General features: G+C 44.5%; 1 protein-coding gene across 1 annotated transcript; it reads right to left on the bottom strand.

The window, feature by feature from the left end:
• Positions 1 to 47,942: 47,942 nt before the first annotated feature.
• LOC122945409 (carboxypeptidase O-like) lies at positions 47,943 to 284,609 on the bottom strand. The gene is made up of 11 exons (XM_044304480.1): positions 284,530 to 284,609; positions 224,834 to 224,909; positions 223,675 to 223,799; positions 166,818 to 166,932; positions 115,150 to 115,251; positions 109,826 to 109,930; positions 103,993 to 104,103; positions 101,954 to 102,044; positions 78,798 to 79,000; positions 57,598 to 57,682; positions 47,943 to 48,365 (listed from the first exon to the last, which is right to left on the bottom strand). The coding sequence occupies exons 1-11, from the start codon at positions 284,607 to 284,609 to the stop codon at positions 48,076 to 48,078; spliced, it is 1,383 nt and encodes a 460-aa protein (XP_044160415.1). The 3' UTR covers positions 47,943 to 48,075.
• Between the last annotated feature and the right edge of the window lie 3,749 nt (positions 284,610 to 288,358).

Below are 288,358 nucleotides of genomic sequence, written 5' to 3'. Positions count from 1 at the left end.
AAAATAAATAAAAAATAATTTTTTTTGGGGGGGAATGTTTGCTAGAAGAACATGAGAATATATTAATATAGATGTATTTTTATAAACAGTATTGTGGAACCATTCTGAAAAGTAAGTCGCCAGATTATGAAGAAGCTGGAACAAAATGTAAATCAATGGTCACCATAATAATTTTCTATTTGTCCCAAAAACATGCAAAAAGAAATATATATGCACATATTTGCAACTCTGCCAGGAAGACAGAAAAAAAAAAAATCAAAAATATATTTACAAAACCATGCAGTATACATTCCAAGCAATATGCAACAAAAACATTAATTAATATTCAAAAAACACAAAATAATTTGATATTCTATTTTAAGTATATAATAGCCAAGTAACTTTATTAGAAGTTTGAAATACTCTCAACTAATTAGAAATACATACGAGACAAAGGGGATATATAATTTTTATTCTTTATACTTATGATATTTAGTATTTAATATAACTAAAATAATACAGTTAAGGCTAGTTTCACACTAGTGTTCGGCTGTCCGCTCGTGAGCTCCGTTTGAAGGGGCTCACGAGCGGACCCGAACGCTTCCGTCCAGCCCTGATGCAGTCTGAATGGATGCGGATCCGCTCAGACTGCATCAGTCTGGCGGCGTTCAGCCTCCGCTCCGCTCAGCAGGCGGACACCTGAACGCTGCTTGCAGCGTTCGGGTGTCCGCCTGGCCGTGCAGAGGCGTGCGGATCCGTCCAGACTTACAATGTAAGTCAATGGGGACGGATCCATTTGAAGATGCCACAATATGGCTCAATCTTCAAACGGATCCGTCCCCCATTGACTTTCAATGTAAAAGTCTGGACGGATCCGCTCAGGCTAATTTCACACTTAGCTTTTTTTTGCCAATATAATGCAGACGGATCCGTTCTGAACGGAGCCACCGTCTGCATTAATATGATCGGATCCGTTCAGAACGGATCCGATCGAACGCTAGTGTGAAAGTAGCCTAAGGCTACTTTCACACTTGTGTTTCACGAATCCATTTGAAAGGCATTTCAAACGGATACGTCAATAAACTGACTAAATGGAGCCAAACGGAAGCCATTCAGACGGATCAGTTTGAACCGATCCGTCTGTATTGCGGATCCGTTTGTCACGTTGGTTTCCGTTTTGTCATCCGTTTAGCGGATCCGTTTTGGAATGAGAAGCATCTCTAGGTTCCATCTTCATGTATTTAGATCCATAGGGTTGTAATGCTCCTATATTCCTCCAGGGCTATCTTGTTTAAATTTAAAGTTGGTCCGGCTTTGATAATGGACCACACCTTTCGGACTCTTGTACACGACTACATGCACTTAAAGATGTATAGTGTTTGTTAGCGGGCCATATGTCCCTGATCGTCATTGATCTTGCATACGGGAGTACAGAGCATCATGATGCTGACCATGTTGTGCCGCAAACTAGGCTATTGTCCCGCACTCAGATGATCTATTAGTGCAAGACTATATCCCCGCGGGCAGCTCAACTTGCACAGAATCATTGTACACTATGAACCTGTGTACTCTCGTGCGCACAATCAATGCCACTACGGGACATATGGCCCGCTCACGGACCGTATGTCTCTAGGGGCATACAGTCGTGTGCAAGAGGCCTTAAAGGGGTTTTCTCATCTCATACAATGGGGGCATACCACTAAGATATGCCTACATTGTCTTATAGGTGCGGGTCCCACGGCTGGTACCCTCACATATATTGAGAACGAAGCCAAGAAAGTAGATGAGGTCGCACTGCACTTGCCGCCCTCCATTCATTTCTATGGGAGAGGCGGGGATTAGTGCTTGGTGGTGGACGTACCATGGGAAATTTCTTGGCCTCCAGAAACAGTGCTCCCCGCTCCGTTCTCGATATAGGTGTGAGTCCTACCAATATTACCCACACCTATCAGACAATGGGGGCATATTCAAGTGAATACCCCCCATTGTCTATGTTAATACCCCTTTAAAAACTGTATGTGCCTTGCGTGTCACTTGTGGTAATCAGACTAGTTATAATAGAGCGTCATCGGGAAATCATTAAACGTTAAAATCACAATTTATTAATGAATTCCTGATGATGCTGATGGACCGTGACTCCCACAAGGGCTCATATGAAAGGGCACAAGAATGAACAATGAACAAGCATTTGCTTGTTCATGTGCCAATCATAGGGTCTATGATCAATAAAGAGCCAAAAGATAGCTCATTATTGATGGTCATGTTTTAATAGATCTTACGACATTGGCACTAATGCTGTTTTGATATAAAAACTACCAAGGGTGTTATAATAAATGCACATAACGGACATATTTTGCTACGTTTTGAAACGGTTACCATCTAACGGATACATTAATAAACGGATAAAAAATGTCAGTTAAATGTCGGTTCAATCCTTTCAATTACTCAGGTAACGGATCCGTTTTCTCTTTTTTTTTTTCTTCAGTTGTCCCTCCCCTATCTGCATGCTATATAAAAATGGTGCTATATTGTGACATCCAATTGCTGGAAGAGGAACAATGCTGCCCGCTCATGTCCTTTTTTCTGTGGACTATATGGTATGGAAACTTCGAAACATGCGAATGTCATCCATGAAAAGGAAACAGCGATATTGGGTGCATCCCATTACATCATGCCGAATGACACGAGGTGTTTATTCAACCCTTTATCAAGAACTCAGAAAAACACCCTGTCAAATTTTCAGAATATCTCCGTGTCAGTGTCGCATGCTTTGATGACCTTTCACAACGTTTACGTCGCCGATTGAGATGGAAGGATGCGAAATTTCATTGAAGTGTAACTCCAGAAGAACGACTCATGGTCACTCTGCGGTATGTATGGTACAACTTTCCATTATTGCTTCTACTGGGTTTCAGAGCCTTTTTGATTTGATTATTATTGAGAGTATATGATTAATCTCAAGAGACAACTTTTTATATATAGTAGTTACCTAAAATATGTAAATGCATCCAAATTTTATACCATTTTCCGTTCAACCACTAGGTAATGTTGATCTGTTTGCTGTGAAGGATCTTTAATTAATGCTTGTGGGACAATCCGAAAAGTTGTTTTGCTGCAGTGTATTTCTTGTCAATAGTATTTGTGTAAAAATTATGTAAAATTTTATTTTATTTTTTTGTAGGTTTCTGGCTACCGGTAAGAGTTTTTCCAGTCTTCATTTTCAATTTCGACTAGGAAAATCTACAATATCTTACATTGTTAAAGATACCTGCCGGGCAATTTGGAATCTTCTGCGTGAAGAATTTCTTCCCCATCCTACTTGCCAACAGTGGATCAGCATAGCCGACAAGTTTTATGAGGTGACACAGTTTCCCCATTGTATTGGTGCAGTGGATGGGAAGCATGTGAGGGTCTTTAAGCCCCCACGTAGTGGATCCTCCTTTTTTAACTATAAAAAGTATTTTTCTGTGATCCTAATGGCAATTGTTGATGCACATTGCAAATTTGTGTCTGTTGATATTGGAGCTTTTGGACGAACAAATGACTCACGTGTTTTAAAAAATTCTAATATGGGAAGGAGGCTGTACTCGAGGAAACTATGGTATACCAGAGCCCAGGCCTTTACCAGGTACTACAAACCCTGCTCTTCCATTTGTTCTAGTCGGAGATGAAGCTTTCCAAATGTGTGGAAATTTACTGAAGCCATATGCCAGCCGTGGTCTAGACTATCGCAAAAGAGTGTTCAATTACAGACTGACTCGCGCAAGAAGAATGGTCGAGTGTGCTTTTGGCATATTGACTGCAAAATGGCGAATATTCACTTGTGCAATACAATTGAAAACAGATACTGTGGATGATGTCATAAAAGCATGTGTTGTGTTGCACAATTATGTACTGACCAAAGAGCCTTTGCCTACGGAGCCACTGGCATTAAATCCACCAGGAGATCACATAGAAACTGGCCCAAGATCAACAGTTGCTGTGAGTTGCATGTGCGATCGATTTGCAGAATATGTCATTTCTTCATCTGGATATGTGCCTTGGCAGGATGAACATATTTGAATATTCCAGCGTTGTTCTAAAAGAAAAAAAAAAAATTCTCTATTGTTTGTTGCTGTTTGTTTATTAAATATGTACAGTTGAAAGTTGTAATTAGTTATGTACATCATAGTTTATTTTATTGTTTGTTCTTAATATATTGTTGAGTCAACCATGATGCATCGGTCTACCTACATTTAAATCAGCAGAAGGTAAGCTATGCCTCTCCAACCATCTGCATATCCCTTGTTTGTCGTTTTGAGTCTTGACTGTATTAAAACCACTGACAAAGTATATTTGAAATAATAAAAGTATTTATTTAGATAAAGACTTTTTTAAATATATATTTTTATATTTTAAGAATCATTTGCATAAGTTTACAAATAAACTTCCATAAAAGCACATAGCTCAACACAATGGAAGTAGAGTTCACATTAGAAAAGGATAAGATAATCTCTACCGTAAATGTAGAAATGCCAAAATGTCCATTGTGAAAAGGCTGTTCTATCTGTGACTGTGATCCTCCTTAGTACATGATGCAAGTGTACACCATTCTCGTGATTGCACATGCTATGTGATAGCATCATCATACCAAGCTCTAAATCATCACACTACAGTATGCACCGCGAGACATGTCTTCCTTGAGCGGGACTGAAGTTATATGGTGACATGGAACATGCAAATGGAAGTGCACATTATCAGTTATTTCAATGGTATGCATGTCTTGCCAAACACAGGGCTACTGTGCATCATCAATATGATGTAAAAAGTGCTAGACTACAGCCATGTGGGTGGCACAACATGCAGAGAATCAGTGTAATCACTGATGGTGTGTCCTCCAGTACCCCTTTAAATTACATCAGCAGGTACAATTGTTCGTTGACAAACCCCATGTCTCTGAGTGTGTTCAGTCTTGTGCATGAGACATTATATCAAAGAAAATAGTAATGACATATGCCATTTATAGTATTGTATTTGCATAGTTTTCAAGCTAGTGTACAAAGGAGGATCACGATAGCGAGACAATAGCAATGGAACAACAGGTGGAAGACTGAAAAAGTCATCAGCTTCGTGCAGACCACGCAAGGTGCTGAATAAGTGACAGTACATAGATTTGTGTACTGTGTCACTCACTCACAAGTGTTAAACAAGAACTATCATCATAATCATTGCAGTCCATTACCGTAAAAGAGTTGAACCAACCTGAGTCTAGTCATGGTAGCTAATCTCTGTGTCTCTGACCCATGTGCTGATGAATGGCATTTTTATCCTTAATATAAGGGGGGAAAAAACTAGCTGGAAAACTGTCAGTCATTAGCATCTTGGCTTGGAGAGAAAGTTATCATGAATAATAAGGCCAATTACTATTTTCAGGGTCCAATCTGCTATGATTATCATGTTAGTTCTTGAAAATCTAAATGTACGAACAAGGAAATCAAACCACCTGCCTATATTTAGCAGCTTGTACGAGCTTCTGAAAGCTGATAAGTGCACAATAATTACACACATATCTGAAACATCCTTAAAAGTAATCCAAATCTATAAAAGTATAAAACATAGAACATTTTTCAAGTTCAACATCATTAAAGTGCAAACATTGACACAGTGGTCAATATAAACCTTGTGAGGTACTCATTTATAAACTTCAAGAAAACATATTATATATTGTGTTAACTAGGTTGGTGGTTGAGTGAATGGAGCCTTTCCTGGGGTTGCAATTGGGGACCCATCATCTTCTGCACTTTGGTCTAGGAGTGATTGCATGAACGACTGTTGCGATCTGACATATTCACCCTGTTGTTGATGTTGTGGAGTATGAAGGGAATATGAATCAGTACCAGATTGGTATGGAACAGATTTGTTTGAGAAAGGTGGGAGTGGGAAAACCGGAGGTAGAAACACCTTCGTTTTTGGAGATTCTATTTGGAGCTGACATAGAAATCACATTAGGACTTGGTGTCTGTAGACGTGTTGGAGAACTAACAGTGCTTTGGGATTGCAAAGGTGTTTGTGCAGAGACATAGGAAGGTAGCTGTGATTTAGATTGCCTTAAAGTCTCTTGAAAGGTTGATGCAGGTTGATAGCTGAGGGATGTGCTATGGCTTTGAGAAGGTTGAAATGTGTGAGACGTTGGGTATTGGTGGGACGTAGGTTGTCTTTGGGATGGTGGATGGCTTTGGGATGGAATAAAGTTGTGGGATGTTGATGGAAAGTTGTGGAAAGCTGGAAAGTTTGGTGCAGTGCCTACGTTTTGGGCCTGTTGGAAGTTGTTGTACAGAGGTAAAGTGTTGGATGGTGGAAGTTTTTGGGACTGGCTAAAGTTTTGTGAATGGGGAATTTTTTGTGGTTGTAAAAAGTTTTGGGATAGGGGTAAGTTTTGTGACTGTTGAAAATTTTGTGACTGTTGAAAGTTTTGTGACTGGGGAGCGATATGTGGCTCAGTGTATGAGTGAGCCGGGGGAGAAGTCATGGATGTTGGGTAGGAGGTGGCTGGGGGATACGACTGAGCCAGAGGACCAAAATGAGAGGGCGGAGGGTGTTTAATATTCCAAACAGTTTTGTCACTCGACAATCACAATTCTGCTCTGGAGTCATGTTGTCCATCCAATGACTTAACGTTAAGAGAAACTGCTGATTATGGTTAAGGGGTTCTGGACGACAAACTACCTTGACATGCTTGATCATGGTAGTTAACTTTTGCTTATACCGAGTTTGCTCCTCCTCTATTTTTAATAAACAATCTCGGAAGATCAGTGCAAGATCCTCAAAGACTCTATGTGGTCTTTAAAGTGGTCTCGGCCTACTTAAAACTCTGTCAAAGGCGGAAATAATGAACTGTTGAGTATCTTCAATCTGAGCACATGTCTCAGTTTGGCGGCGCGACTCCAGAGCAGAATCCTGTGACTGAGATGGTAACGAAGTTTGATCGGTAGATTGTCCAGACAATTGTTCGGTTGATTCCTCATGTTCAAGAGGTTCTGCTTCAGGAGGGAGTGTGCTTGAATGAGTCCTAAAATAGATAGGGAAAATAAAGGTATAATTTTTATATTCATTATTGTTTTTTGCTTCCCTTTAGGATATTTAACTCACGTGCGCTGCTGAAAACAACGTTGAAGAAATTGAAGATGTGGTGCATATTGGTAAGGTTTCCTCTGAGAAGTACCTGAACCACTTGGCGCCGTTCGATCATGATTGAGGTCACACATATACCTATCGCTTATTGACCGCCAGCGTGTTGATATGATTTCAGCTAGAAAATAAAGATCAATTATAATAACCGTATATACTGCTATATATATTCTTATCTGTCGACATCGGATTGAATAAAAAACTGTTTCCCCAGGCAGTCCAACATTCTGCATTGTATATAACTGTTTTTTTGCCCGGTACCTGAATTGGCTGTATCAGTTGTTGAAACCAACTTTTCTGAACAGAAAACTTATGCTCACTTCGCTATTCTTCAAACTAGAAACATCACTATCAAATCTTCTAAAACCAAATTAATTAACAAAAGGAATGAAATTAATGTACCACAATTATTTTGAGCCTGACGGCTCAAATCGTTCCATGTGGGAACCACATTGGCATAGACCTCTTGCCATTGTCGACAAGTTGTGTTGTGGTCCAAGTGTTTGGGGTCTGTTTGGTCCCATAGAGCTGGCCTTGCTTCTACTAGCAGTATTAGCAGCTCACAGTTTATGATTGGGAGAAATTGCCTATCTTCCTCGTCCAATTCTTGCTGTCTACCCTATTTGGTTTAAAACAAATGTTATTATTACCTTAAAAAGCTACCTGCAATTCCAACTGCACTTAAGTTTATTTGTTAAAACTTGTATAGCGAATATGTTGCATGTGCCACCATTGCCCACTGCATCTTTGGTTTTAATTAAAAAATTGTAAAAGAAATTTGGTATCCTTGTATTTGGTCTTTCAGTGTGAAGGGGTATAAAGATATAGACTTGGCGAGCGGGTCGTTGCTTTTAATTTAATATGAGAGTAGCCCCTGTTCATGGTATGTCCATTATGGGATAAGCAAAACTTAAATTTTTGTTTGGGTAAAACCAATGTCTCCAATCCTCACGGTCATTTGTTATAATAATAATTTTTTATTTTTGGGGTATGATGGCCACGTTATCTTATAGGTGATATAAGATACTGTACACTGGGGCAGTGTGGACAGCTCACATCACAGCACGTGTGCCTACTCACACGGCTTACACATCCACGATGACTGCCACGACCACGTTGTCCGCGACCACCACGCCAGGAAGTTCTTTTTTGAACAGGTGATGGATTTTCACTTTGCCTGTTTGTGTCCTAATAAATAATATAGCTATAGTTATCACAAAAGACAATTGATTACTTTAGAGAACCTAAGTATAGATACTCACATCGTCGTCGTTATGACGTCTACTTCGCGGATTTTCAATGGAATGTGTACCCTCCTGTGTCTGAAAAACAAACACAGTTTTGGATTCATTGAAAATTGCCGTCTGCCTGCCCTGCAGCAACCAAAATGCATCACCCATATACACTCTTTCATATCTTGTTGCCAATACATTGGCCTATCTATCCTTTTGCGGTGTTGGCAAATCATGTACCTTTCGAGTTTATAGCCATTGTACCAATTATGGATGTGTAGAAACCAAAAAATCTAAATATAACTTTCCACACTTACTGACTCCATTGGTTCAGGAGAAAAACGCAATTCCTCTCCAGCAGAGGATTCAGTGTCGGAGTGTCCCTGAAATATATAAATATGTATTGTAGTTCAGACATATTTATTATTTGGAACATTAAGAATTTATTTTTATTTAAAGATTTTTACCTGCATGTGAAAGGATGGAGCACTTTGACTGCCAACCGAAGGAGAAGGCGAAGACATCTGAAAACATTACAGAACCATTATAGACAAGAGCTTATAGACATATTTTAACATACACATTGGCACAAGATGCAACAAGAGTTAAAACAGGGATTTGTCAAAACACAAAATTGCTCCTCTGGTCCTTAAAATTATATCAACCCCCTATTGCAATTCGACTTTTGCCAACATCAACAGACCAGACCACAACTTAGATCACTCTACAATGTGAATGACCCACACAAAATCAGATGGCAGATTAGATCCTCATGACTCTCATCCGGCCCACGGTAGCCTTATAGCATTCCCCAGTAGCCTTATAGCATCCCCCAATAGCCTTATAGCATCCCCCAGTAGCCTAGTAGCACCCCCGGCAGTAGCCGAATAGCATCCCCCAGTAGTGTAATAGCATCCTCCAATAGCCTTCCACAGTAGCATAATAGCATTCCCCAGTAGCCTTATAGCATCCCCCAGTAGCCAGAGCATTCCCCAGTAGCCTTATAACATCCACAGTTTCAAAATATTTGCCCCCAGTAGCCAAATAACATGTCCCAGTAGCGTAATAGCATCTCACAAAAGGCTAATAACATCCCCCATGTGCCTAATAGCATCCACAGTTTAAAGATATTAGCCCCAGTAGCCAAATAGCATTCCCCAGTACATGATTAAAGTAAATAATTTTCAATTGCATCAATTCATACCCTTTTCTTGAGACTTTCTCCAACTTGAACATCAGCTTTCAGAAATGGTGAGGAGTAGCGCTCATGTGACTGTCACATGACACTACCTTATTTTCCTGTCTTCGTTTGGAAGTTCCTGTTTGTTCTGTTCTTGAAATTATATACCCCTGAGAAAAAAATTATCCGTTGACGAGTCCCTTTTTAGTTTTAAAGGCCGCCTTTCCTTCCGTCAATATATTCCTTCCGAGCGTGCCAGATATGAGGTAAAGTTGTATAAGGTGTGCGAGAGCACAACCAGCTACACCTGTGGTCTGTCTATTTAACCCCCCAGGCTGCCCCGAAAATATTGGAACATCGGGAAAAATTGTGTGGGATTTATTGGCGCCATTCCTGCACAAAGGGTACCACATGTACACAGATAATTTTTACACTAGTATACCCCTTTATAAATCCCTCCATGCTGCAAACACAGGGGCTTGTGGGACAGTCCGCAAAAAACGAGTTGGATACCCACAACCGCTGGTCTCCAAACGTTTGGAGAAAGGAACATCCTTCGCCCTCGCAAGTGACCAGCTGCTTGCTGTGAAGTGGAAGGACAGAAAGGATGTCTACATGCTGACCACCTTGCATGCAGACACCACAGTGGCAGTTAGGGAGAGGGGGGCTACGGCGGACAAGCACAAACCAGTCTGTGTGACAAACTACAATAAATTTATGGGAGGTGTAGACCTCTCGGACCAGGTGCTTCACCCCTACCTGGTGAAGCGAAAAAACAGGGCCTGGTATAAAAAGGTAGCAATCTACCTCATCCAGATTGCTACCTACAATAGTTTTATTTTATTCAAAAAGTCCCAGGGAAGCCTCAACTTCCTTGAGTACCAGGAGAAGCTGATTGAGAGTCTCCTGTTTGAGTCCCCCGCACATGGGCAACAAAAAAGATGCCGGGTGTGTAGCAAACATGGAAGGAGGAGGGACACCCGGATTTACTGCTCCAGTTGCCCATCACAACCAGGCCTCTATAATTACCCCTGCTTTGAAACGTACTATACAGTTGCGAATTATTAATTTTATTTAATACCAAAAAGAACGGGGGGGGGGGGGAGGTTCAGGAATTCAATTTATTCTCATTTTCTGTTTAGTTTGTGGGCTTTACAGGGATGGAGGGATCCCTTTGGGATGGTTCGTGGAGCTAATTTTTTTTCACCGTCTTAGTATTAATTTCTGCAAAAAACTACGGGTCTAAATGCTCACTACACCCCTAGATGAATACCTTAGGGTGTCTAGTTTTCAAAATGGGGTCCATTATGTTACCATTTTTACGAAACCATTTTTTTTATTGTTTTCGCAGCTCAACACCATTACAAGTGTGCAATGGGGCCTGAACCATTTTCAAGCATAATTTGTGTTCTGAAAACAACTGGGTCTTTCTTTATGTTTAGGCCCTTCCGTTTGTCAAGACATAAGATTTGGGCCACAATGGGGGTATTTATGAAGACAGGAGAAATGGGGTGATACATTTTGGAATGTACATCTTCATTTTCATGTGCTCTGTAGAAAAAAATCTGTCTTTAAATTGACACTTTTGTGTAAATTTTTTTTTTTTTAAATTCCACCTTCTTAGCATTAATTTCTAGAAAAGACTAGGGGGGTCTAAATGCTCACTACACCCCTAGATGAATACCTTAGGGGGTCTAGTTTTCAAAATGGGGTCCATTATGGGGGGTTTCTATTGTTTTGGCAGCTCAACGCCATTGCAAGTGTTCAATGGGGCCTGAACCATTTTCAAGCAAATTTTGTGTTCTGAAAACAACTGGTTGTTCCTTTATGTTTGGGCCCTGCCGTTTGTCAAGACATAAGATTAGGGCCACAATGGGGGTATTTCTGAAGACAGGAGAAACGGGGTGATATATTTTGGAAGGTACATCTTCATTTTCATGTGCTCTGTAGAAAATAATCTGTCTTTAAATTGACACTTTTGTGTAAACAATGAAAATTTAATTTTTTTTCACCTTCTTAGCATTAATTTCTACAAAAAACTAGGGGGTAAAAAAACTCATTACACCCATAGATAAATACGTTAAGGGGCCTAATTTTTAAAATGGGTTCACTTTTGGGGGGGTTCTATTATTCTGACACTTATAAACCTCTGCAAACTTGGATTGTTGCATGAAAAAATATTTACTTAAAAAATTGAAAAAATTATGTTAAAATGTAAAGTCTCCTAAATAAAAAAAATTGAAAAATTTTGTGAGTGCAGCCAAAATAAAGTAAAGATGTGGAAATATATTTCTGATAAAAAAAAAAAATTGAATAGTATTTATGTATGTATATGAAATATTGCAGTTGAAAATAGGAAAATGTGCAAAATTTTGAAAATTTTCATAAAATTTCACTTTTTTAATAAAGATACACATAGTTTATCAGTAGAATTTTACCACCTAAGTAAAGTACAATATGTGACGAGAAAACTATGTCTGAATTATTTTGATGTGCAAAACCGTTACAAAGTTATTCTAAGCTAAAATGACACATGTCAGATTTCCAAAATGTGGCTTGGTCATTAAGGCCCAAACAGGCTTACACTGCCTGATCTGCTGCCCTGATAACCCCTGCCATACCAGGTGTTAACCCTTTCCTGAGTTACCCCTTGCCCAGCCTTGCCCAGAACTGTGTTCCTTGGCCTGCATGCATTTACCCCTGCAGTGCCACAATTGTGTTTAACTCCTTGTACCCTGTAGGGACAGAGTAGCCAGGCGGGTGGGTTGCTGATATTTGTGTGTATGTAAGTGTATTATTGTAGTTAGATCCTGGGGAGGACTTGGGACTGTGTTAGCGTAGTTAGGACCGTATTAGTGTGTTTGTTTACTTATATTGCTGTGTGGTGCTATAAATATATATATATATATATATATATATCTATTCCATTGATATGGATATATATAATTATAAGCAAATATTAGACTGTGACGTATAGTGTGTTAATAAATACCTTTTATTTAAGCACAGTGTGCAGTCTTTTGTAGTAGTAAGGCGCCGCAGCAATAGTCGCACGTAGTGTAGTTCAGTGGAGTGTAAAGGTAACAGAGGTTAGTTAACATAGCTAACTAGGTATTTATATATGATTAAGGCATAAATAGGCGGAGTCATCACTAGACGACTCACGCCTATTTATGAATATTAATTATTGAGATTTGCATAAATATCAATAATTCATATTCCCTTTAACAAGTAACAAACACTGCCCAAATCCTACACCCACTCAGCATCCATAATAACACTCAAACTCAGAGGGCACAATGCCTAGCTGTGTAATAGAGACAAGTGCCTGCTCCCCCAGGCGGGAATGCTAACAACAAGTCCCCAACACACTATTACTCTTGAGCAGATTAATAGCATACACGTACATGGACACAACTATGGGGATACCAACCATCAATCTGGAGGCACATCACCCTGACGTTCGTTTCACCGTCACTTCCTCTTAATGTGGTGGCAGTCCAAACACATGCTTTTTAATCCCTTCTGTGAGCTGTAGATTTACTGTGCATCAGTATTACAAGTCACTATTACTGTCAGGTCTAATTTATCTTGGTGGACTTCACCATACAATGCTTCAAGATTCAAGTAGTGGCCCCATAAAGAGTGGAGTTGGTTGGCAGCAACAGCAGCAGTGGTAGTAACAATAGTGGCTGCATGACAAAGTGGGGAGAGTGGCAGCAGTGGAAGTACAAGTGACAGTAGTGGCCCCATGACAGTGTGGAGAAAAAAACTAAGCTGGTATTTTGAGCATCCATAAAGCCCCTTTCAAACGGTCAGTATTTGATCAGTGTTTGTAAGCCAAAAACAAGAGTGGGTCCAAAACAGAGATAAAATGTCAACACAGACAGACAGGGACAATAATCGCCCCATAACAGAGTGGGGATGGGGGCCAACTGCAGGGGCAGTAACAGGGACAGTAGTGGCCCATAACAGTGTGGGGATGGGGGCCAACAGCAGTGGCAGTAAGAGGGAAAATAGTGTCCCATAACAGAGTGGACATGGGGGCCAATAGCAGTAACAGGGACAATAGTGGTCCCATGACAAAGTGGGGATGGGGGCAGGAGCAGTGGCACAATATGGTGGAAGATCACAGGAGCATAACCCAACAAGGAGTGTGATAGCAAGGTCCAGTGGTATGAATGTCCTTTTAAAAATTGAACATCTAAATATCAGTAGGCCAAGAAGTCACATTGTGGGAATGGCAGTAGAGGCAGCAGACAGGTGGCAGCATCAGAATGGTGGCGGCAGCATGAAGACAAAAGTAACGGCACATTTTGCTGAATATTCCAGTGTGGCATCACACTACAGTTTGATCATTTGTGGAAGAATGATTTATTCAGTCGAATCAGGCACTGGTATCTGGAGATCCTGTTGATCCATGCCTGATTCATCTTTATGCCACGTTGATCACCAGCTCTGATGCCACAATAGTGGCTGGGCAGGAAAGCATGCCCACGGCAAACTTGGCTAGTTGCAACCACACTACAAGTTTGCATGCCCAGTAGTCCAGGAGATTTTAGATCATGGGTGACAGGGTGCAGTCTAAGTATGCCACTACCTGCTGGTTGAGGTTCTGATTCATGCCCTGTTGCTGTTGGGTAATTTCTTTAGTAGACAGCTGAAGAAAACTGCTAATCATAGACTCCAGACTGAAATAGCTGCATATGAAGCCGGTGCTGCTACTGTTCTCAGCCCCCACTAGTCATAGTAGTGGAGCATGAGTTACAGAGGGTCCCCCAGTCAGACCTTCCTGAGGACGGGCGATAGTGCTCTCTATAGTAGTCCACTTTTGCACCCCACTCAGAAGGTCTAAAAAAGGCCCCCATTTTTGACCGGTAGCAAAGGTCTAACAATGTGGATAGCCAGTAGTCATCCCTCTGCCGTTCCATGAAAATGTGTCTGTCACTAGTACTACACAAACATGACAGCATGCATCTGGCCATTTGCACAAGGGAGTCGGAGGGCCTCCCTGCCTCCATCTCTACTGCATACGGCCACGGTCTGTCAGGGTCATCTGCGTCTTCGCCCTCCTGCTTCTATCCTGTCACTTGGGCAGATAAAATACCTAGTTGTATATAAACTTCCTGGGCATTTATCTCCTCCTCCACTGCCAGTTCATCCTCTTCGGGGCTCAGGTGGACATAAAATATAGGTCCCATGTCTTCTGTCTCTTCACAAATCAGATTTGTCAGCATCCCCTACGAAGGAGGTGAAGGAGTGGAATGATATTATTCATCCTGTCTGCCTGCAGCAATAAAAAATCATTGACCACCTTCCTCTGTCCTGGAAGAGATCGCTCTTGTTCAGGAATTGGCAATGACAGACTTCTCATCAAACAGGTGGTTTTCAAACTCAAACAGTGCTTTATCTGTTACACAGCACATTGCATTTCCAAGTTTGGCAACACTTGGCAAAATGAAGTCACAGCTTTACCTCACAATGTGTTACATCAACACAAAACAACAAACGCTTGCCCGGCTAGGCACTCACTATACAGAGGTCTCCCTAACTCACCTCTAGGTCAGTGTTCACACTGCGTTTTTCTGCTTCGGTCACACAGCCTCCTAGCTGTGACCAGTGCAACCCACCAGTCCTCCTGGTGGAAGCAGCAAAATACCTTGGGGAGATATTGTCCAGTAGTCCTCCTGACTCTGACAGTGTGACATATCTCTTCTTCAGGTGTCGCCCCTCCTGGCTGGAACCACACAGACCCTCTTCAGCGTCCTTCTCAATTCCCTTTCTCAAGCTTCCTCAGCCTTGTCGGCCCCCTTCAGCCCTCCTGACTGGGACCACACAGGCCCTCTGCAGGTTTGTTCCTTGGGGCCTAACTCCTCCTCTCGCAAACTGAGGATTGCTTTATCCCCAAGAGATTATGCCACCTGGCCTCATCTCAGGCCAGGTGATCATGGGTAAACCACAGCAAATATAACACACATCTCCTCTAATAGGTTTCCTGCACCATTATTGAAGACACATGTATTCCCTCATATATGAAGCCTGTCTCTGCCTCACAGCCCATACAGGTGGTGTAACATATGGAGTGTGGAATTCTAACAGATGGAAACGTCGCATATCAGGTGATGTTGGGGAAGAGCATTTTGCCTTTGCATCTCAAGGAAGTGCGTGCATGCACAGTTTCCTGGAAATTTTTAACAGCTCTTTCAGTTCAGTGGAAGACTTAAGGAACCGGTTAACAATGGGATTGAAGACATGTACTGTGCAAGACATGTGGGTCTTCTCTCCCTGAAGCAGAGGAGAGAAAATGTTTTTCCGTTATCAGTAAACATAGTTGGTGAGGAGACAGCCAGTTTCCTAAATTTTTTTAATTAAAGCAGTTCCTCCCCAGTGTGGCTCTGTTCACCAGTGCTGACCAGGTGCAGAACCGTGTAACAATGCCTAGCTTTGCATAGGTGATATGCTGGAGGACCACTTTGAACTGTGCCTAGAGGAGAGGATGATTACAAAGTTGAGAATGAGGAGGCAGAGGAGGATATTGGTGCAGAAATCTCAGCATTACAATGCAGAGGCGGCATTGCCATCACCTGACCGAGTTGCTGGAATGCCTGTCTCAGAACGACATTTACTCAGTGCGCTGTGAACAAAATATATTGTCCTTGGCCATAGTTGCAACTCCATATGTCAGCGCTGGCGTGAACTTTACTAGACACCAAGAGGCCTAAGGACTGGCCGACCTTCTGCTCAACATACATTTGCAGGATCGGTACAGCTTTTTTGGAAAAGTAATGTCTGCTTGGGATTTTCCACCATGGCTGTGCACAAGCCATCAGTTCTCTGAAATGTGCACAGTCACCTTCATGGAAATGGAGGGACTGTAGTACCAGTAACGTTCAGCTTCTGCACCATTAGATGATTGTACGCATACTGTTGTCTTTTTTCAATTGCCTCGGTGATCATTTGCTGTCAAAACAAATGACAAGGAGGAGGAGGAGAAGCATCAGGAGCAATAGACGACATTGAAGTCGATGGGAAGGAAGCTTCCTTTTGCTGATGTTGCTGAGCCCTGACTGCTGGAGAGGGGGTGTGGGCAAGTGGGAGATACAGCTAAATAAGTGGCACAGTTTTCCCACATCACTTTATGGTGACACTTCATGTGTTGACACCGGACCATTGAGCCTTCATTAGCACCATGGCTGCGCCTCACCTTCTGCCCACATATCCTGTATACTGCCATGCTAACATCCCCCAGCGACTTGATCAAAAATTTCCACACTGCCAAGTACGGCATTTTCCCTCCACCACTGCGTGAGGCCTGCCTGCTGCTTTTATGAACCTATGCACTGCTAGCGTGTTCCTCACAAGTAGTCTCCCTAGTAGCAGATGGTGAATCCCTCCCTTGTTTGGCTGCAGATCTCCTACTGCTTCCACTCTGCTGTCTCATGGGCAAGCTGCCACCCTCGCCCCCTGATGATTATAATGCTCCCTCTTCACCCAGTTACCATGTGCAATCGGCTAGATCATCATCTACATCTCTTTGGTTGTCACTGGTGTCAACCTCACCTTTCTCTTGCACAAGTCCCTGATCATTCGCAACATGTGCTCCCATCGGTATTGTACGCTTAGAGGAGTCTGCAGCAGACCTCTACTTCAAGTATGTGCTGGACTGTAACTGCTGACTGTCCTCACAAAGCTCACCCTCACTGAAAAGTGGAGCAGAGCCAGCGATATACATTACTTGGCTAGCAGAAGGAGCAGCAAAAGCAAGAGGCAGGTTCAGGACAGATGAGGGCACAGAGGCAGTTCCTAAGCATGATGTCAGAGGAACCCACTGATTCCAGGATGTATGTATTTTGTATATTGTTGCTTTAGATGATGTTAAAGAGCGAGTCAACCATTTCAGTACTGCTGGATTGTTGGTCAAAACACAACTACTTGGTAACAGTAGCAGCACTGGCCTATTGCTGCTGCTATCTCAATCCCTTCTTCTGATGCTACTTGTGCCAACTAAAACAAATTTTTTGCCACTGCCCTTTCCTTTGGAGGGCCCAGGCAACTGTCTGTTGACCATAGTGTACAGTAACTGTATCAGTAATGTAACAGATTAACTATGAGTGTCGCAGGATTTAAACTAGATAAATGTGGCAATATATTAGACTGCCCTTTAATACTGAGCCACAGTAAGTCTATATATACGTAAACTAATAGAATATCTATGAATGTGCCAGCAGTTCAAAAAGATGCATAGGGCGATATATTAGACCGTCCTTTTACACTGAGGTACAGTAATTCTATATATAAACTAATGGGGTCATTTATCAAACTGGTCTAAAGTAGAACTGGCTTAGTTGCCCATAGCAACCAGTGAGATTCCATCTATTTTTTGGGACAGCTCCTATGGAAAATTAAAGGTGGAATCTGATTGGATGACACGGGCAACTAAACCAGTTCTATTTTATACCAATTTGATAAATGACCCCATTAGTTTATGTTGACCTCATAAGAGATTAACTGAGAATGCGCCAGCAGTTCAACAAGATGCAGACGGCTATATATTGGACTGCTCTTTAATGCTGAGGCACAGTAATTTTATATACAGTATAAACTAAGAGATTAACTGCGAATTTGGCAGCAGTTCAACAAGATGCAAGGTCAATATATTAGATATATTATACATATTAAATACTGAGGTATGGTAATTCTATATATAAACTAACAGATTAAATAGAATTGTGGCAGCAGAACAACAAGATGCACACGGCGATTACACTCAACCTGTACTTTCCCTACAGTGTCTAAAAACTCACTCTAAGATTTCCCTACACTGTCCCTGCAATCTCCCTATCCAATATTCTGCAACACTGTCCCTAGCTCATAAGCGCATCTTTCCCTTAACTCAGCTCACAGTGAAATGGGGGACACCGTGCGGGATGAAGCTTTTTATAAGGCTGTGACATCACATGTGATGGCTATCTGCTGATTTGCTAGATGCACAGCATTATGGGTGATATCACATTCCTGGGCTTCTTACTCTCACTTTGTAAAATGCGCAACAGCCATTTTGGAAAAAAATCAGATTCATTACCATTTTTTCCTAAACTTCAGATCTAATTCCCTTTCGGATGCTTTGATTCGCTCACCACTAATCATAATGTTAGTTAGAAGCAACTATTACTGTTATTATATATATATATATATATATATATATATATATATATATATATATATATACAAACCGGATTCCCAAAAAGTTGGGACACTATACAAATTATGAATAAAAACTGAATGCAATGATGTGGAGATGGCAAATGTCAATATTTTATTTGTAATAGAACGTAGATGACAGATCAAACGTTTAATCCAAGTAAATGTATAATTTTAAAGGAAAAATACGTTGATTCAAATTTTCATGGTGTCAACAAATCCCGAAAAAGTTGGGACAAGTAGCAATAAGAGGCTGGAAAAAGTAAATTTGAGCGTAACGAAGAGCTGGAAGACCAATTAACACTAATTAGGTCAATTGGCAACATGATTGGGTGTAAAAAGAGCTTCTCAGAGTGGCAGTGTCTCTCAGAAGCCAAGATGGGTCATGGCCATAAAAGCATACTGGATGCACGTGATCTCCGGGCCCTTAAACGACACTGCACCACAAACAGGAATGGGCTCAGGAATACTTCCAGAAACCATTGCCAGTGAACACAATCCACCGTGCCATCCGCCGTTGCCAGCTGAAACTCTACAGTGCAAAGAAGAAGTCATTTCTAAGCAAGATCCACAAGCTCAGGCGTTTTCACTAGGCCAGGGATCATTTAAAATGGAGTGTGGCAAAATGGAAGACTGTTCTGTGGTCAGACGAGTCACGATTCAAAGTTATTTTTGGAAATCTGGGACACCATTTCATCCGGACCAAAGAGGACAAGGACAACCGAAGTTGTTATCCATGCTCAGTTCAGAAGCCTGCATCTCTGATGGTATGGGGTTGCATGAGTGCGTGTGGCATGGGCAGCTTGCATGTCTGGAAAGGCACCATCAATGCAGAAAAATATATTCAGGTTCTAGAACAACATATGCTCCCATCCAGATGTCATCTCTTTAAGGGAAGACCCTGCATTTTTCAACAAGATAATGCCAGACCACATTCTGCATCAATCACAACATCATGGCTGCGTAGGAGAAGGATCCGGGTACTGAAATGGCCAGTCTGCAGTCCAGATCTTTCACCTATAGAGAACATTTGGCGCATCATAAAGAGGAAGGTGCAACAAAGAAGGCCCAAGATGATTGAACAGTTAGAGGCCTGTATTAGACAAGAATGGGAGAGCATTCCTATTTCTAAACTTGAGAAACTGGTCTCCTCGGTCCCCAGACGTCTGTTGAGTGTTGTAAGAAGAAGGGGAGATGCCACACACTGGTGAAAATGACCTTGTCCCAACTTTTTGGGGATTTGTTGACACCATGAAATTCTGATTCAACATATTTTCCCCTTAAAATGGTACATGTTCTTAGTTTAAACTTTTGTTCCGTGATTTATGTTCTATTCTTATTAAAATATTAGAAGTTGGCACCTCCACATCATTGCATTCAGTTTTTATTCACGATTTGTATAGTGTCCCAACTTTTTTGTAATCCGGTTTGCATATATATATATATATATATATATATATATAGAAGCACAGTAATCTTAATTAGAAGTAGAGCAGCTTGTTCCTGTTTTTTGGCACTGAATGGGGTGGAGAATAACATGTGCATGTGCAGTGGCCGGATTCAGGTTGGTTCCCCCAGACACTGTCGAAGTGTCACTACGTATTGCTGCTCTCCGGAGGGGATGGTAAGGCATGTTGCACCCCAATGGGAAATAAGTCCAGAGGGTCAGGGTCTGCAGTAAACCAGTGTGCGTCTTTACTGGAAGAATTCACGTGCAAAACAATATAGGCAAGGCATATGGATGGCTTCTCCAGTCTCTTCGCTGGCAGAAGAAGGGCTTGATGCTGTCCTTCTTTCTCAGAAGGCTGGTACCCTGGTCAAAGTCTGAAGGCCCACGGTCTAAAGCTCAGTAGTCTGGGTGGCTCCTTGGTATCAAGTACGTAAAAAAGAAAAAAAGGAAAACGAGGTTATCCCAACTCTACCAAGGGATCAACTAAATGCCCCTGAAGAGAAGGAAAGAAGGGCGCCAACAGGACAGTGGTAGTATAAAAATAGGGGAGAAAAGTCACTGAAAGAAGAAGTAGGCAGCTCAAATCAGTGTGAACAGAGTTCTCACACTCAATCAATGGACATAGAGCAAAAAACAAAAAAATAAAAAAATACGTAACCTGTGAAGTAATAGAAACAACACCAGGAAGGAAAAGGCGCTCACCCTTTTCCTTCCAGGTGTTGTTTCTATTACTTCACGGGTTACGGATTATTTTTCTTTTGTTCTATGGCTCCTTGGTCACAGGGCTGGTGACCCATCATCTGTGGCTCAGGATCCCCATCTCAGCATCTTTTTCTGGTCACTCATGCAGACTGGCATGAGTCTCCCTCTCAAAGAACTGATCCCTAACTGTGGGTTTTGTCTGACTGCACTCCTTATATACAATTTGTAGCTAGACTGGAACCTTCTAGTGGGAGTGGTGGAGTGGAGAAACTCAGCACAAACAATTGCAAAGTTACCACTCCTGTCTGTCATAGACTTACATTAGTGCTTCAATGATGCTCAATGACAATAACACAGCAGTTTTTTGAGACAAAAACAAGTTTTCAGACATAACAAGATGGATTACACCCAAGAGTGCTTAAAGAGTTCTGTTCAGTCATTGCTGTGCCCCTGTTTATAATTTTTAAGGATTCTCTATGGACTGGTACAGTGCCAAGTGATTGGCACAAGGCATATGCGGTGCCCATATTAAAAAAGGATCAAGGTCATCCACAGGCAATTATAGACCAGTTAGTTTAACTTCTGTTGTGGTAAAAATGTTTGAAGGACTCTTAAGGGACTATATACAGTAGTATGCGACTATAAATAATATTTTAAGTGATAACCAGCATCGGATTTCCAAGGACAGAAGTTGTCAAACTAACCTGATTTGTTTTTATGAGGAGGTTAAGTAGTAGCCTGGACAGAGGGGTGGCTGTGGATGTAGTGTTTCTGGATTTTGCAAAGGCTTTTGATACTGTCCCTCATAGATGCTTAACCCCTTAGTGACCACCCATACTTGTTTTTACGGTGGTCACTAAGGGGCCTTAGGCTGGGCCGCCGCGTTTTTACGGCGGCCCGGTCTAAGCGCTGCACGGCTCCCCCGTGCAGCGGGGAGCACGGACCCGGCTCTCACATGAGAGCCAGGGCCCTGCTCTAACAGCCCAGACCGGCAGGAGTGCCGATCCGGGCTGTTTAACCCTTTACATGCCGGGCGCAATGGCGCCCGCTGCATGTAAAGTGGTGACAGAGGGAGCGGACTCCCTCTGTCTCTCATCAGCACGCCGAAAATGCGATTGCGGGGTGCTGATGTGTTCAGAAGCTTACCTTGCTTCCGTTCAGGGCCCCGAGCCTGTGTTCAGTTCTCTCCAGCAGGCTGTGCTTCTCTGGCGCAGCCTGCTGGTCAATGTTTGAAATGCATTGCTATTCAAATGTAATGCTTTATAAAGATAATGCATTACATTTTAAAAGCAATCAAAATACTGTATATTATAGTCCCCTTGTGGGACTTTTAAGTAGTAAAAAAAAATAGAAAACAAATACACATTTATTTAAAAAAAAAATCCATGAAATAAAACAATATGCTTTTTTTTTTCCATTGAAAATACTCTTTTCAATGAAAAAAATTGTAAAAAGAAAATATCCCCCATATGTTTGGTATTGCCGTGTCCGTAACGTCCCGGACTACATAAATATTACATAAATTATCCCCTATGGTGAACGCCGTAAAAAAAAAAAAAAAAAAAAACAGACTAATTTCTAATTTATTCTTAGTTTCCAAAGAAAAAAACGTAATAACAAGCAATCAAAAAGCGCCATTTACTCCAAAATGATACCAATGAAAAATACAAGTTGTCCCTCAAAAATCAAGCCCTCACACAACTCCATAGAAAAAGAAAAAAAAAAGTTATGGGTCTTGTGAAGTGGCAATGCAAAATCATTTTTTGGGTTAATAAAAGGGGTTTTATTGGAAAAAAAGTAGTAAACGTAAAATAAATTATAAGTATTTCGTATCACTGTAATCAAACTGACCCAGAGAATAAAGATATTATGTTATTTGCACCGAAAAATGAACGCCTTAAAATTTATAATGTAAAAACGCAGTGGCAGTATTGCTATTTTTCCCCATCTCCCTCCCAGAAAGAGTTAATAAAAGTTAATCAGAAAGTTATGTGTACCCCAAAATGATGCCATTAAAAACTACAACTTGTCCCGTAAAAAACAAGCCCTCATAAAGCTATATAGACAAAAAAATAAAAAAGTTATAGCTCTTGGAACGAGACCATGAAAAAAGGAAGAAAAAAACGCTTGGTCATAAAGGTCCAAACAGGCTTGGTCGCTAAGGGGTTAATAACTAAAGTAAGGTCTATTGGCTTGGAAAGTCCAGTTTGTAATTAGATTGAAAATTGGCTAAAGGACCATGTCTAGAGAGTTGTGGTCAATGATTCCTATTCATAATGGTCCCAGGTTATAAGTGGTGTACCCCAACGTTCAGTGCTGGGCCCTTTTTTTGTTTAACCACTTAAGGACCACAGGTTTATACCCCCCTAAAGACCAGGCCCTTTTTTACAAATCGGCACTCCAAAGCTTTAGCGGTTTATTGCTCGGTCATGCAACTTACCACCCAAATGAATTTTACCTCCTTTTCTTCTCACTAATAGAGCTTTCATTTGGTGGTATTTCATTGCTGCTGACATTTTTACTTTTTTTGTTATTAATCGAAATTTACAGATTTTTTTTGCAAAAAAATGAAATTTTTCACTTTCAGTTGTAAAATTTTGCAAAAAACCCGACATCCATATATACATTTTTCTCTAAATTTATTGTTCTACATGTCTTTGATAAAAAAAATGGTTTGGGTAAAAGTTATAGCGTTTACAAACTATGGTACAAAAATGTGAATTTCCGCTTTTTGAAGCAGCTCTGACTTTCTGAGCACCTGTCATGTTTCCTGAGGTTCTACAATGGCCAGACAGTAGAAAAACCCCACAAATAACCACACGTCGGAAAGTAGACACCCTAAGGTATTCGCTGATGGGCATAGTGAGTTCCTAGAATTTTCTATTTTTTGTCACAAGTTAGCGGGAAATGATGATTTTTTTTTTCTTACAAAGTCTCATATTCCACTAACTTGTCACAAAAAATAAAAACTTCCATGAACTCACTATGCCCATCACAAAATACCTGGGGGTGTCTTCTTTCCAAAATAGGGTCACTTGTGGGGTAGTTATACTGCCCTGGCCTTTTAGGGGCCCAAATGCGTGCGAAGTAGTTTCAAATCAAAATCTGTAAAAAATGGCCTGTGAAATCCAAAAGGTGCTCTTTGGAATGTGGGCCCATTTGCCCACCTTGGCTGCAAAAAAGTGTCACACATGTGGTATCACCGTACTCAGGAGAAGTTGGGAAATGTGTTTTGGGGTGTCATTTTACATATACCCATGCTGGGTGAGAGAAATATCTCGGCAAAAGACAACTTTTCCCATTTTTCTATACAAAGTTGGCATTTGACCAAGATATTTATCTCACCCAGCATGGGTATATGTAAAATGACACACATTCCCCAACTTCTCCTGAGTACGGCGATACCACATGTGTGACACTTTTTTGCAGCCTAGATGCGCAAAGGGGCCCACATTCCTTTAAGGAGGGCATTTTTAGACATTTGGATCCCAGACTTCTTCGCACGCTTTAGGGCCCCTAAAATGCCAGGGCAGTATAAATACCACACATGTGACCCCATTTTGGAAAGAAGACACCCCAAGGTATTCAATGAGGGGCATGGCAAGTTCAAAGATTTTTATTTTTTTTGGCACAAGTTAGCGGAAATTGATTTTTATGTGTTTTTTCTCACAAAGTCTCCCTTTCCGCTAACTTGGGACAAAAATTCACATAATCCACAAGCTCAGGCGTTTTCACTAGGCCAGGGATCATTTAAAATGGAGTGTGGCAAAATGGAAGACTGTTCTGTGGTCAGACGAGTCACGATTCAAAGTTATTTTTGGAAATCTGGGACACCATTTCATCCGGACCAAAGAGGACAAGGACAACCCAAGTTGTTATCCACGCTCAGTTCAGAAGCCTGCATCTCTGATGGTATGGGGTTGCATGAGTGCGTGTGGCATGGGCAGCTTGCATGTCTGGAAAGGCACCATCAATGCAGAAAAATATATTCAGGTTCTAGAACAACATATGCTCCCATCCAGATGTCATCTCTTTAAGGGAAGACCCTGCATTTTTCAACAAGATAATGCCAGACCACATTCTGCATCAATCACAACATCATGGCTGCGTAGGAGAAGGATCCGGGTACTGAAATGGCCAGTCTGCAGTCCAGATCTTTCACCTATAGAGAACATTTGGCGCATCATAAAGAGGAAGGTGCAACAAAGAAGGCCCAAGATGATTGAACAGTTAGAGGCCTGTATTAGACAAGAATGGGAGAGCATTCCTATTTCTAAACTTGAGAAACTGGTCTCCTCGGTCCCCAGACGTCTGTTGAGTGTTGTAAGAAGAAGGGGAGATGCCACACACTGGTGAAAATGACCTTGTCCCAACTTTTTGGGGATTTGTTGACACCATGAAATTCTGATTCAACATATTTTCCCCTTAAAATGGTACATGTTCTTAGTTTAAACTTTTGTTCCGTGATTTATGTTCTATTCTTATTAAAATATTAGAAGTTGGCACCTCCACATCATTGCATTCAGTTTTTATTCACGATTTGTATAGTGTCCCAACTTTTTTGTAATCCGGTTTGCATATATATATATATATATATATATATAGAAGCACAGTAATCTTAATTAGAAGTAGAGCAGCTTGTTCCTGTTTTTTGGCACTGAATGGGGTGGAGAATAACATGTGCATGTGCAGTGGCCGGATTCAGGTTGGTTCCCCCAGACACTGTCGAAGTGTCACTACGTATTGCTGCTCTCCGGAGGGGATGGTAAGGCATGTTGCACCCCAATGGGAAATAAGTCCAGAGGGTCAGGGTCTGCAGTAAACCAGTGTGCGTCTTTACTGGAAGAATTCACGTGCAAAACAATATAGGCAAGGCATATGGATGGCTTCTCCAGTCTCTTCGCTGGCAGAAGAAGGGCTTGATGCTGTCCTTCTTTCTCAGAAGGCTGGTACCCTGGTCAAAGTCTGAAGGCCCACGGTCTAAAGCTCAGTAGTCTGGGTGGCTCCTTGGTATCAAGTACGTAAAAAAGAAAAAAAGGAAAACGAGGTTATCCCAACTCTACCAAGGGATCAACTAAATGCCCCTGAAGAGAAGGAAAGAAGGGCGCCAACAGGACAGTGGTAGTATAAAAATAGGGGAGAAAAGTCACTGAAAGAAGAAGTAGGCAGCTCAAATCAGTGTGAACAGAGTTCTCACACTCAATCAATGGACATAGAGCAAAAAACAAAAAAATAAAAAAATACGTAACCTGTGAAGTAATAGAAACAACACCAGGAAGGAAAAGGCGCTCACCCTTTTCCTTCCAGGTGTTGTTTCTATTACTTCACGGGTTACGGATTATTTTTCTTTTGTTCTATGGCTCCTTGGTCACAGGGCTGGTGACCCATCATCTGTGGCTCAGGATCCCCATCTCAGCATCTTTTTCTGGTCACTCATGCAGACTGGCATGAGTCTCCCTCTCAAAGAACTGATCCCTAACTGTGGGTTTTGTCTGACTGCACTCCTTATATACAATTTGTAGCTAGACTGGAACCTTCTAGTGGGAGTGGTGGAGTGGAGAAACTCAGCACAAACAATTGCAAAGTTACCACTCCTGTCTGTCATAGACTTACATTAGTGCTTCAATGATGCTCAATGACAATAACACAGCAGTTTTTTGAGACAAAAACAAGTTTTCAGACATAACAAGATGGATTACACCCAAGAGTGCTTAAAGAGTTCTGTTCAGTCATTGCTGTGCCCCTGTTTATAATTTTTAAGGATTCTCTATGGACTGGTACAGTGCCAAGTGATTGGCACAAGGCATATGCGGTGCCCATATTAAAAAAGGATCAAGGTCATCCACAGGCAATTATAGACCAGTTGTGGTAAAAATGTTTGAAGGACTCTTAAGGGACTATATACAGTAGTATGCGACTATAAATAATATTTTAAGTGATAACCAGCATCGGATTTCCAAGGACAGAAGTTGTCAAACTAACCTGATTTGTTTTTATGAGGAGGTTAAGTAGTAGCCTGGACAGAGGGGTGGCTGTGGATGTAGTGTTTCTGGATTTTGCAAAGGCTTTTGATACTGTCCCTCATAGATGCTTAACCCCTTAGTGACCACCCATACTTGTTTTTACGGTGGTCACTAAGGGGCCTTAGGCTGGGCCGCCGCGTTTTTACGGCGGCCCGGTCTAAGCGCTGCACGGCTCCCCCGTGCAGCGGGGAGCACGGACCCGGCTCTCACATGAGAGCCGGGGCCCTGCTCTAACAGCCCAGACCGGCAGGAGTGCCGATCCGGGCTGTTTAACCCTTTACATGCCGGGCGCAATGGCGCCCGCTGCATGTAAAGTGGTGACAGAGGGAGCGGACTCCCTCTGTCTCTCATCAGCACGCCGAAAATGCGATTGCGGGGTGCTGATGTGTTCAGAAGCTTACCTTGCTTCCGTTCAGGGCCCCGAGCCTGTGTTCAGTTCTCTCCAGCAGGCTGTGCTTCTCTGGCGCAGCCTGCTGGTCAATGTTTGAAATGCATTGCTATTCAAATGTAATGCTTTATAAAGATAATGCATTACATTTTAAAAGCAATCAAAATACTGTATATTATAGTCCCCTTGTGGGACTTTTAAGTAGTAAAAAAAAATAGAAAACAAATACACATTTATTTAAAAAAAAAATCCATGAAATAAAACAATATGCTTTTTTTTTTCCATTGAAAATACTCTTTTCAATGAAAAAAATTGTAAAAAGAAAATATCCCCCATATGTTTGGTATTGCCGTGTCCGTAACGTCCCGGACTACATAAATATTACATAAATTATCCCCTATGGTGAACGCCGTAAAAAAAAAAAAAAAAAAAAAACAGACTAATTTCTAATTTATTCTTAGTTTCCAAAGAAAAAAACGTAATAACAAGCAATCAAAAAGCGCCATTTACTCCAAAATGATACCAATGAAAAATACAAGTTGTCCCTCAAAAATCAAGCCCTCACACAACTCCATAGAAAAAGAAAAAAAAAAGTTATGGGTCTTGTGAAGTGGCAATGCAAAATCATTTTTTGGGTTAATAAAAGGGGTTTTATTGGAAAAAAAGTAGTAAACGTAAAATAAATTATAAGTATTTCGTATCACTGTAATCAAACTGACCCAGAGAATAAAGATATTATGTTATTTGCACCGAAAAATGAACGCCTTAAAATTTATAATGTAAAAACGCAGTGGCAGTATTGCTATTTTTCCCCATCTCCCTCCCAGAAAGAGTTAATAAAAGTTAATCAGAAAGTTATGTGTACCCCAAAATGATGCCATTAAAAACTACAACTTGTCCCGTAAAAAACAAGCCCTCATAAAGCTATATAGACAAAAAAATAAAAAAGTTATAGCTCTTGGAACGAGACCATGAAAAAAGGAAGAAAAAAACGCTTGGTCATAAAGGTCCAAACAGGCTTGGTCGCTAAGGGGTTAATAACTAAAGTAAGGTCTATTGGCTTGGAAAGTCCAGTTTGTAATTAGATTGAAAATTGGCTAAAGGACCATGTCTAGAGAGTTGTGGTCAATGATTCCTATTCATAATGGTCCCAGGTTATAAGTGGTGTACCCCAACGTTCAGTGCTGGGCCCTTTTTTTGTTTAACCACTTAAGGACCACAGGTTTATACCCCCCTAAAGACCAGGCCCTTTTTTACAAATCGGCACTCCAAAGCTTTAGCGGTTTATTGCTCGGTCATGCAACTTACCACCCAAATGAATTTTACCTCCTTTTCTTCTCACTAATAGAGCTTTCATTTGGTGGTATTTCATTGCTGCTGACATTTTTACTTTTTTTGTTATTAATCGAAATTTACAGATTTTTTTTGCAAAAAAATGAAATTTTTCACTTTCAGTTGTAAAATTTTGCAAAAAACCCGACATCCATATATACATTTTTCTCTAAATTTATTGTTCTACATGTCTTTGATAAAAAAAATGGTTTGGGTAAAAGTTATAGCGTTTACAAACTATGGTACAAAAATGTGAATTTCCGCTTTTTGAAGCAGCTCTGACTTTCTGAGCACCTGTCATGTTTCCTGAGGTTCTACAATGGCCAGACAGTAGAAAAACCCCACAAATAACCACACGTCGGAAAGTAGACACCCTAAGGTATTCGCTGATGGGCATAGTGAGTTCCTAGAATTTTCTATTTTTTGTCACAAGTTAGCGGGAAATGATGATTTTTTTTTTCTTACAAAGTCTCATATTCCACTAACTTGTCACAAAAAATAAAAACTTCCATGAACTCACTATGCCCATCACAAAATACCTGGGGGTGTCTTCTTTCCAAAATAGGGTCACTTGTGGGGTAGTTATACTGCCCTGGCCTTTTAGGGGCCCAAATGCGTGCGAAGTAGTTTCAAATCAAAATCTGTAAAAAATGGCCTGTGAAATCCAAAAGGTGCTCTTTGGAATGTGGGCCCATTTGCCCACCTTGGCTGCAAAAAAGTGTCACACATGTGGTATCACCGTACTCAGGAGAAGTTGGGAAATGTGTTTTGGGGTGTCATTTTACATATACCCATGCTGGGTGAGAGAAATATCTCGGCAAAAGACAACTTTTCCCATTTTTCTATACAAAGTTGGCATTTGACCAAGATATTTATCTCACCCAGCATGGGTATATGTAAAATGACACACATTCCCCAACTTCTCCTGAGTACGGCGATACCACATGTGTGACACTTTTTTGCAGCCTAGATGCGCAAAGGGGCCCACATTCCTTTAAGGAGGGCATTTTTAGACATTTGGATCCCAGACTTCTTCGCACGCTTTAGGGCCCCTAAAATGCCAGGGCAGTATAAATACCACACATGTGACCCCATTTTGGAAAGAAGACACCCCAAGGTATTCAATGAGGGGCATGGCAAGTTCAAAGATTTTTATTTTTTTTGGCACAAGTTAGCGGAAATTGATTTTTATGTGTTTTTTCTCACAAAGTCTCCCTTTCCGCTAACTTGGGACAAAAATTCACATAATCCACAAGCTCAGGCGTTTTCACTAGGCCAGGGATCATTTAAAATGGAGTGTGGCAAAATGGAAGACTGTTCTGTGGTCAGACGAGTCACGATTCAAAGTTATTTTTGGAAATCTGGGACACCATTTCATCCGGACCAAAGAGGACAAGGACAACCCAAGTTGTTATCCACGCTCAGTTCAGAAGCCTGCATCTCTGATGGTATGGGGTTGCATGAGTGCGTGTGGCATGGGCAGCTTGCATGTCTGGAAAGGCACCATCAATGCAGAAAAATATATTCAGGTTCTAGAACAACATATGCTCCCATCCAGATGTCATCTCTTTAAGGGAAGACCCTGCATTTTTCAACAAGATAATGCCAGACCACATTCTGCATCAATCACAACATCATGGCTGCGTAGGAGAAGGATCCGGGTACTGAAATGGCCAGTCTGCAGTCCAGATCTTTCACCTATAGAGAACATTTGGCGCATCATAAAGAGGAAGGTGCAACAAAGAAGGCCCAAGATGATTGAACAGTTAGAGGCCTGTATTAGACAAGAATGGGAGAGCATTCCTATTTCTAAACTTGAGAAACTGGTCTCCTCGGTCCCCAGACGTCTGTTGAGTGTTGTAAGAAGAAGGGGAGATGCCACACACTGGTGAAAATGACCTTGTCCCAACTTTTTGGGGATTTGTTGACACCATGAAATTCTGATTCAACATATTTTCCCCTTAAAATGGTACATGTTCTTAGTTTAAACTTTTGTTCCGTGATTTATGTTCTATTCTTATTAAAATATTAGAAGTTGGCACCTCCACATCATTGCATTCAGTTTTTATTCACGATTTGTATAGTGTCCCAACTTTTTTGTAATCCGGTTTGCATATATATATATATATATATATATATATAGAAGCACAGTAATCTTAATTAGAAGTAGAGCAGCTTGTTCCTGTTTTTTGGCACTGAATGGGGTGGAGAATAACATGTGCATGTGCAGTGGCCGGATTCAGGTTGGTTCCCCCAGACACTGTCGAAGTGTCACTACGTATTGCTGCTCTCCGGAGGGGATGGTAAGGCATGTTGCACCCCAATGGGAAATAAGTCCAGAGGGTCAGGGTCTGCAGTAAACCAGTGTGCGTCTTTACTGGAAGAATTCACGTGCAAAACAATATAGGCAAGGCATATGGATGGCTTCTCCAGTCTCTTCGCTGGCAGAAGAAGGGCTTGATGCTGTCCTTCTTTCTCAGAAGGCTGGTACCCTGGTCAAAGTCTGAAGGCCCACGGTCTAAAGCTCAGTAGTCTGGGTGGCTCCTTGGTATCAAGTACGTAAAAAAGAAAAAAAGGAAAACGAGGTTATCCCAACTCTACCAAGGGATCAACTAAATGCCCCTGAAGAGAAGGAAAGAAGGGCGCCAACAGGACAGTGGTAGTATAAAAATAGGGGAGAAAAGTCACTGAAAGAAGAAGTAGGCAGCTCAAATCAGTGTGAACAGAGTTCTCACACTCAATCAATGGACATAGAGCAAAAAACAAAAAAATAAAAAAATACGTAACCTGTGAAGTAATAGAAACAACACCAGGAAGGAAAAGGCGCTCACCCTTTTCCTTCCAGGTGTTGTTTCTATTACTTCACGGGTTACGGATTATTTTTCTTTTGTTCTATGGCTCCTTGGTCACAGGGCTGGTGACCCATCATCTGTGGCTCAGGATCCCCATCTCAGCATCTTTTTCTGGTCACTCATGCAGACTGGCATGAGTCTCCCTCTCAAAGAACTGATCCCTAACTGTGGGTTTTGTCTGACTGCACTCCTTATATACAATTTGTAGCTAGACTGGAACCTTCTAGTGGGAGTGGTGGAGTGGAGAAACTCAGCACAAACAATTGCAAAGTTACCACTCCTGTCTGTCATAGACTTACATTAGTGCTTCAATGATGCTCAATGACAATAACACAGCAGTTTTTTGAGACAAAAACAAGTTTTCAGACATAACAAGATGGATTACACCCAAGAGTGCTTAAAGAGTTCTGTTCAGTCATTGCTGTGCCCCTGTTTATAATTTTTAAGGATTCTCTATGGACTGGTACAGTGCCAAGTGATTGGCACAAGGCATATGCGGTGCCCATATTAAAAAAGGATCAAGGTCATCCACAGGCAATTATAGACCAGTTGTGGTAAAAATGTTTGAAGGACTCTTAAGGGACTATACAGTAGTATGCGACTATAAATAATATTTTAAGTGATAACCAGCATCGGATTTCCAAGGACAGAAGTTGTCAAACTAACCTGATTTGTTTTTATGAGGAGGTTAAGTAGTAGCCTGGACAGAGGGGTGGCTGTGGATGTAGTGTTTCTGGATTTTGCAAAGGCTTTTGATACTGTCCCTCATAGATGCTTAACCCCTTAGTGACCACCCATACTTGTTTTTACGGTGGTCACTAAGGGGCCTTAGGCTGGGCCGCCGCGTTTTTACGGCGGCCCGGTCTAAGCGCTGCACGGCTCCCCCGTGCAGCGGGGAGCACGGACCCGGCTCTCACATGAGAGCCGGGGCCCTGCTCTAACAGCCCAGACCGGCAGGAGTGCCGATCCGGGCTGTTTAACCCTTTACATGCCGGGCGCAATGGCGCCCGCTGCATGTAAAGTGGTGACAGAGGGAGCGGACTCCCTCTGTCTCTCATCAGCACGCCGAAAATGCGATTGCGGGGTGCTGATGTGTTCAGAAGCTTACCTTGCTTCCGTTCAGGGCCCCGAGCCTGTGTTCAGTTCTCTCCAGCAGGCTGTGCTTCTCTGGCGCAGCCTGCTGGTCAATGTTTGAAATGCATTGCTATTGAAATGTAATGCTTTATAAAGATAATGCATTACATTTTAAAAGCAATCAAAATACTGTATATTATAGTCCCCTTGTGGGACTTTTAAGTAGTAAAAAAAAATAGAAAACAAATACACATTTATTTAAAAAAAAAATCCATGAAATAAAACAATATGCTTTTTTTTTCCATTGAAAATACTCTTTTCAATGAAAAAAATTGTAAAAAGAAAATATCCCCCATATGTTTGGTATTGCCGTGTCCGTAACGTCCCGGACTACATAAATATTACATAAATTATCCCCTATGGTGAACGCCGTAAAAAAAAAAAAAAAAAAAAACAGACTAATTTCTAATTTATTCTTAGTTTCCAAAGAAAAAAACTTAATAACAAGCAATCAAAAAGCGCCATTTACTCCAAAATGATACCAATGAAAAATACAAGTTGTCCCTCAAAAATCAAGCCCTCACACAACTCCATAGAAAAAGAAAAAAAAAAGTTATGGGTCTTGTGAAGTGGCAATGCAAAATCATTTTTTGGGTTAATAAAAGGGGTTTTATTGGAAAAAAGTAGTAAACGTAAAATAAATTATAAGTATTTCGTATCACTGTAATCAAACTGACCCAGAGAATAAAGATATTATGTTATTTGCACCGAAAAATGAACGCCTTAAAATTTATAATGTAAAAACGCAGTGGCAGTATTGCTATTTTTCCCCATCTCCCTCCCAGAAAGAGTTAATAAAAGTTAATCAGAAAGTTATGTGTACCCCAAAATGGTGCCATTAAAAACTACAACTTGTCCCGTAAAAAACAAGCCCTCATAAAGCTATATAGACAAAAAAATAAAAAAGTTATAGCTCTTGGAACGAGACCATGAAAAAAGGAAGAAAAAAACGCTTGGTCATAAAGGTCCAAACAGGCTTGGTCGCTAAGGGGTTAATAACTAAAGTAAGGTCTATTGGCTTGGAAAGTCCAGTTTGTAATTAGATTGAAAATTGGCTAAAGGACCATGTCTAGAGAGTTGTGGTCAATGATTCCTATTCATAATGGTCCCAGGTTATAAGTGGTGTACCCCAACGTTCAGTGCTGGGCCCTTTTTTTGTTTAACCACTTAAGGACCACAGGTTTATACCCCCCTAAAGACCAGGCCCTTTTTTACAAATCGGCACTCCAAAGCTTTAGCGGTTTATTGCTCGGTCATGCAACTTACCACCCAAATGAATTTTACCTCCTTTTCTTCTCACTAATAGAGCTTTCATTTGGTGGTATTTCATTGCTGCTGACATTTTTACTTTTTTTGTTATTAATCGAAATTTACAGATTTTTTTTGCAAAAAAATGAAATTTTTCACTTTCAGTTGTAAAATTTTGCAAAAAACCCGACATCCATATATACATTTTTCTCTAAATTTATTGTTCTACATGTCTTTGATAAAAAAAATGGTTTGGGTAAAAGTTATAGCGTTTACAAACTATGGTACAAAAATGTGAATTTCCGCTTTTTGAAGCAGCTCTGACTTTCTGAGCACCTGTCATGTTTCCTGAGGTTCTACAATGGCCAGACAGTAGAAAAACCCCACAAATAACCACACGTCGGAAAGTAGACACCCTAAGGTATTCGCTGATGGGCATAGTGAGTTCCTAGAATTTTCTATTTTTTGTCACAAGTTAGCGGGAAATGATGATTTTTTTTTTTCTTACAAAGTCTCATATTCCACTAACTTGTCACAAAAAATAAAAACTTCCATGAACTCACTATGCCCATCACAAAATACCTGGGGGTGTCTTCTTTCCAAAATAGGGTCACTTGTGGGGTAGTTATACTGCCCTGGCCTTTTAGGGGCCCAAATGCGTGCGAAGTAGTTTCAAATCAAAATCTGTAAAAAATGGCCTGTGAAATCCAAAAGGTGCTCTTTGGAATGTGGGCCCATTTGCCCACCTTGGCTGCAAAAAAGTGTCACACATGTGGTATCACCGTACTCAGGAGAAGTTGGGAAATGTGTTTTGGGGTGTCATTTTACATATACCCATGCTGGGTGAGAGAAATATCTCGGCAAAAGACAACTTTTCCCATTTTTCTATACAAAGTTGGCATTTGACCAAGATATTTATCTCACCCAGCATGGGTATATGTAAAATGACACACATTCCCCAACTTCTCCTGAGTACGGCGATACCACATGTGTGACACTTTTTTGCAGCCTAGATGCGCAAAGGGGCCCACATTCCTTTTAGGAGGGCATTTTTAGACATTTGGATCCCAGACTTCTTCGCACGCTTTAGGGCCCCTAAAATGCCAGGGCAGTATAAATACCACACATGTGACCCCATTTTGGAAAGAAGACACCCCAAGGTATTCAATGAGGGGCATGGCAAGTTCAAAGATTTTTATTTTTTTTGGCACAAGTTAGCGGAAATTGATTTTTATGTGTTTTTTCTCACAAAGTCTCCCTTTCCGCTAACTTGGGACAAAAATTTCAATCTTTCCTGGACTCAATATGCCCCTCAGCGAATACCTTGGGGTGTCTTCTATCCAAAATGGGGTCATTTGTGGGGTGTTTGTACTGCCCTGGCATTTGAGGGTCTCCGCAGTCATTACATGTATGGCCAGCATTAGGAGTTTCTGCTATTCTCCTTATATTGAGCATACGGGTAATGAGATTTTTTTTTTCCGTTCAGCCTCTGGGCTGAAAGAAAAAATGAATGGCACAGATTTCTTCATTCGCATCGATCAATGTGGATGAAAAAATCTCTGCCAAAAAGAAAAAGGAGGGGAAAGGCGTCTGCCAGGACATAGGAGCTCCACCCAACATCCATACCCACTTAGCTCGTATGCCCTGGCAAACCAGATTTCTCCATTCACATCAATCGATGTGGATGAATAAATCATTGCCGGGATTTTTTGATTTTTTTTATATATACAAAGTGTTTGCCAAAGCATATGAACACCGCCGCCGCCTCCTCAGCTCATATGCCTCGGCAAACGTATCTTTTACTGCAGAGGAGAAATCTCGTTTTGCAGTGCCGCATACACCGACTTTTTTGTAATCTGACAGCAGCGCAATGCTTCTGTCAGAATGCACATCAGTGCTGCAGCTGCTTGATCGCTTGGTCCACCTAGAAGGTAAAAAGAAAAAAAAAAAACAGGCCGCAACGCAATAAATTTATATATATGTAATTATATATACATTATAAATAAATAACTTTTTTGCTTACCGGTGATTTTTTTTTTTACCTTTATAGGACAAACTTCTCCTTCTCCATGGGACAATGTGCAAAGCGCAAATCGCCCAGAGATGTGGCGAAGTACATTATGCACTTTGTCCCAGGTGAAAGGAGAGGTTTGTGGCAGCTCTGTGTGAAAGGGCCCTAAGACCCCTGTGTGCCTGTCCTGTGTGACGCAATCCCTACACTAATAGTGTACCTGAGTGTGGAACTTGCGGAAACACTCCTCTATGCAGAGGGCAGGCTGGTCAGGACAGTCAGGACAAAAAAGGTGGTGTCACGCCTTATTCCACCCCTGCTACAGACACGACATCTTTTCCTTGGGGAACGTTGAGTTGGGGTACCAGGACAGACAGACGGGAAGTGTCTGCCATGTAGCCGGCTCACTACATCAGGGACTTGGGGCACGGACTCTTCCTGGAATTTTAGGAAGGATCCTGTTCTCCCAGCCTTACTGTAGAGAACAAACCTATTATACATCGCCAATTGAATTAAATAAACAGACACCTTCTTATACCAGCATCTGGTGCGTCGGGAAACTAAATAGGGAGCCAACATCTGGTCATTGAAGTCCACCCCTCCAATGTGAAGGTTATAGTCGTGGACAGAGAGGGGTTTCTCAATGACTCCAGTTGCCCGTTCAATTTGGACAGTCGTATCTGCGTGAATGGTGGACAGAAGGTAAACGTCCCTCTTGTCCCTCCACTTCACCGCGAGCAGTTCTTGGTCACACAAGGCAGCCCTCTCCCCCCGTGCAAGTCGGGTACTAACGAGCCGTTGGGGGAAGCCCCAGCGACTAGGTTGCGCAGTGCCACAGCATTGAATTCCGACTAGATGTAAGTGCCGAAAGAGGGCCACGCTTGAGTAAAAATTGTCCACGTATAAGTGGTACCCCTTGTGGAGTAAGGGTGACACCAAGTCCCAGACAATCTTGCCACTGCTGCCCAGGTAGTCAGGACATCCGACCGGCTCCAGTTTTGAGTCTTTTCCCTCATAGACCCTAAAACGATATGTATAGCCTGTGGCCCTTTCACAGAGCTTATACAGTTTGACCGCATACCGGGCGCGCTTGCTGGGGATGTACTGTTTTATGCCAAGGCGCCCGGTAAAATGTACTAGGGACTCGTCTATGCAGATGTTTTGATTAGGGGTATACGCATCTGCAAATCTGGATGACAAATGGTCTATGAGGGGCCGAATTTTATGGAGCCGGTCATAAGCCAGGGTGGCCTCTTGCATGACAGGTGCTATTGTCCGTAAAATGCATAAACCACATGATGGCCTCAAAACGTGCCCTAGACATTGCAGCAGAGAACATGGGCATGTAATGTATTGGGTCTTTAGACCAATATGACCGCAATACATTTTTTTTAGTTAGACCCATGCTGAGGAGAAGGCCCAAAAAAATTTTAAACTCGGAAACGGTGACTGGTTTCCACCGGAAAGGCTGGGCATAGTAGCTTTCCGGATTGGCGGTAATAAACTGTGTGGCGTAGCGGTTGGTTTCTGCCACAACTAGGTCATAGAGATCCGCGGTGAAGAACAGCTAAAAAAACTGAAGGGCCGATCCTAAATGAGCCGTCTCCACGCGAACTCCAGACTGGGCAGTGAAAGGGGTAAATATGGGTGCGGCGGAATCAGGGGATTGCCAATTAGGATTTGCCAGCACCTCCGGGAGACTAAGGGTTCTACGGGCCTGTGAACGCGGTGGCGACAGGGGAGTTATTGCATGTGCCACCGTACCAGCTGGAACTGCCCTTCTGGTGCTCGCCACTTCACCAGGAAATACGGCAGTGCTGGTAGAAGGTCCAGGGTGTGCTGCGCTGCTGGTGTATGCCGCACCATAAACAAGATCAGCGCTAGCACCACTCTGCTGCAAATGAGGATCATCATGCAGGGTAGGCAGAACTCTTACATGGGATCGGGTACGTCTGGCCGTAGAAGGGACCTCTACCTCGTCATCTTTGCTAGCGGTTAGAGTGCCACTGCTGTCTACAGGTTCATATTCTGAACCACTGGATTCAGCGGATGAGGCGTCCCCATCGCTTTCATCCATCACGGCCAGAATCCTGTAGGCCTCTTCAGCGGACTACCCCTTGTTTGACATTTTGGGTTCACTAAATTTAGGGGGTATTCCTCTGAGACTACCCGGGAAAAAGAGCAAACCTATCTAGTAAAAAGGAGTGCTTGCGAAGTAAAGCTGCGATCGCTAATAAAGATCCAAAAAGCTCAAAAGTGATCTTTATAGCGGTGCAGCGATTTTACGGTGTTTTTGCAGTGATCAGAAAAAAAAAATTCTGTCACTGCGGCGGGGTGGACTGAACGCAAGTGTGCGCACAAGATCAGGCGAACACTGCGTTTTTTGTAGAACCTAAGGTGACCCTAATGTACTTATAGATCTGATTGCGATCAGTATTGATCACTTACAGATACTATATAGTACTAGTGCTGATTAGCGACAGCGATGATGCTAATCAGCGACTAATCAGTGACTGCGGTGCGGTGGGCTGGGCGCTAAACTACCCAGAAAGTAGCTAACTGACTGGCAGGGATGAGGGACCCTTACAGGGGGGGTGATCAGTGACAGGGGGGTGGACAAGGGGGTGATCAGGGTGATCAGGGAGTCTAATATGGGTGATCAGGTGCTAAATAAGGGGTTAATAAATGACAGGGGGGGTGTAATGTGTAGTGTGGTGATTTGGTGCTACTTACTGAGCTGCCTGTGTACTCTGGTGGTCGATCCAAGCGAAAGGGACCACCAGAGGACCAGGCAGCAGTTATATCAGACGCTATTTTCAACATGGCTCACCCATTTCCACAACTGTATGTGGAGTGAGCCACCATACTATAAATATGCTATTTTCAAAATAGCATCTGATATAACCATTTCATTAGTCGATTCAAAAATCTACAGCCTGCCAGCCAATGATCGCGGCCGGCAGGCTGCAGATGAACTTGTGAACTACGCAATCCTGTGAACGCGCGCTCCTGTGTGCGCGCGTTCACAGGAAATCTCGGCTCACGCGAGATGACACCAATCGGCGTTAGTGTAGCCTGGGAGCGCCGCAGAGATGACGCCTTTCGGCGTTAGCGTACCGGTAAGTGGTTAATTTATTTATTAATGACATTGAGGACGGGATTAATAGCACCATAACTATTTTTGCAGATGACTCTAAGCTGTGTAGAACTGTATGGTCTCTGGAAGAAGTCCACAAACTACAAGCTGACTTGAACACTCTGAGTGATTGGGCACCAACACTGGCAAATGAGGTTCAATGCGGACAAATGTAAAGTTATGCATCTTGGTAGTAGTCACTTATAGAGAAGGATTTGGGTGTCCTTGTTGATGGTAGATTAAATTACAGTATACAATGTCAATCAGCTACTTCTAAGGCCACCAGGATATTGTCATGCATTAAACGAGGCATGGACTTGCAGGGCACTGATGTAAGTTAACATTACCACTTTACAAAGAACTGGTGCGGCCTCATCGGGAATATGCAGTCCAGTTCTGGGCACCAGTACCTAGAAAAAATGCTCTGCAGCTGGGAAAAGTACAGAAGAGAGTAACTAAAATTATAAGGGGCATGGAGGATCTTAGTTATGAAGAAATATTAAAATAATTGAATTTATTGAATGTGCTCAAAAGACAAGGGGGCACTGCCTCCGACTGGAGAAGTTCAATCTCCAGAAGCGTCAAAGCTTCTTTACTGTATGAACTGTGAATCTGTGGAATAGACTTCCTCAGGACATGGTCACAGCAGGAACAGTGGACAGTTTCAAAAAGGGTTTAGACAAATTCTTAAAAGTAAAAAAAATTAATGCTTATGAAAACGTGTAGAAATCTGAGACTCGCTTCCTTCTGAGATTCGTGTCTCCACCTATCCGTTGGTTGAACTTGATGGACGTTTGTCTTTTTTCAGCCGTATTAACTATGTAACTTAGCTAAACCAGACATTCAAAAGGTCAGTCTGTCTGGTTTAGGTGGTAAAAAAGTCAGGCCTTTTCCCTCCAAAACATGCCCTTCTTTAAACTCTATTGTAGCTGTGGAAAATTACCAGCTTCTCATTCAAAGTCCCAAAAGTCTCGCAGTATTCATTAACCCTTTCGACACAGCCTTGCAAAGTGCAAGTGGACAGGATACAAATCACAATATATAAAATGCAGTTACACAGTATTACACTATATAAGTCAATTCAAGTTAACCCTTTCAAGTGAAATAAAGTCACAAGTTTATAACTTTGCATAGGGGAAATGGACAAATGTCCACAAATGTCCAGCCTTCAAAGTACCCCTGCTCCAGGGCACTACACATGACACTAGCAAATGCCCAAGGATCCTCCAATTGTGCATAGAAGCTTTCTGTCAAGTGACATAATCACACACCCAGAGCATGATGTTCAATGATTGGCAAATGATGACATTAGAGGAAGCCTATGAATATTCCCTCTTACCACATGTGTCTTAGTCATGATCCTCCTGAGGAAGCTGTGGCTGTGGTGAAACATGTGGGGGGACTAAGCCCTATATTTGTGTGTGTTTTAAATAGCTGACATTTGGATAGTGGATTTCTATTGAATATTATACGGTCCATCAAAATAAAACACTAAATATAGAGAAAGAATTGTTCCCAATCAGCATCATACTATGGAGATAATATTGGGGCTGTTGTATTAAAGTTACATAGCATGATAACTAATAATTAACCCTCTATAGACTTTTACAACAGTGAATCTTGACCTCCAAGAACCCATATATCATACTATTGTAATATATCTATTTAACATTGTTTATTAACGGTAAGCTGGTTATGCACACTGCAGAAAAATATACTATATACACTCATGTCAGCGTTCAACTAGACAACCGAGTAGTTACGCTGTAACACTCCACAATTAAACTTAATAAATACTAAGCATATTATTCTATAACAAAATCTTAGGCACATCACTATTTCATGCTCCTGTGGTATTAGGTCCCCTGATAAGTCACAACTACTACAAAAACATTGCATGTCGGGAGTAGCTAGGGGTATAATAGGATATAAGACTATAAACTAGTTAGGGAAAAGTTCTGCACGGGGTGGCCCTTATCAAGGCGATCTGTAGATCTGTAGTCTCCGCCAGATGTGGCAGATATGTGCCTGACAGACGAGTCCCCTGGCCATGCTGCCACTGGGCTCCATCACATGCTGGTGTTCCATAGGGGTTGCTTCCTGACCTTGTATCTGCTTCTGTTCTTCTCAAAGGTCATTTGCCCTATGGTTGTTGACAAAGCACTCCCTTTCATCAGACTGCAGGTAAAATAGTCAGGATGTGCTGCACCTCAATAGAGCAGTGCACGCAGCATGTCCTGGTCTGGTCTCACTATAAAACAATGCCAGGTATGGTTTTAGTGCTGGATCCGATTTCTTAATTTTCAATATAATACAACCGGATCAATTCAGAATGCATGCAGCCGGTTGAATTATAACGGAAGTGTTTTATTGTGGTTTTGAGATCCCATGACGGATCTCAAAACTGGAAAGCAAAAGTGCAGATGTGAAAACATGAAAAAGATTTAAGGTAATTTCAACACTTGTGAGGTTGGATTTTGGGAGGCATGCTATGTTATGTTCTCCAGCCAAATATCATAAGAAGGACTGAACTAAAGACATCCTGATGCATACTGAATGGAATGCTTTCAATTCAGAATGCATTAGGATCAGTGGCGTCTCTAGCTTTCAAATTTTGGGGGGGCACACTGGGGGCCAGGACAAAACTAGGGGGGGGGGGTAGCTATAACAATGATACATTTACACAAGTATGTTTAGAAATGCTGCGATACTTTACCCAATACCTAAAACCGCAACATGGAAGAAAAGTCCTGCTGTCTGTGGTTTAAAAAATAAATAAACACAATCACTCAGATTTGAACATGTCCTAGTTACCTGTGGATGACACTTTTATAGGGAGAGGGATCTGTGGATGACACTGTTATGGATGGGATCTGTGGATGACACTGTTATGGAGGGGTATCTGTGGATGACACATCCTGTATATATAGCATCCTATGCTATATGTGTCATCCACAGATCCACCCCATGACAGTGTAATCTCCATTTGCCCCTCCATAACAGTGTTATCCACAGATCCCTGTAATGCCCCCAGTTGAGCTAATGTCCCCATAGTGCCCCCATAATGTGCCAGTATAAAATACCCCTATATAGTGCCCCCAGTAAATGTCCCCATAGTGCTTCTCTCCCCCCTTCCTCCTAGTGCCCCATAATGTACCAGTATAAAATGCCCCATTTATCGTGCCCCAGTAGATGCCCTCAGTGTCCCCCATAATTTGCAAGTATAAAATACCCCTTCTTAGTGCCCCCTGTAGATGATGCCATAGTATTCCTCTCCCCCCTTCCCCATAGTACCCACCATAATGTGTCCCAGTATAAAATGCTACTGTACAGAGCCCCCCATATAAAATATCCCTTCTTTGTGGCCTCAGTAGATGCCCCTATAGTGCCCACCAATAATGTGCCAGTAATAAGAGCCCCGAATAATGTGCCAGTAATAAGTGCCCCTAATAATGTGCCAGTAATAGGAGCCCCCAATCATGTGCCAGTAATAAGTGCCCCCCATCACGTGCCAGTAACAAGAGCCCCTCCATCACGTGCCAGTAACAAAAGCCCCCCATCACGTGCCAGTAATAAGAGCCCCCATCACATGCCAGTAATAAGAGCCCCATCACATGCCAGTAATAAGAGCCCCCCATCACGTGCCAGTAATAAGAGCCCCCATCACGTGCCAGTAATAAGAGCCCCCCATCATGTGCCAGTAATAAGAGCCCCATCACGTGCCAGTAACAAGAGCCCCCCCATGTGCCAGTAACAACAGCCCCATCATGTGCCAGTAATAAGAGCTTCATCATGTGCCAGTAATAAGAGCCCCCATCATGTGCCAGTAACAAGAGCCCCCACATCACGTGCCAGTAACAAGAGCCCCCCATCATGTGCCAGTAATAAGGGCCCCATTACGTGCCAGTAATAAGAGCCCCCCAATGTTCGAGTAATAAGAGAGCAGCCCCCATCACATGCCAGTAATAAGAGCCCCCCCATGTGCCAGTAACGAGAGCCCCCCATCATGTGCCAGTAATAAGCCCCCCATCATGTGCCAGTAACAACAGCCCCCTATGTGCCAGTAACAACAGCCCCCCTCATGTGCCAGTAATAAGCCCCCATCATGTGCCAGTAATAAGCCCCCATCATGTGCCAGTAATAAGAGCCCCCCATCATGTGCCAGTAACAAGACCCCCCTCATCATGTGCCAGTAACACGAGCCCCCACCATGCGCCAGTAACAAAAGCCCCCCATGTGCCAGTAATAAGAGACCCCCATCATGTGCCAGTAACAAGAGCCCCATCATGTGCCAGTAAGAGCCCCCATCATGTGCCAGCCCAGTAACAAGAGCTTAGAGCCCCCCGAATGTGCCAGTAACAAGAGCCCCACATGTGCCAGTAAGAGCACCCCGAATGTACCTGTAAAACTATTGTACATATAAAAATAAAATAAAAAAAAACACTTATACTTACCTCCATGTCAACGATGTGATGCAGGCCTCTTCCGGCCTGTGTCTCGCGCTGTATGGCTCAGGCGGCGTGAGAGGCTGCCGGCCTAGTGCCTGCAGCCTATCAGAGGAAGGGGAAGGGACACGCCTCTCCCTCCCCTGCCCTGCTACACTAGCACAGGCATCTGTATCGCTGTTCTGAGGACGGCGATACAGATGACTATGGAGATGAGCGCAATGGAAGCGCTCATCTCCCTGTGCCCTGCGGCTGCTCAGTTGGGGGGGCATTTCATTTGGGGGGGCACAGAGTGATGTAGGGGGGGCCGCCACTGATTAGGATAAAACTGAAGTGTTTTTTTTCCCAGCATTGAACCCCTGTGATGGAACTCAATACCGGAAAACTTTAACGCTAGTGTGAAAGTACCCTAAAATAGACAAATCACCAGATAACATACAACACCGTATTTTAAGAGAATTTAGTAATGCCATAGACAGATCCTTATTTCTGATATTTAAGGACTCTATATTGACAGCGAGCATTCAATAGGATTGACGCTTAGCAAATGTGGTGACAATATTCAAAAAGGGGCCAAAAACAGAGCCCAGAAACTATAGGCCGGCAAGTTTAACATCTGTCATGGTTAAATTGTTTTGAAGGTTTTATAAAAGATGCTATCTTGAAGTACCCCAATGAAAATAAGCAAATAATGCCATATCAGCATGGCTTAATGAGGGATCAGTCATGTCAAACTAATTTAATCAGTTTCTATGTGGAGGTAAGTTCCAAGACTTGACCAGGGTGAGTCAATGGATGCCATATATCTTGATTTATCCGAAGCATTTGATACTGAGCCACATAAAATATTAGTATATACAATGAGAATGGTTGGACTGGGAGAAAATGAGTGTGTGTGGGTAAGTAACAGGCTCAGTGATAGAAAACAGATTGGGTAACTGTCACTAGTGGGTTCAGTATTGGGCCCTATTATCTTCAATATATTTATATTTATCAATTAATTTTTGCAGATTACACTAAACTGTGTAAAGTAATTAACACAGAAGAGGCATGGATCTGGATAGATTGGAGGCTTGGGCAGAGAAGTGGCAGATGAGGTTTAACACTGGAAAATGTAAGGTTATGTACATAGGCAGGAATAATGCAAGTCACCAGTACATACTAAATGGTAAAACACCAGGTAACACTGACATGGAAAAAAACTGGGATTTTAGTGGATAGCAAACTAAGCTGCAGAAAACAGCTAATGGGTTGCATCAAAAGGGGCATAGATGCCCATGATTAGAACATAGTCCTGCCAGTTTGCAAATCACGAGTCAGACCACACATGGAGTACTGTGTACAAGGCAGACATAGCAAAGCTGGAGAGGGTTCAGAGGAGGGCAACTAAAGTAATAATTGGAATGGGTGGACTACTGTACCAGAATGATTATTAAAATTAGGGGTTTAGAAAAAAGATAACTGAGGAGAGATCTAATAACCATGTATACATATATCAGGGGTCAGTACAGAGATCTATCCCATCCCCTATCTACCGTATAACCAGGACTGTGATGAGGGGACATCCTCTGTGTTTTCTACGCAAACATAGAAGAGAATTCTTTACGGTAGTAACAGTGAGACTATGGAATTGAATTCACTAAAAGAGTCCAAGATGGGCCTGAATGTATTTCTGTAGTGTAATAATATTACAGATTATAGTTACTATGGGTCATTGATCCAGGGAGTATTCTGACTGCCTGATTGGAGTCTGGAAGGATTTTTTTCCCCCTAAAATGAGGAAAATTTACTTGAAGCTCACATTTTTTTTTTTTGCCCTCATCTGGATCAACTTGCAGGATAGAAACATAGAAACATAGAATGTGTCGGCATATAAGAACCATTTGGCCCATCTAGTCTGCCCAATATACTAAATACTATGGATAGCCCCTGGCCCTATCTTATATGAAGGATGGCCTTATGCCTATCCCATGCATGCTTAAACTCCCCCACTGTATTTGCAGCTACCACTTCTGCAGGAAGGCTATTCCATGCATCCACTACTCTCTCAGTAAAGTAATACTTCCTGATATTACTCTTAAACCTTTGCCCCTCTAATTTAAAACGATGTCCTCTTGTAGCATTTTTTCTTCTTTTAAATATTCTTTATTCTTTTACCTTGTTGATTCCCTTTATGTATTTAAAAGTTTCTATCATATCCCCTCTGTCTCGTCTTTCTTCCAAGCTATACATGTTAAGGTCCTTTAATCTTTCCTGGTAAGTTTTATCCTGCAATACATGTACCAGTTTAGTAGCTCTTCTCTGAACTCTCTCCAAAGTATCAATATCCTTCTGGAGATATGGTCTCCAGTACTGCGCACAATACTCCAAATTAGGTCTCACTAGTGCTCTGTAGAGCGGCATGAGCACCTCCCTCTTTCTACTAGTAATGCCTATCCCTATAAACCCAAGCATTCTGCTAGCATTTCCTGCTGCTCTATGACATTGTCTGCCTACCTTTAAGTCTTCTGAAATAATGATCCCTAAATCCCTTTCCTCAGATACTGAGGTTTGGACTGTATCACTGATTTTATATTCTGCTCTTATTCTTGCACTTATCAACATTAAATTTTAGTTGCCAGATTTTTGACCATTCCTCTAGTTTTCCTAAGTCCTTTTCCATTTGGTGTATTCCTCCAGGAACATCAACCCTGTTACAAATCTTTTTGTCATCACAAAGAACAGGCTTATCCTCAAATGTGACGCACCTCCGCTCCTGGGCCTGAAATTTATTTTCTGGGCTCTGGCCCAAGTCATATGGTGGGTCTCTTGTTCTGGCAAGCATGTATGTCACTCCATTCAGAAAAATTTGACTTTTGTTTGTCCGCATATGTGCAGCACTTCCAGATTCACCCATATTTTAGTCACCTGTTTCTAGCTGTTTCTGCTACAAGTAGCAGAACCTCCAGCAGCCAGTTTAGTTTGCTAGCTGTTACAAGATGGAACATTTTTTTTCCGCTGCTATGCCCCCTTCCTAAACATCTCTCATAAATGTGGAAATGTGGCGCAATTTAAATGTAATTCTGATGTATGATATTGATACTTCTCGCCAGCTGTCCATTTTATTTATCTTTTTTTTTTTTTATTGTCTCATTCTCTAAATGACTGTGGCTGCTTACCAATACATTAAATTTTCTATGACTGCTGCTGCAATCATTCCACTGCCGCTGTCTGCCTACCTACAATCATGTTTCATACCATTTAGCTACTGCTACCACCATCATGCCACTGCTGCTGTCTGCCTGTTAACATGGTCCATACCATATGCCATAATTACCTACCCTTTCCACATCCACACTGTACTGCTGCTGCTCCCAATTAAAAGGGAGACATTTTGTAGGCTTGTTCAGAACAAGCTTTTGTTTCTTCTGACAGTGCATCACTTGTGCGTTAAAAAAAATATAGGCAGGCATTATTTTTGGCTACTTGGTCCCCCAAAAACTCACTTTTTTTCTCATATCACTGTATGTGTTTGAACACCACCATGCCCCGATAAGGGACAATGATGTGTTTTTAAAAACGGTGTTTGTTAACACCGCCAGCCATACCATTACCCATAGTTATGTATGTTAGTGTCATTCTGACCTTAATTGATATTTTTTGTCATTGTATTCAAGAGTTTTGGGAGTGGGGAGAGAAAATGCTAAAATTTTAAGAAAATTAACCAATAGATACCATATTTTCCTAAAAATCTAGGAAACTAGACAGTGTTATATACCAATTTTCAGGGCAACTTGTGCATCTTTGGTTTGGGTCAGAAACAACGATTTTGAAAAATTTCGTGAATCTGAAACCAACTTAATTTGAAAAGTTTTGATCATCTCTAGTTTATATCATTTTTTTTCATATGCTATCTGGATATTTTTTCACTTATTGTTACATTATCTCTTGTCTATTTTTCTCATTTATTGCATCCTTTATAGACTATTTAGTTGGACTGGTTATATTTAAACCTTGATGCCTGTTCAAGTTGTTAATGAGGCTTGAGATGCTGTGGTTATTTGGTCTGGTAGTTGGCACATAAAGTAGACAAAGCCTCTAGATTCGCAATGCTATTTAATATATGAAGAATGTAGTAGTTTGAAAGAAACAATTGCAGAAATCTGTGCATTATTTTTACAGTAAAAATGTGAGTTCATTATATACAGACTCTACATGTAATGTCAATGAAACATAATTGATTGTCGAGAAACATGAACATTAGGTCTCATGCACACGGCCGTTGTTTTGGTCCGCATCTGATGCGGACTTATTCACGTCAATCGGGCCGCAAAAGATGCGGACAGCACTCCGTGTGCTGTCCGCATCCGTTGCTCCGTTCCGTGGCCCCGCAAAAAAATATAACATGTCCTATTCTTGTCCACGCTTTGCGGACAAGAATAGGCTTTTATATTAAATGCCTATTCCGCAAAACACACCACGGTCATGTCCATGAGGCCTTACATTGTTACTGTCAGAATTATTATAAAGCAACATTGTATATGTGCTATTTTGTATTTAACATAGCCAGTCAAATAACATAAAAAGGATAATAAGCAAGAGAAAACATGTATAAATTACCAAGTGAGAGCATAGAATACACAGACAGAAATTGAAACAAGTGTATTCAACCACAGTGAACCAATAGCAACTGCACTGCCGTCAAGATCGTCAAGTGGCTCTAGATAATTTTCATCTAAGTATTCAAACAAGGCTAACATAGAAGTGAATGTTTCTTCACAAGTAGGTTGAATCTGATCAGGTGGTAATTCAAATCCAAATTCACCATCATCTCTTAGTTCATAAGTATATGAAAATGTAACATTGTTGTCAGCTGCCCAGTCTCCTGAAGTTCCTGAAGTAGAATCTGAATGAAAGAAATAAAGATGGGACATTTAGAAGACAAAATGCATCAAAAGTTATACCATTGACTTATTGATCATATGCTATTTTATCCATCAGACACTTGGCCTGTAATATCTCTATTCATGTGTGTTGCTGTCCATCCTGTATGTGCAGCACTGAAAATAACCTTGATAACTGAAATTATTTGATCAGTTAATAACTCTTTTACATCCAGATGGTATTTTTGTAAAGCGACTTTGCCTAGAATTGTAGGAATGGTTACTATTAGAATATATGGTGGACAATATGCAGTGTTATTTATTATTTTAGCTGCAGTTCCCGAAGGAGTATACGGTATACAGTGACTTGAAAAAGTATTCATACCCCTTGAACTTTTACACATTTCTTCACATTATGGCAGCAAACCTAAATGTATTTTATTGTATTTTATGTGATAGACCAACACAAAGTAGCAAGTATGTGTGAAGTGAAAAGAAAATGAAACATGGTTTTCAAAAATTGGAATAAAACCCTGGAAATTGTGGCGTGCATTTGTTTTCAGCACCCTTGAGTCAATACTTTGTAGTACCACTATTTACTGCAATTTCAGCTCCAAGTCTTTTGGGGTATGTCTCTACCAGCATATCTAGAGGGTGCCATTTTTGCCTGTGCGCTATCTATGTACCTACCTATCTATCTGACAGAGTGAAAAGTCGCAGGATACTCTTTTATTTCGGAAACGAAAGGGAAAATTTTATAACTGAATACTCTAGCAAGTAATAGGAGAGGGGACCTATTTTTTAGGCTATGTCGGGGAAATGGCGGCCATCTTGAAAGCCGGCATATTGGATCAAGGGCAAATATTTCCAATGGGAAGTGAGTTATGTAGCATATCAAAGAACACATTGAACATATCAAAAAGCTGTGCATCACAGGAACATTCCTGATTGTAGTTTCAACTTTTTGTGTAGATACCTTTTTCCTTTTGTCTCTGAAATAAAAGAGTGCCCTAAGACTTTTAATCATCTTGTATACATTTATAAGAGTGTTTGGGGTGTATGCATGATAAGGATAGTTTCATATTAGAGGAATGAGGGTTCATTACTGTGCCTATATTATGGCTGAATGGCTTGGCCCAATCCATGGGTCCTATAACCCAAACTAACAGTATTATAGGGATCTATGATGCTTTCTTTTTAGGACCTGTAGTCGGACTGGGACACTCAGCTGCAGTATGGGCCTAGAAATGTACCAGGTTACACCCATATGAAAATAGTCTACGTGTTTGCAGGGACTTTCACAATATTCACTTTTGTTTAACTGAAGGTGTTGTGTGTAAGCTGCAATATTTGATAGCTAAGACGCTGGGATATGTAGAGGGGACACAGTTTTAATCGATTGGTGTCAAAAAATCTTGTCCTGTCCATGTAGGTGACCTTACAGTAATCTCTCTTCCTCTCATGCAGTGCAGGATCTGCACCTTAACTTAAACCAATCATGATACAACAAAATATGCCCACTGAATGCACATAAAATGTAGATATACGTTATATATTTCTCTATATGTTTCTCTTCCACAAGGGACTTACAATGCCCTAATCTGTTTTGGCTTAAAGAGGTTGTTCCACAAAGAATATTGCTTATAGATAAATACACCCCATAATGATAAACAATTTTTGTATATACATATATTTCAAAACTGCTTTATCCAGAGACATTGCTGAAATAACATTAGAATAGTGCTAGTGTCACACCGGTGACAGGTTTGAGAAGGTCTGAAAGATTATCTGCTCATTAGTGATCTGACAGCCTCTTTTGTTTTCACTTTGTCTGTGTTGCTTGTATGTCCACACCTCCTGTTCAGGTGTGGATCATGTGACCTTTACCTCCCCCTATTTAGTTTGACTTCACCCATCACTCCTTGCTCTGGACAGCTTCATTTGGTGTTGGAAGAGCTGGAGTGTGGTTCTAGTTGAAGTCCTGATCATCCATCATCCATCATCCTTAGAAGTTAAGTGTTCCACTTGTTGTGTTTTGTAGTCCTCCTCCCCCCACTGTTTTTTACTAGGCCTCAGTGAGACGCTGGTTCCTTCACCAGGCAAGGAGCGGGTTGTCTCTGCCCTGTTATTAGGTCTAGGGAATCCGAGGGCCACCAGGGTTTTCTAGGTTCCTGTGTATGGGCATCTCTACCATCAAGAGGTGCCCATACGGATAGGAGTTAGGGCCAGGAGCAGGATTTTATAGGTGGTGACCCTTCCCTAGCGGTGAGGCCTAGTGTCTTTTTTCCCTTCCGTCTTGTTGTCTTTTGGTGTTCTCCCCTACAACATCCGTGACATTATCCAGAGCCAATACCGCCATTTTTTTTGTTCTGATCTGTGCAGCTATGGATGCTATGACCGCACTGGTTGAACAGCTGCAGAATCTGACTTTGGAGGTAGCAGACCTCCGTGCGATGGTTTTGCAGATTCAGAGCCCACAGGTTGCTGGTTCCGGTGGTGGGTTACAGGCCTCCCCTGAATCAAAGGTAGCTCTCCCGGACAGGTTTTCCGGGGGTAGTGACAATGTCATCCGGGTCAGGGAGTCATGTAAATTGTACTTTAGGCTTCGTCCATACTCTTCTGGTGAGTGTCAACACGTGGGTATGATTATTTCATTGCTTAAAGAGGACTACAATCTTGGGCTTTTTCTCTCCCTCCGGTCGGTAGATGAATTCTTTAGAGCCTTGGGTTTTGTCTATGATGACCCGGATCAGATCTCTCAGGCCGAGGCCAAGTTACAGGGTTTGCGGCAGGGAGAACATTCTGCAGAGACCTTTTGCTCTGAATTTAGGAGATGGGCTATGGATACAGAGTGGAGCGATTTTGTTCTCCGTAGCCAATTCTGGCAGGGTCTCTCTGAGAGACTGCAGGACGCATTGGATTTTCATGAAAATCCCGAGACATTGGAATGTCCCTTGCTGTACGTCTTGATAGATGCCTGAGGGAGAGATCTAGGGGTTCTCACTTTCAGAACGTACTATCCAATAAGGGTACTGCTTCCTTTGACACTTATGGTGGAGAGACACGGGTGGTCGTGCCTTGTGATGAGCCTATGCAGTTAGGAGGAGCTACTCCTGGAACTACTGGCAAAAGCTTGGGTCATGTGAAAGGAGTCTACTTTTGTTGTGGCAAGAAGGGACATTTTGTGAATATTTGTCCGTACTTGCAGCATCAAGGTGTAAACAAAAGGAAAAAAAAAGTTGAATCCAGAAATTACTATTGGTAGTGTGGGTGGGCAGCAAGAAAACCTACTTTTGTCTTTTACTGGTAGTACCCGTTTTCTCCTGTCAGCCGAGGTGGCGCTAGAGTACAAAACTGTGAAAATCAAAGCATTTATCGACAGTGGGTCAGGAGTTAACTTGATTGACGGACAGTTTGTACGCATTCACAGGTTGACTACTAATGCATTAGAGAATAGGATTTCTGTCTTTGCAATTGACTCAGCACCTCTCGCCCAAAAATGCCTGTCGCAGGTAGTGAATGACATTCATTTAAGAGTGGGTGATTTGCATCAGGAATCTATCTCCTGTTATGTGTTGGAGGGTCTGCCTGCTCCATTGGTGTTGGGCTTACCATGGTTAAGCAAACATAACCCTAACATCGATTGGCAAGTGAGACAGATTCTCGATTCGAGTGATTTTTGCATAGACAACTGTCTTAATGCATCGTTCTCTATGGTTACCACTAAAGCTGTACCCTCGTTCATTTCTGAATTTTCTTATGTGTTTTCTGAGAGTGGTAATCAGGAGTTGCCTCCGCACCGGGAGTATGACTGTCCCGTCAATTTTATTCCCGGAGCTAAATTGCCTAAGTTTCGGTTGTATAATCTTTCGAAACCCGAAAGAAAGGCCATGCGAGAATATATTACAGAGAGTTTGGCAAAAGGAGAGGATGTGGTTACCAGCGACCGATGTTAATGCTAGTCGTCTGGTGAGAACATTCCACAGAGCTCATCCTGATAAGGTCGGTCCTGGGTGCCCGGAGGTCACCCGTAGAAGGGGGGGTACTGTCACACCGGTGACAGGTTTGAGAAGGTCTGAAAGTTTATCTGCTCATTAGTGATCTGACAGCCTCTTTTGGTTTCACTTTGTCTGTGTTGCTTGTATGTTCACACCTCCTGTTCAGGTGTGAATCATGTGACCTTTACCTCCCCCTATTTAGTTTGACTTCACCCATCACTCCTTGCTCTGGATAGCTTCATTTGGTGTTGGAAGAGCTGGAGTGTGGTTCTAGTTGAAGTCCTGATCATCCATCATCCTTAGAAGTTAAGTGTTCCACTTGTTGTGTTTTGTATTCCTCCCCCCCTCTGTTGTTTACTAGGCCTCAGTGAGACGCTGGTTTCACCAGGGAAGGGTTGGGTTGTCTCTACACTGTCATTAAGTCTAGGGTATCCGAGGGCCACCAGGGTTTTCTAGGTTCCTGTGTATGGGCATCTCTACCATCGAGAGGTGCCCATACGGATAGGAGTTAGGGTCAGTAGCAGGGTTTTATAGGTGGTGACCCATTTCCTTCCCTAGCGGTGAGGCCTAGTGTCTTTTCCCTTCCTCCTTGTTGTCTTTTGATGTTCTCCCCTACAACATCCGTGACAGCTAGCTACTGTTTCTATTGAACAACTTTTCTGTGTCCACCTTAGTAACTTGCCCCTGCTCCTTCGGGTGTGTAAGGGATTCTATTGTGATGAGACAGCTGCTTGTCTAGTTTTCACTGGAGATACTGAGCATGAGGAATTATGGTAAAGCTGTCTCACTTTAATATACTAACCAGTCCATCTTCCACAACGGGGCTGGTCACTGGGTGGTGACATCTTCGTCTGCAGTCTATTACGAGGGGCCTGGTGTCATGGTGGGGTCACTCAGTTCATGGGCCATTTGTATCCACCACCGGTGACCCAGGCTTTCTGATATCAACTCTAGGTCGCATGGGTTGCAGGACCAGCTGGATTCTGCGCCGGCATTCTACATGCAGGTAGGCGGTATATTTAAAGAGGATCCTGCCTTCAGTAGTTGCCTGTGATTAGTTTGTTCTGGACCTCATTAGCTACTCTGACATTTGGTGATCCCTGATCCCTGACTCTGACCTTGCTTGTTTACTGAGCACGCCTGTGGATTCTGATTTAGCCTTTGATTCATTCTCCTGGTATTAATCTTGGCTTGTTATTTACTCTGCATTGTTCTGATTTTGGTATTCCTAACCCATGCCTGGACTTGACCTTGCTTTTCCTTGTGATTTGTACCCTGACACAACCTCTAGTGTTTTACCTGGTTTATCATTGTTTCTGCTTTTGGAATTCTGTGTTGAGATTGTTTGATCCTCCTGGTTTTGAACTGGTCTGTTTGCTTATTGTCCTCTGCTTTGCTGTCTATATTTTGGTTTATCTAGTGCCTGTCTGTCACTATGTTTATTATTTTCTACTCGGTTGTTTTTCCTTATAGGCTACAGCACAGACGGAATTGCCATCCAGTTGTGGGTCACAGTCTAGGGAGAATGATGCAAGTAGGTATGGACAGTGGTGCAGGTGGTGTTCAGGGCTTCACTGCTCCCTACCATAACACTCACTCTGTTATTGCTTCCTTAGTGTTGCAGCTCCAGAAGCACACCAAGATTCTATTATACACCCAAAGGAGGAGAGAGAGAGAGAGAGAGAGAGAGAGGTAAGATTGAGCATGTGTGTTTCTATCTCAGCACATTTCCTAACATAGAAAGGTGCACAGGCAGGGCCGGCCTTAGGTGTTCAGGCGCCCTGTGCGAGCTAACCTTGTGGCGCCCCCCCCCCCCCAAAAAATAAAAATAAAATGCTTGTTGCTGGCATCATGGCATAGGCTGGCTGACTATCCAACCAAGTAGTTACCAGCCCTCACACCCCAAAGGCCGGTGTAATGTTATACTTCCCTAGTTCGTGAGATTTCCCTACCCTCGTCACTTCCGGTCGCACCGGACATGACGTGAGGAGGTGTGCAGCATCGCGCAGGCGCACAACGACAGGTTAGGGAAATTTCACAGCAGACAATAAGATGATCTGGACTCTGGCTGCAGTCTGGCTCTGGGGACTCCATTGTCACTCTCATTATCCCCCCCCCCCCAATCACTCTCATTATTTCCCCCCCCCCCCGCCATCACTCATTATTCTCCCCCCCCATCACTCTCATTATTCTCCCCCCATCACTCATTATTTTCCCCCCCATCACTCTCATTATTCTCCCCCCCATCACTCTCATTATTCTCCCCCCCATCACTCTCATTATCCCCCCCCATCACTCTCATTATTCTCCCCCCCATCACTCTCATTATTCTCCCCCCCCCATCACTCTCATTATTCTCCCCCCCATCACTCTCATTATTCTCCCCCCCCTCACTCTCATTATTCTCCCCCCCCCTCACTCTCATTATTCCCCCCCCATCACTCTCATTATTCCCCCCCATCACTCTCATTATTTCTCCCCCCCATCACTCTCATTATTTCTCCCCCCCATCACTCTCATTATTTCTCCCCCCCCCATCACTCTCATTATTTCTCCCCCCCCATCACTCTCATTATTTCTCCCCCCCATCACTCTCATTATTTCTCCCCCCCCATCACTCTCATTATTTCTCCCCCCCCATCACTCTCATTATTTCTCCCCCCCCATCACTCTCATTATTTCTCCCCCCCATCACTCTCATTATTTCTCCCCCCCATCACTCTCATTATTTCTCCCCCCCCATCACTCTCATTATTTCTCCCCCCCCCCATCACTCTCATTTCCTCCCCCCCCATCACTCTCATTATTCTCCCCCCCATCACTCTCATTATTCTCCCCCCCCCATCACTCTCATTATTTCCTCCCCCGCCATCACTCTCATTATTTCCCCCCCCGCCATCACTCTCATTATTTCCCCCCCCATCACTCTCATTATTCTCCCCCCCATCACTCTCATTATTCTCCCCCCCATCACTCTCATTATTCTCCCCCCCATCACTCTCATTATTCTCCCCCCCATCACTCTCATTATTCTCCCCCCCATCACTCTCATTATTCTCCCCCCCCATCACTCTCATTATTCTCCCCCCCATCACTCTCATTATTCTCCCCCCCATCACTCTCATTATCCCCCCCCCATCACTCTCATTATTCCCCCCCCATCACTCTCATTATTCTCCCCCCTCACTCTCATTATTCCCCCCCCCCATCACTCTCATTATCCCCCCCCCATCACTCTCATTATTCTCCCCCCCATCACTCTCATTATTCTCCCCCCCCATCACTCTCATTATTCTCCCCCCCCATCACTCTCATTATTCTCCCCCCCTCACTCTCATTATTCTCCCCCCCCCCCTCACTCTCATTATTCCCCCCCCCATCACTCTCATTATTCCCCCCCATCACTCTCATTATTTCTCCCCCCCCATCACTCTCATTATTTCTCCCCCCCCATCACTCTCATTATTTCTCCCCCCCCATCACTCTCATTATTTCTCCCCCCCATCACTCTCATTATTTCTCCCCCCCATCACTCTCATTATTTCTCCCCCCCCATCACTCTCATTATTTCTCCCCCCCATCACTCTCATTATTTCTCCCCCCCCATCACTCTCATTATTTCTCCCCCCCATCACTCTCATTATTTCTCCCCCCCATCACTCTCATTATTTCTCCCCCCCCATCACTCTCATTATTTCTCCCCCCCATCACTCTCATTATTTCTCCCCCCCCCCATCACTCTCATTATTTCTCCCCCCCATCACTCTCATTATTTCTCCCCCCCATCACTCTCATTATTTCTCCCCCCCCCATCACTCTCATTATTTCCTCCCCCCCCCATCACTCTCATTATTTCCTCCCACTCTCTTTTCCACCTCTAGTGTAGCGTGGCCAAGCTCTGTTCGATCCGCGGTACAGGAGCATTTGTTTCCTGTACCCGGCCGGACTGACAGGAAGTGCACACTAAGTGAGCACTTCCTGTCAGTCCGTCCGGGTACAGGAAACAAAAGCTCCTGTACCGCGGATCGAACAGAGCTCGGCCACGCTACACTAACAGCACACAGCAGGCGCAGGCAGGCGCTCAGCCTCAGCCACTCAGGCGGCGCAGAATGAGGGGCGCCGCCCGCCGCCCGAAGTTTTTTTTTTTTAAACCGCAACGTGCGCCCCCTGCTGAATACAGGGGAGGGGGAGATGGAGGGGGCGGGGGCCCGCCCGCCCCGTGGGAAAACATAAGTGCCGCCTCGCCTGCCCATATTACATTGCGGGCTGTCGGCCGCCCGGCGCCCCTGTTGCTATGGCGCCCTGTGCGGCCGCACAGCCCGCACACCCCAAAGGCCGGCCCTGTGCACAGGAACACAAAAACAGCAAGTGGCGCTATACTAACATTATTCCTGATAAAGATATAAGCATTTTGGAAATTAGTGTAAATACAATACATATATATAAATATGGACTAGATATAACTATAAGAAATATACTTCATGGAATAATCTCTTTAATATTCACAATGTGCATCTGGTTTTAAACAGGGTTAGTCACTAATAGGCAAAATATAATTATTGGACACAGCAGGAAAGCTACAAAGGAAGCAATCATGAATGGGGCATGTTACTTACTAACACAATAGCTGTCCCTTTTAGGCTTCCTTCACACAATATTTTATAGCCGTTTTTTAATTCTTGAAATAAATGGAAAGTGTGTTGATGTGATTTAATAACATTTTAATAGACTTTTAGCACAATAGAGAGTCTTAATCAACTCCCTCGATGAGACCATCAGTGTGACCAAAGAGAGTGGGACCGATGTGTGACTGAATTAGAGCATCACACATTACACTAATCAATGTAATGCTCTTCTGTGGGCATCTTTATATAGGTATTTCAGGATAGTAATAGAACTGTCATAGTTGTCTTAATAATACACCTACTATCCTACTATTATAATGAGGATTACCTTGCAGATAAAATCTTCCCTTCACAGCAGCAGAAATCTGACAATCAATTACCTTTCTGCTTAGGAGGTTTCATAATTCACATTGCCTGCTACCAAAGGACAGTTTTTGTATTTAATTTTTAATGGCATATTATGTATATTGAGTTTAAAATACTACCCCTTCCTGATGGTAGTGTCTACAGTGGCCACATGAAACATGCTAATGATAAAGGTCATCAAAATGCAACAATAATGCTCCAAAATATGCCTAAAAAGTTTAAAAATGCTAGTTGTAAGTGTTATTTCAGAATTGTACAGTACTTACATAATATCAAAGATGCAGAGCCTACTGTGTATTCATTATTATGTTCTTTTTTCATTTTTTCAATAGCTTTATTGGCAGCAGTTTCCTGGTTAACAAGAAATTAAAATATGCTAATTTAAATGTAGACTTCTATGGCCCAAAAGATCCCATGTTGATCAATATACATGACTGATAAAATTTCCCACTTGCCATTTAATTATTGCCACTAAAGACCACCAGTGGACACAATTTACAATTTCTATAAAAATTAAAATTCACAGAAAAGTTATATTTTCTTTCTTTGTCCTCTTATATTTGGCAAATAAACATTCATGTAAATGATTATTCCTGATGATTGCAACTTGGAGACATGACCACCACAAACAAGCAAACAATAATTTGACAGCTGTTTGCTTCTTTTATTTGTAAACCAACCAACATTAACCCATAAACAAGGTGAATATGTATAGGTTTAGATTCTCTCCCACTATTTAATACAACAAAGCCTCAAAGAGACATGGACATAATCTCATAAAACATAACTTTTACTAAGTGCGAATAAAAAAATTAAGAAAATAACAAAATGTGCTCAAATAATGTAGTGAGAAAAACATAAAAAATATATATACTGTATAGGTTTCACCTGAACCTCCAAAAAGGTAATTGGAAAGGTCTTACCCGACCCAAGGTGGCAGTTTTTCTTTGGCGACGGTCAGTAAGAATTAGCAGGAGCCTGTAATATTGCTGGCAATGTGGAGATTATACACTAGCTATCCCTAAACTTGTGTCCCTATCTGGAAGAGGGTTGGGGGCTAGTTGTCCCTGCCTAGCGCACACAGAGGACCCGCCACGATAGGAGCGACCCCGTCAGGAACCTGTCCCTGATTGGGGCCTATTCCTTAGAGATGTCCCTTGCTTAATTCCTACTTGGCTCCCTACATGCCATGTTTCATCCCATAAAAGAGAATCCTCAGGGGACTTATTAAGTGGAGAAAAAAACTCAAATAGGGGCAAAGTGTATATCCCCGGATAGACTAGGACAGTGCCTGATAAACCATAAAAAAAACTCCACGGTTTGTCCTATAACACAACAAACACTGGTTAATAATGGAGGCAGGGAGGGTGGGGGACCTGAGGTATAAAGCCCTAAAAAAAAAAAAACTCCCTGCAAAAAATTAATAAGGCACCAGAAGAACAGTGGTCCGTGCCTGGGTAAGGGGAAGTGTCCCCACCTAACCCATATCTCACCGCCAAGGTTAGTATCAAGGGAGGGGAGCTCCATACATCGCCCCCATCACCCCTTTTAAATCCTCTCGGTATATGCACCCTAACTTCTCTCCACCTGTTCTAAATGCGTGGTGATACCAAATGGAACACATGGTGAGGACGCGCGCTCCAAACAGAACAGGAAGCAGACGTTAAGTATGTAATAGGTCGCTAAGCGACCAGATGATGCTGGGCATCGGCGCTCACTTCCTATCACTGATTAAGGATAGCTACAGTTGCAAGAAAAAGTATGTGAACCCTTTGGAATGATAAAGATTTCTGCACAAATTGGTCATAAAATGTCATCTGATCGTCATCTAAGTCACAACAATAGACAATCACAGTCTGCTTAAAATAATAACACGCAAAAAATTAAATGTTACCATGTTTTTATTGAACACACCATGTAAACATTCACAGTGTAGGTGGAAAAAGTATGTGAACCCCTAGACTAATGAAATCTCCAAGAGCTAATTGGAATGAGGTGTCAGCCAACTGGAGTCCAATCAATGAGATGAGATTGGAGGTGTTGGTTACAGCTGCCCTGCCCTATAAAAAAAACACATACCAGTTCTGGGTTTGCTTTTCACAAGAAGCATTGCCTGATTTGAATGATGCCTCACACAAAAGAGCTCTCAGAAGACCTACGATTAAGAATTGTTGACTTGCATAAAGCTGGAAACGGTTATAAAAGTATCTCCAAAAGCCTTGCTGTTCATCAGTCCACGGTACGAAAAATAGTCTATAAATGGAGAAAGTTCTGCTGCTCTCCCTAGGAGTGGCCGTCCTGTAAAGATGACTGCAAGAGCACAGCGCAGACTGCTCAATGAGGTGAAGAACAATCCTAGAGTGTCAGCTAAAGTCTTACAAAAGTCTCTGGCATATGCTAACATCCCTGTTAGCAAATCTACGATACGTAAAACACTAAACACGAATGGATTTCAAGGCAGGATACCACAGAGGAAGCCACTGCTGTCCAAAAAACAACAACATTGCTGCACGTTTACAGTTTGCACAAGAGCACCTGAATGTTCCACAGCAGTACTTGCAAAATATTCTGTGGGCAGATGAATCCAAAGTTGAGTTGTTTGGAAGAAACCCACAACACTTTGGGCCAGATTTATCATTAGCTCAGGTCAGAATAATGGAGTGAAAAAGTCTCAAAAAAGTCCCAAAGGCTAAAACTGCGCACAAATTTGCGACTTTTTTCTGCTCTGCACTATGCTCGCCAGTTTTCTGAAAGTGGGCGTGTTTTCTTATGTAAATGAATCTCTAGACAGATTTACTATTGGGACTTTTTTAAAAAGTCGCAAAAAAGTCGCAACTTCACTCCAGTGAGGACCATGCTTATCTTATGAGACTTTTTCATAAAACGTGCGACTTTTTCATAAAGATGTGCGACTTTTGTAAAGCTGCTTACTGACGGATAAACTGCTACCGTCAAACCACATTTATTACAGTCTTAAAGGGGCGATCATAAATCTGACTTGGCTAAAACTGACTTTAGCCACATGTGAAAGTGGAGTGAGCTGTCAGAGTCGTGATAAATCTGGCCCTATGTGTGGAGAAAAAGAGGCACAGCACACCAACATCAAAACCGCATCCCAACTGTGAAGTATGGTGGTGGGGGCATCATGGTTTTGGGGATGCTTTGCTGCGTCAGGGCCTGGACAGATTGCTATCATCGAAGGAAAAATAAATTCCCAAGTTTATCAAGACATTTTGCAGGAGAACTTAAGGCCATCTGTCCACCAGCTGAAGCTCAACAGAAGATGGGTGTTGCAACAGGACAACGACTCAAAGCATAGAAGTAAATAGAACAACAGAATGGCTTAAACAGAAAAAAAATATGCCTTCTGGAGTAGCCCAGTCAGAGTCCTGACCTACACCCGATTGAGATGCTGTGGCATGACCTCAAGAAAGCGATTCACACCAGACATCCTAAGAATATTGCTGAACTGAAACAGTTCTGTAAAGAGGAATGGTCAACGATTACTCCTGATCGTTGTGCTCGTCTGATCTGCAACTACAGGAAACGTTTGGTTGAAGTTATTGCTGCCAAAAGAAGGTTCAACCAGTTATTAAATCCACGGGTTCAGATAATTTTTCCACTTGCACTGTGAATGTTTACATGGTGTGTTCAATAAAAACATGGTAACATGTAATTATTTGTGTGTTATTAGTTTAAGCAGACTGGTTGTCTATTGTTGTGACTTAGATGAAGATCAGATCACATTTTATGACCAATTTGTGCAGAAATCCATATCATTCCAAAGGGTTCACATACTTTTTCTTGCAACTGTATTTAACAGGAAGCGCTAATAGCTCTTATACAGATTTAAGCCAGGATCCAGCACCAAATATTCATATTCAAAGTATACAAAATACCAGGTATGTGCATCAGTGTAACATATGGTGAAGTCAAAGATGAGAGGGGGGAGGCAATAAACATGCTAAGTCCCCAATAATAATACAGTAGATGGTTTAAACTTGGGCTACATGATATCAAGCAAACTCCAATTATTCCTAAGATGACCCCTTCATTAAATCTAGATGAACAGAGTGGCTATATAAAGCAACTACAGTTTTGTTGTTCATTTAGACCACTTGGATATACAGTTTTCAGATAGAAGATCCATTTCGCTTCATATTGTTTCCCCTTCTCCCTGTCTGTTTGATGAGTTCAATCGCCATAAAGCTAAGACAATTCATCCTACCCTCTTGATAAATTACATCTCCAATATGTTCCCCAAACCTCTGTCTCAAATCTCTTGTTTTGCCAATGTATTCCTTTCCATAAATGCATGTCACCTTATGAATGACCGCCTTAGATTTGCAATTGATCATATCTCTGATCCCATACTATCTGTTAGTGATATTTAGGGTGGTCAGACATCCGGTTCCATGCTGGACAGTCCGATTTTTAGGTTCCCTGTCCGCCATCTGGCGCAGAGCCTGGACGCACACAGGGATGTCCCCCCTCTCATTAGCTAACGCTCAGACAGCAGCATTGCGCTGTGTGAGCGTCAGCTGCAGCAACTGACTGAGGCTTCTCTCATCATCAGCTCCCTGTGGCTGACTGAGGGGGACAGAAGCACCCCGGCTGCCCCCAGCTCACCTCCCTTCTTCCCTCTCCTCTCCTCGTATTTTTTTTTTGTGGGCGGCAATGGGGGGCATAGCTTCATCGCTATGGGGCATGGCTTCATCTATGTACGTGTGGCTTGGGATGTGGCCGGTGAGGTCCAGCTTTCTTGGGTGAAGCCAGTGGCCACCCTAGTGACATTGCTTTTAAACTTTTTGCCACACCTCATATATTTACAGGCGCTAAAGCCTCCACATTTAAAATAGCCTAAGATCAGTTTATTAAGCCATGTCCTAAGTACTGGTGACTAGAGTTGAGCGAACACCTGGATGTTCGGGTTCGAGAAGTTCGGCCGAACTTCCCGGAAATGTTCGGGTTCCTAACCGAGCCCAACTTTGTCCCGAACCCGAACCCCATTGAAGTCAATGGGGACCCGAACGTTTCGGCACTAAAACGGCTGTAAAACAGCCCGGGAAAGGGCTAGAGGGCTGCAAAAGGCAGCAAAATGTAGTTAAATCCCCTGCAAACAAATGCGGATAGGGAAATAAAGGTAAATATAGGAATAAAAATAAAAAAAATTAAAATTAACCAATATCAATTGGAGAGAGGTCCCATAGCAGAAAATCTGGCTTCATGTCTCCCACCACTGGAACAGGCCACTGTCATATATTTAGGCCCCGGCACCCAGACAGAGGAGAGAGGTTCCATAACAGAGATTCAGGCTTCATGTCATAGCAGAGAATCATGCTTCATGTCACCCAAAACTGGAACAGTCCATTGTAAGATATTTAGGCCCAGGCACCCAGACAGAGGAGAGAGGTCCCATAACAGAGATTCAGGCTTCATGTCAGCAGAGAATCAGTCTTCATGTCATAGCAGAGAATCAGGCTTCACGTCACCCAACACTGGAACAGTCCATTGTCATATATTTAGGCCCCGGCACCCAGACAGAGGAGAGAGGTCCCATAGCAGAGATTCAGGCTTCATGTCAGCCAAAACTGGAACAGTCCATTGTCATATATTTAGGCCCCGGCACCCAGACAGAGGATATCCAATGACATAGCAGAGAATCAGGCTTCACGTCAGCCAAAACTGGAACAGTCCATTGTCATATATTTAGGCCCCGGCACCCAGACAGAGGAGAGAGGTCCCATAGCAGAGATTCAGGCTTCATGTCATAGCAGAGAATCATGCTTCACGTCACCCAACACTGGAACAGGTCACTGTCAGATATTTTTAGGCCCCGACACCCAGACAGAGGAGAGGTTCATTCAACTTTGGGTTGCCCCGCAATATAATGGTAAAATGAAAATAAAAATAGGATTGAATGAGGAAGTGCCCTGGAGTACAATAATATATGGTTAAGGGGAAGTAGTTAATGTCTAATCTGCACAAGGGATGGACAGGTCCTGTGGGATCCATGCTTGGTTCATTTTTATGAACGTCAGCTTGTCCACATTGGCTGTAGACAGGCGGCTGTGCTTGTCTGTAATGACGCCCCCTGCCGTGCTGAATACACGTTCAGACAAAACGCTGGCCGCAGGGCAGGCCAGCACCTCCAAGGCATAAAAGGCTAGCTCTGGCCACGTGAACAATTTGGAGACCCAGAAGTTGAATGGGGCCGAACCATCAGTCATTACGTGGAGGGTGTGCACACGTACTGTTCCACCATGTTAGTGAAATGTTGCCTCCTGCTAACACGTTCCGTATCAGGTGGTGGTGCAGTTAGCTGTGGCGTGTTGACAAAACTTTTCCACATCTCTGCCATGCTAACCCTGCCCTCAGAGGAGCTGGCCGTGACACAGCTGCATTTGCGACCTCTTGCTCCTCCTCTGCCTTCGCCTTGGGCTTCCACTTGTTCCCCTGTGACATTTTGGAATGCTCTCAGTAGAACGTCTACCAATGTGCGCTTGTACTCGCGCATCTTCCTATCTCGCTCCAGTGCAGGAAGTAAGGTGGGCACATTGTCTTTGTACCGTGGATCCAGCAGGGTGGCCACCAAGTAGTCCGCACACATTAAAATGTGGGCAACTCTGCTGTCGTTGCGCAGGCACTGCAGCATGTAGTCGCTCATGTGTGCCAGGCTGCCCAGAGGTAAGGACAAGCTGTCCTCTGTGGGAGGCGTATCATCATCGTCCTGCGTTTCCCCCCAGCCACGCACCAGTGATGGGCCCGAGCTGCGTTGGGTGCCACCCCGCTGTGAACATGCTTCATCCTCATCCTCCTCCTCATCCTCATCCTCCTCGTCCTCCAGTAGTGGGCCCTGGCTGGCCACATTTGTACCTGGCCTCTGCTGTTGCAAAAAACCTCCCTCTGAGTCACTTCAAAGAGAATGGCCTGAAAGTCTCTTCGAAGGTCCTCCTCCTGGGCCACCTCCTCTTCCATCATCGCCCTAAGTGTTTTCTCAAGGAGACATAGAAGTGGTATTGTAACGCTGATAACGGCGTCATCGCCACTGGCCATGTTGGTGGAGTACTCGAAACAGCGCAACAGGGCACACAGGTCTCGCATAGAGGCCCAGTCATTGGTGGTGAAGTGGTGCTATTCCGCAGTGCGACTGACCCGTGTGTGCTGCAGCTGAAACTCCACTATGGCCTGCTGCTGCTCGTACAGTCTGTCCAGCATGTGCAAGGTGGAGTTCCACCTGGTGGGTTCGTTGCATATGAGGCGGTGAGCGGGAAGGCCGAAGTTACACTGTAGCGCAGACAGGTGAGCAGCGGCAGGATGTGAACACTGGAAGTGCGAACAGACGGCCCGCGCTTTATGCAGCAGATCTGACATGTCGGGGTAGTTGTGAATGAACTTCTGCACCACCAAATTCAGAACATGCGCCAGGCAAGGGATGTGCGTCAAACCAGCTAGACCCAGAGCTGCAACGAGATTTCGCCCATTATCGCACACCACCAGGCCGGGCTTGAGGCTCACCGGCAGCAACCACTCATCGGTCTGTTGTTCTATACCCCGCCACAACTCCTGTGCGGTGTGGGGCCTGTCCCCCAAACATATGAGTTTCAGATTGGCCTGCTGACGTTTACCCCGGGCTGTGCTGAAGTTGGTGGTGAAGGTGTGTGGCTGACTGGATGAGAGGTGGAAGAAGAGGAGGAGGAAGCCGAGTAGGAGGAGGAGGCAACAGGAGGCAAAGAATGTTGCCCTGCGATCCTTGACGGTGGAAGGACGTGCGCCAAACAGCTCTCCGCCTGGGGCCCAGCTGCCACTACATTTACCCAGTGTGCAGTTAGAAAGATATAGCGTCCCTGGCCGTGCTTACTAGTCCATGTATCTGTGGTTAGGTGGACCTTGCCACAGATGGCGTTGCACAGTACACACTTGATTTTATCGGATACTTGGTTGTGCAGGGAAGAGGGAAGGCACGGCTCTCATGGAGAAGTAGTGGTGGCTGGGAACAACATACTGTGGGACAGCAAGCGACATGAGCTGTTTGAAGCTGTCTGTGTCCACCAGCCTGAATGACAGCATTTCATAGGCCAGTAGTTTAGAAATGCTGGCATTCAGGGCCAGGGATCAAGGGTGGCTAGGTGGGAATTTACGCTTTCTCTCAAATGTTTGTGAGATGGAGGGCTGAACGCTGCCGTGTGACATGGTTGAGATGCTTGGTGACGGAGGTAATGGTGTTGGTGGTACATCCCCTGTTTGCTGGGCGGCAGGTTCCAACGTTCCTCCAGAGGCGGAGGAAGAGGCCGAGGCGGCAGCAGCAGAAGAGGCCGAGGCGGCAGCAGCAGAAGAGGTAGCAGGGGGAGCCTGAGTGAGTTCCTTGTTTTTAAGGTGTTTACTCCACTGCAGTTCATGCTTTGCATGCAGGTGCCTGGTCATGCAGGTTGTGCTAAGGTCCAGAACGTTAATGCCTCGCTTCAGGCTCTGATGGCACAGCGTGCAAACCACTCGGGTCTTGTCGTCAACACATTGTTTGAAGAAGTGCCATGCCAGGAAACTCCTTGAAGCTGCCTTTGGGGTGCTCGGTCCCAGATGGCGGCGGTCAGTAGCAGGCGTAGTCTCTTGGCGGCGGGTGTTCTGCTTTTGCCCACTGCTCCCTCTTTTGCTACGCTGTTGGCTCGGTCTCACCACTGCCTCTTCCTCCGAACTGTGAAAGTCAGTGGCACAACCTTCATTCCATGTGGGGTCTAGGACCTCATCGTCCCCTGCATCGTATTCATCCCTGACCTCCTGTTCAGTCTGCACACTGCAGAAAGACGCAGCAGTTGGCACCTGTGTTTTGTCATCATCAGAGACGTGCTGAGGTGGTATTCCCATGTCCTCATCATCAGGAAACATAAGTGGTTGTGCGTCAGTGCATTCTATGTCTTCCACCACTGGGGAAGGGCTAGGTGGATGCCCTTGGGAAACCCTGCCAGCAGAGTCTTCAAACAGCATAAGAGACTGCTGCATAACTTGAGGCTCAGACAGTTTCCCTGATATGCATGGGGGTGATGTGACAGAGTAATGGGCTTGGTTTTCAGGCGCCATCTGTGCGCTTTCTGCAGAAGACTGGGTGGGAGATAATGTGAACGTGCTGGATCCACTGTCGGCCACCCAATTGACTAATGCCTGTACCTGCTCAGGCCTTACCATCCTTAGAACGACATTGGGCTCCACTAAATGTCGCTGTAAATTCTGGTGGCTACTGGGACCTGAGGTAGTTGGTTCACTACGACATGTGGCTGTGGCAGAACGGCCACGTCCTCTCCCAGTACCAGAGGGTCCACTAACACCACCACGACCATGTCCGCGTACCTTACTAGATGTTTTCCTCATTGTTACTGTTCACCACAATAAGAAAAAAATTATTTGGCCCAATGTATTGAATTCAAATTCAGGCCATTTTTTACAGACACCTAACATTATCTGGCTATTTAGGTACCGTATTACACTAATACAGGCACAGCAGTAACGACAGATTTAGCTGAATATAAATTGTAGACCTAGTATTTAGGCCCTGGATGACAGGTTTACGTTTACGGACAGAATTAGACTTGGAAATGCACGGTAGCGTGTGAAGTTATTGAGAATGACCCTATCCGCACCTTCAATCTAATATACCCTTTTATGATAGATTTAAAGTAGGCCTGATACAGCAGAAACCACTGATTTAGGGAATTGCTAAGTTGGGAATTGTATTTCAACCCAGAACAAAAACTGTGCTTTGGCGGACACTAAATGACTTGACCAGCCTCAGCAATAAACACAGATTTAGCTGAATATAAATTTTAGGACTATTATTTAGGCGCTGGATGACAGGTATACGTTTACGGACAGAATTAGACTTGGAAATGCACGGTAGCATATGAAGTTCTTGAGGATGACACTATCCGCACCTTCAATCTAATATACCCCTTTATGGATAGATTTAAACTTGGCCTGATACAGCAGAAACCACTGATTTAGGGAATTGCTAAGTTGGGAATTGTATTTCAACCCAGAACAAAAATATATCCTTTGCCAGACAGCAGACAGTATTACAATTGGCTGGCCACAGCTGAAACACCAGATTTAGGGTACTGCTATTTTGGCAATTGTATTTCACCCCTCAATAAAATAGCAAGCACAGCCAAGCCCCTGATGTAGGATATAGCCAAAAAATAACCACACTATTGATGGTTAAATGGACTTGGTGGCAGCTTGTGCTGGCGCACCACAAGACACAGAATGGCCGCCGATCACCCCAGAAAAAAGTGACTGAAAAACGCTCTGGGCAGCCTAAAAACAGTGAGCAATTAAATAGCAGCAGTTCAATGATCCACAGCTGTAGATCGATCACTGAATTAAGTGTTTTTGATGAGTTAATTACTGCCTAATCTTGCCCTAACAGTCGCAGCTGCAACCTCTCCCTCCACTGATCAGAGAAGAGTGACGTGCGGTGCTATGTGACTCCAGCTTAAATAGAGGCTGGGTCACATGCTGCACTGGCCAATCACAGCCATGCCAATAGTAGGCATGGCTGTGACGGCCTCTTGGGGCAAGTAGTATGACGCTGGTTGATTGGCTGCTTTGCAGCCTTTCAAAAAGCGCCAAGAAAGCGACGAACACCGAACCCGGACTTTTACGAAAATGTTCGGGTTCGGGTCCGTGTCACGGACACCCCAAAATTCGGTACGAACCCGAACTATACAGTTCGGGTTCACTCATCCCTACTGGTGACCCTACGTAATGGTTCTTGACTAATCTGTGACGTATACTCCTCCCTCTTCTGTATGTGATACTAGGGTACTCCTTTTGAGATTATATCTCACACACTAGATGCGGCCTCATCAAATGTACTGACAAGACGGATCTCTCTTCTATTTGCTTTGGTCGTACCACTGGTTTATCAGGCACTGCCCTAGTCCATCTGGGGCATATACATTTCGCCCCTATTTGACTTTTTTTCTCTACTTAATAAGTCCCTTGAGGATTCCCTTTTATGGAATGAAACATGGCATGTAGGGAGCCAAGGGACATCTCTAGGAAATAGGCCCCAATCAGGGACAGGTACCTGACGGGGTCGCCCCTATTGGGGCGGGTGATCTGTGTGCGCTAGGCAGGGACAAGTATCCCCCCACCCTGTTCCAGGTAGGGACACAAGTTTAGGGATAGCTAGTGTGCCCTGTCAGGTTTAATAAGTGGGATTTCTTGCCTTATAAATGGGGTGGGGCCCATCAGTTGCATTGTGGAGAAGTCAGGTGGATACACAGCTGATAGTCCTACTGAATAGACTGTTAGAATTAGTATTTTAGCAAGAAAAAAGCAGCTTAGTCAAGAAAAACGAGTAGCCATCATTACTTTAAGAAATGAAGGTCAGTCAAATTGGAAAAACTTTGAAAGTGTCCCCAAGTGCAGTCACAAAAACCATCAAGCGCTACAAAGAAACTGGCTCACATGCGGACCGCCCCAGGAAAGGAAGACCAAGAGTCACCTCTGCTGCGGAGGATAAGTTCATCCGAGTCACCAGCCTCAGAAATTGCAGGTTAACAGCAGCTCAGATTAGATACCAGGTCAATGCCACACAGAGTTCTAGCAGCAGACACATCTCTAGAACACTTGTTAAGAGGAGACTGTGTGAATCAGGCCTTCATGGTAGAATATCTGCTAGGAAACCACTGCTAAGGACAGGCAACAAGCAGAAGAGACTTGTTTGGGCTAAAGAACACAAGGAATGGACATTAGACCAGTGGAAATCTGTGCTTTTGTCTGATGAGTCCAAATTTGAGATCTTTGGTTCCAACCACCATGTCTTTGTGCGACGCAGAAAAGGTGAACGGATGGACTCTACATGCCTGGTTCCCATCGTGAAGCATGGAGGAGGAGGTGTGATGGTGTGGGGGTGCTTTGCTTGAGACACTGCTGGGGATTTATTTAAAATTGAAGGCATACTGAACCAGCATGGCTACCACAGCATCTTGCAGCGGCATGCTATTCCATCCGGTTTGCGTTTAGTTGGACCATCATTTATTTTTCAACAGGACAATGACCCCAAACACACCTCCAGGCTGTGTAAGGGCTATTTGACCATGAAGGAGAGTGATTGGGTGCTGCGCCAGATGACCTGGCCTCCACAGTCACCGGACCTGAACCCAATCGAGATGCTTTGGGGTGAGCTGGACCGCACAGTGAAGGCAAAAGGGCCAACAAGTGCTAAGCATCTCTGGGAACTCCTTCAAGCCTGTTGGAAGACCATTTCAGGTGACTACCTCTTGAAGCTCATAAAGAGAATGCCAAGAGTGTGCAAAGCAGTAATCAAAGCAAAAAGGTGGCTACATTGAAGAACCTAGAATATGACATATTTTCAGTTGTTTCACACTTTTTTGTTATGTATGTGCCTAAAAATTATTATTTGTCGGAAGCACAAGGGATGTGCTGCCGATAAAGGCAAGGTGACTAGGAATGAATGATCATTCTAATGATTATTCATTCCAGTACATGTTGCATGCTACTATGATTGCTACTTTTAAATAGAGCATAAAGGTTACCTGTCACCATGAATATACTGTCTAATCTGCAGACAGCATCTTATACAGCAAGAGGAGCTGAAAAGGATTTATTATAACTTAAGATTGACAACTGACTGTGCATACTCAGATAGCTGTTAACGACTAAGAGGACCGCCCACTGGACTCCTAAGCTCAGAATAAACATAGGATTTAAATTAATAATTTAGAAATGTCTTCCTCTAATCACGGTCATGGGTGTAAATGCTGCAATTCACATTCACTGAGCTGCAACTAGGTTATGTGACCGGTGTACTGTACAGTGATGTCACTGGTCTGGAAAGAGGCAACTGCACTGAAGGCCTTGTGACGGACTGAACCGTCACTGGGGCTGCTGGAGAAGCCTGAGGGCCAGCCTCCTTCCTACAGACTATGGACCGAGAACTATGGAGACCCCCTAGACCTTTTGGGGTTACAAGGAACTATGAACCCTGATTTATCTGTGTAATTTATATGCCACAGATTTCCTATTGCCCATTCAAAAGGCATGGTGTGGATTCAGCAACACAAAAAGGGTCACTATGCACCGAGACTCCCACTGATTGTGTTAGTGATGGGATTAAGATAGTTGATTATAATAGTAACCGACTCCTATGATACACTCAGGAGATAATCCCATCACATGTGTCTCCTCTTCCCATTCATTCATTATGGAGGGGGTGAAGATATCTGTTTGCATGTTCATTGTTGATTGCATCAAAGACAATGCCAGTGTGTTTGTTAATTGTGTCACAGACAATGCCATTGTGTTTGTTGACTAGGGTTAGTTTTGTGTTTAAACTGTACAGGATTGGCTTCTATGTCATGTCCTCAGTATGTCCTGTGTATATAAGTCAATGCTGTGTGTTCAATAAAGAGTTCCTGTTTTACCCTTCATCATGTTGAGGCTGGTGTTTGATCAACACTGGGGATTGCTATACACTGAAGATTTGCTATACTCCCCTGGCTATACTATTAGCTCTTGTAAGAGCTGTTCCTGCTCTCTGGATTTAGGAGAGGTTCACCCACTGGAGCCTGGAGCCTTGTCGTAGGTCCAGGGTGGGTAGGAGACGGCGAGACCTCAACCAAGCTTTGGCGATTCGTGGGGTCTGTGGCGGTTATGGTGTCAAGTGGAGTGCTTGTAGTCCTCGGGAAGCACTAGGAGCATCCATTGACGGAGGTACCTGGTCGGGGTGCCAGGAGATCCATTACAGGCCTCTTCTAACAGCTGATCATCAGGAGACCATAGTGTCGCAACCCAGCAGATCTGATACTAATCACTACAGATAAGCAAATTTGTAAAAAATTTGATTCGCCGGTTCGCACATTTTTTTAATGAAAATTTGGTTCGATCCCAATTTATATGTGGCGAATTGCGCAAAAAAACTGCTATTTCCTGGCTGCAGAGAGCCTTTATAATGGTGTAGAGCACTGTGACTTGCAGTAACACGCATAGGGAGTCTGCTTTGGTAGTGAAATAATACTGTGAGTCCATATGACATGCAGATGACAGGGGTCGCTCTTAGAATCACTGCACACTTCACTTGATTGGGCAGTAATGGGGCCATAACTGACCAAATAACTCAAGTATGAACTCAGCCTTACAGGTCAATGCTAGCACGAAGAAGAAGCGCACTCCTTTTACACCGTCGTCAGCTGATTCCACATAGATGTCTACAGAACCTGTTCTATTAAACCCTTATACAAGTAGAGCCCCCTGACAGAGTGGAGAGGGTGTCAGCAGTAAGTTTGTGTTGACGTCACTTAATACTTTGCCCTCCCTCTGATCCGTGATGTGAATGGAATAATTGCATGTCTTCTGTGTTTTGTACCCACTCCTGCTTTTGGCTACCAAATCATAAGCCAATTGTGATGTGACCATACAGGCCTTACAGCTGCTACACAGACCGGATCCGTTGTACATCTCATTTTTTCTTCCTTCTGACAGATCAGAAGACATGTCAAATAAATGATGACGTCAGCCAGGCCGAAAGCCAAAATAGTGGAACAGTCATGAAGGGGGGAGGGTGGGAACAGCATGAGAAGTAGTGTTGAATGAACATCGGCCGGAACAATTCGCGTTTGCGATCAAAAGTTTGCGAACCGCGCGTTCGCGTCAGGCACCATTCACTTTAATGGCAGGCGAACCTGAAAAACCTTCAGGTCATATTTGCAACCAGCTAACACTTACTAGAAGTACACAAATAGTCCAACAACAAGGACAGTGATATACCAGAGGGGGATCATTGGCAAAAATTCCCACAAAAAATAGGTATTTTAATCAGGGGCCATGAGGAGTCAGCCGTGGAGAAGATGGAGGATGGAGTAGGAGGAAGAGAAGAAGAGGCAGGCCCGCATGCAATCTATGGCGGTAACACCAAATCTACATGGGAACCACAGGTTACATGCTTGACGGCCGTCAGAAGGTTCACCCAATGGGTAGTAAAAGTTATGTACCTTCCCTGCCCGTGTTTGCTAGACCACATGTCTGTGCTCAGATGTATCTTGGCACCGACACTGTGTGCCAGAAATATATTCACTTTCCGCTGAACGTGGCCATATAGTTCAGGGATGCCCTTCTGGGAGAAATATTTCCTTTCGGGGACCTTCCATTGTGGTGTGCCAATGGCCACAAATTTTTTAAAGGACTCAGAGTCTATCAATTTATATGGCAGTAGCTGGCGGGCTAGCAGTTCCGACAAGCCAGCGGTCAGTCGTTGGGGAAGAGCGTTATTCAGCGTCATCATCTTTTTATGCTTGAACATTTGGGCCACGGAGGCCTGCCTTATGCCAGATGAATGCAATGATGGCATGGTGGAAGGTGGAGTGGAGGAAAAATGGGAGGAGAAGGAGAAGAGGCAGGATGTGAAGCTCCGGGAGTGTGGCTTTGTGTGAACTGACGGCTTTGCTCCCACTGGCCTCAGTGATGGGAGGCAAGGTGCCTTCTTAAGGTGTTCGTCCCTAGGTGAGTGTTGGGCTTACCGCCACTTATGGGTTGACGGCACAGGCTGCAGATAGCAACACTGTTGTCAGCAGCTGACACGTTAAAAAAAGCCCACACTGTGAAACCATGTGCCAGTGTCCTGGAAGTGACAGAAGTGACCATGCATGGTGGATGGCTTGCTCCAGATACATTTACAGTCAGCTTCTTGCCTCCTGTGCACTGTAAGTTCTGCCTGCTTCTCCTCTCTCTCTGCTGCTCCGTCTGACCCTCTGAACTCCACTCCTCTTCCTCTCTTGTGGGCACTCACATGACGTCCATCAACATGTCATCATATTCACATTCACTACCACTGACATTTGAGAGCTCAAAGTAGGCCGCAACAGCGGGGACCTCCTTCCTTGGGCTGAACTGGGTACTGTCGTTAGACCGCTGGGTGGCGGCCATTGCTACCTCCTCTTCCTCCTCTGATGTCAAGAATGGCTGCGCATTGGTAAGGTCTGGGAATGGATGGGAAAATAATTCCTCTGACTCATGTGGAGGGGCTATGGTGGTGGTGGTGGTAGATTTGGGGTTGCACACAGCAGAGAGTGAGGAGGGTGCAGATACAGCGGATGAGGAGGGTGCAGAAGTGAAAGGCTGAGTGAACCACTCAACCAACTCTGGTGCATCCTTTGAATTAATCTCACGTGCCTTCTCCAACTTCCCACTTAGTCTCCGGCCTGGTGCACCTGCCCAACCTCTACCACCCATGCTGAACGGCCTGCCGCTTCCTCTGCCTGTCATTTTCAAAATGACCCTGTGCCTAAGTCCCTAGAGAAGAGCAGTATTTGTGGAAAGAGGTATATTGCAGGCCTCAATCAATATTTGGTGGAAGCAGATATATCTAACCCCATAATCAGTTTTGTGGAAGCAGGCATAACACACCCCTCAATCAGTTTTTTTTGGGGGGGCAACTGGTATATCACACCTGTTGTAATTAGTTTTTCCAATAGCGTTTGTCCCTCTATATAGCTGCGGTATCGCAGCAGAACTGGACATAACTGCTGCACAGTTCAAATGCACTATATAGAAAGTATCGATAGCACATCTATACAGTCCTTAAAAGGACTTTCATTTCCCAATAAACTAGCTTTTGGTGTCCCTAATAGCCTGTCCCTGCTCCAAAAGCAACCTCTCCCTACACTGACAAAATGCTGAATGTATAATGGCAGCCAGATCAGGTTCTGTTATAGGGTGGGGGTGTGTCCATGTGCTGAAACATCTTAATTGGCTGTCCTGTCCCATCTGATGGGTCAAAGTTTGGCGCTATGCAAAACAATATGGCGTGCTTAAACATTGCGATATGTTTGCATGTTCGGCGGATCGCGAACGCTCAAAGTTTGCAGTGAACCGACTGCCAGGCGAACCGCAAGACCATCACTAATGATAAGTCCAAAGAGTGTCGCTATGATATAGTCTGGAGTTGGCAGGAGCATGGGGAGGCAACAGAGTGGCATAACAGCGAGAGATTATGGAGGCGGCAGCAGCATGAGGTGGCCACAGAGTGGCACGACTGCAAGAGATTTTGGAGGTGGCAGCAGCATGAGAAGGCCATAGAGTGGCAAGACGACAAAGTATGGAGGTGGCAGCAGCATGAGGAGGCCACTTTGGCTCTGCACAATTAAATACGTTTTGGTTCCATTTAATATTAAATATTTAATCAATTTTATTTAAAAAAAAGAAGTGTTGCCTAAGACAGGAGAGAATCGGTCTCTCAACGACCAGAAATTGTGGCGATGGCAGCAGCATGAGGATGCCACAGAGTGGCACGACGAGAAAGTGTGGAGGTGTCAGCAGCATGAGGAGGCCAGATTAGCACGACAACGAGAGATTGTTGAGGTGTCAGCAGCATGAGGAGGCCACAGAGTAGCACAACGACAAGAGATTGTGGAGGTGGCAGCAGCATGAGGTGGCCACAGAGTGGCATAACAACGAGAGATTATGGAGGCGGCAGCAGCATGAGGTGGCCACAGAGTGGCACGACTGCAAGAGATTTTGGAGGTGGCAGCAGCATGAGAAGGCCATAGAGTGGCAAGACGACAAAGTATGGAGGTGGCAGCAGCATGAGGAGGCCACTTTGGCTCTGCACGATTAAATAATACACGTTCTCCCTCACAAAAAGCTTGGAAAATTGATTGTCTGGGAATTTCCATCGAAGATTGCGAAAATATATTTGTGAATTTATATTTTGTTTCTTATAATTTTAATCAAGTTTTGGTTCCATTTAATATCAAATATTTAATCAATTTTATTTAAAAAAAAGAAGTGTTGCCTAAGACAGGAGAGAATCGGTCTCTCAACGACCAGAAATTGTGGTGACGGCAGCAGCATGAGGAGGCCACAGAGTGGCACGACGATGAGAGATTGAGGAGGTGGCAGCAGCATGAGGATGCCACAGAGTGGCACAACGAGAAAGTGTGGAGGTGTCAGCAGCATGAGGAGGCCACAGAGTAGCAGAACGACGAGAGATTGTGGAGGTGTCAGTAGCATGAGGAGGCCAGATTAGCACGACAACGAGAGATTGTGGAGGTGTCAGCAGCATGAGGAGGCCAGATTAGCATGACAACGAGAGATTGTGGAGGTGTCAGCAGCATGAGGAGGCCAGATTAGCACGACAACGAGAGATTGTGGAGGTGTCAGCAGCATGAGGAGGCCACAGAGTAGCACAACGACGAGAGATTGTGGAGGTGTCAGCAGCATGAGGAGGCCACAGAGTAGCACAATGACGAGAGATTGTGGAGGTGGCAGCAGCATGAGGAGGCCACAGAGTGGCACTACGGCAAAGTGTGGTGGCCACTTTGGTCCTGCACGATTTAATAATACACATTCTCCGGCACAAAAGGCGAGGCAAATATAGTTGAGCGGACAACTGGATGTTCGGGTTTGACGGGTTCGGCCGAACTTCACAAAAGGACTCGAACTTGACACCGAACCCAAACCCCATTGAAGTCAATGGGGACCCAAACTTTTGAGCAGTAAAATGGCTGTAAAAATGTCATGGAAAGTGCTAGAGGGCTGCAAATGGCATCAACATGTGATTAAGAGTATGGCAAGTGCTCTGCAAACAAATGTACATAGGGAAATAACTTTAAATAACATAAAATATGTAAAAATAATAATCTTGATCTAGAAGGACGAGGTCCATATGGAGTAGGAGGTTGAGGAGGCGAGGGATGTGGCGGTGTAGGTGGAAGTAGCGGTGGAGGAGGAGGTAGTCTACACAGTTTTTGGGTTTTAATTTTATTTATTTATTTTTTAATTAGTGTACATCCCAAAACATTGGAAAATATAACCTGTGATAACCCCCTCCAGTCGTGCTAAACACACGTTCAGACAATACACTGGCTGCAGGGCAGGCCAGCACCTTCAAGGCGTAAAGGGCAAGCCCAGGCCATGTGACCAATTTGGAGACCCAGAAGTTGCAGGGGACAGACCCATCAGTCAGTTCGTGTAGGCGTGTGCAAACATACTGCCCCACCATGTCGCATGTCCCAGTGATGTTCACGATCCAATTGGATATCTGCCCTATCAACTTTCGATGTTTTTTCCTGCACCTACCATGTCGATCGCGGTTAGCGGGGAATCAGGGTTATACCCCGGAGAGGGAGAATGAGAAAGAGAGACCACATCCAAGGGAGATCAATGGATGAAATTTAATTGTGATCGAGCGGAAATGTGGGAGAAGCTATAAAACAGAAGAAGTGAAGGAAAGGAGGGGGCGAGCGGCAATTACCCACTCCCGACTCGGGGAGGTAGTGACGATAAATAATAATACAGAAATCTTAAGATGCCCTGTTATTTGAATGATTAATTAAAAATGATAGGGAATGTCACTGCGGTATTTTGTATTAGGAAACGTTAGACAGGAGAGGCCCTGCTGCCGCTTTGTTGACTCTAGATAACTGCTGCCTTATTGCATGTCCCTGTGACGTCCAACATTCATTTGGATATCTTCTCTATCAACTTTCATTCTTTTCTGAGCCTACCATATTGATCACAGTTATCGGCGAATCAGGGTTCCACGCCTGAGAGGGAGCGTGAGAAAGAAAGACCATATCCAAGGAAAGTTAATTATTTCAAATTAAATATGATAGAGCAGAAATGTGGGACAAACAATTGAAGCGCAAATGTGGGACAACTTGATAAAGTTTAAGCATTGAATGAAAGTAGGTGGCGCGCATCATATAAAGAAGAATTTCTGAAATTTAATTCCCCGTCACCTATGCAGAACAGGGGTTTATATCCGGCAAAATTGGTAAAATGTCACCTGACAATGTAACAGACGATTTTGTTAAATTTATGTTTCTGTCACCTATGCAGAGTTGCCCCCCGTGACGTCCACCATCCATTTGGATATCTTCCCTATCAACTTTCGATGTTCTTTTCTGAGCCTACTATATTGATCACGGTTTTCGGCGAATCAGGATTCCACGTCAGAGAGGGAGCGTGAGAAAGGGAGACCTCATCCAACGGAGGTCAATGGATGCAATGGGATGAAGCGGAAATGTGGGACAAATTATTAAAGCAGAAGGATCAAAAGAAAGGGCCACTTAAAGACAAATTTTAGAAATTTAAGTTCCTGTCACCTATGCAGAGCAGGGGGTTTCTATCCGGCAAATTTGGTAAAATGTCACCTGACAATGTAACAGAAGATTTTTTTTAAATGTATGTTCTTTTCACCTATGCAAAGGTGCCCCCATCACGGTAAAGGAGGTGGCACGCATCAGAGAGTGAGAAAGATAGACCACATCCAAGGGAGAAAAAATTGATTGATTGAGCGGAAATATGGGAAAAGTTATTAAAGCAGAGGGATCGAAGGAAAAGGCCAATTAAAGACTAATTTTAGAAATTTAAGTCCCTGTAACCTATGCAGAGTAGTGCCAGAAATGGGTTAATGTCACCCACCAATGAAACAGATAGATTTTACTAATTTTGCTCCCTGTCAACTATGCAAAGCATTTTTAAAACCCTGAAAATTATAGCTGTATTTCTAGCTTAAATTGCACACTGACTAATGCTGCAAAGGCACCAGATGTAGGATATTGCCAAAAAAAGAGTGTTTTTTTAAACCAGATTGCAGTATTTCGAGCTTGGATTTGAATTATTTTTGTACTAAAATAGGCCACTAAATGCTTCTACCGCAAATAACTGCAACAGTGAACTGCGTATATATTTTTCTTTTTGTACTCAAATACAGCACTAAATGATTTTACCACATATAACTGCAGAAGTAAACTGCTTATATATTTTTCTTTTTACACAGATATAAGCCACTAAAGGCTTTTCAACATGGCACTTGCACCCCAAGAACAAATTGCTGGAATGACAGAACTGTATAATGGCTATTTGGAACCCCAAATAATCTTTCCCTGCACTTGTAAATTGCTTTCATAGCACTGTCCCTAGCACCTTCTGACATCTCCCCATGCACTAAGATGCCGTTAAATGATTTATCCTTTTTCTGCACTTATAAATCATTTTTTGATTTTTTTTCGTCACAATGAGGTTTTTTTATTGCTGTCCCTAGCGCCTTCTCACGACTGTCCTTGCACTCTGAATGCTGGAAAATGTCTGAATCCAAGATGGCCACAGTATTTATAGAGCTGTGACATCACAGGGCTGGCTGCTGATTAGCTGCATGCCTGGCATTATTGGTCATCCCGCCTTACCAGAGTTCCTTGCCCCATGTCCTCACATGTGGAGCCACCATTTTAGGAAAAACTGCGATTCATTATCACGAAGCGTGAGGAAATTCGCATTTGTTGCAAATCAAATTTTTTCTGAAATTCCATCTTGTCAGCTTCGATTCGCTCATCAATACTGATCACCTATCCTGAGGATAAGTCGTGCATATCTCCTCCTGGAAAACTCTGATAAGTCAATCAACATACAGTATATAATTTTTTTTTATGTAGAATGATTTAATACTTACCATTTCATTATGATATGCAGATTGGTTTGTTGTATATCCATAAGGAAGAAGAATATATTTTCCATAGTTGTGAACTGAAAGGTACATAAGCATATTGGACTTCACCTGCTCAAAAAGTTTGACCACGCTTTTGGTTTCAAGTTCTGATGCAGCACTTGGACCACAGAATACATAACTTTCACAGTCAGCATCTGCTCCAACAGCTAAGGATTTAATTATAGAAAAAAACAATCAGGCATAAATATATCATAAAGTTTTAAAAGCAAAATCTGTCTTGTCTTTGTTATAAAAGCTTACTGTAATTAACAAATTACACAGTATTGCAAGAAAGGGTGGATGGATGTTAGGATGAAGCAGAGTGCTCTAAAAAGATGGAGATCAGGATTTCCATGTCACCATTCCTTACAACTGGACTCTGCCACCTATGGGTGGCAACCTGCTTACAATGGACAAGGTTGCATTGTGGGTAGGAGGAGCAATGGGGGCTACATAAATTGTGAGGAGAAGCAGGAGAAGGTATGATAATTCTAGTTATGAAAAGTAAGATAGTAGGCTTTACCAGGAGGCCAATGATGAGGTTAAATGACTTTAAGAGGGGAGGAGGGGGGGGGGGTACCAGTTAAGCTGTAGTGTAAGGAATAATTAGATAATATCAGTTTGGATTTCTAATCTGATATGGTTACATATTAAAAATCCTAAATCCCCCCCCCCCCCCCCCCCCAAGGGAACCAAATTGGAAGAGGTTATGTGTTTTATTTTCCCTTGCTAGTTCTTCTAACCTGAAAATGAGATCAACCCTATGGACCCATTTTGGTGGTGTATTGGATTTTCAGAATGTAGGGATGAGAATTTGGGCAGCTGACAGCCTCTCACTAATATTAGTTTGAGTTTTGGGATACTGTCTCAAGAGATAATGGAAGCGCAATACCCGCCATTTGTAAGACTTATATGATCTCTGACCAATATGGCACTAAGGCACTAAGGCACTATGTGGTGACACAACCACTGTAAGTGGAAATACATTCCTAAGTCTGTACCACATCTCCAGCAGTTAGGATTGCAATGCAGGTTAAATTTATGTTGTGTAAGTGGGGTTAAATGCTATGTCTTATAGCCCCAATCTTGGATTCTAATACATTTAGGTGAATTTCCAAGCTGTTAATAAACACAGTTTAGTGGTGGGGTGAGATAACTGTAGCTGTCTGCATGTTTTGGAAACACATTTCTGGGCAAGTTTAAGCCAGAATCATCTCCAGTGATCTTTGGCAGTCAGGAGAACACAAAATAGTACCATATTTCTGTGTAAATTTGTTATATAATATATTAGAATGACTGCACTGAACAGAAGTATTTAGTTCTTCCTAAATGGCAATTACACCTACTTTTCTGAAAACATCAAGAGCAGTTGAAAATATTTGTATATCTGCAGGAACTAGAAGATTTGAGCTACTTTCACACTCGAGTTACTTTTTTTTTGTACTGAAATAGGCCACTAAACGCCTTCACCACAAATAACTGCACTAGTGGAATGTGTATATATTTTAATTTTTGTATTCAAAATAGGCCACTAATTGCTTTCACCACATATGACTGCTGAATTAAACGGAGAATATATTTTTCTTTTTATACAGAAATAGGCCACTAAAAGCTTTCACCACAAATAGCTGCAACAGTGAAGTGTGTATATTTTTATTTTTGCAATAAACTAGGTCGCTAAACGATTTCACCACAAATAACTGCAACAGTGAAGTGCGTATATATTTTAATTTTTGTACTGAAATAGGCCACTAAACGCTTTTACCACAAATAACTGCAACAGTGAAATGCATATAGATTTTTCTTTTTGTACTGAAATACAGCACTAAATGCTTTCACCACATATAACTGCAGAAGTGAACTGAGCATATATTTTTCTTTTTCCACAGATATAAGCCTCTAAAGGCTTTTCAACATAGCACTAGCACCACAAGAACAAATTGCTGGAATGACAGAGCTGTATAATGGCTATTTGGAACCCCAAATAATCTTTTCCTGCACTTGTAAATTGATTTTCTAGCACTGTCTCTAATGCATTCTGACATCTCCCCCTGCACTAAGATGCTGTGAAATGATTTTTCTTTTCCCTGCACTTCAGGAAAAATATTTTTTTTTTATTTTTTTTGTCACAATGAGGTTTTTCCTATTGCTGTCCCTAGCGCCTTCTCACATCTGTCCCTGCACTCTGAAAGCAGGAAACTGTTTGCATCCAATATGGCCGCCGTATTTATAGGGCTGTGACATCACAGGGCTTGCTGTCTGCTGATTGGCTGCATGCCTGCCATTATGGGTCATCCAGCCTTACCAGAGTTCCTTGCCCCATGTCCTCACATGTGCAGCCGCCACTCACCACTCCATTATCTTCTTCCAGGCCCCTGGCTGCACTGTCCTGACTGCATACAACATTAGGCTGTAGTAAAGTTTGGTGTGCACTATGACCTGATGTACATCATCAGGTCAAAGTGCAGTGCAGGCCTAGAAGAAGATTAGGGAATGGTGAGTGCAGGAAGAGTGCAAGCAGAAAAGTTAATTGATTTATTTTATGCCGGATCTAAGGTGTTTGGAAGTTTGGGGTTTGCAGGGTCTGATATAGATTGGGGGTCTGATCTGAGGTCTGATAAAGTTTGGGTAGTCTGACCTGAGGTCTAATAAAGATTGCGGATCTGATTGGGGGGTCTGATATGAAGTCTGAAAGCTTGTGGGTCTGATTTGGGGTACTTATGTTTATATAACTGAGACAGGTCAGATCCTTTCCAAGATGACAGTGAAGGCTAGGCAAGAAAGAAAACTGGACCAGTTCATACCACTGTTGTAGTCTGCCAGAAGTCCATTGGGTCAGGGAAGAGGGCATGTGCCAGAGATAGGACAGAGTCTAGGTAGGACTAAACCTGGGCATTGAGCTGGTAGTTCTCGGTTTGCTGATTACCATCCGCCTGGCGTGACATGTGTAAAAACTGCTCCATTTCTTTGAGTAGACTAAGGTTGAGACCGAGGTTGCTGTGGATTCTTCTGCCTGTGGCAGCAGAGCGAGCACGAGGTGCGACAAGTTGCATATACAGTGTCTCCTAGTAATAAAATAATTTGGCCTCCATTTCAACAGGAGGAAAACATTCCTCATTTTACTTTGATAGCAAGGGTCTAAAAGCAAGGCTATCCATCACTGCTTCATGTGAATGATACATTTGTCAGTACGTAAGCAAGCAAGCATACAGCTCGTCATTCTGCTCAGTGCGCCCGAGGAGCCAGTTCTTTCCGGCTCTGCCCCTCACTGAGACATTTGGGTTTGCAAGTGGGTTTTCTGCAACTTAAAGACAGAGAGGCACAATTAAATGTCCTTCATTTTTTACAAACACAGCTATTGACACTTTACTTTGGGAATAATTCAGTATCAATGCCAGTAATGGATTTTGGCCTTATGTGCATTCAAATACACAGATTCAGAAAAAAGCAGTCAAACTGCTATGAGATTATTCCCCACCCACATCAACACTTGCATCAACACGAATGAGTATGACCCCCCCCCCTCCCCCCCCCACACACACACGCACACACCAACATGGTCAGGAGATGCTTTGGTTGTAACAGATTTGGACCTACTTTTTGATTTGCATTTACACAGAGATTAAAAACCATATTCTCTGGATTGTAAAACATGCATTGCAAACTTGTATTGAGATTATCAGCCGGCCCCCTCCATCACACACCATAACAGCAACAACTGTGCAGGGAAGGAGGTTTGTTTTCTTTGTATAGTGTAATTAGCATTTACATTTTGCTGGTAGAAAAAATATTGTATTGCTTTTGATACAATGCAGCATGTTTAAATACAATGCAAATATGATACACTGAAACAATGCAAATTAATTGCTCCGCAGCAAAATGCCAGCTTATTGCTGTACTAGCAATAAGCTGGCAATGAACCTATGTAGAATCTTAAGGTTTGGAAAAACATACATATCTTTCTTTCTGTTCAAGTATAAGAAAAAGAAATCTTGCAGGTGGCCACTTTTAATGTTCTGCAGCAGCTGCATTATATGGCAGTAACTGCAGCTAGAAGGCACTGCCTGTTTCTGTGCCAGCCACAGTCACACCCTGAAAGCTTCCCCTGCTTAATGTACTAGTCTACACAATTCTTCTTCTTTCTAGTCTTTTCCTTCGCTTTCCTGACACTAGAATAGAAGCTTGATTGTGACTGTACACTGTCCTAAGTTTGTTTTCTGCCAGAGACTGCTACACCAGTGCACAGTCATTCACAGAATGACATTCTGCTTGTTCTACTAGGGCACTACCCTGCTTGCCGCCCACTGATTGGCAAACAACCTGGATGAGCCAATCAGCACAAGCCCTCCTCCCCACTTTCTCTCAAGGTCATGTGAGTGTCCTTCTTCCTCCTTCATACTTTTTCCTACCCAACATATGCAATAAAATGGTGAACCCCTTTTTACTGGGTTTGTCCTAAGCGAAACTGAAAAGCTTTGGGTTCGCTTTTCGGACAAGTTTTTGTGAAATTCATAACAAACCTGGTTCTGTACAAACTGGTTTCCTCATCCTTACAGTAGACATTTGTTGCTGTTCCAGAGACATCTTAAGCAGTCTGTGCACAAGTAAACTTCTGCACGTGTACACCATTTAGTTTTCTGTGCAGAGGTGGGGGATTGGGTGGTGGTGAAGGAGTGACCAGAGAAATATCTGCTGGTAAATGATGGCGCAGAGTTTTGATTTACTTTTCTTGAATTAGCTTAGGCCAAGACACCACTGTGATGTGCCCTGGCTCAAAGTCCCTTAGTGCACACCCTAAAAGGTTTGAATATTTTTTTTTTCTTTCTCACCCAGAAAAGGCTAAAACAAAAACGGAATAAGTTATATAAACTACAAAATTAGTCCATCAAAAAATAATACTCATCCTGCAGAAAAATAATTCCCAGCTGTGCCGCACAAGCATGACCACATTCTCCATTCATTGCTAGGTGACTGCTAAAAATATCTGAGGCAGTGTTTGGCTATTTCTGGAACCGAGGGTGGCCGTGTATGCTCCGGCTTTACATTGGTGCCCTGTTCTGGAAAAAAGAGCAGATCCCGGAGACGGTACCTGCACCCATCTGACATCGGTGTCATATGCTAGCTATATGCCATTAATGTCCCATATTGGAATACCCCTTTAAGGATCAACCCTATTAAACCATATAGCCTGGTAGGGTTGATTTAGCTGACTAAAACGATACCTGTCTTTTCTTTCTAGGTGCCGTTGTTTTGGAGAAATGTAGACTTTTATTATTATGCAAATCAGCCATTGGAGCACCAAGAGGCGGGATTATATGGTTTGAGCACCATTTCAGCGAAGCACCTGGTGCTGACTACAGATGCCTCCAGCGCTCCAAACCATCCCCCCTCCTCTTACATTAACAGTGCTAGACCTGAATGGATGGAATTTTCATTTGCAGAGATTCTCTGCAACAAAGTTTACCACATGTGAAGTTATTACGCTACTTGCACACGTTGCGGATTAGATGTTATTTTCTACACGGATTATGTTCAGAAAAAAAACTGCGTAATACAGTACCGGCAAAGTGTATGAGATTAAATAAATCTCATGCACACTTTGCTTTTTCATCCGCAGCATATCAATTATGTTTAAGATTTTTGGTGCAGATTTAACTCTTTTCAATGGAAGAGTGACACAGTATCTGCAGCAAAACCACTTCATATCTGCACCCAAAACTGCAATTAACGCATGTGGCTTTTGGGGTGGTTTTGGTGCAGAAACATAAATATGCAAGGAATTTTGTGCTGATCAACTTCATGTTTACCTGAACCCATGGTTAGGCAGCCTTAGGCCCCTTTCACATGAGCGAGAGTTCCGCGCGGGTGCAATGCGTGATGCAAACACATTTAGCTCGCACGGAATACGGACCCATTCTTTTAAATGGGGCTGTGTACATGTGCATTGGTTTTCAAGTATCACTTGTGCGTTACGTGAAAATTGCAGCATGTTCTATATTCAGCGATTTTCACCCAAGACTGGCCCCTTAGAAGTGAATGGGGCTACGTGAAAATCGTATCGCATCCGCAAGCAAGTGCGGATGCGATGCGTTTTTCACTGACGGTTGCTAAGAGATGTTGTTTGTAAACATTCAGTTTTTTATCACGCGCGTGCAAAACGCATTAAATCGCATTGCACCCTGCTATAAAAACGGAACAATCGATCGCAGAAAAAACTGAATGACTGTTTGCGAAATCGCGCATTTTTCAATGAATGCATCCGCAACGCATCCAGAAATAATCTGCACACGCTCGTCTGCAAGGGGCCTTAGATACTTCTGAGAGAAAGGACTCACTTGTGTTGCTATGCAGACACAGGGCAAAGACAGGACTTTCTGATTTATCATCACTATGTGAGCAAAACTTATATTTTCATATTACCTTGTAATTTTGAACCCTGAAGTAAGGACTTTGGGGCACAATTATCCAGACCAGCAATTTTGACATTGGTCTTAATAAGCCTTATACCGGGCGGTTTATGAAGAGGTTTATGTAGAGGCGCCGGCCCGGTTTATAGGTTATGTGTTGTAATTCTTTTTTTTTTTTATATTATCACTAGAGATGAGCGAATTGAATCAGACGGAATGGAGAAAAAATTGAATCACAACGAATGCGAATTTCCTCTCGCTTTGTGGTTACAAATTGCAATGTTTCCTAAAATGGCGGCTACAATGGCAGCTACACATGTGAGTACATGGGGCAAGGAACTCTGGGAAGGCGGGCTGACCCATAATGCCATTCATGCAGCCAATCAGCAGCCAGCCTGCCCTGTGTCACAGCCCTATAAATACGGCAGCCATCTTAGAGTCAGACTTTTTCCAGCGTTCTGAGTGCAGGGACAGATGTGAGAAGGCGCTAGGAACAGCAATAGGAATAACCTCATTGTGACAAAAAAAAAAAAAAAACATTTAAAAGTACAGGGAAAGGATAGGGAGGAATCATTTCACAGCATCTTAGTGCAGGGAGAGACGTCTGAAGGCGCTGAGGACAGTGCCAGAAATGTGATTTACAAGTGCAGGGAAAGGATAGGGAACAATCATTTTACAGCATTTTAGTGCAGGGAGAGATGTCTGAAGTCGCTAGGAGCTGTGCTAGAAAGACCTCATTGTGAAACAAAAAGCGATTTACAAGTGCAGGGAAACATTATTTAGGGATCCAAATAACCATTATACAGCTCTGGCATTCCAGCAATTCGTTATTGTTATCGGGGTGCAAGTGCAATGTTGAAAAGCCTTTAGTGGCTTAAATCTGTGGACAAAGAAAAATATATGCGCATTTCACTTCTGCAGTTATTTGTGTTAAAAGAGTTCAGTGTCCAATTTCAGTACAAAAAGGAAAAAAAAATATACGCACTTCACTGTTGAATTTATTTCTGCTAAAAGAGTTTAGTGGCCTATTTCAGTACAAAAAGAAAAATATATTTTCAGTTCACTTCTGCAGTTACAGGTCCTTCTAAAAAAATTAGCATATTGTGATAAAGTTCATTATTTTCTGTAATGTACTGATAAACATTAGACTTTCATATATTTTAGATTCATTACACACCAACTGAAGTAGTTCAAGCCTTTTATTGTTTTAATATTGATGATTTTGGCATACAGCTCATGAAAACCCCAAATTCCTATCTCAAAAAATTAGCATATCATGAAAAGGTTCTCTAAACGAGCTATTAACCTAATCATCTGAATCAACTAATTAACTCTAAACACCTGCAAAAGATTCCTGAGGCTTTTAAAAACTCCCAGCCTGGTTCATTACTCAAAACCGCAATCATGGGTAAGACTGCCGACCTGACTGCTGTCCAGAAGGCCATCATTTACACCCTCAAGCAAGAGGGTAAGACACAGAAAGAAATTTCTGAACGAATAAGCTGTTCCCAGAGTGCTGTATCAAGGCACCTCAGTGGGAAGTCTGTGGGAAGGAAAAAGTGTGGCAGAAAACGCTGCACAACGAGAAGAGGTGACCAGACCCTGAGGAAGATTGTGGAGAAGGACCGATTCCAGACCTTGGGGGACCTGTGGAAGCAGTGGACTGAGTCTGGAGTAGAAACATCCAGAGCCACTGTGTACAGGCGTGTGCAGGAAATGGGCTACAGGTGCCGCATTCCCCAGGTCAAGCCACTTTTGAACCAGAAACAGCGGCAGAAGCGCCTGACCTGGGTGTCATGATCTTACCTTCTTGCTGTTCTCCTTCGTTTGACATGTGCTGGCGGCCATCATGGTTTCTGGGTTTCTTGTAGCCTCCCACCCTGCGGCTTCTCCTTCCCACTGGGAGGAGCTGGATGCCTAGCTCATATATATAGTAGGTCTGTGGCTTCAGTTCCTTGCTTGGTCCTCCTGTGTTCACATGCTTCTAAGACTGCTGCTGCTTCTGGTTCCTGATCCTGGCTTCGTCTGACTACCCTGCTGGTTCCTGATCCAGGCTTCGTCTGACTACCCTGCTGGTTCCTGATCCAGGCTTCGTCTGACTACCCTTCTGGTTCCTGACCTCTGGCTTCGCAAGACCCTGCTTCGGTTTAGCCATCCGTTTGGACTTTTGCCTTACAGCTGATTTTCAATAAAAGCCTTCTTATTTCCACTTATCTCTTGTTGTACGTCTGGTTCATGGTTCCATGACATTAGGACCAAGCCATGAATTCTGACGGTACAGGGCCATCCTCGCTACCTACGCTGGTTGCCAGACTTGATCAGCAGGATCACCTGTTGGGTCGGTTCGCTGTGGCGTTGCAAACCCTGCTTGAACGCACAGCTCATTTAGCTTCCGTTGCCGATGGGTCGGTTGTCGCTCCTGGGCCCGCTCCTACTGCCGCTCTGGTTGTTGTGCCAGAGTCTACCCCGACACCTGTTGCTGCGCCTGCGGTGTTTCGGGGTATGACCGGTTCTGCCCCCCTTCCACAGCGCTTTGGGGGAGAGCCAACTCAGTGCCGAGGTTTCCTTAACCAGGTGGGCATTTATTTCGAGTTGCTGCCACATGCCTTTCCTACTGAGAGATCAAAGGTGGGCTTCTTGATCTCGCTGCTCTCGGACAAGGCCTTGGCCTGGGCCAGCCCTTTATGGGAGAACAACAATCCGGTGGTTGCCGAGTTTTCCGGTTTTGTTGCTTCTCTTCGGAAGGTATTCGATGTGCCGGCTCGTGCTGCCTCTGCTGCGAAGCTCCTTATGTCCATCAGACAGGTTTCACGATCCGTAGCTGAATACGCCATTGAGTTTTGTACCCTGGCAGCAGAGGTGGGCTGGAATAATGAGGCTCTGGTCGCTGCTTTCTCTCATGGTCTCTCGGATGCCTTGAAGGATGAGGTTGCAGCTAAGGACCTACCAGTGGAGCTCGAGTCTCTTATTTCTTTCCTGATCTTGATTGACACCAGACTCAGGGAGAGACCTTCCTTTAAGGAGAGCCTGCGGAGGCCTTCTAACAGATTGGCGCCTACGTTTGCTGTCCCACCCGTGCCTCCCTCTCCTCCCACGCCTCCTGGGGATGACTTGTCTGGGGGTGAACCCATGCAGCTGGGGTTTGCTCGCCTGTCCGAGGGGGAGAGGGCACTCCGGAGACGAGAGGGCCGATGCATGTACTGTGGTCTCGGTGGGCATTTTCGGTTGGCATGTCCGAACCGTCCGGGAAACGCTCGCACCTGAGATCCTGTCGGGGGCAGATCTTGGGTGGAGTCTCCTCGTCCCCGGTTTCCCGTGTTGACAAACCACTGATTACTGTTGTCCTCTCCTGGGTCGGGGGCTCGGTGACGACCCAGGCGTTGGTGGACTCTGGTGCTGGTGGTTTGTTCATTGATAGTGTGTTCGCTGCCGCCAATTCCATTCCTCTGCAGCCTCGAGGTTCCCCACTGGCTCTTGAGGCGATAGACGGCAGACCCCTTCTGCCGCCACACGTGACTCATGAGACCCTTCCAGTGGGGATGGCCATTGGTGCCGTTCACAGAGAGTCGGTCTGTCTCCAGGTTATTTCGTCTCCACACTACTCGGTGGTCTTGGGGTACCCCTGGCTCCAGAAGCATAATCCGACTTTCGATTGGAGATCGGCCGAGATCCTCTCGTGGTCACCGCAGTGTGGGGCTAGTTGCATCCATGGGTCTGTCAAGTTGCTGTGTACTTCCTCGGACTCTCTGTTGCCTCCTGAATACGAGGAGTACCGGGATGTATTCGATAAGATGCGTGCGGTTGCCCTACCTCCGCACCGCCCATACGATTGTGCCATAGAGTTACAATCTGGTGCCGTTCCTCCTCGTGGCAAAGTCTATCCACTGTCGGTAGCGGAGAATGAGGCCATGGAGGAGTACGTGAGGGAGGCGCTTTCACGCGGACACATTCGCAAATCCTCGTCCCCGGCAGGGGCTGGATTTTTCTTTGTGAAAAAGAAGGGCGGTGAGTTGAGGCCTTGCATCGATTACAGGGGTCTCAATCGCATCACGATCAAGAACGCTTACCCGATACCCTTGATTTCCGAGCTGTTCGATCGCCTCAAAGGGGCCACGGTCTTTACCAAACTCGACCTGAGGGCGGCATATAACCTGGTAAGGATCAAAGCGGGCGATGAGTGGAAGACCGCGTTTAACACCAGGACCGGTCATTATGAATCCTTGGTTATGCCCTTTGGGTTGTGCAATGCGCCCGCAGTCTTCCAGGAATTCATCAACGATGTTTTCCGTGACCTGTTGCAGCAGTGTGTGGTGGTCTATTTGGATGACATCTTGGTATATTCTGAATCCATGGAGGCCCACATTTTGGATGTCAGACGAGTGTTGCAACGGTTACGAGAGAACAAGCTGTTCGGTAAGCTTGAGAAATGCGAATTTCACCGATCCCAGGTAACCTTCTTAGGTTACATCATTTCCGCTGAGGGGTTCTCCATGGATCCTGAGAAGGTTTCGGCTGTCTTATAGTGGCCCCAGACCAGTGGTCTTCGTGCCCTGCAGCGCTTTTTGGGCTTCGCCAATTATTATCGGAAGTTCATCAGGGACTTTTCCATGCTAGCCAAGCCTCTCACGGATCTGACCAGGAAGGGCAGTAATCCCCAGGTCTGGCCGCTCGAGGCCATCCGAGCTTTTGAGGCTCTAAAGTCCGCCTTTGTGTCGGCTCCGATTCTGTCGCATCCCAACCCTGGGTTGCCTTTTGTCCTCGAGGTGGACGCGTCTGAGACGGGAGTAGGCACCCTTCTGTCTCAGCGTAGAACACCAGAGGGTCCTCTGCTTCCTTGTGGGTTTTACTCCTGGAAACTGTCTTCCGCGGAGTGCAACTATAAGATTGGTGACAGGGAGTTATTGGCCATCGTGCAGGCCCTTAAAGAATGGAGGCACTTGCTCGAGGGCTCGGTGGTTCCGGTTCTCATCCTGACGGACCACAAGAATCTGACCTACCTCTCTGAGGCCAAGAGATTGACACCACGTCAGGCCAGATGGGCTCTGTTCTTGTCACGTTTTAATTACGTGGTCTCCTACCTACCCGGTTCCAAGAACATCAGAGCGGATGCCTTATCACGGCAGTACTCCGAGCTGTCCGGGGAGGAGTCGATTCCGACTTCGGTCATACCTCCGAATCAGATCCTGGCCGCCATTCGCACCAGCCTGACCTCTCCCCTGGGTGAGCAGATTTTGGCGGCTCAATCTGGTGCTCCCTCTGGGAGACCCAACGGCAGATGTTTTGTGCCTGAGGAGTTGCGCACTCGGTTGTTGCGAACCTACCATAACTCCAAGGCCGCGGGGCATCCTGGAAAGAATCAGCTGTCCTGGGCTGTTTCACGTCTGTTCTGGTGGCCTTCTCTACGTTCCGACATCGCCGCATATGTAGCGGCATGCTCCGTTTGTGCCCAGAGTAAGTCCCCTCGGCACCGTCCGTCGGGCCTTTTGCAACCCATAGCCACCGGGGAGCGTCCATGGTCACACCTGGGGATGGATTTCATTGTGGACCTCCCTGCATCCCGAGGCCATACGGTCATTCTCATGATTGTGGATCGGTTTTCCAAAATGTGCCACTGTGTTCCTCTCAAGAAGTTACCCTCTGCACAAGAGTTGGCCACGATTTTTGCCAGGGAGGTCTTCCGGTTGCACGGTTTGCCCAAGGAGATTGTGTCGGATCGGGGGAGTCAGTTTGTGTCCAGGTTCTGGCGCTCCTTTTGCTCCCAGTTGGGGATTCATCTCTCTTTCTCCTCGGCCTACCACCCTCAGTCCAATGGGGCCGCAGAACGATCCAATCAGGCCTTGGAGCAATTCCTTCGTTGCTATGTCTCCGATCACCAAGACAATTGGGTTGACCTCCTGCCTTGGGCTGAGTTTGCCAGGAACACGGCGGTGAACTCTTCCTCTGGGACGTCTCCCTTCATGGCCAATTATGGGTTCCAACCTGCCGTGTTACCGGAGGTATTCTCTCCCCAGGATATTCCGGCTGTGGAGGATCACCTTTCCGTCCTACGTGCTTCTTGGGTACAGATCCAGAGGTCCCTTGAGGTCTCTGCGCAGCGCCAGAGACTCCAGGCTGATCGCAGACGAGCGCCCGCTCCTTCCTACCAGGTCGGAGACCGCGTATGGTTGTCCACCCGCAACCTCAACCTTCGAGTGCCCACTCCCAAGCTGGCGCCTCGCTTTGTTGGTCCCTTCCGAGTGCTTCGCAGGGTAAACCCGGTAGCCTATGCCCTTGCGCTTCCTCCTGGCATGCGGATCTCCAACGTGTTTCATGTCTCCCTGTTGAAGCCACTGGTGTGTAATCGTTTCACTTCCTCGGTTCCTCGGCCTCGTCCGGTCCAAGTGGGCAATCGTGAGGAGTATGAGGTGAGCAATATCCTGGACTCACGCCTGGTCCGCGGTCGGGTGCAGTTTTTGGTTCATTGGCGTGGTTATGGTCCAGAGGAGCGTTCCTGGGTTCCCTCCGCAGATGTCCATGCTCCTGCCTTGCTCCGAGCCTTCCACGCACGCTTCCCTCAGAAACCGTTCTTTACTCCGCGGAGGAGGGGCCCTTGAGGGGGAGGTACTGTCATGGTCTTACCTTCTTGCTGTTCTCCTTCGTTTGACATGTGCTGGCGGCCATCTTGGTTTCTGGGTTTCTTGTAGCCTCCCACCCTGCGGCTTCTCCTTCCCACTGGGAGGAGCTGGATGCCTAGCTCATATATATAGGAGGTCTGTGGCTTCAGTTCCTTGCTTGGTCCTCCTGTGTTCACATGCTTCTAAGACTGCTGCTGCTTCTGGTTCCTGATCCTGGCTTCGTCTGACTACCCTGCTGGTTCCTGATCCAGGCTTCGTCTGACTACCCTGCTGGTTCCTGATCCAGGCTTCGTCTGACTACCCTTCTGGTTCCTGACCTCTGGCTTCGCAAGACCCTGCTTCGGTTTAGCCATCCGTTTGGACTTTTGCCTTACAGCTGATTTTCAATAAAAGCCTTCTTATTTCCACTTATCTCTTGTTGTACGTCTGGTTCATGGTTCCATGACACTGGGCTACAGAGAAGCAGCACTGGACTGTTGCTCAGTGGTCCAAAGTACTTTTTTCGGATGAAAGAAAATTTTGCATGTCATTCGGAAATCAAGGTGCCAGAGTCTGGAGGAAGACTGGGGAGAGGGAAATGCCAAAATACCTGAAGTCCAGTGTCAAGTACCCACAGTCAGTAATGGTCTGGGGTGCCATGTCAGCTGCTGGTGCAGCTAGCTATCAGGAGATTTTGGAGTACTTCATGCTTCCATCTGCTGAAAAGCTTTATGGAGATGAAGATTTCATTTTTCAGCACGACCTGGCACCTGCTCACAGTGCCAAAACCACTGGTAAATGGTTTACTGACCATGGTATTACTGTGCTCAATTGGCCTGCCAACTCTCCTGACCTGAACCCCATAGAGAATCTGTGGGATATTGGGAAAAGAAAGTTGAGAGACGCAAGACCTAACACTCTAGATGAGCTTAAGGCCGCTATCGAAGCATCCTGTGCCTCCATAACACCTCAGCAGTTCCACAGGCTGATTGCCTCCATGCCACGCCGCATTGAAGCAGTCATTTCTGCAAAAGGATTTCCGACCAAGTATTGAGTGCATAACTGAACATAATTATTTGAAGGTTGACTTTTTTTGTATTAAAAACACTTTTCTTTTATTGGTTGGATGAAATATGCAAATTTTTTTTAGATATTAAAACAATAAAAGGCTTGAACTACTTCAGTTGGTGTGTAATGAATCTAAAATATATGAAAGTCTAATGTTTATCAGTACATTACAGAAAATAATGAACTTTATCACAATATGCAATTTTTTTTAGAAGGACCTGTATATGTGTTGAAAGCGTTTATTGGCCTATTTCTGTCACTACCAGAGCTTTGAGACGTTCTCACAGCTCTGCTTCTCCACCCCTGTGATGATGTCACGTAGAGCTTGGAGGAGTTCTCACTGCTCTGTTTCTCCACCCCTGTGATGATGTCACGTAGAGCTTGGAGGAGTTCTCACTGCGATGTTTCTCCACCCCTGTGATGAGGTCTTTACTCCCAGCTGTTCCTCCTGCGTTTGATTTCCCTGCCTTTAAATCACCCCTCCTCCTATTGTAGGGCGTGGATTATATTTCTCATTTCAGTTGTAGCTCTTGCCTGAGTATCTTCACTTGTAAGCTATCAGTTCACTGGACCTGTGTTCTGCTGCAGCAAGCACTCCGGATATTGCCAGCTGTCCTTGGATCCGTCTTCTCTGCGGCTGCAACTCCTTCAGCTAAGTGTGCAGACATTGTTGTGTACCTGACTATTTTCTGACTGGATCTGAGGTGGCCACGGTTCCTTCCATATACTAAGCACAGCACCGGTGGCCGTGCCCCTTCCACTATTGTAGGGGTTACAGTGGTCATCAGTCTTAGGTACGCGGGCATGCCTCGTTCCACCATTTGGATCCGGGCATGTGCTTTAGCAGCATAGGGAGAGCTTTGAGGGTCTGACAGGGGTCACCCTTTATCTTCACTAGTTTGTGGTCCGGTCAGTAGCTCTTTGTTCTGTGTATACTCTTGTTGCTCACAAACAGCCGTGACAATTTCAGTACAGAAAGAAAAATATATATACGCACTTCACAGGTGCATTTATTTCAGCTAAAAGCGTTTAGTGGCCTATTTCAGTGGAAAAAAAGAAATATATTCTCAGTTCAATTCTGCATTTATATGTATTGAAATCATTTATTGGCCTGTTTCAGTACAAAAATAAAAATATATAAGGCACTTCACTGGTGCATTTATTTGTGGTGAAAGCATTTACTGGCCTATTTCAGTACAGAAATAAAAATATATTCTCAGTTCACTTCTGCAGTTATGTGTTGAAAGCGTTTAGTGACCTATTTCAGTACAGAAAGAAAAATATATAAGCACTTCACTGGTGCATTTATTTGCGGTGAAAGCGTTTAGTGGTCTATTTCAGAACAAAAAAATATATATTTTTGTTGCTTTTAAAGGGCTTCTGTCACCCCACTAAAGTGATTATTTTTTTTTTGGGCTAGTGAAATTTGTTATATTGCGATATATGACAATATAATTGTGTTACTTACTTTGATCCAGCAGTTTCTGCAAAAAACAAAGTTTTAATATATGTAAATTTGGTCTCTACCAGCAAGTAGGGCGGCTACTTGCTGGTAGCTGCTGCAGAAATCCGCCCCCTCGTCGTGTTGATTGACAGGGCCAGCCGGGATCTCCTCCTCCGGCCAGCCCTGTCGGCATTTCAAAAATCGCGCGCCTGTGTTGATTCGGCGCAGGCGCTCTGAGATGAGGAGGCTCGTCTCCTCAGAACTCCCTCAGTGCGCCTGCGCCGATGACATCACCGAAATAGAAGACTTCATCGGCGCAGGCGCACTGAGGGAGTGCTGAGGAGACGAGCCTCCTCATCTCAGAGCGCCTGCGCCGAATCAACACAGGCGCGCGATTTTTGAAATGCCGTCAGGGCTGGCCGGAGGAGGAGATCCCAGCCTGCCCTGTCAATCAACACGATGAGGGGGCGGATTTCTGCAGCAGCTACCAGCAAGTAGCCGCCCTACTTGCTGGTAGAGACCGAATTTACATATTATAAAACTTCGTTTATTGCAGAAACTGCTGGATCAAAGTAAGTAACACAATTATATTGTTGTCACGGAACCATGAACCAGACGTACAACAAGAGATAAGTGGAGATAAGAAGGCTTTATTGAAAATCAAGCTGTAAGGCAAAAGTCCAAACGGATGGCTAAACCGAAGCAGGGTCTTGCGAAGCCAGAGGTCAGGAACCAGAAGGGTAGTCAGACGAAGCCTGGATCGGGAACCAGCAGGGTAGTCAGATGAAGCCTGGATCAGGAACCAGCAGGGTAGTCAGACGAAGCCAGGATCAGGAACCAGAAGCAGCAGCAGTCTTAGAAGCATGTGAACACAGGAGGACCAAGCAAGGAACTGAAGCCACAGACCTCCTATATATATGAGCTAGGCATCCAGCTCCTCCCAGTGGGAAGGAGAAGCCGCAGGGTGGGAGGCTACAAGAAACCCAGAAACCAAGATGGCCGCCAGCACATGTCAAACGAAGGAGAACAGCAAGAAGGTAAGACCATGACAATTGTCATATATCGCAATATAACTAATTTCACTAGCCCAAAAAAAAAAAACACTTTAGTGGGGTGACAGAAGCCCTTTAATTTGTTTAGTTCATGTAAAAGTATGTCAGACAGAGAAGTGCCATGCCATGCACAGAGGAGTGGCAGAAACATAAACGTTTCTGGAGCAGGCAGAGGTCACAGCAGATAAAGGGGCGTGCAGCAGGAGTCGCAGCGAGAGGCCTGAACTCCTGGTGTCATCTCGCAGTCGTGTCTTGACCAGTAACCCAGCGGTTCTTGATTGGTTAACTCGGTCATCCACTTCATCCCAACTGACATCAAACACCCCCAGCCAACAGTCAGTGGGTTCATCAGACACAACCCTTAGTTGGCATAGCCTGGGAGCAGGTCCTGTGCCCTCACCTGTCCTCAACCTGCTTCTGTCCTTTTATGTTCCCTCACCCAGAGAAATATTATATATGCTGTGGCCTCGGCTCCACTTTTCAGCAAAGACGAACTACTAGAGGGCAGTCAGCAGCTACAGGCCAGCCAAGATGTGAAGGAGACTTCGGCCACTTCATCCGCTAGGCTGTCACTACCAGACATCTGAGAAGCTCTGACAGATGCCTTTCAGAACCTCCTCCTTGAGCTTCCTTTGTTTTGCTTTCAGTTCCTCATCTCGTTAGCCTCTCTCAGCTGTCATGTAGTTGTACTGATTGCATCCCTTTAAATTCCTCCCCATAGTGCATCAGTGTGCGGTTTATATATACTTCCTGGAGTGTGTGTGCATGCTGATCCTACTTCCCAGTCTTCTACAAGATAAGTGTTGTGCATTCATTTGTGTTTTTCTGTTTGCTGGATCCCAGGTGACCCTGACTCCCTCCGTATCTAGTGTAGGGAGCCGGTGGTCGTGTCCCCTCACTATTATAGGGTGTTCAGGTGTTATACAGTCGAGGTACGAGGATATGCGATCATCTACCATTGGGATTTTCGCATAGGCTGAGCAGTCAGGGAGAGTGCCAGGTCTAATGCAGGGGTCTCCCTTTTTGTTCCTTAGTTTTGGATCCAGTGAGTCGTATATTCATTTTGTGTTGTCTTGTTTCCTGTACACCTTCCGTGACATTGGCGTGGAAGTAGTGATGAAGAGAATGGCGTGAAAGGTGGTATAGTTAGGCTCCTGATCTAGAGACAGTTGAGGAAGACATCAGTGACATGCAGACAGTACTCGATGATGATGATGTAGCTGATCTCACTTGGTAGCCGGGTGACGAAGGGTCTTCATCATCAGGAGAAGAGGGTGGCAGCTTGCCCGTGAGGCAACGGCTGAGCCAGCAAGGTGGTAGCATGGCTGGGAGTCAGCAGGGTGTCAGCATTTGGAGGTCGGGAGCCAAACGTGCCCAGGGTAGACCACCTGATTCTCAGCAGCCTACCTGCCTGGGAAGTAGTGGTGCAGTGTTTCACGGAGGCAGCGGCTGTAGCAGTCAGTTAGTGCGGACTGTTAGGGGGAAAATCCCCTACTCTGCGGTGTGGCAGTTTTTTGTTAAGCCGTCGGAGGAGGTGAACGTGGCCATATGTAGAATATGTGTGCAGAAGGTGAAGCGTGGCCAGGGTGCCAATGTTGGCACTATGGCCCTTCATCAACATATGCTGCATCACAATACAGTGGCCTGGGAGAACAGTAGCTCCGATGTGGTGGTCCAGTCTGCAGCAGCAACCTGCATCACCCTATTTCAGCCAGTCAAGGCTCCACCACCTCAGCCGAAAGGAGCTGTCTGTGATTCCTATCTTCTGCTGGTCCAGATGCTCCTGCTCAGTCATTCCATCAGCAATTGATCACTGAAGCGATTGCCAAGAGACAGTAGTATGCGTGTACTTATGCAACGGTGCAGAAGCTGAACATGCTCCTGTCCAAGTTGCTGGTGCTGCAGTCCCTCTCTTTCCAAGTGGTGGAGTCTGCACCTTTCAGGTCTGACTGGGGGGCCCACTTCGCTTATGCTCCACTGGCATGGCTGCTGGGGAGGGGTGGGGAGGCCGGAGCAGTATCAGCTCCATCAGCAGCAGCCTGAGTTTACAGTCGCTGATGATCGCATTTCTTCAAACCACTAATTCCTGATGCATCCGACTAGATCATCCATGATGCCACACCAACACTTTGACATAAGAGACTGGTTTCTTCTGACTACCTGCCTCAGCTACTATTCTGATGCTGCCACCCACCTGATGCCAAGTGTTCCTTCTTTCACCCACCTTCGTCAGCGGGTACTGGAATTGCCACTCACTGCCCCACTCTGTCACCGGGTCACTTTGTGGTCTCCAGATGCTGCTGCTGCCATCTCCACACTATGTCACCTTGCGACTCTGTGGTATCCTGCTGCTGCTTCTGCAATATGTCACCTTGCCATTCTGTGGTATCCTGCTGCTGCTGCTGCCAGCTCCACATTATGTGACCTTTCCACTCTGTGGTATCCTGCTGCTGCTGCTGCCGCCATCTACACACTGTCACCTTGCCACTTGCCACGCTGTTGTATCCTGATGCTGCTGCAGCCATATCCACACTATGTCACCTTGCTACTGTGTGGTCTCCTGATGCTGCTGCCATATCCACACTATGTCACCTTGCTACTGTGTGGTATCCTGATGCTGCTGCTGCTACTGACATCTTCACACTTTCTTACCTTGGGGGGGGGGGGGGGGGGCGCACTGCGCCACCAATGAATGTAATTAAAGAAGACCTTTCATGGGTCCAAATAATATGAACTAAGTAGCAGGATCTAAGTGCACTTACTATTGTTCCTGGGTGCCGCTCCGTTCACCCGCTGTGGCCCGCAGAATTTTCAACATTCAGAGCAAGGAGGAGGAGACGCCAGTGTCTCTTCTTCTCCTTCTCCCTGACAGCAGCGCTGTCCAATCGCAGCTCAGAGCCAGGGAGGTATTTTTTCTCCCGGGCTCTGAGCTGCGATTGGACAGGGCTGCTGTCAGGGAGAAGGAGAGACACTGGCGTCTCCTCCTCCTTGCTTTGAATGTTGAAAATACCAGGGCGAACGGAGCGGGGATCAGGAATAATAGTAAGTGCACTTTGATCCCTGGGTGCCGCTCTATGTAGCCTGCTACTTGGTTCATATTTTTTGGACCCATGAAAGGTCCTCTTTAACTCATTTATACAAGTGTCAGCAGCGGTATCACAGACCCGGCACCTGGCCTCAATAACAGAGCATGTGATCCACGGCAATTAACACCTCAGATGTGGCACCTGAGGGGTTAATTGCCATGTATCGCATGCCCTGTTATTAAGGCCAGGTCTGTGATATACTTGTATTAATATGTTTTGCATTCATTCGTGGCGCTGTGGCCACAGCTCCTCCCCTCCTCCTCCCTGCTATCTCCCCATTAGTGGCAGTGGCGGCAGCGTCACAGTGGGGAGGGAGGGACTCCCTCCTTCTCCACTGTGCTAGTAAAGAGAACATGGAAACCATGTTCTTTAACTGATACTAGGCTGCGCCGCAGTCCAGTTGCAAGTGGCGACAAGACTAAAAAGTGTTGTCGCCATGTGCAAATTTTAAGGCACATTGGCGACCGTTTTGGTCACCATCTGGAGCCCTGTGAGAGCAAGATATCACAACATTGTACCCAGGGCCGATTTTAGACAATGGGTGACCCTGGGCAAAGTTGATAGTGGGGCCCCAAATCCTGAAAACTGGACTAGCAGTTGGACAGAACTTTGTAGGCACGGACAGCGGTTGCAACCACAGCAGCTGAGTGTAGAATGCCACATCATCTCGCTTTAGCCTTTCCACTGTAAACTGGACCCTGCAGCCTCTTTGGGTATATTCAGACAGAGTATTTGCTGTGATTAAAATAATCGAATGCAGAATCTGCATAGTTTTTTTTCTGAGTTTGTTTTCTGACTGATTTTAGGAAACACTTTTTGATGCAGTTTTGGCATAGATTTTTATTACTTCCCATTTTCAATGGGAATTCTGGACATGGACCCCGAGTTATGAATAACCAGGGCACTTCTGTTTTTCCAGTTGAAAAAAGGGGGCTGTCCCATCCGGGTCCCTCAAGTGAAGAGAGAGCACAGTGTGCATGCATGGTCATCCTCCATTATGCTATGAGTGTTCTTATAATAGCTGATCACTGGCTCTCTTATTTATCTAAATTCCATAGCAGTGAATGGAGATCATGCTGTGGAGGACACACTGTTATGGGGGATCTGTGGAGGACACACTGTTATGGGGGACCTGTGGAGGACACACTGTTATGGGGGACCTGTGGAGGACACACTGTTATGGGGGACCTGTGGAGGACACACTGTTATGGGGGACCTGTGGAGGACACACTGTTATGGGGGACCTGTGGAGGACACACTGTTATGGGGGACCTGTGGAGGACACACTGTTATGGGGGACCTGTGGAGGACACACTGTTATGGGGGACCTGTGGAGGACACACTTATGGGGGACCTGTGGAGGACACACTTATGGGGGACCTGTGGAGGACACACTTATGGGGGACCTGTGGAGGACACACTTATGGGGGACCTGTGGAGGACACACTGTTATGGGGGACCTGTGGATGACACACTGTTATGGGGGACCTGTGGATGACACACTGTTATGGGGGACCTGTGGATGACACACTGTTATGGGGGACCTGTGGATGACACACTGTTATGGGGGACCTGTGGATGACACACTGTTATGGGGGACCTGTGGATGACACACTGTTATGGGGGACCTGTGGATGACACACTGTTATGGGGGACCTGTGGATGACACACTGTTATGGGGGACCTGTGGATGACACACTGTTATGGGGGACCTGTGGATGACACACTGTTATGGGGGACCTGTGGATGACACACTGTTATGGGGGACCTGTGGATGACACACTGTTATGGGGGCTGTAGTTGGCCACTGACCCTTCGGGATCAGAGACAACGATGTGAAGCACCAGGGACTCAGGCAAAAAATATAGACTGAACACAGTCCAAAGTCATGGCAGGCTGAATAATTGTGTAAACCAAATTAAATGTTTGGGGCAGGCAGAGTACATGCGTAATCCAGGTCACAGTTCCAAGGTCAGGGCAGGTATAAAGGAGCAGAATTGATAGACAGACAAGGTACAATACACAGGTACACAAACAAGGGATAACCTTTGCTAGTTTCTAGCAACTAGAAAACCTCATAACTTAGGCAAGGAGGTGGATCCACAGCCCAGCTAAATAGGAAGACTGATCAGCAACTTAACCAGCCCCTGCACAGGGGCATAATGAAGGGATTAACTCTTGTAGTGCATGGAGAGTGGAGCGATGTCCACGGCTTCCCAGAACAACAAGACAGCAGTAAGCACGGAACGGCCTTATGAGGTTATGTGAACATAGAAATGTATGGCTCTGGCAAAGCAGGGAGTAAAAAATGAAAACAAAAGAAATATGGAAAATTCATGGAACTTGAAGGGGCGAAACTAATGTATAGACTCAGGGTATAGTGTTGAGCGAACTTGTGTTTTATGTTCTGCGTCTGAAGTTCGGGTTCTGGTTATCAAAGAATCACGTTATGGATTCTAAATTCCGTTATGGTCTGTGGTAGCGGAATCCATAATGCGATTTTTTTGATAACCTGAACTTTAGACTCCGAACTTAAAACACAAGTTTGCTCAACACTATTAGGGTACTATAACACTAACGTTATTCTTTTCTGGCATTGAGTTCCATCCTAGGGGCTCAATACAGGAAAAAAAACTGATCAGTTTTATCCTAATGCATTCCGAATGGAGAGCAATCTTACCGCAGCATGCTGCGGTTTTATCTCTTGTTGGAATGCCAGATCCGGTATTTTTTCCCATTGAAATGCATTAATGCCAGATCCAGCCGCAATTGTTCCGGCAAAACGGATCCGGCATTGCGGTCTACGCATGCTCAGACCGCAAAAAAAAAAAAATGGGAAAAAAACTTAATGCTGGATCTGTTTTTCCGGATGACACCGGAGAGACGGATCCGTCTGACAAATGCCATCAGTTTGCAGACCTTTTGACTGCCGGAATCCTCTTCCGCAAATGTGAAAGTACCCTTAGAGGTATTCCAGTTACATTAAGTTATAACTATTAGATCAGTGGGGGTCTTATAGCTGGGACCTCCACTGATTACAAGAAAGGTTGCACTGTACCCCCTGCTGCCCCCTGAAATGAATGGAGCAGCCAGTCGGGCAAGCGTGCAACTGTTCCATTCATTTCTATGGGAGTTCCGGAGATAGCTGAGTACAACACTCGCCAATCTCTGGAATTCCCATAGAAATGAACGGAGTGGCTGTGCGCATGCCCGACATTGGGCTGCAGGGGATACAGGACACCCGTTCTTGTGATCCAATAGCTATCCCGTATCCTATGGATAGAGGATCATTTAATGTAACCAGGATACACTTTAAGACAATTAACAATGGTCTTGGAAGGGCCGACTTTTGGTGGGGCCAGTGCAAAGCTTTCAATGTGTCAAAATAGCACTGTTTAAAATGTACAATGACTTGGCTTTTTAGCGATGTATATACACATAATTTAATGGATAACGTCTTAACAACTTACTACACCAATGCGCATCAAAATTGCGGTTAAGGTCCACTCCAAAACAGGTTCCGTTGTTTTGAGGCGAACGATTCTTTCTCCACAGGCGTTCCTAGTTGGGAATTAAAATTTTATTTTGGTTGCATATATAGCACCAACATATTCAGCAGCACTTTACAGACATTATCACAAACTGCCCTTAGAGCAGCTGACAATCCTCTACAAGAGGTTACTCTTTGGCCTCTTTCACACAGTCAGTATTTATAAGCCAAAACGAGGAGTGGGTCCAAAACACAGAAGGGCACAGATATTTCTATTATACCTTTTCTCTGTGGGCTCCACTCCTGATTTTGTATTACAAATACCGACTAAATACTGACCATGTGAAAGGGGCCTTAGGCTAGTTTCAGACGAGCATGTTCTGTGTGGAAATCACACTTTGTGTGTGAGCGTGATTACCCATTATGGACACTGCTGGTTTGTCAGGAGCGCACGGCATTATAATGATTCATAATGCTATGCGTCTCTGCTTGACCTTACTTCTACAGAACTACACTGACATAATGCTGTCAGTATAATTCAGTAGATGTAAAGTCATGCAGAGACAACACAGCATTATAACTCAGTATAATGCCATGCGCTCCTGACAAACAAGCACAGGGTAAAGCCATTTGGTCAGGTTTCCTGATGCAGTGTTGGAAGCCAAAATCAGGAATGGATCATAAAAGAAAGGAAAGTATAAAGGACAGATGCAACTTCTCCTCTTTTTGGATTCCAAAACTGCATCAGGAACCTGACCATGTGGCCTTTCCCTAAGGGCTCATGCACACGACCGTTGTTTTGGTCCGCATCCGAGTCGCAGTTTTTGCCGCTCGGATGCGGACCCATTCACTTCACTGGGGCCGCAAAAAATGCGGACAGCACTCCGTGTGCTCCATTCCGTGGCCCCGCAAAAAAAATATAACATGTCCTATTCTTGTCCGTTTAGCGGACAAGAATAGGCATTTCTACAATGGGCCGCCCCTTCCATTCCGTAAATTGCGGAAGGCACACAGACGGCTTCCGTTTTTTGCGGATAGTGATATGCGTATCGCAAAAAAACTGAACGGTCGTGTGCATGAGCCCTAACACAATATTTACCTCCAGGTAAAGAACAGCATGTAGGCTGTTCCCCTACAATTTTTTCCTTGGATTGTTTTGGTCCCGTAATGTTTTAATGCTCTGTGTGAGGCATTTCAGACCATTTTTCACAGGCTTCTCTATTGGCAAAAAATAAATAAAAAATTACAAAAATTAAGTTAAAAAAAGTCAAACATTTTAAAAAATATAGTGAGGCAACACATTAAGGGCTCATGCACACAACCGTTTTTCACGGATCAGTTGTTCTGTATCTGAGTTTTTTTTTCTCTGATTTAAGTCCTCTTCCGTTCCGTTATCCCACAAAAAATATCCGTATGGTTTCCGTATGCGATCTGTTTTTTGCGGACTGGGAAGAGTAACTTATTAATCACCAAACACATGAGCAATATGGGCTGGGCATAGAATTTCTACAGTACACAGGATCCACAAAATACGGATGAAATACATATGTACCGTATGCGTTCCGTATTTTTTGCGGACCCATTGACTTGAATTGGGCCTCGGACCGTGATTTGCGGACAATAATAGGACATGCACTACTTTTTTGCCGAACAGAAATACAAAAAAAACATGAATGCACACGGAGTACTATCCGTTGTTTTTGCAGACCCATTGAAGTGAATGGTTCCGCATACAGTCCGCAAAAAAAAAAATGGAATGGAAGCGGACCAAAACAACAGTCGTGTCTATGAGGCCTAAGTCATAGTCAGGTCTTTCCAGACAAAAGAGAAAGATATATATTTTTAAAAGTAAACTAAAATCGGTTTGCTATTAAGCAAATCGTGACAGAAATAAGAGATGCATAAAACATAGGACACTGACTTTTATCATCTATATTTAAAACTACAAAATGTAGTCATTATGTGATCTTTACTGTATAACTAGGAGAAATCATTATTCATCAAATTTCAGATTCTTACCGTTGTCCATGTGTAAACATATCCATCAATATTTAAGACAGGTATAACATAAAAATCAACTTGTCTGAGGAGCTTTCTGATTAAACGATCACTCGGTTGTCTTGCTAGAATCTATAAAAGAAATAAATGGATGATAATAAAATGAAAAAAGTCCACCAGTGGTATTACAGTTAAGGGAGGTGTCACACACCACCATCTACTTCTTGTGTCCGTTTTTAATGCAGTTTAATGCGTTTGCGGGCCGTTTTATGTGTTCCATATACGGAACCATTCATTTCAATGGTTCCACAAAACAAAACAAAAAACAGAATGTACTTCATATGCATTCCGTTTCCGCATTTCTGTTTTTCCATTCAATTGTAAGACAGAACATGTCCTATTATTGCCCGCAAATCACGTTACGTGGCTCCATTCAAGTCAATGGTTCCGCAAAAAAAAACTGAACACATACGGAATGCACTCCGTATGTCTTCCATATCCATTCTGGTTTTGCAGAACCATCCATTGAAAGTTTTATGCCCAGCCCAATTTTTTCTATGTAATTACTGTATACTGTATATGCCATATGGAAAAACGGAACGCAAATGGAAACACAACGGAAACAAAAAACGGAACAACGGATCAGTGAAAAACTGACAGCAAAATACTGAAAAAGCCATACGGTCATGTGCAAGAGGCCTTAGGGTCCACAAAACTCTTCCACAAAATGGGACTGCATCCGTTCTGCAATTTTGCGGAACAGGTGCGGACCCATTCATTTTCAATGGGGCCAGAATGTGCTGTCCGCATCAGCACTTGTGGATCCCCGCTTCCGGATCCGCACTTCCGTTCCGCAAAAAAATAGAACATGTCCTACTCCTGTCCGCAATTGCGGACAAGAAAAGGCATTTTCTATGAGAGTGCCGACAATGTGTGGTGCGCAAAATGCGGAACGCACATTGCTGGTGTCCGTAATTTTCAGACCCTTAGGCAAAATGCACACGATCAGTATTGTGTGTGGATTTTCCGCACGGATTTGCCTGCGGAAAATCTGGACCGTAGGTCATGTACATTGTATTCCGCACAGTTTTAAAATCCGCAGCATGTCAATTTAATTTTTCCTGACCGGATTTTCTTCATTCACTTAGTAAAATCAGCATACAGAAAATCCATACTGAATCCGCACCAAATCTGCACGAAAATCCGCACCAATTGATGCGTATTGGGCACACAGATGTGCCTGCGAACACTTGTGGATTTCAGTGCTGATTTTCTGCACATGAATCCTGAACATGTGTATGTACCCTTAGGCCCCTTTCACACGGGCGAGTTTTCCACGCGGGTGCAATGCGAGTTGAACGCATTGCACCCGCACAGAATCAGGACCCAATTATTTATATGGGGCTGTTCACATGAGCAGTGATTTTCACGCATCACTTGTGCGTTGCATGAAAATCGCAGCAAGCTCTATTTTGTGCGCTTTCCACGCAACGCAGGCCCCATAGAAGTGAATGGGGCTGTGTGAAAATCGCAAGCATCCGCAAGCAAGTGCGGATGCGGTGCGATTGTCACATGCGGTTGCTAGGAGACGATCGGGATGGGGACCAGATCTTTATTATTTTCCCTTATAACATGGTTATAAGGGAAAATAATGGCATTCTGAACACAGAATGCTTACTACAATAGCGCTGGAGGGGTTAAAAAAAATTACAAATAATTTAACTCTCCTTAATCCACTTGCTCGCACAGCCCGGCTTCTCTTCCGTGCTGTGTACAGGAAAAGGACCTGTGGTGATGTCACTTCAGTCATCACATGATCCATCACCATGGTAAAAGATCCCTCCAGCGCTATTGTACTATGTATTGTGTATTCAGAATGCTATTATTTTCCCTTATAACCATGTTATAAGGGAAAATAATACAGTCTACAGAACACCGATCCCAAGCCCGAACTTCTGTGAAGAAGTTCGGGTTTGGATGCCAAACATGCCGAGTTTTCTCACGCGCGTGCAAAATGCATTACAATGTTTTGCACTTGCGCGGAAAAATCGTGCATGTTCCCGTAACGCACCCGCACCTTTTCCCGCAACGCCCGTGTGAAAGAGGCCTTATGCTTGCATATTATGGCATTCTGTGAGGCCTTAGGCACAATAAACAACAGGTGTATTGGCCAATGTATCCATTGCTATTAAAAAGTAGAGTAACTAATATGCAAGGAGTGATTTACAACGCTGTCCTGGTATCTTATCTGAAGATCACGTTTATCTGAAGATTACATTTTTATACACCTGAAGCAATCTATTTTATGTCTTTATTAATATTATAAAATAAAAATAAAGTAACTGAAAGGCTTGCCAAATAAATGTGATGCTTGACAATATTTTAAGAAATTGACAATAACATTTTAAAGGGAACCTGTCATGAACTTTATGCTGGCCTTGAGAAGAGTCAAATCGACCTGAGAAGAGTCCTGGTTATTCCTAATCTCCTGCTCTCCCGCCCATCTGCTTGTGGTTGGCAGCTCTCTCCTAGAGAGAAAGGGAGAACACATCTGTCAGTCATCTTAAGGCTACTTTCACACTTGCGATCGGGGCTCCGCTTGTGAGTTCCGTTTGAAGGCTCTCACAAGCGGCCCCGAACGGATTCGTCCAGCCCTAATGCATTCTGAGTGGACGCGGATCCGCTCAGAATGCATCAGTCTGGCTCCGTTTGTCCTCCGCTCCGCTCAGCAGGCGGACACCTGAACGCTGCTTGCAGTGTTCGGATGTCCGCCTGGCCGTGCGGAGGCAAACGGATCCGTCCAGACATACAATGTAAGTCAGTGGGGACGGATCCGTTTGAAGTTGACATAGTATGGCTCAATTTTTTTTTTCGTTCATGGTAATGCAAACGGATCCGTTCTGAACGGATCTAAGCGTTTGCATTATAGGTGCGGATCCGTCTGTGCAGATACCAGACGGATCCGCACCTAAACGCAGGTGTGAAAGTAGCCTAAGATGGGCAGGGAGAGCAGGAATTCATGAATAACCATGGCTCTTCTCAGGTGGATTTGACTCTTTTAAAGGCCTGGGCTGCAATGATTATGATGCTGGTTCTCGGCAACCACTTACCTTTAGCTGATGTGTGACACACCTCTGAAATCAGCATTGCTGTCACTACTTTATACTGCCCTCACCAACCAACAAGAATAAACTGAGATTAAACGGGTATATCATCAAAAATAAATCCTTTATTGAATTAATGACACATAAAAACAAGACATGAGACAACAGATAAAAAATGGCTACATCTGAGGAGGTATGTTAACACAAATGAGACATGGGGAGGGAGAGGTTTTGGAGTATGCAATGTACAAAAGGCGGTAGAAAAAGGAGTACAATACCTCACTGATTTCTGTACGTATAACTGCAACCACAGATATAAAAATGCAAAAGTGCAAATACTGAGTGGCAAAACAACCATATCAAAAAAGTGGTTGCAGATAACACCGCAACATATGAATGTCTGATGGTTCCAAGTTATGGGACCATATAACAGCCAACAGAAGGTTAAAGTGCTAGTGCATAAGAAGTCACTATATCAATGGTCAAATACCACAATTATAGCTATGGTGACAGCTTAAACCTCCAAATACATACAAAGTTAAAGTGCAAGCGCATAAGAAGTCACCATATCAAATGGTCAGATACCACAATTGCAGCTGTGATGACAGCTTAAACCTCCAAATACATGCAAAACTGGCTCAGGAGCACAGTGAACATCCACCTGTGGATAACCCAAATGGGTATAGCTGAGCACCTAGAGCCAATGAGCACATCCCTCAAAGTCCACAACAATATAGCATGTCTACATAGCAATAGATGTGGGGATGCTTCTTATAAAGAGCCCTACACACCTGTATCACATATCAAATTGATCTAGGAACGCCCCATTGTAATCAGGACATTGGGAGGAGGGAAAGTTAAGGGCGGGCAACCCAAGGGCCTCAATGACGTCCTGGCCTTCGCTCCTTTTCTCTGAGTGCCACACACTCTTGTTCATAATATATACGGTAATTTTTAAGCGTTGGCATCCTTGTTGTTTGTGTGTCAATTATTTTGTGATTACTTATATATGTGTTTTTATATTCTTTAGTATACCTGGTGCTCTACTCACCTGTACCCCTTACCATATGGAGCCTGTAGGATATATTGGGATGAGAAAATTCCTTCTGGTCATCCATTGACATGGAAGTCTCGGTCCCTCAACTCTGTATTGCATATAAGATATACTGAGACTATGTATTATAATTTACAGTAGTCACACATTCACTTATTTGTTTGTTTTCTGTATTCACTGTGCCCGATCGCGGCTAGCTCCCATCCCATTCGTTTTCTCTTGGGGGGGGAGGGATGCTGTCCGTCTTTGGACGCAATTTACTGGCAATTTGACCCCAAAATGAATGCATATTATTTTTTAACACATTTTGTTCATGTTTGGCTTATGTATCCCTTGTTCACCCACTTGATCATGTATAATAGAACACATTATATATTGGTTGTTCACTTATATCTAATCATGTATGACCGAATTTGTTATACATTATATATTATGTATTATGTCACATTCTTATATATTTTCCACTTTGTTAGGATTTCTCTCTCTATATATATATATATATATATATATATATATATATATATATATATATATATATATAGTAATTATTTGCCATTCTAGTGCTATAATAGTATACATTGAATATGCTAAATACTTTGATTGTGAGGGTTTCCCATGTTATGGACGCATTTGCTTTACCAGCTAAGTGCTACAATTTATGATCTACTTTGTCTGAAGGACCTTCCTGGAGGAGTGGTTTACCATCTGTGACAAGTTGGAGCATGTGACTGGCCGTCACGTGACCGACGCATCACATGGGCGGAGAGAGGTGTGCGGCCTCGTGACTGGTCATCAGGGGGCCGCGCCCACCTCCCTGCCTTCTTGTGGGCATTTACGGGGGTGTGATTGGCCATCGCGGCTCTGATGTGTCATACGGGTGGGGCAGGGGGTGCGGCCGGCTAACTGGCCATTGGCCGGCTGCACTACTTTGCCCGCCCTTAACTTTCCCTCCTCCTAATGTCCTGATTACAATGGGGCGTTCCTAGATCAATTTGATATGTGATACAGGTGTGTAGGGCTCTTTATAAGAAGCACATTCACAAGGAGAGCCTGTTGTGGACTTTGAGGGATGTGCTCATTGGCTCTAGGTGCTCAGCTATACCCACTTGGGTTATCCACAGGTGGATGTTCACTGTGCTCCTGAGCCAGTTTTGCATGTATTTGGAGGTTTAAGCTGTCATCACAGCTGCAATTGTGGTATCTGACCATTTGATATGGTGACTTCTTATGCACTTTTGCCACTCAGTATTAGCATTTTTGCATTTTTATATCTGTGGTTGCAGTTATACGTACAGAAATCAGTGAGGTATTGTACTCCTTTTTCTACCGCCTTTTGTACATTGCATACTCCAAAACCCCTCCCGCCCCATGTCTCATTTGTGTTAACATACCTCCTCAGACGTAGCCATTTTTAATCTGTTGTCTCATGTCTCGTCTCGTTTTTATGTGTCATTAAATCAATAAAGGATTTATTTTTGATGATATACCCGTTTAATATCAGTTTATTCTTGTTGGTTGGTGTATTCATGTACACTGAGTGGGTTTTTACTTACTCTTTCCGGGTTTATTTAACATAGTATATTTAATTACCGTTTATGTGTATGTCTATGTTTTGTGTAACCTACTTGTAATATTTACACTGCCCTCAGTGCGGTCAGCATAAAGTTGAATTAAATGATCTTTCCCAAGAATGTACCTCTTTCATAAACCACTGGCAGTAAGCTACAGCAATCCATTCTCGAGCATGAATTCCACAATCCAGAAACACAACTTTCTTAGATTCTTTTGAAGGCAATCCCATCTGTAAAATATAACTCTTTAAAGAGTGCAAATATGTATGACCTTGGTTATATCCATGCAGTAACCCCAAAAATAGTGGTATTTCTAACCTCGTTACCACGCTAGAGCACAGTAATGTTATTATCTCTTACTAACAACATGTTCACCATCACTGTCCAGGAACCTGCAGCAGAAGCCCATCCAAGCGCTGCTGTGCAAGGACAACTTAGAAGGGGCCACATAAGTCCAACATGGTGTCTGTCATTTTACTTCTCACAGTAGTGAGCACAGCAGGAAGTGAAGATGAAAATGGAGGATCACATGACATAATCACATATAGATATTACATTTGTAAAAATAAATCGGGCATGGATCTGTGAGGATTTTCACACACCTGCAGCTGATGCCAATGAATAGATCTGTCAGTGGCTGGCAAAAAAGATGGTATGGGCAGTTTTAATCCTGTGCAATGTATGGACAGGAGAGCGGTGTAAGGGCTCTTTCACACTTGCGTTCTTTTCTTCCGGCATAGAGTTCCGTCGTCGGGGCTCTATGCCGGAAGAATCCTGATCAGGATTATCCTAATGCATTCTGAATGGAGTGAAATCCGTTCAGGATGCATCAGGATGTCTTCAGTTCCGGAACGGAACATTTTTTGGCCGGAGAAAATACCGCAGCATGCTGCGCTTTTTGCTCCGGCCCAAAAAACTGAAGACTTGCCGCAAGGCCGGATCCGGAATGAATGCCCATTGAAAGGCATTGATCCAGATCCGGCCTTAAGCTAAACGTCGTTTCGGCGCATTGCCGGATACGACGTTTAGCTTTTTTAGAGTGGTTACCATGGCTGCCGGGACGCTAAAGTCAGTAAAGTGTAGCGGGGAGCGGAGGAGCGGCATACTTACCGTCCGTGCGGCTCCCGGGGCGCTCCAGAGTGACGTCAGGGCGCCCCAGGCGCATGGATGACATGATCGCATGGCACGTCATCCATGCGCATAGGGCGCTCTGACGTCACTCTGGAGCGCCCCAGGAGCCGCACGGACTGTAAGTATGCCGCTCCCCCGGTCCCCGCTCCTACTATGGCAACCAGGACTTTAATAGCGTCCTGGCTGCCATAGTAACACTGAAAGCATTTTGAAGACGGATCTGTCTTCAAATGCTTTCAGTAAACTTGCGTTTTTCCGGATCCGGCGTGTAATTCCGGCAAGTGGATTACACGCCGGATCCGGACAATGCAAGTGTGAAAGAGGCCTAAGTCATGTGACCCTCACATATGTCATGTGACCTCTGGTATTCAGTTAAGGGCAAGCGTGTATAATTTATGTTTTTATTCATCATAAAGTAACATTTTATTTGTATAATGCCATGATATGATTTTCAGTCATACCATCTGTTATGCTAAGCTCCATCATACTCGTCTCATTTTATTCTGTCACTTGCTGTTCACATTATCGCAGTCTCACTTATTTGTCATGTCAGTCTTTCTCCATTCCTCATAATGTTTCTTGCATTCCCTGCCCTATAATCCTTGTTTGACTCTGTTAGGCCCCTTGCAGACGAGCGTGTCCGGATATGGCCTGGATGCGTTGCGGATGAGTTTACTGAAAACTGCGCGATTTCACAAGCAAGTCCATTCAATTTTGTTTGCGATCACATTCAGTTGTTCAGTTTTTATCGCGCGGGTGCAATGCGATTTAAACCTCATTCACACGTCAGTGTTTGGTCAGTGATTTCCATCAGTGATTGTGAGCCCAAACCAGGATTGGAGCCTCCACAGACATAAGGTATAAGGGAAAGATCTGCACCTGTTCTGTCCTTAGAGCCGCACCTGGTTATGGCTCAAAATCACAAATGGAAATTATTGACCAAAACACTGACATGTGACTAAAACTTTAATGCGTTCTGCACGCGCGCAATAAAAAAACAGAATGTTTACAAACAACATCTCTTAGCAACCATCCGTGAAAAACTTGCTTGCAGGTGCAATGCGATTTTCATGCGATTTTCCACTTCTATGGGGCCGGCGTTGCATGAAAATGGCAGAATATAGAACATGCTGCTGCCATTTTCACCCAACGCACAAGTGATTTGTGAAAAACAAAGCTAATGTACACAGCCCCATTTAAATGAATGGGTCCAGATTCCGTGCGGGCGCAATTCCTTCGCATCACGCATTGCACCCGCGCGGAATACTCGCTCATGTGAAAGGGGCCTTAGCTATCATACCTCACCGAGTTCTTCACAGCATGCGCCTTCAATTAACCTTCTATCATGACACATACTAGGTCCCCCTGTTGTGTTTCATCATTCAGGTTTTTTATGCAAATCTTTAAGCCAAAGCTAGATTGGCTTCTACATGGAGACTGAGTCTTCTCTTTTTCAATCCACTCCTGGCTTTAGCTGCAAAAAGTGTGTATAAAAGTCTGAATGTGGAACTCCAACTATACTCAGGGCTTAAAAACAAATCCACTGATGGCTATAGTTAGATTTGCCCTGGGTTCACACCTGAGCGTTCTTAAATGAGCGCTCTGTATGCGCGATTGTACCGGCATTTACAATCGCGCATACAGAGACAGGCGAACACACATTGTCGCGCGTTCCCGAATATCTATGCACGGGAACGCGCGACAAAACGCCCCAAAAAAGCTCAAGAACTTGTTTGAGCGTCGGGCGTTTTACAGCGCAATCGTACGCGCTGTAAAACGCCCAGGTGAGAACCATTCCCATAGGAAAGCATTGGTTTCTCCTTGTTGAGCGTTTTACAGCATGTAGGAACGCGCTGTAAAACGCTCAGGTGTAAACTTAGGGTAAGAGTACAACTACAAAGGATGTAAACTGAGTGTAAGAAATTGGTGACAAATCTGGGTCAAAATTTGTTAATATCACTATATCATGCTTGCCATCATATCCGTTGACATGTAGGCTTCGCCCCTGACACAACCCCACCACATCACAATGATCACCCAGAAACACCCATGAAACTACCATAAACAACCTACAGTCCTGATCAAAAGTTTAAGACCACTTGAAAAATGGCAAAAAAAAAATCTTAGCATGGCTGGATCTTAACAAGGATCCAAGTAGAGCTTCAACATGCAACAAGAAGAAATGGGAGTTGGACAAAACATTTTTTGAGCATTCAATTTAATGAAAACAACAAATAAACTGAAACAGGCTGTTTTTCAGCTGATCAAAAGTTTAGGCACACACCTCCCAAAAAATAAAAAATAAACCCCCCCCCAAAACAGAAATCCAACTTCCAAACATGAACTCAGTAATGAGTAGCTACGCCGTTATTGTTTATCACTTAAAAAATTTGTTTTGGCATGCTTGATGCAAGTGTTTCCATGAGGTGAGTGGGAACATTTCTCCAAGAGGTGAAGACAGCCGCACGAAGGCCATCTACTGTCTGGAACTGTTGTCCATTTTTGTAAACTTCCCTTGCCATCCATCCCCAAAGGTTCTCAATTGGATTTTGATCAGGGGAACATGCAGGATGGGCCAAAAGAGTGATGTTATTCTCCTGGAAGAAGTCCCTTATCCTGCAGGCATTGTGTACTGTAGCGTTGTCCTGTTGAAAAACCCAGTCGCTACCACACACACAAGGGCCCTCAGTCATGAGGAATGCTCTCTGCAACATCTGGACATAGCCAACGGCCGTTTGACGCCCCTGCACTTTCTGAAGCTCCATTGTTCCACTGAAGGAAAAAGCACCCCAGGCCATTATGGCGCCCCCTCCACTGTGGCGCGTAGAAAACATCTCAAGTGGGATCTGCTTGTCATGCCAGTAACATTGGAAACCATCAGGACCATCAGGGTTACATTTTTTTCTCATCAGAGAATAAAACTTTCTTCCACCTTTGAATGTCCCATGTTTGGTACTCTCTTGCAAGGTCCAAACAAGCAGTTCTGTGGCGTTCAAGGAGACGAGGTCTTTGAAGACGTTTTTTGTTTTTGAAGCCCTTCAGTCTCAGATGCCGCCTGATGGTTATGGGGCTGCAGTCAGCACCAGTAAGGCTACGCTCACATCACCGTTAAGCCTTTCCGTTCTCCTGCTCCGTTTAGGAGCAGGAGAAAGGAATGGACGGATAGGGCACATAACTGACGCCAAACGGAGCCCTTAGGACCCCATATACTATAATGGGGTCCGTTATGTTTCCGCTCAGAAGATGATTTTTAAGCGGAGACAAAAGTCCTGCATGCACAACTTTTGTCTCCACTTAAAAATCATCTTCTGAGTGGGAGACAAAAGTTGTGCATGCAGGACTTTTGTCTCCGCTTAAAAATCATCTTCTGAGCGGAAACATAACGGACCCCATTATAGTATATGGGGTCCTAAGGGCTCCGTTTGACTCTGTTTGGCGTCAGTTATGTGCCCTATCCGTCCATTCCGTTCTCCTGCTCCTAAACGGAGCAGGAGAATTGAAAGGCTTAACAGTGATGTGAACGTAGCCTAAGGGCCTTAATTTGGGTCGAGGATCGTCCAGTGTCTTGACGGACAGCCAATGGGATCCTCCGGCTCAGTGCTGCTGAAATATTTTTGAGTCTTCCACTTGACTTTTTTGTTCCATAACCCTCAGGATCATTTAAAAATTTAAGAAATTTCAAATGACTGTCTTACTGCGTCCCACCTCAGCAGCGATGGCGTGCTGTGAGAGACAATGAATCCACATCTTTGCACAGATTTGGCTTTTAAAGGCATGTGGTCCTAAACTTTTGATCAGCTTAAAAACAGCCTGTTTCAGTTTATTCGTTGTTTTCATTAAATTGAATGTTCAAAAAATGTTTTGTCTCACTCTCATTTCTTCTTGTTGCATGTTGAAGCTATACTTGGAACCTTGTTAAGATCCAGCCATGCTAAATATGATTCTTAAACTTTTGATCAGGAATGTACAAAGGAATCAATTTTCAGACTCCGCTCCCCCTTCTGGACTGTTGACAACTATGCTATATGCATTGCAAAGTGTGAAATCAGATTAATGGAACTGATTAGAATTTTCTGCAACAAAATCTGCTGCGTGTGAAAGTACTGTTAGAATGTATCCTCTGGAGAGGAAAAAAGAGGCAGCTATAGTTATTGGTCATTATTGGTGATCAAACAAACAGAAGTACAGTCACACCATCATATTTATACAGTATATAGTTCATGTTTTATATTAGCACCTTTATTGTGTTTACATAAATATGATATACAAAATATACCATGCAACCATATTCTTGGCATTTGAAGGTTTCTGCACTTACTTTGAAGTAGTAGATTGGTTTCTCTTCATATGTGTGTCCCAGAAGGTGTTTTGTTACCACATTGTTATATTTATCTTTAATCCGGTCCATCCACTCATAAATCTAATAAATATATTGACAGACATTTTATATTTCTCTGTATTACTTACATGTTAGATTTACAATAGTATCTGACTAAAGAAGGTCTTTATAGGAGAACTACTATACTCCTGGTCCAAACAAGTTGCCCTTGTATCAGATACTGCTTGTGAAAGGGGATTTTTATTATGGATTATGATTTTAATCCACAACAAAGTCTTTTTGTCTTGCATGGCATTCCAAGGTGTGTAATTTTTAAAAGTGTTTTCTAGCACAACAGAATTTGGTGGTAATGGGCTTAGAGTAGTGTAAACATAAAATAACCAATAATCACATTCACAAATTCCCCATTGCCCAGATCCCTATGTTTAAAATATATCAGTTTCCACCAAATACTGATTGAGGGGTGCTATATGCCTTATTCCGCTAAATATTGATTGAAATATGCTATTGCTATATACAGTACAGAACAAAAGTTTGGACACACCTTTTCATTCAAAGAGTTTTCTTTATTTTCAGGACTATGAAAATTGTAGATTCACACTGAAGGCATCAAAACTATAATTTAACACATGTGGAATTATGTTCATAACAAAAAAGTGTGAAAGAACTGAAAATATGTCATATTCTAGGTTCTTCTTTTGCTTTGATTACTGCTTTGCACACTCTTGGCATTCTCTTGATGAGCTTTAAGAGGTAGTCACCTGAAATGGTTTTCACTTCATAGGTGTGCCCTGTCAGGTTTAATAAGTGGGATTTCTTGCCTTATAAATCGGGTTGGGACCATCAGTTGCGTTGTGGAGAAGTCAGGTGGATACACAGCTGATAGTCCTACTGAATAGACTGTTAGCTGCTTTTTTCTTGCCATAATACAAATTCTAAGTAAAGAAAAACAAGTGGCCATCGTTACTTTAAGAAATAAAGGTCAGTCGGTCTGAAAAATTGGGAAAACTTTGAAAGTGTCCCCAAGTGCAGTCACAAAAACCATCAAGCGCTATAAAGAGACTGGCTCACATGCGGACCGCCCCAGGAAAGGAAGACCAAGAGTCACCTCTGCTGCGGAGGATAAGTTCATCCGAGTCACCAGCCTCAGAAATCGCAGGTTAACAGCAGCTCAGATTAGAGACCAGGTCAATGCCACACAGAGTTCTAGCAGCAGACACATCTCTAGAACAACTGTTAAGAGGAGACTGTGTGAATCAGGCCTTCATGGTAGAATATCTGCTAGGAAACCACTGCTAAGGACAGGCAACAAGCAGAAGAGACTTGTTTGGGCTAAAGAACACATGGAATGGACAATAGACCAGTGGAAATCTGTGCTTTGGTCTGATGAATCCAAATTTGAGATCTTTGGTTTCAACCACTGTGTCTTTGTGCGACGCAGAAAAGGTGAACGGATGGACTCTACATGCCTGGTTCCCACCGTGAAGCATGGAGGAGGAGGTGTGATGTTGTGGGGGTGCTCTGCTGGTGACACTGTTGGTGATTTATTCAAAATTGAAGGCGTACTGAACCAGCATGGCTACCACAGCATCTTGCAGCGGCATGCTATTCCATGCGGTTTGCGTTTAGTTGGACCATCATTTATTTTTCAACAGGACAATGACCCCTAACACACCTCCAGGCTATGTAAGGGCTATTTGACCATGAAGGAGAGTGATAGGGTGCTGCTTCAGATGACCTGGCCTCCACAGTCACTGGACCTGAACCCAATCGAGATGGTTTGGGGTGAGCTGGACCGCAGAGTGAAGGCAAAAGGGCCAACAATTGCTAAGCATCTCTGGGAACTCCTTCAAGACTGGAAGACCATTTCAGGTGACTACCTCTTGAAGCTCATCAAGAGAATGTCAAGAGTGTGCAAAGCAGTAATCAAAGCAAAAGGTGGCTACTTTGAAGAACCTAGAATATGCCATATTTTCAGTTCTTTCACACTTTTGTTATATAATTCCACATGTGTTAATTCATAGTTTTGATGCCTTCAGTGTGAATCTGCAATTTTCATAGTCATGAAAATAAAGAAAACTCTTTGAATGAGAAGATGTGTCCAAACTTTTGGTCTGTACTGTACCTTCTAACAAATACTGATTGAGGGCTGCAATACACCTGCTTCCACCAAATACTGATTGAGTGGTGTCATATACCTGTTTCTTCCAAATATTTATTGAGAGGTGCTATATATCTGTTTCCGCCAAATACTGAGTGAGGGGTGCCATATATGTTTCCACCAAATACTGATTGAGGGGTGCTTTATAGCTGTTTCCGCCAAATACTGATTGAGGGGTGCTATATAGCAGTTTCCGCCAAATACTGATTTGAGGGGTGCTTTATACCTTCTTCCACCAAATATTGATTGAGGGCTGCGATACACCTGCTTCCACAAAATACTGATTGAGGGATGTCAAGGCCATTTATTCCATCATGCTGTACATTTGAGAAGAGGTATACACACATACATGTAATACAGATAATTGCACTAATCATAAACAAGACAAGTTACAAACTGGTACAGAAGGAGAGAGGGCCCTGCCCGTGAGGGCTTACAATCTACATGGTAGCAGGGTCACTGGTTGTAGGCTTATCTGAAGAGGTGGGTTTTCAGGTTTCTTGTAAAGGATTCCACTGTAGGTGAGAGTCTGATATGTTGGGGTAGCGAGTTCCAGAGTATGGGGGATGCCCGGGAGAAATCTTGGAGGCGATTGTGGGAAGAGGTAATAAGAGTAAAGGAGAGAAGGAGGTCTTGTGAGGATCGGAGAGTGCTGTGGGGATGTATCGGGAAAGTAGCTCAGAGATGTAGGAAGGGGACAGGTTATGAATGGCCTTGTATGTATTTGTTAGTACTTTGAAGTGAATTTGCTGGGCAATGGGGAGCCAGTGAAGGGATTGGCAGAGGGGAGAGGCACAGGAGTAATAGGCTGAGAGGTGAATTAGTTGGGCAGCAGAGTTGAGGATAGATTGGAGGGGTGCTAGATGTAAGGCCACAGTGGAGAGTGTTGCAGTAGTCTAGGCAGGAGATGAGGGCATGTACAAGCATTTTCGCAGATTCAAAGTTAATGAAAGCGTGGATGCTGGGGATGTTTTTGAGTTGGAGGTGGCAGGTGGTGGAAAGGGCTTGGATGTGCGGTCCGAAGGAAAGGGCAGAATCCAAGGTCACTCCAAGGCAGCGGACTTGGTTGACCGGGGATAGTGTGCAGTCATTGATTGTGATAGATAGGTCTGTTGGGGGGGGTTGAGCAAAATGGGAGAAAGATAATGAATTCTGTTTTATCCATAAGCAAAAGGTGAAGAAGGATGATATAGAAGATAGACATTGTGGGATTCTTGATAGTAAGGTGGTGATGTCTGGACCCAGGGGCGTACATACAGGGGTCGCAGGGGTCGCAGTTGCGACCGGGCCCGGCACTCCAGGGGGCCCGGCCGCCTGTGGACCCCTGGCCCCGCCCTGCAGAAGTTCTGTGGGTGCTGCGCCTGACTGTATAACCCGGGGCCCGCCGCCCAGTGTTGCGAACTTTCTGCGCTGCGCTTCAGTGACAGGCCAGCCCTACCCTCCGTTATGTCTCCTCCCCCTGAGTCTCCTCCCCGGGCGGCCGCACCGAACATGAGGTTTCCCTAGGCTGCGCAGGCGCACAACGACGCCGAGACGCAGCAGGGAGAAGGCGCCAGAAAAGATTTGGAGGAGCGCTGCGCGAAGAAGCCGATGCCGGGAGATAAGATTTGTAAAAAAAAAAAAAGGTCTTCATAGTTGCTCACTATAATTGGTGAGTAGGTTCAGAACTTCAGAGTAGACAGAGTAGGGTCTGATGGCGGCTGGCTCTATCTCTGCTATATTTCTGTAGCCTGGTGCCTGGAACCTCTGACTGCCCAGTTGGGCTGAAACTACTACACCCAACATGTTCTGGCAGTAATAGTAAATGGATATTGGTGCAATTCTGAGCTACTAGTCTATATAATACATAGACTAGTAGCTCAGAATTGCACCAATATCCATTTACTATTACTGCCAGAACATGTTGGGTGTAGTTTCAGCCCAACTGTGCAGTCAGAGGTTGCAGGCTACAGAAATATAGCAGAGTTAATAGGCTACTTTCATACCTGCGTTAGGTGCGGATCCGTCTGCATTACTATGTAAAAAAAAAGTCTAAGTGTAAGTCAGACGGATCCGTTTGCATTATTCTTTTTTAAAAAAAATTGAAGTCAAAACGGATCCGTCCTGACTTACATTGAAAATCAATGGGGTACGGATCAGTTTTCACTTGCACCATATTGTGTCAGTGAAAACTGACCCGTCCCCATTGACTTACATTGTAAGTCAGGACGGATCCGTTTGGTGTCTGCATCCAGAGCAGAATGGAGGTTGAACGGAGGCAAACTGATGCATTCTGAACGGATCCTTATCCATTCAGAATGCATTGGGGCTGAACTGATCCGTTTTGAACCGTTTATGAGATCCCTGAAACGGATCTCATAAACGGAATTCAAAACGCCAATGTGAAAGTAGCCTTAGTTATAAAGCCGTTGATAGGCCAATGAAGTATTTTACCATATGAAGGCAAAATAAATGCATGACAAAACCAGCTCTAGTACATAATGTAGCAGAGCTGGTTTTACGTGGGAAATGCATTGCTGGTACCTGATGCTGACACCTGCAGTTCTGGGTAAAAGTACATAGTTATGGTTGAGGCAATTTGTTAACTCTGCTCTGCTACATCTGCTTATAAAGGGATGAACAGACTGCGCACATTGGGGTATACCTTCTTGTTCTTGCATTAGTCTTCAGCCTGTGGCTCTCTAGACCTGGTGGAAATACAAATTTAGGCATGCTGCTGTCTGGTGATGCTGGGAGTTGTAGTTGGGGCGTACATACAGGGGTCGCAGTTGCACGCACTTACGTAACATCACAATGTTATCAGCGCTGCAGGTCCGCAGGAAGTTGGGAACAGAGGAGCGTGGGAGCCACTGCCCACTTGCCCAGTAGTCTGACTCTATACTACAGTCACTCACCCCACCTTGTTCTCTCTCTCTCTGCCAGCCTGAGCCAGGCCCCAGAGCAGCGCTCATTCAGCCAGCCAGAGCCCACACTGAGCCCAGCCAGCATTCAGCCTTGCCAGTTGCCGCAGACTTTCAGCAGGTCCATTCAGCAGCTTTCAGCCTGAGCCAGGTCAGGTAAGAGTTACTATCTGGCCTTGGTATGTTCTGTATATTATTATATGTGAGCTGGCCTGGTATAAGGTATACATCTTCTGGTATATTAAGATGTATAACTTATACCAGCTGTACATATATACCCATATAAGGAGATACCTAGGTTATATCATCAGCGTGGTCCACTATATCGCTATATACAAGAAGATGTTATACCAAATATCATCCTCTTGTATATAGTATTATACAGTATATAATATATATATATATATATATATTATACACACACACACATAGATTTGCATGCGGCGGGGGCGGCGGCAGGTTGGGGGGGCATCAACGGGGAGGGGGCCCCATGGATCAGTTTCGCACCGGGGCCCCATGGATTGTGTGTACGCCACTGTCTGGACCAGAGAGGTAGATTTGTGTGTCGTCAGCATATGAGTGATACTGAAAGCCATGGGACCCAATGAGCTGTCCCAGGCCAAAAGTGTAGATAGAGAAGAGCAGGGTTCCGAGGACAGAGCCTTGCAGGACACCAACAGAGAGGAAATGAGACGAAGATGTGGTGCGGGAGTGGGAGACACAAAATGTCCGTTCTGTGAGGTATGATGTGATACAGGAGAGAGCCAGGTCAGTGATGCCAAGAGATGAGAGTTTGCAACAGAAGGGAGTGGTCAACAGTGTAGCAGGCAGAGGACAGGTCAAGGAGAAGGAGGACAGAGTATTTTTTCTTGGTTTTGGCTGTTAGTAGGTCATTGGTGACTTTGGTAAGGGCAGTCTCAGTCGAGTGGTGGGGTCGGAAGCCAGATTGTAGGCGGTCAAAGATGGAGCAGGAGGAGAGGTAAGAGGACAGTTCTGAATGGACATGTTGTTCAAGTAGCTTTAAGGCATACGGAAGAATTGATATGAGGTGATAACTGGACAAAGCAGATGTGTCAAGTGAAGGCTTTTTTAGGATGGGTGTAATGGTAGCATGTTTAAAAGCAGGGGGAAGACACCGGAGGTTAGTGATAGGTTGAAGAGATGAGTAAGGGCTGGGATAAACACTGTGGTGAGGTTAGGGATGAGGTGGGATGGGATTGGGTCAAGTGCAGAGGTGGTCAGATGAGATCTAGAAAGTAGAGTGGAAAGTTTTCTTCTGTAATGGTGGAGAAGCGTGTTTTGGGAGAAGAGGACAGAGCAGTTGTGTAGCGGGTCTGTGGGGACTGTGTACTGAAGCTTTCTCTGATGCTGAGTATCTTTTGTTTAAAGTATTTGGCAAAGTCCTCAGCTGAGATGAGAGGAGAGGTTGGGGGCACTGGGGGACAGAGAAGGGAGTTAAAAGTGTTTAAAGAGTTGTTTAGGGCTGTGAGCCAGAGAAGATATGAGAGATGAGAAAGAAGTAGGCCTGTTTTACATCAGAGAGTGAGGATTTTAATATGAGGAGGGATTGCTTGTATGCGGTGAAATGATCTCAACAGCCCTGGAAGCTTGTCTGAGTTTTTTAGTCAAGTTGGTGTGCCAGGGTTGTCAATTGTTAATTTTTCTGGGTTTTTTGCATTTGAAGGAGCTGTATGCCAAATACTGATTGAGGGCTGCGATTCACCTGCTTCCACAAAATACTGATTGAGGGGTGCTATATACCTGTTTCCACCAAATACTGATTGGGGGGAGCCATATCCCTTCTTCCACAAAATACTGATTGAGGGTTGCAATATGCCTTCTTCCACAAATACTGCTCTTCTCTACGAAATTAGGCAGAGGGTCTTTTAGAAAAAAACAGGCAGAGGAAAAGGCAGACCATTCTGCAGGGATGGTAGGGGTTCGGGTAGGTGCACCAGGCCCGAGCCAAAGTGCGAAGTTGGAGAAGGCACATGCAATAACTTCAAAGGGTGCACCAGAGTTGGTTGAGTTGCTCACTCAGCCTTCGCTTCTCCACCCTCCTCATCCTCTGTATCTGCACCCTCCTCACTCTCTGCTGTGTGCACACCCATAGACACCACCACCATAGCCCCTCCACTCGAGTCAGAGGAATTATTTTCCCATCCATTCCCAGACCTAACGGGTGTGCAGCCATTCTTGGCATCGGAAGAGTAGGTAGTAACCGCAGCTACCCAGCGGTCTGACGACTGTACCCAGATCAGACCAAGGAGGGTGATCCCCACTGTTGCTGCCTACTCCAAGATTTCTAATGTCAGTGGTGGTGAAGGTTACGAAGAAAACGTGTCAATGGACGTCATGTGGGAGCCCACAAGAGAGAAAGAGGAGGGGAGTTCAGAGGGAGAGATGGAGCAGAAGATATGTAGAAGGAGGAGAATCAGGCAGAACTCGCAGTGCACAGGAAGCAAAAAGAAGACTGCAAAAGTATCTTGAACGAGCCATACACCATGCACTGTCACATTTCCAGGACGCCAGTACATGGCTCTGCAGTGTGGGCTTTTTTTAACGTGTCCGGTGATAACAGTGTTGCCATCTGCAGCCTTTGCTGTCAACGCATAAGTCGCGGTAAGCCCAACACTCACCTAGGGACGACCACCTTAAGAAGGCACCTGGCCTCCCATCACCGAGCCCAGTGGGAGCAACGCCTTTAGAACTCACAATGCCACACTCCAGACACTCCACGTCCTGCCTCTTCTTCTCCTCTCTCCTCCCATTTGTCCTCCACTCCACCTTCCACTGTGCTGTCGTCGCGTTCATCTGGCACAAGGCAGGCTTCCGTGGTCCAAATGTTCGAGCGTAAAAAAAATGATGACGCTAGATAATCCTCTTCCCAATGGCTGACCGCTGGCTTGTTGGAACTGCTAGCCTGCCAACTACTGGCATATAAATTGGTGGACTCGTACGCCTTTAGAATTTGTGACCATTGGCACACTGCAATGGAAGGTCCCAGGAAGGAAATATTTCTCCCAGAAGGGCATCCCTGAACTATATGACCATGTTCAGCGGCAAGTTAATATATCTCTGGCACACAGTGTCGGTGCCAAGATACATCTGACCACAGACACGTGGTCTAGCAAACACGGGCAGGGAGGTTACATAACTTTTACTGCCCACTGGGTGAACCTTCTGACGGCTGTCAAGCATGTAACCCGTAGCACCCGTGTGGATTTGGTGTTACCGCCATGGATTGCATGCAGGCCTGCCTCTCCTTCTCCTCCTACTCCATCCTCCGTCTCCCCCATCGGCTGACTTCTCCTTTTCCACTGCTACTGCCTCTTCCAGTGCACCCCCCAAGCTCCCCAAAACCTAATCGACAGGCCAGGTGAGATGTTGACATGCTGTGCTGCAGCTGTTGTGCCTGGAAGCCAAGAGCCACACCGATCCTGCACTCCTTTCAGCTCTGCGGTCGCAGGCCGATCAGTGGCTAACCCCGCTCAATTTGACAGTTGGTAAAGTGGTGTGCAACAACGATGCCAATCTGCTTAGCTCACTGAAACGGGGCAAAATGACACACATGGCACATGTCCTGAACTTAGTCGTTTAGCGATTCGGTGCCAAATACACCGGGGTCCAGGACGTCTTGCTTCAGGCCAGGAAAATCTCTGGCCATTTTAGAAGATCTTACACGGCCATGGCTCGCCTTGCTGACGTTTAGTGGCGACACCACCTGCCCATCAGACATCTAATTTGCGACTGCACGACACGCTGGAACTTAACCTTGTATATGCTTGATAGGCTACTCCAGCAGAAACGTGCCATTAACGACTACCTGTACGAACTCTGCGGCAGAACAGGTTCTGGGGAACTTGGTTTTTTTCACCACGCCAGTGGCTGCTCATGCATGCAAACTTCTACGGCCATTTGATGAGATCACCAAACTGGTCAGTCGCAGCCAGGGCGCCATCAGTGACATTGTACCTTACGCCTTCTTTCTGGAGCATGCATTACGCCATATCATTGATCAAGCCGTCGAGGAGCAGGAGCTGGAAGATGAGGAAGTCGCAATGCTGAATGAATTCCCAGGAGGGATACTCCATCTGAGACAAGTCATCAGGAGTCTGAAGAGGAGTCAGAGGAGGATGGTGCCTGGGGAGGGGGAGGAGGAGCAAGAAGAGCAGGCTATAAACTTTTCTGGGATCCCTGGTGTTGTCCGTGGATGGGGGGAGGATACCGAGGACAACATTCTCCTGGGCGATGAGCAGGAGCCAGGGTGCTCCAACGCTTCCATGTTCGTACAAATAGGGGCCCTCATGCTCCAGTGTTTTAAGAGGGACCCCTGTATAAAAAGCATAAAGGGCAAGGACCATTACTTGGTGGCAACGTACTTAGACCCCCGTTACAAACACAAAATGGTAGACATGTTACCAGCATTACAGAGGGCTGTCAGAATGCAGCATTTCCAGGACTTGCTTTGAGAGATGCTGCATTCTGCTGTTGCGGGCACTGGCAGAGGAATTTCCACTCACAGAAAAATAGTTGTGAGTACGAATCCTACAACGCATGCAAGAAGAGGGCAATTTAAAGATGTGTTGGTCACTTCAGATATGAGATCATTCTTTCAGCCAACCCATCGACAGCCGCCCTCCGGATCCAGCCTCAGGGATCCCCTAGACCGACAGGTGTCCGTCTACATTGGGTTAACGACCGATGTGGACGCTCTGAGAAGCAAGGAACCCCTTGACTACTAGGTGTGCAGGCTTGACCTGTGGTCAGAGCTGGCATAATTTGCCATGGAACTCTTGGCTTGCCCCTCCTCGAGTCTCCAGTCTGAAAGGACGTTTAGCTCAGCAGAGGGGATCATGACTGATAAGCGCATTTGCCTAGCTCACTACAGTGTGGACTACCTCACATTTCTAAAAATGACCGAGGCATGGAACTCAGAGGAATTTAACAGCTATGACGACCACGTTTAATTGACTTTCCTCATGCCAGCCCACACATTTCTGCCACCACCCAGAACAAAGAATGGCCCTTACTTTATCTATATACAGCGGCATAAAAATCTTTTTATGTTAGATGAATGCCTATTTTTTGGGGCCTGTACTGACCCACAGTTACATATTTATCCTGTGATCGCCTAATGCACCTCCAGCCACAGAATCCAAAGTTCTTTACTGTTAGGTGAATGCCTATTGCCTTATTTTTGGGGCCTGTACTGGCCTACAGTTACATATTTATCCTGTGACTGCCTAATGTACCTCCAGCCACAGAATCCAAAGTTCTTTGCTGTCAGGTGAATTTTTGGGGCCTGTACAGTTATTATTATTTTTTTATCTCTAGCCACATAATCACACCCCTGTCTAACAAATCTGCCTCTCATAATGGTGGCGTATGAACCGTATTCACCATAAGGATCTTCTAATGTCTCAGGGTCATTTGAATGTGCCCCCTATACGGTACTGTTCCCCTCACATACTGTGCCCCCTTATACTCTGCATTGTGCCCTGTTAACACACCCTGTGCAGTGCCCCTAGTCATTCCATCTACTGTGCCCTTTTATACCCACGGTATGGCGGTGTTATCTGGTCACTGTACAAAGGTGTTATCCGGTCAATGTCTTGCGGTGGTATCCAATAACTGGATGGCCATAACTGTATCCCTTACCCTTCCCACGCCATTCTTTTTTAGACCTGGCATAAGCAGGAAAATATGCAGATTGCGGTGCTAAGGATCTTTGTGCCACAATCTGTGTCAGAAATACGCCTAACATAGACTTATATCTATATAATAAATGACCACCTAATTGTATTATTATTTGGGGGTAGGGCTAATATATTTATATTATATAGATTCTAGTGTATTATACTGAGCCCTGTATTTCCCAGTAAAAAATAATCCTTGGGAAATACAGTCTTCATCTCTGACCACCAGGACCGCGTAGCGCTCTGTCAGTACATGGCTGCCTCCCCTCTCTGCCACGCTGCTCTGCTGTGTACTGGTGCTTATTCTAACACTAGGGCTGGTTTCACATCCTATTTTTGCCATCCATTTAATGCATACCAAAAATGCCTCAGACTGATGCCATACAGTGGCGTCCGTTCACCATACAGTTCCATGGTAGAAAAAAAATTACGTTAATGTATGCATTTTTTTTAAATGGACTCTGCAGGATACAAAAACGTGGAGTGCTGCAAATTTGTATACATCAAACCAATAGGAAATAAAAAATTTCTAGGCTCCGGCAGAGCACAATTTTGAGAGTTTCCCTTTAACCGCCTTCGGACCGCCTAACGCAGGATTGCGGTCCAGAGGCGGCAGTGTGAGGCAGAGTCACGCATATGCGCGTAATCTCGCGAGACGTGAGATGACGCTCACAGCCGGCCCGCGCATGCGCATCGCGGGCCGGCAAAAGTTAGAGGGGGGTTACATCATCAGCCTGCCAGCCAATGATCATTGCTGGCAGGCTGATGATTTAAAAAAAAAATGAATCACAGGCCATTTAACACCTTATATTTATAAATATATGGTGTTAAATGGCTTCTCTACTCCTCTGCTGGTCCTTTTGGTCGGTTGGTCTCAGCAGAGGAGCAGACATCACAGTGAGCACACCAAACACCACACTTAGCCCCCAGATCACCCCCCATCACCCCAATTAACCCCTTGATCGTCCCTGTCAATCACCTAGTGAAAGGGAAAAAAGTGATCACTTTTTTTTTTCACTGGTATTGACTGGTAGGTTTTAGGATAGTTTAGGCCTCTTGGTTAGGTAGTTAGCAATCGTTTAGCGCCCAGCCTACCGCACCGCAGTCACTGATTCGCTGATTAGCGTATCGCTAATCAGCATTTGTACTTTTATAGTATATGTAAGGGATCAAAACTGATCACAGTCAGATCTATAATAGTATTAGTGTCACCTTAGTTCGCCCTCCACCCAAAACGCAGTGTTTGCCCGATCAGGCCTGATCGGTCGCCCACACGTGCGTTCACCCACGCCCGCCCCACCGCAGTGACAAAAAATATATATTTTTTTTGATCACTGCACAATCACTTTACAAGCGCTGCGGCGATAAAAAAAAAATCAGTTTTGATATTTTTTATCAATCGCAGCGGCCTCTGGTACTTCGCTAGCCTCCCATTTGTAAGACAGGCTTGCTTTTTTTCTTGGATAGTCTCAGGGAATACCCCCTAAATTTAGTAGTCCAAATGTCAAACAAGGGGTATTCTTCTGAAGAGGCCTACAGGCTTCTGACCCAGTCGGATGAGGAATGGGAACCCTCATCTGACGAATCCAGGGGGTCAGAATATGAACCTGTAGAAAGCTGTGGCAGTCTGACCCAAAGTTCGGACGAGGAGGTTGAGGTCTCTGATACCAACAGGCGTACCCGGCCCCGTGTTGCTACACCACAGATTGCGCAGGATCCGCTTCTAGGGCAGCAGAGTGGGGCTGGCACTGTCGGATTAAATGGTGAGGCATACACCAGCAGCGCAGCCCACCCTGGACCTAGTACCAGCACTGCCGTACAACATGGTGAAGTGGCGAGCACCAGAAGGGCAGTTGAAGCTTGTACGGTGACACGTGCAATAGTTACCCCATCGCAGCCACCGCACAGACAGGCCCGTAGACCCCCTAGAGTTCCTGAGGTGCTGGCAAACCCTGATTGGCAGTCCCCAACTTCAGCCACACCATTAGTTCCTCCTTTCACCGCCCAGTCTGGAGTTCGGGTTGAGACAGCTCCGATCGGTTCGGCACTGGGATTTTTTTAGCTGTTCTTGACTGCGGAGCTCTTGGACATAGTCGTGGCAGAAACAAATCGGTATGCCACTCAATTTATAGCCGCCAACCCGGGAAGCTATTATGCCCAGCCTTTCCGGTGGAAACCCGTCCAAGTTTCCGAATGTAAAAATTTTCTGGGCCTTCTCCTCAACATGGGTCTAACCAAAAAGCATGAATTGCGGTCATATTGGTCCACGAACCAAATTCATCACATGCCCATGTTCTCTGCGGCCATGTCCAGGGCACGATTTGAGACCATCCTGCGTTTCCTGCACTTTAGCGATAACACCACCTCCCGTCCCAGAGGCCACCCAGATTTTGACCGGCTCCACAAAATTCGGCCCCTCATAGACCACTTCAACCAGAAATTTGCAGATTTGTATACCCCTGAGCAAATCATCTGCGTAGACGAGTCCCTTATACATTTTACCGGGCGCCTTGGCTTCAAACAATACATCCCAAGCAAGCGCGCCCGGTATGGGGTCAAATTGTATAAGCTCTGTGAAAGGGCCACAGGCTACACCCAAATAATTTGGATCTATGAGGGTAAAGATCAGACCCTGGAGACGGTCGGTTGCCCTGACTACCTGGGGAGCAGTGGGAAGACAGTCTGGGACTTGGTGTCACCCTTATTTGGCAAGGGGTACCATCTTTATGTGGACAATTTCTACACAAATGTGCCCCTCTTCAGGCATTTGCTCCTAGAACAGATTGGCTGCTGTGGCACTGCGCGACCTAGTCGCCGGGGCTTCCCCCAACGGCTCGTTTCCACCCGTCTTGCAAGGGGGGAGAGGGCTGCCTTGTGTAATGAAGAACTGCTTGCGGCGAAATGGAGAGACAAGCGTGACGTTTACATGCTCTCCTCCATTCACGCAGACACGACAATACAAATTGAACGCGCAACCAGCGTAATTGAAAAGCCCCTCTGTGTCCACGACTATAATTCGCTCATGGGAGGGGTGGACTTCAATGACCAGATGTTGGCTTCTTATTTAGTTTCCAGACGCACCAGACGCTGGTATAAGAAGGTGTCTGTATATTTAATTCAATTGGCTGTATATAATAGTTTTGTTCTCTACAGTAAGGCTGGGAGAACAGGATCCTTCCTCAAATTTCAGGAAGAGATCATCGAGAACCTCCTGTATCCAGGAGGTTCCATGGCACCATCCACCAGTGTAGTGAGCCGACTACACGAGCGACATTTCCCCGTTGCTAAATTTAAAAAAATCCCGGCAATGATTTATTCATCCACATCGATTGATGTGAATGGAGAAATCTGGTTTGCCAGGGCATACGAGCTAAGTGGGTATGGATGTTGGGCGGAGCTCCTATGTCCTGGCAGACGCCTTTCCCCTCCTTTTTTTTTTTGGGCAGAGATTTTTTCATCCACATTAATCAATGCGAATGAGGAAATCTGTGCCGTTCATTTTTTCTTTCAGCCCAGAGGCTGAACGGAAAAAAAAATCTCATTACCTGTATGCTAAATATTAGGAGAATAGCAGAAACTCCTAATGCTGGCCATACATGTAATGATTGCGGAGACCCTCAAATGCCAGGGCAGTACAAACACCCCACAAATGACCCGATTTTGGAAAGAAGACACCCCAAGGTATTCGCTGAGGGGCATATTGATTCCATGAAAGATTGACATTTTTGTCCCAAGGAGACTTTGTGAGAAAAAAACTTAAAAAATTAAATTTCCACTAACTTGTTCCAAAAAATAAATAAAAAATTCTATGAACTCGCCATGCCCCTGATTGAGTGTCTTCTTTCCAAAATGGGGTCACATGTGGGGTATTTATACTGCCCTGGCATTTTAGGGGCCCTAAAACGAAGAAGTCTGGGATCCAAATGGATAAAAAAATGGATAAATATCTCCACAAAAGACCACTTTTTTCCATTTCTTTATACAAAGTTGGCATTTGACCAAGATATTTATCTCACCTAGCATGGGTATATGTAAAAAGACACCCCAAAACACATTGCCCTACTTCTTCTGAGTACGGCGATACCAGATGTGTGACACTTTTTTGCAGCCTAGGTGGGCAAATGGGCCCACATACCAAAGAGCACCTTTCAGATTTCACAGGGCATTTTTTACAGATTTTGATTTCAAACTATTTCTTACGCATTAGGGCCCCTTAAATGCCAGGGCAGTATAACTACCCCACAAGTGACCCCATTTTGGAAAGAAGACACCCCAAAGTATTTCATGATCGGCATAGTGAGTTCATGGAAGTTTTTATTTTTTGTCACAAGTTAGTGGAATATGAGACTTTGTAAAAAAAAAAAAAAAATTCATCATTTTCCGCTAACTTGTGACAAAAAATAAAAAGTTCTATGAACTCGCTATGCCCATCAGCGAATACCTTAGGGTGTCTCCTTTCCGAAATGGGGTTATTTGTGGGGTTTTTCTACTGTCTGGGCATTGTAGAACCTCAGGAAACATGACAGGTGCTCAGAAAGTCAGAGCTGCTTCAAAAAGCGGAAATTCACATTTTTGTACCATAGTTTGTAAACGCTATAACTTTTACCCAAACATTTTTTTTTTATCAAAGACATGTAGAACAATAAATTTAGAGAAAAATATATATTTTGATGTCATTTAAAAAAAAATTACAACTCAAAGTGAAAAATTTCATTTTTTTGCAAAAATTTCGTTAAATTTCGATTTAATAACAAAAAAAGTAAAAAATGTCAGCAGCAATGAAATACCACCAAATAAAAGCTCTATTAGTCAGAAGAACAGTGGCACAATGACAGAGTCTGGAGTTGGCAGCACCAGGAGAAGGCCACCGATTGGCACAATATCAGAGTCTGGAGTTGTCTACAGAATGAGGAGGTCACCGAGTGGAACAATAACAGAGTCTGGAGTTGGCAGCAGTATGAGGAGGCCACAGAATGGCAAGGTGACATAGTGTGGAGATGGCAGTAGCAGCAGAAGCATCATGATATTAGTAGCAAAGTGACAAAATGTAGAGAATGCAGAAGAAGCATCATCAGGATACCACAGAGGGGCAAGGTGATATAGTGTGGAGATGGCAGTAGCAGCAGCATCAGCAGTATCAGGATACCACACAGTGGCAAAGTGACATAGTGTGGAGAATGCAGCAGCATCAGGATACCACAGAGTGGCAAGTTGACATAGTGTGGATATGGCAGCAGCAGCAGCATCAGGATATCACAGAGTAGCAAGGTGACATAGCGTGGACATGGCAGCAGCATCAGGATACTACAGAGTGGCAAGGTGACATAGTATGGAGATAGCAGCAGCATCAGGATTAGTGATGAGAAGGGTTGACCGAACCCGAACTGTAAAGTTCGGGTTCGTACCAAACTTTAGGATTTTTGGACCCCGGACCCGAACCCGAACATTTCAGTAAAAGTTTGGGTTCGGTGTCCGGCGATTTCTTAGTGCTTTTTGAAAGGCTGCAGAGCAGCCTGTCATGGTCTTACCTCCTTGCTGTTCCCTTCGTTTGACATGTGCTGGCGGCCATCTTGGTTTCTGGGTTTTCTTGTAGCCTCCCACCCTGCGGCTCCTCCTTCCCACTGGGAGGAGCTGGATGCCCAGCTCATATATATAGGAGGTCTGTGGCTTCAGTTCCTTGCTTGGTCCTCCTGTGTTCACATGCTTCCAAGACTGCTGCTGCTTCTGGTTCCTGATCCTGGCCTCGTCTGACTACCCCGTTGGTTCCTGATTCCGGCTTCGTCTGACTACCCCGTTGGTTCCTGATTCCGGCTTCGTCTGACTACCCCGTTGGTTCCTGTTCCTGGCTTCGTCTGACTACCCTTCTGGTTCCTGACCTCTGTCTCCGCAAGACCCTGCTTCGGTTTAGCCATCCGTTTGGACTTTGCTTACGGCTTGCTCTTCAATAAAACCTTCTTATTTTCCACTTATCTCTTGTTGTACGTCTGGTTCATGGTTCCATGACACAGCCAATGAACAAGAGTTTAACTGTCTGACCTTAGAAGCCATCACAGCCATGCCTACTAATGGCATGACTGTAATTGTCCAGTGCAGCATGTGACCCAGCCTCTATATAAGCTTGAGTCACGTAGCGCTGTACGTCACTCTGCTGTTACTAGTGTAGGGAGAGGATGCTGCTGGTGATTCAGGGAGAGAATAGGACAGAATCTGTGATCAGAACTCAAATGTAACTCAGCGATCTACATACATTTAGTTGTGTGGGTGCAGTGCACATTCTTTTTACCCTGCCCTGAGCCCAGTGACAGAAAAAAAAATAACTTTTATCCATCTGTTAGTTAGGTGGGCGGCGGCCATTTTATGCATCTGAGCTTTTGTGACATTCAAACCCAAGCTTAAAATAATGCACTAATAATCTGGTTTTAAAAAAAATCACCCTTTTTTGACAATATGCAACATCTGGTGCATTTGCAGGATTTGTCAGTGTGCAATTTAAGCTAGAAATACAGCCATAATTTTCTATATTTTTAAAAACACCCTTTTTTTGGGCAAAATACACAATTTTACAGCCCTTCCAGCATCAGCATGTGTGAAATTCAAGGGATACATACAGCTTTCATATTCAGTTAGTAAAAAAAAACACAATGTTGGCAATATCCAACATCTGAATTAGAAATACAGCCATAATATTCTGGGTTTTTTTAAAACACACTTTTTTGCCAAAATAAACAATTTTACAGCCCTTGCAGCATCAGCACGTTTGAAATTCTAGGGTTATATACTGCTATTATATTCAGTTATTAAACAAACACCCACTTTGGGCAAAAAACAAAAATTGCAGCCTAGTCTGGATCAGGACGTGTGAGATACACCCTTTACATACTGTGGTTATATTCAGTTATTTATAAATAAAACACCCTTTTTGGGCAGAAATACCAAATTTTTCTGCCCTTGCAGCATCAGCATGTGTGAAATTCAAGGGTTATATACTGCTGTAATATTCTGTTATTAAACAAACACCCACTTTGGGCTAAAAACTTAAATTGCGGCCTAGTCTGGATCAGTAGATACGGCCTAGTCTGGATCTTTAGATACTGTGGTTCTATTCAGTTATTTGAAATGCAGCCATTTTGGGCAAACAAATTTAATTGCGGCCTAGTCTGGATCAGTCGGTGTGAGATACACTATTTAGATGCTGTGGTTATATTCTTCTATTAATAAAACACCCTTTTTTGGGCAAAATACACAATTTTTCTGAACAAAAAACTGTGAAAGTGTTAGCATACAAGGTTTGTATTGTATAAGCAACAACCACTGTATGTCATTGCTATATGCCTAGTATATTGTATGGTCACTAGATGGCAGTTTGTGTAACTTCCTGTTTGTCAGTTGTTCATTAAAGTTCAGTTAAGTGCTCGTGCAGTTACCGAGCAGAGGTCAGTTAGACCTGAAAGACTGCCTGCCTGTCCTTTGTTTAGCCTCAGAAAGTATTTCTAACAGGTTATGGGCCCAGGACATGCTACAGAAGCCCTGTATATAACACAGATTACCTCTGGATAGAACCAGATACAGTGAGCTAAAGCAATTGAGTGCAGGAGACATTAACAGAAAGGCAAACAGCAGAAATGGCTGCCACCATCCCCTCAGCAAAGTTCTCCATCGCAAATCTGACAAATCAGAACTACCAATCCTGGAAATTTAAGATGAAAATGCTGCTTATAAGAGAAGGTACGTGGAAATGTATAGATGAACCCAGCCCTGCACAGCCCACAGAGGAGTGGTTAGACAGAGATCAGAAAGCCCAGAGCACAATCTCTCTGTGCATAGACGATGATCAAATCATACATATATGTAACTGTCAAACTGCTAAAGACATGTGGGAAGGATTACAAAAAGTGCATGAAAGAGTTAATCTCAGCAATAAACTGTATTTAATCAGAAAGCTGTATCAGACTAAGCTGCAGAAAGACCAGGACATGCAGGACTATATAAGACAGACCTTAGAAATGGTGGAGAGACTGAGAGGGATTGGAGAAGATATAAAAGACTTCCATGTTGCAGCGTTATTGTTAAGTGGACTTCCTGAAAGTTATGAGACACTTGTCACAGCGCTGGATGCACGTCCAGATGATGAACTGACACTGGAATATGTTAAAGGCAAGCTTCTGGATGAATACAAGCGCAAAACAGAAAACATGAGTAATGCAAGTATGTGTTCAGAGACTGCTTTAAAGATGAAATACAAAAATAAAAGCAGTAATGTGCAGCTAGAAAAGCGGGAATGCTTTGTGTGCAAAAAACCAGGACACCTAAAGGCAGATTGTAGAATCTGGAAAGCTAGAATGCAAAAACAAAGTGGATTGCAACAAGCTAAGAATGTCATAGAAACAAAGGAGTATGCATTCGGATCCAAGAATGGTGTCACCTCTGTGCAAGCGTGGTGTGTGGACTCAGGTGCTACAAGCCACATGACAAATGACAGACATTTCTTCACTCAGCTTGATGAAGGCAGAACAGAAAGGATAACTACAGCAAATGGACAACTCATGAAATCAGTGGGAATAGGAGATGGCTTTCTATACTGTCCTATCTCTCCAGATATCACTAGAAAGATCCATATGAGGAAAGTTCTGTATGTGCCAGATCTTGACAGCAACCTTTTGTCAGTAAAGAAACTCACTAACCAAGGCAATGTAGTCACATTTCAGGGTGACAGTTGTATCATCACAAAAGGGGATTGCTTGCTTGCAAAGGCTAAAATCAGAGATGAACTATATCAGCTGAACTGCAGTGAAATGGTTAAAACGGCCAAAGAGGATAAACATTCAAACTGCATCCACACTTGGCACAGACGATTCGGGCACAGAAATTCTAATACAATAAAGAAAATAGTTGAGAATAACTATGCAAGTGGCATTAAGATTAATCCATGTGACAAAATAATGATCTGCACCAGCTGTATTAAAGGAAAATGACTAGGACATCTTTTCCCAAGCAGACCAGCAGCAAAACTCAAAAACCTCTGGACTTAATACATTCAGATCTTTGTGGTCCAATGAAAACTATAACTCCAGGAAAGAAAAAGTACTTTCTGACCTTTATTGATGATTACTCCAGATATACCACAGTGTTTCTACTTCACAATAAGGATGAAGTGCCAGAGAAATTAGAAGAGTATCTCGCCCAAGTAAGTAATAAATTTGGCAGGATGCCCAGAGTACTACGAACAGATAATGGCTCAGAATATACAAGTGGTAAAACACAAGTCAGCCTCAGGAAACATGGAATAATGTTCCAAACAACTCCATATAACCCAGAGCAAAATGGAGTTGCAGAGAGAATGAACCGCACACTGTGTGAAAGTGAGAGGAGCATGCTATGTGATGCTGATATGCCATCTACATACTGGGGAGAAGCCATCATGACTGCATGTTATCTTCAAAATTGTTTGCCAGGAAAAACAACAACAAAAACTCCATATGAACTGTGGAACAAAAAGAAACCAGATTTAAGACACATCAGAATTTTTGGAAGTAAAGCCTATGTACACATTCCAAAAGAAAAACGTACAAAATGGGATGCATGTGCAAAAGAAGGGGTACTGTGGGTTACAGTGAATCTCAAAAAGGATACAGGATTTTACATCAAGACACAAACAAGGTAACAGTCAGCAGAAGTGTGATTATTGATGAAAGTTCTATGTGTTTAAAGTTTGAACAACTGACACAAACTATTCAAACTGAAAAAGAATCAACATCAGTCACTCAAGAGGATAAGGAAAGTGACACAGAAATAGAAATTACTGAAGAAAAATCAAAAGCTGAAACTAAACCAGAGATACCGTCAGTCAGAAGATCAACCAGAACCAATAAAGGTGTTCCAGCTGAACATTTATCTTACATAGCTCGCAGAGCCATTCAAACTGAACCAGGTTCATGGAAAGAGATGCAGAAACTGCCAATGCATGAGAAACAAATGTGGAATAAAGCCGCTGATGAAGAAAGGACATCACTCAATGATCTCCAGACATGGACACTTTTAGAGCTCCCTCACGGTAAACATGCCATAGGATGTAAATGGGTTTTTGAAACCAAATGTAACTCTGAAGGGAAAGTCTGTCGGTACAAGCCAAGGCTGGTTGCTAAAGGTTACTCACAGAGGTTCGGTGAGGACTGATGCTACTTTTGCTCCAGTTGCTAAACAAAGTACTTTCAGAACACTTATGACAGTGGCTGCCATGCGTACAATGATTGTGAAACATCACAATATTAAGACAGCTTTTCTTAATAGTGATATTGAAGAAGAAATTTACATGTCTCAGCCAGAAGGATATGTGAAAAAGGGACAAGAGCACCTTGTCTGCAAGTTGAGAAAATCCCTTTACGGCCTTAAACAATCAGCTCGAGCATGGAACTTGAAGATTAATCAAGTTTTACTAAATGAAGGACTTACAAGAAGCAAAGCTGATCCGTGCCTATACGCTAAACAAGTAGACGCTGAATGGATGTACCTGCTAATTTATGTGGATGACCTTATCATTGCTCACAAAAACAGCGATGAAATTGCAAAGTTAACAGGAATACTCAATAAGCACTTTGAAACTAAAGACCTAGGTGAAGTGACATATTATCTTGGAATTGACAACCAGCGTGAGAAAGATGGAAGTTTCCTGTTAAACCAGAGGGCACAAATTGAATCTATTCTTCAGCAATTCAACATGACAGAGGCCAAAGGAACAAGCACACCTATGGATACAGCCTATCCAAAGTTAGAAGGAGAAGATGATCTTCTCACATCTAATGAACAGTACAGACAAGCAGTGGGGGCACTTCTTTACATTGCAACCACTACACGTCTAGATATTGCAGCTGCCATGTCTTTTCTATGCAGGCCAGTTGATAAACCACGTCAAAGAGATTGGAATGCAATTAAAAGAGTTATGAGATATCTGAAACAGACAAAAGACTTAAGTGTGAAACTGTCAGCAAGTGGTGACTTAAACCTCATGGGATATGTGGACTCCAATTGGGCAGGTGACCACAGCACACGCAAATCCACAAGTGGTTACTTATTACAATTAGGAAACAGTCCTATATCTTGGTCCAGCAAGAAACAGATATCAGTGGCATTGTCTTCTACAGAAGCTGAATACATATCTGCAGCTTATGCCAGTCAAGAAATTGTGTGGTTACAGCAATTACTCAAGGATCTTGGGGAAGCAACATCAGAACCTACCGTCTTATTTGAGGACAATCAAGCTTGCATTAAGCTTACAACAAATGAAAAGATTAGTGCAAGAACTAAGCACATCGACGTCAGACATCATTACATTCATGACTTAGTTGATCAGAAAGTGATTGTACTTGTGTATTGTGAGTCTGAAAAAATGATTGCTGATGCTCTGACAAAGCCACTCGCTAGAAACAGATTTGAGGATCTTAGATCAGAAATGGGACTGACATAGATGGTAATTGTTGAGTGGGGGTGTTAGCATACAAGGTATGTATTGTATAAGCAACAACCACTGTATGTCATTGCTATATGCCTAGTATATTGTATGGTCACTAGATGGCAGTTTGTGTAACTTCCTGTTTGTCAGTTGTTCAATAAAGTTCAGTTAAGTGCTCGTGCAGTTACCGAGCAGAGGTCAGTTAGACCTGAAAGACTGTCTGCCTGTCCTGTATTTCTAACAGAAAGAACTGAAAATATGTCATATTCTAGGTTCTTCAAAGTAGCCACCTTTTGCCTTGATTACTGCTTTGCACACTCTTGGCATTCTCTTGATGAGCTTCAAGAGTCGGTCACGTGATGGCCGCATCACGTGGGCGGAGAGAGGTGTGCAGCCTCGTGACTGGCCATCAGTGGGCCGCGCCCACCTCCCTGCCTTCTTGTGGGCGTTTACGGGGGCGTGATTGGCCATCGCGGCTCTGATGTGTCATACGGATGGGGCAGGGGGTGCGGCCGGCTAACTGGCCATTGACCGGCTGCACTACTTTTCCCGCCCTTAACTTTCCCTCCTCCCAATGTCCTGATTACAATGGGGTGTTCCTAGATCAATTTGATATGTGATATAGGTGTGTAGGGCTCTTTATAAGAAGTGCATTCACGAAGAAAACCTCACCCCCAGAGGAAGGCATCCGCCGATTCGCGCATCGGGGTTACGTGGCTCTCCTGAGGTGTATATCCCCACATCTATTGCTATGTAGACATGCTATATTGTTGTGGACTTTGAGGGATGTGCTCATTGGCTCTAGGTGCTCAGCTATACCCATTTGGGTTATCCACAGGTGGATGTTCACTGTGCTCCTGAGCCAGTTTTGCATGTATTTGGAGGTTTAAGCTGTCATCACAGCTGCAATTGTGGTATCTGACCATTTGATATGGTGACTTCTTATGCGCTTGCACTTTAACTTTGTATGTATTTGGAGGTTTAAGCTGTCACCATAGCTATAATTGTGGTATTTGACCATTGATATAGTGACTTCTTATGCACTAGCACTTTAACCTTCTGTTGGCTGTTATATGGTCCCATAACTTGGAACCATCAGACATTCATATGTTGCGGTGTTATCTGCAACCACTTTTTTGATATGGTTGTTTTGCCACTCAGTATTTGCACTTTTGCATTTTTATATCTGTGGTTGCAGTTATACGTACAGAAATCAGTGAGGTATTGTACTCCTTTTTCTACCGCCTTTTGTACATTGCATACTCCAAAACCCCTCCCTCCCCATGTCTCATTTGTGTTAACATACCTCCTCAGATGTAGCCATTTTTTATCTGTTGTCTCATGTCTTGTTTTTATGTGTCATTAATTCAATAAGGGATTTATTTTTGATGATATACCCGTTTAATCTCAGTTTATTCTTGTTGGTTGGTGTATTCATGTACACTGAGTGAGTTTTTACTTACTCTTTCCGGGTTTATTTAACATAGTATATTTAATTACCGTTTATGTGTATGTCTATGTTTTGTGTAACCTACTTGTAATAGGTATAACAGTGGTATATCACACCCAAAACCTGGTGTATTTCACCCAAAAATGTAAGAGACAAATTAGTGATAATTTTTTACCTGTCTACTATGTATAGCAGTGGTATATCACACCCAAAAATTTATGAATTTCACCCGAAAATGTAGCAGACAAATTTTATTTTATTTTTTTACCTGTCTACTAGGTATATGAGTTGTATATCACACCCAAAAATTGGTGAATTTCACCAGAAAATGTAACAGACAAATTTGTGAATTTGTTTAACCTGTCTACTAGTTAGAGCAGTGGTACATCACACCCAAAAATTAGCAAATTTAACCCAAAAAATTTAGCAGACCAATTTGTGAAATGACATAAAACAAAATAAAATTATTTATGAAGTGGAGGTCCATATGGAGTAGGAGTTTAAGGAGGCGGTGGAAGTAGCGGTGTAGGTGGAAGCGGCGGTGGAGGAGGACGAGGTAGCCAACAATAGTTTTTGGTTTTAATATATATTTTTTTTAATTAGAGTATACCCCAAAGAAGTGGCAAATATCAAAAATACAACAATGAGCAATTGCGCTGTAGTATAGCAATGGCTGGGTAAGGCCGGTAAACATGTCTATTCTGCACAAGGTATGGGCAAGTCCTGTGGGATCCATGCCTGGTTCATTTTAATGAAGGCGAGCTTGTTCACATTGGCTGTGGACAGGCGGCTGCGCTTGTCTGTGATAACGCCCCCTGCCGTGCTAAACACATGTTCAGACAGTACACTGGCTGTAGGGCATGTTCCCAATTTGGAGACCCAGAAGTTGAAGGGGACAGACCAGTCATTCAGTAAGTGTAGGCGTGTGCACACATACTGCTCCACCATATTGCTGAAATGCTGCCTACTGCTAAGACATTCCATATCAGCTGGTGGTGCTGGGTATTGTGGCGTGCTGACAAAGCTTTTCCACATTTCGGCCATGCTAACCCTGCCTTCTGAGGTGCTGGCGGTGCCCCAGTTGCGTTGGCGACCTCTTCCTCCTCCTCTGACTTCGCGTTGTGCTTCCACTGTGCCCCACTGTCAGATGGGAATGCCTCCAGCAGCGCGTCTATCAGTGTGCACTTGTACTCGCGCATCTTACGATCACGCTCCGGTGAGGGAATTAAGGATGGTATTATGTCCCAGTAACGGGGATCCAGCAGCGTGGTCGCCCAGTAATCAGCACAAGTTAGAATGTGGGCAACTCGGCGGTTGTTGCGGAGACACTGCAACATGTAATCGCTCTTGTGTGCCAGGCTGCCTAGAGGCAATGAAAAGCTGTCCTCTGTGGGAGGCGTATCGTCTGTGTACTCTGTATCCCCCCAGCCACGCACCAGTGATGGCCATGAGCTGGTCTAGGTGCCACCCTGCTGTGAACATGGTTCCTCCTCCTCATCCTCCACCTTGTCATCCGCCAGAACTGTGCCCTGGCTGGACAATAGAGTACCTGACATTTGTGGGTGCTGGAACCCACCCTTGGAGCCACTTGTGAATGACTGGCCAAAACCCTATGAAGTGATACCTCTTCCTCCTCCTCCTGTGCAACATCCTCTTCAATCATCGCCAGCAGCATTATTTCAAGGAGGCATAGAAGTGGGATAGTAACGCTGAGAACGGCATTATCGGCACTGGCCATGTTGGTGAAGTACTCAAAACAGCGCAACAAGGAATACAGGTCTCGAATGGAGGCCCAGTTATTGGTGGTGAAGTGGTGCTGTTCCGCAGAGCGACTCACCCGTGCGTGCTGCAGCTGAAACTCCACTATCACCTGCTGCTGCTCGCACAGTCTGTCCAGCATGTGCAAGGTGGAGTTCCACCTGGTGGGCACGTCGCATATGAGACGGTGAGCGGTAAGGCTAAAGTTACGCTGCAGCACTGACAGGCGAGCAGCAGCAGGGTGAGAAAGCGCGCACAGATGGCCCGCACTTTATGCAGCAACTCTGACATACCGTTGTAATTTTTAAGGAATCTCTGCACTACCAAATTCAGCACATGCGCCAGGAAAGGGATGTTTGTCAAACTGGCTAGTCCCAGAGCTGCTACGAGATTTCGCCCTATATAGCACACCAGGCCGGGCTTGAGGCTCACTGGCACCAACCACTCATTGGTCTGTTGTTCAAGGCCGGTCCACAGCTCCTGCGTGGTGTGGGGTTTGTCCCCCTAACAGATACGTTTTAAAACTGCCTGCTGTCGTTAACCCCTGGCTGTGCTGAAGTTGGTGGTGAAGGTGTTAAGCTGACCGGATGAGGAGGAGGAAGCAACAGGAGGCAAACCGAAGCACCCTGCAATCCTCGGTGGTGGAAGGACATGCAGCAACGTATCCGTAGTGAGGTGCACGTTGTCACAGATGGTGTTGCGCAGTGCACACCTGATTTTGTCCCCCACTCGGTTGTGCAGTGAAGGGATGGCCCGCCTGGAAAAGTAGTGGTGGCTGGGCATTGTCGGAATATTTATGCTGTCTCCGATTGACAGTCTATATGATTTATGTGAATAAATTAAAATCGGTAATAAAGGAGATTCTAACTTATTATCATAAATATCAAGCTAAAACAAGCTCGTGATCTGCGTTGAATTGAAGACAAAACCCAGTTACAGACAAAATATATATGTAATTTATTAATACAATTTATAGTGCAAAATAATATATATAATAAAATTGGCGGTAATAAAATTCACTCAATGATATGCAAAATAGTGGTAAAGACAAAAATAATTGAGAACATATATATCTATATATACACAATTATGCCTTCTTATAATAATACCCCTCACTTATTTTAAAAGTCAATTTAATACTTGATTTCTCTCAGCCGACAAATGTCCGATTAAACCCAAATCTGGTTTATCTTTTATCTATATAAATATATATATATTATCAACCATACTGGTCTAGAACTGAATTCAGTTCCTTGGAGATAATACCGTGTTTTCACTAGTATATTTTTAATCTCCCTGTATTGGATTAATTTTCAGGATGATGCTGCAGGTACACCCCAATCTTATTCCAAAACAGATACTATACACAAAGTATGGTTAATTGAATATATCTATAGATATGTATTATATTAATTAATTATCCTATAAAATATAGGTAAGGTTATACTATACCAAAATGTCAGCTAGCAGAAATCAGTTTCAATGGTTCTAAGATGGCTGCCTCCAATGACTGGCAAGATGGTCAAGATGATGTTCAGAGAGAGAGCGAGCTCGTTCCCTTCTGTCAGCCCATACCATCTTTTTATCCTATCTTAGAAAGGGCTTGGCCAAGTTTTATCATTAACTAGTGACCTCACTTTATAATTAATAGAACCATCCTCTAGGGAAAAATATACCCTAGATCTTTGTTACCCTAACACTAGATGGCACTAGTATTCCATACAAAAAAATCGAAGCATTCATTTATTTCTCTTATTTATATAATAGCACTTAACATGTAATCTAAGGTTTCAGACAAACCTTGAGAAGATCTTAAAGAGACACTGAGTTTTATACTTGGTCAACTAACTTGTGTATCCTTAAGTCTTTTGACCAGACTTGATTAAATCAAAAATAAATATGGCTATCTCAATTCATTGTTCTTGGATGAGACAGGGTTTGTTCATGATTACCTGTGTCCACATTTTCCCATTCCAGGAAAGAAATAATTAATTTGTGTGTTCCACTGAGACAGATTCTAAACATGACAGAGGAGTTTATACCTCATTTCTAATCTTACAATTGAATATATCTATGAGGACTATACTCTTATATATATACTATATATTCAGCACACCTATTAAAATTGATTATATAAAATCAATCTACTCCTATATTGATTAATATAAAAATCACAAAGAAAGATTAGAGTCTTTCTATTTACTAAAATCATCAGAATTCAAATACATTGTCTTATCTAGGCCATCACATTTCATTAGACCTTGGGATATCTCCTTCTCACAAAACAGACTTAGGTAAACACTTTGGTATATATCGTAAACCTTAGGTTAGCAATTTCAGAGTAAAAAAAAATCCTGAATTCACTCTGCCTTAAAATAAGACAAAATGGTTGTCCCTTAGGCTCATGTCCATTCACTTATATAGGCCTTATAATTATGGACTTTATTCATACTCAATAGTTCTGACAAATCCCCCCCCTTCTTCCCACGTTAGTCAAGGATCCCCTTAAGACCTAACTGGTAGAAGGTCGGAAGAATTTTCATGTTCATCAATATTGTATCTGAGTCTTTTATCGCCTCATAACGTCAATCCTGGAAAAGTATATTATCACAGAGATTCTGTGTCCAATGGTTTTAGCATGTGAGAAAAATGCAAAACTTGGCACCAATCATGCCATTATTGCTGTGACTTTGTTCTCATGCATAATGTACCAATTTGGTTCCTTTCCCAAGCTAAAATGGTGATATCCGGTATCTTCATCCAATGAATGTCCTTGGATCCAGTTTCGCAAAGATTCTTGAAATATAATCTTCCTAGCCATCATTCACAATTCTGGGACATCTGAAACACGACTGTAGATTCGGGTTGATGATTAGTTCCGTCTTTAATTGGACCTCTTGAATCAACACCATCTGCACGATATCTGTATCTTTGTTGTCATCATCATCGCCAGGAATCACGTCTGGTTCCACCCGTCCTTTTTCTATAAAGGAAAATGAAAGTATGAATACAGTATATATATATATATATATTTATTTATTTTTTCTTTTGAGATATACAGTTTCCCTAGCGTTGCTACGTAAAATGCTTTATATGGAAACCCCAGAATTGGAACATCTGTGAACTGAGAGAAATCAGATTAACGCATCCTTATTCATTCTCTTATTCAGCGTCATCTTCTATGATTCTCAGTTCTGATCTTGGATGACATACTCGCAATTGATTTACATGGACCCATTTCTCGATGAAACCATCTTTGGTATTAATTTTCACCTTATAAACTACAGGTGATATTTTATCAATTACATCATACGGACCTTTCCATGATGGGAGAAATTTTCTTTCTTTTACCCGATCCCGGGCAAAGTTATAGAGATACACTCTATCTCCTACCTCATATTCCTTTTTGGTCGTTTTCAAGTCATAATAAGTTTTGTTACTTACGGCGGCTTTCTCAATATTCTTCTGCGCGAAAGCAAACGCGTGTTGAAGATACTTACGAAGGTCTTCCACATACTGATGTGTCGTGGCTGCATTGATCAGGTTATGATCTGATGTGCGATACAACAGATGTTGAGGAAGTACCATTCTTCTTCCTGTCATCAGCTCAAAAGGTGACATCTGGGTAGCCGTACTTGGAGTAGCTCTAATGGCCATGAGTACTAATGGTAACCTTATATCCCAGTCTTTACCCGACTCCTTAACATATTTCTTAAGGATGTTGACAATAGACTGGTTATAGCGCTCAACGGATCCGCTAGATGTTGGACGATAAGCAATGTGTAATTTTCTCTTCACACCCAACATCTTCCACATCTTCGCCATTACCTCACTTACAAAGTGTGATCCACGATCTGAATCAATCCTTAATGGTAACCCAAATCTGGAAAATACATGGTTAATCAACAAAAATGCACAGGTCTCGGCTGTGTTATTGCGGGCCGGTAGACACTCTACCCATTTTGTAAACACACAAGTGACGGTTAACATGTATTTATTTCCTCGGGATGACCGGGTAACAGGACCAATAAAATCAATTTGGATGTCAGACCATGGTAATGAAAAACCTTTCTTCTGAAGTGGAGCACGATGTTTAGGACCTTGCGGTTGAAATTGCGCACATACCAAACAACCTTGACAATAACTTTGGACATCCTTTAACATATGAGGCCAGTAGGCATAATCACGTAGTGACTCATATGTAATCTTTTCTCCACGATGACCAGCTGTAGGTGCATCATGGGCATGCTGTAACATTAAACCTCTAAATGTAGTAGGAACTACCCACTGCTGAATACCATTTTTAGAGGTTCTCATTAATAACCCATCCTGAATACTAAATTGGGATTTGGATTTCATAAGTAATCGGAGGTCTTCTTTTTGGGTATAATTATCCTCCGATATGGGATTATTATTAGGATCCTCAATATGTTTATAGAAGATTCCCAATATAACATCTTCCTTCTGGCTTTTAATCAGATCCTCACTAGAAGATTCTTGGCTCCATTGAACTATACTATTTTCAGTTTGGGCCTTAGCCTGTTGTCTAGTGATAGCGTCAATGGGAATCATCTCTAGTAAATGATCTATATTCACATGATCACCACTTATGGCTCCTTGTTTAGCTAGTTTATCAGCTAGGTCATTACCCTCTTTATCTTTATTTTGGGTTTTGGAATGACCTTTAGTCTTTTTCCAATAAATGGTTAGATCATTTTGTCGGACTAGCTCATCTATGGCACAAAACAACTTGGCGTGTTTCACTGGTTTGTTATTGGACCGTAACATATGACTCCTCTTCCATGTGGGCATATATTCTACAAAGCTGTTCCGCACATAATTTGAATCAGTAACAATGACGAATTCCTTTATATTGTGCTCTATAGCAATTTTAACGGTTTGGTAGACAGCTGCTAATTCGGCTACCTGGCTACTCTTAGCACCAATACTATAACCTATTGAAATACTCGGGCACCCATCTATCCACGTAATTCCAATTCCTGCCACTAGTTTTCTTTCATCCCCTACAATGGCATGGTAAGCACAACCATCTATGTACGCACAGGGGAGTAGAGAGCAATAGTCGTCTTCATACACTTTGTAAGGGGAAGATTTTTGTTCCTCTAGAAAATCATCTATCAGTTCTTCCGTTTGAGAATTAGCAGCGCAATTATGCAATTCAGCAAGTCCTTGGGCTACTGGACACTTTTTATTTTGCTTATACTGAACTTCCAACGGCCATCCTTGTAAAGACAAGGTCCAAGCAGTGATCCTGCTGTTAGACAAGTTACCATCCCTAATTTTATCACTCTGTAGATATTGTAGGGGTTGATGGGCCGTTTCAACAATGATTTTCTCACCCTGTACAAAACTTCTAAAGTTTTGAAGCGCCCAGACTGTGGCTAGTAAAGCTTTTTCACAGTTGCTAAACTTTATTTCTACTGGTGACAGTGATTTACTTGCATAAGCTATAACTTTATGCAATTTATCTTGTTTTTGGCATAGGACAGCACTAATACTAAGATTTGTAAAACCAGTTTCCAGATAAAAGGGTTTACCCCCCTCGGGATAAGCTAGACATGGGGCTTGGGTAAGTCTCCTTTTAAGCTCAGACATAGCTTGTTCCTGATCCTCCCCCCATGTCCAGGGTACTCCTTTCTTTAACAAGGTCAGCAATGGTTTACTAATCTCAGCATAGTTATCAATGAATTTACGGGAGTAATTCATCATACCCAGAAATGATCTTAATTCACTAATGTTGGTAGGCGTTTTAGATTTCATAACAGCCTCCACCTTTTTCTTCTGGGGATTCAGGCCTTCACAGGTAACCTCATGTCCAAGGAAATTTACCTTAGTTCGACACCACTGGGCTTTCTGTAAAGAAATTTTCACACCTGCCTCTTTCAACTGATTCAGTACATGCCTAATTTCTTGAATATGCTGGTCAAATGAAGTACTTTTCATCAAAATGTCATCTACATAAGTTAAATTTCCTCTTTCTGTGGCATCAGGCATAGCCTTATGTAAAAATACAGCAAATTCATGACCTGAATTTATGTACCCAAACGGTAGTCTAGTCCAGGCAAACTGTTCTTTACCAAAAGTAAAGGCTAATTTGTATTGATCTTCAGGGCTCACTTTGATGGTCCAATATCCCTGAGCGCAATCTAAGGTGGTAAAGATCCTAGCGCCTTGCATTTGTACCAAGCATTGGTCTATATACGGCACGGGCCAGCCGGACATATATACACGTTTATTTAGCTGACGAAGATCAGCACATAAACGCCATTGACCATTCGGTTTAAGAATTCCAAGAATAGGATTGTTATAAGAACTGTGTACTGGTCTTATAATACCTCTCTCCTTGAGATTTTGGATTATTTCCGCTAGCGAGTCGTAACAAGCTAGTGGAAGACGATATTGCTTGATATAAACGGGAGGTGCCTCAGGATCAGTCTGAATCCTAGCAATGTGTATGTCAGTCAGACCACAATCAAAGGAATCTTTAGCAAAGATATCCTTGAATTCTAAGAGAACTTCCTTTAGTTGTTGTCGCTCTGGGTCATTGGAGCATCCATCAGCTAATGAGATTTGTTGCTGGACCATTTCCATAAACCCTGGAAAAACTTCTGGTTGACCTATTTCATAGGTTTCCTCCAATCTGTCAGTGAGGTCATGATTTGACTTACCTGCTTTTTCAGCAAACTCATGATATTCCTGGGCTTCCTGCTCATTGATTGTATGATCAAAGGTAAGAGAGGATTCCTCTACCTTACAGGTACCTTCTTCAAGATTAAAAGGATATACTGAACTAATGGTGAACAATCCTTCAGGAGAAGAATAAAATGTTTGTTCAACCAATTGTTCTTCTGTTAGATACGATTCAGGTATTAGGCCAATAATTATATTCTGAAACCCAAAAGTATAATAATCTGAATCTAATGCCATACCAATGATAGTGTCTTTAGACAAATGAACTTCATTTGGCATACCATTATTCACAATTATTTCGGTTTTAAAGGTTTGTAAATTCACCATAGGGGTATGATTTACTGAAATACCTAATTGTTGCATTCTGTTTGATAGGCATATCAATGCATCACCATTCTTTAATTTTTGGCCTTTTGATACCTGAATGGGTAACAGGAAATTATTAGTACCTGGAGGGATGATTATATCTCGTGGCACTAATACACTGACGGCATAAGGCAGTATCTGGGATGACTTGAGTGCTTCATGTTCATCCATAAAACCTTCAGGATTCCCTTTTAATCTTGTCCACAATGTGGAATTCACTATATCCACATGGATAGCAAAACGATGTAAAATATCATTGCCAATGTACATAGGATATCTGGGTTCATCAAGCACCAGGAATAAATGAGTAGCCGATTTTCCTGCAATAGAAATGGTTAATATACATTTTGCAATTATATTATGATCATCAGAATCATTATCTAAGTCATGTATCCAATTATCTTGTGGATTTGGATATCGAATCACTTTAGAATTGGCCACTTGATTTAGTAGATCCCTACTAATATAACTGTTTTCATGGCGCAAATCCAATTTAGCCCTCTTAGTTCTTCCTAAGTCATTCACCTGTACTGGGAAGAACATCTCATCATCCACCTTTTCCATTCCCACTAGGAATTGTTCGTGACCATTAAACCCAATAGGGTCAGTAGTTTCTGGGTGTAGGTGGATTGTAAGAACATCCCCTTCCAAACAGACATCTTTTACTCGTTCAGGAGACACACATATGGTGTTATCTTCCTGTTCACCTATAGTGGAATTTGGAGTGATTTGCAGGAAAGAGACATCAGGGACTTGGCTATTTCGGAAATGTACCTCAATGGAATCCGGCCTTTCCTCTATCACATGGCAGTTACGCCTATTGTGATAGGATTGTGATTGTTCATAATTAATGGGCATCCTCACTTGAGACCATATCACCTTATTAATAAAATCAATAACTGGACTTAATCTTTTCAGGAAATCGATGCCAATAATTAATCTATCAATGGGCATATCCACGATCAATGTAGGATGGCTAATTACTTTGTTTCCTACTTTAAAATCCAGCCAAGCTTTACCTAAAACCTTGAGGGCATTCCCTGAGACACTTACCAGGTTAGCATTAAAACTTTTTAACTTATACCTGTTAGAAGATACATCCTGCAATTGTTGGAAGTATTTTACAGATAATAAAGTTGCTTGGCTACCTGTATCTATCAAGGCTATTATTGGCGAGAAATTATCAAATAATTCAACTTTCATATAATATCTATTATCTATTTCCTGTATGGAACAAAGATATTTGGCATGATTATTGAAATGGTTTTCCTGCTCAGCAGTTAGACTTGTCCTCAACTCCTCCTCCTTCCTTTTATGAGCAGGATCGCATGTCTTCTTCTGTGCAGCTGAAGACTTTGTGTGCTGTAAGACAGAACAAACAGGTTTCCCCTCCCCCTTGCCATGTGGCTTTGTAAGGGTTAAATTCCTTTTAAAGGGAAAGACAATTATATTAGATTGCTCCACTTTACATACATTTAAGTCATCAACCTCTGCAACATTTGACATACTTACCTGCTTCTCCCCCTTTATATTTGGGGAGGATTCTCTATAGGAGGGGTTACCCCTAAAAAAGGATTTTTAGGGTTAGCAGTGATTGTTTTAGACAATTCCTCCATCCGCTGCATCAACATACCAAACTGATCTTGGATTTGATCCATTCGATCATATAGGTTACTTCTCTTTCTCCCATAACCTTTGGGAGATTGATTTTGGTACCGATATGATTGTGATCTCCCAGAACCATCTGACTCAGAACCACTTTGAGCCCTTTCTGGCCTACGTTGATATCCCCTATAATAATTATTCTGATATCTTTGAAAAGGAGGGAACCGTCTATTTCTAAACTCCTTCTGGTGGTTTGGGTTCTTTTCAGCAACATTTGGACCCTTATTCCCATCTGGCCTAGGCTGAATTTTATTTGGCTCGGAAGGTCTAGGAGTTTTTAACACATCAGCATAACTTCTTTTAGGGCTTTCAAATTTTCCCTGATCTCTTTTTATGTGAGTTTCTGCTATTTCTGGAGACTCATCACAATTTTGTATTGCAGCGTACAGAGTTGTACTCTCAGTGAGTAACCAATCCAGAGTCTTTCTGGGATGGTAATCCCTGGCCAAAATAAATTTTATTTTATTGGGCAAAGCGTCATAAAATAACTGGATAAATTCACTACCTTCAAAATTGGGATCTTTTTCAGATAAACTATAGGCATTTTTGAGGACTGACAAAAATTCCCTGGGACTTTGATTATGTCTACATTTCAGGGTAAATAAGGCCCTCCTTGCAGCAGTAGTGGACTTATAGGGACCAAATTCAGTTTTTATTTCTGCGACCACATCTGACCAAGAATCCCTACCCATATCTCTAAGGGAATTAAAGAAATACCGGTGTTTTGGTTCGAAAACCCAGGTAATAAATTCAAGTTTCTGTATGTCCTTTTCTAAATGTAAAGTTTTCATGGCCTCCTCATATATTATGGAGGGTGAACCCTTTTTTGCAAATTGACCCACAGTTTCCTTGAGAAATTTGATCACTTTAGTAGTGTCTATCATGGGCTGATAAGATCTCTGTACTGAACTTTTAGAGGACCTAGGAGGTGAAATCGGTCTTAATTTAGGAAGAGAATGTTCTCTCAGAGCCAATAATTCTTCTCCATTAAAGGGGTTGTCATATTTACTTTCTGCATCTAATTCCCCCCTGGAATATTTTACCTGCACTCTATTAGAATCCTTAGGCTGTCTGAATTGAAGAGGGTCAAGATCCCGGTTATCTAACTCTGTTTGTAAATTTCTATTGTCCTTATACAACTTTTTACATTCCTCATCTAGATCCACCATAGACAATTGACATTTAGACAATTCATTAGTAGCCTGACTTAATTTCCATTCCAGAGTCCTAATAACTTCCTGCTGTTGACTGTCTCTGTCATTATATTCTGATAATTTAGCAGACCATTGTGCTAATTCACCAGCAACCATGGCCGCCTTATTTTCCATTTCAGATAAATCTTTTTGAAATTTATCAATTTCATATGCCTGTTCAACATTTTTATATTTTGCTTTTTCTAATTGCTTTGCTATTTCAATAACTAAATATACAAATTCAGGCCAAGATTGAAGGATTAATGAATCCTTATCTTTCTTATGTTTAGCTTGGGAAACGTGACAGAGATAATCAGCAAACCGGGATTTATCAGACCAGATATCATCTGCATATTCTACAGCTCTCTTTTCCAATTCAAACCTCCAATCCTTTAACTCTCTCTTAATATCCAACCTGTCATGCATATGACCCAACACAATATATTCAATTAATTCTTGAGTCTTTCTATCATGCATATCAGTCTTTACCACTGCAGCAGCAGCCTGCATGCCTTGGCTAGCCTCGCCATTGTTATCAGACATTTTTTTACTTGTTGCACTACAAGTACCACAATAACTTTATCAAATATATATTTTGCACCCCAAAATTTTGTTTCTATTACAAGCAGATCTCGGTGGGACCTCCAATTTAATGTCGGAATATTTATGCTGTCTCCGATTGACAGTCTATATGATTTATGTGAATAAATTAAAATCGGTAATAAAGGAGATTCTAACTTATTATCATAAATATCAAGCTAAAACAAGCTCGTGATCTGCGTTGAATTGAAGACAAAACCCAGTTACAGACAAAATATATATGTAATTTATTAATACAATTTATAGTGCAAAATAATATATATAATAAAATTGGCGGTAATAAAATTCACTCAATGATATGCAAAATAGTGGTAAAGACAAAAATAATTGAGAACATATATATCTATATATACACAATTATGCCTTCTTATAATAATACCCCTCACTTATTTTAAAAGTCAATTTAATACTTGATTTCTCTCAGCCGACAAATGTCCGATTAAACCCAAATCTGGTTTATCTTTTATCTATATAAATATATATATATTATCAACCATACTGGTCTAGAACTGAATTCAGTTCCTTGGAGATAATACCGTGTTTTCACTAGTATATTTTTAATCTCCCTGTATTGGATTAATTTTCAGGATGATGCTGCAGGTACACCCCAATCTTATTCCAAAACAGATACTATACACAAAGTATGGTTAATTGAATATATCTATAGATATGTATTATATTAATTAATTATCCTATAAAATATAGGTAAGGTTATACTATACCAAAATGTCAGCTAGCAGAAATCAGTTTCAATGGTTCTAAGATGGCTGCCTCCAATGACTGGCAAGATGGTCAAGATGATGTTCAGAGAGAGAGCGAGCTCGTTCCCTTCTGTCAGCCCATACCATCTTTTTATCCTATCTTAGAAAGGGCTTGGCCAAGTTTTATCATTAACTAGTGACCTCACTTTATAATTAATAGAACCATCCTCTAGGGAAAAATATACCCTAGATCTTTGTTACCCTAACACTAGATGGCACTAGTATTCCATACAAAAAAATCGAAGCATTCATTTATTTCTCTTATTTATATAATAGCACTTAACATGTAATCTAAGGTTTCAGACAAACCTTGAGAAGATCTTAAAGAGACACTGAGTTTTATACTTGGTCAACTAACTTGTGTATCCTTAAGTCTTTTGACCAGACTTGATTAAATCAAAAATAAATATGGCTATCTCAATTCATTGTTCTTGGATGAGACAGGGTTTGTTCATGATTACCTGTGTCCACATTTTCCCATTCCAGGAAAGAAATAATTAATTTGTGTGTTCCACTGAGACAGATTCTAAACATGACAGAGGAGTTTATACCTCATTTCTAATCTTACAATTGAATATATCTATGAGGACTATACTCTTATATATATACTATATATTCAGCACACCTATTAAAATTGATTATATAAAATCAATCTACTCCTATATTGATTAATATAAAAATCACAAAGAAAGATTAGAGTCTTTCTATTTACTAAAATCATCAGAATTCAAATACATTGTCTTATCTAGGCCATCACATTTCATTAGACCTTGGGATATCTCCTTCTCACAAAACAGACTTAGGTAAACACTTTGGTATATATCGTAAACCTTAGGTTAGCAATTTCAGAGTAAAAAAAAATCCTGAATTCACTCTGCCTTAAAATAAGACAAAATGGTTGTCCCTTAGGCTCATGTCCATTCACTTATATAGGCCTTATAATTATGGACTTTATTCATACTCAATAGTTCTGACAGCATGACATACTGTGGGGCAGCCACCGCCTTAAGGCTTTTAAAACTCTCCATCTCCACCAGACGGAATGAAAGCATTTCAAAGGCCAGCAATTTTGAAATGCTGGCATTCAGGGCCAGGTATCGCAGGTGGGTAGGTGGGGACTTCCTCTTCTGCTCCAGTCTTTGGGAGATGAAGAGCTGAATGCTTACGTTGGACATTGTGGAGATGCTTGGTCATGCAGGTTGTGCACAGATTGAGGATGTGTATGCCTCGCTTCAGGCTCTGATTGCACAGCGTGCAAACCACTCGTGTCTTGTCATCAGCACATTGCCTGAAAAACTGCCACACCAGAGAACTCTTTTGAGCTGGCTTTGGTGTGCTTGGTCCCTTGCGGCAGTGGGCAGTAGCAGGAGTACTGTCTAGAGGATGCCTGCTCTGCTTTTGCACCCTGCTCCCTCTTCTGCTGTGCTGGTTGCTCTGTTCGACCACCGCTTCTTCCTCCGAACTACACAGGTCACTCACATACCTTGATTCCATGTGCGGTTGAGGACCTTATCGTCCCCCACATCATCTTCCACCCGATCTTCACCCCTGCCCTCCTTGTCAGTCTGCACACTTTCGAAAGCCCCAGCAGTTGGCACCTTTGTTTCGTCATCTTCCGAGATGTGCTGCGATGGTCCTCCCATGTACTCATCTTGAAACTTCTGGGGCAGAGATAGGTGGATGGCCCTTGGAAACCGTGCTAACAGTCATCAAAAAGCAAAAGAGACTTGGGGCTCAGACTGCTTGGCTGATTTGCAAGGGGGTGAGGTGATAGACTGATGGACATCGGATGCAGGTGCCAACGCTGATCTTTCAGCAGGAGACTGGGTGGAAGACAATGTGAAGGAACTGGAGGCACTGTCAGCAACCCAATCTATTATCGCCTGTACTTGTTCTGGCCTCACTATTCGTAGAGCCGCATTAGGCAAGACCAAATACCGCTGCATGTTCTGTCGCCTACTCTCACCTGAGGAAGGTGTTTCACTTGTGCGTGTAGCTGGCACAGATTGACCACATTCTCTCCCTGCAATAGGCTCTCCACCAGCAGCACCATGACTGGGGCCACATCCGTTATTTGACGATCTCTTCATATTTCTCAAATGTAGGATCTTGCACAAAATGGGTGTTTTTTTTTTTTTTTTAAATAGTAGAATAGAACCACAGTATCTAAAGGGTGTATCTCACACGTACTGATGCAGACTAGGCTGCAATTAAAGATTTTTGCCCAAAATGGGTGTTTTTCTAATAGCAGAATAGAACAACAGTATGTAAAGGGTGTACCTCACAATGACAGCTGCAGCAAAGGCTGCAATATTAAGTATTTTGCCCAAGAAGGGTGTTTTTTTACAGCAGTACATAACGCTTGAATTTCACACGTTCAGATGCAGCAAGGGCTGTAGAATTGTGCATTTTGCCCAAAAAGGGTGTTTTTTAAAACCCAGAAAATGGTAGCTGTATTTCTAGCTTAAATTGCACACTGACTAATGCTGCAAAGGCACCAGATGTAGGATATTGCCAAAAAAGGGTGATTTTAAAACCAGATTATCATTGCAGTATTTCAAGCTTGGATTTGAATGTCACAAAAGAACATATGCAGTGCTGATGCACTGAGCTTACATAATATGGCCGCCGCAGCCCATGTAACTAACAGATGGATAAAATCTCTTTTTCTCTGTCACTGGGCTCAGGGCAGGGTAAAAAGATTGTGCACTGCACCCACACAACTAAATCTATGTAGATCGCTGAGTTCAATTGGAGTTCTGATTAAAGAATTTAGCAGCATCCTCTCCCTACACTAAGCACAGCATAGTGACGTGTAGCGCTACGTGACTGCAGGTTATATAGAGGCTGAGTCACATGCTGCACTGCCCAATCACAGTCATGCCATTAGTAGGCATGGCTGTGATGGCTTCTAAGGGCACACAGTTAAACGCTTGTTGATTGGCTGCTCTGCAGCCTTTCAAAAGCGCTAAGAAATCGACGAACACAAAACCCGAACTTTTACAGAAATGTTCGGGCCAGAGGTCCCAAAATCCTAAAGTTCGCTCAACCCTATTCAACACAACTGCAACATTGAATGGGGTATAGATTTTTCTTTCTTTACTGAAATAAGCCACTAAACGCTTTCAACACATATAACTGCAGAAGTGAACTGAGAATATATTCATCTTTCTGTACTGAAATAGGCCACTAAACGGTTTAACACATATAACTGCAGAAGTGAAATGCGTATATATTTTTCTTTCTGTACTGAAATAGGCCAATAAACGCTTTCAACACATATAACTGCAGAAGTGAACTAAGAATATATTTTTCTTTTTGCACTAAAATAGGCTGCTAAACGCTTTTACCAGAAAAAAAACCACCATTGAAGTGCGTATATATTTTTCTTTCTGTACTGAAATAGGAAACTAAACTCTTTCAACACATATATAACTGCAGAACTAAAATGAGAATATATTTTTCTTTTTGTACTAAAATTGGCCACTAAATGGTTTTACAAAAAATAACTGCACCAGTGAAGTGCTTTAACATTTTTCTTTGTGTACTTAATTAGGTAACTTAACGCATTTTCCACAAATAACTGCACCAGTGAAGAGCATATATATTTTTCTTTCTGTAATGAATTATGCCACTAAACGCTTTCAACAAATATAACTGCAGACGTGAACTGAAAATGTTTTTTTTTTTTGCCCTGAAAAAGGCCCCTAAACGGTTTTACTAAAAATAACTGCACCATTGAAATGCGTATATATTTTTCTTTCTGTACTGAAATAGGCCATAAAATGTTTTCAACACCTATAACTGCAGAAGTGAATTGAGAATATATTTTTCTTGTTGTACTGAAATAGGCCACTAAATGCTTTTACCACAAATAACTGCACCAGTGAATTGCATAAATATTTATCTTTCTGAAATATGCCACTAATCGCTTCTACCACATATAACTGCAGAAGTGAAATGCATATATTTTTATCTTTCTGTACTGTAAAAGGCCACTAAACGCTTTTACCACAAATAACTTCTCCAGTGAAGTGCTTATATATTTTTCTTTCTGAACTGAAATAGGCAACTAAAGGCTATTAACACATATAACTGCAGAAGTGAACTGAGAATATATATTTTTTTGCACTGAAACAGGCAACTAAGGCTACTTTCACACTTGCGTCTGGGGTTCCACTTGTGAGATCAGTTTGAAGGCTCTCACAACCGGCCCCGAACGGATCCGTACATCCCCCAATGCATTCTGAATGGTTGCAGATCCATTCAGAATGTATCAGTTTGGCTCCGTTCCGCCTCCATTCCGCTCAGGAGACGGACACCCAAACGCTGCTTGCAGCGTTTTGGTGTCCGCCTGGCCGCGCGGAGCCCAAAAACGGATCCGTCCTGACTTACAATGCAAGTCAATGGGGACGGATCCATTTGACGTTGACACAATATGGTGCAATTGCAAACGGATCCGTCCCCTATTGACTTTCAATGTAAAGTCAGGAGTCCCTATTAGTTTTCTCCAATCCGATAGTATATTTTAACTTGAAGCATCCTCAGCACCATGGGAACGCCTCTATGTTAGAATATACCATCGGATTTGAGTTAGATCGTGAAAACTCAGATCCGACAGTATATTCTAACACAGAGGCGTTCCAATAGTGATGGGGATGCTTCAAGTTAGAATATACTAAAAATTGTGTACATAACTGCCCCCTGCTGCCTGGCACCACCCGATCTCTTACAGGGGGCTGTGATCCGCACAATTAACCCCTCAGGTGCCAGTGAACTGCGTATATATATATTTTTTTCTGTTCTGATATAGGCCACTAAACTCTTTCAACACATATAACTGCAAAAGTGAACTGTGAATATATTTTCTTTTTGTACTGAAATAGGTCACTAAACGCTATTACCACAAATAACTGCACCAGTGAAATGCATATATACAGTACAGACCAAAAGTTTGGACACACCTTCTCATTCAAAGAGTTTTCTTTATTGTCATGACTATGAAATAAAGAAAGAAAAATATATAAGCACTTCACTGGAGAAGTTATTTGTACTGAAATAGGCCACTAAACGCTATTACCACAAATAACTGCACCAGTGAAATGCATATATACAGTACAGACCAAAAGTTTGGACACACCTTCTCATTCAAAGAGTTTTCTTTATTGTCATGACTATGAAAATTGTAGATTCACACTGAAGGCATCAAAACTATGAATTAACACGTTGTCATGGAACCATGAACCAGACGTACAACAAGAGATGAGTGGAAATAAGAAGGCTTTATTGAAAATAAAGCTGTAAGGCAAAAGTCCAAACGGATGGCTAAACCGAAGCAGGGTCTTGCGAAACCAGAGATCAGGAACCAGAAGGGTAGTCAGATGAAGCCAGGATCAGGAACCAACAGGGTAGTCAGACGAAGCCAGGATCAGGAATCAGCAGGGTAGTCAGACGAAGCCAGGATCAGGAACCAGAAGCAGCAGCAGTCTTAGAAGCATGTGAGCACAGGAGGACCAAGCAGGGAACTGAAGCCACAGACCTCCTATATATATGAGCTAGGCATCCAGCTCCTCCCAGTGGGAAGGAGGAGCCGCAGGGTGGGAGGCTACAAGAAACCCAGAAACCAAGATGGCCGCCAGCACATGTCAAACGAAGGAGAACAGCAAGGAGGTAAGGCCATGACAGTACCTCCCCCTCAAGGGCCCCTCCTCCGCGGAGTAAGGAACGGTTTCTGAGGGAAGCGTGCGTGCAAGGCTCGGAGCAAGGCAGGAGCATGGACATCTGCGGAGGGAACCCAGGAACGCTCCTCTGGACCATAACTACGCCAATGGACCAAAAACTGCACCCGGCCGCGGACCAGGCGTGAGTCCAGGATATTGCTCACCTCATACTCCTCACGATTGCCCACTTGGACCGGACGAGGCCGAGGAATCGAGGAAGTGAAACGATTACACACCAGTGGCTTCAAGAGGGAGACATGAAACACGTTGGAGATCCGCATGCCAGGAGGAAGCGCAAGGGCATAGGCTACCGGGTTTACCCTGCGAAGCACTCGGAAGGGACCAACAAAGCGAGGCGCCAGCTTGGGAGTGGGCACTCGAAGGTTGAGGTTGCGGGTGGACAACCATACGCGGTCTCCGACCTGGTAGGAAGGAGCAGGCGCTCGTCTGCGATCAGCCTGGAGTCTCTGGCGCTGCGCAGAGACCTCAAGGGACCTCTGGATCTGTACCCAAGAAGCACGTAGGACGGAAAGGTGATCCTCCACAGCCGGAATATCCTGGGGAGAGAATACCTCCGGTAACACGGCAGGTTGGAACCCATAATTGGCCATGAAGGGAGACGTCCCAGAGGAAGAGTTCACCGCCGTGTTCCTGGCAAACTCAGCCCAAGGCAGGAGGTCAACCCAATTGTCTTGGTGATCGGAGACATAGCAACGAAGGAATTGCTCCAAGGCCTGATTGGATCGTTCTGCGGCCCCATTGGACTGAGGGTGGTAGGCCGATGAGAAAGAGAGATGAATCCCCAACTGGGAGCAAAAGGCGCGCCAGAACCTGGACACAAACTGACTCCCCCGATCCGACACAATCTCCTTGGGCAAACCGTGCAACCGGAAGACCTCCCTGGCAAAAATCGAGGCCAACTCTTGTGCAGAGGGTAACTTCTTGAGAGGTACACAGTGGCACATTTTGGAAAACCGATCCACTATCATGAGAATGACCGTATGGCCTCGGGATGCAGGGAGGTCCACAATGAAATCCATCCCCAGGTGTGACCATGGACGCTCCCCGGTGGCTATGGGTTGCAAAAGGCCCAACGGAAGGTGCCGAGGGGACTTACTCTGGGCACAAACGGAGCATGCCGCTACATATGCGGCGATGTCAGAACGTAGAGAAGGCCACCAGAACAGACGTGAAACAGCCCAGGACAGCTGATTCTTTCCAGGATGCCCCGCGGCCTTGGAGTTATGGTAGGTTCGCAACAACCGAGTGCGCAACTCCTCAGGCACAAAACACCTGCCGTTGGGTCTCCCAGAGGGAGCACCAGATTGAGCCGCCAAAATCTGCTCACCCAGGGGAGAGGTCAGGCTGGTGCGAATGGCGGCCAGGATCTGATTCGGAGGTATGACCGAAGTCGGAATCGACTCCTCCCCGGACAGCTCGGAGTACTGCCGTGATAAGGCATCCGCTCTGATGTTCTTGGAACCGGGTAGGTAGGAGACCACGTAATTAAAACGTGACAAGAACAGAGCCCATCTGGCCTGACGTGGTGTCAATCTCTTGGCCTCAGAGAGGTAGGTCAGATTCTTGTGGTCCGTCAGGATGAGAACCGGAACCACCGAGCCCTCGAGCAAGTGCCTCCATTCTTTAAGGGCCTGCACGATGGCCAATAACTCCCTGTCACCAATCTGATAGTTGCACTCCGCGGAAGACAGTTTCCGGGAGTAAAACCCACAAGGAAGCAGAGGACCCTCTGGTGTTCTACGCTGAGACAGGAGGGCGCCTACTCCCGTCTCAGACGCGTCCACCTCGAGGACAAACGGCAACCCAGGGTTGGGATGCGACAGAATCGGAGCCGACACAAAGGCGGACTTTAGAGCCTCAAAAGCTCGGATGGCCTCGGGCGGCCAGACCTGGGGATTACTGCCCTTCCTGGTCAGATCCGTGAGAGGCTTGGCTAGCATGGAAAAGTCCCTGATGAACTTCCGATAATAATTGGCGAAGCCCAAAAAGCATTGCAGGGCACGAAGACCACTGGGCTGGGGCCACTGTAAGACAGCCGAAACCTTCTCAGGATCCATGGAGAACCCCTCAGCGGAAATGATGTAACCTAAGAAGGTTACCTGGGATCGGTGAAATTCGCATTTCTCAAGCTTACCGAACAGCTTGTTCTCTCGTAACCGTTGCAACACTCGTCTGACATCCAGAATGTGGGCCTCCATGGATTCAGAATATACCAAGATGTCATCCAAATAGACCACCACACACTGCTGCAACAGGTCACGGAAAACATCGTTGATGAATTCCTGGAAGACTGCGGGCGCATTGCACAACCCAAAGGGCATAACCAAGGATTCATAATGACCGGTCCTGGTGTTAAACGCGGTCTTCCACTCATCGCCCGCCTTGATCCTTACCAGGTTATATGCCGCCCTCAGGTCGAGTTTGGTAAAGACCGTGGCCCCTTTGAGGCGATCGAACAGCTTGGAAATCAAGGGTATCGGGTAAGCGTTCTTGATCGTGATGCGATTGAGACCCCTGTAATCGATGCAAGGCCTCAACTCACCGCCCTTCTTTTTCACAAAGAAAAATCCAGCCCCTGCCGGGGACGAGGATTTGCGAATGTGTCCGCGTGAAAGCGCCTCCCTCACGTACTCCTCCATGGCCTCATTCTCCGCTACCGACAGTGGATAGACTTTGCCACGAGGAGGAACGGCACCAGATTGTAACTCTATGGCACAATCGTATGGGCGGTGCGGAGGTAGGGCAACCGCACGCACCTTATCGAATACATCCCGGTACTCCTCGTATTCAGGAGGCAACAGAGAGTCCGAGGAAGTACACAGCAACTTGACAGGCCCATGGATGCAACTAGCCCCACACTGCGGTGACCACGAGAGGATCTCGGCCGATTTCCAATCGAAAGTCGGATTATGCTTCTGGAGCCAGGGGTACCCCAAGACCACCGAGTAGTGTGGAGACGAAATAACCTGGAGACAGACCGACTCTCTGTGAACGGCACCAATGGCCATCCCCACTGGAAGGGTCTCATGAGTCACGTGTGGCGGCAGAAGGGGTCTGCCGTCTATCGCCTCAAGAGCCAGTGGGGAACCTCGAGGCTGCAGAGGAATGGAATTGGCGGCAGCGAACACACTATCAATGAACAAACCACCAGCACCAGAGTCCACCAACGCCTGGGTCGTCACCGAGCCCCCGACCCAGGAGAGGACAACAGTAATCAGTGGTTTGTCAACACGGGAAACCGGGGACGAGGAGACTCCACCCAAGATCTGCCCCCGACAGGATCTCAGGTGCGAGCGTTTCCCGGACGGTTCGGGCATGCCAACCGAAAATGCCCACCGAGACCACAGTACATGCATCGGCCCTCGCGTCTCCGGAGTACCCTCTCCCCCTCGGACAGGCGAGCAAACCCCAGCTGCATGGGTTCACCCCCAGACAAGTCATCCCCAGGAGGCGTGGGAGGAGAGGGAGGCACGGGTGGGACAGCAAACGTAGGCGCCAATCTGTTAGAAGGCCTCCGCAGGCTCTCCTGAAAGGAAGGTCTCTCCCTGAGTCTGGTGTCAATCAAAATCAGGAAAGAAATAAGAGACTCGAGCTCCACAGGTAGGTCCTTAGCTGCAACCTCATCCTTCAAGGCATCCGAGAGACCATGAGAGAAAGCAGCGACCAGAGCCTCATTATTCCAGCCCACCTCTGCTGCCAGGGTACGAAACTCAATGGCGTATTCAGCTACGGATCGTGAACCCTGTCTGATGGACATAAGGAGCTTCGCAGCAGAGGCAGCACGAGCCGGCACATCGAATACCTTCCGAAGAGAAGCAACAAAACCGGAAAACTCGGCAACCACCGGATTGTTGTTCTCCCATAAAGGGCTGGCCCAGGCCAAGGCCTTGTCCGAGAGCAGCGAGATCAAGAAGCCCACCTTTGATCTCTCAGTAGGAAAGGCATGTGGCAGCAACTCGAAGTAAATGCCCACCTGGTTAAGGAAACCTCGGCACTGAGTTGGCTCTCCCCCAAAGCGCTGTGGAAGGGGGGCAGAATCGGTCATACCCCGAAACACCGCAGGCGCAGCAACAGGTGTCGGGGTAGACTCTGGCGCAACAACCGGAGCGGCAGTAGGAGCGGGCCCAGGAGCGACAACCGACCCATCGGCAACGGAAGCTAAATGAGCCGTGCGTTCAAGCAGGGTTTGCAACGCCACAGCGAACCGACCCAACAGGTGATCCTGCTGATCAAGTCTGGCAACCAGCATAGGTAGCGAGGATGGCCCTGTACCGTCAGAATTCCCGGCTTGGTCCTAATGTCATGGAACCATGAACCAGACGTACAACAAGAGATGAGTGGAAATAAGAAGGCTTTATTGAAAATAAAGCTGTAAGGCAAAAGTCCAAACGGATGGCTAAACCGAAGCAGGGTCTTGCGAAACCAGAGATCAGGAACCAGAAGGGTAGTCAGATGAAGCCAGGATCAGGAACCAACAGGGTAGTCAGACGAAGCCAGGATCAGGAATCAGCAGGGTAGTCAGACGAAGCCAGGATCAGGAACCAGAAGCAGCAGCAGTCTTAGAAGCATGTGAGCACAGGAGGACCAAGCAGGGAACTGAAGCCACAGACCTCCTATATATATGAGCTAGGCATCCAGCTCCTCCCAGTGGGAAGGAGGAGCCGCAGGGTGGGAGGCTACAAGAAACCCAGAAACCAAGATGGCCGCCAGCACATGTCAAACGAAGGAGAACAGCAAGGAGGTAAGGCCATGACACACGTGGAATTATATACATAACAAAAAAGTGTGAAACAACTGAAAATATGTCATACTCTAGGTTCTTCAAAGTAGCCACCTTTTGCTTTGATTACTGCTTTGCACATTCTTGACATTCTCTTGATAAGCTTCAAGAGGTAGTCACCTGAAATGGTCTTCCAACAGTCTTGAAGGAGTTCCCAGAGATGCTTAGCACTTGTTGGCCCTTTTGCCTTCACTCTGCGGTCCAGCTCACCCCAAACCATCTCGATTGGGTTCAGGTCGGTGACTGTGGAGGCCAGGTCATCTGGCGCAGCACCCCATCACTCTCCTTCATGGTCAAATAGCCCTTACACAGCCTGGAGGTGTGTTTGGGGTCATTGTCCTGTTGAAAAATAAATGATGGTCCAACTAAACGCAAACCGGATGGAATAGCATGCCGCTGCAAGATGTTGTGGTAGCCATGCTGTTTCAGTATTGAATATCTATTTTGAATAAATCCCCAACAGTGTCACCAGCAAAGCACCCCCACACCATCACACCTCCTCCTCCATGCTTCACGGTGTATATATTTTTGTTTCTGTTCTGATATAGGCCACTAAAAGCATTCAACACATATGGCTGCAGACGTGAACTGAGAATATATTTAGCTTTTTGTACTGAAATAGGCCACTAAACGCTTTTGCCGCAAATGCCTGCACCAGTGAAGTGCGTATGTATTTTTCTTTCTGTACTGAAATAGGCCACTAAACGCTTTTAACAGATATAACTGTAGAAGTAAATTGAGAATATATTTTTCTTTATGTGCTGAAATAGGCCACAAAATAGTTGAACTACAAATAACTGCACCAGTAAAGTCTGTATATACTTTTCTTTCTATAATGAAATATGGCACTAAACGCTTTTACCATAAATAAATTCTACAGTGAACTGCGCATTTATTTTTCTTTCTGCACTGAAATAGGCTACTAAATGTTTTCACCGCAGATAACTGCAACAGTGAACTGCATATAAGTTTTTTCTTTTGGTACTGAATCACTAAATGCTTTCACCACATATAATTGCAGAAACAAACTGCGTATATATTTTTCTTTTTCCACATATATAAGCCACTAAAGGCTTTTTAACGTAGCACTTGCACCCCAAGAACAAATTGCAGGAATGACAGAGCTGTATAATGGCTATTTGGATTCCCAATTAATCTTTACCTGCACTTGTAAATCACTTTTCTAGCATTGTCCCTAGCGCCTTTTGACACCTCTTCTTGCACTAAGATGCTGTCAAATGATTCCTCCCTATCCTTTCTTTGCACTTATAAATGTTTTTTTTTTCAGTTTCTTTGTTCACAATGAGGTTTTTCCTATTGCTATCTCTAGCGCATTCTCTCGTCTGTCCCTGCACTCAGAATGCTGTGCAATCTGGGTGATGCCACCTTCCCAAAGTTCCTTTCCCCATGTCCTCACACATGTAGCCGCCATTTTATGAAAAATTGTGACTCGTTACCATGAAGTCTTGTCTATCAGATTGTACTGCTTCTTCCAAAGCTACTGTATTACTGCCACTACTTCTATCCCTTCACAACCGCACATCTTTTGCCTTGTCATCAGGTTCCATACTCTTGCCACTAAAACTTCCCTTATGCAAGCACACATCTCTGCTCCATTCGGTTCCACACTGTACAGCTTCTGCCAAGTCTACTACCACCATTACTACCCCTACAGAGCCGCATATCTCCTGCCTTGTCTGTCAGGTTCCATACTTTACTCCTACTGCTCCCAAAAAGAGAATTTTTGGACATCTTGTTCAGAACAAACCAATGCTTTTTCCAATACTACCATGTGTGTATAAACATAGGCAGACATCTGCTCCTGTTTAGGCCTTATTTTTGGACTTGTTCTGAACAAACCACTTATTTTTCTGATACTAATCTCAATAAAGAATAATTTTAGGATTCTTTTTTTAAATTAAAAAATCATAACTATTTGACAGAGCAGAGCAGTGTATTATTAAGCTCATAGCCATATATGAGGGGTAATAAATAAAATATGTACCCCAGAATGTTCTGTCAGTGTTAGAAAGCTGCTCTTGTCTGTACAGGTTAAGACATTTCTGGAAATGCAACACACACACAGTAGCAGTTCAGTCTGATGAACTGGAAGTGACAGAATGGCAAGTGCAGTACAGTGTGGGTTTACTAAGAAAGTTAGCCATTTGGAGCATTCTTACATGATTAAATTCCTTACAAAAGAAGGAAGGACGCCTAAAGAGATCCATAAAAGGATGATTGCTGTATATGGTGATGGTGCACCTTCCTACTACCAAGTAAAGTTTTGGACCAAGCTGTTGAAATGGTATAAGGAATCAATTGCAGGTGACACCCATTCAGGGAGTCCTGTCTAAGCATCTTCATAGGAAATGTACTGTAAAGTGGAGGCCATGATTTTGAAAGATAGTTGTGTCAAAATCAGTGTTATAGCTCATGAATTAAACATTTCAGTTGGCACAGTTTTCAGTATCATTGTCACGAACCGGCGGGTGTGAATCCACTGTGCCACGTGTCCTACCTCCTCTAAAGGCCTTGTCTTAGTGAACCCCTCAATCTTCACAGTACCCCTGATGGTGGGGATAGACTTTCCCGAGGGGAACACCAGGTTGCTACCTCTATAAGAGGATTGGCACATGAGGCAGCTGGTCTAGGGGGACCAGAAGGAACCTGGGTAAGGTACCAGAGGTACAGACGTTGTCAGCAGGCTGAGTCATAACCAGGAGCAACAGTGCAGGCAATAGGCCAGGGCAGGCAGCACAGGTACCGCAACAGGAGAGTCAAGGCAAGCAGGCAGGTATCAAACAGGTAGCAGAGTCCAGGAATACAAGTCAGGAACATAGGAACATAAGCAGATATCGGGACCCTTAGCAGGACACAAGGACCTTTACACAGAGGCATCTGGGAAGAGGGCTGAGACACTTATATATGTGAAGGTCAGCGAGGTCACATGACCTAACCCATAAAGCACAGGAAGTGAAACACGTCGGCCCTTAAGGAAATGCTGCAGGAAACAAACAGCAAGCATGCTGTGGCCAGGGCAGAGAGAAAGATGTGGAGCGGATCCCAGAACAACAGTACCTACACAGATAGAGCCCAGGACTGCAGCGGTGAATGGGAAGCACTGGCAGCAGATCACCGCTAAAAACAGTGCCCGGGACCACGGAGGTAAGCTGGGAACAGCGGCGCCCAGCAGCCGCTGTTACAATCATTCATGATGTTTTGATGATGTCAAGGGTCAGTTCCCAGTGAGTGCCACGAATGTTGACACCTGAGCAAAAAATTTGTCATCAGCAATTTAGCCAAGTGATTTTAGACATGCTTAGAGAAAAGCTAATAGACTTATATTCTCAAATTATTATGGGTGATGAAACATGGGTCTGACCAAACAAGAGACCATGCAATATAAGCACAAGGGGTCACCAACTCCAAAGACATTTCATGTGCAGCAGTCAGCTAGAAAGATCATGGCAACAGTTTCATGCTACACAACACAAAAATTACTAAGACAACTCTGCTTCAACAAAGAAGGCATTATGTGAGGCAATCAAAGAGAAATGCTGTGGGCAGTTGTCGGCAAGTGTGTTGCTGCTTCACAACAATGCGCCAGCTCACAAGTGTCGCAAACCATAAGCTGCTATCAGGGAATGCAGCTTCATGGAGCTTAACCATCCAGGCTATAGTCCAGACTGGCTCCCAGTAATTATTTTCTCTTTCGGTACCAAAATAAATTACTGCATGGGCAACAGTTTCCTGATGATAATGCTGTCAAACAGGGTTCCAGCAGCAGCAAGAACTCTCCTATTCTGGGGGCATCTCATCATTGGAGGTGAAGTGGATTAAGTGTGTTGAAGTCAAGGGGGATTACATTGAAATGTAGTAACTTCAATTTGCAGGTAGATAACTTATTGAACCCCCCTAGTATATTGCTGTCACTTTAATATTACTAATGTTGTCTTGGCGTTAAAGTGCTTGAAAGTAGTTGCATATAGTCCTATGAGACCCTAGAATGTCATATGGAACTTTTCGATTAGGGTTTAATTTTTTTCACATAAGAATTGAATCATCCGATAGATTTGCTAGAATAGGACCTGAAATGAATTTCAAACATTTCACTCATCTGTACTCAGGATTTGTTGCAATCTTAAATTCTGTGGTCTGGCAAGACAGTACTAAACAAAACTGACATTAACTTATGAAAGTACCAGTGGATGGGCTGCATCCACTGAGAGCCTTTTACTAGGGATAACCTCATAAAATACTTTTTTGTATTACGTACAATCACAGCCATTTTTTTTAGCAGGAAGCAGACTGGAATTTAAATACTGTAGTTCTATAAGATTATTGTCATTATATTTCAATGATGTAGCTTTTCCCCTGAAGGTTTATCTCTTAAGTATGTTTCAATCCTCCACTTACCTCATTCATTGGGTGATAGATTGTATAATCATAGTTTTCCAGAGATATTGGCCCAGTGCTTTGCAGGCTCACACTTGAGCGATCAATTAGCTTCTGAACATCTTCTATCATGATCCTAGTAAATAAATATTTCAAAAGCATTAAACAGAAATGTTTGTTTCTGTCAAGAATAAATTATTATTATATGGCAATAAGGGTTATGCTACCTGAAAATTGGCACAAGGTGAATTATTTGTTTGTAGAAAAATAAGCAGTGTATGAAAACAATATGGAGGAGCATAAAATAACAACAGCAACAAAGACATAAGTCCATCAAGTTCAACCAAGGGATACTGTAGGTGGGGACGCAAATCCCAGAAGGAAGTGAACATTACGAATATTCAAAAAAACTAATATATAGGAATATAGCGAATATTATGTAATAATTAGGTAGCAAGTCAGTATCTGACATTGGAAAAGCTGGGTAATAACTCAGTGTAGATCGCAAGTTATTACCTAGCTTTACCAGTGTCAGATATCATCCTAGTGTAGATCTCAAATATTCTAATCGCTAATTTTCCATGCAAAAGGCTACACTAATAAGCTTGTCATTAGAGTTGAGCGAACACCTGGATGTTCGGGTTCGAGAAGTTCGGCCGAACATCCCGGAAATGTTCGGGTTCGGGATCCGAACCCGATCCGAACTTCGTCCCGAACCCGAACCCCATTGAAGTCAATGGGGACCCGAACTTTTCGGCACTAAAAAGGCTGTAAAACAGCCCAGGAAAGAGCTAGAGGGCTGCAAAAGGCAGCAACATGTAGGTAAATCCCCTGCAAACAAATGTGGATAGGGAAATGAATTAAATTAAAAATTAAATAAATAAAAATTAACCAAAATCAATTGGAGAGAGGTTCCATAGCAGAGAATCTGGCTTCCCGTCACCCACCACTGGAACAGTCCATTCTCAGATATTTAGGCCCCGGCACCCAGGCAGAGGAGAGAGGTCCCGTAACAGAGAATCTGTCTTCATGTCAGCAGAGAATTAGTCTGCATGTCATAGCAGAGAATGAGGCTTCACGTCAGCCACCACTGCAACAGTCCATTGGCATATATTTAGGCCCAGCACCCAGGCAGAGGAGGGAGGTCCCGTAACAGAGAATCTGTCTTCATGTCAGCAGAGAATTAGTCTGCATGTCATAGCAGAGAATGAGGCTTCACGTCAGCCACCACTGCAACAGTCCATTGGCATATATTTAGGCCCAGCACACACACAGGCAGAGGAGAGAGGTCCCGTAACAGAGAATCTGGCTTCATGTCAGCAGAGAATCAGTCTGCATGTCATAGCAGAGAATGAGGCTTCACGTCAGCCACCACTGCAACAGTCCATTGGCATATATTTAGGCCCAGCACACACACAGGCAGAGGAGAGAGGTCCCGTAACAGAGGATCTGGCTTCATGTCAGCAGAGAATCAGTCTGCATGTCATAGCAGAGAATCAGGCTTCACGTCAGCCACCACTGCAACAGTCCATTGTCATAAATTTAGGCCCAGCACCCAGGCAGAGGAGAGAGGTCCCGTAACAGACAATCTGGCTTCATGTCAGCAGAGAATTAGTCTGCATGTCATAGCAGAGAATGAGGCTTCACGTCAGCCACCACTGCAACAGTCCATTGGCATATATTTAGGCCTAGCACACAGGCAGAGGAGAGAGGTCCCGTAACAGACAATCTGGCTTCATGTCAGCAGAGAATCAGTCTGCATGTCATAGCAGAGAATGAGGCTTCACGTCACCCACCACTGCAACAGTCCATTGGCATATATTTAGGCCTAGCACACAGGCAGAGCAGAGAGGTCCCGTAACAGACAATCTGGCTTCATGACAGCAGAGAATCAGTCTGCATGTCATAGCAGAGAATGAGGCTTCACGTCACCCACCACTGCAACAGTCCATTGGCATATATTTAGGCCTAGCACACAGGCAGAGCAGAGAGGTCCCGTAACAGACAATCTGGCTTCATGACAGCAGAGAATCAGTCTGCATGTCATAGCAGAGAATGAGGCTTCACGTCACCCACCACTGCAACAGTCCATTGGCATATATTTAGGCCTAGCACACAGGCAGAGCAGAGAGGTCCCGTAACAGACGATCTGGCTTCATGTCAGCAGAGAATCAGTCTGCATGTCATAGCAGAGAATGAGGCTTCACGTCAGCCACCACTGCAACAGTCCATTGGCATATATTTAGGCCCAGCACCCAGGCAGAGGAGGGAGGTCCCGTAACAGAGAATCTGTCTTCATGTCAGCAGAGAATTAGTCTGCATGTCATAGCAGAGAATGAGGCTTCACGTCAGCCACCACTGCAACAGTCCATTGGCATATATTTAGGCCCAGCACACACACAGGCAGAGGAGAGAGGTCCCGTAACAGAGAATCTGTCTTCATGTCAGCAGAGAATTAGTCTGCATGTCATAGCAGAGAATCAGGCTTCACGTCACCCACCACTGCAACAGTCCATTGGCATATATTTAGGCCCAGCACCCAGGCAGAGGAGGGAGGTCCCGTAACAGAGAATCTGTCTTCATGTCAGCAGAGAATTAGTCTGCATGTCATAGCAGAGAATGAGGCTTCACGTCAGCCACCACTGCAACAGTCCATTGGCATATATTTAGGCCCAGCACACACACAGGCAGAGGAGAGAGGTCCCGTAACAGAGAATCTGTCTTCATGTCAGCAGAGAATTAGTCTGCATGTCATAGCAGAGAATGAGGCTTCACGTCAGCCACCACTGCAACAGTCCATTGGCATATATTTAGGCCCAGCACACACAGGCAGAGGAGAGAGGTCCCGTAACAGACAATCTGGCTTCATGTCAGCAGAGAATTAGTCTGCATGTCATAGCAGAGAATGAGGCTTCACGTCACCCACCACTGCAACAGTCCATTGGCATATATTTAGGCCCAGCACCCAGGCAGAGGAGGGAGGTCCCGTAACAGAGAATCTGTCTTCATGTCAGCAGAGAATTAGTCTGCATGTCATAGCAGAGAATGAGGCTTCACGTCACCCACCACTGCAACAGTCCATTGGCATATATTTAGGCCTAGCACACAGGCAGAGCAGAGAGGTCCCGTAACAGACAATCTGGCTTCATGACAGCAGAGAATCAGTCTGCATGTCATAGCAGAGAATGAGGCTTCACGTCACCCACCACTGCAACAGTCCATTGGCATATATTTAGGCCTAGCACACAGGCAGAGCAGAGAGGTCCCGTAACAGACGATCTGGCTTCATGTCAGCAGAGAATCAGTCTGCATGTCATAGCAGAGAATGAGGCTTCACGTCAGCCACCACTGCAACAGTCCATTGGCATATATTTAGGCCCAGCACACACAGGCAGAGGAGAGAGGTCCCGTAACAGACAATCTGGCTTCATGTCAGCAGAGAATTAGTCTGCATGTCATAGCAGAGAATGAGGCTTCACGTCAGCCACCACTGCAACAGTCCATTGGCATATATTTAGGCCCAGCACCCAGGCAGAGGAGAGAGGTCCCGTAACAGAGAATCTGTCTTCATGTCAGCAGAGAATTAGTCTGCATGTCATAGCAGAGAATCAGGCTTCACGTCACCCACCACTGCAACAGTCCATTGGCATATATTTAGGCCCAGCACCCAGGCAGAGGAGGGAGGTCCCGTAACAGAGAATCTGTCTTCATGTCAGCAGAGAATTAGTCTGCATGTCATAGCAGAGAATGAGGCTTCACGTCAGCCACCACTGCAACAGTCCATTGGCATATATTTAGGCCCAGCACACACACAGGCAGAGGAGAGAGGTCCCGTAACAGAGAATCTGTCTTCATGTCAGCAGAGAATTAGTCTGCATGTCATAGCAGAGAATGAGGCTTCACGTCAGCCACCACTGCAACAGTCCATTGGCATATATTTAGGCCCAGCACACACACAGGCAGAGGAGAGAGGTCCCGTAACAGACAATCTGGCTTCATGTCAGCAGAGAATTAGTCTGCATGTCATAGCAGAGAATGAGGCTTCACGTCACCCACCACTGCAACAGTCCATTGGCATATATTTAGGCCCAGCACCCAGGCAGAGGAGGGAGGTCCCGTAACAGAGAATCTGTCTTCATGTCAGCAGAGAATTAGTCTGCATGTCATAGCAGAGAATGAGGCTTCACGTCAGCCACCACTGCAACAGTCCATTGGCATATATTTAGGCCCAGCACACACACAGGCAGAGGAGAGAGGTCCCGTAACAGAGGATCTGGCTTCATGTCAGCAGAGAATCAGTCTGCATGTCATAGCAGAGAATCAGGCTTCACGTCAGCCACCACTGCAACAGTCCATTGGCATATATTTAGGCCTAGCACACAGGCAGAGGAGAGAGGTCCCGTAACAGACAATCTGGCTTCATGTCAGCAGAGAATCAGTCTGCATGTCATAGCAGAGAATGAGGCTTCACGTCAGCCACCACTGCAACAGTCCATTGTCATAAATTTAGGCCCAGCACCCAGGCAGAGGAGAGAGGTCCCGTAACAGACAATCTGGCTTCATGTCAGCAGAGAATTAGTCTGCATGTCATAGCAGAGAATCAGGCTTCATGTCAGCCACCACTGCAACAGTCCATTGGCATATATTTAGGCCTAGCACACAGGCAGAGGAGAGGTTCATTCAACTTTGGGTAGCATCGCAATATAATGGTAAAATGAAAATAAAAATAGGATTGAATGAGGAAGTGCCCTGGAGTCCAATAATATATGGTTATGGGGAGGTAGTTAATGTCTAATCTGGACAAGGGACGGACAGGTCCTGTGGGATCCATGCCTGGTTCATTTTTATGAACGTCAGCTTGTCCACATTGGCTGTAGACAGGCGGCTGCGTTTGTCTGTAATGACGCCCCCTGCCGTGCTGAATACACGTTCAGACAAAACGCTGGCTGCCGGGCAGGCCAGCACCTCCAAGGCATAAAAGGCTAGCTCTGGCCACGTGGACAATTTAGAGACCCAGAAGTTGAATGGGGCCGAACCATCAGTCAGTACGTGGAGGGGTGTGCACACGTACTGTTCCACCATGTTAGTGAAATGTTGCCTCCTGCTAACACGTTGCGTATCAGGTGGTGGTGCAGTTAGCTGTGGCGTGTTGACAAAAGTTTTCCACATCTCTGCCATGCTAACCCTGCCCTCAGAGGAGCTGGCCGTGACACAGCTGCCTTGGCGACCTCTTGCTCCTCCTCTGCCTTGGCCTTGGGCTTCCACTTGTTCCCCTGTGACATTTGGGAATGCTCTCAGTAGCGCGTCTACCAACGTGCGCTTGTACTCGCGCATCTTCCTATCACGCTCCAGTGCAGGAAGTAAGGTGGGCACATTGTCTTTGTAGCGTGGATCCAGCAGGGTGGCAACCCAGTAGTCCGCACAGGTTAAAATGTGGGCAACTCTGCTGTCGTTGCGCAGGCACTGCAGCATGTAGTCGCTCATGTGTGCCAGGCTGCCCAGGGATAAGGACAAGCTGTCCTCTGTGGGAGGCGTATCGTCATCGTCCTGCCTTTCCCCCCAGCCACGCACCAGTGATGGACCCGAGCTGCGTTGGGTGCCACCCCGCTGTGACCATGCTTCATCCTCATCCTCCTCCACCTCCTCCTCATCCTCGTCCTCCTCGTCCTCCAGTAGTGGGCCCTGGCTGGCCACATTTGTACCTGGCCTCTGCTGTTGCCAAAAACCTCCCTCTGAGTCACTTCGAAGAGACTGGCCTGAAAGTGCTAAAAATGACCCCTCTTCCTCCTCCTCCTCCTCCTCCTCCTGGGCCACCTCCTCTTCCATCATCGCCCTAAGTGTTTTCTCAAGGAGACATAGAAGTGGTATTGTAACGCTGATAACGGTGTCATCGCCACTGGCCATGTTGGTGGAGTACTCGAAACAGCGCAACAGGGCACACAGGTCTCGCATGGAGGCCCAGTCATTGGTGGTGAAGTGGTGCTGTTCTGTAGTGCGACTGACCCGTGCGTGCTGCAGCTGAAACTCCACTATGGCCTGCTGCTGCTCGCACAGTCTGTCCAGCATGTGCAAGGTGGAGTTCCACCTGGTGGGCACGTCGCATATGAGGCGGTGAGCGGGAAGGCCGAAGTTACGCTGTAGCGCAGACAGGCGAGCAGCAGCAGGATGTGAACGCCGGAAGCGCGAACAGACGGCCCGCACTTTATGCAGCAGCTCTGACATGTCGGGGTAGTTGTGAATGAACTTCTGCACCACCAAATTCAGCACATGCGCCAAGCAAGGGATGTGCGTCAAATTGGCTAGTCCCAGAGCTGCAACGAGATTTCGCCCATTATCACACACCACCAGGCCGGGCTTGAGGCTCACCGGCAGCAACCACTCGTCGGTCTGTTGTTCTATACCCCGCCACAACTCCTGTGCGGTGTGGGGCCTGTCCCCCAAACATATGAGTTTCAGAATGGCCTGCTGACGTTTACCCCGGGCTGTGCTGAAGTTGGTGGTGAAGGTGTGTGGCTGACTGGATGAGCAGGTGGAAGAAGAGGAGGAGGAAGCCGAGAAGGAGGAGGTGGCAACAGGAGGCAAAGAATGTTGCCCTGCGATCCTTGGCGGCGGAAGGACGTGCGCCAAACAGCTCTCCGCCTGGGGCCCAGCTGCCACTACATTTACCCAGTGTGCAGTTAGGGAGATATAGCGTCCCTGGCCGTGCTTACTGGTCCACGTATCTGTGGTTAGGTGGACCTTGCCACAGATGGCGTTGCGCAGTGCACACTTGATTTTATCGGATACTTGGTTGTGCAGGGAAGGCACGGCTCTCTTGGAGAAGTAGTGCCGGCTGGGAACAACATACTGTGGGACAGCAAGCGACATGAGCTGTTTGAAGCTGTCTGTGTCCACCAGCCTAAATGACAGCATTTCATAGGCCAGTAGTTTAGAAATGCTGGCATTCAGGGCCAGGGATCGAGGGTGGCTAGGTGGGAATTTACGCTTTCTATCAAATGTTTGTGAGATGGAGAGCTGAACGCTGGCGTGTGACATGGTTGAGACGCTTGGTGACGGAGGTGGTGGTGGTGGTGTTGGTGGTACATCCCCTGTTTGCTGGGCGGCAGGTGCCAACGTTCCTCCAGAGGCGGAGGAAGAGGCCGAGGCGGCAGCAGCAGAATAGGCCGAGGCGGCAGCAGCAGAAGAGGTAGCAGGGGGAGCCTGAGTGACTTCCTTGGTTTTAAGGTGTTTACTCCACTGCAGTTCATGCTTTGCATGCAGGTGCCTGGTCATGCAGGTTGTGCTCAGGTTCAGAACGTTAATGCCTCGCTTCAGGCTCTGATGGCACAGCGTGCAAACCACTCGGGTCTTGTCGTCAGCACATTGTTTGAAGAAGTGCCATGCCAGGGAACTCCTTGAAGCTGCCTTTGGGGTGCTCGGTCCCAGATGGCGGCGGTCAGTAGCAGGCGGAGTCTCTTGGCGGCGGGTGTTCTGCTTTTGCCCACTGCTCCCTCTTTTGCTACGCTGTTGGCTCGGTCTCACCACTGCCTCTTCCTCCGAACTGTGAAAGTCAGTGGCACGACCTTCATTCCATGTGGGGTCTAGGACCTCATCGTCCCCTGCATCGTCTTCCACCCAGTCTTGATCCCTGACCTCCTGTTCAGTCTGCACACTGCAGAAAGACGCAGCAGTTGGCACCTGTGTTTCGTCATCATCAGAGACATGCTGAGGTGGTATTCCCATGTCCTCATCATCAGGAAACATAAGTGGTTGTGCGTCAGTGCATTCTATGTCTTTCACCGCTGGGGAAGGGCTAGGTGGATGCCCTTGGGAAACCCTGCCAGCGGAGTCTTCAAACAGCATAAGAGACTGCTGCATAACTTGAGGCTGAGACAGTTTCCCTGGTATGCATGGGGGTGATGTGACAGACTGATGGGGTTGGTTTTCAGGCGCCATCTGTGCGCTTTCTGCAGAAGACTGGGTGGGAGATAATGTGAACGTGCTGGATCCACTGTCGGCCACCCAATTGACTAATGCCTGTACCTGCTCAGGCCTTACCATCCTTAGAACGGCATTGGGCCCCACCATATATCGCTGTAAATTCTGGCGGCTACTGGGACCTGAGGTAGTTGGTACACTAGGACGTGTGGATGTGGCAGAACGGCCACGTCCTCTCCCAGCACCAGAGGGTCCACTAACACCACCACGACCATGTCCACGTCCGCGTCCCTTACTAGATGTTTTTCTCATTGTTATGGTTCACCACAACAACAAATATATTATTTGGCCCAATGTATTGTATTCAAATTCAGCGGGATATAAATTTGAGGCCTAGTATTTAGGCGCTGGGTGACCGGTATGGATTTAGTGACAGAATTAGACTTGGAAATGCACAGAAGCGTGTGTGTGAAGTTATTCTGAATGACCCTATGTGCACCTTGAATATTATATACCCTTTTAGGGATAGATTTCAAATAGCTCTGATATAGCAGAAACCACTAAATTATGAAATTGCTAAATTGGGAATTGTATTTCAACCCAGAACAAGAAATGTGCTTGAACGGACACTAAATAACTCGCCCAGCTACAGCACTAAGGACAGATTTAGCGGGATATAAATTTGAGGCCTAGTATTTAGGCGCTGGGTGACAGGTATGGGTTTAGTGCCAGAATTAGACTTGGAAATACACAGTAGCGGGTGTGTGTGAAGTTATTCTGAATGACCCAATGTGCACCTTGAATATTATATACCCTTTTAGGGATAGATTTCAAATAGCTCTGATATAGCAGAAACCACTAAATTATGAAATTGCTAAATTGGGAATTGTATTTCAACCCAGAACAAGAAATGTGCTTGAACGGACACTAAATAACTCGCCCAGCTACAGCACTAGGGACAGATTTAGCTGGATATAAATTTGAGGCCTAGTATTTAGGCGCTGGGTGACCGGTATGGATTTAGTGACAGAATTAGACTTGGAAATGCACAGAAGCGGTGTGTGTGAAGTTATTCTGAATGACCCTATGTGCACCTTGAATATTATATACCCTTTTAGGGATAGATTTCAAATAGCTCTGATATAGCAGAAACCACTAAATTATGAAATTGCTAAATTGGGAATTGTATTTCAACCCAGAACAAGAAATGTGCTTGAACGGACACTAAATAACTCGCCCAGCTACAGCACTAAGGACAGATTTAGCGGGATATAAATTTGAGGACCTAGTATTTAGGCGCTGGGTGACAGGTATGGGTTTAGTGCCAGAATTAGACTTGGAAATACACAGTAGCGGGTGTGTGTGAAGTTATTCTGAATGACCCAATGTGCACCTTGAATATTATATACCCTTTTAGGGATAGATTTCAAATAGCTCTGATATAGCAGAAACCACTAAATTATGAAATTGCTAAATTGGGAATTGTATTTCAACCCAGAACAAGAAATGTGCTTGAACGGACACTAAATAACTCGCCCAGCTACAGCACTAAGGACAGATTTAGCGGGATATAAATTTGAGGCCTAGTATTTAGGCGCTGGGTGACAGGTATGGGTTTAGTGCCAGAATTAGACTTGGAAATACACAGTAGCGGGTGTGTGTGAAGTTATTCTGAATGACCCAATGTGCACCTTGAATATTATATACCCTTTTAGGGATAGATTTCAAATAGCTCTGATATAGCAGAAACCACTAAATTATGAAATTGCTAAATTGGGAATTGTATTTCAACCCAGAACAAGAAATGTGCTTGAACGGACACTAAATAACTCGCCCAGCTACAGCACTAAGGACAGATTTAGCGGGATATAAATTTGAGGCCTAGTATTTAGGCGCTGGGTGACAGGTATGGGTTTAGTGCCAGAATTAGACTTGGAAATACACAGTAGCGGGTGTGTGTGAAGTTATTCTGAATGACCCAATGTGCACCTTGAATATTATATACCCTTTTAGGGATAGATTTCAAATAGCTCTGATATAGCAGAAACCACTAAATTATGAAATTGCTAAATTGGGAATTGTATTTCAACCCAGAACAAGAAATGTGCTTGAACGGACACTAAATAACTCGCCCAGCTACAGCACTAAGGACAGATTTAGCGGGATATAAATTTGAGGCCTAGTATTTAGGCGCTGGGTGACAGGTATGGGTTTAGTGCCAGAATTAGACTTGGAAATACACAGTAGCGGGTGTGTGTGAAGTTATTCTGAATGACCCAATGTGCACCTTGAATATTATATACCCTTTTAGGGATAGATTTCAAATAGCTCTGATATAGCAGAAACCACTAAATTATGAAATTGCTAAATTGGGAATTGTATTTCAACCCAGAACAAGAAATGTGCTTGAACGGACACTAAATAACTCGCCCAGCTACAGCACTAAGGACAGATTTAGCGGGATATAAATTTGAGGCCTAGTATTTAGGCGCTGGGTGACAGGTATGGGTTTAGTGCCAGAATTAGACTTGGAAATACACAGTAGCGGGTGTGTGTGAAGTTATTCTGAATGACCCAATGTGCACCTTGAATATTATATACCCTTTTAGGGATAGATTTCAAATAGCTCTGATATAGCAGAAACCACTAAATTATGAAATTGCTAAATTGGGAATTGTATTTCAACCCAGAACAAGAAATGTGCTTGAACGGACACTAAATAACTCGCCCAGCTACAGCACTAGGGACAGATTTAGCTGGATATAAATTTGAGGCCTAGTATTTAGGCGCTGCGTGACAGGTATGGGTTTAGTGACAGAATTAGACTTGGAAATACACAGTAGCGGGTGTGTGTGAAGTTATTCTGAATGACCCAATGTGCACCTTGAATATTATATACCCTTTTAGGGATAGATTTCAAATAGCTCTGATATAGCAGAAACCACTAAATTATGAAATTGCTAAATTGGGAATTGTATTTCAACCCAGAACAAGAAATGTGCTTGAACGGACACTAAATAACTCGCCCAGCTACAGCACTAGGGACAGATTTAGCTGGATATAAATTTGAGGCCTAGTATTTAGGCGCTGGGTGACCGGTATGGATTTAGTGACAGAATTAGACTGGGATATGGCCAAAAAATAAACAGACTATTGCTGGTTAAATGCACTTGGTGTGACAGCTTCACCCTGATGTAGGCTTTAGCCAAAAAACAACCACACCATTGAGGGTTAAATGCACTTGGTCGCAGCTTGTGCTGGCGCACCACAAGACACAAAATGGCCGCCGATCACCCCAGAAAAATGTGACTGACAAACGGTCTGTGCAGCCTAAAAACAGTGAGCAATTGAGGATCAGCAGCTCAATGATCCACAGCTGCAGATCGATCAGTTAATCAAGTCCTTTGGAGGAGTTAATCTGCCTAATCTCGCCCTACTGTCGCAGCCGCAACCTCTCCCTACGCTAATCAGAGCAGAGTGACGGGCGGCGCTATGTGACTCCAGCTTAAATAGAGGCTGGGTCACATGGTGCTCTGGCCAATCACAGCCATGCCAATAGTAGGCATGGCTGTGATGGCCTCTTGGGGCAAGTAGTATGACGCTTGTTGATTGGCTGCTTTGCAGCCTTTCAAAAAGCGCCAAGAAAGCGTCACAAAAGCGCGAAGAAAGCGACGAACACCGAACCCGAACCCGGACTTTTACGAAAATGTCCGGGTTCGGGTCCGTGTCACGGACACCCCAAAATTCGGTACGAACCCGAACTATACAGTTCGAGTTCGCTCATCCCTACTTGTCATAAGACTCAGTCTAATATTCTTGTCAGAAGACTATGAAACCAATAGAGGGCACTATTGAGTTATGAACAGCGCCCTCTATTGGTTTCATAGTCTGTGAAACCAATAGAGGGCGCTGTTCATAACGCAATAGCACTCTCTATTGGTTTCATAGTCTTCTGACAAGAATAGTTGTCTTGTCATAAGACTGTGAAACCAATAGAGGGCGCTATTCATAACTCAATAGCGCCATCTATTGGTTATCATAGTTTTATGACAGCTGAAAAACAAGACAGATTCTACTCATTTGCATATCTTTCCTATATGCCCATGCAAATTCATTTTTACATGGCAAAACTGTATAGAAAGGTTATTGAATATTATGTTAGGACAATCAGAAAAATTTGATATTGATATTGATCTAGGTGTGCAGTTCCACCCAAGCCATCCAACAGATGCAAAATAACTTTGAGGTTTACTGGTTCTCAGTCAGATGAGAGCTGGTTTGGAATATCTCATAGTGCATGCCATTGTAAGGTATGCTGGCTGTTATCTGTCTCATGGATGGATAGATGGATGGCTTGTACATACCTGGCTTTTGGCATATAGCATTTGTATGGTTGTCTATTGTATGTCGTACATAATAGGAGTCTAAGACACATCCAGCTATCCTCTTAATACTGTTGCCAAAACTTTTTCATGGGGTTTCCATCAATTTCTAACCATTTTTTATGAACCAGACACACTCTTCTCTTCTGAGCAGGGGGTGACTGGGGTTCTATCATTGACCTCCATTGTATTAAATTGTATTCGAGCTGAGCATGCTTGCTGACCACTAGTAAAGAAGCTTTGATGCTTTTGGAGACTGAACTTTTTCCTTTCCAGAGGCAGTGCCCCTTTGTTTTTCGAGGGCATTTTACATGGAAAAGTTTTTCACATAATTTTTTGTAAGGCCCATTTATATAGTTGTACTAGCAGAAGGACCAGGCTTCACTCGGGTACATTTAATCTATTTAATTTAATGTTTGTGTGTGTCATTAAAATATATCAACACTATCCACTATAACAATGACATCTACATGACCCCACCCCTTAACACTGACCCCCCCACAGTGCCCAGTCCCTTAAAATTGGACCTCCACAGCAGCCCACCCCCTTAACTTTGACCTTTACAGTAGCCTTCCCGTTTAACAGTGACTTTCAGAGCATACCACCCCCTTGACAGTGACCAATACAGGGGCCCCCCCTTAACAGTGGCCTTTACTGGATCGGGGGCATGTCCTTTTGAACAGCTCACTCTAACACAGCAGCACTGTGCTGTCTGAGTGTGATCTGCAGTGAGAAAGTCACCGTCCCTCCCACCCCTGTAGCTGACAGAAGTAGATTTTTACCTTCATTTTTTCAATTTGTCGACTGTACTGTCTGTCTGAGTGTGAGCTACAGGCAGAAAGTCACCATCAGAGGCATGGCAAAACAAACCTGGGGGCGGGGTTTCAAGTCTTTTGAGGGTGGAAACATTGTGGGAGGGGGAGTGTCTGGACTCCTTCCTGCAAGAGTTATGCCCCTCTGGGCGCCTTACTGGCTCATTTGCATTTTAAGTAAACTGGATTTTCAGAGGATAAAAACATCTATTGCTGGAACAAAGGCAGATCTAGATATAAGGTAGTAAGTGCTATTAGGCTATCCTGGTGACAGATTTCGTGTAAAGCTCATCTATAGCAGTGAAGATAAATGGCTGGGTTGTTATGGAAACCTGAAGTAAAACTGTATGTGGAGGCTGAAGGACCTGAGAGCTTCTATTGGCTGACAAGGGTCATGTGACCAATAGAGTTGAGCGAACACCTGGATGTTCGGGTTCGAGAAGTTCTGCCGAACTTCGTCCCGAACCCGAACCCCATTGAAGTCAATGGGGACCCGAACTTTTCGGCACTAAAAAGGCTGTAAAACAGCCCAGGAAAGAGCTAGAGGGCTGCAAAAGGCAGCAACATGTAGGTAAATCCCCTGCAAACAAATGTGGATAGGGAAATTAATAAAAATAAAAATAAAATAAATAAAAATTAACCAATATCAATTGGAGAGAGGTCCCATAGCAGAAAATCTGGCTTCACGTCAGCCACCACTGTAACAGACCATTGTGAGATATTTAGTCCCAGGCACCCAGGCAGAGGAGAGAGGTCCCTTAACAGAGAATCTGGCTTCATGTCAGCAGAGAATCAGTCTGCATGTCATAGCAGAGAATCAGGCTTCACGTCAGCCACCACTGTAACAGTCCATTGTCATATATTTAGGCCCAGGCACCCAGGCAGAGGAGAGAGGTCCCGTAACAGAGAATCTGGCTTCATGTCAGCAGAAAATCAGTCTGCATGTCATAGCAGAGAATCAGGTTTCACGTCAGCCACCACTGTAACAGTCCATTGTCGTATATTTAAGCCCAGGCACCCAGGTGTCATGGTCTTACCTCCTTGCTGTTCTCCTTCATTTGACATGTGCTGGCGGCCATCTTGGTTTCTGGGTTTCTTGTAGCCTCCCACCCTGCGGCTCCTCCTTCCCACTGGGAGGAGCTGGATGCCTAGCTCATATATATAGGAGGTCTGTGGCTTCAGTTCCCTGCTTGGTCCTCCTGTGCTCACATGCTTCTAAGACTGCTGCTGCTTCTGGTTCCTGATCCTGGCTTCGTCTGACTACCCTGCTGATTCCTGATCCTGGCTTCGTCTGACTACCCTGTTGGTTCCTGATCCTGGCTTCATCTGACTACCCTTCTGGTTCCTGATCTCTGGTTTCGCAAGACCCTGCTTCGGTTTAGCCATCCTTTTGGACTTTTGCCTTACAGCTTTATTTTCAATAAAGCCTTCTTATTTCCACTCATCTCTTGTTGTACGTCTGGTTCATGGTTCCATGACATTAGGACCAAGCCATGAATTCTGACGGTACAGGGCCATCCTCGCTACCTACGCTGGTTGCCAGACTTGATCAGCAGGATCACCTGTTGGGTCGGTTCGCTGTGGCGTTGCAAACCCTGCTTGAACGCACGGCTCATTTAGCTTCCGTTGCCGATGGCTCGGTTGTCGCTCCTGGGCCCGCTCCTACTGCCGCTCCGGTTGTTGCGCCAGAGTCTACCCCGACACCTGTTGCTGCGCCTGCGGTGTTTCGGGGTATGACCGGTTCTGCCCCCCTTCCACAGCGCTTTGGGGGAGAGCCAACTCAGTGCCGAGGTTTCCTTAACCAGGTGGGCATTTACTTCGAGTTGCTGCCACATGCCTTTCCTACTGAGAGATCAAAGGTGGGCTTCTTGATCTCGCTGCTCTCGGACAAGGCCTTGGCCTGGGCCAGCCCTTTATGGGAGAACAACAATCCGGTGGTTGCCGAGTTTTCCGGTTTTGTTGCTTCTCTTCGGAAGGTATTCGATGTGCCGGCTCGTGCTGCCTCTGCTGCGAAGCTCCTTATGTCCATCAGACAGGGTTCACGATCCGTAGCTGAATACGCCATTGAGTTTCGTACCCTGGCAGCAGAGGTGGGCTGGAATAATGAGGCTCTGGTCGCTGCTTTCTCTCATGGTCTCTCGGATGCCTTGAAGGATGAGGTTGCAGCTAAGGACCTACCTGTGGAGCTCGAGTCTCTTATTTCTTTCCTGATTTTGATTGACACCAGACTCAGGGAGAGACCTTCCTTTCAGGAGAGCCTGCGGAGGCCTTCTAACAGATTGGCGCCTACGTTTGCTGTCCCACCCGTGCCTCCCTCTCCTCCCACGCCTCCTGGGGATGACTTGTCTGGGGGTGAACCCATGCAGCTGGGGTTTGCTCGCCTGTCCGAGGGGGAGAGGGTACTCCGGAGACGCGAGGGCCGATGCATGTACTGTGGTCTCGGTGGGCATTTTCGGTTGGCATGCCCGAACCGTCCGGGAAACGCTCGCACCTGAGATCCTGTCGGGGGCAGATCTTGGGTGGAGTCTCCTCGTCCCCGGTTTCCCGTGTTGACAAACCACTGATTACTGTTGTCCTCTCCTGGGTCGGGGGCTCGGTGACGACCCAGGCGTTGGTGGACTCTGGTGCTGGTGGTTTGTTCATTGATAGTGTGTTCGCTGCCGCCAATTCCATTCCTCTGCAGCCTCGAGGTTCCCCACTGGCTCTTGAGGCGATAGACGGCAGACCCCTTCTGCCGCCACACGTGACTCATGAGACCCTTCCAGTGGGGATGGCCATTGGTGCCGTTCACAGAGAGTCGGTCTGTCTCCAGGTTATTTCGTCTCCACACTACTCGGTGGTCTTGGGGTACCCCTGGCTCCAGAAGCATAATCCGACTTTCGATTAGAAATCGGCCGAGATCCTCTCGTGGTCACCGCAGTGTGGGGCTAGTTGCATCCATGGGCCTGTCAAGTTGCTGTGTACTTCCTCGGACTCTCTGTTGCCTCCTGAATACGAGGAGTACCGGGATGTATTCGATAAGGTGCGTGCGGTTGCCCTACCTCCGCACCGCCCATACGATTGTGCCATAGAGTTACAATCTGGTGCCGTTCCTCCTCGTGGCAAAGTCTATCCACTGTCGGTAGCGGAGAATGAGGCCATGGAGGAGTACGTGAGGGAGGCGCTTTCACGCAGGACACATTCGCAAATCCTCGTCCCCGGCAGGGGCTGGATTTTTCTTTGTGAAAAAGAAGGGCGGTGAGTTGAGGCCTTGCATCGATTACAGGGGTCTCAATCGCATCACGATCAAGAACGCTTACCCGATACCCGTTGATTTCCGAGCTGTTTCGATCGCCTCAAAGGGGCCACGGTCTTTACCAAACTCGACCTGAGGGCGGCATATAACCTGGTAAGGATCAAGGCGGGCGATGAGTGGAAGACCGCGTTTAACACCAGGACCGGTCATTATGAATCCTTGGTTATACCCTTTGGGTTGTGCAATGCGCCCGCAGTCTTCCAGGAATTCATCAACGATGTTTTCCGTGACCTGTTGCAGCAGTGTGTGGTGGTCTATTTGGATGACATCTTGGTATATTCTGAATCCATGGAGGCCCACATTCTGGATGTCAGACGAGTGTTGCAACGGTTACGAGAGAACAAGCTGTTCGGTAAGCTTGAGAAATGCGAATTTCACCGATCCCAGGTAACCTTCTTAGGTTACATCATTTCCGCTGAGGGGTTCTCCATGGATCCTGAGAAGGTTTCGGCTGTCTTACAGTGGCCCCAGCCCAGTGGTCTTCGTGCCCTGCAGTGCTTTTTGGGCTTCGCCAATTATTATCGGAAGTTCATCAGGGACTTTTCCATGCTAGCCAAGCCTCTCACGGATCTGACCAGGAAGGGCAGTAATCCCCAGGTCTGGCCGCCCGAGGCCATCCGAGCTTTTGAGGCTCTAAAGTCCGCCTTTGTGTCGGCTCCGATTCTGTCGCATCCCAACCCTGGGTTGCCGTTTGTCCTCGAGGTGGACGCGTCTGAGACGGGAGTAGGCGCCCTCCTGTCTCAGCGTAGAACACCAGAGGGTCCTCTGCTTCCTTGTGGGTTTTACTCCCGGAAACTGTCTTCCGCGGAGTGCAACTATCAGATTGGTGACAGGGAGTTATTGGCCATCGTGCAGGCCCTTAAAGAATGGAGGCACTTGCTCGAGGGCTCGGTGGTTCCGGTTCTCATCCTGACGGACCACAAGAATCTGACCTACCTCTCTGAGGCCAAGAGATTGACACCACGTCAGGCCAGATGGGCTCTGTTCTTGTCACGTTTTAATTACGTGGTCTCCTACCTACCCGGTTCCAAGAACATCAGAGCGGATGCCTTATCACGGCAGTACTCCGAGCTGTCCGGGGAGGAGTCGATTCCGACTTCGGTCATACCTCCGAATCAGATCCTGGCCGCCATTCGCACCAGCCTGACCTCTCCCCTGGGTGAGCAGATTTTGGCGGCTCAATCTGGTGCTCCCTCTGGGAGACCCAACGGCAGGTGTTTTGTGCCTGAGGAGTTGCGCACTCGGTTGTTGCGAACCTACCATAACTCCAAGGCCGCGGGGCATCCTGGAAAGAATCAGCTGTCCTGGGCTGTTTCACGTCTGTTCTGGTGGCCTTCTCTACGTTCCGACATCGCCGCATATGTAGCGGCATGCTCCGTTTGTGCCCAGAGTAAGTCCCCTCGGCACCTTCCGTTGGGCCCTTTTGCAACCCATAGCCACCGGGGAGCGTCCATGGTCACACCTGGGGATGGATTTCATTGTGGACCTCCCTGCATCCCGAGGCCATACGGTCATTCTCATGATAGTGGATCGGTTTTCCAAAATGTGCCACTGTGTACCTCTCAAGAAGTTACCCTCTGCACAAGAGTTGGCCTCGATTTTTGCCAGGGAGGTCTTCCGGTTGCACGGTTTGCCCAAGGAGATTGTGTCGGATCGGGGGAGTCAGTTTGTGTCCAGGTTCTGGCGCGCCTTTTGCTCCCAGTTGGGGATTCATCTCTCTTTCTCATCGGCCTACCACCCTCAGTCCAATGGGGCCGCAGAACGATCCAATCAGGCCTTGGAGCAATTCCTTCGTTGCTATGTCTCCGATCACCAAGACAATTGGGTTGACCTCCTGCCTTGGGCTGAGTTTGCCAGGAACACGGCGGTGAACTCTTCCTCTGGGACGTCTCCCTTCATGGCCAATTATGGGTTCCAACCTGCCGTGTTACCGGAGGTATTCTCTCCCCAGGATATTCCGGCTGTGGAGGATCACCTTTCCGTCCTACGTGCTTCTTGGGTACAGATCCAGAGGTCCCTTGAGGTCTCTGCGCAGCGCCAGAGACTCCAGGCTGATCGCAGACGAGCGCCCGCTCCTTCCTACCAGGTCGGAGACCGCGTATGGTTGTCCACCCGCAACCTCAACCTTCGAGTGCCCACTCCCAAGCTGGCGCCTCGCTTTGTTGGTCCCTTCCGAGTGCTTCGCAGGGTAAACCCGGTAGCCTATGCCCTTGCGCTTCCTCCTGGCATGCGGATCTCCAACGTGTTTCATGTCTCCCTCTTGAAGCCACTGGTGTGTAATCGTTTCACTTCCTCGATTCCTCGGCCTCGTCCGGTCCAAGTGGGCAATCGTGAGGAGTATGAGGTGAGCAATATCCTGGACTCACGCCTGGTCCGCGGCCGGGTGCAGTTTTTGGTCCATTGGCGTGGTTATGGTCCAGAGGAGCGTTCCTGGGTTCCCTCCGCAGATGTCCATGCTCCTGCCTTGCTCCGAGCCTTCCACGCACGCTTCCCTCAGAAACCGTTCCTTACTCCGCGGAGGAGGGGCCCTTGAGGGGGAGGTACTGTCATGGTCATACCTCCTTGCTGTTCTCCTTCGTTTGACATGTGCTGGCGGCCATCTTGGTTTCTGGGTTTCTTGTAGCCTCCCACCCTGCGGCTCCTCCTTCCCACTGGGAGGAGCTGGATGCCTAGCTCATATATATAGGAGGTCTGTGGCTTCAGTTCCCTGCTTGGTCCTCCTGTGCTCACATGCTTCTAAGACTGCTGCTGCTTCTGGTTCCTGATCCTGGCTTCGTCTGACTACCCTGCTGATTCCTGATCCTGGCTTCGTCTGACTACCCTTCTGGTTCCTGATCTCTGGTTTCGCAAGACCCTGCTTCGGTTTAGCCATCCGTTTGGACTTTTGCCTTACAGCTTTATTTTCAATAAAGCCTTCTTATTTCCACTCATCTCTTGTTGTACGTCTGGTTCATGGTTCCATGACACCAGGCAGAGGAGAGAGGTCCCGTAACAGAGAATCTGGCTTCATGTCAGCAGAGAATCAGTCTGCATGTCATAGCAGAGAATCAGGCTTCACGTCAGCCACCACTGTAACAGTCCATTGTCATATATTTAGGCCCAGGCATCCAGGCAGAGGAGAGAGGTCCCGTAACAGAGAATCTGGCTTCATGTCAGCAGAGAATCAGTCTGCATGTCATAGCAGAGAATCAGGCTTCACGTCAGCCACCACTGTAACAGTCCATTGTCATATATTTAGGCCCAGGCACCCAGGCAGAGGAGAGAGGTCCCATAACAGAGAATCTGGCTTCATGTCAGCAGAGAATCAGTCTGCATGCCATAGCAGAGAATCGGGCTTCACGTCAGCCACCACTGTAACAGTTCATTGTCATATATTTAGGCCCAGGCACACAGGCAGAGGAGAGAGGTCCCGTAACAGAGAATCTGGCATCATGTCAGCAGAGAATCAGTCTGCATGTCATAGCAGAGAATCATGCTTCACGTCACCCAACATTGGAACAGTCCATTGTCATATATTTAGGCCCCGGCACCCAGACAGAGGAGAGGTTCATTAAACTTTGGGTTGCCTCGCAATATAATGGTAAAATAAAAATAAAAATAGGATTGAATGAGGAAGTGCCCTGGAAGTAAGGTGGGCACATTGTCTTTGTACCGTGGATCCAGCAGGGTGGCAACCCAGTAGTCCGCAAACGTTAAAATGTGGGCAACTCTGCTGTCGTTGCGCAGGCACTGCAGCATGTCATCGCTCATGTGTGCTAGGCTGCCCAGGGGTAAGGACAAGCTGTCCTCTGTGGGAGGCATATCATCATCGTCCTGCATTTCCCCCCAGCCACGCACCAGTGATGGGCCCGAGCTGCGTTGGGTGCCACCCCGCTGTGACCATGCTTCATCCTCATCCTCCTCCACCTCCTCCTCATCCTCGTCCTCCTCGTCCTCCAGTAGTGGGCCCTGGCTGGCCACATTTGTACCTGGCCTCTGCTGTTGCAAAAAACCTCCCTCTGAGTCACTTCGAAGAGACTGGCCTGAAAGTGCTAAAAATGACCCCTCTTCCTCTTCCTCCTCCTCCTCCTGGGCCACCTCCTCTTCCATCATCGCCCTAAGTGTTTTCTCAAGGAGACATAGAAGTGGTATTGTAACGCTGATAACAGCGTCATCGCCACTGGCCATGTTGGTGGAGTAGTCGAAACAGCGCAACAGGGCACACAGGTCTCGCATGGAGGCCCAGTCATTGGTGGTGAAGTGGTGCTGTTCCGCAGTGCGACTGACCCATGCGTGCTGCAGCTGAAACTCCACTATGGCCTGCTGCTGCTCGCACAGTCTGTCCAGCATGTGCAAGGTGGAGTTCCACCTGGTGGGCACGTCGCATATGAGGCGGTGAGCGGGAAGGCCGAAGTTACGCTGTAGCGCAGACAGGCGAGCAGCGGCAGGATGTGAACGCCGGAAGCGCGAACAGACGGCCCGCACTTTATGCAGCAGCTCTGACATGTTGGGGTAGTTGTGAATGAACTTCTGCACCACCAAATTCAGCACATGCGGCAAGCAAGGGATGTGCGTCAAACCGGCTAGTCCCAGAGCTGCAACGAGATTTTGCCCATTATCGCACACCACCAGGCCGGGCTTGAGGCTCACCGGCAGCAACCACTCGTCGGTCTGTTGTTCTATACCCAGCCACAACTCCTGTGCGGTGTGGGGCCTGTCCCCCAAACACATGAGTTTCAGAATGGCCTGCTGACGTTTACCCCGGGCTGTGCTGAAGTTGGTGGTGAAGGTGTGTGGCTGACTGGATGAGCAGGTGGAAGAAGAGGAGGAGGAAGCTGAGTAGGAGGAGGTGGCAACAGGAGGCAAAGAATGTTGCCCTGCGATCCTTGGCGGCGGAAGGACGTGCGCCAACCAGATCTCCGCCTGGGGCCCAGCTGCCACTTCATTTACCCAGTGTGCAGTTAGGGAGATATAGCGTCCCTGGCCGTGCTTACTGGTCCACGTATCTGTGGTTAGATCGACCTTGCCACAGATGGCGTTGCGCAGTGCACACTTGATTTTATCGGATACTTGGTTGTGCAGGGAAGGCACGGCTCTCTTGGAGAAGTAGTGCCGGCTGGGAACAACATACTGTGGGACAGCAAGCGACATGAGCTGTTTGAAGCTGTCTGTGTCCACCAGCCTAAATGACACCATTTCATAGGCCAGTAGTTTAGAAATGCTGGCATTCAGGGCCAGGGATCGAGGGTGGCTAGGTGGGAATTTACGCTTTCTCTCAAATGTTTGTGAGATGGAGAGCTGAACTCTGCCGTGTGACATGGTTGAGATGCTTGGTGACGGAGGTGGTGGTATTGGTGGTACATTCCATGTTTGCTGGGCGGCAGGTGCCAACGTTCCTCCAGAGGTGGAGGAAGAGGCCGAGGCGCCAGCAGCAGAAGAGGTAGCAGGGGGAGCCTGAGTGACTTCCTTGTTTTTATGGTGTTTACCCCACCACTCGGGTCTTGTCGTCAGCACATTGTTTGAAGAAGTGCCATGCCAGGGAACTCCTTGAAGCTGCCTTTGGGGTGCTCGGTCCCAGATGGCGGCGGTCAGTAGCAGGCGTAGTCTCTTGGCGGCGGGTGTTCTGCTTTTGCCCACTGCTCCCTCTTTTGCTACGCTGTTGGCTCGGTCTCACCACTGCCTCTTCCTCCGAAATGTGAAATTCAGTGGCACGACCTTCATTCCATATGGGGTCTAGGACCTCATCGTCCCCTGCATCGTCTTCCACCCAGTCTTGAACCCTGACCTCCTGTTCAGTCTGCACACTGCAGAAAGACGCAGCAGTTGGCACCTGTGTTTCGTCATCATCAGAGACATGCTGAGGGGGCGTGGCCAACTGCCGAACAGGGAAGAAGTGCCTTGCTGGAGCTCCTGCGATCTCGATTCTATCTTAAGGCATTCTGCCTTACAAATAAATCTCTGGACTTTAATAACCTCACGACTGATCAGACATTGTCTGCCGAACCATTCAGACCCTTTTTGGGAAACAGTCGACCCAAGACAACATCTATTACAGCTTGCGGCCTAGACGGAGAGCGGATCCTCAGACGCCATCACATCAGGCACCCGTCTCCAGACCTGCCAGTGGTCTCCAGCAAGAAGAACATGCCGATACCGGGAAGGTCCTAACGCCGGTAAGAAGATCTTACCCCTCCTGATAACCCTAAACATCTGAACAATCAGTCGGAACACGCTGTGCTAGAAAGCCGAAGGTCCGAACGCTCCGGTTTCGTTACAATCGCATAGACGGCAATTACATCTGGACCCTTATAAGCACACAGATAGCGTGACTCCCGGTTCGCATCCCCGCTCACCTACTGTATCCGGAGGCCACAAACTGCACTTAATCAAGAGATTGCATCCACAGTCTGTGTGAACAGGACACGCGCCACAGCAGTGATCGGAGCAAGCACACTTCACCCCATTCCCTTAAGGACTTGATTGCAAAGAAACGGAGTAACTATGTGGAATTTGTGATTGGACTGACAATTTCTGACTAGTCCATAAGGTACTGTAGCAATCCAACCTAAAGCACAGACTCATCTCCCCCTTTGCAGCCGCTTACCCTCCCCACATCCAGTCTTAACTGATCCAGATAGTAGGTTACCTACAATTTTTTCGGAGCCTCATATGAGGTTCTATATCTATCTATACTAGCAAACCACAGCCTACCAGTTTAACTCTGCTCGTGCAGACATTCCAGCAATCTACATTCAGAAATACTAAAGTCTGCATTTACTTTAATCAGTTGAAGATTTGAAATGCTTTAACTCATTCACACCTACCAAGACACAGGTGACACTTTAATACACAGTGGTCTCTAGACTCAAGCACCTATGGTAAAAGTGGGAAGATTCAGGGGCCCGTGCCAAGAAGATCAAGGCCAACCTAAACTCCCACACCAGTCTCAAACAGGATTAGATAAATTCATAATGAAAAAAGCTCAAGCCACTTCGGGAGCACACACATCTACGCCAAAAGGTGCCGCATCAAAAGCTGCAATGAGACCACAAGAAGGAGATAGTGACAACGAAGATGCTACAGAATTGACAGCAGAGCTTCCATTATCTAGATCCTTTATATCCAGAGCACTATCTGATGCACTAAACCCAGTCTTAGAAGAACTATCAGAGATAAAAAAAAGAAATGAGACAGATTGGTAGTAGAGTAGAAACTCTGGAAACCAGCCAAACAGCACTCGCTAACTATACCAGACAAGCCTCTGACACCTTTTCAAAATACCAACAACATATTAACTATCTCCATGACTACATAGAAGACCAGGATAACAGAGGCCGACAAAACAACATCCGCTTCAGAGGCATCCCTGAATCTGTAGCCAATGAGGCAATACCAAAGGAGGTTGAAGAAATATGTAAATCCCTACTAGAAAGCAGCACGCCAGACTCAATCACAATAGAGAGAGCTCACAGAGCATTACGCCCCAAACCGAAACCAGGAGAACCCCCAAGGGATGTAATATGTAAATTCTTGAACTTTGCACAAAAGGAGGCGATAATGAAAAAAGCTAGAGAAATGGAAAGCATTGAATACGAGGACTCTAAAATCCTATTATTCCAAGATCTAGCACCAGTAACACTTAACAAAAGACGCATCTTGAAACCCCTAACAGATTACCTAAGACACAAAAGAATTGCTTTCCGATGGCTCTTCCCATTTGAGATGCTCATAAGCTGGAAGGATAAAAGATATACTATCAGAACACCAAAAGACGTACCCGACGTCCTTGCTGCCTTGGAAATTGAGGACATAGATATTCCAGACTGGTCCATGTCCATGGCTACAGATGTTCTCATCCCCTCAGAGATCATACCTCCCACCACCTGGGAAACTGTGCTCTCTAGTAAAGCCCTGAAGAACAAAAAAAGGCAAGGAAAGATGACCCCAAGACGACTCATCACTGAAGATGACTGAAACTGACCTTCTCTTTTTCAATTTAATGGACCTCCTCTTCGGAGGGCCCTCAGGAGAGCAGACTTCTCTCCACATCCTTCCTTTACGGAAGAGGATCTGAAGGTTGTACCCTCCTTTTGCGACATGGGCCTACACCCCTATATTCAGACATTAATGTCATTTAGACATTTCTCATCTGAGCATCTGGCATCTGGGTTGGATCCCCATGTTGCACATCTACCTAGCTAACTTTGCTAAATCACCTAATATAGCTGGTTATATATAGGATTAACATTTACCTATGTTACATTTACCTCTGTTACAGGTTCACCATAAAGTTCTTAATCCTGTCACCTGTGTCGTACACATGTTGTATGCCTCAATATTTAGAAATAACATGTTTAAAAGGTTACATGTTTAGGTCTTCTGTACAGACCTTTATTATGCTCTATGATTTTACTCAATTCCATCTTAAATTCATGACTCATGTGGAGCTAATGTTATTTTCTCTAGGTCATGATAACCTATGTTATGTTTTCAACCTACCCAGATTGACTCTCCCTCCCCCCCCTCCTCCCGCTATACACTCCAACCAGGACACCGATAAGGGATGCCAATCGTCTCACCTTATCCAACAGAACTTTCCAGGACACGTATCCAGTAAGTAAATCAGCATTTCCATTTCACTCACAAAACCATCCTCATGGCAGAACTCAAAATTGTCACCTACAACGTTAGAGGCTTTAATTCCCCAGTAAAATGAAGCCAAATACTTAACCAACTCAACAAAGAAAAGGCCAATATAATATTTCTACAAGAAACCCACTTTAAACATGAGAAAATCCCAGAATTATCAAGAACCAAATATAACCTTTGGTTTCACAACGCATCGGCCTCAGCCAGCAAATCGGGCACAAGTATAGGGATCCACAAGAACACAGACTTCACACACATCAACACTGTGACTGATACAGAAGGAAGATTTATAATGGTTAAAGGTAGAATTAACTCCCATGTATACACTTTAGCAAACATTTATGCTCCTAATTCAGCCCAAAAATTATGGCTGGACAAATTTTGGCTAGAATTTGAGTCCTTTAGAGAAGGAACTGTAATATTAGCAGGAGACCTTAACCTCACCCTGAATCCTCGGATTGACTCCTCAACAGGAAAATCAGCAGTCCCAAACAAAGCCTTAAATGCCATAAAGAGATCCCTACACAACAGCTCTTTGGTGGATGTGTGGAGAGCACTTAATCCAAAGGAAAAAGACTTCACACATTACTCAGCCCCCCATAACTCTTACCAAAGATTAGACTATATTTTCCTCCCCAATATCAATTTACAACAATGTCTTGAAGTTGAAATAGGCCCCCTCATACACTCAGATCACGCCCCTGTCCTTCTTACGTTCAAACCTTTAAACACATCCCCAAAATATTTTAGCTGGCGTTTGAATGAAACACTACTCAGCTCAACGGAGGTTCACCTGACCATAAATAAGAAACTCAAAGAATATTTTCTGCACAACAATCAAGATGAAACCCCCCCACAATTTGTTTGGGAAGCCCACAAAGCAGTAATCAGAGGTGAATTCATTTCACTTGCATCCAACTTAAAAAAAATAAGACAAAAAAAAAACTGACGAAATCCTCACTAAGATCTCAAATCTGGAATGTTCCCATAAACGCTTAAAAAAAAGAGACATACTAGATAAACTTAATATAGCCAGAGAAGAATTGAAAAACCACCTCAATGCACAATCTGCCAAACTATATATGGCTTTAAAACTAAAATTCTTTGCCCATGGCAACAGACCTACCAAATTCATGTTAGCCTTACTACGTCAACGCAAACGTAAATCTAGAATACCGTCTATTAAGACAAACAATAAACAAACGCTCAGAGATGACAACCAGATAGCTCAGGCCTTCCATGACTTCTACTCGGATCTTTATAACATTAATTCAACAGATTCTGAGGAGATTATAAACAAAAAGAATGCACTTTCCTTAGAATTTCTCCAAAAACTGAATCTTCCATCTATCAGCGCTGAACAAGCAAGCAAATTATGTGACACAATTTCGGAAGAAGAGGTCATGGAAACCCTGAAATCAATTGCCAAAGGGAAATCGCCAGGTCCGGACGGACTCCCGGCAATATATTACACAACTTTTAGAGAAACATTAGCCCCTCAAATGGCCCAAGTATATAACTCAGCATTGAAAAAGGGAATCCCCTTTACCCCCCAAACTCTAAGCGCCCATATTACATTGATCCCAAAACCTTCAAAAGATCCATCCCTCTGCGCAAGCTATAGGCCCATCTCTTTATTAAATCTTGATCTGAAAAACTTGATTCATCCAGACCAATCTGGATTTGTTCCAGGCAGAGAAGGGAAAGACAGTATGTATAAGATTATCAATGCAATGGTTCTTGCCAAATGTCATAAAACACCGATTGTACTGCTCGGGACGGATGCGGAAAAAGCCTTTGATAGAGTGGCATGGCCCTTTATCACAAACTCTTTAAAGGTGTTTGGTTTTCCAGACTCCTTTGTCAAAGCAAATTTTTCAATGTATGCCTCTTCGTCCGCATACATAAAAGCTAATGACATTCTGTCCCGGGCGGTACATATCAGTAACGGCACCAGACAGGGCTGCCCACTTTCACCTATTCTGTTCATACTGTCAATAGAACCTCTACTACAATCTATCAGGCAGAATCCTGAGATTAATGGCATAAAATGTGGTGACTTGGAGATTAAACAAGCGGCATACGCAGACGACCTACTTTTGGTCATCTCAAACCCTAAACTAGCCTTTCACCATATCATTAAAACCTTTGAGAGGTTCGGTGAGATATCCAATTTCAAAATTAATATCTCCAAGTCACAGGCAATGGGTGCACATTATTCCAATAAAGCACTTAAACACCTAGAAAACAATTCTGCCTTTCAGTGGACCAGAAACTCCCTGAAATTTTTAGGTGTAGAAATTCCGCCAGACCTTATTAAACTATACAAATTGAACTTCATACCACTACTAGACTCCATCCCAAATTTATTGAGTTCATGGACCCCTACCTTTATCTCATGGCTAGGACGCAAAAACATGTTTAATTCCTTAATACTCCCTAAACTCACTTACCTAATGCAGATTTTACCAATTAAACTCCCAATTTTTTTTCTTGAGTCCTTTAGGAAAAGCTGCTCTAAATACATATGGGGCAACTTAAAACCAAGGATTTCTCACAAAATTCTTCAACTACCCTTCACAAAAGGAGGTATAGGCTTCCCTTCATTAGATAGATATGTCAAAACTGTTCACCTCTGCCGCATTATTGACTGGGTGAGACGCCCAAAACATAAAATGTGGATTAAACTAGAAGAAGAGATAACTGGCTACCCTCTAAGAAGTTTAGTATTTTCGGACCCTCAATTAGTCCCTGTCACAAAAAAGGAAAACATTTTAGTTAACGCAACGATGTCCGTGTGGAACATAAAGCCTATAAGAGAAAGCTGCTCAAAATACCCATCCCATCTACTAAGTCTAGGAGATTGCCTTCTCTCTACCGGTGAGGGTTTCAAAACCCTCCCAACACAAATTCAACACAACACTACCCTACCTGCAGACCTTTTGGAAGAGGACGGAAGCATCCCAGACCTATTTGCAATGAGAGAAAAGCTTAGGACCCCGCTTCTAAACAGCCTACATCACAATCTTATATCTAAGGTGTTAAAGAAAACCATGAACCCAGACCAACAAACAAGAGATCCTTCCTGGTTTGAGAAGTTGATCTCACAATCACATACACCCAAGAAACCTATCCATAATATAAGCCAACAACTCCTCCTAAATGAAACACCGAGCTCGCTATATTTCCTGAGAGAGTGGGAAAGAGACCTAAATATTAAATTCACAAAAGAAGACATTAAATGGATATTAATGTCACCAAAATGGTCCTCAAGATGCTCTAACATCCAAGAGAATACCTATAAAGTAATTTCTAGATGGTATCTCACACCAGTCAGATTAAGCCAGATGTATAGCAACACATCGGACAAATGCTGGAGATGTCTTAAAGACAGAGGCACCTTCTTACACATTTGGTGGACGTGTCCACAGATAAAAACATTCTGGTCCCAGATCTTTAATAACATTAACGCCATTATAGGGAAAGAGAAATCGAAGATTTCCATCAGTCCAGAAATTGCACTTTTAAACATTCTCCCACACCACGTAGTATATGGCCAAAAAATAACCACACTATTGATGGTTAAATGCACTTGGTGTGACAGCTTCACCCGGATGTAGGATATAGCCAAAAAACAACCACACTATTGAGGGTTAAATGCACTTGGTGACAGCTTGCCCCTGATGTAGTATATGGCCAAAAAATAACCACACTATTGATGGTTAAGTGCACTTGGTGTGACAGCTTCACCCTGATGTAGGAAATAGTTAAATAGCCAAAAAAACAACCACACTATTGATGGTTAAATGCACTTGGTGTGACAGCTTCACCCTGATGTAGGATATAGCCAAAAAACAACCACACTATTGAGGGTTGAATGCACTTGGTGACAGCTTGCCCCTGATGTAGTATATGGCCACAAAATAACCACACTATTGATGGTTAAATGCACTTGGTGTGATAGCTTCACCCTGATGTAAGATATAGCCAAAAAATAACCACACTATTGAGGGTTAAATGTACTTGGTGGCAGCTTGTGCTGGCGCACCACAAGACACAAAATGGCCGCCAATCACCCCAGAAAAAAGTGAATGAAAAACGCTCTGGGCAGCCTAAAAATAGTGAGGAATTGAATAGCAGCAGTTCACTCATCCACAGCTGCAGATCGATCTCTGAATGAAGTCTTTTGGAGGAGTTAATCCCTGCCTAATCTCGCCCTAACGTCGCTGCTGCAACCTCTACCTACACTGATCAGAGCAGAGTGACGTGCGGCGCTACGTGACTCCAGCTTAAATAGAGGCTGGGTCACATGCTGCACTGGCCAATCACATCCATGCCAATAGTAGGCATGGCTGTGACGGCCTCTTGGGGCAAGTAGTATGACGCTTGTTGATTGGCTGCTTTGCAGCCTTTCAAAAAGCGCCAAGAAAGCGACGAACACCGAACCCGGACTTTTTTGAAAATGTTCGGGTTCGGGTCCGTGTCACGGACACCCCAAAATTCGGTACGAACCCGAACAATACAGGTTTTAGAACAGAGCTGAGACCTGTTCTAAAACCTTCCCGGACACCTGATGTACCTGTATGTAAATGCAATGGTGCAGATTCCTTTAGCGGACATACATACACACATGCACTCAGCTTTATATATTAGATAGGTTAATCATTTCCCCTCTTAGATGTCTCTTCTCAAGACTTTTAATCTTTCTTCATAACTAAGACCCTCCTTATACCCCTTATTTAGTCGCTCTCCTCTGTACTTTTTCCAGCTGCAGTGCGTCTTTTCTATGGACTGGCTAAGATATGCGCAAACTAGAGCTGAGTGAATCAGTTCTAAACTAATCAGATTCCTCATTCCAAATGAATCTGCAAAACAACACTTTTCTTTACATTAGTGAGTGAAACAGGGCAGACACGATGAAGATAGATGATCACATGACCAGTGGGGCTTACTCAGAATGCTTTGCAGTCAGCTAATCAGGAGGAAGGATGTTGACTGGTCTATCAGGCTCTATGCAGCCACTGATGTGATAGCATCAGTCTGCCATGTCTCTGACAGGCAACAATTAGAGACACAAGAGAGTCATTATAGGGTCTTGCAGGGATAGGTCATTGTGAAGAATATATATTTTGTTAAATTACTAGGTAGAAGTCAGGTTTTTACCATTAAAGATTCCATATATTGTATACTGTGTGTCTTACAATGAGGGCAGCTGGAGCTATTCATAACTTAATGTGTTGCTTTGCAAATGTCATTTAAAGAGACAGTTTTCTATTTTTCTCTGCATGAGCAAGCCTTTTTTTTTGTCCATAATCCTTTGCAAAGTTTCCACAGTTCATAAATGTTTATAGTATAGTACTCTCATTAAGAGAAACAAAATAAGAGTATTGCAGGTTTGATACCTTTTAATGGCTAACAAAAATAGAAGTAATGATGTTACATAGCGAGCTTTCGAGACATCACCAGTCTCTTCATCAGGCGTACTACAAGAATATATGAAGAAACAGCAATATATATACATTAAGAACAGAGGCACGGGGGGAATGAATGGACATTTGAAAAAAAAACAAAAAACTGAGCAACATATTAAAGATCTTGATAATGAGTCCTTAATTATCTTACAGATAAGGGGTGTGAAAGTTTTATGGTCTCTAAATGTATGTTATTTCAGAGACCTGGTGCCCCGACTATGTCTTCAGAAGACTCTTTAGATCTTGTAGTGTGTCATAAATCCCGGGGACACTTTAAATGTTTATAGACATTTTTCATCAACAGCATATTTTTGCTGCATACACTGCACATTTGAGCCTTTTTTTACTCAAAAATCTGTAGCAAATTTTCTACTGTAATAATAGCACAATTAGTTGAATTTTAGTGGGTCAATACCAGTGTATAGTGTGTTCGCAGTCAGAGGACATATAATTGGGCCTATATTTCTTACGAAAAACCTGTTGCAATATGGTAACAGCCAGAGGACTTCTAATTAGGCCTGTATTTTATTTCCAAACATCTGTTGCAATTTTTCTACTGCATACTTCTACTTAAGTATGCATTTAAGAATATTCTACTGCACCAATACCAGTGTGTAGTATGTTTTCATTCAGGGGACATCCTCTTAGGCCAGTATTTTATTAGCAAAAACCTGTAGCAATTTTTTTTTACCATTTACCATAAGTGTACAAATAAACATATTTTTCCAGCATCACAGACAGCACATAGTTTAGTTGCATATTGTGTCTAATTTTGCCAGTTTTTTCACAACAATTGTTTAAATTTTAATTTCAACAATTATATTTAGCACAGGCTAGTGTCCCTAACCTGACATACTAGTCTGTTGGTGCAGGCTGAAAAGCTGTGTCAGACCTATAGTAAGTTCAGCTATTAGAAGTGGTAATGTGGGGTCTTGTAGTCATTTTTATCCCGGATGCTTGCCATTATTTTATTATCCACATGCAAATTGTTTAAAAAAAATAAAAAATGAAAAATGTCTGCCATTAAAGTATCAAAGTTGTGTGCCTGACTGAATTTATATTGTATTGTATTCTGAATTCATTTTTCCAAAAAGTTAATGAAAATTGTCTTCCAAAAAGTCCATGTATGAGTTATGTGTCTGACTTGTCATATAATGCACTGGACTTTCTCCAATAAAACATTTTCTTTAAATTTTTTATTTTGCAAATTGTCCTCCAAAAAATCTGTATGCATTCATTACATTCCAAATCATTTCCAAATCCTCTGTCTGCAAGCCCTGCAGGCCGAGAATAAGACATGTCTTGGTCACAAATGTAGGGACTATGAAAATAACTTGCTGTAGGCGTATTCAAGGTTATTTTTTAGACTTTTGCTGTGCATTAGTGTTGAGTGAGCATGCTCGGATGAATACCTGTTTGGCTCGAGCATCATTATGCTCGGCACATGGCGGTACTCGGCCGAGTACCGCATGTGCTCGAGCGCCATGCTCAAGTCTCCTCCCCGCAGGTTTCGTGGCTGCTAAGCAGCCAATAAACGTGCAGGTAAGTACTGCCATCACTGTAATGCCAGTAGCCACGGTGGCTACTCGCATTACAGTGATCGGCTGGCCGAAACGTGTCATCTGGTGCTATATAGCATCCGATGACGTGGGTTCGGCTCTCTGTGAGTCAGGGAGAGCTGCGCTTAGGAAGGGACAGATAGTGTAGGGAGTGTGAGCGCAATATATTCGATAGAAAAACATTTCAAAGACCCAAAAGTCCTTATAAGGACTATTGTGTGTGGTGGCAGGTTGGCAGCAATATAATTTAGCCAGTGAATTTTTTTTCCCGATACCTTACAATACTTTTTCGATAGAGGGTGTCTACAGTGACTTGTGACATCTGTGCTGAAATACCTTCTGTGTGTCAGGGCCAGATATTGGGAAAAATATTGCTGACATCAAATATATATTTTTGTTCTATAATTTATCCACACTTTGCCTATAAACTATGTCTGCAGTGAATTGTCACTTCTGCACTGCAATAGCATGTGTCAGGGCCAGATATTGGGAAAAATAGTAGCAAAAACTATTACTGTATTTTCCCACGTATAAGACTACTTTTTAACACATGAAAATGTTCTCAAAAGTCGGGGGTCGTCTTATACGCTGGGGGTCGTCTTATATACCGGTATACGGCGTGCTGAAACTTAAGATCGTCTTAAAGATAGGGAGGGCTGGGCAGGCAGGGAGAGCTGACCTACCCAATCCAAGCAGGCTTGGTATGCAGAGTGCACAGAAAATACCGGTACATTGTTTGCCGTGATTGTCTGATTGTTGTATACTGGGTTGGATTGGTGATTCTGAGGGAAGTCAAGGGGAAGCAGGAGCATCTGCATTTCAGCCAATTCTAATGTTGGAAGGGCAAATCTCTATTGAAGTTTGGTGTGCATCTTATCCATAATTTATCCACACTTTGCCTATAAATGGTGTCTGCAGTGAATTGTCCCATCTGCGCTGCAATAGCGTGTCAGGGCCAGATATTGGGAAAAATATTTCTGACAACAAATATATTTTTTCCATAATTTATCCACACTTTGCCAGCTCACCTCCAGGCCCAAAACGAAAATCTTTTACAGGGTCAGCTCGCCTGCAGGCCTGCAAATCAAATCTTTTACAGGGTCAGCTCACCTGCAGGCCCAAACCTAAAATCTTTTACAGGGTCATCTCACCTACAGGCCTGCAACTCAAATCTTTTACAGGGTCAGCTCAGCTGCAGGCCTGCAACTCACTGTGAATGAGGCCCTCCTCCCCTCCTTTATATGATATACAGGTTGTATTGGAGTGCCTCTTCCTTGTAATTTTTTGCAGCACTTGCACTTTATATACAAGTAAATATACAGGAAATAATGTTTTCAATCAATTTTTCCTATAAAAATTGAGTTAATACTTTGGTTTTGTGCGTAAAATCTTAATTAGATTGTGGGCCTGGTGATCAGTTTAAGCCCTTTTAAGCAGCATCAGCAGCAGCATGGTGATAAAAATGAGTGGCAAAGTGGCATGGTGTGGAGATGGCAGCATGAGGAGGCCACATAGTGGCACAATGACTGAGTCTGGATAAATGACTAAGGCCACAGATTGTTTAGAAAGATGCAGATGGAAAGAATCTGTGGAGCTGTATCAAGGTCACCTGCAGATTAATGCAGACCAGGGAATAGCTATAGGGGAAGCAGGGGAAGCTGCAGCTTTGGGGCCCTGATCCAGAAGGGGCCCATCCAGTAGGAGGTGGACTAAAGGATTTGGTCAAGGCCCCCTCAACAGTATTACACAATTAAATTATATACAGTGACAGTAAAGACAGTGTATAAAATGGATAGAACAGCTGCCAGCCCTGGTCTGTTTTTTCTTTTTTTTTTTCCTTCCCCCCCCCCCCTCTTTTTCCTTGTTTCCCCCTATCTTTGTTCTATACCCACCAACCACCCATAGGGAGAGGGAGGGGGATGAGAAAGAGAAAAAAAAAACAAAAAAAAAAACACACCATATCCAGCCCTAAAGTAACCATTTTTTCCATACATCGTCAAGATTTTGTGATTTTTTTTTTTTTTACTATGGCCCTCCATCACCCTTTCTTCTTTAATTAAGTTATCTATTGCTTTTCTCCACTGTCCCACTGTCGGGGGATCTACCTTTACCCATTTCCTAAGTATAAGGAGTCTGGCTTGGAATAATACTTTATTCAAAACCAATCGTATCTTTTTATTTAACTTCAAATGTTCTGTTGCCTCTAATATGCAAATTACTGGATCTTCGGATAGTCGAACCTTCAAAAATAGAAATACGATCTCTGCTATTTGAAGAGTTTGGGACATCTCCAGAAACAGTGTATTAAGTCTGCTTTCTCTCCCCAACATTTTGGGCACTTATCTGAGGCTCTCATACCCATTCTTTTCAACATCCATGGGGATGGATGTAATCTGTGAACTATAAAAAACTGTGAGATCTTGTGTGAACCCCTATCCGAGACCCTCACATAACTTTTCATTTTCTCTTCCGCAAAAGATTCTAGTTCTTTCTCCCATTTTTTTTGCGGCAAGCATTATAATCCGTTTTCTCTTTCCCTCCATCAAGATCCTATATCTCCTTGCAGTTGTTCCTCCTTTTTCCCTTCCGTTAGTAAATTTATCCAACATATCTGATTTTTCCCTTCTATATCATCCTGCTCCACTGTCCGCAACGCATTCCTGAGCTGAAAGTATTTATACATATCCCTATGGGGAATCCCGAACTCCGCAACCAATGTATTAAAGTCCTTCAACTTATTCTCCTCAAATATCTGGTCTAAATATTTAATTCCCTTTTTTTCCCAGTCTATATAAATCCTGATCGTTTGCAGTTCCTTTAAATTTAAATTTTTCCAAATCGGTGTATAGTGCAAGAACCCTTTAATCTCTAATATTTTTTTATTTTTATTTCCACCTATACATACTCAGCTAAATTTTGCATTCTATTACCTGTATTGTTTTTCCCCAAAGTACCTGACTCCAACACCTCTAAGTGATTCCATTCCTCTGTCCATCCCAATCTATTTATTTCCTGCTTACCCACCAAACCATCTAAACTACCCTTTATATTCCCATATTGTGTTATTAAATAATAGAAAAACCAGTTGGGGACCGCTAATCCACCCTCCGGCACTGGAAGCTGAAGCACTTCTTTCTTTATCCGAGGGATAGCACCTTTCCAGATAAAATCCCCCATTAGGCTATCGAGTAACATAAAAATATTCAGCGGTAGTCTCACTGGGGCATTTTATACAACGTAGAGTATTTTTGGGAGGAAAACCTTTTTTATTCTTCTATATTTCCAGAAATTTGTATGCCTAGCTATTTAAAATTCTCATGCTTTTCAAGGACATGCACCCTTGAATCTCCCTGTAATTGTCCATCTCCTAATAATAACATATGTGATTTCCCCCAATTAATATTTAAACCAGAAAAAAAAACGAACTTATCTATTATTTCTATCACTCTATTAAACTGATCCCCAGTATTGTGCAAAAACAATAAAATATCATCCACATACATTAACAGTTTTTCTTCTCCACCTGCATATTGAAACCCTTTAATCTCCCTGTCGTTTCTTATTATACTTGCCAGAGGCTCAATTGCAATAGCAAATAGCAGTGGGGAGAGAGGGCATCCCAGCCTAGTGCCACGATGTATATTGGATTAAGATATATTAACTGGATCAATCTTATAAATCCCTCCCCTATACCAACCCTTTTTAGTACTGCCCATAAATACTCCCATTCAATGCAGTCAAATGCCTTTTGGGCATCCAGTGAAAGTATCGCTTTCTCCCCTGCTTCTAATCTGTTGGCTTTGATATTAAGGAACAACCTTCTTATATTTGAGTATATTGTTCTACCAGGTATAAAACCTGTCTGATCTTTATTTATTACTACTTTAATAACCTTCGACAGCCTATCAGCCAACCCTTTGCCAGAATTTTGACATCCATTTTCAGGAGAGATATTGGCCTGTATGACCCGGGATCTAGTTGTTCTTTCCCTTTTTTTGGAATTAATGTAATAATTGCCTCTTTCATGGAGTCCGGTAGGTCACCTAATTTTTGAGCCTCACCCAGTGTTGTTTTTAACTCTGGTACTAACACCTGAGAAAAGGTTTTATATATTTCAAAGGGAAGCCCATCTCCCCCTGGTGCTTTTTCAGATTTTACCTTCCCCAGAGCCTCATTTATTTCCACCACTGATACTTCTTTTTCTAAGTATTCTTTTTGGGCCTGGGATATCTCTCTGAAGGCAATCTGATCTAAGTATAGATCTAAGTCTTGTTTTGAATATTGTACCCTAGACTTATAAAGCTCCAAGAAATAGTCCAAGTACACTTTTTTAATGCCTTCCGGTGTACTGATTATTTCGCCCGTTTTATCTCTAGTCACACCAATCTACGATTTCCCTCTTTGCTTTCTCACTATACTTGCTAAGATTTTACCGACCTTTTCACCCTCCGAAGCTAAACGGATCCCTTGAAAAAGTAGTTCTTTCCTACTTCTGTCTAATTGGTATATTTTTTACTTTTCCTGTTCTTCCTCCCAAACTCTCTTATTAGAATCGGTGGGGTACCTTATACATACCATTCTTGCTTCTTGTAGTTTTTTTCCAATGCATTACCGCACTCTCTAGTACTTTTTTTTTCCAATGATTTACCTTTTTAAACAATAATCCTCTCAAATATGCCTCAACAGTATCCCAAACAATTAACCTACTAGCGGAACCATTATTTTCCATATTTTTTTTTTTATTCCTCAATTATACTCTCTTTATCTAGGATCAATGATAGCCAATGGAAGCTGAACTTAAACAACAGTAAAATATTATTTTTAATCAAATCTATGATCTGATAAAGCCATGGGTACATACTTTATCTTAATCCTATTTTTAGACATTAGATTTTTATTTCCCAGGACCATTTCTATTCTTGACCAAGTTTGGTGTGTTTTAGAATAGCAGGAATACATGGTTTCATCCGGGTTCTGGACACTCCAAACATCAACCCAATTAAATTCCTGGGCTAGTTTAAACAAATCTACATTTTGTGCTCTTCCCCCTCTGCCAGACATTCTATCCCTGAGTGGATCCATAACCGCATTATAGTCTCCTATCGAAATCATTATACATTCCTGTTTGTTCAACATAAATCTATACAATACATCTGGTTTATATGGTGGTGGAATATATATATTGTCCAGTGGCGTAACTACCGGGGAAGCAGGGGAAGCAGCTGCTTCGGGGCCCGGCGCCCCGGCTTAAATATCGTGTTCATTTTCATGTTAGTTAAATATAGTGTTCAGGGCCCCTTCACAGCAGCCGCTAGTGTGATCTAATTTTACTGTCTGCTAAAGTCTCCTGGTCTGGGATTCGAACCCACAACCTCCAATCTATTAGTGAATCAGTGGCAAAGCATTTACCCTCACAGCCATAAAGGCTGCATTACAACTGACTGTAAAAAAAAAAAAAATACATCTATACACATGACAGCTGCCAAAACACACCTAGCACTGCTATATCTGTATATGACAGCTGTCCCTGCACACTCAGCTCTGCTATATCTCTATATATGACAGCTGCCCCAGCAAACCCAGCTCTACTACATCTATACACATGACAGCTGCCGAAACACAGCCAGCTCTGCTACATCTATACACATGACAGCTGCCCCCAACACACCAGCACTGCTATATATCTATATGACAGCTGTCCCAGCACACTCAGCTCTGCTATATCTCTATATATGACAGCTGCCCCAGCAAACCCAGCTCTACTACATCTATACACATGACAGATGCCTAAACACACCCAGCTCTGCTACATCTATACACATGACAGCTGCACCAGCACACTCAGCTCTGCTATATCTCTATATATGACAGCTGCCCCAGCAAACCCAGCTCTACTACATCTATACATGACAGATGCCCAAACACACCCAGCTCTACTACATCTATACACATGACAGCTGCTGAAACACAGCCAGCTCTGCTACATCTATACACATGACAGCTGCCCCCAACACACCAGCACTGCTATATATCTATATGACAGCTGTCCCAGCACGCTCAGCTCTGCTATATCTCTATATATGACAGTTGCCCCAGCAAACCCAGCTCTACTACATCTAAACACATGACAGATGCCTAAACACACCCAGCTCTGCTACATCTATACACATGACAGCTATCATATATAGAGATATAGCAGAGCTGAGTGTGCTGGAACAGCTGTCATATAGAGATATATCTGAGTTCTGAGATACTGCTATATCTGTATATGACAGCTGTCTCAGCACATTCAGCTCTGCTACATCTCTATATATGAGCAGCTGCCATGTGTATAGATGTACACTTAGCCAGCTATAACAGTAGAAGTCTCATATTTTTTTAGTCAGCATCAAGGCAGCTCCTATGGTCTAGTGGTTAGCTGTTCTGCCTCTGAAGCAGAAGGTCGTGGGTTCGAATCCCAGCAGACTCTTTTCTGAAATACAAGCACTGAGTCCATATAAGGACATACAAGGCGGGACACAGGAAGAGGCTGCATCGCATCGCTGACATGGAGGTAAGTAGAAGTGTTTATTATTTTTTTTTAATACCCGACTGTTACTGCCATGGGGGGAGCGGAAGGCACCTGATACTGGCACATGGGGGGGAGTGGGGTTGGCACCTGACCTGATACTGGCATGGGGGGGGGGAAGAGAGGCACCTGATACTGGCATGGGGGGGGGGAGGGAGAGAGGCACTTGATACTGGCACTTTTTTTGTGGTGGTGGTGGTGGGGGGGGGGGGGAGATGGCACTATGATACTGGGACATGGGGGGGGGGAGGCACCTGATACTGGCACCTGGAGGGGAGAGGGGGGGTTGGCACCTGATACTGGCACATGGGGAGGGGGGAGGGAGAGAGGCACTTGATATTGGCACTTTTTAGTGGGGGGGGGGGAGATGGCACTATGATACTGGGACATGGGGGGGAGGAGAGAGGCACTTGATACTGGCATGTGGGGGGGGGGGGGGTTGGCACTATGATACTGGCACATGGGGGGAGAGGCACTTAATACTGGCACTTTTTTGCGGGGGAGATGGCACTATGATACTGGCACATGGGGGGAAGAAAGAGGCACTTGATACTGGCACATGGGGGGTGGGAAGGAGAGAGGCACTTGATACTGGCACATGGGGGGAGATGGCACTATGATACTGGGACATGTGGGGGGGGGGAGAGGCACTTGATACTGGCACATTATTGGGGGGCATTATGGGGGACACTAGGCTGGCAGCCTATCAGAGGCCGGACACTGAGGGGCATCTACTGGGGCACTATATATGGGGCATTTTATACTGGTACATTTTGGGGGGCACTAGCAGGAAGGGGGGAGAGGAGCACTATGGGGGAATTTACTGGGGGCACTATATAGGGGTATTTTATACTGGCACATTATGGGGGCACTATGGGGACATTAGCTCAACTGGGGGCATTACAAGGGTGTATTTTTTGCACTGTCACATTATAAGGAGAATTATTACTACTGGGGGGGGCATTATGGTGGGTTTTATTACTGCCCCATGGTATGACCCCCTAGTAGCAGCACCAGCCTCTCCCTGCTTTGCTATCCCACTGCCCCTTCTCCAAATCCTTATTATAAAATCTTTCTCATTAGGATAAAACACAACATCAGCTCCACCGAGCCCCCGGCCAAAGTGTGGAAGTGGCGTCCGAGATCCCCAAGGGCCGAGCCAAGTAACTGTAAGGCCTCATGCACACGACCGTTGTGTGCATCCGTGGCCGTTGTGCCGTTTTCCGTTTTTTTTCACGGACCCATTGACTTTCAATGGGTCCGTGGAAAAATCGGAAAATGCACCGTTTGGCAGCCGCATCCGTGAGCCGTGTTTCCTGGCCGTGAAAAAAATATGACCTGTCCTATTTTTTTCACGGCCAACGGTTCACGGGCCCATTCAAGTCAATGGGTCCGTGAAATAACACGGATGCACACAAGATTGGCATCCGTGTCCGTGATCCGTGGCCGTAGGTTAGTTTCATACAGACGGATCCGAAGATCCGTCTGCATAAAAGCTTTTTCAGAGCTGAGTTTTCACTTCGTGAAAACTCATTTCCGACAGTATATTCTAACACAGAAGCGTTCCCATGGTGATGGGACGCTTCTAGTTAGAATACACTACAAACTGTGTACAAGACTGCCCCCTGCTGCCTGGCAGCACCCGATCTCTTACAGGGGGATATGATAGTACAATTAACCCCATCATATCCCCCTGTAAGAGATCAGGGCTGCCAGGCAGCAGGGGGCAGACCCCCCCTCCCCAGTGTGAATATCATTGTGCGGCCCCCCCCTCCCCTGTTGTTAACTCGTTGGTGGCCAGTGTGCGCACCCCCCTCCCTCCCTCCCTCTATTGTTTTAATACATTGGGGCCAGTGTGCGCGCGCCCCCCCAACCCCCCCTCCCTCCCTCTATTGTTTTAATACATTGGGGCCAGTGTGCGCACCCCCCCAACCCCCCCCCCCTCCCTCCCCCCATTGTAATCATCATCGGTGGCAGCGGAGTAGAAGATTTTCATACTTACCTGGCTGCTGGCTGCTGCGATGTCTGCGTCCGGCCGGGAGCTCCTCCTACTGGTAAGTGACAGCAATGCGCCGCACAGACCTGTCACTTACCAGTAGGAGGAGCTCCCGGCCGGACGCAGACATCGCAGCAGCCAGCAGCCAGGTAAGTATGAAAATCTTCTACTCCGCTGCCACCGATGATGATTACAATGGGGGGAGGGAGGGGGGGGGGGGGGTTGGGGGGGTGCGCACACTGGCCCCAATGTATTAAAACAATAGAGGGAGGGAGGGGGGTGCGCACACTGGCCACCAACGAGTTAACAACAGGGGAGGGGGGCCCACTGGCCACCAATGAGTTAAAAACAGGGGGGGGGGGGTCTGCCCCCTGCTGCCTGGCAGCACCTGCCAGGCAGCAGGGGGCAGTCATGTACACAGTTTTTTTGTATATTCTAACCTGAAGCGTCTCCATCACCATGGGAACGCCTCTGTGTTAGAATATACTGTCGGAAATGAGTTTCACGATGTAGCTCATATCCGACAGTATATTCTAACATAGAGGCGTTCCCATGGTGATGGGGACGCTACAAGTTAAAATATACCATCGGATTGGAGAAAACTCCAATCCGATGGTATAACAGAAGTCCAGACTTTACATTGAAAGTCAATGGGGACGGATCCGTTTGAAATGGCACCATATTGTGTCAACATCAAACGGATCCGTCCCCATTGACTTGCATTGTAATTCAGGACGGATCCGTTTGGCTCAGCACGGCCAGGCGGACACCAAAATGACTTTTTTTTCATGTCCGTGGATCCTCCAAAAATCAAGGAAGACCCACGGACGGAAAAACGGTCACGGATCACGGACCAACGGAACCCCGTTTTGCGGACCGTGAAAAAAAACGTCCGTGTGCATGAGGCCTTAGTGTTCATGTGGAGTATGTTTATGTTATGCACATATAGCCTACACTGTGCCCCACAATATACAGTATACCGCTACACTGTGCCCCACAATGTACAGTATACCTCTATACTGTGCCCCACAATGTACAGTATACCTCTATACTGTGCCCCACAATGTACAGTATACTGCTACACTGTGCCCCACAATATACAGTATACCGCTACACTGTGCCCCACAATGTACAGTATACCTCTATACTGTGCCCCACAATATACAGTATACCTCTACACTGTGCCTCACAATATACAGTATACTGCTACTGTGCCACACAATATACAGTATACCTCTACACTGTGCCACACAATATACAGTATACCGCTACACTATGCCCCACAATGTACAGTATACCTCTATACTGTGCCCCACAATGTACAGTATACCTTTATACTGTGCCCCACAATGTACAGTATACTGCTACACTGTGCCCCACAATATACAGTATACCGCTACACTGTGCCCCACAATGTACAGTATACCTCTATACTGTGCCCCACAATATACAGTATACCTCTACACTGTGCCTCACAATATACAGTATACTGCTACTGTGCCACACAATATACAGTATACCTCTACACTGTGCCTCACAATATACCGCTACACTGTGCCACACAATATACAGTATACCGCTACACTGTGCCTCACAATATACCTCAACACTGTGCCACACAATATACAGTATACCGCTACACTGTGCCTCACAATATACCTCTACACTGTGCCACACAATATACAGTATACCGCTACACTGTGCCACACAATATACAGTATACCTCTATACTGTGCCACACAATATACAGTATACCGCTACACTGTGCCCCACAATATACAGTATACCTCTACACTGTGCCACACAATATACAGTATACCGCTACACTGTGCCACACAATATACAGTATACCTCTATACTGTGCCACACAATATACAGTATACCTCTATACTGTGCCACACAATATACAGTATACCGCTACACTGTGCCAAAGGAGTGGGGTTTACACAGGAGGAGGGAGGTGCGAAGCGCGCTGAGGGGGGCCCTTACAAATATTTGCTGTGGGGCCCATTGTCAATTACGATTTTAATCCCTTCTATATAACAATATAAAAAGAGTTACCTGCCATAGTCATCGGCTTCACATGCCACACATTCAAATTTAATCTTATTATGTATCAGAATTGAGACCCCTCTAGAATAAGTAGTATATACAGAATGATATCCCTCCACCACCCATCTCCTCTCCAACCACCTTAATGATTCCTTATCCAGGTGTGTCTCTTGAAGACAGATGGTGGCTGGCAAGAACCTCTTCATCCACTCAAGGATAGCGTATCTTTTAACTCTCTCTCGCAGCTCTCTCACATTTAATAAAAGGATCCTAACCATCTAGCAGGGGGGGGAAGAGAAAAAAAAAAGAAAAAGAAAAACACACGTCTCCCCTCCCACATCCCATAGATACCCCCCCCCCCCACTCTAAATAGTCCCCCCTTCTGCTAACCAGCAGTCGGGATGACTCCATAACTTAGCATAAAGACTCCTTTCCCCTCCGCCACCCCCAGCCTCAGAGGCCCTCCCCGTCCGCCCACTCGCTAACTTCTTCCGGAGTCTGGAAAAAAACACTCCTTCCTTTATAGTCCACCCTTAGTTTTGCCTGAAAAAGTAAGCTGTACTTTAGACCTGCCTCCCTTAATCTTTTTTTTTTTACAGTTATAAATTCTCTTCTTTGTGCATTAGTATTAGATGAATAATCTGGAAAAAATTTAATCTTTAGACCCTGATATTTTTCAGAATTTCTGGCGTCAGATAGTATTCTATGGCGGTCCTTAGTTAATAAACATTTTGCCAGTATCGGTCTAGGATAATCCCCTGGGACCCTAATTTTTGTGGGGACCCTGTGTGCTCTTTCAATAGCAAACGGGGGGAGAGAGTACCCTCTTTACAATTCTCCCTTATCAATTTCTCCATAAATTCAGTACAGTTGTCCCCATCTGCTCGCTCTGGGATCCCCACACATCTTATATTGGATCTTCTTGATCTATCCTCTTGATTAACCAATTTTTGTTCCATCTTGCCATTTATCTGTTTTAAAAGTACCACCTCCTTCTCTAAATTCTGCACAGAATGTTCCAAGGCGGGAATCCTTTTCTCCATCTCATGCAAGTGCTGCCTTACTTTTTCCATCTCATCCCGTATTACAGTAACATCCATTTGCACTGCCCTGAGCTGTGTTTTTCCATCCTCGAGACAAAATAAGTCCTGCATCATTCTTGCATCTGTTTCTGTATATGTCACCGGGATTCCCCTCTTTCCCCCTCCCCCCTATGGGGTCCGACGTCCATATTTTTTTCTTTTTGTGGGGATCTAGACCCAGGTGAGTTCGGGACCAAAAACGTATTTAAACCCTGTTGTTTAGGCCCACTCTCAAACCCTGTTACTGATCGCCTGGCGGTACTCCCCGTAGGGCCACGCTGTTCCTCCCTTTTTTTTTATGTTTTGGATTTTGTCCTCCCTTCCCTCGCCTTCCCCCCTCTGCGCTACACTTACGCCAAAACCATAAAACCAGCAATATATAAGCCCTTAAACACAAGATCTTTTTGCGTATTATAACAAACAATTAGTTACAGCAACCATACCTTTGTTAAAAACACAAATTGTTAGTATGTGGGGGGGGGGGGACAAAGAAAGAAAAAAAGGAATTAGAGAAAACAGTTCAATCAAATCAGTTAAGATCATTTCCTAACATCCATGAAAACCCCTTAAAAATAAAGAGACCCCAATTCCCGAAAGTGGGGAGAAAAGAGAAAATCACAGTAGTGGCACAACAAATAGTCCCTTTTCAATTCAAATACAAGGGTTAAGACACATAATAGTAAATTAGTCCACAGCAGTAGTCGGCGGCGGTAAACAGACAGCATACAGGGTCGCAAAAGGGGGCGAGACCTGCCGCACCTCCACTATCGATCTCCTTCACTCTTTCACTTCGGCCACCACAATGGCTCACCACCCGGCAGGCAATCCTCCAGCAGCGGCAGGCAGGGACCAGAACTCCCCCCAGGAACAGCAGGCGAGGATCGCGGCTCTCCAGTGGGGAGAGGCAGGGATCAGCGTCCGGGACGAACCCAAGCATTCATCACACAGCGAGCCAGTGCAGCAAGCAGGTGATCCGGCTGGTATCAGGCGGCCAGCGTGCAGGGACGGCGGAGGGGCGGAACGAGAGAGCGATCTTTACTAGCCACAGGGGGGCAGCATCAAAGGAAAGGGTCGCTAAAAAATGACTGTAGTATGGAGCCTCATTCAAAAATTTGCTGTAGGGCCCAGTCCTTTCTAGCTACACCACTGATGCAGCCCACAAAAGCAAATTGGGTCTATTGATTCCAAAACCTTAATTAAATTGTGGGCCTGGTGATTACTTTAAGGCCTTTTAAGCAGAATCAGCAGCAGCATGGTGATAAAATGAGTGGCAAGGTGGCATGGTGTGGAGATGGCAGCATGAGGAGGCCACATAGTGACACAATGACTGATTATGGATAAAAGATTAAGGCCACAGATTGTTGAGAAAGATGCAGATGGAAACAAATCTGTAGAGCTGTATGACGGTTACCTGCAATGCAGCTATAAAAATCAAGTTGGGTTTGTTGGTTCCACCTCAGCTCACCAGCAGGCCCGCACCTAAAATCTTTTACTGGGTCAGCTCACCTGCAGGCCCACAAATAAAATCTTTTACAGGCTTCGCTCACCAGCAGGCCTGCACCAAAAATCTTTCACAGGGTCAGCTCACATGCAGACCCTTGCATATAATTTTTTAGAGGGTCAGCTCAGCTGCAGGCCCTCGCATATAATGTTTTACAGGGTCAGCTCACCCGCAGGCACTCAGATATAATGTTTTACAGGATCAGCTCACCAGCAGGCCCGCACCTAAAATCTTTTACAGGGTAAGCTCACCTGCAGGAGTGCAACTCAAACCTTTTACTGGGTCAGCTCACCTGCAGGCCCGCAACCCATGCTGCATTGCTTTGAAGTAGTATCCGTAGCCATTTATCAGGCTCCCTCTCCGAAATCGAACAATGATTCTCCAATACTGGTAGTCACCATGTTAGGCACATAAAATAACATCAAAAGTAGATAAGGAAGATATCCAAATGGATTGTGAACGTCACGGGGAAGTGCGATCGAGTAGAAGTTATCTAGAGTCAACAAAGCGGCAGCAGGGCCTCTCCTGTATATTCCTCATTCAAAATACTGCTGAGACATTCCCTGTAATTTTTTTATTACTCATTCCAATAACAGGGCATTTTAAGAGTCCTGTATTGTTATTTATTGTTCACTACCTCCACAAGTCGGGAGTGTGTGATTTGCGCGCCACCCGCTTGCCTTCCTTAGATGTGGTAGCTGTTTCTCAGGCTTCCTCTCTGGAATCAAACACTGATTCCCCGTTACCCGTAGTTTGCAATGGTTTTGAACTGACAATTAAATCGAAAGTTGATAGGCCAGACATCCAAATGGAACGCCGTCGTCACGGGGACGTGCCATCGGCCCCAGGTTAACTAGAGTCATCAAAGAAGCAGCAGGCCACCGCCCATAATGTTTTAGATCGTCAGATCAGCAGGCCCTTGCTCCTAATGTTTTTGAGGGTCACCAGCAGGCCATCAATCATAATTTTTAAAGGGTGTGTATGATGCTCTCCTTTATGTGTAACTAAGAGTGTATCAGAGTGCCTCTTCCTTGTAATTTTTGGCAGCACTTGCACTTTATATACAAGTAAATATTCAGGAAAGAATGTTTTCTATTAATTTCCCTCCAAAATCGATTTCTTTCCCTTGGTTTTGTGCAAATTATTGTCATTATGTAAAAATGGCGTACTATTTGGACAACATAGTTCGCGGCAGCGACCAACAAGTCCAAGATGCATCCATACATCCTCCCCATGCTGTTGCAGACCATTTCGGTGGTGTTACCAACAATTTCTGAAATTTTCTTATGAACCAGGCACCCTCCCCTCTTTAGAGCAGGGGGTACCTGGTTTAATGCTCGGGTTCTCCCATTGACTTCCATTATATTGGGGTGCTCGGTCGAGCATCCGAATATCACAATGTGTTCGGCCCGAGCACCCGAGCACTACGGTGCTCTATTAACACTACTTTGCGTATCTGTGCCAAATATATGAGAATAGTGCATGGACAATAAAAAATTTGGCCCGAGCGTTAAGCAGTTTCTCCGATTTCAGTGAAAGCACACCTGTAGGGGATGCCTGGTATGGAGTTGCAACTCTTTTGTGACTTTTGAAAAAGTCGCTCTTCATAAGTATGACCAAATTGTAATTTCATTCTCAGTGTAAACACCATAAATAGTAGTCTGAAGTCTAGGGCAGGGCATCATTTGCATTTTTTTGGGTCAAAATGGAAATATAAGTGTACAAAACATGTTTTTCAATCTCCACACAGTTCAATTTTTTTGGGCGAAAATAGCAATATACATGTACAACGCGAGTTTTACAATCCAGAGAGTATCATTTTAAATCTCTGAGTGAAAACACATTACATAGTAGGCCCAAGTCTGTGACAGAGCATCTCCACATATTGTTAGTGGGAAATAATCTTATATGTTGACAACTTGTATTTTACACTAAAGAAAGCTTTTTTCTGAATCTGTATATTTAAAGAACATAAGATATTAGGCCCAAGTCTGCTTTTGGTGCCGATTTCCAAAGAAATTGTCAGTAGCAGTCATTACTGTGAAAGAAAATACATTTTATTGCGCTTGATACATTGACTGTAAAATCTCAGGAATACGGAAGGGTTAGGTCTTGTCCTACCAGACCCAAACTTTGGGTAGTAGCAGCACCATCTATTTGCCCAGAAATAGTAGTAGTATTAAACCACAGTTTAGAAAGAAGATGATATTGTGGATGGGATGGCCCACTCCTTCTCTCAGTCACAGCAGGATGACCTGGAAGTTACTTCTGAGTTTGACACTGTGCCTTGGAGCCCAAGGGTCACAGCATTCCTCCTGCTCTTCCTCCTTGCAGCCCAAGATAAGCCTTTCAGCGGAGTCCTCTTAAGTCTTCACTGCCCTTTCTAATGGTGCGCATTCTTTTTTTCCTAGGAAGAGGCAGTAAAACCCCTGCGAATTGGGAAGGAACTATATCTCAAAATGTTTACTAATCTCTACTGCCGTGCTTGAAAAAATTCCCCTGTTATGGTTTTCTATCAAATAAATCGGCATCACTGGCGCACATGGGAAAATACTTTTTTTACAGTTGTGTGCCTGACCTAACATACATTGTTTTGGACGTTTCCAATTGCAATTTGTTTTCAAATTTTTTTTTATTGTCTTTCTTGTCCTCAAAAAATTATTAAAATTGTCTTCCATTTTAATGCCTTCACCAGCTGCTTAAAAAATGTCTTTCTTGTCCTCAAAAAATTGATGCTTCAAAATTTCTGCAGCAGAAAATATGAAGTTCTTTTTCATATTTCTGCATATGGTTCCTTTTTGTTGCTGAGTTTGTTCCTAAAATATTATAGATTAGACTGAGATTTGACTGGTTGTACTGGAAGGGATTATATCCATTAGGAAATCTGTATATAAATAGACATGCTGCAGATTTAATATCTGCACCACAGGTCAGTTTAATCTGCAGAATTGTATTGCCACTTGTGAATAAGAATTCCTAGAAAGTTTACTCACTTTGCCTTTGCTGTACAATGCTTCAGATTTGATGCAGGAAAATCCATGATGGGAAATCCGGACCGCAGCTCACACTGTCACGTGTATATGGTCGAACATGTCAATAAATTCCTTGTCTTCACCAAATTACTCATAATTTTCTCACCTTTCCAGTAATCTATTTTTTTCAGTGTGCTTCTATATGCCAAAACATCACTGTCTGCAAACTCTTCTTTGTCTAATTGAGCTTTTTTTCCCCAAAAATTGTCTTGCCTTCCATTATTTCTCCAATAACATGTCTGCATTGTGCTCTCTTTGGTGGAGAATGTAGGCTGGCCCTAGAGACTATTGTTGCATGCCTTCCTGGACATGTGGAGCCACTGTTATGGCTAGGAACAGGAAGAATACTTGTCTTTCACGGCACAATGGGTCAATGATTTGTGTGGCAGAAGTGACACTGCAATGGTCCTATTGACACATCCATTTTTTTGCCAGTCTGGTTTTCTCACCAGGCGTTATCCACCTGCACCTCTAAATTGGCATCCACCTGCACCTCTAAATTGGCATCCTCCCATTCCCATAGGGCAGAGATTTGCTTCCACTCTTGCTCCATCCTTTCATATGTGTAAACTGAATCGTTGCCATACCATCTTAGAAATAATGAGCTTGGGCAAGAGAAGCCACATAGCTAATTTTCATCAAGCAACAAATTTTTTTACTGAATGTTTCCCTGCCAGCTACAACTGCGTAAGGACAACTGCAGCATCAACAATGTTATCCCTCTAGTATTTATATTAGTGTAAATACAATGATGCAGCAAGAGATGGTCTACCATCTTGTCTACCATCATGTACAGGTAGCTGTTGGGGACTGAATGGATGAAGTTCCATGGAGAGGTAGTGGAGGAGGATATAAGGATGAGGAGCTACTGCTAGAGGAAGATGGATAGCAGGAGAAGAAGTTGTTGGTGCAGGAGTTCAAGTCTGATGATGATGATGATGACGATGATGATTACACTGACTATGACTATTCATGGCAGTGTGTGACAGAACCTATAGAACTTGGTCATCAATCACACGGGAGGACATGGCAAGCTACATGGTGACTAGTGGATAGCCATGATTTTAGACCTTCACTGTTATAGAGAAATGGAGAAATGTTCTCCTGATGCTGAAAGGGAGGGAAAATTGTATTGCCAGGATATGCTTTGTAAACAGCTTGCCATAGAAGCCTTCTGCATGTCAGAGACCCCTCTTTGCTACCCCCTGCTGTCACCAACCTTCTGCCATGCTTGCTATGACAACTAGAAAAATCCAAATGCTGCAGCACCAATAGAAGCCAATTCAGTTTAGTGAACACAATGAAGCAGATTTTTCAAATTCCGTGCCAAACTAGTTTACTATTAGTGTACTGTCTTGTACAGAGTACTGCCAGAGATGGTATTCAGTGTGGAAGAAAACTTTGAAAAAGAAATGGTTCTGGATTCAAGACGTGTTTCGGGTACTAGACCCTTAGTCGTAACAATACCGCACAGTGAAACACAAAAATTTAAATGAATATTGAGCCCATCCCTCCAAGCTTCTGGGGAGGAGAGAACCTTTTTATGGATTAAGTGTTTTATTCAGTGTGGAAGGTTGCTTTGTCACAGCCAAGCTGACAAAATTGTAGCATGCAGCAATAGAAGTTACTATTTATTGCCAGTCTAATCATGCTACAGCTTCTGTCTCTGCCTATCCATCATTTCATACTGTATTGCTGCTAGTACTGGTGCCACCACCATAGCTGCTGCTCCCCCTGTGCCACCTCTACTGACCCTACACAGCTACACATCTCCAGTCCATCAGGTTTCATATTGTATTGAGGCTGTAACTGCTGCTAGTGCTGCCACTGCTACCCCTGCTTTGTCTGCCAGGTCCCATACTATACTGCTGCAGCTATTATTGCCATGACTGCTGCCACTATGCAGTTGCACATCTACTGCCTTGTCTGTTAGGTTCCATACTGCGCTGCTATTTTTGCCACTACAAGTAACCCTACACAGCTGCACATCTCCTTGTCTGTGAGGCTCCACATCCACACTGTACTGCTATTGCTCTTAAAAAAGGAGCATTTTTGGATGCTTGTACAGAACAAACCACTGCTTCATCGAATACTACTGTGTATAAGCATGGGTAGGTCTCTGCACCATTAAGACATACGTTTTGGACAGCTTGTTAAGAACAAACCACTATGACATTATTTACTATAATTTAGTGTGTGTGTGGGGAGGGGGGTAGAAAAAAAACTGAAAGACAAAAGAAAAAATATTCTAGAAGACATCAGTTTGCAGGCCAATTACAGAACATTTTTTTTGTAGAATCGAGTGGGACCCAAAATAAAAAGATTTTAGCTGATTTGTTAGAATCAGACCCAAAACTGCTTTCAACTTTAATGCAAACCTAAGATTTTTTATTATTTGTATTATTCATAAAGGGTAGAAACCCTTCAATCTCCACCACCCATACCCACACCAAACACTATCATGAGAGAGGAAAAGGAGAGGGACATAAAAAATAAATAAAAAATTATTAAACTAAATGAGAAATAAAATAAATATATTATTACCTTAATTTTTCCGTATCAGTCATCAAAATAAATTTCCTCATGGAAAATAAACATTCAAAAATGCCTAGTTTATGCCATTATAAAAAGGAAAGACAATGGGGGTAATTTTCCATACCCCCTGCGCCAGATAACTGGTACCAAAAAGTGTGGCACACACTGCTTTTGTAAAAACACAGAAATATAGTGGCAAATCTGGGGGAGCTGCTCAACCCCTAACACTGTAGCGTGTTTTTCATTGGGGGAGCAGCCCCACCGCATGTGGACCGCAGCAAACGACTATCCCCAGCAAAAAATATTTTGCATACGGTGGAGGATGTCGGCGCGGTCCACATGCACCACAAAGGCATCCTACACAAAACGGAGCATTGTGCGGATGAAAATATAATCATAAATCACAGAAAAAATGCACCACACGGATATGCCACTGACTATACTGGCTAGTCATAAATGCAGATATTAAAAGCTGAGACTTTTGCCAATATATTCCTGTCAGGAAGATATCGGAGCCCCAAGCACCACGTCACGGTTCTCAGCATGGCAAGGGGTCCTACCACTACGCTACCTATGGTGTGAACAAGGTCTGAGGGTGATGTAATCCAGCTCACAGCCAGGCTTCCACACAACCGCCTAGCAGGACAACTAGTGCAATGTGAACAAAGCCAGACTGTAAGCCACACCCATATCAGACTATGTAATGGAGGCTACCAGGTGCAAAGTCTCAGCTTTTAATATCTGCATTTATGACTAGCCAGTATAGTCAGTGGCATATCCGTGTGGTGCATTTTTTCTGTGATTTATGATTATATTTTCATCCGCACAATGCTCCGTTTTGTGTAGGATGCCTTTGTGGTGCATGTGGACCGCGCCGACATCCTCCACCGTATGCAAAATATTTTTTGCTGGGGATAGTCGTTTGCTGCGGTCCACATGCGGTGGGGCTGCTCCCCCAATGAAAAACACGCTACAGTGTTAGGGGTTGAGCAGCTCCCCCAGATTTGCCACTATATTTCTGTGTTTTTGTCTTGTTTTATATGTAGTGTATGTGCCTTCACCTGGCATTCAAACACTCTTTGCACCTGGTAGCCTCCATTACATAGTCTGATATGGGTGTGGCTTACAGTCTGGCTTTGTTCACATTGCACTAGTTGTCCTGCTAGGCGGTTGTGTGGAAGCCTGGCTGTGAGCTGGATTACATCACCCTCAGACCTTGTTCACACCATAGGTAGCGTAGTGGTAGGACCCCTTGCCATGCTGAGAACCGTGACGTGGTGCTTGGGGCTCCGATATCTTCCTGACAGGAATATATTGGCAAAAGTCTCAGCTTTTAATATCTGCATTTATGACTAGCCAGTATAGTCAGTGGCATATCCGTGTGGTGCATTTTTTCTGTGACACACTGCTTTTGTGTAAAATTTTGAAATTTGTAGGTTTTAAAGGGGTTGTCCAGGTTCAGAGCTGAACCTGGACATCCCTCCATTTTCACCCCGGCAGCCCCCCTGACATGAGCATCGGAGCAGTTCATGCTCCGATGCTCTCCTTTGCCCTGCGCTAAATCGCGCAGGGCAAAGGCATTTTTCTGAGTTCCGGTGACATACCGGGCTCTCTATGGGGCTGACAGGCAGCCCGGTGACATCACCGGCACTGATGGGCGGGATTTGGCTCTGCCCTAGCCAGTAAAACGGCTAGGGCAGAGCTAAAGCCCGCCCCTCAGAGCCGGTGACGTCACCGAACACACTGCTGGGCGGAAGTTATCGCCCGGCAGTGTGTTATTGAAAACACAAGAGCCTGTGCCCTGCGCGATCTAGCGCAGGGCACGGGAGCGCATCGGAGCATGAGATGCTCCGATGCCAGGCTCAGGAGGGCTGCCGGGGTGAAAATAAGGGTATGTCTGGGTTCAGCTCTGAACCCGGACAACCCTTTTAAGCAGTGCTTTCCATTTTTCAAAGCAGCGAATGGTGCAGAGGCAGTGTAGTTGGCCCATCACATTCATTATAATCTAGTCCAAGAAACAGGCATAGAATATATTGGAAATCTACACCTGCTCCATTGCCAGTGTAGATTTCCGCTTTGGAGCATGACCAATATAGATGCGCCACAACTGTTATGAGGCATGCTCCTCCTTATAATTGTGGCGCATCTGATGCAAGCAGAGGAGATGTTAAAGGTAACCTGTCACCGGGATTTTGTGTATAGAGCTGAGGACATGGGTTGCTAGATGGCCGCTAGCACATCAGCAATACCCAGTCCCCATAGCTTTTTTTAAATTTAGATTTAATCCATAAGCAAATTAACCTTAGATGAGTCCTGTCCCTGACTCATCTCACATACAGGACTCATCTCAGGTTAATTTGCATATGTTTTAAATCGTTTTCTTTTTACACAATAAAAGCACACAGAGCTTTGGGGACTGAGTATTGCTGATGTGCTAGCGGCCATCTAGCAACCCATGTCCTCAGCTCTATACACAAAATCCCGGTGACTGGTTCCCTTTAAGAAATGTCCGATCTGATATTAATGACCTATCCAGAGTACAGGTTGTCAGTATTATAAGGCCCCTTTCACACGGGCGAGTTTTCCGTGCGGGTGCGATGCGTGCGGTGAACGCATTGCACCCGCACTGAATCCTGACCCATTCATTTCTATGGGGCTGTGCACACGAGCAGTGATTTTCACGCATCACTTATGCGTTGCGTGAAAATCGCAGCATGCTCCTCTTTGTGCGTTTTTCACGTAACGCAGGCCCTATAGAAATGAATGGGGTTGCGTGAAAATCGCATGAATCCGCAAGCAAGTGCGGATGCGGTGCGATTTTCACGCATGGGTTCTAGGTGACAGTCTATTCACTGTATTATTTACCCTTATAACATGGTTATAAGGAAAAATAATAGCATTCTGAACACAGAATGCATAGTATAATAGTGCTGGAAGGGTTAAAAATAATAAAAAAGTTAACTCCTCTTCTCCTCTTGTTCGCGTAGAGGCCGGTCTGTTCTTTAGCTGTGGGCTGAAGGACCTTTGATGACGTCAGATCACATGCTCCATCACCATGGTGATGGACCATGTGATTGGAGCATGTGATCTGACATCACCTCAGGTCATTCAGTCCACAGCTAAAGAACAGACCGGGATCTACGCTGACAAGAGGAGAAGGTGAGTTAACTTTTTTATTATTTTTAACCCTTCCAGCACTATTATACTAAGCATTCTGTATTCAGAATGCTATTATTTTCCCTTAAAACCATGTTATAAGGGAAAATAATACAATCTTCAGAACATCAATCCCGAGCCCGAACTTCTGTGAAGAAGTTCGGGTTTGGGTACCAAACATGCGCGATTTTTCTCACGCGAGTGCAACGCATGACAATGTTTTGCACTCGCGCGGAAAAATCACGCATTTTCCCGCAACGCACCCGCCTCTTATCCGGGCAAAAAACATGACGCCCGTGTGAAAGAGGCCTAACACTGCAAAACCCCTTTAAGTGATAATATTTGCTATATCCATATATAATTAAGAATTGTGGATTCCAATATTCCTGTTATGGTACAACCACACAGTGCTGTAGTGGTGCATTTGGGGCCTGGCCGTTCTGCAATTGAGTACTGAACAGCTGTAATGAGAAGGGTTAATTTCATGTCTCTCCCTACCAACGAATGCAGCTAACAGATACTGTATACTGATTTTTTTAATCAGTTCTGCCTTGCATGGATGGCACTAGGCCGCATACCAATTTGCTAAAGTTTAGAGCATGCATGGTTCTTCTACACCTGTATACCAGGGCTCTTAGGAGTTTATATTTTACAGGGGTAAATTCTGAAGGTGCCATTAAAAATGTAGACCAGCAATATGGTCTGGTCTTCACTAGATAAACAAGAGGCAGCCGCGTGCAAGAAATCTAGCCATGTTGGATTTCTTGCGACTCCCGCGACAATCCCATTCATTTCCATTGGATCATCTCTGCTCAGCAATCCTGGCTTCAACAGGTGTCGCCGTGTAGCCCTAGCCTTAATGTGGTCTGCTTTCTACTCTCTAAGGGCGAGTTCACACGGGCGAGTATTCCGCACTGAATCTGGACCCATTCATTTCTATGGGGCTGTGCACACGAGCGGTGATTTTCACGCATCACTTATGCGTTGCGTGAAAATCGCAGCATGTTCTATATTGTGCATTGCGGTGCGATAATCCACGCAACGCAGGCCCCATAGAAGTGAATGGGGCTGCATGAAAATCGCAAGCATCCGCAAGCAAGTACGGATGCGGTGCGATTTTCACGCACGGTTGCTAGGAGACGATCGGGATGGAGACCCAATCATTTTATTATTTTCCCTTATAACATGGTTATAAGGGAAAATAATAGCATTCTGAATACAGAATGCATAGTACAATAGCGCTGGAGGGGTTAAAAAAAAATTAACTCCCCTTAATCCACTTGCTCGCGCCGCCGGCATCTCTCCTGTCTTGTTCTTTGTTGATTGCAGTCAAAGGACCTGTGGTGACGTCACTCCGGTAATCACATGATCCATCACCATGGTTAAAGATCGACGATGTGACGGACCATGTGATGACCGGAGTGACATCACCACAGGTCCTTTGACTGCAATCAACAAAGAAAGAGACAGGAGAGAGGCCGGCTGCGCGAGCAAGTGGATTAAGGTGAGTTAAATTGTTATTATTATTTTTTATTTTTTTTTAACCCCTCCAGCGCTATTGTAGTAAGCATTCTGTATTCAGAATGCTATTATTTTCCCTTATAACCATGTTATAATGGAAAATAATACAATCTACAGAACCCCGATCCCAAACCTGAACTTCTGTGAAGAAGTTCGGGTTTGGGTACCAAACATGCAGATTTTTCTCACACGCGTGCAAAACGCATTACAATGTTTTGCACTTGCGCGGAAAAATCGTGCATGTTCCCGCAATGTACCTGCACCTTTTCCCGCAATGCCCGTGTGAAACCAGCCTAAGGGCAAGTTCACACGAACGTGTGTGACCCGTGCTCGTGCTGAGGCCCACAAAATTGCGGCCCCCGATGCATGATTGCCAGCCGTAGGTCAGCCGCATCGGATCACGGACCCATTCACTTTAATGGGTCCGCGATCCGCCCGTTCCTCAGAAAGATAGGACATGTTCTATCTTTTTGCGGAACGGAAGTACGGGACGAAACTCAACGGAAGCACTCCGTAGTGTTTCCGAGGGTCCCGTTCCGTGCGGCCGTTCCACAATTCCGGATTTGCATTGAAGTGAATGGGTCTGCATCTGTGATGCGGAATGCACACGGAACTGTGGCCGTGTATTGCGGCAATTTGCTGGCCGCAATACGGCTATGGATCACACACGTTCGTGAGAACTAGCCCTAAAACAGATATTATAATATGAAACAATTAAGTGATACCCAAACGGTAAATTGTCCCATCTCATTAATATGGAATATGGGGGACATTTATGATTTTGTGTTGTAAAGATGTAACAAGTGATTTTGCATGCAACATTTTGTGAAAGTTGGTTACAGATAGTAAATGAGCCATAATCTAGGTCTAATCTCACTTTCAGGGCCGATGAACACAGCCGTGGTCATTTTTGTGGTCCTCAAATTGTGGATCCGAATTTTGCAGAACAGAACGTCCTCCCCCCTATAGAACAGTCCTATCCTTGTCTGTAAAATGGACAAGAATAGGACATGTTCTATCTCTGCAACGGAAAGGACATACTGATGTGGACAGCACACGGTGTGCCATCTGCATCTTTTGTGACACCATTGAAGTAAATGGGTCTGCATCCCAAACAAAATGCGGATTGGATGTGGACAAAAAACATGATTTTGTGCATAAGCCCTTAGTCTTAAACATAAACTGCTTTGAAACGCGGAACAGCAAATGTCATAAAATTTGACCAAATCTAGAAGAAAACGGTGTAATCTGCATGACGTGTGTCATTTTTAAGCCAGAAAACTGACATATCTGATATGATAAATTACGGTTTCTCTACGTTATCCTGCTTTTAAATAGCAGGAATAATATACAGTTGTTTAATGTACATACTTAAATGGTATATGCTGTTGAACAAGGCTTTCCTTCATCTTCTGCACATAGACAGATTGGACACGGATATGTGCTTCTCCTCCAGGATATATGTCTTGTATGATATCTGGCTTCCACAGATCAAGCTAGATAAATATAACATTTTAAAATATATTAGAAAATAGTTGTATAAATCTAGTCATATAAATACCGTATATCTATAGATGATTACTACAGTATGCAGGACATATTGCATGAAGCTGGTCTATGATATCTTGTGTTAGGTAGCCCTCCTCTATAAGGCCTCTTGCACAGGGCCGTATTGCGGCTGTTTCGTGCACTGGGGACTTCAATTTGCGGTCCCCAATGCACAGACCCCATCCATGCGGCAGCCGTGCTGGATCCAGACCCATTAAACTTAAATGGGTTCGTGATCCGTCCGCACCATAAAAAAAATAGAACAACTTCTAATTTTTTTGCGGTCTGGAGGCAAGTACAGAAACACTATGGAAGCACTCTGTAGTGCTTCGGTTGGGTTCCATGCCTCCGTTATGTACCGCAGCTCAGGATTACAGACCCATTCAAGTGAATGGATCCGCATCTGTGATGCGGGAAGCACACGGCCAGTGCCAGCATATTGTGGACCTGCTGTTTGCGGGCTGCAATACAAGCCACTGCTGTGTGCATGAGGCCTAATACTGAGACAGCTACCTAACTGCATGGATCTGATTTAACTGCGTTTTTACACACTCCATACAGTATATCAGAAATAGGAACAAAAGGAGTCTTGGAAGCACAAGGAGCATTCATTTTGAATATAATTTTTGCACTTTAAAGTGAAGTTAAGATTTGCAAAAATTTTTCCATAAGCTTCCTTCCCACATAGTTTTTCTTCACAATATTTTTGGGTTTTGTGGCTTATGTTTTTCCCAGAGGCATCTATTCAACAGTAGAAAAACACCAGGGGGAAAAACACACTGCTAAAATAAAATAAAATAAACACCTAAATGCCTATAAAAATGCTATGGAAATGCACTTGAAAGTCATGCCTTTTTTTTTTCAAGAAAAACTAAATGTGTTTACAGAAGCTTTGTAGAGCTTCCTGCAGTCTTTATAAGTTATGGTGTGCCACAAAAGGGTAAATTTGTAGACAAATAATAGAAGGTGAAAAGATTCTTACCCGCCATTGTACTGACAGTTCTTGTAGGTACTGCACCTGCTGTGGTGTCTGTGGTGTGACTTTTAGAACTTGATCACTAAAATGATAAAAATGTGCAATTATTTACTCATAAAACATGAATATATTTTATATAAATGCGAATGTATAATTTCTATTATGTATTATAATATGTTATAGACAGCCTTTATTGATTAACTATGTTTCAACAACTCAGGGTGCTGATCTTCTACTGATTCAGCACTGGAAAACTAGCACTTTCCACTGCTGAATCCACATTCAGAACGGCATCAACAGATTTCCATTGACTTCAATGTAAAAAACTCGACCATGTGCACACATCGTAAAAACCCTCAGTGAACTTTTAATCTACACATTGCTATTTGAAAGAAGACTTTACACCTGTAAGCTTCATAAAAATGTTCCAGGTAGACATTTGGCAAAAATTATAACATTTGTTAACAGACAGGATTTTTTAACATTTCAAATATAATAGCAGTACAATAAGGCAGCCATGGGGGCCTTCGTTAGGTCCCTCTCGGCTGCTGGGGAAGCCCAGCAGAAGCTTATGATAGTGTCACTGAAGGGGTGACTGAAGGTAATACCTTCCTCTGTTAAAACACCTAGATGTTATATGACTGTGATCAGAGTTAGGCTAGGGCTACACGACAACATTTGTCGCACAACAATTTTTATAATGATAGTCTATAGTGTCGCACTGCGACATGCTGCGACTGCAACACAACAGTCGCAAAAAATCAATTTGAAATGGATTTTTCTGCGACTGTTGTGTTGCAGTCGCAGCATGTCGCATGTCGCAGTGCGACGCCATAGACTATCATAAAAATTGTCGCGTGGCATTGATGTGTCGCTCGACACATGTTGCAGTGTAGTTGTGCCCTATGTGTCGCACGTTGTCATGTAGCCCTAGCCTTATGTCCAAGTCTAACCATTGCTGCAGACTCTAAATCATTACACAGAGCTGACACCAGCTACGGATGATGCTTATCTAACTCTTAGGCCCCTTGCAAACTAGAGTTCTTCCCGTTCGTCCGCAATGCAGCTCCCTGCCTGACCTCCCAGCGTTGCCGGGGGTCACATAGCATTATATTGATTTAGGATGCTATGTAACCCTTACAGTTCTGGAATGTAGTGATGGACGAACATTGTCCGGGACGATTCGCGAACGATCGTGGTCATGGCGGGCCCCATTCACTTTAATGGCAGGTGAACCTGAAAAACCTTCAGGTCATATTTGCAGCCAGCAAACACTTACTAGAAGTACAGTCTCACAACATGGACAGTGATATACCAGAGGGGGATCAGGGGCCATTTTTATGCATCTTAAAAGGAAACTTTCAAAAATGCCCTGCTGGGCCATAGAATTTTTTTTATTTTAGGCCACGGGAGAACGGGCCTCAAAAATTAGGCATTCACCTGACAGAAAATAACTTGTGATTATGTGGCTGGAGGTACATTAGTCGGTCACTGGATAAAAGTAGAACTGTAGGCCACTGGAGTAGAGGCCCTAAAAATTAGGCATTCACCTGACACAAAAGAACTTGTGATTCTGTTGCTGGAGGTACAATTAGGTGGTCACTGGATACAAATTTTACTGTATGCTACTGGAGTACTGGCCCCAAAAATTTGGCATTCACCGGACAGAAAAGAACTTTGGCTAATGTGACTGGAGGTACATTAGGCGTTTTACTCAATACAAATGTTACTTTAGGCCACTGGAGTAGAGTCCCCAAAACGTTGCCATTCACGTGACAAAAAAGAACTTGTGATTCTGTGGCTGGAGGTACATTATGGTACATTATCACTGGATAAAATCTTTACTGTAGGCTACTGGAGTACAGGCCCCCAAAATTTGTCATTCACCAAAGAGAAAATAACTTTGGCTAATCTGGCTGGAGGTACATTAGGCATTCACTGGTTAAAAATGTTACTGTCACGAGGGTGTCAAGAGCCACGCCTGACTCCGTTGTACCCGGGGTCAGGAGGTCGCAGCGGTTGGCTGCGCGCTCTATGTAAGATAGGGATGTTTCCTTATTGTAGCTTTCTGGGTTTGCTTTGCGAACCCTTTTGGTTCACTCAGGGATCCGTAGCTCCTTCTCTCAGCTGTTCCTTGTCCAGCACTCCCAATCCTCCTTATATTCCCCTCTCACACTTCTCTGGTTGCCAGATATAGAGCATCCTGCCTGGACATCTATTCTGACCCACTGGAGCTGTGTTGCTGTGTTCTCTGGTAGTTGATCCAGAACGCTACCCTCCGGATTCCTTGTTGGACCTTTGTGGACAGTTGTTGTCGTCCACCTGGGTGTTTGTCTGTCCTCTCCCTGGTGTTTCCCTCTTAGTGTCAGTGGTGAGGACTAGCGATCCCACCGGCCCGTTCATTATCTAGGGTTCATTTCAGGGAAAGCCAGGGTTTAGGCACGTGATCGCCGCACGGGTGAGGAACCCGTCTAGGGACGTCAGGGCAGTCAGGTGCCAGCCGCAAGGAGAGTTAGGGGTCACCACCTTTCCCTCTCCCTTGGGCAGGACTTTCCCTTTTTCCTCCCTGTGCGTGTTGCCGGTCATTACAGTTACTGTGGCCACTGGAGTACTGGCCCAAAAAATTTAGCATTCACCGGATAGAAAAGAACTTTGGCTGATGTGGCTGGAGGTATATTAGGCGTTCAATGGATACAAATTTTACTGTAGGCCACTGGAGTACAGGCCCCAAAAATTAGGAATTCACCTAACACAAAATAACTTGTGATCCTGTGGCTGGAGGTACAGTACAGACCAAAAGTTTGGACACACCTTCTCATTCAAAGAGTTTTCTTTATTTTCATGACTATGAAATTTGTAGATTCACACTGAAGGCATCAAAACTATGAATTAACACATGGAATTATATACATAACACAAAAGTGTGAAACAACTGAAAATATGTCATATTCTAGGTTCTTCAAAGTAGCCACCTTTTGCTTCGATTACTGCTTTGCACACTCTTGGCATTCTCTTGATGAGCTTCAAGAGGTAGTCACCTGAAATGGTTTTCACTTCACAGGTGTGCCCTGTCAGGTTTAATAATTGGGATTTCTTGCCTTTTAAATGTGGTTGGTATCATCAGTTGTGTTGTGGAGTAGTCAGGTGGATACACAGCTGATAGTCCTACTGAATAGACTGTTAGAATTTGTATTATGGCAAGAAAAAAGCAGCTCAGTAAAGAAAAACAAGTGGCCATCATTACTTTAAAAAATGATAGTCAGTCCGAAAAATTGGGAAAACTTTGAAAGTGTCCCCAAGTGCAGTCACAAAAACCATCAAGCGCTACAAAGAAACTGGCTCACATGCGGACCGCCCCAGGAAAGGAAGACCAAGAGTCACCTCTGCTGCGGAGAATAAGTTCATCCGAGTCACCAGCCTCAGAAATCGCAGGTTAACAGCAGCTCAGATTAGAGACCAGGTCAATGCCACACAGAGTCCTAGCAGCAGACACATCTCTAGAACAACTGTTAAGAGGAGACTGTGTGAATCAGGCCTTCATGGTAGAATATCTGCTAGTAAACCACTGCTAGGGACAGGCAACAAGCGGAAGAGACTTGTTTGGGCTAAAGAACACAAGGATTGGACATTAGACCAGTGGAAATCTGTGCTTTGGTCTGATGAGACCAAATTTGAGATCTTTGGTTCCAACCACCGTGTCTTCGTGCGACGCAGAAAAGGTGAACGGATGGACTCTACATGCCTGGTTCCCACCGTGAAGCATGAAGGAGGAGGTGTGATGGTGTGGGGGTGCTTTTCTGGTGACACTGTTGGGGATTTATTCAAAATTGAAGGCATACTGAACCAGCATGGCTACCACAGCATCTTGCAGCGGCATGCTATTCCATCCGGTTTGCGTTTAGTTGGACCATCATTTACCCCAAACACACCTCCAGGCTGTGTAAGGGCTATTTGACCATGAAGGAGAGTGATGGGGTGCTGTGCCAGATGACCTGGCCCCCACAGTCACCGGACCTGAACCCAATCAAGATGGTCTGGGGTGAGCTGGACCGCAGAGTGAAGGCAAAAGGGCCAACAAGTGCTAAGCATCTCTGGGAACTCCTTCAAGGCTGTTGGAAGATCATTTCAGGTGACTACCTCTTGAAGCTCATCAAGAGAATGCCAAGAGTGTGCAAAGCAGTAATCAAAGCAAACGGTGGCTACTTTGAAGAACCTAGAATATGACATATTTTCAGTTGTTTCACACTTTTTTGTTATGTATATAATTTCACATGTGTTAATTCATAGTTTTGATGCCTTCAGTGTGAATCTACAATTTTCATAGTCTATAAAATAAAGAAAACTCTTTGAATGAGAAGGTGTCCAAACTTTTGGTCTGTACTGTACATTAGGCAGTCACTGAATACAAATTGAACTGTAGGCCACTGGAGAAGAGGCCCCAAAAATAAGGCATTCAACTGACAGAAAAGGGCTTTTATGTCGCTGTATATACATAAGACAAGGACCATTCTTTGTTCTGGGTGGTGGTGGATATGTTTGGGCTGTCATGTGGAAATTCAATTAAACATGGTCGTCACAGGTGTTGAATTCCTCAGAAATCCATGCCTCATCTATTTTTAGAAATGTGAGGTAGTCCACACTGTATTGAGCTAGGCGAGTGCGCTTATCGGTCACGATCCCCCCTGCTGCTCTGAACGTCCTTTCGGACAGGACACTCGACGAGGGGCAAATTTTGCAAGCTCTGGCCACAGGTCAAACCTGCACACCCAGTAGTCCAGGGGTTCCTCGCTTCTCAGAGTATCCACATCAGCCGTTAACCCAATGTAGTAGGACACCTGTCAGTATAGAGGTTCCCTGTGGCTGGATCCGGAGGGTGGCTGTCCATGAGTTTGCTGCAAGAATGATCTCATATCTGTAGTGACCAACACATCTTCAAACAGCCCTCTTCTTGCAGGGGCGGTAGGATTGGTACCCACACCTGTTTCGCTGTGGGTGGAAATTCCTCTGCCAGCGCCTGCAACAGCAGAATGCAGCATCTCTTGCAGCAAGGCTTTAAAATACTGCATTCGTAACATGTCTGCTATTTTGTGTTTGTACCGGAGGTCTAAGTACGTTGCCATCCATTACTAGTCCTTGCCCTTTATGCTTTTTATACAGGGGTCCCTTTGCAGACACTGGAGTATGAAGGCCCCCATTTGCACTAAATTTGAAGTGGTGGAGTGCCCTGGCTCCTGCTCACTGCCCAGGAGAATGTCGTTCTCAGTCTCCTCCCCCCAGCCACGGACTACACCATGGATCCCCGAAAAGTTTGAAGTCCCCCTCTTGCTCCTCCTCCCCCCAGCCACCATCCTCCTCTGACTCCTCTTCAGACTCCTGCTGACTTGTCTCAGATGGAGTAGCCCCCCCTTGGGAATTTATTCAGCATTGCGAATTCCTCATCTTACAGCTCCTGCTCCTCAACGCCTTGATAAATGACATGATGCAATGCATGCTCCAGAAAGAAGGCTTAAGGTATGATGTCATTGATGGCGCCCTGGCTGCGACTGACCAGTTTGGTGATCTCATCAAACGGCTGCGGAAGTCTGCATGCGTCGTGCATGAGCAGCCACTGGCGCAGTGAAAAGAAACCAAGCTCCCCAGAACCTGTCCTGCTGCAGAGTTCGTACAGGTAGTCATTAATAAAGTTGAGCGGACACCTTGATGTTCGGGTTGGACAGGTTCAGCCGAACTTCACAAAAAAGTCAATGGGGACCCGAACTTTTTAACACTAAAATAGCTATAAAAATGTAATGGAAAGGTCTAGAGGGCTGCAAATGACATCAAAATGTGGTTAAGAGCATGGCAAGTGCTCTGCAAACAAATGTGGATAAGGAAATGACTTTAAATTACATCAAATACCTAAAATAAATAAATAATAATCTTGATCTAGAAGGACGAGATCCATATGGAGTAGGAGGTTGAGGAGGCAGTGGATGTGGTGGTGTAGGTGGAAGCGGCGGTGGAGGAGGAAGAGGTAGCCAACACTGGTTTTTGGTTTTAATTTATTTAATGTATTTTTTTGTTTAAATTAGGGTACATCCCAAAACATCAGGAAATATAACCTGTGATAATAACCCCCTCCAGTCATGCTAAACACACGGTCAGACAACACACTGGCTACAGGGCAGGCCAGCACCTCCAAGGCTTAAAGGGTAAGCTCAGGCCATGTGCCCTATTTGGAGACCACAGAGTTGCAGGGGGCAGACCCATCAGTCAGTTCGTGTAGGCGTGTGGAAACAAACTGCCCCACCATGTTGCACGTCCCCGTGATGTTCACGATTCAATTGGATATCTGCTCTATCAACTTTCGATGTTCTTTTCTGCGCCTACCATGTTGATCATGGTTAGCTGTGAATCAGGGTTCCACGCTGGAGAGGGAGTGTGAGAATGAGAGACCACATCCAAGGGAGATCAATGGATGAAATGTAATTGTGATTGAAAATGTGGGAGAAGCTATAAACGGAAGAATTGAAGGAAAGGAGGGGGCGCGCAGCAATTACCCACTCCCGACTCAGGGAGGTAGTGACGATAAATAACAAAACAGACAAATAGATAGAATAGACGGCTCTACCACTTCGGTAAATGTTATTGGTGCAAACTGCTTGATCTGACTCACCCAGTCAGGAGCATATAATCACAGAAAGAAAGGGTAAGCGTCCCGCACCCAGGCACAGAGCTCCGCTTCCCTCCACAGCTTGAATTGCAACTATACACACATGCCTACTCCGTTATGTGAAATACATTGAAATGTACTGAAATAGCGCAATACTTACCCTGGATTAGGCAGTATCATTCTCTGTTGATGAACTAACTATATCTCTACAAAAGACTATTACATCATTCAGGATACCCTCATCAACTGTATTTATTTTAATAATCTTATCCTTTAAACAGCGGCCACTGTTATATGGAAAACAGTACTTGAAAGACTTTACAGACTCATTTTTTATTCCAGTCTTTTTATTCCAGATTTTTACCTGACTTTTTTATTCTTTATATATAAATTTTTCATGATACATAACCTTGTTTTTAGGGCACCCACTACAGAGTGGTGAATACCCACTTATATACTACTCCTATAACTACATATATTTAAACACTAATTACCCATCATACAACTATGAATTCATTAATAAATATCTATTAGAACCCAAATAGAGTGTGCCTGCTTACCCTTTCTTTCTGAAATAACAATACAGGACTCTTAAGATGCCTTGTTATTGGAATGATTAATAAAAAAAATTATAGGGAATGTCACTGGGGTATTTAGGATTTGCATTTAGGATAACGTTAGACAGGAGAGGCCCTGCTGCTTCTTTGTTGACTCTAGATAACTTCTGCCTGATCGCACGTCCCTGTGACATCCACGATCTATTTGGATATCTTTTCTATCAACTTTCGATGTTCTACTAGGTAGAGCAAGGGTCTATCACAGTCAAGAATTGTTGAATGTCATCCGAACGTGTAACAGAAAAATTTGTGAAATTTAATAAGCTGTCAACTAGGTAGAGCAGGGGTATATCACAGCCAAAAACTGGTGAATTTGATCCGAAAATGCAACAGACAAATTAGCTCTTTTTAAAAAAAAAATTTTTTAACCTGTCTACTAGGTATAGCAGTGGTATATCAAACCCAAAAATTGGTGAATTTCAACCGAAAATGTAACAGACAAATTAGTGATTTTTTTTTTTTACCTGTCTACTAGGTAGAGAAGGGCTATATCACACAAAAATTGGTGAATTTCACCCGAAAATGGAACAGACAAATTAGTGAAATTACATAAAATAAAATACTTACAAAAAAATATTTGATTTATGAGGTGGAGGTCCATATGGATTAGAAGTTTGAGGAGGCGGTGGACATAGCGGTGTAGGTGGAAGCGGCGGTGGAGGAGGACGAGAAAGCCAACACTGGTTTTAAGTTTTAATATTTTTTTTTTATTAGTGTACACTCCAAAAGAGTGTGAAATATCCAAAATATAAGAATAAGCAATTGCGCTGCAGTATAAAAATGGCTGGTTAAGGCCGGTATACATGTCTATTCTGCACAAGGTACGGACAAGTCCTGTGGGATCCATGCCTGGTTGATTTTAATTAACGTGAGCTTGTCCACATTGGCTGTGGACAGGCAGCTGCGCTTGTCTGTGATAACGCCCCCTGCCGTGCTAAACACACGTTCAGACAATATACTGGCTGCAGGACAGGCCAGGACCTCCAAGGCGCAAAGTGCAAGCTCAGGCCATGTGCCCAATTTGGAGACCCAGAAGTTGGAGTGGGCAGACCCGTCATACAGAACGTGTAGGCGTGTGCACACATATTGCTTCACCATGTTGCTGAAATGCTGCCTCTTGCTAAGACATTCCATATCAGCTGGTGGTGCTGGTTGTTGTGGTGTGCTGACAAAGCTTTTCCACATTTCGGCCATGCTAACCCTGCTTTCTGAGGTGCTGGCGGTGCCCCAGCTGCATTGTGCCCCCACTGTCAGGTGGGAATTCCACCAGCAGCGCGTCTACCAGCGTACGCTTGTACTCGCGCATCTTACGATCACGTTTCAGTAAGGGAATTAAGGATGGTACGTTGTTCTAGTAATGAGGATCCAGCAGCATGGCCACCCAGTAATCAGCACAAGTTAGAATGTGGGCAACTTGGCGGTCGTTGCGGAGACACTGCAGCATGTAATCACTCATGTGTGCCAGGCTGCCCAGAGGCAACGAAAAGCTGTCCTCTGTGGGAGGTGTATCCTCTGTGTCCTCTGCATCCCCCCAGTGATGGCCAAGAGCTGGTCTGGGTACCACCCTGCTGTGAACATGGTTCCTCCTCCATCATCTAATCCTTCACCTCGTCATCCTCCAGAACTGTGCGCTGCCTGGACAATAGTGTACCACCCTCGGAGGCACTTGTGAATGACTGGCTGGAAACCCTATGAAATTATCCCTCTTCCTCCTCCTGTGCCACATCTTCTTCCATCATCGCCAGCAGCGTTTTTTCAAGGAGGCATAGAATTAGGATAGTAAAGCTGAGAGCGGCACTGTACATGTTGGTGGAATACTCAAAACAGCGCAACAAGGAACACAGGTCTCACATGTAGGCCCAGTCATTGGTTGTGAAGTGGTGCTGTTCCGCAGAGCGACTCACCCGTTCGTGCTGCAGCTGAAACTCAACTATCGCCTGCTGCTGCTGCTCGCACAGTCTGGCCAGCATGTGCAAGATGGAGTTCCACCTTGTGGGCACGTCGCATATGAGGCGGTGAGCGGGAAGGCTGACGTTGCACTGCAGCTCTGACAGGCGAGCAGCAGCAGGGTGAGAACGCCGAAAGCGCGCATGTACAGCCTGCACTTTATGCAGCAGCTCTGACATCTCGGGGTAATTTTTAAGGAATCTCTGCACCACCCATTATCGCACACCACCAGGCCGGGCTTGAGGCTCACTGGCACCACCACTCATCGGTCTGTTATTCATGGCCCATTCGCAGATCCTGCACAATGTGGGGTTTGTCCCCCAAACAGACACATTTTAAAACTGCCTGCTTTTGTTCACCCCTGGCTGTGCTGAAGTTGCTGGTGAAGGTGTTAAGATGACCGGATGAGGAGCCTGGTAGATGATGAGGAAGCAGAGTAGGAGGAGTAAGCAACAGGAGGTAAAATCCTTGGTGGTGGAAGGACATGCGCCAAACTGCTATCCGCCTCAGGCCCAGCCGCCACTGCATTTACCCAGTGTGCTGTTATAGAGATATAACGTCCCTGACCGTGCTTACTGGTCCACGTATCTGTAGTGAGGTGCACCTTGCCACAGATGGCGTTGCGCAGTGCACACCTGATTTTGTCCCCTACTTGGTTGTGCAGGTGCAGTACTCAGCCCCGAAGGGTGAGGCGAATGGTTAGGTCACAGGGGTAGTTACTAACCGAGGGTGGTTATAGTACTCAGTCTTTTATATACCCTGGGCAGACGTACAGCAGTGATGGAGAGGCTGGCACAGGGGTCCTCTGGGGCACTCTCTGCGTATAGGGACCAGGCTTGATGGTAGGTGAGGTGCCCTGGATGTTGCATTATTTTTTTTATGTGCCGGTGGCAAGATCCCTTTAAATTTGTGACGCCAGTGCCGGTAACAGTCCACACTGATTAATGGTAGGAATAATTGAGGAACACGATGTTGTGGTGAACCAAATCTTCTGTTTACTGGAACAGTTAACTATATAAAGTCTTTGGTCAAAGTTCCATATGTGAGAGGTAGTAACATGCAGGCTTTACATCAATTGGCTGGCTCAATGTTCTTGCAAGATACTCAGAGGGTTAAACACTTACAGATCAGGCTGCACTTTCCTCAGAATCCTGTCTGTCTTTATCCCAAGGCCCGTATGCCCTATTGCTGGCTTTATCCTTGGTTAGGGAAAACTTCCTCAGGTATATGTCTCCTTGCTTTAAATAGATCCTTCTGCCCTTCAGCTCTCTGGTTCAGCTGGAATCACTTTTGCTCTGCACTGTACTTTGTTGGAACTTAGTTTCTCTCAGGAGGTAAACCCTTCTCCTGGTGGCAACTTCTGAGCTTCTTTACTCAGGACCCTCAGGCAGGCTAGACTGCACTGACTAGCCTCCTGGAATATACTGCACTCCCTCTCTCCTGTCTGGGCCTAACTATATATACTAGGGGTTCCTAGCTCACTCTATTGTCTAGGAGGAGGAACTACCCCTAACAGGCCTGATACAGGAGATAACAGGGAAAACGCATACAAACATCATATAAAATACAATGACCAATAACGTGGCCATATTGACCCTTGTGTAGTGCCCACATTTACCTAGTGGGACACTACACAGGGAAGGGATGGCACACCTGGAAAAGTAGTGGCGGCTGTGCACTACATACTGTGGGACAGCCACCGCCTTAAGGCCTCTAAAACTCTCTGTCTCCACCAGACGGAATGACAACATTTCAAAGGCCAGTAATTTTGAAATGCTGGCATTCAGGGCAAGGGATCGTGGATGGTTAGGGGAGTACTTCCTCTTCCGCTCCAGTGTTTGGGAGATGGAGAGCTGAACGCTTCCGTGGGACATTGTGGAGATGCTTAGTGACCTAGGTGGTGGTGTTGCTGGCAGATCCTCTGTTTGCAGGGTGGCAGGTGGCACTGTCACTCTAGAGGTGGATGAAGAGGCCGAGACTGCAGCAAAAGAGGAAGCAGGAGGAGCCAGAGACCTTTCTTTGTTTTTGAGGTGACTACTCCACTGCAGCTCGTGCTTTGCACTTAGATGCCTGGTCATGCAGGTTGTGCTCAGGTTGAGAACGTTTATGCCTCGCTTCAGACTCTGATTTCACAGCATGCAAACCCCTTGTGTCTTGTCAGCCCACGCTATAGCTACTAGAGAGGGGTCGTTGATCCAGGAAGTTATTCTGATTGCCTGATTGGATTCGGGAAGGAAATTTTTATTCCCCTAAAGAGAGGAAAATTGGCTTTTGCCTCAGTTTTATATATTTTTTGCCTTCCTCTGGATCAACTTGCAGAATGACATGCCGAACTTGATGGACAAATGTCATTTTTCGGCCTTATCTACTATGTTACTATGTTACATTGTCTGAAGAACTGCCACGCCAGGGAACTCCTTGGAGCTGGCTTTGGTGTGCTCGGTCCCTTGCTGCGGTGGGCAGTAGCAGGCGTACTGTCTAGGGGATGACTGCTCCGCTTTTGCACCCTGCTCACTCCTCTGCTGTGCTGGTGGCTCTGTGCGACCACCGCCTCTTCCTCCGAACTACACAGGTCACTCACATGACCTTGATTCCATGTAGGGTCTAGGACCTCATCGTCCTCCACATCATCTTCCACCCAGTTTTCACACCTGCCCTCCTTGTCGGTCTGCACACTTTTGAAAGCCACAGCAGTTGGCCCCTTTTGTTTCGTGCTGCGATGGTACCCCCATGTAATCATCTTGAAACATAAGTGGTTGGGCATTGGTGCACTCAATCTCTTCCACTTCTGGGGCAGGGCTAGGTGGATGGCCCTGGGAAACCCTGCTATCAGTCATCAAAAAGCAGAAGAGACTGCTGGATGACTTGGGGCTCAGACTGCTTGGCTGATTTGCAAGGGGGTGAGGTGAAAGACTGTTGGACATCGACTGCAGGTGCAAACTCTGATCTTTTAGCAGGATACTGGGTGGGAGACAATGTAAAGGAACTGGAGGCACTGTCAGCAACCCAATCTACTATCGCCTGTACTTGTTCTGGCCTCACCATTCGTAGAGCCACATTAGGCCCGACCAAATACCGCTGAAGGTTCTGTCGCCTACTCTTACCTGAGGAAGGTGTTTCACTTGTGCATGTAGCTGGCACAGATCGACCACATCCTCTACCTGCAACAGGAGCCCCACCAGCAGCACCACAACCGGGGCCAAGTCCCTTATTTGACGCTCTCCTCATATTTCTCAAATTTAGGATCTTGCCCAAAATGGGTGTTTTTTAATAACAGAATAGAACAACATTATCTAACGTGTGTATTTCACAATGACAGATGCAGCAAAGGCTGAATAATAAACTTTTTTCCCTCAAACGGGTGTTTGTTTAATAACTGAATATGACAACAGTATATAACCCTTGAATTTTACACGTACTGATGGTGCAAGGCCAGAAAAATTGTGTACTTTGCCAAAAAAAGGGTGTTTTATTAATAGAAGAATGTAACCCCAGTATACAAAGGGTATATCTCACACGCCATAACCCGCACTGGCCGCAATAAAAGATTTGTTCCCAAAATGGCTGTATTTCAAATAACTGAATAGAAAGACAGTATGTAAAGGCGGTATCTCACTGTGACATATGCCGTAAATGCTCCAAAATAAACTAAGATTCTTGCCCTAAATAGGTGTTTTTTTTAATAGCAGAATAGAACAACAGTATCTAAAGGGGGTATCTCACACTGACAGATGCAGACAAGGCCGCAAATTAAGATTTTTGCCCAAAATTTGTGTTTAGTTAATACCAGAATAGCACAGCAGTATGTAAAAGGTGTATCTCACAATGACAGATACAGCAAAGGCTGAAAAATAAACTTTTTTCCCCGTTTGTTAAATAACTGAATATGACAGCAGTATATAACCCTTGAAACCCTTGCAAAGGCTGCAAAATTAAATTTTTTTGCTCTAAATGGGTGTTTTTAAAATGAAGAATAGAACAACAGTATCTAAAGGGTGTATCTTATACCTACAAATGCAGAAAAGGCTGCAAATTAAGATTTTTGCCATAAATGGTTGTTTTTTTAATAGCAAAATAGAACAACAGTATCTAAAAGGTGTATCTCACAATGACATATGCAGCAAAGGCTGCAAAATTAAGATTTGTGCCCAAAATGTGTGTTTTTGTAATACCAGAATAGCACAGCAGTATCTAAAGCGTGTATCTGACACTGACAGAAGCAGCCAAGGCCGCAAATTAAGTATTTTGCCCAAAAAGTCTTTTTTTAAAACCCAGAAAATTATAGCTGTATTTCTAGCTTAATTTGCACACTGACTAATGCGGCAGAGGTCCCAGATGGAGGGTATTGCCAAAAATTTGTGTTTTTTCAAAGCCAGAAAATTATTGAAGTATTTCAAGCTTGTTTTTAACATTCTCAGATGCAGCAAAGGCTGAAATATTAAGTACTTTGCCCAAAATATATTTTTTTTAAATAACAGAATATGACAGTAGTGCATAATGCTTGAATTTCACACTGACAGATGCAGCAAGGGCTGGAAAATTGAGCATTTTGCCCAAAAAGGGTGTTTTTTAAAACCCAGAAAATTATAGCTGTATTTCTAGCTTAAAGGGAACCTGTCATCTGGATTTTGTGCATAGAGCTGAGGACATGAGTTACTAGATGGCAGCTAGCACATCCGCAATACCCAGTTCCCATAGCTCTGTGTGCTTTTATTGTGTAAAAAAACATATTTGATACATACGCAAATTAACCTGAGATGAGTCCTGTTCCTGAGATGAGTCAGGGACAGGACTCATCTCAGGTTAATTTGCATATGTATCAAATCGTGTTTTTTTTACACAATAAAAGCACACAGAGCTATGGGGACTGGGTATTGCGGATGTGCTAGCTGCCATCTAGTAACTCATGTCCTCAGCTCTATACACAAAATCCAGGTGACAGGTTCCCTTTAAATTGCACACTGACTAATGGGACAGAGGCCCAAGATGAAGGTTATTGCCAAAAATTGGTGTTTTTTAAACCCAGATTATTATTGCAGTATTCCAAGCTTGGATTTGAATGTCACAAAAGCAAATATGCAGTGCTGGTGCACTGAGCTTGCTTAAAATGTCCGCCGCTGCCCGCCTAACTAAGAGATGGAAAAACTGCACCCACACAACAGAATCTATGTAGATCGCTGAGTACAATTGCAGTTCTGATAAAAGTTTCTTTCCTATTCTCTCCCTCACAGCATCAGCATCCTCTCACTACACTACTAAGAGCCGAATGACGTGCAGCACTACGTGACTCCAGCTTATATAAAGGCTGGGTCACATGCTGCACTGGCCAATCACAGCCTTGCCATTAGTAGACATGGCTGTGATGGCTTCTAAGGGCACACAGTTAAACACTTGTTGATTGGCTGCTCTTCAGCCTTTTAAAAGTGCCATAAACTTGACGAACCCTGAACCCAAACTTTTACTAAAATGTTTGGGTTCGGGGTCCAAAAATCCTAACGTTCGGTACGAACCCGAACTTTACAGTTTGGGTTCGCTCAAACCTAGTCATTAACGGCACGTTGCTGCTGGAGCAGCCTATCAAGCATATACAAGGTGGAGTTCCAGCGCGTCGGGCTGTCACAAAACAGACATCTGACGGGCAAGTGGTGTCGCCGCTGAACATCAGCAAGGCGAGCCATGGCTGTGTAAGATCTACTAAAATGGCCTGAGATTTTCCTGGGCTGCCGCAAGACATCCTGGACCCCTGGGGATTTGGCAACAAATCTCTGTATGACTAAGTTCAGGACGTGTGCCATGCACTGTTTCAGTGTGCTCAGAAGATTGGCACCCTTTTCGCACATCACTTTACCAACTGTCAAATTGAGCGGGGTTAGCCACTGATCGGCCTGTGACCGGAGAGCTGAAAGCAGTGCAGGACCGGTGTGGCTCTTGGCTTCCAGGCACAACATCCGCAGCACAGCATGGCAATGTCTCACCTGGGATGTTAAATAGGTTCTGGGGAGCTTGTGGGGCGCAGCGGAAGAGGCTAAAGCAGTGGAAAAGGAGGAGTCAGCCAAGGAGGAGATGGAGGATGGAGTAGGAGGAGAAGAAGAGGCAGTCCTGCATGCAATCCGTGGCGGTAACACCAAATCCACACGGGAGCCACAGGTTACATGCTTGATGGCTGTCAGAAGATTCGCCCAGTGGACAGTAAAAGTTATTTACCTTCCCTGCCCGTGTTTGCTAGACCACATGTCTGTGGTCAGATGTAACTTGGCACTGACACTGTGTGCCAGAGATATATTCACTTGCTGCTGAATGTGGCCATATAGCTCTTGAATGTCCTTCTGGCAGAAATATTTCCTTCCAGGGACCTTCCATTGCGGTGCCAAGGCCTCCGAGTCCACCAGTTTATATGATATTTATTAACTCAATGATCACGTACCAAAATATCCAAAATATCAAAGTTTATTATTATAACATTAAAACATGCATACATATATACAGACATTTGGAAACAAAATAAAGTGCCAAAAAGCAACAGCTCGCATATATCCTGAGACACCACAATATGATATTAATCATGGACTAACATCTGAAATACATAATAATCTGGGCATATATCTATATCCTCTCAGACTGTCCTTGCAACCAAATGTGGTGCATGTCATGTGGTAACATGCAACCAGGCCAGGAGTCACATACAACAATACATACTATCCTATACCAATCCAAGTACGTGAAAAGAAAATAAGCCGGTTCATACTCATCAATGTTAACATGTATCTGGACACATATCCAAAGAATGTTGTTGCATGATCTTATCTTCTTACCTGGTTACCCTAGAGTGTGTCAGTCAGGATTCGCGATCGCTAGCTGGCGTGCCCCTCTAAGCGCGTTTCGCGTTAGCTTCTTCAGGAGGAGAAGAAGCTAACTCCTCCTGAAGAAGCTAACGCGAAATGTGCATAGAGGGGCACGCCAGCTAGTGATCGCGAATCCTGACTGACACACTCCTGGGTAACCAGGTAAGAGAGGATAAGAACATGCAACAACATTCTTTGGAAATGTGTCCAGATACATGTTAACATTGATGAGTATGAACCGGCTTATGTTCTTTTCACATACTTGGATTGGTATAGGATAGTATGCATTGTTGTATGTGACTCCTGGCCTGGTTGCATGTTACCACATGACATGCACCACATTTGGTTGCAAGGACAGTCTAAGAGGATATAGATATATGCCCAGATTATTACGTATTTCAGATGTTAGTCCATGATTAATATCATATTGTGGTGTCTCAGGATATATGCGAGCTGTCGCTTTTTGGCACTTTATTTTGTTTCCACATGTCTGTATATATGTATGTATGTTTTAATGTGATAATTATAAACTTAGATATTTTGGTACTTGATCACTGAGTTGATAAATATTTAGAGGAAGTACACCCTTGTACGCACTAGCTATATTGATCCAGTTGAATAGTTTATATGGTAGTAGTTGGCGGGCTTGCAGATTCGATAAGCCAGCGGCCAGCCGTTGGGCAAGAGGGTTATCGTCGTCATCATCTTTTTATGCTCAAATTTGGGCCACGGAAGCCTGCCTTATCCCAGATGAATGCAACGATTGCACGGTGGAAGGTGGAGTGAAGGACAAATGGAAGGAGAGAGGAGAAGAGGCAGGACGCGGAGCTTCGGGAGTGGGGCTTTGTGGGTTCTGACGGCATTGCTCCCTCTGGGCTCAGTGATGGGAGGCCAGATACCTTCTTAAGGAGGTCATCCCTAGGTAAGTGTTGTACTTACTGTGACTTATGTGTCAACAGCACAGGCTGCAGATGGCAACACTATTGGAGCCTTGTGCCAGCATCCTGGAAGCTCCAGAAGTGACCATGCATGGTGGTTGGCTAGCTCCAGATACACTTGCAGTCTGCTTTTTGCCTCTTGTGCCCTGCGAGCTGTAGCTGCTTCTCCTGCTTCTCCTCCCCTCCCTTCTCTGCTGCTTGGTCTCTCCCTCTAAACTCCTCTCCTCTTCCTCTCTTGTGGGAACCCACGTGATATCCATTGACACGTCATCATCATCACCTTCACCACCACTGACATTTGAGATCTCGGAGTAGGCAGCAACAGCGGGGACCTCCCTCCTTGGGTTGATCTGGGTAATGCCGTCAGACTGCTGGGTGGCGGCTGTTGCTACCGCCTCTTCCTCATCCTTTGAAGTAATCGCACGCGCTTTAACCAACTTCCCACTTAGTCTCTGGCCTGGTGCACCTGCCCAACCCCTACCACCCCTGCGGAGCGGCCTGCCTCTTCCTCTGCCTGTCATTTTCAAAAATACACTGTCCTTAAAGATGGACCATGTGATGAGCGCAGTGACATCACCAAAGGTCCTTTTCCTCCCAGGTCATCAAAGAAAAAGAAAGAAGACGAGCCAGGCAGCGTGAACAAGTGGATGAGGTGAGTTTAATTATTTTTTTTTTATATAAAAAATGTTTTATCTTCTCCATCCCTAATTTACTTAGCATTCTGTAATAAGAATGCTATTATTTCCCCTTATACATTAACCATGTTATAAGGGAAAATAATAAAGATATGATCCCCATCCCAATCGTCTCCTAGAAACCATGCGTGAAAATCGCACCGCATCCGCACTTGCTTGCAATTTTCACGCAGCCCCATTCACTTCTGTGGGGCCTGCATTACGTGAAAAACGCACAGTATAGAGCTTGCTGCGATTTTCACACAATGCACAAGTGATGCGCCAGCACTGCATCTGAGCTTTTGTGACATTGAAATCCAAGCTTGAAAAACTGCACTAATAATCTGATTTTTTTTAAATCCCCCCTATACAACATCTGGTGCATTTGCAGGATTAAGCTAGAAATACAGCCATAATTTTCTGGGTTTTAAAAAACACACTTTTTTGTCAAAATACCCAATTTTGCAGCATCAGCGCGTGTGAAATTCAAGGATCATATACAGTTTTCATATTCTTTTAGTTAAAAAAATAACACACTTTTTTGGGCAATATCCAACATCTGGATTAGTCAGTGTCAATTTAAGTTAGAAATACAGCCATAGTTTTCTGGGTTTTTAAAAACACCCTTTTTTTTTGCCAAAATCCACTATTTTACAGATCTGCAAGTGTGAAATTCAAGTTTAATATATACAGCTTTCATATTCTGTTACTAAAAAAATGTCATGGTCTTACCTCCTTGCTGTTCCCTTCGTTTGACATGTGCTGGCGGCCATCTTGGTTTCTGGGTTTTCTTGTAGCCTCCCACCCTGCGGCTCCTCCTTCCCACTGGGAGGAGCTGGATGCCCAGCTCATATATATAGGAGGTCTGTGGCTTCAGTTCCTTGCTTGGTCCCCCTGTGTTCACATGCTTCCAAGACTGCTGCTGCTTCTGGTTCCTGATCCTGGCCTCGTCTGACTACCCCGTTGGTTCCTGATTCCGGCCTCGTCTGACTACCCCGTTGGTTCCTGATTCCGGCTTCGTCTGACTACCCCGTTGGTTCCTGTTCCTGGCTTCGTCTGACTACCCTTCTGGTTCCTGACCTCTGTCTCCGCAAGACCCTGCTTCGGTTTAGCCATCCGTTCGGACTTTGCTTACGGCTTGCTCTTCAATAAAACCTTCTTATTTTCCACTTATCTCTTGTTGTACGTCTGGTTCATGGTTCCATGACATTAGGACCAAGCCATGAATTCGGACGGTACAGGGCCACCCTCGCTACCTACGCTGGTTGCCAGACTTGATCAGCAGGATCACCTGTTGGGTCGGTTCGCTGTGGTGTTGCAAACCCTGCTTGAACGCACGGCTCATTTAGCTTCCGTTGCCGATGGGTCGGTTGTCGCTCCTGGGCCCGCTCCTACTGCCGCTCCGGTTGTTGCGCCAGAGTCTACCCTGACACTTGTTGCTGCGCCTGTGGTGTTTCAGGGTATGACCGGTTCTGCCCCCCTTCCACAGCGCTTTGGGGGAGAGCCAACTCAGTGCCGAGGTTTCCTTAACCAGGTGGGCATTTACTTCGAGTTGCTGCCACATGCCTTTCCTACTGAGAGATCAAGGGTGGGCTTCTTGATCTCGCTGCTCTCGGACAAGGCCTTGGCCTGGGCCAGCCCTTTATGGGAGAACAACAATCCGGTGGTTGCCGAGTTTTCCGGTTTTGTTGCTTCTCTTCGGAAGGTATTCGATGTGCCGGCTCGTGCTGCCTCTGCTGCGAAGCTCCTTATGTCCATCAGACAGGGTTCACGATCCGTAGCTGAATACGCCATTGAGTTTCGTACCCTGGCAGCAGAGGTGGGCTGGAATAATGAGGCTCTGGTCGCTGCTTTCTCTCATGGTCTCTCGGATGCCTTGAAGGATGAGGTTGCAGCTAAGGACCTACCAGTGGAGCTCGAGTCTCTTATTTCTTTCCTGATTTTGATTGACACCAGACTCAGGGAGAGACCTTCCTTTAAGGAGAGCCTGCGGAGGTCTCCTAACAGATTGGCGCCTACGTTTGCTGTCCCACCCGTGCCTCCCTCTCCTCCCACGCCTCCTGGGGATGACTTGTCTGGGGGTGAACCCATGCAGCGGGGGTTTGCTCGCCTGTCTGAGGGGGAGAGGGTACTCCGGAGACGCGAGGGCCGATGCATGTACTGTGGTCTCGGTGGGCATTTTCGGTTGGCATGTCCGAATCGTCCGGGAGAACGCTCGCACCTGAGGTCCTGTCGGGGGCAGATCTTGGGTGGAGTCTCCTCGTCCCCGGTTTCCCGTGTTGACAAACCACTGATCACGGTTGTCCTCTCCTGGGTCGGGGGCTCGGTGACGACCCAGGCGTTGGTGGACTCTGGTGCTGGTGGTTTGTTCATTGATAGAGTGTTCGTTGCCGCCAATTCCATTCCTCTGCAGCCTCGAGGTTCCCCACTGGCTCTTGAGGCGATAGACGGCAGACCCCTTCTGCCGCCACACGTGACTCATGAGACCCTTCCAGTGGGGATAGCCATTGGTGCCGTTCACAGAGAGTCGGTCTGTCTCCAGGTTATTTCGTCTCCACACTACTCGGTGGTCTTGGGGTACCCCTGGCTCCAGAAGCATAATCCGACTTTCGATTGGAGATCGGTCGAGATCCTCTCGTGGTCACCGCAGTGTGGGGCTAGTTGCATCCATGGGCCTGTCAAGTTGCTGTGTACTTCCTCGGACTCTCTGTTGCCTCCTGAATACGAAGAGTACCGGGATGTATTCGATAAGGTGCGCGCGGTTGCCCTACCTCCGCACCGCCCATACGATTGTGCCATAGAGTTACAATCCGGTGCCGTTCCTCCTCGTGGCAAAGTCTATCCACTGTCGGTAGCGGAGAATGAGGCCATGGAGGAGTACGTGAGGGAGGCGCTTTCACGCGGACACATTCGCAAATCCTCGTCCCCGGCAGGGGCTGGATTTTTCTTTGTGAAAAAGAAGGGCGGCGAGTTGAGGCCTTGCATCGATTACAGGGGTCTCAATCGCATCACGATCAAGAACGCTTACCCGATACCCTTGATTTCCGAGCTGTTCGATCGCCTCAAAGGGGCCACGGTTTTTACCAAACTCGACCTGAGGGCGGCATATAACCTGGTAAGGATCAAGGCGGGCGATGAGTGGAAGACCGCGTTTAACACCAGGACCGGTCATTATGAATCCTTGGTTATGCCCTTTGGGTTGTGCAATGCGCCCGCAGTCTTCCAGGAATTCATCAACGATGTTTTCCGTGACCTGTTGCAGCAGTGTGTGGTGGTCTATTTGGATGACATCTTGGTATATTCTGCATCCATGGAGGCCCACATTCTGCATGTCAGACGAGTGTTGCAACGCTTACGAGAGAACAAGCTGTTCGGTAAGCTTGAGAAATGCGAATTTCACCGATCCCAGGTAACCTTCTTAGGTTACATCATTTCCTCTGAGGGGTTCTTCATGGATCCTGAGAAGGTTTCGGCTGTCTTACAGTGGCCCCAGCCCAGTGGGCTTCGTGCCCTGCAGCGCTTTTTGGGCTTCGCCAATTATTATCGGAAGTTCATCAGGGACTTTTCCATGCTAGCCAAGCCTCTCACGGATCTGACCAGGAAGGGCAGTAATCCTCAGGTCTGGCCGCTCGAGGCCATCCGAGCTTTTGAGGCTCTAAAGTCCGCCTTTGTGTCGGCTCCGATTCTGTCGCATCCCAACCCTGGGTTGCCTTTTGTCCTCGAGGTGGACGCGTCTGAGACGGGAGTAGGCGCCCTCCTGTCTCAGCGTAGAACACCAGAGGGCCCTCTGCTTCCTTGTGGGTTTTACTCCCGGAAACTGTCTTCCGCGGAGTGCAACTATCAGATTGGTGACAGGGAGTTATTGGCCATCGTGCAGGCCCTTAAAGAATGGAGGCACTTGCTCGAGGGCTCGGTGGTTCCGGTTCTCATCCTGACGGACCACAAGAATCTGACCTACCTCTCTGAGGCCAAGAGATTGACACCACGTCAGGCCAGATGGGCTCTGTTCTTGTCACGTTTTAATTACGTGGTCTCCTACCTACCCGGCTCCAAGAACATCAGAGCGGATGCCTTATCACGGCAGTACTCCGAGCTGTCCGGGGAGGAGTCGATTCCGACTACGGTCATACCCCCGAATCAGATCCTGGCCGCTATTCGCACCAGCCTGACTTCTCCTCTGGGTGAGCAGATTTTGGCGGCTCAATCTGGTGCTCCCTCTGGGAGACCCAACGGCAGATGTTTTGTGCCTGAGGAGTTGCGCACTCGGTTGTTGCGAACCTACCATAACTCCAAGGCCGCGGGGCACCCTGGAAAGAATCAGCTGTCCTGGGCGGTTTCACGTCTGTTCTGGTGGCCTTCTCTACGTTCCGACATCGCCGCATATGTAGCGGCATGCTCCGTTTGTGCCCAGAGTAAGTCCCCTCGGCACCTTCCGTTGGGCCTTTTGCAACCCATAGCCACCGGGGAGCGTCCATGGTCACACCTGGGGATGGATTTCATTGTGGACCTCCCTGCATCCCGAGGCCATACGGTCATTCTCATGATTGTGGATCGGTTTTCCAAAATGTGCCACTGTGTTCCTCTCAAGAAGTTACCCTCTGCACAAGAGTTGGCCTCGATTTTTGCCAGGGAGGTCTTCCGGTTGCACGGTTTGCCCAAGGAGATTGTGTCGGATCGGGGGAGTCAGTTTGTGTCCAGGTTCTGGCGCGCCTTTTGCTCCCAGTTGGGGATTCATCTCTCTTTCTCCTCGGCCTACCACCCTCAGTCCAATGGGGCCGCAGAACGATCCAATCAGGCCTTGGAGCAATTCCTTCGTTGCTATGTCTCCGATCACCAAGACAATTGGGTTGACCTCCTGCCTTGGGCTGAGTTTGCCAGGAACACGGCGGTGAACTCTTCCTCTGGGACGTCTCCCTTCATGGCCAATTATGGGTTCCAACCTGCCGTGTTACCGGAGGTATTCTCTCCCCAGGATATTCCGGCTGTGGAGGATCACCTTTCCGTCCTACGTGCTTCTTGGGTACAGATCCAGAGGTCCCTTGAGGTCTCTGCGCAGCGCCAGAAACTCCAGGCTGATCGCAGACGAGCGCCCGCTCCTTCCTACCAGGTCGGAGACCGCGTATGGTTGTCCACCCGCAACCTCAACCTTCGAGTGCCCACTCCCAAGCTGGCGCCTCGCTTTGTTGGTCCCTTCCGAGTGCTTCGCAGGGTAAACCCGGTAGCCTATGCCCTTGCGCTTCCTCCTGGCATGCGGATCTCCAACGTGTTTCATGTCTCCCTGTTGAAGCCACTGGTGTGTAATCGTTTCACTTCCTCGATTCCTCGGCCTCGTCCGGTCCAAGTGGGCAATCGTGAGGAGTATGAGGTGAGCAATATCCTGGACTCACGCCTGGTCCGCGGCCGGGTGCAGTTTTTGGTCCATTGGCGTGGTTATGGTCCAGAGGAGCGTTCCTGGGTTCCCTCCGCAGATGTCCATGCTCCTGCTTTGCTCCGAGCCTTCCACGCACGCTTCCCTCAGAAACCGTTCCTTACTCCGCGGAGGAGGGGCCCTTGAGGGGGAGGTACTGTCATGGTCTTACCTCCTTGCTGTTCCCTTCGTTTGACATGTGCTGGCGGCCATCTTGGTTTCTGGGTTTTCTTGTAGCCTCCCACCCTGCGGCTCCTCCTTCCCACTGGGAGGAGCTGGATGCCCAGCTCATATATATAGGAGGTCTGTGGCTTCAGTTCCTTGCTTGGTCCCCCTGTGTTCACATGCTTCCAAGACTGCTGCTGCTTCTGGTTCCTGATCCTGGCCTCGTCTGACTACCCCGTTGGTTCCTGATTCCGGCCTCGTCTGACTACCCCGTTGGTTCCTGATTCCGGCTTCGTCTGACTACCCCGTTGGTTCCTGTTCCTGGCTTCGTCTGACTACCCTTCTGGTTCCTGACCTCTGTCTCCGCAAGACCCTGCTTCGGTTTAGCCATCCGTTCGGACTTTGCTTACGGCTTGCTCTTCAATAAAACCTTCTTATTTTCCACTTATCTCTTGTTGTACGTCTGGTTCATGGTTCCATGACAAAAAAACACACTTTTTTGGCAATATACAACATCTGGATTAGTCAGTGTGCAATTTAAGCTAGAAATGCAGCCATAATTTTCTGGGTTTTTAGAACCACCCTTTATTTTTGCAAAATCCGCTATTTTACAGCCCTTGCAGCATCAGCATATGTGAAATTCAAGGGTTATATACAGCTTTCATATTCAATTAGTAAAAAAACATATTTTTGGGCAATATCCAACATCTGGATTAGTCAGTGTGCAATTTAAGCGAGAAATACAGCCGTAATTTTATGGGTTTTTAAAAACACACTTTTTTGCCCAAATACGCAATTTTACAGCCCTTGCTACATCAGCACGTGTGAAATTCAAGGGTTATATACTGCTGTAATATTCAGTTATTAAACAAACACCCGGTTGGGGGAAAAAAGTTTATTTTGGAGCCTTTGCATATGTCATTGTGAGATACCGCTTTTACTGTCTTTGTATTCAGTTATTTGAAATACAGCCATTCATTTTGGGCACAAATCTTTTATTGTGGCCAGTGTGGGTCAGGGCGTGTGAGATACACCCTTTATATACTAGGGTTATATTCTTCTATTAATAAAACAGCCTTTTTTTGGGCAAAATACACAATTTTTCTGGCCTTGCACTATCAGCACGTGTGAAATTTAAGGGTTATATACTACTGTCCTAATCAGTTATTAAACAAACACCACTTTTGGGCACAAATCTTTAATTGCGGCCTAGACTGAATAAGGGTGTGTGAGATACAGCCTTTACATAGTGAGGTTCTATTCAGTAATTTGGAAAAAAAAATACACCCATTTTTGGCACAAATCTTTAATTGCGGCCTATTCTGCATCTGTACGTGTGAGATACACCCTTTTTGAGCAAAAAACACAATTTTACAGCCCTTGCCCATCAGCACGTGTCAAATTCAAGGGCTATATGCTGCTGTCAGATTCAGTAATTAGACAAAAACCCGTTTTGGGCAAAAAAGTTAATTTTGCAGCCTTTGCTGCATATGTCATTGTGAGATGCACACGTTAGATACTGTGGTTCTATTCAGGTATTTGAAATACAGCCATTTTAGGCAAACTAATTTAATTAAGTGACGTGGCCCAGGTCATGGTGCTGATGGTGGAGCTCCTGTTGCAGGGAGAGGACGTGGTCGATCTGTGCCAGCTACACGCACAAGTGAAACACCTTCCTCAGGAGTGAATAGGCGACAGAACCTGCAACAGTATTTGGTCGGGCCTAATGTGGCTCTACGAATGGTGAGGCCTGAACAAGTACAGGCAATAGTAGATTGGGTTGCTGACAGTGCCTACAGTTCCTTTACATTGTCTCCCACCCAGTCTCCTGCTTAAAGATCAGAGTTGGCACCTGCAGCCCATGTCCATCAGTCTATCAGTCTTTCACCTCACCCCCTTGCAAATCAGCCAAGCAGTCTGAGCCCCAAGTCATGCAGCAGTCTCTTCTGCTTTTGATGACTCTGTTAGCAGGGTTTCCCAGACTGACAAGGAGGGCAGTGATGAAGACTGGGTGGAAGATGATGTGGAGGACGATAAGGTCCTCGACCCCACATGGAATTAAGGTCATGCGAGCGACCTATGTAGTTCGGAGGAAGAGACGGTGGTTGCACAGAGCCACCAGCACAGTAGAAGGGGGAGCAGGGTGCAAAAGCGGAGCGGCCGTCCTCTAGACAGTACGCCTGCTACTACCCACCGCAGCAAGGGACCGAGCACACCAAAGCCAGCTCCAAGGAGTTCCCTGGCATGGCAGTTCATCAGACAATGTGCTGACGACAAGACACGAGTGGTTTGCACGCTGTGCAATCAGAGCCTGAAGCGAGGCATACATGTTCTCAACCTGAGCACAACTTGCATGACCAGGCATTTTAGTGCTAAGCACGAGCTGCAGTGGAGTAGACACCTCAAAATACAAGAAAGGTCTCTGGTTCGTCCTGCTTCCTCTTCTGCTGCAGTCTTGGCCTCTTCATCCACCTCTGGAGTGCAGTGCCACCTGCCACCCCGCAAACAGAGGATCTCCAGCAACACCACCACAGGAGTCACCAAGCATCTCCACTGAAGCGTTCAGCTCTCCATCTCCCAAACACTGGAGAGGAAGAGGAAGTACCCCCCTACCCACCCGCGATCCCTAGCCCTGAATGCCAGCATTTCTAAATTACTGGCCTTTGAAATGCTGTCATTCCATCTGGTGGGGACGGATAGTTTTAAAGGCCTTATGGCTGTGGCTGTCCCACAGTATATCGTGCCCAGCCGCCACTACATTTACAGATGAGCCATCCCTTCCCTGCACAACCAAGTAGGGGGGAAAAAATCAGGTGTGAACTGCGCAATGCCATCTGTGGCAAGGTGCACCTCACTACGGATACGTGGACCAGTAAGCATGGTCAGGGACGTTATATCTCCATAACAGCACACTGGGTAAATGCAGTGGCAGCTGGGCCTGAGGCGGATAGCAGTTTGGCGAAAGTCCTTCCACCACAGAGGATTGCAGGGCACTTCAGTTTGCCTCCTGTTGCTTCCTCCTCCTCCTCCTCTGCTTCCTTATCCTCCTCCGCTTCCTTATCCTCTACTGGCTCCTCATCAGGTCAGCGTAACACCTTCACCACCAACTTAAGCACAGCCAGGTGTAAATAAGAGCAGGCGGTTTTGGGGGACAAACCCCACACCGTGCAGGAGCTGTGGACGGGCCTTGAACAACAGACCAATGAGTGGTTGGTGCCAGTGAGCCTCAAGCCCGGCCTGGTGGTGTGCGATAATGGGAGAAATCTCATAGCAGCTCTGGGACTAGCCGGTTTGACGCACATCCCTTGCCTGGAGCATGCGCTAAATTTGGTGGTGCAGAGATTCCTTAAAAATTACCACGAGATGCCAGAGCTGCTGCATAAAGTGCGGGCCGTCTGTGCTTGCTTTCGGCGTTCTCACCCTGCTGCTTCTCGCCTGTCAGCGCTGCAGTGTAACTTCGGCCTTCCTGCTCACCGCCTCATATGCGATGTGCCCACAAGGTGGAACTCCACCTTGCACATTCTGGTCAGACTGTGTGAGCAGCAGCAGGCGATAGTTGAGTTTCAGCTGGAGCACACACGGTTGAGTCGCTCTGCGGAACAGCACCACTTCACCACCAATGACTGGGCCTCCATGCGAGACCTGTGTGTAACGGGGTTCCGAAGGCGCACTCTGTCTCCCATCAGCCGCAGACCTGCTGCTTAGCTTCTGTGTTTGACCTCGTTCCCAGGGTGGCTTTGTTAGCTGCCCTGCTCCTAGGTCTGCCTTGAGCGCAGAGCTGATCACTCGGTGCTCAACTGGTCGGTCTGTCAGTCATGTGACGCTGGCCACGTCATATGACCCTCACTCCCCACTATAAATACAGGCAGCCTGCTGGCCACAGGTTGCCTGTTAATTTAGGTTCCTGGCAGTTGTTGGATACCTGTGTACTTACCTGATCCTGTTCCCTGACGATCCTTTGCCTGCTTCTCCTGTACTGCGCATCCTTCCTGGTATATTGACCTCGGCTTCCTCCTGACTATTCTTTGCGGACTCCTTTGGTACTTCTCGACTCTCCTGGTATTTATGACCCCGGCTTCTCCTGACCTTTCTTTGCTTATCCCTCTGTACTGCGTTGTCCTATTGGTTTTGACCCGGTCCATTCACTATCCGTTATTTGTCTTGTCTGTCCTTCCTGCACGTATTCTAACATCGACGACCTGCTACTAATTTGGGATGGAAATATGGAAGACGCTGCCAGCTTCACGTCTCACCTAAATAACAACACATTTAACCTTACCTTTACCGCTAATTACTCAAAGGTGGCCATAGAATATCTAGATTTGGTCATATCCTCAAAAGGAAACGTCATTAAGACCAAAACTTTTTTCAAAAAAGTCGACGGCAATAGTTATTTGGACTATCAGAGTTCCCATCACAAAAAATGGAAAAACAACATTCCATTTAGCCAGTTTAAGCGCATACGCAGAAATTGTACTAAGGATGAAGATTTCAGAAACCAAAGCCAAGTCATCAAAAGAAGATTCCAAAAGAAAGGGTACCCTAGGGAAATCATAGATGCAGCATTTCAGCGAGCTGAGGGATACACCCAAACAGAATGTCTTACTTCATGCACAACCAAACCAGGTGACTCAAAAACTACAGAAAAGTTTAAATCCGCCTTCATTACGACATATAATACCAATCATTATACCCTGCGGAATACCCTCACTAAACACTGGCATATCTTACAGGCGGATCCTTTTCTAAAGAAACATATCCAACAAAAACCACAACTAACATTTAGGGATGAGCGAACTCGAACTGTATAGTTCGGGTTCGTACCGAATTTTGGGGTGTCCGTGACACGGACCCGAACCCGGACATTTTCGTAAAAGTCCGGGTTCGGGTTCGGTGTTCGTCGCTTTCTTCGCGCTTTTGTGACGCTTTCTTGGCGCTTTTTGAAAGGCTGCAAAGCAGCCAATCAACAAGCGTCATACTACTTGCCCCAAGAGGCCATCACAGCCATGCCTACTATTGGCATGGCTGTGATTGGCCAGAGCACCATGTGACCCAGCCTCTATTTAAGCTGGAGTCACATAGCGCCGCCCGTCACTCTGCTCTGATTAGCGTAGGGAGAGGTTGCGGCTGCGACAGTAGGGCGAGATTAGGCAGATTAACTCCTCCAAAGGACTTGATTAACTGATCGATCTGCAGCTGTGGATCATTGAGCTGCTGATCCTCAATTGCTCACTGTTTTTAGGCTGCCCAGACCGTTTGTCAGTCACATTTTTCTGGGGTGATCGGCGGCCATTTTGTGTCTTGTGGTGCGCCAGCACAAGCTGCGACCAAGTGCATTTAACCCTCAATGGTGTGGTTGTTTTTTGGCTAAAGCCTACATCAGGGTGAAGCTGTCACACCAAGTGCATTTAACCAGCAATAGTCTGTTCATTTTTTGGCCATATACAAAATCAGGGGCAAGCTGCGCCTGTCACCAAGTGCATTTAACCCTCAATGGTGTGGTTGTTTTTTGGCTAAAGCCTACATCAGGGTGAAGCTGTCACACCAAGTGCATTTAACCAGCAATAGTCTGTTCATTTTTTGGCCATATACTAAATCAGGGGCAAGCTGCGCCTGTCACCAAGTGCATTTAACCCTCAATGGTGTGGTTGTTTTTTGGCTAAAGCCTACATCAGGGTGAAGCTGTCACACCAAGTGCATTTAACCAGCAATAGTCTGTTTATTTTTTGGCCATATCCCAGTCTAATTCTGTCACTAAATCCATACCGGTCACCCAGCGCCTAAATACTAGGCCTCAAATTTATATCCCGCTAAATCTGTCCTTAGTGCTGTAGCTGGGCGAGTTATTTAGTGTCCGTTCAAGCACATTTCTTGTTCTGGGTTGAAATACAATTCCCAATTTAGCAATTTCATAATTTAGTGGTTTCTGCTATATCAGAGCTATTTGAAATCTATCCCTAAAAGGGTATATAATATTCAAGGTGCACATTGGGTCATTCAGAATAACTTCACACACACCCGCTACTGTGTATTTCCAAGTCTAATTCTGGCACTAAACCCATACCTGTCACCCAGCGCCTAAATACTAGGCCTCAAATTTATATCCCGCTAAATCTGTCCCTAGTGCTGTAGCTGGGCGAGTTATTTAGTGTCCGTTCAAGCACATTTCTTGTTCTGGGTTGAAATACAATTCCCAATTTAGCAATTTCATAATTTAGTGGTTTCTGCTATATCAGAGCTATTTGAAATCTATCCCTAAAAGGGTATATAATATTCAAGGTGCACATTGGGTCATTCAGAATAACTTCACACACACCCGCTACTGTGTATTTCCAAGTCTAATTCTGGCACTAAACCCATACCTGTCACCCAGCGCCTAAATACTAGGCCTCAAATTTATATCCCGCTAAATCTGTCCCTAGTGCTGTAGCTGGGCGAGTTATTTAGTGTCCGTTCAAGCACATTTCTTGTTCTGGGTTGAAATACAATTCCCAATTTAGCAATTTCATAATTTAGTGGTTTCTGCTATATCAGAGCTATTTGAAATCTATCCCTAAAAGGGTATATAATATTCAAGGTGCACATTGGGTCATTCAGAATAACTTCACACACACCCGCTACTGTGTATTTCCAAGTCTAATTCTGGCACTAAACCCATACCTGTCACCCAGCGCCTAAATACTAGGCCTCAAATTTATATCCCGCTAAATCTGTCCCTAGTGCTGTAGCTGGGCGAGTTATTTAGTGTCCGTTCAAGCACATTTCTTGTTCTGGGTTGAAATACAATTCCCAATTTAGCAATTTCATAATTTAGTGGTTTCTGCTATATCAGAGCTATTTGAAATCTATCCCTAAAAGGGTATATAATATTCAAGGTGCACATTGGGTCATTCAGAATAACTTCACACACACCCGCTACTGTGTATTTCCAAGTCTAATTCTGGCACTAAACCCATACCTGTCACCCAGCGCCTAAATACTAGGCCTCAAATTTATATCCCGCTAAATCTGTCCTTAGTGCTGTAGCTGGGCGAGTTATTTAGTGTCCGTTCAAGCACATTTCTTGTTCTGGGTTGAAATACAATTCCCAATTTAGCAATTTCATAATTTAGTGGTTTCTGCTATATCAGAGCTATTTGAAATCTATCCCTAAAAGGGTATATAATATTCAAGGTGCACATTGGGTCATTCAGAATAACTTCACACACACCCGCTACTGTGTATTTCCAAGTCTAATTCTGGCACTAAACCCATACCTGTCACCCAGCGCCTAAATACTAGGCCTCAAATTTATATCCCGCTAAATCTGTCCTTAGTGCTGTAGCTGGGCGAGTTATTTAGTGTCCGTTCAAGCACATTTCTTGTTCTGGGTTGAAATACAATTCCCAATTTAGCAATTTCATAATTTAGTGGTTTCTGCTATATCAGAGCTATTTGAAATCTATCCCTAAAAGGGTATATAATATTCAAGGTGCACATTGGGTCATTCAGAATAACTTCACACACACCCGCTACTGTGTATTTCCAAGTCTAATTCTGGCACTAAACCCATACCTGTCACCCAGCGCCTAAATACTAGGCCTCAAATTTATATCCCGCTAAATCTGTCCCTAGTGCTGTAGCTGGGCGAGTTATTTAGTGTCCGTTCAAGCACATTTCTTGTTCTGGGTTGAAATACAATTCCCAATTTAGCAATTTCATAATTTAGTGGTTTCTGCTATATCAGAGCTATTTGAAATCTATCCCTAAAAGGGTATATAATATTCAAGGTGCACATTGGGTCATTCAGAATAACTTCACACACACCCGCTACTGTGTATTTCCAAGTCTAATTCTGGCACTAAACCCATACCTGTCACCCAGCGCCTAAATACTAGGCCTCAAATTTATATCCCGCTAAATCTGTCCTTAGTGCTGTAGCTGGGCGAGTTATTTAGTGTCCGTTCAAGCACATTTCTTGTTCTGGGTTGAAATACAATTCCCAATTTAGCAATTTCATAATTTAGTGGTTTCTGCTATATCAGAGCTATTTGAAATCTATCCCTAAAAGGGTATATAATATTCAAGGTGCACATTGGGTCATTCAGAATAACTTCACACACACCCGCTACTGTGTATTTCCAAGTCTAATTCTGGCACTAAACCCATACCTGTCACCCAGCGCCTAAATACTAGGCCTCAAATTTATATCCCGCTAAATCTGTCCCTAGTGCTGTAGCTGGGCGAGTTATTTAGTGTCCGTTCAAGCACATTTCTTGTTCTGGGTTGAAATACAATTCCCAATTTAGCAATTTCATAATTTAGTGGTTTCTGCTATATCAGAGCTATTTGAAATCTATCCCTAAAAGGGTATATAATATTCAAGGTGCACATAGGGTCATTCAGAATAACTTCACACACCCGCTACTGTGCATTTCCAAATCTAATTCTGTCACTAAACCCATACCTGTCACCCAGCGCCTAAATACTAGGCCTCAAATTTATATCCCGCTAAATCTCTCGTTACCGCTGTCCTGTTGTGGCTGGGAAAGTTATTTAGTGTCCGTCAAAGCACATTTTTTGTTCTGGGTTGAAATACAATTCCCAATTTAGCAATTTCATAATTTAGTCGTTTCTGCTATATCAGAGCTATTTGAAATCTATCCCTAAAAGGGTAGATCATATTGAAGGTGCACATAGGGTCATTCAGAATAACTTCACACACACGCTTCTGTGCATTTCCAAGTCTAATTCTGTCACTAAATCCATACCGGTCACCCAGCGCCTAAATACTAGGCCTCAAATTTATATCCCGCTGAATTTGAATACAATACATTGGGCCAAATAATATATTTGTTGTTGTGGTGAACCATAACAATGAGAAAAACATCTAGTAAGGGACGCGGACGTGGACATGGTCGTGGTGGTGTTAGTGGACCCTCTGGTGCTGGGAGAGGACGTGGCCGTTCTGCCACATCCACACGTCCTAGTGTACCAACTACCTCAGGTCCCAGTAGCCGCCAGAATTTACAGCGATATATGGTGGGGCCCAATGCCGTTCTAAGGATGGTAAGGCCTGAGCAGGTACAGGCATTAGTCAATTGGGTGGCCGACAGTGGATCCAGCACGTTCACATTATCTCCCACCCAGTCTTCTGCAGAAAGCGCACAGATGGCGCCTGAAAACCAACCCCATCAGTCTGTCACATCACCCCCATGCATACCAGGGAAACTGTCTCAGCCTCAAGTTATGCAGCAGTCTCTTATGCTGTTTGAAGACTCCGCTGGCAGGGTTTCCCAAGGGCATCCACCTAGCCCTTCCCCAGCGGTGAAAGACATAGAATGCACTGACGCACAACCACTTATGTTTCCTGATGATGAGGACATGGGAATACCACCTCAGCATGTCTCTGATGATGACGAAACACAGGTGCCAACTGCTGCGTCTTTCTGCAGTGTGCAGACTGAACAGGAGGTCAGGGATCAAGACTGGGTGGAAGACGATGCAGGGGACGATGAGGTCCTAGACCCCACATGGAATGAAGGTCGTGCCACTGACTTTCACAGTTCGGAGGAAGAGGCAGTGGTGAGACCGAGCCAACAGCGTAGCAAAAGAGGGAGCAGTGGGCAAAAGCAGAACACCCGCCGCCAAGAGACTCCGCCTGCTACTGACCGCCGCCATCTGGGACCGAGCACCCCAAAGGCAGCTTCAAGGAGTTCCCTGGCATGGCACTTCTTCAAACAATGTGCTGACGACAAGACCCGAGTGGTTTGCACGCTGTGCCATCAGAGCCTGAAGCGAGGCATTAACGTTCTGAACCTGAGCACAACCTGCATGACCAGGCACCTGCATGCAAAGCATGAACTGCAGTGGAGTAAACACCTTAAAACCAAGGAAGTCACTCAGGCTCCCCCTGCTACCTCTTCTGCTGCTGCCGCCTCGGCCTATTCTGCTGCTGCCGCCTCGGCCTCTTCCTCCGCCTCTGGAGGAACGTTGGCACCTGCCGCCCAGCAAACAGGGGATGTACCACCAACACCACCACCACCACCTCCGTCACCAAGCGTCTCAACCATGTCACACGCCAGCGTTCAGCTCTCCATCTCACAAACATTTGATAGAAAGCGTAAATTCCCACCTAGCCACCCTCGATCCCTGGCCCTGAATGCCAGCATTTCTAAACTACTGGCCTATGAAATGCTGTCATTTAGGCTGGTGGACACAGACAGCTTCAAACAGCTCATGTCGCTTGCTGTCCCACAGTATGTTGTTCCCAGCCGGCACTACTTCTCCAAGAGAGCCGTGCCTTCCCTGCACAACCAAGTATCCGATAAAATCAAGTGTGCACTGCGCAACGCCATCTGTGGCAAGGTCCACCTAACCACAGATACGTGGACCAGTAAGCACGGCCAGGGACGCTATATCTCCCTAACTGCACACTGGGTAAATGTAGTGGCAGCTGGGCCCCAGGCGGAGAGCTGTTTGGCGCACGTCCTTCCGCCGCCAAGGATCGCAGGGCAACATTCTTTGCCTCCTGTTGCCACCTCCTCCTTCTCGGCTTCCTCCTCCTCTTCTTCCACCTGCTCATCCAGTCAGCCACACACCTTCACCACCAACTTCAGCACAGCCCGGGGTAAACGTCAGCAGGCCATTCTGAAACTCATATGTTTGGGGGACAGGCCCCACACCGCACAGGAGTTGTGGCGGGGTATAGAACAACAGACCGACGAGTGGTTGCTGCCGGTGAGCCTCAAGCCCGGCCTGGTGGTGTGTGATAATGGGCGAAATCTCGTTGCAGCTCTGGGACTAGCCAATTTGACGCACATCCCTTGCTTGGCGCATGTGCTGAATTTGGTGGTGCAGAAGTTCATTCACAACTACCCCGACATGTCAGAGCTGCTGCATAAAGTGCGGGCCGTCTGTTCGCGCTTCCGGCGTTCACATCCTGCTGCTGCTCGCCTGTCTGCGCTACAGCGTAACTTCGGCCTTCCCGCTCACCGCCTCATATGCGACGTGCCCACCAGGTGGAACTCCACCTTGCACATGCTGGACAGACTGTGCGAGCAGCAGCAGGCCATAGTGGAGTTTCAGCTGCAGCACGCACGGGTCAGTCGCACTACAGAACAGCACCACTTCACCACCAATGACTGGGCCTCCATGCGAGACCTGTGTGCCCTGTTGCGCTGTTTCGAGTACTCCACCAACATGGCCAGTGGCGATGACACCGTTATCAGCGTTACAATACCACTTCTATGTCTCCTTGAGAAAACACTTAGGGCGATGATGGAAGAGGAGGTGGCCCAGGAGGAGGAGGAGGAGGAGGAAGAGGGGTCATTTTTAGCACTTTCAGGCCAGTCTCTTCGAAGTGACTCAGAGGGAGGTTTTTGGCAACAGCAGAGGCCAGGTACAAATGTGGCCAGCCAGGGCCCACTACTGGAGGACGAGGAGGACGAGGAGGACGAGGATGAGGAGGAGGTGGAGGAGGATGAGGATGAAGCATGGTCACAGCGGGGTGGCACCCAACGCAGCTCGGGTCCATCACTGGTGCGTGGCTGGGGGGAAAGGCAGGACGATGACGATACGCCTCCCACAGAGGACAGCTTGTCCTTACCCCTGGGCAGCCTGGCACACATGAGCGACTACATGCTGCAGTGCCTGCGCAACGACAGCAGAGTTGCCCACATTTTAACCTGTGCGGACTACTGGGTTGCCACCCTGCTGGATCCACGCTACAAAGACAATGTGCCCACCTTACTTCCTGCACTGGAGCGTGATAGGAAGATGCGCGAGTACAAGCGCACGTTGGTAGACGCGCTACTGAGAGCATTCCCAAATGTCACAGGGGAACAAGTGGAAGCCCAAGGCCAAGGCAGAGGAGGAGCAAGAGGTCGCCAAGGCAGCTGTGTCACGGCCAGCTCCTCTGAGGGCAGGGTTAGCATGGCAGAGATGTGGAAAACTTTTGTCAACACGCCACAGCTAACTGCACCACCACCTGATACGCAACGTGTTAGCAGGAGGCAACATTTCACTAACATGGTGGAACAGTACGTGTGCACACCCCTCCACGTACTGACTGATGGTTCGGCCCCATTCAACTTCTGGGTCTCTAAATTGTCCACGTGGCCAGAGCTGGCCTTTTATGCCTTGGAGGTGCTGGCCTGCCCGGCAGCCAGCGTTTTGTCTGAACGTGTATTCAGCACGGCAGGGGGCGTCATTACAGACAAACGCAGCCGCCTGTCTACAGCCAATGTGGACAAGCTGACGTTCATAAAAATGAACCAGGCATGGATCCCACAGGACCTGTCCGTCCCTTGTCCAGATTAGACATTAACTACCTCCCCATAACCATATATTATTGGACTCCAGGGCACTTCCTCATTCAATCCTATTTTTATTTTCATTTTACCATTATATTGCGAGGCTACCCAAAGTTGAATGAACCTCTCCTCTGCCTGTGTGCTAGGCCTAAATATATGCCAATGGACTGTTGCAGTGGTGGGTGACGTGAAGCCTCATTCTCTGCTATGACATGCAGACTAATTCTCTGCTGACATGAAGACAGATTCTCTGTTACGGGACCTCCCTCCTCTGCCTGGGTGCTGGGCCTAAATATATGCCAATGGACTGTTGCAGTGGTGGGTGACGTGAAGCCTGATTCTCTGCTATGACATGCAGACTAATTCTCTGCTGACATGAAGACAGATTCTCTGTTACGGGACCTCTCTCCTCTGCCTGTGTGTGTGCTGGGCCTAAATATATGCCAATGGACTGTTGCAGTGGTGGCTGACGTGAAGCCTCATTCTCTGCTATGACATGCAGACTAATTCTCTGCTGACATGAAGCCAGATTGTCTGTTACGGGACCTCTCTCCTCTGCCTGTGTGTGTGCTGGGCCTAAATATATGCCAATGGACTGTTGCAGTGGTGGCTGACGTGAAGCCTCATTCTCTGCTATGACATGCAGACTAATTCTCTGCTGACATGAAGACAGATTCTCTGTTACGGGACCTCTCTCCTCTGCCTGTGTGTGTGCCTGGCCTAAATATATGCCAATGGACTGTTGCAGTGGTGGCTGACGTGAAGCCTCATTCTCTGCTATGACATGCAGACTGATTCTCTGCTGACATGAAGCCAGATTCTCTGTTACGGGACCTCTCTCCTCTGCCTGTGTGTGTGCTGGGCCTAAATATATGCCAATGGACTGTTGCAGTGGTGGCTGACGTGAAGCCTCATTCTCTGCTATGACATGCAGACTAATTCTCTGCTGACATGAAGACAGATTCTCTGTTACGGGACCTCCCTCCTCTGCCTGGGTGCTGGGCCTAAATATATGCCAATGGACTGTTGCAGTGGTGGCTGACGTGAAGCCTCATTCTCTGCTATGACATGCAGACTAATTCTCTGCTGACATGAAGACAGATTCTCTGTTACGGGACCTCTCTCCTCTGCCTGGGTGCCGGGGCCTAAATATCTGAGAATGGACTGTTCCAGTGGTGGGTGACGGGAAGCCAGATTCTCTGCTATGGAACCTCTCTCCAATTGATTTTGGTTAATTTTTATTTATTTAATTTTTATTTTAATTCATTTCCCTATCCACATTTGTTTGCAGGGGATTTACCTACATGTTGCTGCCTTTTGCAGCCCTCTAGCTCTTTCCTGGGCTGTTTTACAGCCTTTTTAGTGCCGAAAAGTTCGGGTCCCCATTGACTTCAATGGGGTTCGGGTTCGGGACGAAGTTCGGATCGGGTTCGGATCCCGAACCCGAACATTTCCGGGATGTTCGGCCGAACTTCTCGAACCCGAACATCCAGGTGTTCACTCAACTCTACTAACATTCAGGAGGGCCCAAACGCTTAAAAATATTATTGCTCCAAGCCGACTACGGGACTGCAAAAAGAATACAATAAATACCATCACTTTCTTTCCCCAACTGCTCGGAAGTTATAAATGTGGACACTGCTGCTGCAAATGCTGCTTGAACATTTCCTCTCGAATTTCAAAATTCTCAAGCAACTCTACAGGAGAGCAATTTGAGATAAAAACCTTCTTAAATTGCTCCTCAAGCTATGTCATCTATCTATTAGAATGCCCATGCGGACTACAATACGTAGGCCGCACCACCCAAGCACTGAGAGAAAGGATCAACAACCACCGCTGAATTATATCAAATGGTTACACCAAACATGGTGTATCCAGGCATTTCCTTCAGGTCCACAACAAAGACCCAACAAACCTTTCCATAACTCCGATTGAACAAATTCCGGTTACCTACTCAAACAGATTTCAGAAATTGAGACGGAAAGAAATGTTTTGGATTTTTAAAATGCAAACCATAGAACCCTATGGTTTAAACGAATCACTAGAGAGCAACTGCTTCTGACCAGTCCTCTCCCAACTAACAGCTCTGGGCCATGCACTTTTCCTCACTAGCCCACTGCCCCATCAGCTATCACTTCAACCATTTCACACTTTCCACAGTCCCTACCATCGCAACACGTCCCACATCACCAATTTCCCAGCTGCCACCTGCCATCCACCCAGTATATTAGGTCGGCATACCTTTTACATAGGTATTTGTCCCTTCAGTACACAGCCCTCCCGCCACCAGCCTACCCCTAATCACCCATATTGACCCACATACCCGTACACCTGCTCCATCCCACCGTTAGAACCCCTTACCAGTCCCTCTATTTACCCCCAAATAAATTCTCAAGCCACCCCTACACCAGTTATCCATATATCAGGCCAACAATGTTCCCCCAATTCAATTGTGCTCACACCATCAGTATTTTTATATATATATATATATATATATATATATATATATATATATAAAATCATCTAATACTTATTTCCCATATCATCCAGTCCACTACTGCCCAAATCCTCAACCATATCACCCCACTAGCCTTTTAGCCTCCAATACACCCCACACCACTCCCTTCCATTCATTTACTCCATTTAGTCATCACCCCTCTTGGAATCTCCCCTGTTAGCGATCCCGTCCCTGCGGCTCAGTAAGCCAGCATCTCATACAGCGCTCGGCGCATGCGCTGTTCACAATGACAGCTCCGGTCCGACGGACCGAATAGCTGTCAATCTCAGACTCCGCCCCCCTCTCTCCTGCTCTTCTGAGCGCGCCTTCTAACAGGCGTGCAAGGCCGCGCTCCAAGCCCCAGTACGGACCTACAGGTAAGATCAGCAGCCATGTGCTCCACATCTCCCCATGCCTCCCTTGCTAATACCAATCATTTTGGGCCCACTTCCCAGTTGTGTCACCTCTTTCAGCATTGTCTGCATTCAACAGCAGTTTATATTATATTATATTAATTGAACATCCATCGCTGCATGTTTCTCATCCATTCAGGCTCCTATATTACGATCAATTTATCTATTTATGTAATGTTCATTTCCTTTCTGTTTGAATCAATGTGGGACTAGTAATCCCAGACTCATTTGGTTGCCCTATGCATGCTTATTATTGTTATTACGTACATGTAGTTTATGATGACCATCGATATCCAGCCTACTATATAATATATTATATATTTATGTATATTTAATTCCAACAGTGGCTCCAGTCCTATATGTAACTATACATGCGGCCACGCATGCGCAAGCATACGTGTTTGCATGCATCCCCCCCTTATGCAGTTTATTCTATAATAGATTACATTATGGTCAATTTATTTTACCATTAATTCTTTACCCGTCCTTATTTGTGATATCTTCCATGTGTGCACATTTTTAATCTCTCCCAACGACGTAATCTAGTACTTTCGCCCTTTGTTTTATATCATTTTATTTTATTTGATTTCTACGTGCACATTCACTTCTAAATTCATTTTAACACGATTACGTGCACACATTCTTTTCATTTTATAATATTTTAAATCATTCGACAAAAAATGTTTTTATTCTGTACCGAAAAAAACCTTTAAACCTGTGATCTCCTAGACTTGAAAAAGGAGTGTACCAACTCCGAAACGCGTTGTCTACCATCAATAAAAGACCCCTTTATCTATCCACTGAGGTCGTGATTTTGCGCCAGAAGGTATCAATTGGTGCATTAAACCAGTGCACCAACAATCTTTTTCCTTTTGCAGCACGTATTCTAAGTTAGGGACTGCCGTCCAGTTGTCCCCTGTCATTAGGACTCGTGAGGCGAGTAGGCAGGGCCAGGGGTGAGGGTGGAGCGCAGTGGTCACTATCCTCCCCCCTGTGTGTGTGTGTGTGTACGTGACCGTTACAGATTAACAGGCCCAATAACCACTGTATAATGAATCCTCTGGTGACCCTGACTGACCATGTCTCTAATTTGACGCAGATGGTGCAGGAGCTAGGGGAAAAACTCAGTTCTTTTGAGTTAGGGCAAGGTTTCCACTCCTTAGGCCTCCAGTCCGCATTTTGAGCCCCGGATTAAGCTCCCAGAACCCTTTTCTGGAGACCGGAAGAAGTTTCTCTCTTTTAAGGAGAGTTGTAGACTTTACTTCCGTTTGCTCCCTGTGTCCTCTGGCCCCGAGAGTCAACGCGTGGGCATTATCATTTTCCGACTACAGGGTGATCCCCAGGACTGGGCGTTCTCTTTACCTGTTGGCGCCAGTTGTTTAACTTCTGTGGAGGGGTTCTTTCAGGCCCTGGGTACCCTCTATGATGAACCAGACAGGGCTCTAGTAGCCAAGACGGCTCTAAAGGCACTGGTTCAGGGCAATCTACCTGCGGAGGATTATTGCACCCAATTCAGAAGGTGGTGTGCCCCCTCAGGATGGAATGAACCAGCCCTGAAGAGTCAGGTCAGGTCTGTCTGATAATTTAAAGGATCTTCTGGTCAGTTATCAACTTCCAGAGACCTTAGAGGAGATGATGACCCTTGTTGTCTGACTTGACCGACGGGTTAGAGAGAGAAGACAGGAACGACAGTTCTCTTCCCAGATGGTGGTCCAGCCAGAGGCCTATCCCAGAGACAATGCTGAGGTCTCCACCGAGGAACCCATGCAGGTTGGCATGACCCAAGGGAATCTTCGCCGCAGACGTGTAGAATGCTTTTACTGTGGAGATCCTGAGCATTCGATCAACCAGTGTCCTAAGAAGGTTCTTTCTGTCAAGTCTCCTAAGGCAAGGCAACCTAAAGACCAGGTACACCCTGATTTTTCTAAATGTTAGCTTTTGGTACCCATTACGATTTCTCTGGGGGTAGATAAATGGCCGGGTAAGGCCTTTATTGATTCTGGCTCAGCGGCCAGCTTTATTGACTGAGTACGCTGTAAGATTGGGTATTCCAATGTTTGCTTTACCAACTCCTATCCATGTCATGGCTATTGATGCTACTCCTCTTATTGGTGGTACGGTGAGCTCATGTACCTCAGAGATTTCTCTAACTGTGGGTGTGTGCCATTCAGAGAGATGTTCCCTTTTTGTCCAGGAGAACCTACCGGTTGAGGTGGTACTAGGGTTGCCTTGGCTCCGACTACATAACCCCACTATAGATTGGTCCAAGGGGGATTTGGTGAGATGGGGGCCTAAGTGTGACTTGTGCTTGTCCATGGTACAGGCTGGGGTCTCAGTAAAGTCTGATACTGTACCAACTGTTATTAGGGAATATTCTGATCTATTCTCATCACCAACCCCCCCCCATAGACCTTATAATTGTACTATAGAGCTAGTAGAGGGGGCCAAGTTTCCTAAGGGGCGAATTTATAATCTTTCTAAGCCCGAACGCAAGGCCATGGAAGATTATATTAAGGAGAGCCTTGGTAAAGGGCATATTAGACCTTCTGTCTCTCCTATGGGGGCGGGTTTTTTCTTTAAGAAAAAAGATGGTGGTCTTAGGCCATGTATCGATTACCGGAGATTAAATAAAATCACTGTTCAGAAAAGATACTCCCTCCCATTGATTCCGGATTTATTTAACCAGGTTTTGGGGGCAACCTGGTTTTCCAAGATTGACCTGAAAGGGGCATATATTCTAATCCGAATCAAGGAGGGAGACGAATGGAAGACGGCGTTCAATACTCTGGCAGGACACTTTGAATATCAGGTGATGCCTTTTGGACTCAGCAATGCCCCAGCTGTGTTCCAAAACTTCATGAATGACATACTTAGGGAGTCCTTAGGTAAATTTGTTATTGTCTATCTTGACGACATTTTGATATTCTCTCCTGACTTCGAATCCCATGTGTCTCATGTTAAACAAGTATTAAAGGTGTTGAGGGAGAATCAGCTATCCGCTAAGCAAGAGAAATGTGTCTTTGATGTACAGGAGATTCTGTTTCTAGGGCATGTTCTGACTCCTCACGCCTTCAGGATGGATCCTGGTAAGGTACTAGCAATTAAGGAATGGGTAAGACCTTCATCCTTAAAGGCCTTACAACGGTTCTTGGGTTTCGCCAATTACGATCGTAAATGTATTATTAATTTTTTCGTAATTGCTAAACCGTTGACCGACCTTACTAAGAAAGGGGCCGATTTGGAGAATTGGTCTACTGAGGCCATTTCTTAATTTGCAAAATTAAAAAAGGCATTCAGTAGCGCTCCCATTCTGATCCAGCTTGATCGGGAGAGACCTTTTATTGTGGAGGTGGATGCCTCCGAGGACGGTGCAGGAGCAGTCCTTTCACAAGGTCCTGCTAGCCTCACTAACCTGAGACCATGTGCCTTCTTCTCCAGGAAATTCTCTCCCACTGAGAGAAACTACGACATAGGGAATAGGGAGCTGCTGGCCATTAAATGGGCATTTGAGGAGTGGAGGCATTTTCTGGAGGGGGCGAGGCATTGTGTAGCTGTTGTCACGGACCATAAAAACCTTATGTTTCTCGAGTCTGCTAAGAGGTTGAATCCCTGTCAAGCCAGATGGGCTCTGTTTTTTACTCGTCTTGATTTTTCCATTGCGTTCAGGCCGGGAAGTAAAAATGTGAAGACGGACGCATTATCTCGGAGCTTCCATGCTTTTCAACCTACTGAGGTACCACCTGAATCCATCCTACCAGCAAAAATCTTCATAGCAGCTCTAACCCAGGATATCTCAGCTCGCATTTGGTCTGAACAACATCTGGCACCGGTATCCACCACAACAGATAAGTTCCCGTACAATTTCATCTCCAGCTGTTGGGTGAGTGTCACGATTCTGCCTTTTGTGGACATCCGGGTGTTGAGGGCACTAAGGATCTGGTTTCTAGGTCTTATTGGTGGCCCACTCTAACTAGGGATGTCAAGTCCTACGTGTCAGTCTGTGAGGTTTGTGCCAGGTCCAAGACACCTAGGACTCGCCCTGCTGGTAACCTACGACCCCTACCCATTCCCGGTAGACCCTGGTCCCATATCTCAATGGACTTTATAACTGACCTACCGCCGCCGGAGGGTATGACTGTAGTTTGGGTAGTGGTGGTCGATAGGTTTAGCAAGATGGTCCATTTCATTACCCTGTATAAACTCCTGAATGCCAAAACTCTGGCGTCTATTTTTGTGAAAGAAATTGTTCGATTGCATGGTATCCCGGAAAATATTGTTTCTGACAGGGGTGTGCAGTTTGTGTCCAAATTCTGGAGGGCCTTCTGTCAAAAATGTCAAATTTCATAGTCTTTTTCCTCTGCCTACCACCCTGAGAGTAATGTGCAGACTGAACGCCTTAATCAGTCTGTGGAACAATTCTTGAGGTTATATGTTGCTGATGACCAGCAATTATGGGTTAAATTTCTTCCATTGGCTGAATTTGCTTTGAATAACAGTGTCAATTCTTCTGCTGGGGTTTCACCTTTCTTTTGTAACCATGGTTTCCATCCCCGTTTTCATTCTGGGTCATCCGTCTTCTCCTCTAACCCTGAGGTGGATAGGCTCTCCTCTGAACTGTGCACAGTTTGGGCCCGGGTTCAATCGAACTTAGAAAAGGCTCAAAGTTCTCAGAAACTCAAGGCCTATAGGAGACGTTCAAGGGGGGTGAATTTTCAGGTTGGGGATAAGGTATGGTTGTCTTCCAAGAATCTCTCTTAAGGTAGATTCTAAAAAGTTTGCTCCTCGTTCTATTGGACCATATAAGATCACGGAGGTGATTGACCCGGTATCATTTAGGTTGGAGCTGCCCGAGTCATTCCACATTCATAATGTGTTCCATTAATCTCTACTTAAAAAATATTTTGAACTGGTAGTACCATCGAAAGCCTCGCCTCTGCCGGTTCTTGCTGTCGAGTATGTGGTGTCTAAAATAGTGGATGTCAGGAAGGTGCGTAATTCTTTGCAGTACCTGATTCACTGGAAGGGGTATGGACCTGTGGAGAGATCTTGGGTACCTGCCAGGGAGGTTCATGCTCCTAGACTTGTTCGAAAATTTTATTTAGAACACCCTGAAAGGCCATCGCCTCAAGTCTTGGGTCCGGTGGCCCCTCGTAAAAGAGGGGGTACTGTAACGGGGTTCCGAAGGCGCACTCGGTTTCCCATCAGCCATAGACCTGCTGCTTAGCTTCGGGAGCGAGGATCTGTGTTTGACCTCGTTCCCAGGGCAGCTTGCTAGCTGGGAAGCTCCCTGCTCCTAGGTCTGCCTTGAGCACCGAGCTGATCACTCGGTGCTCGACTGGTCGGTCTGTCGGTCATGTGATGCTGGCCACGTCATATGACCCTCACTCCCCACTATAGATACAGGCAGCCTGCTGGCCACAGGTTGCCTGTTAATTTAGGTTCCTGGCAGTTGTTGGATACCTGTGTACTTACCTGATCCTGTTCCCTGCCGATCCTTTCCTGCTCCTCCTGTACTGCGCATCCTTCCTAGTATATTGACCTCGGCTTCCACCTGACTATTCTTTGCGGACTCCTTTGGTACTTCTCGACTCTCCTGGCATTTATGACCCCGGCTTCTCCTGACCTTTCTTTGCTTATCCCTCTGTACTGTGTTGTCCTCTTGGTTTTGACCCGGTCCGTTCACTATCCATTATTTGTCTTGTCTGTCCTTCCCGGACGTATTCTAAGTTAGGGACTGCCGTCCAGTTGTCCCCTGTCATTAGGACTCATGAGGCAAGTAGGCAGGGTCAGGGGTGAGGGTGGAGCGCAGTGGTCACTATCCTCCCCCCTGTGTGTGTGTGTGTACGTGACCGTTACCGTGTTCTTTGTTGCGCTGTTTTGAGTACTCCACCAACATGGCCAGTGCCGATAACGCCATTCTCAGCGTTACTATCCCACTTCTATGCCTCCTTGAAAAAACGCTGCTGGCGATGATGGAAGAGGATGTGGCACAGGAGGAGGAGGAGGAAGAGGGATCATTTCGTAGGGTTTCCGGCCAGTCATTCACAAGTGGCTCCGAGGGTGAGTTCCTGCACCCACAAACGCCAGGTACACTATTGTCCAGCCAGGGCACAGTTCTGGAGGATAATGAGGAGGAGGAGATGGAAGTGGAGATACCATGTTCACAGCAGGGTGGCACCCAGACCAGCTCATGGCCATCACTAGTGTGTGGCTGGTGGGATACTGAGGACACAGACACTACACCTCCCACAGAGGATAGCTTTTCGTTGCCTCTGGGCAGCCTGGCACACATGAGCGATTACATTTTCATGCTGCAGTGTCTCCACAACGACCGCCGTGTTGCCCACATTCTAACTTGTGCTGATTACTGGGTGGCCACGCTGCTGGATCCCCTTTGCAAGGACAACGTACCGTCCTTAATTCCCTCACTGGAGTGTGATCGTAAGATGCGCAAGTACAAACGCATGCTGGTTGATGTGCTGCTTGTGGCATTCCCACCTGAAGCAGTGGAAGCACAAGGTGAAGGCAGAGGAAGAGGTCACCAATGCAGCTGTGGCACCGCCAGCACCTCAGAAGGCAGGTTAGCATGGCCGAAATGTGGAAAAGATTTGTCAGCAAGCCACAACAACCAGCACCACCAGCTGATATGGAACATGGAGGCAGCATTTCACCAACATGGTAGAGCAGTATGTGTGCACACGGCTACACGTACTGAATGACGGGTCTGCCCCCTTCAACTTCTGGGTCTCCAAATTGGGCACATAGCCTGAGCTTGTCCTTTGCGCCTTGGAGGTGCTGGCCTGCTCTGCAGCCAGTGTATTATCTGAACGTGTGTTTAGCACGGCAGGGGGCGTCATCACAGACAAGTGCAGCTGCCTATCCACAGCCAATGTGGACAAGCTCACGTTCATTAAAATGAACCAGGCATGGATCCCACAGGACTTGTCCGTACCTTGTGCAGAATAGACATGTATACCATCCTCCTCCGTCACTTCCACCTACACCGCTATGTCCACAGCCTCCTCAAACTCCTACTCCATATGGAACTACACCTCATAAATCTTTTTTTTTTTTTATGTCATTTCACTACTTTGTCAGTTACATTTTTGGGTGAAATTCACCAATTTTGACGGTGTGATGTACCACTGCTATACCTAGTAGACAGGTAAAAGTAAAAATACAATTGTCAGTTACATTTTCGGGTGAAATTCACCACTTTTTGGGTTTAATATACCCCTCCTCTACCTAGTTGACAGCTAAATTTATTACATTTTCGGGTGACAATAAACTATTTTTTTCTGTCATAGACCCCTGCTCTACCAAGTGGACAGGTTAATACATTTCTGTAATTTTTCTGTTATATTATTGTGTTGACATTTTGCAATTTTGGACATGAATAAACCCCTGCTCTGCATAGGTGACGGGGAATAATATTTCAGAAATTCTTCTTTAATTAATTGCGCTTTACTAATTTGTCCAACAATTGTGCTTCAATAATTTCTCCTATATTGTCGCTTTAATAATTTGTCCCACATTTGCGTCTCGATACCGTTTCCCATATTTACGCTCGATCCCCCAAAAAATGAATACATTTATCTCCCTTGGATGTGGTCTCTTTTTTTTCAAGCTCCCTCGCTGGCGTTGAACCCTTATTCGCTTATAACCGTGATCAACATGGTAGGCTCAGAAAAGAACATCGAAATTTGATAGAGAAGATATCCAAATGGATGGTGGATGTCTCTGGGGTGCCTCTTCATAAGTGACAGGAACATAAATTATAAAAAATCATCTGTTACATTGTCAGGTGACATTTTTCAAATTTTGACGGATAGAAACCCATGCTCTGCATAGTTGACAGGGACTAAAATTTAAGAAATTCTTCATTAATTGATGCGCGCCACATCCTTTCATTCAATGCTTAAACTTTCAAAAGTTGTCCCACATTTACGCTTTAATACATTGTCCCATAATTCCACTCTATAATTTTTAATTTGAAACAATTTACCTCCCTTGGATGTGGTCTCTTTCTCACGGCATGGAACCCTGATTCGCCGATAGCAGTGATCAACATGGTAGGCTCAGAAAAGAACATTGAAAGTTGATAAAGAAGATATCCAAATGGACGGTGGACGTCACAGGGACGTGCGATCAGCGAGAAGTTAGCTAGAGTCAACAAAGAGGCAGCAGGGGCCTGGCTAACGTTTACAGGCTAACGTTTACAAATTAAAAATAAAACAGTGACATTCCCTATATTTTTTTATTAATCATTCCAATAACAGGGCATCTTAAGAGTCCTGTATTGTTATTTATCGTCACTACCTCTCCGACTCGGGAGTGGGTAATTGCCGCGCGACCCCTCCTTAACTTGGAAGCTTATGCTTCAATACTTTGTCCCACATTTCCGCTCGATTACATTTAATTTCATCCATTGACCTCCCTTGCATGTGGTAAACTTTTCTCAGGCTCCCTCTCCAGCCTGGAACCCTGATTCCCCGCCACCCGTGATCACCATGGTAGGCGCATAAAAGAACATTGAAAGTTGATAGAGCAGATAACAAATTGGATCGTGAACATCACGGGGACATGCGACATGGTGGAGCAGTATGTGTGCACACGCCTACACAAACTGACTGACAGGGGTCAGCCCCTGCAACTTCTTGGTCTCCAAAATGGGCACATGGCCTTGGTATGCCCTTTACTCCTTGGAGGTGCTGGCCTGCCCTGCAGCCAGTGTATTGTCTGAACGTGTGTTTAGCATGACTGGAGGGGTTTATCACAGGTTAAATTTCCCAATGTTTTGGGGTGTACCCTAATTTTTTAAAATAAAGATAGATTTAAATCCAAAAAGCAGTGTAGGCTAGCTCCTCCACCGCCGCTTCCACATACACCGCCCCATCCACCGCCTCCTCAACCTCCTACCCCATATGGACCTGTCCTCCTAGATCAAGATCATTATTTTTTATTTTTACATATTTTATGTTATTTAAAGTAATTTCCCTATCCACTTTTGTTTGCAGAACACTTGCCATGCTCTTAACCACATTTTGCTGGCAATTGCAGCCCTCTAGCCCTTTCCATGACATTTTTACAGCCATTTTAGTGCTCAAAAGTTCAGGTCCCTATTGACTTCAATGGGGTTCGGGTTCGGGATAAATTTCGGGTCAAGTTCAAACTTTTTTGCGAAGTTCGGTCGAACCCGAACATCCAGGTATCCTGTCAACTCTACTCATGTGTACAACCCCATAGAAATGCACCTTCTTCGAAAACTAAGTGTCCATTCACACGTCTGTAGTGTATTGTGGATCCGCAAATTGCCTATCCGCAATACACTGGGCCGGCACCCCTATAGAAATGAACAAGAATAGGACATGTTCTATTTTTTTGGGGAGCAGTGGACCGGAAGTACGGAGTCAAGGACCGTAAATGCGTCCCCATTGAGAATGAAAAGATCTTCATCCGTTCTGCAGAATTGCAGAACGGGTGCGGACCCATTCTACGGACGTGTCAATGGACCCTTATACTGTTAGATTGATTTAAATTATGTTTGATACATTGCAAGTAAAGAACTAAAGTATCCTTTTCAAGAGTTAATCTGTGCCAGGATGATCAATTTGCAGTACTCCTCAAGTGATCTTAGTCATTTATGTTTAACTATTGAGACATTGAGTTTAGCTTTTGAAGTATTTGTTGGCAGGATATGGTTTTATTACTCTGTAATGTACCCACCTTTGAATTCCTCTGTAATTATCGTTGATGTATCATTTACGTGTAAAATGAATACATTTGTAAATAAGTCATGAATGACTTTTGCAATTCCTTGTTTAGAGGGTCATAAAGGAAATAAATATTTTAGTAATACTTCAGCACAATGTTTGAAGATTAAGGTTAAATATGACCATAAAGGCATCACTGGATTATATAAGTATATTTTTAAGAAACACATCATGCCCTTCTGACATAGCCCTGTCAGTAAACATTTTCATTTTATGAGTCTTTGTTTGGCTTAAAATGTCACAAGGTTCATACTTGTGCATTTTTATATCCATCAGTTTAAAAGGTTCATCTTGGAAAAATGACGTTGTTTGTGAATGGGACTTTTTTCATAAAGGTTTTATAAGTGTACTCACTGTAAAAGTGTAGTTTCTGGCTGTTGATTTATTTTATTACATATATTCATACATTTGGAAATACAGTATGTAATATAAGCATACAGTGCATAAAATGTAGGAATATAATCAGAAGCCCTCTAGCTTTATATCTATAAATGTATAGGAAACATAATGTGGGAGATTTATCATCTCCCTTGTGCCTGAAAAGTGGCATTAAAAAGTCACAAACTATGGGGCACATTTGTTAAAATGCGGGTCTTAATAAATGCCCTGTGCTGGCGGTGGTTCCGCCGAAGTTATGAAGTTATGTCTGCCCTGTCTTTACTCCAGTCTTGATTCCTGCCTGCCTTGTTTCTGCATCCACCACTACCCCGCCTGCAATCTTCCCTAGTGTCTCCAGTTCAGTGTTGAAAATAACTGTATTTCCAGTACTAGAAACTGTTCTGACTGCCTCTGTGACTGTGGAATGGTTTTGTTGCATTTCTGCCTTCCAGTCAGGTTTCCTACAGTCAGGTTCTGCCAAAACTCACATAATCCTTATAAGTACCTGCAGTTTTGGTGCATTTTCTGTACCTAGAGCCTCTGGTACTTGCACCCACTCCAGTGGGTCAGCTGCCAACTATACTTGGACTATCCCATGAGGTACCATAGTGCTCTGGTTGCTCCCCTGCAGTGAAGTCCAGATTCCTGTACAGGGGCTAAATGTTGAATACAAGGGGAGTGCCAGAATAACTTTAGGTTTTAGCCCAAAGAAAAAACAGTTAGTTGGCCCAGTGACAGGACCAAATATGACAATAATATATCAGTGTCCTCAAGAAAAGCAATTTAATAAAATGTACCAGAGAAGTATATTTTGAACCAAAAGGTGTGCTTTTGGTAGGTTTTGAACTAATGGTGGTCTGTGGATGACGCACTGTTAGGAGGGATCTGTGGAGGACGCACTGTTATGGGGGGATCTGTGGATGATGCACTGTTATGGGGGGATCTGTGGATGATGCACGGTTATGGGGGGATCTGTGGATGATGCACTGTTATGGGGGGATCTGTGGATGATGCACTGTTATGGGGGGATCTGTGGATGATGCACTGTTATGGGGGGATCTGTGGATGACTCACTGTTATGGGAGGATCTGTGGATGATGCACTGTTATGGGAGGATCTGTGGATGACGCACTGTTATGGGGGGGATCTGTGGATCACACTGATGGGGATCTGTTGATCACACTGATGGGGATCTGTTGATCACACTGATGGGGATCTGTGGATTACACTAATGGGGATCTGTGGATGACACTTATGGGGCTCTGTGGATGACACTTATGTCATCCACAGATCCCCATAAGTGTCATCTATAGATCCCCCATCAGATGCATCAGTGTGGAGGGAGGAGGCGGAGACACTCATGGCGGGGCCCGGTGCAGTCATTCTACTCTAATACACCGGGCCCCGCAGCTGTTAAGTGCATTCAATCCGAATAGGTCTGCAATTACTGTAGTGTACTTAATGTAGTACCTTATGTATAGCATTAAGATGGCGCAGAACGGCAGCTCCCTCGGTCATGTGCCGCCTGCCTGCTTATCTCACTTTATGAATGAACAGGCAGGCGGGGCAGGCGGCGCATGACAATGGAGCTGGGGCAGGCGGCGCATGAGGAGGGAGCTGCGGCAGGCAAGGCATGCGGCGCATGACCGAGGGAACCAGTACAGTAATTGCGGAACCCATTCGGATTGAATGTACTTATCAGCTGCGGGGCCCCGCGTTTATTAGAGTAAAATCACTGGACCAGCCGCCGCCATGAGTGTCCCCGCCTCCTCCCTCCACACTGATGCTTTGTTGACCGCGCTGTGCAGCATAGTGGCCAGCAAAGTATCCGCTTTATAAGATGCACGGCCATTTTCCCCCAAAAAGGGGGGGGGGGAGTGCGTCTTATAAACAAAAAATACGATATATATATATATATATATATATATATCAAAAGTAGGGCAGCACTCCTTTGCCAACTGTAAAGTGGGTGCCAGTGGTAACCCCTCGATACTGGGTGGTAGAGAAATTGCAAATAGATTTTTGCAATTTATATATAATATTTAATCTATTTCAAGTAATGCTTGTGTCTGTCGTTAAAAGATATCGACAGTATCCCCCATAACAATGACCTCTACAGCACCCTGCCCCTTTAACAGTGAACTCCACAGTCCCCCACCCCTTAACACTGACCCCCCAAAGTGCCCGCCACTTTAAAATGGGATCTCCACAGCAGCCTATCCCCTTAAATTTGACCTTCACAGCAGCTTGCCCCTTTAACAGTGAGTTTCACAGCACCCCACTCCCTTGACAGTGACCTCCTCAGGGGCCCGCCCCTTAACAGTGACCTCCATAGTCCCTGCTGCCTTAACAGTGACCTCCACAGCAGTTGCCCACTTAATAGTAGCCCCTGCCCCCTTAACAGTGACCTCCACAGTGTCTGTCCCTTTAACAGCCACCTCCACAGCAGCCTGCCCCCTTAACAGTAACATTCACAGTGAACGCCTCTTTAACAGTAACCTCCATAGTGCTCGCCCCTTTTACAGTCGCCTCCACAGCGCCATGCCCCTCTAATGCTAGGGCTACACAACAGTTCTGCGACACGGACGTGACATGCTACGACTGCGACAAGACAGTTGCAAAAATCCATCCAAGATGGATTTTTCTGCGACTGTCGCTTCGCAGTCGCAGCATGTCACATGTCACAGTGCAACACCATAGACTATCATTATAAAAATTGTTGCGTGACATTGGTGCGACATCAATGTCGCACGACACATGTAGCAGTGTAGTTGTGCCCTATGTGTCGTGCGACTTATTGTCGCGCGACACATTTCGTTGTGTAGCCCTAGCCTAAAGCTGACCTACAGCAGTGAAGAAAAATGTCTGGGTTTTTATGGAAACCTGGAGTAAAAATGTGTGTATGTGGAGACTAAGGGCCTGCAAGCTTCTATTGGCTGATAAGGGACATATGACCGTGTGCATGGCAGTTGGGATATGAAGAAAGACTTTCAGGCTTGTATTGGGTAATGCAGGTCATTTTTGGGGAATATTTCAGGATCAGTGCGTCCTAGAGAGTTGGGACCCCAAGATTTCTTTCCAGGTAGCAAGGGATGTGTATACCAAGTTTTGTTAAAATCGATGGTTGTGTTTTTGAGTGATTCCGGAACATACATACACACACATATATATGTCCTTCATATATATATATATATATATATATATATATATATATATATATATATAGCAGTATTTCAAGAGTGTGAACAGCACAGCAGTATTTTGTGATAACCGGTGCCAGCAGCTGATGAAGCAATCCAACTTAAGCAGGAAAGAATCATGTTTTCATATAAAAAATAAAATGCTGAATATTCTAAAAAACGAAGTTATAGCAATATTCGTTATTTTGAATATTCGTCTTTTTTTTTTCCAATCTGTACGGTCGTTCGCATACTCCTCCCGACAAGCGTCCCAGTCACCATGGGAACGCCTGTGGGTTAGAAAATACCATCGGATCTGAGTTTTCCCTGAGATCGTGAAAACTCAGATCCGATGGTATATTCTAACCCACAGACGTTCCCATGGTGACGGGGACGTTTGACGGGAAGGAGTATGCGAACGACTGTACAGATTGAAAAAAATATATATGAATATGCAAAATAATGAATATTCGCTATATTGCTATAACTTCGTTTTTTTGAATATTCGTCACATTTGTCATATTCAACATTTTATATTCAAACAATTTTTATTGTTCATAGTAGTCTCATAAACACATAAGTATTTCACATATTCGTTTACAATAGTAAAGGTTTCTTTTGTTCTACTTTGTAAGGAGCAATGATAGCAAAAATGACATCTCATGCATTATAAGACAGCACATCTCTGCTAGTAGTACAGAACAAGATAAGAGGAAATATAATAACATTAGCGTAACAGAAAATTGAAATCATATAACGAGGGGGGGAGGAGAGAGAGAGGGAGGGGGGGGGGGATTGGATGTTGCAGCGCAAGTTCCAGCCATCTCACATAAGGGGATCCTAGACATATCTAGCCTCAAGGACAGAAGTTAGAGTAACGGTAGTTTACAAGGATTGAAATCCTCTGTAAGTCACCCATGGACTCCACACTTTTTGGAACACGTGAGTGGATCTGTTTTCCCACCCAGCTATTTGTTCCATTCTGTAAATATCATCGCATCTATTTACCCAAGTATTTATTGAAGGAGGGGAGGTATCCCGCCATTTGACAGCAATTAAAATTCGTGCTGCAGCCAAGAGGTGTGAGACGAGACGTTTGGTCGAACCACAGCCATATTCAACATTTTAGAATATGACGAATATTTTTAAAAACCGAAGGTAGAGCAATATAGCGAATATTCATGAAATACACATATAGACTGCAATTTAGCTAATATAGTACTATAGTATTTTTTTTTTATAGTGTAAATTTTTTCCAAATATGAACTTCAGAAGAGACAAAAAAATTAGGCTATAAAAAAAAATACTATAGCACTATATTAGCTAAATAGCAGTCTATATGTGTATTTTACGAATATTCGCTATATTGCTATACCTTCGTTTTTTAGAATATTCGTCATATTGGTCATATTCAAAAATTTTGAATATGACATATGTGACAAATATTCCAAAAAACGAAGTTATAGCAATAACTTAGTTTTTTAGAATATTCATAATATTCTAAGGCAAGAATATATAGCAATATAGCGAATATTCGTAAAATACACATATTAGCCATAGCCAAACAATAGGAAAGTTGCCTTATACAGTAAAAAAAAAAAAACGCAATACGCGAATAATTAAATCACATATTATTCGTCATAAATAAAATAATGACGAATATTCGATTTTGAAAAATATAAGATGAATATTGAAACGAATATTCGCGAAATATTGCAAAATCGAATATGGCACCTCCTGCTCATCACTAGTAAAGAGTTGGCATTTATGTACATTTTAATATATAGTGATCAGGGCTCGGGTGACGCAGCAAAGGTGGGTGTAGGAAAGTGTCTTACAGGTCAGTGTAAGGTCTCATGCACATGGCTGTTGCCCGGCCGTGGCCTTAGGCTGGGTTCAGACCTGAGCGTTTTACAGCGCGTACGATCGCGCTGTAAAACGCCTGACGCCCCAAGAAGTACAGGGGCTTCTTTGGGGCTTCTTGTCGCGCAATCCCGTACATAGACTTCAGCGGGAACACGCGACAATGGGCGTTCGCAGATGCCGCACGGATGTTGCCTGTGCATTGGGGACCACAAATTGCGGTCCCCAATGCATGGAATGGCCATACAATGGCCATGTGCATGAGACCTAAGACTGATGCTCGGACATGCTATATATTTCAAAGCATTATAGAGGAAATTAAACAATCTCTGCTTTAAATCTACTAGGTGGAGAAAATGTACTGTTATGGTTAATAAAGTTTTATAAGTAAAAGTCTCTTAATAGATATATTAATAAGCTATAGCACTTGAAAAGCAGCTACATAATAATTTTTATCGAAAAATAATTTATTTACATCACCATATTCTGACCACTGTAAGGCCTCTTTCACACTACAGTATGTCCATTTCAGTGTTTTGCGGTCCGTTTTTCACGGATCCGTTGTTCCGTTTTTTTGCTTCCGTTGTGGTTCCGTTTCCGTTCCGTTGTTCCGTTCCGTTTTTCCGTATGGCATATACAGTATACAGTAATTACATAGAAAAAATTGGGCTGGGCATAACATTTTCAATAGATGGTTCAGAAAAAACGAAACGGAAGACATATGGATGCATTTCCGTATGTCTTCCGTTTTTTTTGCGGACCCATTGACTTGAATGGAGCCACGGACCGTGATTTGTGGGCAATAATAGGACATGTTCTATCTTTCAACGGAACGGAAAAACGGAAATACGGAAACGGAATGCATACGGAACCATTCAGTTTTTCGGAACCATTGAAATAAATGGTTCCGTATACGGAACGCAAAAAACGGACCGCAAAACGGAAAAAAAAAACGGTAGTGTGAAAGAGGCCTAAGGCTGAGATCACACTTCAGTTATTTATATCAGTTATTGAGAGCCAAAACCAGGAGTGGAGGTTACACAGAGACAAGTTATAATGAAAAGATCTGTAACTGTTTTATGTTTTTGATCTGCATCTGGTTTTGGCTCACAATAACTGATGGAAATAACTGATCAAATAACTGGTGTGTGAACAAGGCCTAACTTATTTATGTCAATTGAGCTGTATGAGGGCTCTTTTATTTGGTGGGGTGATCTGTATTTTTCATTTATACTGTTTTGGGAGTGTATAACCTTTTTTTGGTCGATTTTTGTTTAATTTAAAATTTTGGGCAGGTGAAGCAATGAAAAAAATGGCAAATCTGACAATTTTTTTTTCTGCTACTATGTTTACCATATGAGATAAATATTTTTAGATTTTAATATTATCGGCATTTTGGGAGGAGGCAATGCAATTGATTGTTAATATTTTTGCTTATTTTTGAAATGGGGAAAGGGGAGTGATTTGAATTTTTCAAAATACATCATCTGCTGTACATGTAAAGCGGATGTCAGGAAGGGGTGAAAGGGGTTGTGCAGTGGTGTAATATTGCTGACCTATATTTAGGATAGGTCATCATTATCAGATCACCTGTGGTCCAGCTCCAGGCACCCAAACAAATCGTATTCAAGGTGAATTTTGTAAAAATGTAATGTGGACATGAATCTAAATTTGGGTGATTTGAATCAAGCAAAGTTTGGAGACGGAGAGATAAAGAGAGAATATACAAAAAAAATTTTAAGAATGAGTCCTCAGAGTATCATTTGGATTTGGGTAGAATTGATTCAGATCCAAACAAAATTGGTTGATTCACCGTATGTTTATGGTGTTTTGTGAAAAACAATTAATAAAATGAAAAATATTACTTTTTCATTAGGGATGAGTGAACCCAAACTTCACCGGGTTCGGTGTTTGGATGGGTTAAGAATTCCGTTGTAGGTTCTGTTATAAAGAAATATAACGGAATTCGTAGATGGAATGCAAAACGAAAGCCTCTAAGAGGCATTCTGTTTTGATCCACCATGATAGAAGTCTATTGCCAAGCATAACAAATCCGTCAGGTTTCTGTCATGCAGGACTTTGTCCTGCATAACGGAAACCAGACAGATCCGCTATGCTTGGCCATAGACTTCTATTATGATGGATCAAAACAGAATGCCTCTTAAAGGCTTCAGTTTTGCATTCCATCTACAAATTCTGTTATATTCTGTTACAAAGGAAACTATAACGGAATTCCTAACCCACCCGAACATCCCTATTTTTCATGTGTATTATCACTATCTTGCATGTGAAAAACATATCCGGGGAAATTTATCATGAAGCTTATATTTGAAGTGAGCTTTGCTGGAGTTTGCATTGGTGTAATTTGCATCATATTTAGCAAATGGCACACGTTTGTTATATTACTCCCATACTGGAGCAAGTTTGCAGCTTGTTTTTAAAAAAATTTAAAAGTCGCTGTGATAAATCTGGAGGGAAACTAACATATCTAACCATGCTAACTTCCTTACCCACTATTCAAAACTGCATTGAGGTGTATTTGATTTTCAATGCTTATATATCTACATGATATATTTGTGGCCCAGAATTATCCAGTGTTATGAAACTACATGACTTCACAGTTTAGAATTACCTTTTTTGGCAGCGCCGGTGACATGCGTTTAGAGCGTCTGACGTAGCATGCCAAGCTCCGTTCCCATCTACCTGTCCTGAGATCGCTGCGTGCCATGTGAGAACGTCGAGACTGGGAGGATGCCCTGGGGTATGCCGCCTCATTCCATGGGGTTGTGGAAATGCTGATAAGTATATGAATAGGGGCCAGGGAGTATGGCCTTTTGACAAGAGAGGAGAGAAGAGGAGGTTCCATTGATGGAAGTAAGTATAAGAACTACTTGGGGAAATGTATGAAGCTCGGTTTTGCTATTATTATAACAGCATGCACTCTCCTAATAACCCCTTTGAACTAATCTCTTCACAAGGACGATTGAATTACAGCGGTTGCTAATATATTAACTCGTCAACTCCCAAGCATAACCCTAATCTCTAACTGACCCCAAAACAAGCAAATAATTAACTAACAAACAGACTAATCAATTGTTCTATCTAACTATGTTTGGTAAAACAGATCTTCCGAAAAGTCTGGATGAATAAGTGCTGTTTGGTGAAAAGAACTGGGTTTTAATGCACTGGAGAGGAATAGAAATGCTGAAATGGAGCTATAGAATTGTTGTTTTTTTTTGGTGTATTTCCTTTTTTTTGTTTTTTTTGTTTTGTTTTTTAGGTGGATGCTTGGAGTTTATTAAATCCAGAAGAAAGAGTGTATTCCTGTTACTCAAAAACACATCAAACTTGGTCATAGAAAATTGTTGGAAAAAAATAAAATATGTTCCCATGGCTCTATCAGATCATTGTGCCATTGTTATAGAGATTGATTTCATGGTTAAGCAGGGCCCTTTACTATTTAAGTTTGACCCCCATTGGTTAACCTTGTTAAAAGATAAAGAAAACATTAAGGTAGAACTGAAGGTCTTTTTTCAGGTTAATAACGATACAACTAACAAATAAGTGATATGGGATGCGGCAAAGGCTTTTCTGAGAGGAATATTATTTAATAAAGTGAATTATTGGGAAAAAAAGATGTGAAAAAATAAAATAACAGAACAGAAGTTAGAAGAAGCAAAAGTGAGTTTTGCGATTAATCCCTCATTAGAAAAGCTGAAAAAATGGGAGGAGGAGCAAGAGAGAGTTAAAGATATATACATTAAAAAATCTCAAAAATGCAGTTTTTCCAGGGGACTAAGTTATTTTCCGAGGGCGAAAAAGTGGGTAAGAGCTTGACGAACATAGTTAAAAATCAACAGAAAAATATTGGATAGGGGCAATAAGAAATAATAAGGGTCAGAATGTCAAAACCCCGGATCAGATAAGTAAGGTTTTTAGGGCTTATAATTTAGATTTATATAAATTGAAAATACTCTATGAAAATGTGGAATTATGTCAATATTTGAATGGAGTGTCCTTTAAGAAATTGACAACAATAAAAAAAAAAAAAAACAATTGGAGAAAGAAATACATCTGGAAGAGTTATCAAGTGCGCTGAGATCAGTCAGGGATGGAAAAGCACCAGGGGGAGATGGACTACCATTTGAGATATATAAGGATTTTATTGAAATACTCCTACCAGAATTAAGTGAAACCCTGTGTAAGGCTATGAGGATATGAAAGTTGCCTGATTCAATGGAAGAAGCTGTTATTATTTTAATTCCTAAGGCTGGAAAGGATTTATTAAAACCAGAATCTTATAGACCTATATCACCGTTGAACAGTGATAGAAAAATATTAGCTAAAATCTTGGCGGATAGATTAGCAAAAAATAATGATAACAATAATAAAGGAAGATCAAACGGGATTTATTTCTGGGAGATTGATAAATTCCAATATTAGGAGGGTGTTTACCAATATAGAGGGAAATAGAGAAAAGGATTGTAGGAAAGGTATATTATCATTGGATGCAATTAAAGTGTTTAATTGTATAGAATGGGATTACTTATGGGAGGTTCTTAAATGTTTTGGTTTTGGGAAGAATGTATAAATTGGATTAAGATTATAAAGCTAGGGTATCACTGGATGGGGTGATGTCCCTGCCCTTTGCCCTTTCGAGAGGCACTAGGCAGGGTTGTCTCTTATCCTTGCTGCTCTTTGCAATTGCAATGGAGCCTTTAGCTATATTAATCTGTGAAAATGCTGAGATTAAAGGATTTCAATATATAATAGATAGAAATATTAATGAAAAATAATGTTGTACGCTGAAAATAATGTTGTACGCTGATGATATTTTATTGTTTTTGGGGAACACTGAGGTGGATTTAAGTAAAGTAATAAGAATAATTAATACGTTTGGATATTAATGGTGAAGTCTTTAAAATGTGGTATTTTGGAGACTATAATCACTGATAATCGAATATAACGGATTACGTTTGTAGAGAAATAAAAAAAAAATGGGTGTAAAGGGAAGTGTAATAGAGGAATATATTTGCTGACTCACATTTTTGAGGGGGATATATTGAAGGACTTTAAAAATTTGAAAAAGAGTTTGGGATTTAAGAAAAGATTATTTTAAGTATTTACAAATTAGGGATGCAATTAATTCATCAGCTGATCCAGAGAAATATAAAAAGTTCCCTTCTGAGAATATGAATAATTTTCTCAGGAATAATAAGATTAAATGTAGTATTTCAAGAAGATACAAAATATTAATGAGGGAAATACAAAGGTAAAAATAGTAGCTAAAGAAAAATGGAAAAAAGAGGTTGATGGCCTGTCAGATGACAAGTCGAAAGATGTATTAGGCAATAGGCCTTTGGTGTCATTAAGGGCCTCACACAGGGTTTCTCAGTGCTTTCTTATTCAAGGGTTACATTGCTTACCTTTTATTAAAAGAATGGGTTTAAGAACTACGGATGAGTGTCTAAGATACTAAGATATGGTGAAGAACAGGCAGTTCTGATTCAACTAATATGGAGATGACCCAAGCGGTTTAGATATTGGTCTGAAATAGCAGTGTTTATAGAAAAAGTTCTAGGAGTAAAAATATATGGTGATCCTGTGGCTTGTATATTAGGGGGTACAAAACATTCGGGTTTGCGGAAGGTGTTGAAGCAAGTACTCTATAAGCTGTTTCAGGCAAGATTGCTTATTTTGAGAAAATGGATGGAAAAAGACCAGCCCTCTGTGAATGAATGGAAGAGATCTGTGAATAACATGATACAAATGGAAAGGATAATATATAATAAAAAGGGAATGAAGGAGCATTTTAGTCAAATATCGAACCAATGGCTTAACAAAATATGAGTCCCCTCCCCCCAATTTTTTCTCTCTCCTCTCTCTCTATGGGGTATGGGGTTCGGTAAAAAATAGAGGTACCATACATTGTTGTGCTGTTTATTGTTTTTATGATATATTTGAAATTGTATAAATAAAATAAAAAATAAAGAATGCCTTTTTTGCATATGAATAATAATAATGATTTGGCAAATAACAAGACAAACAATATTTTCACACTTACCCATCATACTTAACTTTAACACATCTCCCTTCATATAGCAGGAATCCCAGCAAGCAGATGGTCCAGGAAACATACTTCATCCTTCCTCTTCAGGACTTAACGTACTAGGTTAGATAACTAAACACATTCAGTCTGACTGTTATGTGCTCATGTATTCAGGTATAAATGTGTAACCTTGTTAACCTGTGTCATAAAGATAATGTTATCTTTGTTATCTACGCAATTAAAAGATAACATGCTTAGGTTTAAGATACTAATAAATTAGTACATTCTGGTTAAGACAGTAATGCAGTGATGGATTTGTACTGCTGCTACTGTGATCTCTCTTACACATATAGATTAATTGATTCTGGGCAGAAAATCTCTGCCTATCTGCTGTCCAGAAACAATCCTTTTGGGTGCCGCATCAGTGATGCTTCCACCCAATAAATGTGCAATTGCTCATTTATTCTGCACATTTATTTGGGTCTATTGTTAGGAATGAGGATTCCCCATAATCTGTCGATGTACAGGGGCATTTAACACAGTCACCAAAATAATAATTTAAGTCTAATAATATAGATTTCTCTTCCAGTCTGACAGATAATGTCTAGGTAGCAGGTGGACCAATGTATGTCACCATCTTGGTACTAGGTGGTCCAAAGTACAGGTATTGTACGTGTTATAGTGCCCTAGTAGCAGATAGGTAGAAATTTTGCCATTTTCTAAGTGAATAGTACACTCAGCATTTCATTGTCTGGTAATAGGTGTTAAAAGCAGGAATCTGGTACCAAATGATTATGAGATCTACAGTATCTCACAAAAGTGAGTACACCCCTCACATTTCTGTAGATATTTTATTATATCTTTTCATGGGACAGCACTGAAGATATGATACTTTGATAAAATAGTCAGTAGTCAGTGTACAAAAGTGTACTTTGATGTGTCCTCAAAATAATGCTACTTTCACACTAGCGTTTTTTGCGGATCGGTCATGGATCTGCAAAAATGCTTTCGTTACAATAATACAACCTCATGCATCCATCATAAATGCATCTGGTTGTGTTATGTCTTATATAGCTCCATCATGCACACCATTGAAAGTCAATGGTGGGCGGTTCAGTTTTCTATTGTGTCAGAGAAAACGGATCCGTCCACATTGACTTAGATTGTTTGCAGCGTTATTCTGTCCATGATGGGAGCGCAACCAAATGGAAAGGAATGCATTTTGGTGCATTCCGTTTCATTCAGTTCAGTTCAGTTTTGTCCCTATTGACAATGAATGGGGACAAAACTTAAGCGTTTTTTCCGCTATTGAGATACTATGACGGATCTTAATAGCGGAATTGAAAACGCTAGTGTGAAAGTAGCTAAACTCAACACACAGCCAATAATGTCTAAGCCACTGGCAACAAAAGTGAGTACACCCCTAAGTAAAAATTTTGAAATTGTGCCCAATGTGTCAATATTTTGTGTGGCCACCATTATTTTTCAGCACTGCCTTAACTCTCTTGGGTATGGAGTTCACAGGTTGGCACTGGAATCTTCGTCCACTCCTTCATGACAACATCACGGAGCTGGTGGATGTTAGAGACCTTGAGCTTCTCCACCTCGGTTTTGAGGATACCTGACAGGTGCTCAATAGCGTTGAGGTCTGGAGACATGCTTGGCCAGTCCAGCACCATTGCCCTCAGTTTCTTTAGCAAGGCAGTGGTCATCTTGGAGGTGTGTTTAGGGTTGTTATCGTGTTGGGATACTGCCCTGCGGCCCATTTTCTGAAGGGAGGGGATCATACTCTGTTTCAGTATGTCACAGTACATGTTTGGCATTCATGGTTCCCTCAATGAACTGTAGCTCTCCACAGCTGGCATCACTCATGCAGCCCCAATGCATGACACTCCCACCACCATGCTTGATTGTAGGCAAGAAACACTTGTCTTTGTACTCCTCACCTGGTTGCCGCCACATGCTTGACACCATCTGAACCATAGAAGTTTACCTTGGTCTCATCAGACCAAAGGACATGGTTCCAGTAATCTATGTTCTTAGTCTGCTTGTCTTCAGCAATCTGTTTGCAAGCTTTCTTGTGCATCATCTTTAGAAGGGGCTTCCTTCTCCGATGCACTGGCAGGCTGATTCCCCACCAATTTAACCTCTGCAGCAATGCTGGCAGCACTCATATGTATATTTTGAAAAGACAACCTCTGGATATGACAATGAGCACGTGTACTCAACTTCTTTGGTCGACCATGGCAAGGCCTGTCCTGAGTGGAACCTGTCTTGTTAAATCACTGTATAGTCTCGGCCACCGTGCTGCAGCGCAGTTTCAGGATGTTGGCAATCTTCTAATAGCATTAGCCATCTTTATGTAGAGCAGCAATTCTTTTTTTTAAGATCCTCAGAGAGTTCTTTGCCATGAGGTACCATGTTGAACTTCCAGTGACTAATATGAAATTCTGAACAAAAGAGAGGGAGCACCATAGGGTGAAAACTAGTGATGAGCGAGCAACAAAGTATTCGGGTGTTTGTCCCAAACACATTGCTATATTCGTGTGCTCGACCGAGCACCCCAGTATATGGGAAGTCAATGGGAGACAACCAGGCACCCCCTACTCAGAAGAGAAGAGGGTGTCAGGTTCATAAAAAAAGGTTAGAAATTGATGGAAACCCCTTAAAAATAGTTTGGAAACAGCACTAAAAGGATAGCTGGATGCGTCTTAGACTCCTATTATGTACAACATACAATAGACAACCACACAAAGTCTGTATGCCAAAAGGCAGGTATGTACAAGCCATCAATCTATCCATGAAACAGATTACAGGCTTAGGTTGAAAGGAGGGAAATCCGGCACTCAAAATTGATGAAGTCGTAGGTTCCTTTATTTGGTCATGCGATGTATCAGGTACAGAGGTACAGAATGATTAATAACCAGTGATGCCCTTGTCAGTCTACGCGTTTCAAATGACAACATTCTTATTTATGACTGAGGAGTGTTCTGGAGTTACCACTTATGTAAGAAAAAAATGAAAATGAAAAGGAGAAACCTCAAAAGGAGGTTTCTCCTTTTTCATTTTCATTTCTTTCTTACATAAGTGGTAACTCCATAATACTCCTCAGTCATGAATAAGAATGTTGTCGTTATTCCTCACGGAGGAAAAATACATGGTAAAAGAGAGAGACATTCCTCGGTGCAAAGAGTGTAGATGAAGAATCTTTAAAAATGTTTATTGCAGAATCACAACTATTCAGCCATGTCAGTTATTATAGTACACATACAAAACTGGAAAATGAAAAAAGAGCTCCAAGGAGGAGTTAAGATAAAAAGCTTATTTTACAATTTGACAATGCCAAAGGGTGATACATGTAGGGAATAGATTCCATCAAGTATCCAGCAGCTTGCCTAGCCACCTTGTTGCAAAATCTTTCCTCCATTGAGAATGGCGGGGACTGGTTAGGGCAACAGATTTCCCATTCACAGCAGTGAACAAATAAATTGGTTGAACTACTAGTCTAAGTTGAATATGCTTAGAATGACATACTACAGGAGGGTATCCAGCATCTGTATGACCATTACCATGCTAGAAATGCAGCCTGTATATCAACAAGGGTAGATGCCAACCTGTATTAATGAGATATTGCTTCAACATACTGTATACCATGTAACACCACTAACAGCTTATAAATTGTCAATCTCAGCTTTTTCGTTTTCTGTATTGTATATAATAGAAATGAACAAATAACATTTGTTATGAATTTCAGAAAAATTCTGCTGCCAAACAAATTCAAAGTCAAACAAATCGCACAAAATGGCGCCCACTCCATTTTACTGTGAAAGTTAACAGGAAATAG

This window comes from Bufo gargarizans, chromosome 8, assembly GCF_014858855.1.
Source record: "Bufo gargarizans isolate SCDJY-AF-19 chromosome 8, ASM1485885v1, whole genome shotgun sequence".
Classification (NCBI taxonomy): Eukaryota; Metazoa; Chordata; class Amphibia; order Anura; family Bufonidae; genus Bufo; species Bufo gargarizans.
The sequence above is the reverse complement of the archived record's forward strand: the minus strand, read 5'-3'. Positions and strand labels throughout refer to the sequence as shown.

Coding starts and splice junctions, on each gene's coding strand:
- LOC122945409 (XM_044304480.1), bottom strand. CDS start 284,609: ATGAAGTATGTTTCCTGGACCATCTGCTTGCTGGGATTCCTGCTATAT. Junction 166,933..223,674: donor CAACAGCATATACCATTTAA/GTATGTACATTA, acceptor TTTATTTACTAG/GATCATGATAGAAGATGTTC. Junction 115,252..166,817: donor TCTATCACCCAATGAATGAG/GTAAGTGGAGGA, acceptor TATATTTATTAG/ATTTATGAGTGGATGGACCG.